The sequence below is a fragment of the Tiliqua scincoides genome, chromosome 3 (genome assembly GCF_035046505.1).
Source record: "Tiliqua scincoides isolate rTilSci1 chromosome 3, rTilSci1.hap2, whole genome shotgun sequence".
Lineage (NCBI taxonomy): Eukaryota > Metazoa > Chordata > Lepidosauria > Squamata > Scincidae > Tiliqua > Tiliqua scincoides.
The window spans coordinates 77,415,730-77,667,102 of record NC_089823.1 but is presented as its reverse complement, the minus strand read 5'-3'; the positions used below and the strand labels follow the sequence as shown (position 1 = coordinate 77,667,102).

At 41.4% G+C, this 251,373-nt stretch overlaps 2 protein-coding genes and 1 long non-coding RNA gene across 5 annotated transcripts; 1 reads left to right on the top strand and 2 right to left on the bottom strand.

Moving 5' to 3' along the window:
• Nucleotides 1-11,834: 11,834 nt before the first annotated feature.
• Nucleotides 11,835-202,142, bottom strand: SH3KBP1 (SH3 domain containing kinase binding protein 1). Of its 2 annotated transcripts, XM_066619204.1 has the most exons (19): nucleotides 201,608-202,142; nucleotides 182,889-183,046; nucleotides 139,635-139,758; nucleotides 110,521-110,627; nucleotides 102,569-102,695; nucleotides 98,398-98,472; nucleotides 89,001-89,197; nucleotides 62,449-62,524; nucleotides 56,797-56,891; nucleotides 44,298-44,399; nucleotides 40,710-40,761; nucleotides 38,927-39,007; nucleotides 37,787-37,949; nucleotides 35,389-35,474; nucleotides 25,162-25,271; nucleotides 20,670-20,795; nucleotides 17,688-17,959; nucleotides 17,075-17,138; nucleotides 11,835-12,456 (listed from the first exon to the last, which is right to left on the bottom strand). In XM_066619204.1, exons 1-19 carry the CDS (start codon nucleotides 201,609-201,611, stop codon nucleotides 12,415-12,417), a joined length of 2,061 nt encoding a protein of 686 aa, XP_066475301.1. In that variant the 5' UTR covers nucleotides 201,612-202,142; the 3' UTR covers nucleotides 11,835-12,414. The 2 variants fall into 2 exon arrangements, with proteins under 2 accessions (XP_066475301.1, XP_066475300.1); XM_066619203.1 differs by lacking the exon at nucleotides 98,398-98,472 and having other exon boundaries at nucleotides 201,608-202,141.
• LOC136643839 (uncharacterized) lies at nucleotides 35,685-57,491 on the top strand. The gene is made up of 3 exons (XR_010794060.1): nucleotides 35,685-35,767; nucleotides 40,516-40,596; nucleotides 56,359-57,491. It is a non-coding gene; the product is annotated as an uncharacterized lncRNA (long non-coding RNA).
• Nucleotides 202,143-209,804: 7,662 nt separating the features above from the next.
• Nucleotides 209,805-245,804, bottom strand: BCLAF3 (BCLAF1 and THRAP3 family member 3). 2 transcript variants are annotated; one of them, XM_066622416.1, is made up of 13 exons: nucleotides 245,622-245,804; nucleotides 237,208-237,274; nucleotides 233,019-233,597; nucleotides 232,016-232,681; nucleotides 231,061-231,239; nucleotides 229,505-229,613; nucleotides 227,181-227,244; nucleotides 226,367-226,485; nucleotides 219,366-219,480; nucleotides 216,904-216,999; nucleotides 214,710-214,859; nucleotides 213,378-213,426; nucleotides 209,805-211,373 (listed from the first exon to the last, which is right to left on the bottom strand). In XM_066622416.1, the coding sequence occupies exons 2-12, from the start codon at nucleotides 237,246-237,248 to the stop codon at nucleotides 213,418-213,420; spliced, it is 2,127 nt and encodes a 708-aa protein (XP_066478513.1). In that variant the 5' UTR covers nucleotides 237,249-237,274; nucleotides 245,622-245,804; the 3' UTR covers nucleotides 209,805-211,373; nucleotides 213,378-213,417. The 2 variants fall into 2 exon arrangements, with proteins under 2 accessions (XP_066478513.1, XP_066478514.1); XM_066622417.1 differs by lacking the exon at nucleotides 245,622-245,804 and adding an exon at nucleotides 242,143-242,214.
• Between the last annotated feature and the right edge of the window lie 5,569 nt (nucleotides 245,805-251,373).

Below are 251,373 nucleotides of genomic sequence, written 5' to 3'. Positions count from 1 at the left end.
CCTTAATGAAGTGATGAGCATTTTAAAAATCTGAGTGTTCAGCTGCTTTTATCACTGGTGTTCTACTATTTTTGTGGTTTGTTGTTTTACTGATTGTTGATGTTCGTTGTTTTGTAAGTTGCTTTAAATATGGTTAATAGAAAAGCAAAAGTATACCACAAACAAATATCAGCATTTTAACAAATTACTTTTAGTACCAATAGACTTTTAATTTGTTTTGATTTAAATTCATGGACTTGATTATTTTGAAATCAGTGGCAAAACCATTATGTGTGACATTACAAAATTCTATTTATATATGATACCCTGCATATATTTCATTTTCCTTTGTTTCTGTTTAGCATTCTTTATGAATGCTACCACCAGAATATAACACTACCACATTGCACAGTTGCAATCTTATTATGCAGATAAGAGTTTTCCAACATACATGTTGTTTTTTCATGTTCAGCATCCCTATAGATCATTTCCTGTCCAAAAGGGAAAGTTTTGAGGTTTATATCTTAGGAAGCAGAACTTAAAACAGCCCGCTTGAAAACATTCATGTTGGCAAAAGATCAGGACTTCTCAGCCCATGGGATTCAAGTGTGTGTCATTGTCTTCAAGTTGGATTGGCACGATCAAAGAATTGCCTCTGGTTATTTTCCTGTTGTCTTTAGAACAGCTATTTGCTCTGCTTTCCTTGACAAGGCTGAATCTTTCTTCCTCTCTTGATGCAAGATTAAGCAACACATGAGGATCAGTCCTCAGTACTGGTCCTGATTGTGGGGGAATCCCCACGTGCCCTCTGGCTGCTTATAGCAGTGTTGGGAATACACAGCAGTGCAATAACACTGCACCTGTACCAACAGGTGGCAGTAAGGCTAGGTAGATAGTGGTAGGAAGCTTACCCAGAGTGTAATTCTTAAGCCTTCCTTCCTCCTTTCACTCCCTTCCTCCTGAAAAGACATGTAGCCAGACAAGACAGCCATCCTCTAACAAATGCATGTATTTCCCTTAAATAAAGTTATCTTTGACTTTTGAATGCAAGCCTCATGCAAAGCTTCCTATTTGGACTTTCTGAAGTAATGTGCCTTTTAGTGTTTTATCTTTGCCAACAAGCAGGAGTGTATCCATGTTTGCTCCATGGCAAAGACCAGGGATGGGAAAATCCAGTGGAGCTTGACTTGGGTCAAGAGTCAAGAAAACGAGTCATAATAGGGACACTTTCTGAGTTGCTGAGTCACCCCTTTGTGACTCAATAGAACTTGAGTCACCCCATCCCCTTTAAAAAGCCCACTGTGGAAAAAAACGGGACTTCTGCCAAGGGGTGTGTGTCGTGTCAGAATTCTTTTTGAACACTCCCCTGCTGTTCCCACCCATCTGTAAACAGGGTGGGGGGGGGGTGAGACGAACTGTGAGAAAGCGGGGACAGAAGTGGCAAGTGGGAGGACTGTCACGTGCAGCAGCTGCAAGGCTTACCAGGACGACCCAATCCTTGGTAGCTCTACTCAGAAATAGTCCCACCACAGCCAGTCATTCAGTATGACTGACCTACTTGGGAGGTTCCCCCTCCCAAGTAACAATGGAGCCCATAGAAGCCATGAGGTTGGAAAGCATGATTGGTATGAACCACCACCCCCCTGTTTCCCCACCTCCATTTTCCCCCTCCAGCCTATGCTAAAGTAAGAACCCCCTTGGGCTCCTCATCCTGCATACAATGATCATGGCTTTCTTCCTTCCTTTCATGGGCAAAACAGCTTTCTCCTGCCTCCCACTTCCTGCTTGGATGCATTAACCTTCTTTGACTTGTGGCTGGAACCTCCCTTCTGCTAACCCGGTTGGAATGATGGCCCCATGAGATCTTTCACGCCACAAAAAAAGTAAGAAAGCACACCCAGACATAGGCAGATTTGAGTCAGCATGTGTGGGGATAAGTGCCGAGTCAGGGGGTCCTGAGTGTTTATCAGAGTCATCCATGTGCACAAGTCAACAAGTCACCAAAAAATGTGCATTTTTGCCATTTGATTTTGAGTTACTGACTCTAGTTCCCATCCCTGGCAAAGACAGGTAGTAGAAATTTTGAGAGAATGTTGTGTTATATCTGCCACTGACTCCCAGTCCTAGCTACTAAGACTCAAATCACTCTGTTACTAAGACAAGCAACAGCCGTAAAATTACCCGCATTTTACTAGAAGCACCTTAGCATGTCTAAGAGCCCAATCCTATCCAACTTTCCAGTGCTAATGCAGCTGTGCCAATGGGGTGTGTACTGCATCCTGCAGTGGAGGGGGGCAGACACAGAGGCCTCCTCAAGGTAAGGGAACATTTACTTCATTATCTCGGGGCTGCATTTCAGCTGCATTGGCACTGGAAAGTTGGATAGGTTTGGGCCCAGAGTCCCAGAAAAAACATTGGCACTGAAATCCTGTGCAGTTTCCTCAGAAGTAAAACTCAGAAGTGTTCGGTAGGGTGTAATCCTAGGAAAGTGTGCACAGGATGGCAATCTAAGATTGGGAAATGTTAATTAGAATTAATGCTAATTCTTCAGACAACAAGGGAATTATGCGAACTCAATTTATTAACTACTCAGTGAGGATTTTACAACCTAATCCTAATTTTCCAGTGCTAATGGAGCCATGCCAACTATATCCTACGGTGCGGGGGATACAGTCACAGAGGTCTCCTCAAAGTAAGGGAACATTTGTGGCTACATTGTGGCTTTTTCAGTGCTGGAAAGTTGGTTTGAATTGGGCTGTCAGTTTAATTTGTTAGTCTGGCATTCTGTTTATAGATCTGTTTGTAACGCAATATTTTACTTGAAGTATGCGGCAGAAATCTTTGTCTTAAATTTCAGTATCCGTTCAACTCCTTAGCTAATGTTTAGAGAGGAAAAGAAAATGCAAAATATTGTTAACTGATATCTGCCTTCTAGATTGAAATATAAAAATGAAAGTTGTTGGCCAGATTTTGGACATAATTTTATGTATCCATTACAGATTCTAGTTTAAATTTCACACAAATATTTTATGAGGTGTTTTGCCAGAGTCCGGGTCCAAGTTTCACTTCAAGCAGCCATTTTCAACCACTGTGCCGTGGCACACTGGTGTGCCGTGAATGGTCCCCAGGTGCGCCACGGGAATTTGGGAGAGGGCCATTTATCAATAGGACCATTGAGGGATGTGAGCCCCTATTGACAGCACAGTGTGCCTTGTCAATTGTCAAAAAGCTGATGGTGTGCCTTGACCATTTTAGTGCCTTGCCAGTGTGCTGCGAGATGAAAAAGGTTGAAAATCACTGACTCAGAGAATTATGCCCACTTTAAGCTAATTAGCTTCCCTTCTTTCCCCAACAAGGACCCCAGTTCTGCACTGCTGAACCCCACCACCAGAGTAGCTCGTCTGTTCAACTGCAGAGGCCCTCCTTCCTCCTCTCTCCTGCCAGCAGCTTTTCCAGCAGCATCTTGGTCCTCAGCAGGTCTTGGGCATGGCAGCCATACACCAATCTCCAGTGTCTCCAGCAGTTTCTGTTCCAGCAGTCTCCAAAGTCCATTTACCCATCTGTCCTCTAGTCCTGCAGTTTTCAAACTCTCAGGGAGTTTGAAGACTGCAGTAAGTCCTTGCAGGGGAGGGGAGGGAGGCAGCGGGGATGGGGGGAAGGCAGTGACATGATGCCCAGGATTGCGTCACTAAGGGAGACTGAAGGGACTGGGATGCATTCACCAGTCCCTGCATCAGCCTTCCTGGGGTGCAAGGAGCCCTGCGCGAGTGTTTGCAGGGAGCCCTAGCCTTCCAAAAGTGAAAGTGGAGCGATTGTGCTCCACCTCTGCAAAACTGGAAGTGGAGCGCAATTGCTCCACTTTCACTTTTGGAAGGCTGGGGTGCCCTGCAGACACTCATGCTTGGATCCCTGCATCCCAGGAAGGCTGCTGCAGGAACTGGTGAGTGCATCTCAGTCCCTGCAGCCCCCAAGGACCACTGCCTTTCCCCTGCCCCCACACCTTAAGGAGGCAGAGGCCAGGGCTGTCAGGCTGGGGCATGGTGACACCCCAGTTTGAATAGTGAGTTAGTCCATCGGTCGGTCGGTCGGTCGGTCAGTCAGTTTTAGTGAGTTTAGTGAGTTAGTCCATTGGTCAGTCAGCAAGTCCAGTAGACCATAAGCTAGTCCATAAGTTCCTCAGTCTATTAATCCATCAGTTTAAGCTTTCTTGCTTGTTTCTCCAAGCTTTCCTCCTCCTACTCCCCACACCCTTTTTCCTTTCTGCAGGTGCTGCTTTTAACCCAAAGGCCTTTCTGCCTCTGAGTGGCTGCAGCTGTGCAGCACACTCACTGCAATCTAAGACCCTGGTGTTAACCCCATGCTTGCCTTGCCTGCCAGAGCAAGGGGACACTGTTGGCACCTCAACAGTGGGGATCTCTTTGAGGGATTTTGCACATTTCCATTATAAGAGGTCAGCAAATTTGTAATGCAAAATCTGCTGTGAAGATTGAAATTTCAGAATACCATTTCATGTCAGAATTCTCCATTTATTTTCTCAATTAGAAGTTTGAACACCAGCTTTACTCCAGACACACTTTTTAGAAGAATGTGTAGAAACCACATGCATTGCTAATTATTTCACTTTTTGAGAGAATGACTCTCTTCAAAAAACAATACTTCAGGTAACCTCAGTGAATGAGTGCATTGTTGTGGGCACACAAAAATCATCTTAAGTTGTAGATTTTTTTTTTTTTCAAATCATCTACAGTCAGTTCAAGTTATCTGCTAGGGTTAGGTTCTTGGAAAACCTAGTGGATAGCAAATTTGCAGATAAGGAAACATTGATTCTGTGGGATCAGTTGGATACCGTAGTGGGTGAAGGGGTACCATTAGAAGAATCCAGCACAGACCCTCAGGACATCAGCAGTGTGCAGCTGCAGAGTGCAGCAGGAAGTGCCAAAATATCTCTTAATGCTGCAGAACCTTCAGAATGGCACCACCAGCCAATGTAACAGGGTCAATGCTAGTTATGGACACCACTCTGAAGATCTCTGCAGCCTCTGGAAGGTCTCTGCATAGTGGATAACAAGAACAGAGGTGTGGATAATGAGGGAAGGTAAGCGAATTTGCATATAAAGAAAACTGACTGTTTTCTCTTTTTAATATAAGCACACTTGCATTTATAAAGAAAGAACCCTATCACTAAAACAGATCTTTGCCTGCCTGAGCAGAACTGTGGGGTTCTGTTGTGCAAGTGCTGGCACAGAAACAGAGTATATTTTCTTGAAATCTTACACAATTAACTTCCTTTAAAACAATTTAGTGTAGAAACAAACAGCATTGCAACACAGAAGTTAGCAACTTCAGCTGTGAGGGGTCAGGCCCGGTCTGGTGGGAACTTAAAATCTTTATACATATTGCTTTTGCTGTAATATTTTTTATGATTGTTATTTTGTGTTTTTTGGCTGCTTCTTTGTTTGTTGTTGTATATATAAATATATATTTATGATTTTCATTTTGTTGTTAACTGCCCTAGGCCCTTTTGTAAAAGAAGGAAGAGTATAAATAATTTAAATAAATATAGATTTGACTGAGGGTGCAAACCTAACCCCTTACGTCAGTGCTTTCCAGCACTGACATAAGGGCAATGCAGCTCTGAAGTAAGAGAACAAACATTCCTTTTGAGGAGGCCTCCGTGAGTGACACCCAACTGCAGGATGCAGCACATGTCCCATTGGCACTGCTATGCCAGTGCTGGAAAGCACTGACATAAGGGGTTAGGATTGCACCCTGAGTCAGAAGTGACTAGGAATGAGGTTCCACAGCACTTTGATAGGCAAGGGCGGGGGGGGGGGGTTGAGGGGAGAATGGAGTCTGCACAAGGTTGGGAGGAGGAATGCATAGAAGGTTGGGGGCAGCCAGGACATTGGGGGGGGGGAGGCAGGTTGTTCCATCTAGGATGGCCTGAATTTTTTTCTCTCGATGAGGGAGGGGAGAAGGAGTCCAGTGAAGGGGGGGAGGGTTTCTGCAATAGGAAAACACCTGGATAGCCCATAGAGTGGGCTAAGAAGGCAGACAAAGCAGGGGGAGAAGAAGGGATAGGAGGAGGAAGGAAGGAAGCCCCACTGACTGCAATGGGACTTCTGAGTAGAGCTGCAAAGGATTGGGTTGTAAGTCTCCTGACTGCTGCAGGCGACCCTTCCTTCTGCCTGCTGCTTCTTTCCACTCATGCTGCCCAACTCCTCCCGCCATGCCAAGCTTGGATACCTCCCTGTTGGTCCATCCATGGGGTGTTGCTTGGTGATCCTTCTGAGGGTTGAATCAGGAGTCAAGATGTGGATGTGGGGGGTCATCTCTGGGGTGCGTAAGGAACGGATTGCTTTCTGCGGTGCTGTGCTCACTCAAATAACAGCAGAGATTTTGTTTAGTTACTATTACATCAATGAAATGAAAAGGGTGGTTGAAGGACCTCACTATGTCACTGACAGCAGATGGGATAGGAGCATCAGGGCAGAGTTAAATGAGAACTCTGACACTCATGCAGCAGCACCTCTAAATGCTGCTACCCTGCTGACTGGGTAAGAGGCACTTTTATTAAGTGGGTGCTCTTCTTTTATTTAGTGGAGGGGGGTAACTGGCCCTCCTCACCCCAGCAGTGTCTTTTCTAGTGGCTGTCTGCTGGTGTTCTTTGGTATTGTTTTAGATTGTGAGCCCTTTTGGGACAGGGAGCCATTATTGTTTGATTTTCTCTGTAAACTGCTTTATGAGCTTTTCGCTGAAAAGCAGTATATAAATACTGTTAATAATAATAATAATAAGTCTTCTGTGGAGTCATGCCTGACTTACAGCTTGACTCACTTTTTGGACTTGGACTAGAGATTCTAAAAACGCTTCTGGACGAGTTGCAATGGCCACTTGTTATGACTTGTTGTATAAGGTCAAGGGGGGAAACTTGGTATTCAGCTGGCAACTCAGGGCTGTGGTTCCAACACATCCTGCCATTTCCCCAGTTCTTCTCCCCCATTGTTCAACATTGCGTGTTAGTTTTGCATTGTTTTGTTAATTTTTTTTAATGTTTTAATTTCTAATGTGAAAATTAACGTTTTAATGTTTTGGTTTAATTATTTTTGGTACTTATTTTTGTAATATATTGTTCATTTATTATTAAGCTTTATAAGCTACCTTGGACATTTGACTTAGCATGGGAAAGGTGGGATATAGTTACCTGCTAACTGGGTAAGAGGCACTTTTCTTTATTTAGCAGGGGGAGAGTAACGGATCTTTCTCATTCCAGAAGTGTCCTTTCTAATGGCTGTTTGCTGGTGTTCTTTTGCATCTTTTTAGATTGTGAGCCCTTCTGGGACAGACAGCCATTAATTATTTGATTTTCTTTGTAAACCGCTTGGTGAACTTTTTGTTGAAAAGCAGTATATAAATACTGTTGATGATAATAATACATTCTTCAAATAAACTACCTTGACTGCTTTCCCTTACAGCCTCATGTGCCAGGAGAGTGCTGGTGGCCAAGGGCAGATGTTGCACATGCAACATCTCTAATTGAAATTGAACTCTGGAGAGCACTCCCTTTGGCTGTAGTTGAGGGCTACCTGGAGTATTGCGTCCAGTTGTGGTCACCACATCTCAAAAAGGATATAGTGGAGATGGAAAAGGTGAAAAAGAGAGCAACAAAATTGATTACTGAGCTGGGGCACCTTCCCTATGAGGAAAGGCTACAGTGTTTGGGCCTCTTCAATCTAGAAAAGAGGTGCCTGAGGGGGGACATGATTGAGACATACAAAATCATGCAGGAGATGGACAGAGTGGATAAAGAGATGCTCTTTTCCCTCTCGCATAACACTAGAACCAGGGGACATCCACGAAAGCTGAGTGTTGGGAGAGTTAGGACTGACAGAAGAAATATTTCTTTACCCAGCATGTAATTAGTTAGTGGAACTCTTTGCCACAAGAAGTAGTTATGGCATCTTGCCTGGATGCCTTAAAGAGGGAATTGGACAAATTTCTAAAGGAGAAGTTCATTACGGGTTACAAGTCATAGTAGGTATGTGCAAGCTCTTGGTTTTAGAGGCAAGCCACCTCTGATTGCCAGATGTAGGGGAGGACACCAGGATGCAGGTTGTGCCTGTTGTCCTGTGTGCTCCCTGGGGCATTTGGTGGGCCACTGTGAGATATAGGAAGCTGGACTAGATGGGCCTTTGGCCTGATCCAGCAGGGCTCTTCTTATGTTCTTAAGGATCCCTATTTCTGAAAGGGTCTGCCCCTGTAGCTCGGGTGAAGGAGAAACAACTGAGCATGTTGTTTTGTTGTTCATTTTACCTGGGGATATGTGCAAAGATTATTACCCCTCTGATTAGGAAATTTTCAGGTCTGCCTGATGCAGAGATTGCCAAGAAGCTCCTCATGGAATCTATTTCATGGTTAAAACCTGGAGTGCAAGTTTCTTGGCAGCCGCCTGTGTAACTTGCAAGGGAATTATTAGCAACAAGGGAAAATTCTAATGTCTGCTTATTCTTTGTCTTCCTGTTGATGTAAGGAATGTGTATTTTAATTTGCTGGAATTTTAGTTCCTTTTAATCCACATTTTTGACCTGTAGTAACATAAGCAATAGTGCTTTTGTATGGCTGAGTTTTGTCTATACTGGTCTTCAACTGTATCAATAAATTATAATTGAACTCAGAGGTGGTCTAAAGGATAGCTACATATAAATCTACATAAATATGGAATATAAATATACTGAAATAAAGATAGTGTTGCAATACTTGATGCAGTTGTCTTGAGACTGATAATAAATATAGAATGATGCTTGTAGATCAAAGATTGAAAAGCCATGTGGTGGTGTGGTTAAAGTGGGCAAGACCTGGATTCAAGGCCTTACTCAACCATGAAGCGCACTGGGTAAACATGTAAACTTGAAATCACAGTAACTCTCACTCGCCCTAATCTACCTCATGGGATTGTTAGGATGGTATATACATACAAAAAATTAATGATACAGATCTGTTTTCAGCACATGGTATAACCATGCAATGCAAATATAATATATGGGTTATAAACAAAATAAAAAACCTTCAGCTAATCACGATGACCACAGTTGTATATTTTATGGCACACTTTCCATATGACGTGCAAGAAACAAAAGATGCTCAATATGCATCTCAATTAAATTGTCAGTTTATCTGTGCTTTAGGCAATTTTATAGACCTCACATGGAAAACAGTTGAATCACTTTCATTCCAAGAAGAATTCTTCACCATCTCTTTCTGTTTTGCTTTGACCACAAAAACCAAGTACTTCCAACATAACCACATTATAACTGCAAGTGTAAATGCATCGTTGGTAATCTTTTGTCATGTGTGAAAACGTAATTTCTTTATAAATGCTGTCTGTGATTTGTAAATGCAATGCAGAATGAATTAGTCTTTCCAAGAACAATGAAGCTTTGAACAAAATATTTCCACAAAATCTCATTTAATCTTATTTTACAAACCACAATACTTTTGACTCCTCAATACAGTTTTATAAAATGACAATTTACCATCATAACAGGAGGATGGGAATTAGAGGCCCTGATTTCAGGTAAATCAACAATGAACTCAGGTTTTATTTTTTCTTCTTCAAAATATTGTTTTAGAACTATGTTTTACATTTCAAGGCTCTTTCTACGGGTCCACACTGTTAACAATTCAGTTTTTCAAGTGAGCGAAATCAGGAATCTACTATGCTGTCCTGTGGATTCCAAGTTTCATATATTAAAGTACTAGCTCTCCACCTGTTGACTTAATTTTGAAGTTATTCGCTATAAGTGTTTATTGCTAGAAAACTATAAGAGAACTAGAAAAGTCCAGTAGGAAATACTGGTTCAGAGCCATCCATTCATAGATTCAGGCTCTCAATTAACATGGCCACATCTCACATTATATTGGTGATCTCTGTGTACAGGTACCATGGCAGGTACTGTGTTTCTTTCCATGTCGGCACCATTGGCTCCCAGTGAGGAATGATTCTGGCATGGAAAGGAACCACATAACTGACCTGACGGAAAGTTTCTGTCTGTAAACATTAAGAGATCAGGGTCAGATACAACCAGATGGAAGCAGTTCCAATGTTGCAATGCTAATATACAAACCAGCTTGTTGAGAGTGGCTTGGATACCCTCACGGTGGCTTTGCATACTCATTTGCCACATGGATGCCTGCAGTTTGGGACGCATGAGAATTTCCAGCGTACGTGCAAAAGGATGTTAAAGCATCTCTTACCAGTAACACATTCAATATAGCTTGCCACTGAAGGGCAGTCATGGCCACATACCAAAACCCACAGAGATTGGGCATCCTAAGTGCACATCTGAAGTTTACATTCGTCTTTTACCCCTTCAGGCAGCCTCTTCACTTTCACTGTTGTTGCTATGCCAGATTGTTAACACTTCAGTTATATTGCACTGGTGTAATTGTTGTGGTACATTACTGTAAGTACTTGTCTTAATACCGGGCATTATTATTATTATTTGCAAAATGACAAAGAATAATACTAACCTGTTCTTCTCACATGAACATTGTGAAGATCAAAAATTCAGTGTCATTAAGTACCTTTCATGCTTAAAAGATACTTATCAAGATGGATTTGGTTATTTTTATACAAAGATCTTCATGCTCTTATAAAATCTTAGTGGAATCACAGTGAAAAATGTTTAATTAATGCTTGTGTGTAACTGTTAACAAATGGGAAATACAAATTATTAACCTAAGGATTCTGATGTAATCATGAAATATCAGATACTCGATGTTCTGTTTTTTGTGCAGATATTTACAGATTTCATCCTTATAGACACTACCATCACACTGCAAGTCTGGCAGCTTACTGGAAGTAGAATTAAGTGTCAAAGAAATAACGTTGGATTCTGACATTTGTGGGGAAATGCTCACTGCTCACACCTGATACAATAAATAGATCTACTGTGTGATTTTTAATGTAAACAAGACAGTAGAGCAGTGCAAAAAACACCATTGTACTGTTAACACCCCACGGAAGAAAGTGGATGTTTCAGCAGCACACGTGTTCTAGGAGGCTGAATGAACACCATTACGCAAATACAAAAATCAGCTAGAGTTTGTTATGAGCTATTTCAGATTGCAATGCACACACACATTCTCTCTCTCTCCCCCCAGACACACAAAGACCCCCCTCACACACACTTTGTTACCTTAAAAACTGAAATCCTCACTACCTATAAACAGAAAAAGTAAACACTGTTTTTTCCTGCAATTCTAAGGAAAGAAAGCCCACTTGCTAGGATACCATTCTATCAAAATGTTTCAATTCTCCAATATTAGCAAGCTCACAGTGGAGTGTGACAAAGGACATTAAAAATACCCAGTTAATATTGCACAATGTTCTCTGTGCATGAAATAATACAACTCTCTCTTGTTGTTTTATATTTTATTCATTTTGCTCTTAATTACGCATATTCTGTTCACCCAAGATGTGCAAAATTGGAAATGGAAGCAGATGTTTAAATGTTCAAATGAAATGAAGCAGAGGTGAATTCAACTGAACAAACAAAAAGCTACAGCTGTTGAAATAGAGCTGCTTCAACTTTTGTGGTCGTTATTACCACCATAGCAAAAACAGGAAAGAAACAAAAGAGAGTGTCTTTTGAGCAAGCAGCAAATGTACTGAAAGAGTGACCTCTAGTGGACTGACAGGCCTCGGTGTGGTAGCTACATTACTAAGACCTGGCTTACAACCAGCTCCAATCCATGTTTGGGAAAAGAAGGCACAAATCATTGTAAAGACCAGATTTCTCTTAATTTTTTTTCTTTTTGTACACAAATGTACACAAATGTAAGATTTCTTGTACACAAATGTAAGATTCATCTTGTAGATAATTTTTGGACGTAAGATTGCATATGTAATAGTATTTAAAATAACACAAATTAAGTTGCTTTATGTGAAGCACAAAGAGAGAGAGAGAGAGGCAAACAAACAATTCCTCACCCAACATTCATTTCTGGCTATATGCAGTACAAATATTTTAAGAACCTGTGACAAAAGACAATTTAAAAATTTAAAATAATAAAACCTGTAAACTGATAAACCTGAAGTACACTTTACTTATGGAAAATATCATTAAAATAGTACCACTATGAACTAAACTGCCTGAGTTTTCAATTTGTTTGTGAACTTGAAGTAGAGAAGATTTTAGCACAGTTAGAACAATTTCAGTCACAACAAGTGCCATGCTTGGGCAACTGCATCACATGAAAATTTTCCCTCCTCACTGGAATTCGTGTTGTGCTATTAAAACTCTTGTGCTAGTTGTTCAAACATCAGGATGTAGAGGCAGGTCCTTACTCATTTGGCACAAAGTTATTTTGTCTGGGGTATACGTTTTGAGTCTCTGTCACAATGAATAATACAACATTCCATATCTCAAGTATTCACTTTGATTGAAGAGCTTTCTTTATATCATTAACCTCCATCTAGAAAAGGAAAAAAAATCCAGATTAATTATTTTCCTGTGGTTGGCTACTTTAAGCAAACAGTAAGAACACCAAACATCTAATACATGTTTAACACTAGGTTAGCAGCACGTTACATCTCCAATTTAATGTTAGGAATGATTGAAGGCAGGACTGAAAGTAAAACAGCAAGTACCGTATGACCACTATGTGACTTTGGTTATCCATGCCTTGGTTGTTGCTTGTTTGAATTACACCAATACATTTTATATGGGGCTACCCTTGAAGATGTTTTTGAAGCAGTATACTACGAGTATGAACATATCTCACTTCTGTTGTTCTGGCTGCACAAGATTCTGCATGTGATTTAAGATGCTGGTTATGACCATTAAAGCACTAAACTGATTTGGAACAAGGTACTTGATGGACTGCCTCTGTCCACACATGTCTGTCCATGCTCTGAGATATTTGGGGGAGGGGGCTTTTGCACAATCCACCACTGCTTATGGTACGAATCATGGAAACACTAGACTAGAGTACCTTCTTGGTGGTGGCCCCTCCCTATGGAACTCCTGCCAGTGGAATGTTTGTTTGGCCCCTTCCGTTTCAGTATTTCACAGAAAACTGAAGACACACCTTTTCCAGTCGGCCTCCAATATTTGACTGTTTCTCAGTTACTGGTGTTATGTGCTTACTGTTGTTTTGGGCTGATTATTATTGTTGTATGATTATATTGTACTTTATTAATATTGTAAACCACCTTGCATTATTAAAAGAGGTAAAGTAAAATCTTTATAAAACAAATAAATGCACAATAACTAGTTATACCGGAGCCCCATTTATAGCATAGCTCTGCTTACTACAGTTCAGAAACAAATCATTCCACTTGGAAGATGGCATACTCCCTTTGAGAAACACACACACACACACACACACACACACACACACACACACTCACTCACGAGCAGTTTAACTTAGGCCACTGGTCAAATGGCTGCACTAGCTCCCCATTTTTTTCTGGGTCCGATTCAAGGTGCTGGTCTTGACCTACAAAGTCCTATATGGTTTGGGGCCAGGGTATCTGAGATACTGCCAACTTCTGTACAATCATGCTTGTCCGCTCTGGTCATCGGAGAAGGCCCTTCTACAGGTGCTGTCATTTATGGAGGTGGAAGGGATGGCAGCAAGGAATAGTGGCATCACTAGGATTCGTGTCACCCGGTGTGGGAGGCCTGCGCGTCGCCCCATGCAGTGGGCGTGGTGATGTACCATCGCCCTGCCCCCACTGGTTTTTTGGTTGTATCTTTTGTTAGAACACAGACATTTCAATGTGGTTTGTTTCACTGCATTCTGCATGAAATTACGCATTGATTGATATATAACATGATGGTATTATTCCTCCAGACTCTGATTTTAGTGATTTTGAAAACTTGTAGAGTCTCACAGACACAAACACCCCTGTGTCAACTTACTAATACCTTATTACAGCAGTTCTCAAACTTTTAGCACTGGGACCCACTTTTTAGAATGACAATCTGTCCAGGACCCATTGGAAGTGATGTCATGACCAGAGGTGACATCATCAAGCAAATTAAAATAAATAATTATAATTAAATTAAAAGAAATAATTAAATAAGGGGGAGTCAGTTTTGTTCCACCAAGTGAATCTACACTGAAGTAAGTCCTATTGTGGTCAATGGGGCTTACTCTCAGGAAAGTGTGGGTAGAATTTCAGCCTGTGAGCTCAAGCCTATGCATGTCTACTCTGAAGTAAGTCCCACAGTGGTCAATGGGGCTTACTCTGTAGTCTGCCTGCAATAACACCCCTCCCCAAAGCATCAGTGAGATTTCCAGCCCTCCCCAGTGCCCAGTTGAAACTTCTTCTATTTCAGGAATATCAAGATAAAGACCCACCTGACTTCTGTGCAAAAGTGCACAGTGCAAAATAAGTGCAAAATAGAAAACTTTCCCCTTACCAGTTCAAGCCTCTTTTTTTGTCCTTTTTTAGTGAGGAACATGGGAGGTTAGAGGCTGCCTTCTGGAGCAGCTCCATCGGATCGGCACCATTCTGGTGTCCTCACATTCCCCATTGCCTGGCCTGACCACCTGCCAAAGCAGTCTGCCTACTCACAAGTAAACATGACCATGAGGCTGCTTCGCTTTCCATAGGGCTCAACAGACTGCAGCTGAGAGGGAGGGAGGGACCTCATCCCTTTTGTGTTTTTGGAGACTGCATTCATTGGATCAGGACCATTCTGGTGTCATTGGATTCCTCGCAGCCTGCCCTTTCTGATGGACTATGGCAAGTACGCCTACTCGCGAGTAAACATGCGATATGGCTCACTTTCACTTTCCATAGGGATCCATGCATTTTTTCTTTCCGGTTGTTTGGTCATAACTTTTGAAGGAAAGGAACTGTTTCAATTCTGTTTTTTGCATTGCATTTTGCTGGACATTCCGCATCCAATGGTGTATGGCATGACCGGCTAGCTCCTAATGCTGCAATTTCAGCGCATCCTTCCCCCAGGGCGCGTCATCCCCCCAGGGTGCGTCACCCCCCCGGCACGTCACCTGATGTGGCCCACACCCCCCGCACTGCCCTAGTGACGCCAGTGGCAAGGAATAATGCCTTCTCAACAGTGGCACCAATTTCATGGAACTCCTTCTCTCTTAGTTTTTGGATTGGTCCCTTTAGAGAACTTCCGGCAGGGCCTAAAGACATGGTTATTTAGATAAGAACATAAGAACAGCCCCACTGGATCAGGCCACAGGCCCATCTAGTCCAGCTTCCTGTATCTCACAGCGGCCCACCAAATGCCCTAGATCAGATTTCTAGGTCTTTTAATATTGGATATTGTGGTTCTTTTAATTGGTCTGACCCCTTTTTTGATTGCTGTTAGTTTGATGAGTTTTACCTTTTTAATGTGATATTTTAATGCTCCCTTGTTTTAAGTAGACATTTAATGTTTATGGTTTTTATGGAAACTTTATATTGTAAGCTACTTTGAATGCCCTTGGGGGAGATAAAGCAGGATAGAAATTTAGTAAGTAAGTAAGTAAGTGCCCAATCCGGTGGTCGGCGGCACGGCTCTGTGCCGCTGACCATAGCTGCAAACGTGCCATAAGGCATGTTCACGGGGCTCACCGCTGGGCTCCCGCTGGTGCTAGCCCAACGCCGGCTGGTGCTGGGTTAGTGCGGGGTGGTCACCCAGCTTCCACGGCTTGGCGGTCTTCCAGAACCGTTTATTTTTTCTGCAGATTTTGGGATTGTGAAGAGCTCCAGAAGGATCTCTCCAAATTGGGAGAATGGGCAGCAAAATAGCAGATGCATTTCAATGTAAGTAAGTGTAAAGTAATGCACATTTGGGCCAAAAAAAACCCAAAACTTTTTAAATAGGCTAATGGGCTGCCTGCCACTGATCAGGAGAAAGATCTTGGGGTGCTGGTGTACAGCTCAATGAGAGTGTTGACCCAATATGTGGCAGCAGTGAAGAGGGCCAACTCTATGCTCAGGATCATCAAAAAAGGGATTGAGAGTAAAATGGCCAATATTATAATGCCATTGTACAAATTGATGGTAAGACCACATCTGGAGTATTGTGTACAGTTCTGGTCACCACATCTCAAAAAGGATATAGTGGAACTGGAAAAGAGCGTGGCCAAAATGATTACTGGGCTGAAGCATCTCCCTTATGAGGATAGGCTATGAGCATAATGAGCGTTTGGGGCTCTTCAGTCTAGAGAAAAGGTGCTGAGGGGGGCATGATTGAGATGCACAAGACTATGCATGGGATGGATGTTCTTTTTCCTCTCACACAACACCAGAAACAGGCGACATCCACTAAAATTGAATGTTGCGAGAGTTAAAACAGACAAAATAAAATATTTCTTTACCCAGCATGTAATTAATTTATGGAACTCCTTGCCAGAGGATGTGGTGATGGTGTCTGGCCTAGATGTCTTTAAAGATGGATGAAAAGTCCATCACAGGTTACAGGCTGTGACAGGTACGTGCAACCTCCTGATTTCAGAAGTAGGCTACCTCAGAATTCCAGATGCAAGGGAGAGGCACCAGGATACAGGTCTCTTGTTGTCTTGTGTGCTCCCTGAGGCATCTGGTGGCCCACTGTGAGATACAGGAAGTTGGACTAGATGGGCCTTTGGCCTGATTCAGCAGGGCTCTTCGTGTTCTTAGGCCTCTTTGGTTTCTTTTCCTAATAAATGTCTCATGTATTCAGGTACATGTTTAGAGAGCTGCATATAGCTCCTTGATTTCAAGTTCAACCAAGGAAGTCAGCAGGACGCATACACACCTAGGAAAGCTAAGACTCAGTGACTGCAACTTTTGCTGCACAGCAAAAATATGTTTCTAAAACTTAAGCTTTGTAGAAGTGTGACCATTGGTTGTATCATTAAATCACACATTCTCAGGAGCTTCAATTTCATCTTCCTATATATCAATGGGAGTCTTGCCATTGATTACAACAGAGCCAGAGATTTGCTCCATATTATATTTCCCATTGTTGAAAGAAAGCTATATATTTGCCTTACAAAATTTTTAAGACAGTGTGTTTTTTTTAAAGTTTAACCATTTGTTTCTCTCTGTAAAGTCCTCTCAAGCCATATATAATTAAGGTACCTGTAATCGTAGCCGGATCTTCTTTTCTTCATCTAATTCAGACAGCAATTGTTTAATCTCTTTCCTAGATAAAACATAGAAGTGATTGTATTTTCATATTGCATGTATTTTTAGATATTATTATAACCCTTTTTCCTACAAATGTTCTATGAACTAGACCCTACAATGGTTAAGACACAAATGTTGCTCTAGTAACATGGCATTTAGACATTTCTTTGAAGTGGTCCAATCCAAGACCAGGAGTTGCAGATGGAATAAGAAATAGGGATATCTTACTCCATATCTTACTCCACTTGCAACCTCTGGACCTGGATTGGAGGCTTGCATGCTTTCTTCTCTCTTTTCCTTCTTCTTGCCAGTTGGGCATTGTCCTTGGTGGTTCTGTGAAACTGTAGGACAAAGATAGTGTTTGGAGCCACTCCACCTCTTTTACCCTTCAAGGGAGTGAGGCAGAATGAAGTGAGGAAGAGCCCAGCACCCCATGTGAGGGCGAGATACTCTGCTCCTGCTCCAGTGCAAGTTGGTGTCATCCCTGTGTGGGCTAAATGATTAATATACATGGGAAGAAGTAGTACATGGTACCACAGCAATTCTTAAAAGGACTGATTCTTACTTTTGCTGGTCTTTCATGGTTTCAATAATAGTTCGTAGCTCCTTAACTTGTGTTCTCAGCTCTTCCAAAGATGCTTCACCTTGGCTGGAGTGATCGGTCTTTGGCTTTCCTTCAGTACTGAACAAAGATGGGGAATTTGACCTATGGCCTGTTGTTCCTACTGAAACTGAATGAAGTGCAGGTGTAGATGAGGATGATAATGAAGATGGAATATTGCTTCCACTTGTCAAACTTCCTGGCTTGGCAGGCAATGAAGCTTTGTTATCAGATACCTATTAAAAAGACAACACACACAAGTATTAGGATACCAACAATATGTTTTCTAGCTATGTGTTTCTTGACCCAGTAGCCATGCCAAAGGCACATTGGACAGATGCTTCATATAGTTGGTCATGGAATAAACAGCACAGTTTCACGCTGCTACTTAGATATGCCTTTCCAAAATGATTTTATCATCAAACTGACATTAGCCTGCCATGGGTCATCCTTCACCCATGGAAGCACTGCTGGCCAGCTTTCGCTCTGAATTGCTTTTACTGACCAGAAAGAATGTCACCAAAGACTGGGTCACTATGAAAAAAGTCAACAGAAATTATATTAAAGATAACAGGACAGAAAAGAAAAATATTCTTTTTTGTAATATGAAAGAAATCAAAGTGATAGCATTTGGCTGAATATTTTTTTAAATGTCAAATGTATCTAATTAACTTTGCTCTGAACATGGCCACCTAAAAGCATCATTATAAGTTTGTGCTACAGACAAAAGAATTTAGATTATGGAAGGAAGTGACATTTTCCCAGAAAAAAACAACAACTGCAATAAACAGTTGCCAAAATGTTTCTAACGTATTTTATAATGCACTACTGTAGATACTTGAATATAGGTTGATCACATAGATAAGTCAAGGACAGATTTTGAGCCAACAATCATGGAATTTTCTATGACCCTCAGATAAGTCAGGGACGGAAGTTTAAATTTAAGGGGGTATCTGACTATAGTTTTGTCTGATTTTACCTGAGGCCAGATCCTGAAAAATAACCTACCAGTAATTGTTACCCAAGAACTATACAGTCTCTATTAAAAATATAGGAAAAGATCCTCAGATACATTTTTATTCATTAACTTTTTAAATTCTGGTCTTCACAATCTTTTTGTAAATACTATCAGAGTAAGTGCACCATAAACAATATACCAGTAGAATCATTAATCAAATCCCTCTTTAAGGTGCCTGGGGTGTTAAGCCAGAGGTTCTACATATAACATTTAATACATAATGGGGAGTGTACTATTCAATTCACAGTGGAGAGACAAGCAACAAGGAATGAGTGTAAGCAAGTGCAGCCATACAGAGTTGCAACCCGATTTACTCAGAAGTAAGCACATTGCTTTTCATGCTTAAAGAATGATGCACTGAATTGGAGCCTTGGACTTTGTTTCAAACGGAAATGAGGATTACATCCTGGTGTTCTAAAAATCAGACCTCTGCCAAACATTTGCAAAATGGAACAAGGGTGCAGAAGGGTTGGGTGTGATCCTGCCAAAGAGAACAAGGCTTGCTTGATTTAAATGGAGTGCTGAGCCCTGGCTTATGTTTTTCTTAAGAGGACTGCAAAGGTTAACTTTGGCTGCAGCTTGCCTGGAACCTGGTTGCCTTGGAGACTAAGGGTCCAATCCTATCCAACTTTCCAGCATTGATGCAGCTGTGCCACTGGAGCATGTACTGCATCCTGCAGTGGGGGGGGGGGCACTCACAGAGGCCTGCTCAAGGTAAGGGAATGTTTGTTCCCTTACCTCAGGGCTGCATTGCAGCTGCATCTGCACTGGAAATTTGGATAGGATTGGGCCCTAATTGCCCTGTCATTATCTCTTCATTGTCCTCTTGCTCTCCTCTGGGCTTTTCCTGGCAGCTGTGATGTGCCTGAACAGCCCTGATCCTTTAGTGACCTCGCATATAGATGAAGAGATGATTGACGCTCAATTTATTGGCAGAAATTTCTCACTTTATAGGTGAGCATCTACGGTATGTGAAAAAAATCTGAAATAAAGAAATCTGTACAAGTTGGTAGATCTCTTCTAAATGTCTTGGAAGAAACTGAGATTGTCTGCAATATGAGATTGTACTCTGCATAGGAGAAACATCCCAGATAGACACAGAAAATGGAAAATCCAGACAAATTCCTACTTAACCATAACATTGGCTGGTTTTCCCAACTGATTTCTTAGCAACAGTTTAGACCTAGTGAGTCATATGGCAATCCTCAAGATCATATACCATGGACAGAACATTATGTGACTCCCAGCAGATGTCATTTTGATTTTTTTCCTTTCATTCTTTTTTTGGGTGTTTGTGTGTGGGGGAGGGAGGGATCAGTTGAATGTGTGGCCGAGATTGGAGGCTGAAATACTACAGGAATCAGATTTTGTGTTTACTGCCTAATGCATATTTTGCAGTAGTACGTAGTAGTAACAACAACAACAACTAGGTATTTATATACCGCCTTTCTGGTCATCGGATTACTCCTCTGACTTTATTCAAGGCGGTTTACATAGGCAGGCGTTTCTAAATCCCTCAAGGGGATTTCTACAATTATAGAGGTTCTTTCTTTCAAGAACCAACAACATTTCAGAATGGATCTTTCTGGTTTGGTCTCACTTCTGGCCTCCAGTTCTCCCATGCAGGCTGACAAGCAGCTCCATCTCTCACATGGAGGGCAGCCAAGACGCTTCTTGCTCACACCAAGAGCAGGTGGAATCACTCAGCTAAGCTTGTCAGCTGCTTCAAGGTCTTGCCATTCTCAGCCGTCCAGGGAGCTGCCGGTGTCCTCAAACTGGCAACCTTCTGATGTTATCTTCGGGCAAATGGAGACTCTACCCTCTAGACCAGACCTCCTGCCCATACTTATGGTTTTACTATACTGGGGACCATCCCCACTTTTGTTAAAAAATATCTCAAATAACTTACTGGTGATATTTTAACTTACTAGTGATATTGTAACAGTCTTTGCTTTCTTCAATGGTTCAGCTACTTTGTGTGGAATAGAAACATGCTCTTCCTTCTCATCTTCAGGACTTGGTGAATCAAAAATGTCAGGACTTGATAGTGAAGACTGTGGGGACACAAGAATATGTTCTTTCTATGAATACTTTAAAAAAGCTTATTTAAATTCATCAAAAAAAAAATCATTATATCTAATCCAAGACAAAAAAAATGCATGCCGTAACCAGCTATGGACCAAATTCAAACATTTGAACTACCCAAATTCTACAAAATGTTTCAGGATGGAGTAGGGTATTTTTGGTAACATAATGAATTGCCCTGCAAAGTTAGTCGTTTGATCAGGCCACAAACTAGTAAGAGAAACTCATACAATCAGCTCTTTCCATTTGGTTGCCTCTCTCTCTCTCTCTCTCACACACACACACACACACACACACACACAGAGCACATAGAACCATATCATGGGGTAGCAGCTCCTAAAATGCTGCAGATGCATTCAAAGAGACTTAAACTGTAGTGATTATCCCAAGATGTAATGTTTAAGAAGCTGAATCAATAAACTTGCATTGGAGAAACATAGAGTGAAATAAAAATCACGTTCTAAAAAATAAACTACAATGACCAATCAGATTTTTCTGGGAAGCCCAGAAGCAGGACTGGCATTCAAAAGCATATTACCTCCTAATCTGAAGGTAGCACATAGAATTGTCACCCCTCTCGTTGGCGGTGTGTGCAGAAAGGTACAAAGAGGCAACTCAATGAATAGTATGAAGAAATGGGATAAAGCAAAGTGCCTTCCATATTTTGTTTAAAAGAATTGAATGCTGTATAGTCCTGCCCACCACTGTGCAAGTTACACATGCTTTGGCAGTGCTTCAGGTGGAAGATTAAATTAAACCATTCTTAGTGCAATGCTTGAGGGCCCAATCCTATCCAGTTTTACAGTGCCGGTGCAGCCATGCCAATGGGGTGTGCACTGCATCCTGTAGTGGGAGAGGCAGTCACAGTGGCCTCTTCAAAGTATGGGAACATTAGTTGCCTTATCTTGAGGCTGCATTGCGGCTTCACAATTTCGGAGCTGGAAAATTAACATAAGAATATTGGCTAGGATTGAGCCCTAGGACACGTACTAGCAATCAACTTTAGGCTTTCAGCAGAGTATCAATGCTACATGTGGATGCCCATATATATTGGATTAAAGGCTAGTTGTGTTATCAAGCAAGTCTACCAGCCATGTATGCAGAACCATATAATTGTGAATATTCCAAATTAAGTGTGTGGCTTAGGCCTGCTTTTGAGCAGACAGTGCAACTGCTCCACTTCCAAAAGAGCCAATTTTGTGAGCAGTTTCAAGGAACAAATGCTTCACACTGAAGAGTAGGTTGTGGTGTATATTTGTGACCATCTTATCTGCTGAAAGCTGAAGTTGCCCCCCCCCCATAGGCTCTCCTACATTTAAGTGTAGTGCCCCAAATGCATTTCCTAAATACTGACAAAAGTGGGGGGGAGGCCCTCTCAGGTGATCTTTGGCATTACACTGATTTTGAGAGTATGGATTTGCTCTTAGAGATTCATTTTAAGAGACAACCATCAGTTTAGACCTTGAAAGTGCTATTCCAGAAAGACATTCATATCAATCTGAACTTAAGTATGGATCATTAAACCAAGATATTTTATGGATGTGGTAATAATGACCATCTTTCAAGAAGGCAATTATCAGTAGTTCAACCTTCCTTGTCTCATACATAAAGTAAGCTTTGACATGGTTGCTACATCTCATATCCTATAAAACCATTCAGATGCAGGTGGAATTTTCCCCTTTTAATAAGAGAGACCATGTCTTGCTTCTTCTTGCTTCTGACTTGCTGCTAAAATTCAATCAGCTAAGCTTTGATACTTTTTTCAAATACCTCTCTGGGTTTGATGAACCTAAAGAACTGGGAGTGGAAGGAAAACAGTGGCTAATCCTGTCCTTTAAATTCCTGCGTGACAGCACATGCAGCCTCTGCATCACAGAGCAATATAATCATAGTTCTCACACTTCTGCATGTTTAAGATGCTGAATTAAATAGAAGAGCAACTTCAGATTTTAGTTCCACTTCATTATGTAATGCTCTGCTGCAAGGTGTAAAACATTCTTAAAATTATTAACTGTTTATGTATTATTCTAGATCCTAGTTTTCTTTGTTCAAACAAAAAGCAAAAATCTGCAGCAATTTCCACAGAAATATGGAAACACAGTGTTTCCCAAACTGTGGGTCAAGAACCATCAGTGGGTCATGAGTAGATTTTCATTGGGTCACAAAACATTTTTGAAACATTTTTGAAACATTTTAAAAACCACTTTGCAAGCACGCTTGCCTGGTTTGCAGAAGAAAACTTTTAGCTAGAATGATATGAGGTAATCTTCACACCCCCAAATTATTTATTTATTTATTGGATTTGTATTCCGCCTTTCTTCCCGAAGGGAACCCAAGGCGACTAACAATCAAGTTAAAAAATACAGATAAACATTAAGAATACACAAATTTAAATGATGTTCTGATGTTTTTTTGGTTTAGATCATGTGAACCCAGTCTTTTGTCCAGCCTGGAAGTCCCTAACTGCACATCTTGTTCTCCAGTTCAGCCTTCTGGATACCCTGGAATGTCTGCAAAGGTTTAGGAGTCCTTGAACTCTATTTCTAGGGAAGGTCTAGCACAGTGGAGTCCAAACCCCTGGGGAGGGTTTTATCTAGCCCTTGAGGTTCCCTAACCTCTCAGAGCTAAAAATAACTAAAAAGATGCACTTGAGGGTATATTCCTCATTCAGACACTAGAGGTGCTGAATGCAACTCAATGTAATGGGAAGATATTATTCCAGTGGCTCTCAAACTGGGGCATCACGATGCCCCAGTCAGAGAGCCCTGGTTTTTGCCCCCTTAGGGGGCGGGAGGGGGGACGCAGTGACATGATCGCCAGGATTGCATTGCTTTGCAGGGGTGCAGAGGCTTGCTGAGACTTACCCACAGCCTGCAGAAGCCTCCCAGGAGTGCAGGGAGCCCTGTGCCAGCCTCCGCAGGACTCCCCAACATGCAGAGACAGGCAAAATAACGATCATGACCCATTTCTGGTTTGCAACTGTGAAAGTGGAGGTGAGTTGCGATCATTATTTTGCCTGTCTGAATGTTGGGGAGCCCTGTGGGGGCTGATATGGGGCTCCCCTCACCCCGGGAGGCTGCTGCAGGCTGTGGTAAGTCTTAGCAAACCCCTGCACCCCTCCAAAGTGACGCAATCCTGGTGATTGCATAGCTGCCTTCCCCTCCCCCACAAGGACTTACAGCAGGGTTTGAACTCCCTGAGAGTTTGAGAACCGCTGCATTATTTCATTACATTGCATTACATTCAGTACTTCTAGTGGCTGAATGGGATATATAACGATGCTGGGAGACCTGGAATATAAATATAATGTTAGTTAAAATGGAACAGAGACAAAAGTTTGAGATTAGCATCAAAGGTTGCTTGATGCTTTTTCAACATTCCTCCCTTTTCCTGTGCAAATCAATTTTGCCCTCTGCTCCCCTCCTCCTTCCATCCCCACTCACTTACTGTATTCAATCAAACTCTCAGCACATCCATCCTCCATGTATTTATTACTTATTTATTTTCCAGCCCTCAACACCATGTCAGATACTTGTGCAGACCTTGTGCTGAAAAGTTTAGACACCCCTGGTCCCGAAAATGTCTACACACACATTCCATATGTAATTTCTCTAGCAATCTCAGGAGTACAGGACCCCTCTTATTATTAATTAATAATTTAGATCTCTTTTTTTGCCTAGTGGGTTACGATCAATTGTTGTTTTAAAAAGTCAGTCCTGGTACTAAAAAGTTGGGGAAGCACTGTCTTAACAGATTGCTTTTCAGTGAACTAATTAAGGAAAAACAGAGCTCTTTGAGCTTATAGGAAACTTCTGTGCATTTACTGAAACCAGATCATGACCAATGCATTATTTGCATTACTGGATGAAGAAGGAATGTGGATATAAAGCAGGGGGTCCAAACTTTTTGGCAGGAGGACCACATCATCTCTCTGACACTGTGTTGGGGGCTGGGAAAAATTGAATAAATTTTTGAATTTTATTTTGAAATAAATTGAATAAATTTACATAAATGAATATATTAGAGATGGCACTTAGATGAATGAATGAAGGTTTCATGATAGCAAGGTTGGCCTTTCCTTTGCTGCCGCTGTTGCTTCACAAACGTGAAACAGTAAGCAGCAGAGGGAGCCCGTGGCCTGCAACTTGCATGAGAGCTTGAATACTTGGCCCTCGTGCTGAGAGCAGTAGCATCGGACCAGAGTGGGCTTTAGCAAGTCTTTGGTAGGCCAGAGGCTCATTGGAGACTGGGGCTCCCTGAGGGCCCCAAATGGCCCCTGGGCTGGGGTTTGGGCACCCCTGATATAAAGTATAAAAGATCTTCAAATGTACTTACAGATGTGAATGACTGTGATGGAGGTCTCCTACCGGTAGCTTTTGGTCTGGTAGTTGTTGGGTGGCTGAGCTTCTCAGCAACTGGTACTACAGAGTCAAACCCTTCCAGATCTTAAAAACATGAGGAAAAAAACCCAGATACAGTAAGAACTCTGAAGAGGGGAACAAATGATACTTGTCCAAGGTTATCCGCTGAGCTTCATGGCTGAGTGGGAATTTGAACCTGGTTCTCCCTGGTCCTACTCCAATTCTGTAATCATGATGACACTTGCTTTTTAGAATAGATGAAACTTCTACACTGTACTGATTTCTAGCTAGTTAAAAAGTAACTGAAACACTCAAGCACAGATAGTTTCACATTGAACAGCATAAATTACTGTTTTTACTAACAGTAAATAAATTACCAATTTAAGTGCACTGTCACAAACAATAATAAGAAAAGGTATTGAATTTATATACTTGCATGTGAAACCAAATGTAGAACTTGCACTGAAGACAACACACATTTTATTTTCAAATTGATACCTTTTGTTCTGTATTTTGTATTAAAAACATCCGGAAGTAACACATTAAAATCTAAAAGTGTTTACAGCATCACTTCTGAAAATGCACTACAGTTTTAGTGCGTTTGATACACTTAATACAGTGTAGTATTGTTAATTTCATTTCTTCACTGCTCAAGCAGATGATCCCTTTGACTCCTAACAGGGTTGCATCTAATTCCTCTTCTAATCGGGTCCTGTAGTATAGCCTGCCACAGTGAAAAGTTACACATTCTGTCACTCAATCTTTGGCAGCATATGAAGTTGCACATTGATCCCTGCAGAGGTCAGATGCAATAATTTACAGAGGAAAGCCTTCTATTGTGCACCTGCTGCTCAGTTGCTGAATGTAAATCCATTATCTGAAGCTGATCATCAATTTAATTAGATTGTTCTTCATTTCCACCAGAACACTTAACATCCAGTCAAACTATCTGCCAGCTGAGCAGAACAGGTTATGATATATCGAAATGGCTTCTCTAAGGTCACAGAGTTAATATAGCTTGATCTGACCCCTGGTTTCTCACTTCCTCAAGAGCAAGACTCATTTTCCATGGGAGTGACTCTTCTTCCAGAACAAGCAACTCTGGATGCCAATCATATTTTACAGAAAGAGCAAAGATTAGTTCATACTGGTTTAGAAAAGGATGTTTATCCCTCTACCAAGAAACCAAGACTATACACCAAGGCAGCTTCAGTGAAAAGACATTTCAATTTCCAAGACTTCCTGCTAGCAAATGGAAAACAGCCCACGATAAGACGGTTATGAACCACTAGGCATATTTGTGTACAGGTTGAGCAACCCTTATCTGAAGTGCTTGGAACCAGAAACATTTTGGATATCAGATTTTTTTGAATTTCCAAATACAGTACTTGCATATACATAATGAGAGATTTTTGGGATGGGGCTGAAGTTTAAACACAAAATTCATGTATGTTTCATATACTCCTTATACACCTAGCCTGAAGTTAATTTTATACAATATTTTAAATAGTTTTGTGCATGAAACAAGGTTTGTGCATGGAACACAGTTTGTGATTTTATTTCATTAAGGCAAAAGAAGTAAAAAAAATGTCATGTTGGCGCTCAAAAAAGTTCTGTATTTTGGAATACTCCATTTTTTGGAATTCTGGATAAGGGATCCCCAACCTGTACTAGTATAACTTTATTCACGCCTATGAGTAAATACTGCACATACTTCCCCCCTGGAAGCAAACAAGTTACACAGATCGAAAGACAACTAAGCACATAAAAGTCACACTTAGGAAAGGGTTACAGACTCAGCTCTGTCAGGAAATACTGAGAGCATCACAAGGCTAAACTGTACATTTGTACTCGCTCAAGAAGTTCTACAACCTCTCTCAGAGTTATTACCTGTTCTTTTTCGCCCAGTTGATCTTTAAACAACAAGCACATTCATGCAAAACCAAGTTTGATAATAAGAGGCTTCAATGGCTATCGTAAGATGGTGACACATTATGCACTTATACTTTTTACTACATAATTAGCCAGACCTGCACTGAAACAATGCTCAATTGGTGGAAGTGGCCATAAGATGGGGAAGAGGAAAGAGCAAACTAGGGTGGTGAGTTCTAAATGGGGATGGGGTTTGAAATCTGAACATGCCTGTTTGAAAAGTCTTTGCCCATTTCATGTTAAGCCCAGACCCGTTCTTGGATCCAGTTTTCTGACCTTACCACTGCCCACAGCTTCTGTGCTAGTTCTCTTTCAATTTCAAAACCAAACCAAATCAAACTCCTTAACTCTGTGAAGTGGGAGGGTTTCCTAGACATGGGAGAGGCCTTGTGAGTTTAAACCTTAGCTGCAAGTGATGCTCCTTCAGGAAAATCATTTCTTCAAGGGGATCACAGGGTTTGTGATTTTCTCAGTTCAGGAGGTCAAAGAAACTACAAATTCCACGAGCCTTGATAGGAATGATGTTCCTGAACATGGTCAGTTGATTCACTTCTACCCAAAGGTAGCATCTGCAAACTGGCTCTTGCATCTAGTGAGGCCTGCTTGCCCCTTTCCCTTACAAAATTACAAAGGTAATGGGGGGGATCGACACATTTCATCATTTCATTTCATCTTGTTTGGGGGTTTTTCTTTTTTTGCTTTCCTGATTTATTCTTGAAAACTCCCTTGAAAGTTTTTTTAGTATTCAGCAGGAACACTTGAAGAAAAATAAGGGGAGCTGTCTAGATGCAATAATGATGGTTTACACATCATTAAACAAGATTATATGCCTTTGGAACCAGTGGCGTACGTGAGAGGGGACAAGGGGGACAATACAAGGGGTGCCAGGCTTGGGGGGTGATGCTGCACTGCCATCCACTCCCCCTGTGCTGTCCTTCCCCACAGCACACAGTCAGCAACCAATAGTATCGTTGCACCAAGCTAATGCCCACCCCTTGACAGCTTCCCCACAGAGGTATTCAGAAGGCCAAGGAAGCCATGCACAGCCTACCCAGTCCTCAGAAGGCCTTCTAAGGCCTTCTGGAGGGTGAAAATTGTCACTTCGGGTTTTCGGCCCAAAACGCAGATACCCTGGCTCTCAGAAGGCGTTCTGGGGGCCGAAAATAGTCACTTCCAGTTTTTGGCTGGAGGCCTTAGAAGGTCTTCAGAATGCCAGGGTGGAGAAAGTGACAGTCATGTGGGGGCAGCATCCCTGGAGGTGTGCTCCCAGGTGGCAAAGTGGCGAGAAATGCCATTGTTTAGAACCCTTTGAGCGACCCATCTACTGGTCATCTGTATACGACTTGCTCAGGAGAAACCTGTAGGAAGGAGCAAGGAAAATATCTGAGAGGCAAGTATGGCAGTTTTGTTTTGCCACTATGGATACCATTACAGCTATGGTTGCAGAAAGCTCTGGAACTTATGCCTAGAACTACCGTCCAGAATGAGCCTGTCCAAAACCAACTCCTTCTGTGAAATCTTTAGATTGATCTCTTAATCCTTGTCTCCTGGTGACAACTAGCCTTAAGAATGTTTAACTGCATTCCAAACATCCATTCCTAATTACCCTTTACTTCTCATCCATTCAATTCCCTACATGGTTGTCCTTTGCGCCTGTCTACATTTAGACTGTAAGCTCCTAGAGAAACTTTTTCTCCCCTCTCTGTTACTCTCTTTGGAGATGGGTTATAAATCATTGGCAGAATACATGTTTTTGAATGCAGAAGGTTCCAGGTTCAATCCCTGACAACTCTTAGCAGGGCTAAGAAACAGTGTACTTCTAGTCAGGATAGGTATTACTGACGTAAATGAACTGACTCAGTTTAAGGCAAGTTCACTCAGTAAAATATATACTGATGGTATTGTCAAACCAACAGTGTTGTGAAACTGGGATCTGATGTTGTCAATACGCATGGCACTACAGCAGTGGTTCCCAAACTTTTTGACAGAGGCTCTCCTGATCTACTGGGCCACTGGCCACATCTCCCTGTTAGGGCTACAATCCTATACATTTTATAGGGCAGTGAGTTTTTCACAAGGATGCTGCCGCTCCCCTGGCCGGTTTCTATGGCTTCCCAGAAAGCCACAGCTCACATTTTGGGAACTGCTGAACTAGAGAAAGACCCTGAGGCAGTTGCCTGTAATGGGCAACAAATTTTAATGGCCCAAGAAACAGCTCAAATGATAGCCTCCATCAGAGCCCTTGAATACAATGACCCAAGGAAGCTAAGCCAAAGTGATTCCAATCCTCCTGTCTCTCTGAGGCAGTGAGAAAGACAAAGGGGTAGGTAAGCCTGGCAGATTCTGCAAGAGACAAAGAAAAGAGTAGCATTTGATTTGGCAGAGACTGGAATGGAATCTAAGCAGAAGAGCTGACATCAGCATAGCTGATGCTGTTTGTAGGAGTAAGCTACCTACTCCACCCAATTTTCAAGTCTGGAAACTTGCAAATAAAGTACATTTCAGAAAGACTCCACAAACCTCCAGCAATTTCTGCTCCAAATGAAGCCCAAACCCAGGTTGTGCCACAGTTCTTGGAATTTCTCACCGCTTGAAGATGTGGAGCATAAGCACTTACTTGACAATAGTAAAAAACGGTCTTGTCACCCCACCCTCCAACAGTTCCCTTCTGTAGGAGCTTCAGTCTCTCACAATTGCCATTCAGTCACAAGAACAATAACAACTTCTTAAAATATTAAGCTTAAACATAAGAACACACACATAATCAGGCTTCCCGCCTTAAGAAAAGCACCTTGTAATTCACTAATGAAGAAGAAAACCAACTCAATCAAAATTAAGACTTTGTTTATGGACACTTTCAACTAAAACTAAGAGAAATGTCATTATTGTAAGTACAAACAGCTTCAACAACAAAGGAGGGATTCCCAGATAATCCCAAGAATGGAAATGAACGTGCTTGCTCTGTGACAAGCTTACATGATACACCTAGAAAATGGTATAAGTGCATGCTTAGGACCTTTTCTTGGGTTCTGAAGAAAAAGAACCAGGGATGGGTAAATCCAGCATGGCTTGACTAAACTTGAGTCATGAGTCTCCACCCCGTTACTCAACTCAAAAACAAGTCATAATGGGGGCACTTTCCAAATTGCTGAGTCACCTTTTCACGACTCAGAAAGACCTGGTCTTTTTAATACACATGTCAGGCGTGGGGGAAAAACAAGGCTGCTGCCAGGGTATGTATGTGTGTGAGTTCTCTTTAATCACTTCCCTGCTATCTCTGCCCATCTGTAAACAAGGTGGGAGGGAGTGGGACTGCGTGAGAGCAGCAACAGAAGCAGCAAGAGGGAGGAGGGTCATGCGCAGCAGCTGAGGCTTACCAGGATGATCCAATCCTTTGCAGCTGTACTCGGAAGTACATTTCACTGCAGCCATTCATTCAATGGAACTTCCTCCCTTCCCCCTAAGTAACAACGGAGCTCACAGGAGCCACGTTATTGAAAAGCGTGATTCCTGTGAACCTCCCTGCCCCGTTTCTCTACCTCCTTTTTTCCTGGGCTTCTCCTCCTGCCCTACCTCATCCAAAGAAACAAACCAGATCACTCATCCTTCATCCAACGATCATCAGTTCCTTCCTATCAGAGGTGGCAAGAGAGCCTGCTCCCACATCCCTTACTCCTGTTTGGACGCGAAAGCAAAACACTAACACTTCCCTGCCTCCTGGCTGGAACTTCCCTCCTGCTCGCCTGGTCTGAATGATGGCCCCAAGAGATTTTTCACACTGTGAAAACAGTAAGAAAGCACACTCAGACACAGGTAGACTCGAGTCTGCCTGCATGGGGACAAGTGCCAAGTCAAGGGGCTTTGACTTGAGTGTTTTGCAGAGTCTTCCACACACACGACTCCAGTGTAAATGAGTCAGCAAAAAATGCTGATTTTCACAACATGGACTTGAGTTACCTGACTCAAGTTCCCATCCCTGAAAAGAACCAATGATAAAATTTATACTTCAAGGCCTTAAGGCTGATTTGCCCATTTCAGTAAACAGAAAGTCTTTCAAGAAACGTTTGAGGACTAGTGACCCCTTAAGTAATACATTCTAATACAGTTTTCACAACCGTTTACACTGAAATAAAAAATCAAAAGGGGTCATTAAAATTGACCTCTGCATCTCTTCAGTCTCTTATTTTGGGCATGGCTTGTGACACTGCAATCAACCAACATGCCTAAATACACATTAAACAAGTGGCAAGACATAAGAAAGTATTTGCTAAATTTAATCACTACAAAAATATACATGATTTCCTGTAGATTAGGAAGTACATTGAATAAATGACCATTAAAATTGGCTTAACCTACACATTTTTCAAAATAAAACTGTAATTACAGTAACGGTTTATATCACTCCTAGGATGGCCTGAAAATTGAGCTACTTTTAAATAATATCTTTACAATAGCACTAATCCAGTGGTCCAATAAGAGGATGGGAATTCTGGTATTGCGTGGCTTCCTTGTTTTTTTCCTTTTAACTCCAAAAACACAGTCTCTGCATGTGCATGAAACATTCTCAGAAAATCAGAGGCCCCTGCAAAGGCAGTGCATTATGTCCATTGTATGTTATTCATAATAATCAAAGTTAGCATTTGTATAGTTCTTTTTGAGTGTGCAAAGCACATGTGTATTACCATCCTTACAACATTTCTGTAGGAAATATTATTATTCCTATATGGTAACTGAGACTGAGCAGAAACGGCTTGCATAAGGCCACCTAGCAGAGTTAATGGCAGAGGTGAGATTTGAACCTGGAAGTTTCTGACATTCACAGACCAGTCTCAGCCGCTATCAGCCATTTTCAAGCTTTTTCATCTCATGGTGACAAGGTGCTACAGTTGTCAAGGCACACCATCAGTTTTTTGACAATTAACAAGGCACACCACACTGTGTCCCTACTAATAAATGACCCTTTCCAAAACTCCTGCAGTACAACCTAGTTGAAAACTGTTGCGCTACACTGTACCAGCTCACTAAGAAGTGTGCATCTAGTTTATTTTAACAATGGGTATATTAACAATTCTTTTGATTTAATTTATGATGTTGCAAAAATGTGTGTTTTAAAACTTTGTGGGCAACACATTTCATAATAATGAACTACGCTGTATGCATAATGAATAAGCATAAGGCAGTGTAATCTTTTTTAGAGGTATTTCATTTACAATTATGGACCACTTCTCAGTCTATGCAACAACCATATCGCTAACTGTAAACCAAACAAGATGTCCAGAGAATGATACAACACATGCAATTCATTCTCAGGTAAAATATGGGAGGAAAGACAGAAGGTGGAAAACAGCCTTACCATCATCAAGTGAAGAAGAGTTACCCATGGTAAAGGGATGTGAATAGGGAAAGCTTGAAGAAATGTGAGTGGAAAGGAAAAGAAAGGCATCACTAGAAATGTAGAAAAAGAAAAAAAAGTGTGAGGAGGAAAGGGAATAGATTTCTAAAGAAACTTAACAACAACAACAATAATAACAACAACAACGTTTTTTAAAAAGCATCAGGGGGTGAGTCACAGGTACATTTATGGAAAAAATACAGTGTGTGCCAATCTTCACATTAAATACACAGACACAGACACACACGGACACAATCATATATATCCACCATTAACTAATTAAGTAATCCTACCCTAATAGATATAAATACCCTTAGTTTTCATGCCAAAAGAATTACATCAAGCATATATATCCTCCTGGGAGCCATACACAAGTGCTGACCGTAACTTTGCAGTCATCACAGAGTACCAAGACAGAGACAGAAACATCACTCATGATAAACCCACATGAGACCATTATGGCTCATATATTACCATTTGACAAGGTGTGAAGCACAACTCATCCCTGTCCATGCTGACTGCAAACTTGAGGCCAGCATAGTACAAGTCAATAACATTCTCCTTCCCCTTCCCAAGAGACACTATCACAACATATGACTTTTTTTTCTTTTACAAAACAAACTTGCCAACTGACAATATTTCTGAACTGCGCTGTGCTGAAATCAACTTTGAAAGACTGAGTTAATGTCCATATTCTCACTGTTGAGGTCACCACCATATAAAATGCCAAGACAGTTTTGAGCACATTTCTCACCTCACATGCATTTCACTTTAATTGCACTTGCTCGCTTTCTGCCCTCAATCCATTTGTGCATAAAAACCTAAGTACTTCTTCTGTCATCCACCATTTTCAAATTAGTAAAACCAAGATATAATTTAACCAATTCATATTTGTTTCCTCCCTCCCCAAATAATTTACAAACCCTTTAAACGTCCCTAAATCATCATTTCAACCATGATGAGCAAACAGCAAAGTACTTTAATTTTTCAGTATTTAATTCTTTCTTACGTAGGAATATTGGTTTCATTAAGGAATTAAATACACTACATTTTCATTTATTTTGCAAAATGACTATCAAAGGTCTTATGAAAATACAAAGACTTGATAGACAAGCCACACTCTATGATGAATGGATTTTATTATCCCAAACAGGGAGTCCTGATTTGCCATTGCAAATGAACAGGCTGCCATCATCATTTATGCTGACAAAAGTTGTAAATGTTATACTTTGAGTCAATTCGTTCCCTCCAGCAGAACAAAAATATTTGAGACTAACCATAATGTTGCATGTTGGTGTTTTATGTACTTTTCAGGTTTTTCCCCCCCTGTAGTTTGCTCTTGGCACACCAAAAGAATTGGAAATTCTGTTCCAATTTTCTAGTTCAGCCATTATTGTTATTATAGTTACTAGAGACTGAACATCAGCCTTTTCTGCATTCCTAATAACTCAGAACTACCTGTCATGTGAGAATTCTAAGAAGCTGATTTTTAAAGTTGTAAGATATGAAGATTTAAAGTTATAATTAAAAAACTAATCCTAAAAATACCAAAAGGTTTTCAAAAGCAGAACACACATGGCATCCTAGTGGCACCCATCACTACTGAATGGAATAAATAAGATCATTTCTAAAGTGCATAAAATTGTTAAATGTTAAAAAATGAAGAATAGAAAAAGAATAAGGCTGCAATCCTACACACACTTTCCTGGGAATAAGCCTCACTGAATATAATTATTTTTGAATATACCTGTACATGCATAGGAATGCGGCATAAATGTGCTCATTTAAAACTTCATACAACTTATTGTAATTTACTTATCCCTACAGCTATCTTGTTCTGCTACAATTCTTTGGCTAAAAAAGCTGTTTAGAAACTGAGTGATATTACTTTATATTACTGATCCCACCCAGCAGAAAAAAACACAGATAAGAAACAAACAAAAATATAGGATTTTAACATACTGACAACCTTGAATTCTCAACAAGTTTACTTGGAAATAAATCCTAATGAGTTCAATGGGACTTAATTTCCTACTAACTATGCTTAGAATTGCTACCTAATGAGTAAAACTTTGGTTTTAATATTAGCAGTTACAAATCAATGCAAAACTGCCAAGTCTGGAGAAAAGGAAGATTAATTTCTGCAGCATAACGTCCTATCAATATGTGCTCTATGAAGCAGCCCCAACATAAAAATAACAGTGCATGCTACCAATGAAATGCAGTAATGCTTACAATTTAGGATACAAAGACTCTGCCTCTTACAAAAACATGTCTGCTGCCGCACAGTTGTCACTGAACTGAGTGACTGAAGCAGATGACTTTGAAATATTTTCATCAGCAGATGACACTATCCTTGGGTTTGTTTACAGATATGTGACCATAGTCAGAACACCTCACTTTCCAATGGTCAGGAGTCCACTACTCCAACCAACTCAGAACACCTCTCTCATGGACTGCAAACTTGTGGAGGGGGCGATATCAGCATTTATATTTAGTCAAGGTGGGTCTCAAAGCATTTCAGGAAGCCTGATACATTTCTTAGTGACCTCAGAAACCTGCAACTCATTTATATATACAAAAACCATTACAATTTTAGGTAACACTTTTAAAAAAAATATAGCATTTAAAAATCTAAATCAAAACAATTTGCAAATAGATGAAACACTTTCAAACAACTAAAATACTTTGGAGCCAGTTCTGACTTTATAGGAACATTAAAAAATCAATATCCAATAGATCTCTTAATTAAAATGTTACGTTGCATGATTATATTAATGCTGCAAAAGTGAATGAGCATGAAGCAGCTTGCTATCTTAATGCCTTTCTAAACCAGATGACTTTATTAATTCAGGGATAAAAAGCATTTCAACTTACCAATGTCATTGCTTCTTTCGGTGGAGTCCTTTTCTAAGGTGCTGGACAGTGTACAGCCCACTAAGTCTACTTTTGGAATATCACTCCTGCAGGCAAAAGTGAGACATTTAGTGACTTGCCTCTTACAGAAACATTTTTAGTTTCCAGTTAACAAACAGGGGGTAAAAGAAGCATTCCTCTTGCACAGCACCTGGGTCACAACAAGCTGCCAGAGACAGCCATCTCTTGCAAACCGACATGCTGCCTGGATTAACCTTATCTTGTTTCTCTTTAACACCTGTCAAAAGTGCCTATTTTAGATCTGCAAGTGTCCTAAACAATTTATCCAATGTTAACAGCATCTCGAGATGAAGAAAATAAAGGACATCCTTTTTGATCAGTAAGTTTAAAATAATAATTTGCTCTCAGAAATCATGATTACACGAAAGGTAGAAATGTGCAGACCCATTAACTGATAAATGGATAAAGTATCAAGCTGTGATCACTGAGTTAATTGCTCCCTAGTTCTGCTGCTGACTGCAGTTTCTCCAATGTGAGCAGTTCTGTCACTGCAGCTTTTGTTGCTTAATGACTTTCTATGGATAATTTCAGAGGGAGGTCTTTTGCTTCTGAATGGTGGCATTATGGATGAGCACTGAAATGGGATATGTAAAGAGAACAACTTTGTAGTCTATTGTATAGGTTAACTTCTCCGTCAAGGGAACAAGCATTCAGGAAAAAAAAAAATTAGCCTGCAATATTTGCTGTGTACAGTATTTATTTGGATATGCAATTTCTCTCCATTTCAAAGGGCAACGGGGGGGGGGGGGAGGTGTGATTGGGCTCAAAACCAGAATGGGGGCAAACTTCTAAAGCACCCTTCCTGTGGTTTCTTCCTGTTTTGCGGCCCCTGCCTTATATTTATGCCTTTAAAAAATCCTTGCCTGCCTCTCTTGCTCTATCTCTACAATGACCTTCTAAAGGGGATACAGTAAAAGGAGTTTCCCTCTCTCATCATTGAATATCTGGAGGTTGGCCGTAGCTCTGATTTGGAAGCTTGAACTCATGACTGATGTTTACTGGCTGAACTGAATTTCTCTCAACATTGAGAGTTATATGGGATGAACATTTCTCCAGAAACCAATCCTCCCATCATAATTAATTTAGTTGCATTTATTTAGCTCAGTCCTGACAAGCAGCAATTCTTCCTTGCAGGCCTGATAGTTGGGAGTGGCTAGTCAACTAGACTACAGGAACTACAATCATTAAGTGTAGCTGGCTTTGCCCCTTTTACACACACCCCAAATTGCCACAATGATCCCATTTCTGCCACCTGAAAACAGGGCAGTGATATGAAAGGCATTTTGTCTCAGCTTTAAAATCCCTTCCCTGCTCAACCCGTAAGTTTCACTGGTCCACACTCTTTGGCATTTTAGAGTCCAGTGATGACAGACTCTCTCTTGCTGCTTCTAAATCTGGGAAGACTCATTGCTTCTATGCAGTAAAAATGTCCCATACATATTGAAAGCCAATAGAAGCCTCCCTCCCCATAAACAGCAGGCAGAGGGTGTGCAATTGGTCTACAAACTGTGGTGGGAACTAATTATTGAAGTCTCCCTACTTTAGCCATCTTGGTAACAGGTATATCTTTGGCATCAGCAGATATTCTTCTCTGTATAATTGCTAAACAAGGTGCCCTTTGCAGCACCTTGTGAAAATTTCTGAGAGATCAGTGGAGGGGACAGGTGGACAACTTTTGGTAAAAAGAAGCCCCCATTTTGGTTCAGCACCAAAACAGAATTTTTCTACAATTTTTCCATAATCAGATTGAATTACTACAAAATCTAATCTGCAACCTTTTTGATGATGAAAGCCCACCATCATTAAATCCCTTAGACAAATTGACCAAATTGCTTCATTATGTCACAGGTAGAAAAGTATAATGGTTCTACTACCTAACTGGAAGCCAAATCTTTCATTTTTTCCCCCAAAACAGTCATATCAATCACAATATTTTGTTTGAGACGGGGAATTTTATTCTCCCACATTGCTCTACAGATTCTTCAGATTTTTTGTTTGTAATTCCACATACAATAATACTTCAAAAGTGACTTAAGCACATATAACTCTGAACAGAGGATTGCGGTGTAAAGGTTTAAATATTTTTTATCACCCACAGATTTCTTGTTAGAGAGTCAGGCCCAAATCCTAACCAACTTTCCAGCACTGACATAGCTTTGCCAATGGGGCAAGTGCTGTATCCTGCAGCTGGATGGAAGGCATGTAGGCCTCCTCAAGGTAAATAAGTGTTTGTTCCCTTACCTCAGAGCCACATTGCCCTTATCTCAGTGCTGAAAAATTGGTTAGGATTGCACCCTCAGTCACTCATCAGTTCAATTAGCAGTGGAAGAAGTAATACCTTGTATGGGTCATAGGCACAACTGGTCTTTCTGGTCTTCTTGGAGGCAATGTACCAGGTCTGCTCATAGAGTTTGTTTTTGGTGGTCGAGGTTTCTTCGGTGGTATAGCAGGAACAGAAGGCTTCTGTAAATCTAACAGCTTTTGCTCTCTCTCTGGTCTTTCTTTAAATCAATTTTCGCCCCCAAAAGAATAAAGACATTTTTAAGGAGAACTCTCTGACATACAGAAGCTGCAAACAACAGCAAAACCCAACTGAAGAAAAATACTGCATTTTCCACTTCTCTTTATTGTGGTAGTAATATATATTATATTTTATTTGCTGTAATAATATTATCAATATTATTTCTAACTTTTTAAATAAATACAAATAAAATTACTTGGTTCCTCAAAAGAATTAAAAGTCGCATATAATATGCCTTTAGAGTAGACCACAGTTCCATATTCTCTTTTCTTTATAGAGCTAAGGTAGAAAACCTGCATATTTAAAATTAATGATTCCAGAGGTGACTCTTGGAAGTCAATAATATTGCTGGGGAAGTAATGATCCACTGAAATTTACAAATGGGTCTAAACATTAATGCAAACCTAATATTTGAAATTACAAATATACATATAGGGGCAAAAATACTTTGCATTAACCTAATGTGCTATAGCAGCCTTGCAAATAATCAGGGTCAGTTCTACTTTCTCTGAGCCCCAAAAGAAAGGGGGAGCATCTGACATATAGCCTTCAGAACAGGATTCCATTCAGGACCAAGTATGTGTCTTATACTTCCCAAAACACAAGAGATGAGAAACAGTCCCAACCACTGCATCCAGAATGGAGTTCAAACAGAATTCTGTAAAGGAAACTATCTGTCCATCTGTTTTGCTATACCAGCTATAGCAGTACTATATTAACATTACAAATGGTCGATGCTGTTTACCGAAAATCAAAATGAACTTTTCTTATACCTGTTCTAGTACCCACAGCAGTGTCTCTATGAATTATTCTTTCTATCCCATTTCGCTCAACCTAATATCAACAGCAAAAGGTATGGATAGATCGGATGACCATGAACTTGGTTTGATTTCTCCTCTAACAAAGTTACAAAATATAGACTCAAACACACTTTTCCATCAGAAGTGTACTTCCTACCTTTGTCTTCTGTTCGATGAGGAAGACATTCTGGTCTTTCCGGAGGTACTTTTTTGATTTCATGCTTTCTATCTGTGGTAGCTGCCAAAAAAGACATCAATTCATTTTTTGGGGGGAGGAGGGGAATCAGAGTACAGAATACTTGAAAATATCAAATTTGATTTTGGGAATCAATAATGCAACAACCCTAAGGAATTGTATTATAAGTATCTGTCTACATTGTAGAATGGCTTCCACGTATGAACACACTTTGTTTTAGCTAGGACTAGTTCAACAGAAGTAGCATTTCACAAATGAGATTACCCAAATTGGATATACAGGTGGGACCTCGGTATCCACTGATTTGACTCACTATTGATACTGGGGTCTACCTTTAAATGCCTTGTAACAAGGGAAAAAAGCACCAAAATCCAATTTCCTACCTTCACAATGTTAAATGATTGTAATTTATTTTATTATAATTTATTTCATTAGATTCCATTATTCACCCCATCTGGTAACTGAATGTGGTATAGCACCTATACCAGTGCATTCTGGGATGACAATGGAGAAGCAAGAAACTGGAAGTGGTTTTTAAATTTCCTCTGATTTGGCATCCACTAATTTTTTTTATTCACTGGGGGTTCCAGAACGGAACCCCAGTGGATAATGAAGCATAAGCTTAGGTAAGCTAGTACCTACTTTGGTACAATGTGCACCAAATCACACCAATGTACAAAAGGATTACATATTTTAATATGTAAGGATAATATATTTTAATCCTTCAGGTACACCAGACTATTGTGTTTGCTATTTAACATGCCAACTGAGATTGACCCTTGTTGGTAAGTTTTCATCTGCCCATCTGTTATTTAGTTAACAAAATTATGGCCAATCACCTGCATGGTATACTCCAGCATTACAATGTAACTAGAGAGGATGCATCTCAGACATTACTGGCTTTAATTTCAGTCATGAGGATAACAATTGGCAACTCTGTTCTTTAACAACCACTTTATGGCAAGGGCACATTACTGATACCAGATAACTTGGAGAGCTATCTGATAAACAATCTTTCAGTCATAAAATTAAAGTTCTTCTATGTCAGTGATTCCCAAAGTGTGGGTAGGGACCCACTGGTGGGTTGCAACCTGATTTTTGGTGGGTCCCCAAAGGGTGATGGAAAGATCAAATAACTAATTGCCTCAAGTCCTGAGGCTGTTCAAAAATCAGATATTGTAGCTGCTAATTACCCTGCAAAGAGCTCAGCTCTTGCAGTTTGCAAGCATGTGTAAATATAGAGAGATAAATGTTTGAGGGTCTTTTTCTGGTTATTATAATAAAGTATTATTTCTTTCTAGATCACATATTTTTAACAGTCTGGTAAACCTAGGTGGGTCTTGACAGATGGTCATTTTAAAAAGTTGGTCCCAGTGCTAAAAAGTTTGGGAACCACTGTTCTATGTTTAAAAAAAAAAAAAAGTAGGCGCATACTAATAGTGTTTTAAAATGTATTGTAGTAAACAGGTATATATGTCTTCCATAAAGAACAATCCTTCCTGCCTAGCTCAGCAAAAATGTAACACATAGTTTTTCACCGAACTCAACAGGTTCTTGGTTAGCACTGTCAAAATCATTTTCATTGACATCAGCAACCCTGGAGCTTCTAGAACAGTTATTACAACTAGAAGGTATGTGCATGAGAGACATAGTGACTGAGAGCTTCCATTACAAGGAAGAAAAGTGGTTTTACTGTCTATATGGTGTATTTCCTGATGCTTATTACATGACAGCAGTGCTTTACCTGATCCTTGCTTGATAGCAGGAGCTGATGGCGGTGGTGGTTTCTTAGGTCTCTAAAGTAAAAGGAAGTGCACACAAGATTAACAACAAGAATTTGGGCTGAACATAAGATGCACTTTATTCTTATACGTCAAAGAGTAAAATAACTTCAGTTTGTAAGGTCTTTTACCAATTTGGCAAATAAATTAAATGTAAGAAAATGTAAACAAAAAACCAACTCTTTTCAATTTTATAATGGACATAAGGAAGGAAATATACCATGTGTGTGTTAGAGGAAGCCTAATGAATACCCAAAGCTATTATCATAACAAGTAGGCATTACACAAGCTGAAAGAAATTTTATACAATCAGCTAAAAAATACCTGTATATTATTATTATTATTATTATTATTATTATTATTATTATTATTATTATTATTATTATTATTATTATTATTATAAATTAGTAAATGCAGATCACAGGAAATACACCCCAGAGGTCATGTTTTTTCTCATTTGCTGTGATATGGTTGTTATCTCATTTGTCGGGGACACTGTAAAGCACAGTTATTAAAGGTATCGAATCCTGATGGAATGAAACTAATTATGCACATCAACAACCTATTAGGTGTTATTTTTTTCTCTCTCAAATCCACCCACCTTCAATCCAAAAAGGTCTGAAGTACAGAGGATGTAAAACAAACATGATTACCAAATCCCTTTGAGATTCAATTCTGTTCCTGCTTATTATATTTGAGAGCCTTGAGATCACAGAGAAAAACAGGTACATATCACTGACAGGTAACTGGTACTATAAACGGTTTTCAGTACGACTAGAACAGCAGTTCCCAAAGTCCTTCTCATGAGGAGGGAACCACTTAAATCTTTGTAGAGGAAGGGGGATGGCAGCAACACCATCCCCTGGATCGTGCTGCAGCTGGGACTGATCAGGGATTTTTTAAACTTACCTTCTGCAGTGCTGGCCTCTGGAAGGTGCAGGGAGGGCTCCGCAGGGCTCCTCAAGCCTCGGTAAGTGTAAAAAAAAAGCAATCAGACACCACTTCCAGTTTTCAACTGGAAAACCAGAAGTGGTTTCTAATCACATATTTTACACTTACAGAGGCTTGGGGAGCCCTGTAGAGGGCTCAGTGTGACTCCTGGAGACAATCGCTGTGGAAGGGAAAGTAAAAAAAACCCTGATCAGCCCAGTAGCAGCATGATCCTGGGGATCATATTGCTGCCATCCCCCGCTCCTGCTCCTTAAGGGACCAGAGCAGTGCTTCCCTGGCTGGTGAGTCACAGCCCACCAGCTGGGAACCACTGGACTAGAATATCTGAAACAGCAACCACGTTCAAGCAAATGCCACTCTCTAACATATAAAAAAGGTTTAAGAAAAGAGTTAGGTCATTTCAAATTCGCTCATTCACTAAACATGCAAATGGCAAGTTAAAACGCTTGTCTGTACAGTTTATATGACTGGTACTTGACCCACAGCCCAATCCTATCCACACTTTCTTGGGAGTAAGCCCCACTGACTCTACTGGGACTTACTTCTGAGTAGACATGCATAGGATTGGGTTCCCAATTCTACAATCTTGCATTTTATGCTTGCTTTCACATTGGACTCCATGATTCCACATTTTTCCTTGATCTTTTTAGCTCCAGTCTTCTCTGCAAGCAGGGGACAATATGTATGTTGAGGACAGTATGGCATGAGCAACAATTACCTTGTTTCATATGTTTTCATATGCTTTCAACTGGGTCGAGAGAATGGCATACATTAGTAGTGGTAGACTGGGCACAATTGTATCCAACTTTCCAGCCTACAGGGCACGCACTGCTTCTTGCAATAGAGGGATGGTCACATAGGCTCCTCAAGGTAAGGGAATGTTTGTTCCCTTTCCTTGGGGCTGCACTGGTGCTGGAAAGTTGGATAGGATTGGGTCCAGTACATAGTGGGAAAAAGGGTGGAGAGAAAAAAGAAGACAGGACCAAGAGGTACTGAGGCCAATGTGTGTTTTATTACAAAATGACACACAAACTGCTTTAAAAAATGATCTTGTAGGTCTTAAGAAAGCTCTACTAGTCCCAAAGTTCCAGCTCCTTGATATAAATTGTCAGGGCAGAACTGTCAGGGAAGGGAAAAATATTGTCAAAAAAGGTAAACATATTAAGATAAATATAACAGTTTTGTTTAGGGTGCCATGTCTACTCCATTATGAGTACCCAATCGTTTTGTAGTGATGTATGTGTAAACAAATTCTTTTTTTTTTTTCCTAACTATACAAACATTTATTTGGTTGTTTTTTGTACATTTGTAGGAAACTTTTTTAAAACTCAGCTTGTCTCTCTCTTACACACACAGATTTTTTTTACAGATACATACTTAATATATCCATCCTACAATAACTTATTTGTCAGAGTCATTTGCTGTTTGACATTTTTATTCATTATATATCATTTTTCACTTTAAGCATGGCCTTTTTTGGAGTTGACACATTTATCTTTTGTTTTAAATCATATCATACCAATTACAAAAAAGATCTAAGTAAAATGTATCCATTCACAGCCCAATCCTAAAGGTGGAGCAACAGCCACATACAGCAGCGCCAAAGTGGCTACTACTGCATCCTGTGGCACCATGGCAGTTGCTGGAGGTTTCCTCTGGAGAAGGGGACTTTTGTCCCTCTGGGGAAAGCCCCATGGCAGGGGCTTTCCCCAAGCCCTCAAGTCTTTACCAGCTATTTTGCCAGAGACTCTGTGTTGGACTGGAAGGCTGGATATGGAGTTCAGGATCCAGTGGAACTAAGTGTTTTATTCTCGGTTCTTAGCAGTCCCAGCATTAATGACCCAGCCACTTCACACACCACAGCAGTATGTGTAATATTTTTGAGCACAATTCAATAAAGCAATTTAAAAATAAAATGATCAACTCTAAAGCTAATAGAGCCTGGGCTTTCGTAAGAATCCTGTGGAAGCCTGATGACCTCTGTTAGCTGATACCAAGCTTTAGAAGAGCCACGCACATATGGAATCATTTGTAATAATTTTCCATGGGCTTTAAAGGTTCAGCATTCGGACATTTTATCCTAAATAACAAGTTCCACAAGAAAGGCAGAGAGGTTTCTAAAAACTCAAATATTAGACTTTGGGCGCAATCCAAACCTGCGCTGGAGCAGGCAAGCCAGGAGGCTTGCACTGCATCCAACGCAGGTTCGTTGGGTGCACCGGCTCTGCCAGAGGCAAGGGGAAGATCTTCCTCTTACCCCTGGGTAAGGGCTGCGTGCCCCTATGGGTCTCCTTGGACCTGCGCCACCTCTGGAGTTGGCGCAAGTTCGAGGAGAGCAGAGCGGTTAGAAGTCGCTCTGTTCATCCTGGGGATGGGGGTTGGAATCCGGCATAACTGCCGGGTCCCAGCCCCGCCCCTGGCTCCCTGCATGCCTCCGCGTGTTGGTGCATCTAAATGCGCCACTGCGGCTCCCACCCACAGAGGCACAAACGTGCTTTATGGTACGTTTGCGACCCTCCTATACTGTCCCAAGGGACTTGGGCCGGCATTAGGCGCCTTTAGGATTGCACCCTTTATAATGTAAGGGAAAGTGCTCCTACCTCTTTTTCAAAGTCAGGAAGTAGCAGCTTAACAAAGTTATCTGGAAACACTCCTCTTCTGCCATTGAGCTCTCCTTCCCACCAGCCAGCATCAATGCAATCCTATGGAATATTAAGAAAATGAAAATAAATGTGCATATGTTAAAATACATGTCTTTTGGATATGGCAGGATTTATAGTCCCTATAAGCAGAGATAGTGTAGAGGAAACTTAATTATACAGAAAGCAAGCTTCATCATGGGATCAGATTCCTCAGGTTCATTTCTCAATGATCATTGGTGAACTGCCTTCCAGTTTCTCTGAGGGTTAATTCAGATGAACATATGTGATGGTGATTAATGTGATGAAGTACACATGGAGTGATAAGTGTGTGATGTAGTGTCTAGTGGTTTACATTATTAAAAATGGTTATATATCATATTTCAACAAAAAGGCTCATTAAATGGTTTACGCAGCTAAATATATGTAAAGATGGTTCCTTCTCCTAGAGGACTCACAATTCAGAAAAAGACACAGGATGGAAATAGCTTCTGGACAAGATGCTGTACTGAACAGTTGCTCTGTTCCACTAGACATGAGAATGCCACCACTTAAAAGATGCCTCTTAGCCCAGTTAGCTAAATACTTTAACAAGTCAAAAATAAGTTGGGAGTTCCCTGTTCAACATGTTTTGGGATACAAGATATAGAATAGGTAGCAAATCATGACTTTGCCACATACCTGTTACCTGTTAAGAGTAATATATACCTGTTAAATGATCAGTACACACGCCATCCGCATTTCTCCCCAAAACACCCAATAGCAGTGGTTCCCAAGCTGTGAGCTGTGGCTCGCCAGGGAAACTAGCCAGGGGAGCCATGGAATTATTGTGAAAAACTCACCACCCTATACAATGTATAGGATTGTAACCCTAATGGAGAGCCGCAGTCAATGGCCCAATAAGTCAATGGAGCAGCCTGTCTAAAACGTTTGAGAACCAGTGCCCATTAGGGTTTGAGGATTCCTAATAAATCTCTTAGGATTCATTCACAATCCTTCAAAATTGTAGATCACAATGACTGCTCAAATGGATTACCTATGCTGGAAACTAACAGCCCAATCCTAAACTGCCCAGTGTTCAGGGCTGCTGCAGCATCAAAAAGTCTGCCGTGGTATCCAGAAAACCCCAGGTAGCCACTTTCGTCCCCTTCCTCTGCGTAAGGGAAGTAGCCCCACAATGGGGCTACTCAATTCTGCAACAGATCTTGAGCTGCTGCAAAATTGAAGAGTTCTTTGTAGGACCACGTTGCCCAGTATGGGGCTCAGCATCTGGTGGAGCAGAGTTCCCCCAGTCCTGCCCTGCTCCCTCTCCTACCACGCTTCCTCCCTGCCCTCTTCCCACCTCCCCCCGCCCCAGAATGCCTCCCTCACCTCTCTGCCACCCAGCGGTCTGGGCGACCACCGGGCAGCAGAACATGGGCCCAGCACTGGAACTGGCCCAGTGCAGTTGGGCCTGCAGTAAGGGCTAGTGAATGTGCCTTACAGCACATTTGCAACAGTGCTTGCCAGCAGTAAGCCGGCTCAGGATCACGTCCTAAATGAGGAATGCGTCTCTATTGGTTCTGCTGAACTTTTCACCAGCCATGGAATCCTTCTGGATTACTCTGTAGGGATGTGAGCCTGGAAGCACAGTACTGTGTTGGCTCAAATCCTTCCTAGATGATAGATTCCAGAAAGTGGTGCTGGAGTGGTCTTGCTTAGCATCTTGATCTGCTTTCTATTTAATATTGACAAAATCATTGTCAGGGGTCTTCCAAGGGTTTGGTTGTCATCAGTATGAAGATGACAGGCAGCCCTGTTTCTCCCAGGCATTACAAATGAGGGAGATGGAGGAGATCCTGAATGATTGCCTGGGATCAGGAATGGGTTGAATATGGTATACAAACAAAAAGTTAAACTCAGACAAAGACAGGAGTACTTCTGGTCCTGTGACCTGCTGATTTGATAGCAGAATGTCAACGTTTTGTGAAGGGGATTGTATTCCCCTTGAAGAACCAGGTACACAGTTTGCAATCACTCCTGGATCCAGCCTTATTCCTGCATGTCCTAGCTGTGGCCAGAAGTGCTTCTGTCCAGTTTCAGCAGGTGTGCCAACTTCACCTATCAGACACGTCAACAGGCACCCACAAATAGATCATATCAAAATTTGATTCCTGTAACATGTCCTACATGAGGCTGCCCTTCAAAATCACTCAGAAATTTCAGGTCATATAAAATGCTGAAATAAGAGCACTAACCTGGGAGAAGTCCTGAGGTTACATCACACCACTGTTGTAGCAGCTGTATTGGCTGCCAATACCTTCTGGGTGCAAATTCAAAGTGCTGTTTATAAGTTTATGGTTTATGAGTAGAGTGCCTAAAAGACTACTTCTAACTGCATTCCTCTGGTGAAGGCCTCTTGCATGTTGTTATTTACTGAGATGAAGGATGTGAATGGAAAAATAATGAATTTCCTTGGCTGTCAAAGAATGTGCAGCTTAATTGTATTATGAAGACCACTCATTCAGAATGCAGGGAAATATAAACACAGCCACTGTTATCTTTATACAGATATGCAAAGGTAATGGAGAAAAAGAGAGTGAGTAAAGTGTAACATCTGTTTGCACAGAACCACCTTGGCCTGCAGCGGAACGACACTTCCTGATGTCTCATCACTGCTATGACTATTTATAAAAATCCAGCCATCTGTCTAGCACCATACAAAGAAAAAGAAAAAAATCTCCCTGCCCCAATGTGATTATTATGATCTGCACAGCAAAGGGAATAAGCTGGTCAAATACAAACAATTTTCAGCAGACATATTGTGAAGTTCTCCCAGTCTGAGTTCAGGAATTTTGAAAAAAAGGCCCACCCATGGGGTGCCAAAGCTTGTTTCTGCCCTGTTCCCACTAATCCTTTTCATAAGCCCTTCAGCTCCCACAAATATACCTTTTACTCATACTTCTGACAGTGGGAGCAGCACCAGTGAGGTGAGAGATTTCTGTTATTCTTTTCTGTCCCTGGTTGTCACAATGTGCCACGTGGCACAAGTATAGCATGATTGCAAGGAGGCTTGTTCCTTCTTCTCTTCCCTCTGTAACATAGACCTGATTTTCTGGATCCTCAGAGAGAAGGAAGGAGAAAAAGCCTCCTTGTCCCCATGCTTTAGTCCTGGTGCACTGTGCACCTGGGCAACTGAGGATGGGGCAAAAGAAGGAAGGAACCCTCCTTGCTCCTCTTACATCTGCAGGAAGAATGAGTGCAGGGAGACACTAGCAAGGTGAGAAAGGGAACGCCTGCCTATTCCTAATTTCAGTTTATGTTGCAAGTTTTGTTTTCTTTCATTTTAGTAACACAAGTCATTGCATATGATAGAATTCATTGAGTTTAGTACTTGCCCCATACCAAATATACATCCCATGTGGATTGGGTATTCCACTATTGCCATCAGCTGAAAGACCTGTGAAAAGGAAAAAAATGCAGTCGTGGTGCAACTTTGCAGAATGTAGACCTTTTCTGTTGTGTACAATGGTTTTTGACTGTGAGATGCTAGAGAATTGGCTGCAGAAACTAGCATGCAGAACTGATGGCAAATGTGGAATACATGTAACTGATTTATACCCAGATCATTGACCCATCAGATCCAGTCCTGTCTACTTCCACTGGAAACAACTTTCCAAGGATTCAGGCAGAGGTCTTTCCTAGGCCTGCTATCTGAGATCTTAGCATCTGAAATCCTTGAATCTGGAATATTTTGTATCCCAAAGCATGAGCTCTACAACTGAGCTATTGCCTCTCCATAAATTTAGAACACCTTCAGGCTTTAATATTAGAACAAAAATACAAATGGCCCTCAATTTGCAAGAATCTTTACTTGCCTGAAAGGGGGAGCGGGGAAACTACCACCCTCTTGGCAAACTCTGCAGTATAAAATTACTTCCCTGTGTAATTACTATTAGCTGCTAATTTAGATTTCAACTACTCTTCAGGGTTTATTAAGGATTTCCAAATGACAGCATGACCTGCAGAGACCTAGTGGGTGGAACATTATTATATTAGAAGCCAAGTGGTGTAAGCATATTATGTTTTCAAGTAACATAGCTACACAGTGAGCTTGCATTTCCTGGGTATTTCTATGTTTAAGGTGCCCTTTAGACTTTTGGGAAGTTGTGTAGGAAATGCTTATTCATGAGCAAATCCAATCCATGGGAACATCTAAGTGATCTGACCTCATGAACAAGCCAGCTACATTACCATGGAATCAACATCCCATCATCCCCACCCATGTGGATGGATCATGAAGCACTAACTGGCAGAGGAGGAGGAAGGAAAAAAAAGTTAGCAGGTGAAGAGCCATCATCACCACTTTTTATCTGCTGCATCTTAAAAAAAGAAAGAAAAGAAAGCTAAGACTGTACCCCTTCTCTCTCACAGTGGCCATGAGATACCAACTTCCATGAAAAGGAGAAAGAAGAAGAGCGGGGTTATGTTTTTTGTCACTATGTTGTGCATTTTAATTGATGAGAACTGCCTTGGGGTGGGGGAGATTCCTTGGAGGATGAAAGGCAGGATAAAAATTTTTTCCCTAAACAATAAGTAAGGGTAAGAATTCCCAGCCATGCAATATCCAGTCACACATGCGACTCGCCATATAGTTGAAAGAATGTTCTTCTTAACCACAGATGTCTGTTAAACAACAAACTAAAGATGTTTGCCTCTGCAAAAGGTTCTGCTGGCACATAGAGTGAACAGATTGCCATCACTCTTTTGCAAATTTGGCAAATATTAGAAGCTTAAAATTAAATAAACTGTCATTCATTTAAGATATCCAGATAGCCTGTAAATGAAAGTACCACAGTATGTAACATAATACCAGTAAGTTTATCATGCTAATAAGACACAGTGAAAAGAACAAAGAGATACAAAACACATGTATGTGCATACACAAAACTCTGACCTTTGGAGGGGGGGGGCAGAGAAAATAATTCTCAATGCACAGAAAACAACCAGAACTTTAATCCAGCACTTGGCAATTAATTTAAAAATGTAGTGAAATGTCTAGGAAAAATTACATTGTCAGAAAGAGCTATAAATCCATTTCACTTTTGTGATACAAATTACATTGACATCTTAACTTTGGGATGCTGTAGGTTGTGCTCTGTATTTTTTGTAACCAAAGCTGTTGCTTAATGTCATAAATATTGCTTTAATCTTTCATTCTATTCCATGGCGGATAGTTGTTTCACTGCAAATCTCTATGATACATCTCAACCTTTACTGGACTTCTTGTAATGATATCAGTCCTTACTGAGGTGTTCCTGTACAATACATTGAAGTATCTTTTGTTCGGTTTTATCCTAAACTCTCATGCAGAAGTGCTCCATGGCTACAAGTTCCTTCCATTCTGGGAAGCAGGCTTACACTCATTAAAGAGGTTAGAGGGGATGAATTTAAAGTCACAATGTATGCTAGAGATAACTAAGGGCCATACAGCATGTTAGGCTAAATGCATTATTTTTTGTTGCATAATCTTATTATTAGAAGAGAAGTTTACATCAACATGTGCAAAAGAAGATTTACATATTTCAAAGACTGAAAATATTATTAAATATAATTATAAAGATATAATTAAAGATATTTACATCTTTCTTAAGCTGCTGTATCAAAGCCATATCTGCACACATTTTCCCAAAACGTATTAAGTTCTTTGAAATGTATGTTTGAATTACTGTCGCTCTAAAGTGTTTTTTTAATGTTGTTTTTTCCATGACTGCAACATTCCAGATGCTTATCAGCCAGTCCTTAATCCACATAACCAAAGTTCTTTAGACACATGCACCAAACATTTTCTAGTTGTAGCTAACAAATTCTGAATCATCCTTTGGTCTTTAATGGAAATCAGAATCTGGATACAACCTAATTTCTGTATGTCAGGTGCACCAAGGAGTCTAAACACGACATCCAGAGAATAACCTGCATTACTTCTGCCACGTACAGGTGTATATTCCCTTAACTCCACATTGTTTCCAGCAGAAACCTGAACCAGTACTCATATGTCTTTTTTTTTTAAATTCCTTATAGAACTGAGATAACATTCTAAGATTGCTTTGCAAAAATACTTCCTATGGTTATACAAACAGAAAATAAAAGGATTGCACCTAATTCCTCCCATTTAATATACTGTATTTAATACAGTATATTACTGTATTAATTTAATACAGTAATTAAATTACTCCCATTTAATATACTCCTCTCATTTAATATTTTAATAAATTACTCCTCCCATTTAATATACTGTATCCAAATGCTATGATTTTAATATTTGAAATGTTTTAGGAGCATCAAACATAAGTCCCACTGGAATCTTCTTAGCCATCCCACAGGATAACTGGGCTTGTGATAATTGAACTGTGAAAGAACAACTGGCAGCATGACTCTCAGTTGCAATAGGAACTGAAAGACATTGCTGGCCAGCTTATCACTTTCCTTTGTTTTCTTTCCTTCCTCATGCCTGCTGGAACCTGTGAAAGAAATGAGACAAGGTGTGCATATCGCAGATAAAAGTGACGCTTGGTAGCCAGGCGTGAGAGCAGATCACTGATAGTTTAAGAAAGTTAGGGCACAATCCTAACCAGGTCTACTCAGAAGTAAGTCTATTTTGTTCAGTGGGGCTTACTCTCAGGAAAATGTGGTTAGGATTGCTGCCTTAGTGCTAGGATGAGGTGACTGAGGGTGGCAGCACTGGAGGGTGATTGCTGGTCGAGGGAGGACCAGGAGATGTAGGTGGTGCGGTCATAATAGTTAAGTCAGACTAGCCATTGCCCATTTTAAGATGTCAGTGATTAGGTACTACTCAGGTTGTTACAGTAACTGTGTCACAAAGTAGGGAAAAAAATACAGGGAATACTGCTGAGCAGAAGCAATGCTGCTGAACAGACAGCCCAGAAGATATTTGGGCTCTCCTACATTGAAAAATATGATCAACATTTGTATATATTCTCTTCTGTCATGCACAGCTAATGATTTCCTAGACCAGAACAAAGTGCTTATTTTTGGTTACCACCTGCTTAATGATGTCACATCTAGTCCTCAACAGGCACCATAGAGGTTAACTTCATCCAGCTGAATGAAACAAGTTTCACATGCCTGTTTTGAAATAACTCATTTTTCAGACCAGACAAAATTTGACACACGATCTCTCCTGTGACTGCACCACAATTATTGTAAAGTGTGCCTAATTTTAAAAAGGCTTAATGAATAATTAAGAAGCTTGTGGAAATGGTATTTTAATGAACAGAAACTGCACGCAAAAAATCAACCCCCCAGTTGCTATATTTTTCCTCCAAAGCAGATATAGTCTGTACCTCTATTCAAGGTGCAGATTATCATTTATAAAGTTTTAAATTGCCTGGGCCTTGCATCTCTCCATATAAGCCTACTCGTGCCTTATTATTTGCTACTTGAAATGGTCAGGGGGGGAAATGGATAGTCAGGGTACAGGTTAGGTCCTTTCCAGCTGTGCTTCAAATACTGAGGAAATAGCTGTAACCAAAAAACCTACTAATTCTCAGCATCTTCTACAAGTCCTGTTAGATGTTGGAGCATTTTGTAGGTTTTCAGCCTGGATTACATTGATTTTTTTATGCTGGAATTTCAGTATTATGTTTAACTGTATTTTGCAATGTTAGCTCTAGAGCTCTAGTCTGTTCCTATTTGTAAGCTCTTTATAGAGTTCTGGGGTAAATTAAAAAGACATTCAATTTAACAAAAAAAATCAGAATTGTTTTGCAAATAATAAACAAATAAAAGTATTTTAAAGTATGCATCATTAAAGTGATAAGTGCTAGAGCTCGGGTGCCTTTACTGAATGTTGGTTCCATTTAGGGTGCACTAAAATGAAAGGATATTGGATGAAATGTAATTGCTCCAATAATTCAAATCGTTTGCTAAGGTATGCCCCTTTGGCTCTGTCATTGCCTTTTAAAGGCCTGATAAAAGCTGTGGCCCACTGACAGAATATAGAAATGATTCCACAGTACTCACACAACAGCTATAATAGATTGTATAAGTAGGTGTCTGGGAGATATATTAGGTCAATAAGACAACCGACTACAATCAAATTTTGCTATATAATGTAAGTTTTAAATAACTCCCAATATATTCTAGCACACTGTAAACGTTAAAGTATTTTTAAACACTAACAGCACATTTGCGTTCTGAGGGGAAGTGGTGGATCTGGGAGTATGCAATAAAATGTTACAAAATAATTATTTGTTAGTCTTTCGTGAATGAACTATAATTAATCTAATTAGACAGAAAATGTTTTATGAGAAACAACACTTTACATCTAAAGTTAAATACAGGCCCCAATAATTGGTGTAAGAATTCTTGGAGGCGGATGTGAAATAGGAATTGTACTGCATTACAGAATACTGAACACTTCTTTCTAGTAAGCGGACCTTTTCACATGGTTCACACATGCAGGAAAACACTAGTAGATGCAGAATGACTTACAATGCTATTCTATTCTCATTTACTCCCACTTACTCGGTTCAGTGGAGCTTACTCCCAGGTAAATGTGCATAGAATTGAAGCTTTCTTCATGAAACTAGGGTTACTAAACAATAAATTATTGACATTAATTGCCCGTTCTAACAGAAACAGGCAAATGGGTAAGTGCTTAGGAGGATAGGTGAGTGTGAGAGAAAGATATATCCAACATACTCTTGATTTAGGGAAAAATACTTTAATGGATTACAGGAAATAAATGTCTCAAATTTATTTATAATCCCATCTCATTTTATCTGTTTCTTTAATCTAGACATTCCATCTGTCAAAGAACTGTTCATCACTCATCTCCCTTATAAACTATAATTTAATTGTTTAAATAAAATGACACATGCCAAAACTTAAAAAAAAAATAATTAGCTGATAACTTCTAGAACAGTGGTTCACAAACTTTTTAGCACTGGGACTCACTTTTTAGTGACCCACTGTCAGGATCCACTAGAAATGATATCAATAAACTGGAAGTGATGTCATGGCTGGTAGTCACATCATCAAGCAGGAAAATTTTTAACAACCCTATACCAAATAAAATCAATTAAGTAAATTTAAAAGTTTACAATAGGTATTCGTTAAAAAAATTATTTGAAATAGAGAACTCTGCTAACCCTCCCAAGTTGCTGCTGATTGGTTTAAAAATTTTTTCCCAAACATTCCAAAGGCTGAAACCCTATCCACACTTACAAGGAAATAAGCCCCATAGACTATCATCGTGAAAATGTATCATTGACCCAACGTGCAGTGGCGATGAAGAAGGTGAATTCTGTTTTGGATCATTAGAAAAGGTATTGAGAAAAAAACGGCTAATATTATAATGTAATTGCATAAATCAATGGTAAGGCCACACCTGTATTTGCATATTGTGTCCAGTTCTGGTCTCCACATCTCAAAAAGGATATAGTGGAAATGGAAAAGGTGCAAAAGAGAGCTACCAAAATGATTACTGGGCTGGGGCACCTCCCTTATAAGGACAGGCTACAGAGTTTGAGGCTGTTCAGGTCTAGAAAAAAGGGACCTGGGGGAACATGATTGAGACATACAGAATTATGCAGGGAATGAATAGATTGGATAGAGAGATGCTCTTTTCCTTCTCACACAATACCAGAACAAGGGGGCATCAGCTAAAATTGAGTGTTGTGAGAGTTAGGGCAGAGAAAAGAAAACATTTCTTAACTCAGTGTAGTTAGTCTGTGGAACTCCTTGCCACAGGATGTGGTGATGGCATCTGGCCTAGATGCCTTCAAAAAGGAACTGGACAAATTGTTACGTGAAAACCCCCTTTTGCCTTTTAGTTGTGATTTTCTCTCTATATCTGGTTATGTTACTATGGATTAAAACAGGGGTGCTCATAGGTGGATCGCGATCTACCGGTAGATCGCGAGGCAAAATGAGTAGATCGTGGAGCCCTGTCTCTCCAAACTGTTAATATGTCAGTTTCATCTAGTGACTAGACGAAACTGACATTTAGCTGACACTAAACTGACACTGAAACTGACACTTTAGCTGCTCTTCAGGCATGCAGCAACAAAACTGACGAAACTGACTAGACTCCATACATTAAAGGGGGTGTCTGTCAGACGCTTCCTTCCCCCCTGGTAGATCTCCGGGCCTTGCTGGGTTTCAAAGTAGATCTCAAGCCAAAAAAGTGTGAGCACCCCTGGACTAAAATATCATGCGGGCTAAACTGTTCTCCCAGCACACAGGCCACATTTGCAGAACTCTGGTCAAGCCACAAGCTCATGGTTACACAACCACCACCCCCATAGTCACACATTATGGGAGGAAGTCTGGTGTCTTAAATCACTGTTTAAGTGTCTCCTACATTACTGTATTCATTGTATTGTTTTAAGTTCCCCCATCTAGGAACCCAGCCATAGACCCCATTGAATTTTGCTGATAACTGACATTCTGATCCTCTTTCAATGTTTTACATGCTCCAAGCACCCTGCTGTGTGGTAGTAATCAAGCTACCATCCAGCTCAGCACTGTCTCCCAACCCCTTTTAAGTGAGGGCTTCCTCTCACATGCTCTCTCTCTCTCCAAGGACCAACACATCTGTTTTGGGTCAGAGAGTCCTCTCCACAGGACTCTCCCCCCCAACTGCTCTACAGGACAGGTAACTATCTTGCGCCTGGAACGTATTCCCTTCTTTCCCCCTTTTTCTCCCCTTCTTTCCCCATCTTTAGTTAGCAGCTGTGGTTGGCAGAGCAGGGACCCCTAAAATCCTTCCCTACAACCCCCCTTCCATTTCTGATTTCCTCGGATGCACCAGATACTCTTCACACGCAACCACCATGAAAGCTAGGTACATTGGATGCAAGTATTAGGACCAAGAAACATACACTTATCATTTCTCCATCTGCATTATGTTTACCTTCGTGCTTTTGTAATAAAACTATAATCTTTTATTAAAAGTTATCTTTCTCTCAGTCTCCTCTTTAAGCAAAAGGGAAGTTCTCTGCATTACGCCATCTTGTTATCCAGCCTACGATCCTAATGTTCCAATAAGGGCAGTGTAATAATTCCCCTAAACAAAACAGCCCTTTTGGTAACAAAATTTCTGGAGGAAATGTCCATCATGGGTTACAAACCATGATGTGTAATGTGCAACCTCTTGATTTTAGAAGTGGGCTATCTCAGAATGCCAGATGCAAGGGAAGGCACCAGGATGCAGGTCTCTTGCTGTCTTGTGTGCTCTCTGAAGTGTTTGGTGGGCACAGGAAGCTGTGGAAGGCACAGGTGAGACACAGGAAGCTGAACTAGATAGGCCTAAGGCCTGATCCAGTGGGGCTCTTCTTATGTTCTTGTGAAAATTGTATATGTAATAGCCTGTAAGTACAGATCTGTAACATTTCTCAAATGTAGTCACATACCGCTGTTCCATCAGGTCTAATATATTAAAAATGAAATACACATTGAAATGAATGGGGACCCACCTGAAACTGGTTTGCAGCCCACCTAGTGGGTCCTAACCCAAAGTTTGAGAAATACTGATCTAGAACTTTAGTTTATTAACTAAACTATTTAGTTTATTAACTATTATTTAGTTTAGTTAATTAAGGGCCCAATCCTATCCAATTTTCCAGTGCCGGTGCATCTGTGCCAATGGGGCGTGCACTGCATCCTGTGGTGGAGGGGCACTCACAGAGGCCTCCTTAAGGTATGGGGACATTTGTTCCCTTACCTTGTGGCTGCATTGCGGTTGCACTGGTGCTGGAAAATTGGATAGGATTGGGACCTCAATCTTTAAACTTTACTTATCTATAAGGATTAGTGTGGCATTTCTTAGCTATTTTAAATACTCAAGCATTTGAGCCGGATAGTTCAATATTTAAAAAAAATCAGAGGCAACACCTAGAAGCTTAGTTCCAAGCTAGTCCTTGAAACCATATTGAGGTGATATGTGAGCAGTTGTGGAAACAAAGCATGGATGTAAGAAGCAAGAAAGTAATCTGACCCCTATGCTTCCCGCTTCCAGATATCACCACTATGGATGGAATCAAAGCCACAAAGAATGGAGAATCACACCAAGATGAACCAGCTGGACCTATGTTCTTGCTGCAATGATGTTACTCTGCATTTTGTGATACCTAGATTTTCTGATATAGTGTTGATTCACAACATACCTTGCAAGCTTGCATCACAAGCCTAAGAGCCACTTCTCAGTCTGAGAAACCTATTTCCTTAGAAATATAAATGCAGTTTAACTAAAAAAGGAACTGTGAAGGATCCAACTTTTATGATAAAAACAGAGCTGCAGTTTTTGCAAGAAGACTGAAAAACAGCCACCTTAAACTATAGATCACAATCATACACAAACAATTCTGTGGATTAGTTTGAGTATTAGCAAGCATCAACTCCTGTTTTCATATGAAAATGGATGACTGTTTTATAAATAGAAAATCATTAGAATTACCTTATTTATAAGAGTGACAATATCACCTTCTTTGATTGTCAGTTCATCTTCATTTTGTGCTTCATATGGAAAGATAACTTTGCAATATTCTTTTACTGAAAGGAAAAACACTGTATTTCAATACATTGTGTTACCAAAACAATGGTATTTCCAAAGGGTTTTCAAGGCAGAAGCTGCTTGAAGTATTAAAAGATTTCACCACAACATTAGAAAGTCATTAAAAAGATATTCTAAGCCAGCAACGTGCTATGTACTTGGAAACACTGGCTTGTATCCTACATGGACGGCCCAAACCTATGCCAGTCTCTGCCAGAAGGATGAGCACATGCACTATCGCAAATCTGACAATGGTAAGGCATGCTGTGCCAGCACTGAAGTCCATCTCACTGGTGGAAAGGCTTGCGCCAGCCTCCCATTCCCAGTTGGAGCAGGAAGGCACTGCACAGGACGGTGGGAGGCAGGTGGAACAGAGCGAAGATGGGGTGGGATTATGTTATGATATACGTGTGAGTTGAACCATTTTTTTCCTTTTTTGTTGTTAAACAGTATGCATGTGCATGGAATGCTGCCAAACTTCTGTGAGGTTGGGGGATTTTAGATCCCTGTCACAGTTTGTATCCTGGTCAGACACCACCCTACATGCTATTTACATTTTTTAAGGTGGTAAGGGAAATTCTCATAGAAGTGCTATGTAATGCCCACAGCTTATACTTACTTATATATATATATATATAGTCATCCTACTTTCTCTTTTCCTGCAGCAACATTATTAAAATGGAAGAATGCCTACAATTCTGAGAACAGAAACACATAGTTCAAGCATGTTGATTTCTTTTCTAGATGTTACCTTAACTCTTGACAAGTACTAAAAGTCAGTGACTGCCAGGAATAAGCACATGCATCCAGTCAAGCATTCCTAACAGATCAGTTCATATGATACAAGTATATAAGCATACGGTGACCAGCATTTTAAACTCAATACATAACAGCAGCAGCAAGAAGGACCTGCACACATTAATTATGTATTGCAAGCTGAGTGTTATGTATACAGAGCAGGATACAGAAAAACAAAGAAGGAACTATAGGTGTCATCTCTCACTTTCTAAAATATGCCGAACTGGAGCACAATGAACTAGATGTCATTTCTTATTTTTATATATAAGTTTTCCTTTTTAAAAGCAGCATGCTTACCAAGCAAAATTTATGTAGTGTCAATATTTCTCTATCTGCATGTGAGATACAGATCTGCTTAAAAACCAATAGCTAAATAAAATGCAATATTACTTGTCTTTACTTGTATTCCAACCAAGTTGCTACTTTTTTAAATGAAAAATGAAACTCTGAAACAATTTTCCTACACTTTTGATACATCACACTTTCTTCTCTCACAAACCCTCTTTGCTTAGCCTGCTACATAATAAGAATCCTTCTCAGCTACAGTAATTTGGAGGGTGTAACCCTAGAAGGCACTTGGGCTGATGTAAGTCCTTTGCACTGGTTGGGAAGTGTCACAAAAATGCCATAAAGCACTTTTGCACCACTCTTCTGGGAGACAGGCCAGTGCGTGCATGCGCTCTGACCTCCCTGCGCTGCTGCAGGCCCCGGAGATGAGGTGAGTTGCGTCGGCCAAGCTCGACTGACACAGGGGTCAGGGGGTGTGTGTGGGAAGGGCAGGGAGGAGGCAGGAGAGAGGCGTTTTGGGGCAGGGGAAGGAGGGGCAGTCCCGGGGCAGGTGCATGGGGAATGGGAGGCGGGGCCAGGATCCTGACCCTATTCCTGGGCAACCCAGGGCTGCTCATCAGGTGGGGGGGAGGTTGCCCATGCCTCAGAACACCTCCTGGACGCAACCAGAAGGCATTTCCAGTAGCTTCTGGGAATCCTTGAGGTCTTCCAGATGTGGGCTCAGCACCTGGGTTGACTCAAATCCACAGCTGCCAAACCCGTGAATAAGGAAGGCCAACTGTACACAATGAAGAGATTGAACAAACTGCAAGGAAAGCAATATTTGCCATTACTATGCTTTATAATTTTGAGGCACCTTTACAGATACCTCCATCTCTGGTCCTTTAGATTAGAATACATACATTGTTTTCTATTCTAAAACAAATAACATAATGAGGGAAAGTATTTAAAAGCACTTTACATTATGTAAAGTATCCCTTTTAGAATTTTCTCAAGCAATTTTTTTGCTTTTATTTAGCAAATAAATTCTTACTTTTATTTAGCAATTTTTTTTTTTTGCTTTTTTTACTTGTATTTAGCAAGTTCAATACAGCAGAATCAGTAGGCATGCTTTTGAATTTGGTTCCCTCCAAGTTTCTCTACCAATATAAGTTTCAATTTCCCTTCTAGTCATAGAGTGGCATAACATTTGCTATCTGCTATTGTTGCAGAGTGCATTTCAAAAATCAAGAAAAAACAAAAAATAAAACACCCTAAACATACTGCAGTGGTGATACAAGGATTTTGTCTAATTTACAAAAAGCCTCTTGATCATCCTTGTAATCTGTAAACCTGTGTACAAGAAGTCCTTTTTTATGCCATTACAGAAAGTTTGTTAGTTAAAAACATTACTGTATGATGTTCACACACACCCTTTTGAACAACAAAAAAATGTCCTTGTACCTTGGCTGGCTGGAGAAGAAAAACAAATTAGGTCCTGGCTAAAATTGGTCTCCTGTGAAACTGACAGTGTCAGGTGAAAAATCTTACTACTTTGACTGCTGTCAGTTTTTAAAAATAATTTAGTGGGTTCGGAGCTGACCAGTGGATCACAAGCCGACATTTGGTGGTTCATGAAACTGACAGGGCAGATTAGGCTATGTTCATGAAGGGTTAGAATACTGATACTTGAGGTGGGATATAAGCACCATTATAGACACACCCCTTGGCTTTTATAAATCAGCCAGCAATCTCTAGGGTCTCTAAAAAGTTTGAGAACCACTGATTACAATCTGCACCAGGGATGTGGGGTGCAGAAGCGGCAGGTGAAGCAGAACTTCCCCACTGTAGTCCACGGAAAAGCAACACAGCTGCTCCGCCTGCTTACACCTTTGGAGGCTCTCCTTGCACTTGCTTTCTGTGTCCAGTATTCTTCTCTGCTTTTCTTCAACAGAAGAACAGAACAAGAGAAATCCATCCAATTCTAGCTGTAAGTATGATGCATTTGCGTAGGCATCCACATAACACTCTTCCTGCTTGCTAGATCCTCAAGGGAATATACAATTAGTTTGCACAGATTGCTTAATTGGAGAAATTACTCAGGAAGTTGTGCTAACTAGAAATTCCCATATGTATTGTTGGCATGTTCAAATAGAGCATCAGTGAACGCAAGCAGCAGGTGTTCCTGCTAGGATGGAGATCCACCAAGTCACATCAGATCTGCAGAGAAAGGCATTCCACTGCTCATGTGATGCCTTCAGAATCTGCCTTTAGTCTTTAACTAAATATGCAAACTGTTTCGTTTCTCACATCGCTCACATCTTACCTTAGCCCCTATCAGCAAATTATTTGTGGATCTCTCTTAGGGACAGTCATACAGTACATTATGTGTGACGGTATACCTTCTAAGCAGTCTTAAGCCAAGAGCCTCTATATTTTAAATATTGTACAACATCAATGTGTTGTTTCTCTTCATGTCTCTGACCTTTCTGCTCACTCTATATTCCCTTCTACTTGGGTCTAAACTCCTCTCATAATGAAGTCTTGAAGTATAAACTTCCTGGAAATGGAAATCAAGTCCAGCTGATGACTAGTGTACTTTACCATTTACCCAGGCACTCCCCAAGAAGGACATGAGACAGAGGCTTGGGATGATTGTAGTTAATTGAATTAATAAAAGTAACCTGTAGGAGGGAAAAATTGAGCTAGTAAAATCCCCAAATTGTGCTGGCCCCTAAGAGCTTGGGGGAAAACGGCACTAGCCATTACCTCCCCCGAAACCCTAAGGACGTGACATCCTGACTCCAGGCGTCACCCCGTCAGAGACAGGGTTAGCCTATCCCAGCCAACCCCCTGGGGTCAAGGCAGCTGGCCAGCACTGACCCGCACAGGCTAAGCCATGAGCTGGCCCTTGCTTAACCAGCCAGGGAGCTTGTCAGCCAGCCTCACCAACCTGGACAAGTGTTGTCAGAGCGGTCCTGGCTCACCCCCTGACCTTGCTTACCTCGGCATGCACGCCACCCCCATTCCTGGCTACCCAGCCAGCACACCACCTGCCCCACCAAGAGAAACCTTTAAATAACTACTTCTATAATAACACGCCCAAATGCCTGTACCAGCCAAAAATTCCTACCTGGCCCCCACATGGAGTGAACAGCTACTCTCAGATTGGATAAAGGGCGGGCGGGTGCGGCTTGCTGAAAAGGCATGGACTGAGGCTGGGGAGACCTTTCTGGCCCCAGCAACAGCCATGCCACGCCCCAACTGATTCAGCAGCCAATCAGTTGCCTCAATTTTCCCGCCTCCGCCCCAAGCCCATTGGAGGAGGCTGGGCAAACGGCACAGGGTCGTTAAGTGCCCCAGTGCAATTCTTTAGTAAACTTCTCCTTATATTGCCTTTGTAGTTCCTTCTTGCTTCAGCGGATGTTTCTTGGTTGGAATCACCTTAGCCATTTTGCTATTCCTTTCTTCACTGCAAAGCCAATTGCTCTTTTGTCTGTTATATCTTCTGTTCTGCTACAGTTTATGTATCTTCTAGGTCAGTGTACAAGCTCTACCTCCCCTTGGTCATGAGTGTTTGAATGGTCCTACTCTCTTTCTTCTTCTATGCTTTGGAATTAGTTTGTTCAGAGGTTTTAGCTTTCTTCTCTCCCTCTCTCCAGTTAAATGCCTTGGAGTGCCATTTCACTGAAAGAGGAAATGTAAGAGAGAGATAGACGTATAGCAAGTCACTGAAGAAACCTTCTGTTCCCTGTGTGCTCACTTTCAATCTATCATCTTATTCATGGTTCCTATCACAAAAGAAGATGGACAAACTGAATGGCACCTCAAGAGGAGGAGGGGAGGATTTCAGGCTTTCCCAGGAAGAATATAATACATTTTTAAAAAGCATAATTGAGGGGAAATGGCTATTAAAAACATGCTTGTCAAGCTAAGATTAAAACATGAGAATTTGAACTTAATTTGGTATTTAAATATAAACAGTTTTCCACCAAGCGAACAGAGGTAAGCAAATATATTTAATTACAGGTTTCAACCACTTTAAGCTCAATTATTCAGAGTGCAGGAACTGCCCTGCTACTGTTTTTATTTCCTCTGGGAGACTACCATCTGACAGCATGTTTTTCTGTAAACACAAAAAGCAAGGGTATTTTTTTCCCCTCCCAAACACATCTGAAAGATGTAATTACTTTTAGCAAAGAAAAAAAAAAACACCCAACACATCTGATTTCTATAAGAGCTGAAAATTCAATTTTAATGCAATATTTGGTGACATAAAGCGGGGACGCAAGGAAAATGCTTCAAGTTTTAAAATCCAGGAAACAGTACATCTTCTCTCTTGACAGTTTTAGCATAAAGCCTCATGGTATATTTTCTTTGTTACTTAAAATTAGAAAGTGCTTAGAAAGGAAAGTGCCCCAAATTTCCCAAGATGCTTAAATGCCCCAAGCACAAATATATATAGAGAGAGATTATATTAGTAAGACGTACTCTTTGTTCTGCTGTCCAGTTCTATTTTTGATGGCTCCTGGATTGTTGTAGCTGTAGGTATTCTTTTTCCAACAGTCTGTAAACACAGAAATGATTCTTCTTTAATTTATTTTATCCCTCCAGTGTCTTAATATAAGTAATGTACCAAATACCACCATCTGTGTATTTGCTCCTCTAGGAGCATAGTAAAGCAAAACACATTTTAAACTGGTAAGTATTGAAGTGATTCATTCAGTCTGTTCCCAAAACAATCTCTTTAAGAAGTTTAACTGGTTAGTTAATTGCCACCTTGTGACCTTCTAATTAGATATTTTCTAGCAAAGGAAGTTCTCCTCTCTGTGCTGTCATATGAAATGTCAATGGTCTGTTGACAGTTGCATATTCATAAGAAGAGCCCTGCTGGATCAGGCCATAGGCCCATCTAGTTCAGCTTCCTGTATCTCACAGTGGCCCACCAAATGCCCCAGGGAGCACACAAGACAACAAGAAACCTGCATCCTGGTGTCCTCCCTTGCATCTGGCATATTCCAGGATAACCACCTCTTTTGCTTCATCATACCAATAATTGTACAAGCATAGGTACAAATAAAGCTTTAGCATTACCCTGTCGTAACTAACTGCATAAACATTTGCAATTATTCCTTAACATTTAACTTCAGTTTATCTCACAGTTTTTGCCATATTGTGGATCTATAGTTGAGAAACAAAATTGATTAATTGGTATATGGAAACCAGTATCATCGACAACATTTGGGCAGATGCAATGAATACTGAGGGAAGACAAGAGAGTTTTCTGGTTGCAGTTACCAGTAGTGAGTGCATATTTACCATTTGAATTACATAATTTTTGAGGAATGAGAATTTACTTTTGTGTCTACTGCTATTTTTACATCTACAGCTAAGAACCGCTGAGTAGGAAGTTAAGGTCTTGTGCACCTTGCTTTCTTAAACACCACACAACATATTTATTTTGCTTGGAAAAATATCGGCAAAATAGAAATATGGCCTTTGCTATATAAATTCAAAGAACAGAGTGATTCAAGTGACGAAACATAAATGAGAAGTTTAGAGAACTTCCTTTGTTTTGACAATTTTAATTGCAGCAAATTTGATTACACCCTAAAAAAATTATAAGAAAATAAACAAACAACACCAGATCTAGTTTGGAGAAAAGCAGGATGATTTCCAAATTCATTAACAAAGAGAGCATGCATACAAGACCTCAAATGCTATTAAGAGGGTCAACCCAAAATTAAAAATTAACCCCAAATTAAGAGGAAATCAACCCAAAATTGATGAGATGTGGGACAAATCTGCTTCATGAAATAATTTAATTAATTAGTTAAATGGTTACATATAAGAACACATGATAGTAATGGAACAAATTTTCTTCTGGGAGGCTGTATGGAAATGAACTGGTTGATTTATGTTTGAGATGACCAAGAAGTGATTCAGTCAATACATTTCCATTTACATAGACATCCACTGCCAGCAAGGTCACCAGAATTTTTTTAAAAGGATATTTTGTGTTTGAAAAATTGTTTCTTATTCCACATTAAGGACCAATTCTAATTTTTGCCCTCCCACATATTCAACCATGCCAAAACAACAAACTATGCCTGGTTCTGAGAAGAGCCAGGGAGGTGAAGTGGTTTGGAAGGTGGGCTTAGACCTGGAAGATCCAGGTTCAAAATCTTCTGGGCTGTGAAGCTTCCTAGGTGACCTTGGGCCAGTCACTTTCTCTCAACCTGTTCAAGCTTCAAGTTTATTAGGTTGATCAGCACATAAGCCATACACCTAATTATCTAAAATCTTAAAACCAGAGTTTAAAACCACATAGAAACAGAATTTGGCTATATCCACAACACACTCTTTCCAAAGACTACTTAACAGTAATTTCAATCTTAAAGAGTCTGAAAAATTTATGTATCCATTTCTTTAAGAATCAATCTCTCCCTGCTGTATATTTTGGGCATCGGAAAAAGATATGCACCGGGGTGTCTAATTCAGTTAAGGGACAATCTCAATAATGCTGCTCAGGAGGGATCCTTTGAAAACGACCCTTCATTTGTACAGTTGGTAAAGCATTACATCGTGCAATCATATAAGCACGCCTCAACTTGGGAACCATCAGTACATAAAAATAAATGGGTAAAGAAAAATTTAGTGGGAAATTTAATTCTGAAATAAGAAGGGGATCATTTACGCTGAGCCTTCCTCAGATGGCAGTCCCAATCTTGAATTCACAGCTTTTCAACAAGCAGCGAACGGCTTCATCCACTGAATTTTTCTAGTGACTGTAGGCCCAGCTCACATATTTTCATATTAATGTTGTTATTCCATTTTATCCAGCAGCATTCTTGTGCTGCTAGTTTTGTGAAAATAGGAAGATTTTCAGCAATTGTAAGTCTGTATTTAAATCTGATAATAGCTTTCCAAATCAAGGTTGAAATCTTTGGAAGTCTCAATTCCAACCGTATAACTTCAGAGGGTATACATGGGGGTAGGGCTAAAAACTTCCAAAAGAAGACTTGCTGGAGTCGCTCAAGCTGTTCTATTGGTCCCAAAAACCAGATCGGTGAGCCATATAACATACGTGGCAATACCATTGCTTTATATGCCTTTAGGAGTGCTGGCACGTACTGTCCTCCCTTGATGAAAATTTTTTTTTTCAATGCTAGTAGTGTCAATTCAATTTTCCCCTAAAGATACTGTCTCAGGGCCCAATCCTATGGTCTGCACCGCGCCTCCGCAACACGGACCACAGTCACAAATGTGCTGTAAGGCACGTTTGCGGGACTTACCGCCGGGCTCCCGCCGGAGATGGCTCAGCTCCGGCCGGCACTGAGCCACCGCTCAGCGGGTGCCTGCGTTCCGCAGCTGGGGGGTGCCTGCCACTGCCAGGCTGTGGAACAGCAAATGGGGTGGGGACGGGGGCATTCTGGGGAGGGGGGAGGCCAGCGTGACACAGGGAGGGGGCAGGGAGGCTGGCGTGAAGCAGGGAGGGGGCGTGCCAGAGGCGTGCCTGGGGGCGGGTGGGAGGAGGACCCGCGGAGCTCTGCTACGCAGGATCCTCTGCGCTCATGGAGGCTGCGTGCCTTACACGAGTGCCTTTACTTTAGCGGCGCCCAAAGGGCGCTGCTAAAGAGAGTAGTCCCATTGCGGGGCTGTCTCCCTTACCCGTGGGAAGGGGACGAACGTCCCCTACTCCCGAGGTGCCTCCCGCGGTAGCGTGGGAGGCGCTGGATGTGGCGGCAGCCCTCGTGGTGCCACTGAGCAGGGGCACCCCAGGCAGCTCAGGATTGGGCTGCCCCTTAGGATTGGGCTGTCAACCTGTTCTGAGGACAAAAAGAGGGTAGCTCAGGACAAAAGGAGGGCAGCATCTGTGTATAACACCCTGAGCTCTTTGGAGGAAGGGCAGTATAAAAATGTGAAAAATAAATAAAAAATTTCCCTGTACACCTCCAAAAGTTTCCACTCTGTAATGAGTCTCTTCAGACCTATGGCATTTCTGTAGTTAATCAAAAACGAGGAGAAGAAAGGGACCGGAAGCCTGGTAAATAAGGAGACAGGATTTGGTGTGCACCATTGCCACCAGATCCACCCCTCTTGCACCTTCCTGCCCCAGTTCCCCCCTCCTGCCCCCTGCTACTGCCTTATCTGCTAAAGTAGACATGGTGGCAACCAGCAATGGCCATGGACTGCTGCCCCTCTTACAGCAGTGCTTACAAAATGGCTGCTGATGGAGTGTTCCATGCGCTATTGGTAGTGACTTTGTGACAGTGGAAGTGTGTTCCACTATTGCAACGTGCTATGAGTAAAAGACTCATAGAAAACAATGGGTTGAATCAAGATATGTCTTCCGTTTGTGGAAGAAGCCGTGTGTGCCCAGGTGGGTGGGGCATTTTCACCAATTTCCAGTTCCCTCTGCAGTTCCCTGAATATCTGTTCCTGAGGTTCTCTAACTCTCAGAAATAGATTTTCAGGCAGTGAAGGAGGTTTCCGAAGAAAGGGGGGATGGGCCAAAATCACTTGTACACATGGAACTTCTACAAATGGAAACAACAATTAGGATACAGGCCAATGTCCTTTTTTCATTTCCATCAAATTTTACACATTTAGTGCTGTATGTTTTTAAAAATTCATAAAATATAGAACATATACTACTTTTGTTTTGAACCCACTGCATTGCCCTCTGGTGTAATACAGGGGGCGCAGGAATGCTATGTTTCTTTTTAAAGTTCTTGCCACCCTCTGAAACATTTCAAATTAAAATGCACCAAGAATCTCTCTCTGCAGAAAGATTACATTCAAACCTGGCGGTTATCTTTTAGTTGAAGATTTTATCTATCAAAATTCACAAAATCATATACTATAGATAGATAAAATCTTCAACTAAAAAACAATTGGCAGGTTTGAATGTCTAAGGGCGCAATCCTAACCCTTTATGTCGGTGCCTTCCAGCACTGACATAAGGGCAATGCAGCTCCGAGGTAAGGGAACAAACTTTCCCTTACTTTGAGGGCTCCGTGAGTGACACCCAACTGCAGGATGCAGCACACGTCCCATTGGCACCGCTATGCCAGTGCTGGAAAGCACTGACATAAGGGGTTAGGATTGCACCCTAAGTAAATCAATTAAAAGTGAAGCTATTCTATTTACAAAATTCAAGTATATAATTAATTAAACCAAGAGAAGCATATACTAATTTTAGAAATATACTGAGAATGTTAACCTAACATTATAAAGGCTTGAAGTCAAGGAAGAACACAAAGAGAAGCAAGGTATACTATAATATGATTTGAACAAGAGTAGTAGAAGCAAGTAGAAGATACAAGTTACTTTATATTCCATTAGATCACAATATAGTTTCTCAATTTTTTCTAGACTTCTGAAAATCTAGAAAAAACTGAAAAGTAGAATGTGCTACCATAATCTAGGGCTGCCAACTTTGCACCTGCACATTTTAAAAACATTTGAATGCAGAGGTTTAAGTTAGGAAAAACTAAAAATGATACCTCAGTTTTTATACTCTTCTTTGCACATGCCAATTATGTGGAAAGCGCAGGAAGCATAACTGTACTGCACTTCCTGTTTATGTGATTCTTTGTCTCGTCTAAATTAAGCCTGCACATATCCTCCCACCTCTAATGGAAAGAGATGAAAGTTCTATTTCAGATACAATGAAAAGTGAGGAAGTATGAAGCATGTGGTGTCAGCAGTTTCAGTTCCCCAGTTTTATCATACCTGAAACCACTCTATTTGTTCTGAATACCCAACAACTCAGCCAACTGGTTCTGAAGAATTTAGCAGCTATGTGTGGCAGGACCACATGATCCACCTACTCTGCCCAACACTAGAGTCTGTCTTGCCTCTGGGACCAGCAGACTACACACATGTAAAAGACTTACTTTGACAGGGTCTATATATGATAAACTGAATCAAGCTCCACTCAGATTACATGATCCACATACCACTTAAAAATCAACTGTGTTATTTAGGCCGATGCATTTTAGGTTTTTAGTACAGGCCCAGATTGACCATCTGCAGATTTGGGGCCTGCGGTTTTATCTAACTGCGGTTTCTGAACTTGCGGGTTCAGCTAGACAGATCCTCTGAATGCAATAGGAACTGTGCTCCAGTCATGTCTGCAGGGCATTCTGATGGCTGGGAAAGCCTCTGAAAGTCCAAAAACAGCAACTTGCGGTCAAAAACCAGAAGTTGTGATTTTTGGCCTTCTGGAGGGCTTACAAGGCCTTCTGAGCACAGCTCTGGTTGAGTTTGGAAGATTACAGGGTGCTTGATCCGTGGATTTCATTGTCCCATTATCATTATTGTATTTCAGGAATTGGGCTGTCTCATTTATGTTACAGTACATACTTATTGTATATTGTATTGGCAACCTTCAGTCTTGAAAGACTATGGTATCGCGCTCTGAAAGGTGGTTCTGGCACAGCGTCTAGTGTGGCTGAAAAGGCCAATCCGGGAGTGACAATCCCTTCCACACTGGGAGCAAGTGCAGTCTGTCCCTGGTCTGTCTCCCTGGCTATGGGCCTTCCTTCTTTGCCTCTTAGCCTCAGACTGTTGGCAAAGTGTCTCTTCAAACTGGGAAAGGCCATGCTGCACAGCCTGCCTCCAAGCGGGCCGCTCAGAGGCCAGGGTTTCCCACTTGTTGAGGTCCATCCCTAAGGCCTTCAGATCCCTCTTACAGATGTCCTTGTATCGCAGCTGTGGTCTACCTGTAGGGCGCTTTCCTTGCACAAGTTCTCCATAGAGGAGATCCTTTGGGATCCGCCCATCATCCATTCTCACAACATGACCGAGCCAACGCAGGCGTCTCTGTTTCAGCAGTGAATACATGCTAGGGATTCCAGCACGTTCCAGGACTGTGTTGTTTGGAACTTTGTCCTGCCAGGTGATGCCGAGGATGCGTCGGAGGCAGCGCATGTGGAAAGCGCTCAGTTTCCTCTCCTGTTGTGAGCGAAGAGTCCATGACTCGCTGCAGTACAGAAGTGTACTCAGGACGCAAGCTCTGTAGACCTGAATCTTGGTATATTCCGTCAGCTTCTTGTTGGACCAGAATACTTATGCTAGGTTTAATAACATAAATGAAGAGAGTATTTTATTTATTTTCATATTTTTAAACGGTAGCAAGGGGATAGCCCAGTGGCTGTTTGCTGGTTCTCTTTTTCAGACTGTGAGTCTTCCAAGAAGAGGAACCATCCTTCCATTCATTTTGTATATCAAGCACGTTGTGAACGTCTGACAAAAAGTGGAATATCAATATTTTTAATTGACAGCTTAATGTAATCTCTTGTGTATGCGAGTTCAATATAGATTTTGAACACTGCTGTAAATTTACAACTGCCACTCAAACACTCAGTACTTTCAAACATTCAGCCATTCTTCACATGAGTGAAGAAATAAAAAGAGTATGTCAGAAGACTTTATAAAAATCAAGCAATACCTGAAACATAAGAAATCTCAAGTGCTGTAGGTAACCCCAAACACAAACATACACATGAAAACAAGTCTGGATTTATTGAGTGGTTCTGTATTCTTTAGGTCAGTGGTTCTCAAACTTTTTAGAGGCCCTACAAGCTGTTACCTGATTTATAAATGCCAAGGAGTATGTGGCTATAATGGTTTTTGGGCAGCAGTGTTCCCTGCCAAGTAGCAGCTTGTTAGACCCTTGATGCACATAGCCTAATCTGCCCTGTCAGTTTTGTGAACCACCCAAAATTGGTTCACAACACACTGGTGGGTTCCAGACCCACAGTTTGACAACTGTTGTTTAGATGCTTAGTTCCGATATCACCCTCTCCATCCATCCATTAAAAAATAAGTACAGTCACCCCTGGTCATGAGGGTTACATTTCAGAATCAGTGTGTAAAGTTACAATCACATAAATTCAAAATTATCTTGAAAACCCCCTATGTTGGAAAAATAGGTACTCTCTCTTGAAAAAGTACAAGATGTAAAAGGAAACTAAGAGGGCCTGAAGGAACAGCAGCTTCATTCTCCGATCTCAGGCACATTGTAAGCAGAATAGCAGGCAGAACAGTATGCACTTTTTAAACTGATGTTTTAAATGTTTGTTTAAAGTCTCTGATGTTTTGCTTTGCCAAGCATGTGTAGTTGAATTTGCACAAGTCAACTGTGCCTAAGACAAGGGGCAACACACTGTACCGTTTATCAGTAGAAAAATTTGATAGGCAGTTCAGGATAGTATTTAGTACTTCAAAATACTGGAAGAGAACTCATATTTTAAACAGCGACATTCTTTCCTCTGCTTCCAACAGTTTTTTTTCCCCCTCTTAGGTACTTTTACTGTTGGAGATATTTGAGTATAGACTTTCAAATTACAGGTTACAAAATATAATACCAAGTACAGTACTAATTTAAGTGCAAGAGAAGTCAGTAAAACTATGCAGCATGGTAACTAAAATAAAAGAAATGACAGGTGCCTCTTTCATAAAGACTTATATCCAGATGTAGCAATAACTGTTTACCCAATTAACTTCAGAAAGGAGTAGTAAGAAAAGGTTAGTATAGCTTCACAGGTATGCATGCGCTTGTATCATATTTATTGTGCGCTGCAACAAAATTGATTAAAATTTTTATTTTAAAATGCATAAGGTTTAGTATGCCATTAATGTGGTATATTTGCTTTGTATTTCAAATCTTTCCTTCTCTTCTGCATGCACCTTACAGATGGCTTGGTACACTGAGAGTTCAATTCTGTGCATGTCAAGTCAGAATGAAGACTCATTAAATCAATGGGGCTTACTCCCAGCTAAGTGTGGATACGATTGCAGTCTTATTATATCTTTATTTAGTATTATGATGTCATAGTAGGAATCCACTACAATGATCAAAGAGTATACCCATCATTAGCTCCTAGAACTTGGCCTGACACTTCCCAACTATAAACAGTGGGCCACTGTTTGTGGGGATCAGCTCTATCAACCTTCCTTATGAGGAAAGGCTACGGCAGGGGTGCTCAATAGGTGGATCGCGATCTACCAGTAGATCGCGAGGCAAAATGAGTAGATCGCAGAGTGCCGACCCCCCCCTTCAGGTGCCTCTGGGAGGAAACGCCGGGAGTAAGGCCCATTGTACTCAATGGGGCTTACTCCCAGGTAAGTGTGGCTAGGATTGCAGCCTCACAGCCTAATCCTAGGCATGTCTACTCAGGAGTAAGTCCTGTTATACTCAGTGGGGCTCAAGGTACACCAACATACATTGTACACATAAATGTTATATGTTATGATGGCGCGAACATTGTAAAAAAAACTCTGGTAGATCTCCGGGCCTTGCTGAGTTTCAAAGTAGCTCTCGAGCCAAAAAAGTGTGAGCACCCCTGGGCTACGGCGTTTGGGCCTCTTCAGCCTAGAAAAGAGACGCCTGAGGGGGGACATGATTGAGACATACAAAATTATGCAGGGGATGGACAGAGTGGATAGGGAGATGCTCTTTACACTCTCACATAATACCAGAACCAGGGGACATCCACTAAAATTGAGTGTTGGGCGGGTTAGGACAGACAAAAGAAAATATTTCTTTACTCAGCGTGTGGTCGGTCTGTGGAACTCCTTGCCACAGGATGTGGTGCTGGCGTCTAGCCTAGACGCCTTTAAAAGGGGATTGGACAAGTTTCTGGAGGAAAAATCCATTATGGGGTACAAGCCATGATGTGTATGCGCAACCTCCTGATTTTAGAAATGGGTTATGTCAGAATGCCAGATGCAGGGGAGGGCACCAGGATGAGGTCTCTTGTTATCTGGTGTGCTCCCTGGGGCATTTGGTGGGCCGCTGTGAGATACAGGAAGCTGGACTAGATGGGCCTATGGCCTGATCCAGTGGGGCTGTTCTTATGTTCTTATGAAAGGGCCAGGGTGTATCTGCAGAGGCCCTAAAGGAGAGGTTAGTCTGAAATCAGGCCTTGTGCTTCATAAGGATACAGACCTAGTTATCCCAAATTTCAAGAGATTTTGGGCAAGAGGTAGAAATACAAACTATTTGAGACAGTGTAGCTACAGAGCTGGGGGTAAATACTGCAGATGCTGCAATGCACTGTATAAGCAGCCTATTCTACTTGTCATTGGAGCAATTCTGGACAGCAAAGGCAATGTGCAGGTGCTCCTGTGTACTTCTGTTAACTGGAGCCTGGAATGGGTCCAACAGTGAGTGGGAGGGGCTTCTTACATAGTGCACTGCTGCAGTACTTACTGTGCCTCCCCCTGTAGCTACACCACTGACTATGTCCGTCCAAAAATTTCTAATTTACTTTATTTACCAGAGCATGTTCCAGCATGTTACCACCAAGACTGCCATAAATTCATAGTTGCAGGGTTTATGCAGATACCAAGGGAATGGCATGTCACTCATGGAGCCGGAGCACTTGATGAGAGAGCTGCTGTTTTTGGTATGGGGTAACATGTAAGTGGTTGTGGTCTGTCTAACAAAGAATTCAATTCACGCCATTCTTTCTTCCCAACAAGGGGAACAGATGAGTTTGGGAAGGTAAGGATTAGAAGAGTTGAATCAAAGACATGGACAATTATCCATGTCTATCCACAGGGGCATCTTCACAGGATGGGTTACTGACTCATCTCCACTGGTCTTGTTGGTTCTGCGAGCCATGTCCTTTTAATAAAGTTGTGGCCTGTTTATTTCCAGTGTTTTGTGGCTGGTTTACTTCTTGCCAACACAAAATCTAGTTAGTCTCTACAATGTGCCAGTCATGAGTGCATTATTGTTTTCAGACTTGCGTGACCTACATTAAATGAAGTAATAGTCACTGGAGAGAGCCATCAGGCCTGCGGAGATTATCTGAAATTGCTGTTTATGTTGATTTCTTCCCTGTAGCCAGCTAGTCATGTGCATTTACCACAACATGCAGGATATGTCATCATGTGCATGGCAGGAATTGCACAGGACTGGCTTGGCAACTGGGATTGAGTTGACATGCACAGCTTGAGGCCACCACAAGTAATCCAGCCCTCAGACTATAACTTCATTTAGTGGAAGTTAAATGCAAATAAGATACTGTCAAAACACAGAGAATCAAACATGAGCATGAACATCAAGTGTTGAAAAAGCATTTCTGACTCTTGAAGTAAAAAAAAAATAGCTCTTTTTCTAGCATAACATGACTTCTTGGAACAAACTTTTGACAGATGGCCCCAAACATGTCCAAATTGCAAGCCAGCCTATACTGAGAATTCATCAAATCACCATTTCCAGTTGTCAATGCTGGTTGTCAAGGTGAAGAGGTGCTGAATTCTTTCCAAAGCAGAAGATGTAAGCAACTATCTGGTTTGAAAAAATAGTGGAAGTCTATTCTCAGGTATTCACACAGTTCTAATGAATGCAAAGTACATGTGATTATGGTGCTTCAGTTCTCATTGGTATGTACAGTTGATGGACCACAATGCAGCCAGCATGAGCAACCAAATCTACACCACTGACTTCAGCTTTAAGCATGAAACAAGTCAGTATTTCCCATGGTCACAGTTTTATGTACTGGAGCACCAAACTGGGCACAAATAAGACATGACGTGTAGCGTTACCATAGGATTGATTCACAAATGCCAATTTTCACATGGGTTTTTGCGCATTTGGTCTGGGCCTTCATGTTGTGAAAGTTACTTGCAAGATTACACGTCATACACTTCAGTGATAGGGCAAACTCAGAGAGAGAGGGAGAGGGAGAGAGAGAGAGAGAGAAAGTTGTAGAAAATATTTGATGCTTTGAAAAATTCTGATGTGAGTTAAATTGATACCCTTTTTCTAGTTTATTCATATTGCTAATGCTGAAAAGATGTAATGGAAGTAATAATGCTTTGTTTATTCACAGGTCCTGCTCCATTCATTCCATCCTGATCTACACATGCAGAAGAACACAGTGGTAATGAAGTGGAATACTGACATAGTAAATACTAAATACTGAATACTGACATAGTAAAATGAAATGCATCAGTTCAGTCTGGAGGTGGTGAACACAGTTTTTGAAAGCTACTCAGTATAAAAGCAAGACAAACAAAACAGCCTACTTCTCCTATCAAACAGGAAGCTAGCATGTCAGAGGAGAAAAATTATGCACAAGCGCTTTGCCTGTTGTGCAGGTTTTCTGCATGCAGTGAGGGTTTTTTTAACACAAGGACCGTATACCATGTGGGGAGGGGGTAAGAGAAAGACAGAAGTAATAAACCACAGGCAAGCTGAAGTGATAGCCTATTCTATTCCGATACCACATTTGGCAATATCTCTAAGCATTTCAGACATTAGGAATTATTAAAATAACACCAACTGGCCTGGTGCAGGGGGGACCCTAAAGAAGGTTCAAGGTCAACAGAAACAAATGCTTTTTGGAAAGAGAGTTCATTTACATTTACACTCAGATTTTAACTAGAAGGTACAACACTAACTACAGAGCGGAAAAGAAGAATGGAAAGGGGAGCCTCCAGGCTTATAAAGTAGCTACCTGTAAGATAAGTGATTGATGACTCACAGAAGTAAGCCAGTACAATCTAAACCTTATCCTTTATGAATTACACAGGGGAGTTGTAGGCCAGAACTCTGCCCTGCTCCACACTGTATGCATGAATGGTAGATGCGACTTTGATCATAACACTCTTGTTCTGCTTCTGTCTGTACAGCTATAAAAAAAAAGTTAGGCAACTGTCAGAGACCGCTGTGTGATGTGTTATTTGCAAAATACAGTAAGTTAAAAAAAATATTGCTGGTATAGTATGATGCAGTTGCTAGCACACTAACATTTCAACAAAAGTTGCCATCCTTCTTAAAACAACATCACAGGTATCTGTGCCTTACATTGCAGAAAGAGTAAAATTCAACATAAAGAACCTTTGATTAATTTTCAATATCATTTGTAACTGTCTTTTTAGTGTTTGCTTCCTTATCTTTCAGCAGTGGGGAATGTAATGCATCAGACTCCTTGATTTCTTTTTCTAAATTTTATATTCTTGTTCATCAGTGATCTTCACATGATTTGTTCTGTTTGTTTTGGTTGCATCTGCTTAGCCTAAAAGAAATTTTATATAAATTGAATTTTTATATAAACTCAATAAAACTGAGTTTTTATTCTAAAAAATAAATTTAGTCTAAAACTAAATTTTTTTTTATATAAACTCAATAAAACTGAATTGAAGAATATTAAATGTCTTAACATATACAATAACCAAGGGATTAACAACCTACACATGTCAAGATTCTTATCTGCATCATTTTGGAAGGCGACAGACCTACTTTTCCCAGTACTAGAGAATTAATTGGGTGATTTTTACCTGTGTGAAATATCTACTACTTTTGTGTTGGGGAGACCTGGAGAACATGGGAAGCCCTCTGGTACATATGGCACAAGGTACGGGAGAGGGGAGAAGGCTGCAATGGGAAGGAGGAATTGGCTAAAAACATTCCCTTCTTGTGTGAATGACAGGACCCAAGTCTCTAAATTGCACAGTTAAGTAAGTATAGTTGTAATTCTATGATTGCAACATTTGATTGTGAAACATTTTGTCAAGGACACCTCAGACATAGTGCTGTTGAATGCAGTTCAACTGTGAGATTTTAAGCAATGCACTTCCAATGGAATAACTGCATGTTTAGATGCAAAACCCACATAGATTTCCTTAGCTGTGAGAAATCCATGAGTACAGGGGTGCCCCAGTATCGGTGGAGGTTCCGTTTCGGAACCCCCCTTGGTTAAGTGAAACTGGAGATGCCCCTCCACCCACCAGAGGTGAGGGGAGGCCAGGGGAAGCCCCTGAGCGTCCTGTCATTCGCACAAGGAAGGGATGGTTTTTGCCAATTCCTCCTTCCCATTCCAGTTTCCCCCCCAATACTGTGTGCCACACGTACCAGAAGGCTTCACCTGTTTTCCAGGTCTCTCCAATCCAAAAGTTTGCACATAGGCACACACACAAAAAATACTCTTCTGGAGGGCTTCCCTTGCAAGGCATTGAAAATGTCATTTTCCCCACCTCTCTGTTGCAAAATTGCTCCATTTTCAGGGCTGCATTACAGGACAGTCTTCTGTGCTCCTGAAAGTCACTTCCAGATCACACAACTGCCTCCCTTGACCCTGGCTCACTCCAAAATGGATTGTACAATGCATTCTGGGAGAGCCAGGGCCAAAGGAAGGGTTGCACAACCTGGAAATGGCTTCTGAGAGCACAGAAGACTGCCCCACAGCCCTGAAAACGGAGTGATTTTGTAGTGTAAAGTTGGGGAAACTGTGGGGAAACTAATTTTCTGACTTATTTTGACAATTTTAAGCATTTTTAAAAGAGAATCCTGGTATCTACAGTATCCCAGTTCTTCTGGCTGACACAGGAAGACTGAAGTATTTCATTCATCACTAGTGATGTCTAATTGGAATCTGACACACCCACACAACCACATTTCGCACACCTGCTGGCACGACAACTTCCTTCTCCTATCAACAGCACATTGTTAGCTGTTAGCTGTTAGCACATTATTTTGGAAAATGGTAAAACAAGTGCCTTCTTAAGGAAAAAACTTCTGAATATCTTGCAAGACTGTATGTATTGGCAACCTTCAGTCTCGAAAGACTATGGTATCGCGCTCTGAAAAGTGGTTCTGGCACAGCGTCTAGTGTGGCTGAAAAGGCCAATCCAGGAGTGACAATCCCTTCCACACCGGGAGCAAGTGCAGTCTGTCCCTGGTCTGTCTCCCTGGCTATGGGCCTTCCTTCTTTGCCTCTTTGCCTCAGACTGCTGGCAAAGTGTCTCTTCAAACTGGGAAAGGCCATGCTGCACAGCCTGCCTCCAAGCGGACCGCTCAGAGGCCAGGGTTTCCCACCTGTTGAGGTCCACTCCTAAGGCCTTCAGATCCCTCTTGCAGATGTCCTTGTATCGCAGCTGTGGTCTACCTGTAGGGCGCTTTCCTTGCACGAGTTCACCATAGAGGAGATCCTTTGGGATCCGGCCATCATCCATTCTCACAACATGACCGAGCCAACGCAGGCGTCTCTGTTTCAGCAGTGCATACATGCAAGACTACATATAACAATTTGAACTAAATGCTAAATGTGAAATCAATTACATAGCTATCTATGGAGTACCAGTAAAGTAATCATCTAACTCTCTTGTTATGTGTGCTGTACTTCTCTATACATACTGGAGAGGACACTGTTCCAGAGCCACCATTCAGAGCGCGATACCATAGTCTTCCGAGACTAAAGGATGCCAACATGTACTTCTCTATATTCTCAAGCATGGCCAATCTCTTTCTCTTTCCCATATCATTTGGCTGGACAAATAACTTCTTGACTGCTCGACCTCTTGCATTCCTGAGTGTCTATAAATGCATTTCTATAGCCTCTGTTCTTAAATGTTACTGTAACTGATATTATAACCAGGATGTCAACAGGGAACCAGATATTGCATGTAGCATGACTCAAATATCTCAGATCTAATAAAAAGAAAAAAAGGCATGTGGAGTTTACAAAACAACAACACAGAAGCGTTTCATTTGGTTTTGCCCACAGTTCTGCATTTGTTGAGGGAATGGCAATCTAGAGTAGGTCATTTATCTATTCTTTGATCAGGAAAGATCAACCATGTTTTGTCTGGGTTGAAAGAACTACCGTATTTTTCGCTCCATAAGACGCACTTTTTCCGCCCCAAAAAGTGGGGGGAAAAGTGTGTGCGTCTTATGGAGCGAATATTTAAAAAAAAAAAATCCGCCCTGGCCCCGCCCCCTGCCCGCTCGCTCTGCTCTGCTTCCCCGGGCAGTCAGAGGCTGAGCTGGCTGGGGGGCTCCTGCCTTCCCTCAGTGCCGGCGCGGACTGTGGCAGCGCTGGAGGGTGCCCAAGCCCACGTGTCTACTCAGAAGTAAGTCTCAGAATCAGTGGGGCTCACTCCCAGGAAAGCGTGGGTGGGGTGGCAGTCTCGCTGCCCAATCCTGTGCATGCCTACTCTGAAGTAAGTCCCATTAGAGTCAGGGGGGCTTATTCCCAGGAAAGCCTCACTCTCTCCCCCCCCAAGCCTGGAGCATCACAGCCTCTCTTTCCCCTCCCCCCAAAGCCTGGAGCATCACAGCCTCTCTTTCCCCCCACCCCAAGCCTGGAACATCACATCCTCTCTCCCCCCAAGCCTGGAGCATCACAGCTTCTCTCTTCTGCTTGCCAAACCTGGAGCATCACAGCCTCTCTCTCCCCCCCCAAAGCCTGGAGCATCACAGCTTCTCTCTCTCCCCCCCCAAGCCTGGAGCATCACAGCTTCTCTCTTCCCCCCCCAAGCCTGGAGCATCACAGCCTCTCTCCCCCCCCAAGCCTGGAGCATCACAGCTTCTCTCTTCCCCCCCCAAGCCTGGAGCATCACAGCTTCTCTCTTCCCCCCCAAGCCTGGAGCATCACAGACTCTTGCTCCCCCCCAAGCCTGGAGCATCACAGCTTCTCTCTTCCCCCCCCAAGCCTGGAGCATCACAGCCTCTCTTTCCCCCCACCCCAAGCCTGGAGCATCACAACTTCTCTGCAACACAAACACTTTCCCCCCTCTCTCACACACACAGGCTGCCCCCTTCTCTTACACACACAGATGCTCTGCCCCCCCACACACAATCACACAGCAGGGGAGGGGCGCTTTCACTCACCTCATCCAGCATCTGAGTGTAAGCCCCCCACCCCCATCACAAAGAAAAAACTGTCTCCTTGGTCAGAATGCCAGTGTTTGCTTATTGCACAAGCCCCAGGTATCACCATAAATCCAGAGGTTTGTTGTGTCTTGATAATTCAAGTTGTGGTTGGACTTTCCACTTGTTCATTTGTATTGGAATCATGGAAGAACTGTCGAGGAGGTAGATGTGGTGTCAGCAGTGGCCCCTTTAAGGGTAAGGCCTGGGCATCCAGCAGAGTGTGCTGCACAGCTGCAGCCACTGGAAGGCAATAGGGCCCTCAGGGATATAAGGAGTACCTGAGGCAAAAAGGGTTTGTGGGTTTTGAAGGAGTGCAGGTTGGAGGTAGGAGAGGAGACTGACTGGGTTTATTGAATTTGGAATCTGACTGTGGATTGTGACTGGACTTGGATACCCTGATGGATTTGACTGACCCTGGACTGTAATTTGGCTTATTGGTTCTGGACTCTGATTTGGCAACTCTGATTGATGGGACTGATTTACTTGGCATCTGTGGACTGGAACTGGACTCACTTTTGCTTGCTGCACTGGTGAGTTGCACAAGGGGGACTGATCAGCCTTAAGCGGGCACAAGGCCCAGTGGATTGGGATTTGGCAGAACATCATTGTAGCAGAAAGATAATGTGATCCCCTATTTGTGTGCACCTGCTTTTGTGAGCTTCATAAATTCTGACTCTAGCGATGATGAGTTCTTGGGGTTTCCAGAAAACTAGAGTACTCAAACCTTTAAGTCTCTCCATTTGTTAATGACAGTGATAATGGTTCTTAATGCCACTGTTGACTGCTGTTCACTTTACATGGTTCAAATGTTATTCTGTTATAGTTTATTAAATATTTTATTAAATATTTTATTACAGTGTTTAGTTCAGAATATTTTTTTCCTGTTTTCCTCCTCTAAAAACTAGGTGCGTCTTATGGTCAGGTGTGTCTTATGGAGCGAAAAATACGGTAAGTCTTGTGGAAGCTTAAAGATTAACTAATTTATTTCAGTACAAGCTTTCATGGACTACAGCCCATCAGATGCACAATATTTGGACTGAATTTTGGTTCTCAATCAGTCCCACCAAATCTAGGCAATAATTCAGGGATGCCACTGTCTCAACATAATTTGAAGAAAAGGACAGAAAATGAAGATTAGCAGCACAGTGAGCATATACAACCCCAAATTCCATAACAATCTCCAGCAGCAACTTCATGTAAACAAAAAGCAAAGAGGACAACATAGTACCCTGTGTAAGCCCTCCACAGGGTAGCTAATGAGTCAAAAGTTCATGATGAAGAATCTTTGGCTTGAAATTGGAACATGTAGGAAGAATTCGAGGGCATAATTTCCAGAGCATTCCATTGGAAAATCGTGATGACTGGCAGGAGTAAGCCACTATTGCTGCCTCTGGTACAATATTTTGAAAGGAAAAAAAGGAGAAAGAAAGGTTAGCCACTGCTACCACCAATCAGTGAGAAGCGTCTTCCAAAGCTTGTGCAGAATCTCTCAGGGTCCCCTGAAAACTGCTGAGATGGCTCCCACTGTCAGTGGGATGGGAAAAAATAATTTCTGATTAGTCTTAAGTCCTATGGTCTAGAACTCGAGTCTATCAGCACCACCTTCTGAACTCTACCAGAGGTAGGAACCTTGGATGACTCAGTAACCAGGTTATAAACACTTTAAATAAAAATTAGAAAACAGATAAATAGCATGACCACCAAGCTGCACTCCCATTTCCAACTCTGAGAGGTACTCCAAAAATATGCCATCGAGTCAATGGCATTTATGAAAAGATGTCAAGGAGGTTCAGGAGCAACAACAAGTACACCTCCTGCAATCATATATAATTTGTTCATGACTGGTAAAGATAATCTACCAGCATGGACAAGACAACTTATGTTCCAAAGTCATGTTTGAAACCAGACAGAAATAGGTGAAGGGCTGGACCACCCATGAAGTGAGGTGGAACAATGGCTTTTAGTGGTGGATGAGCACAAGCAGTACCAATAAGACACTTCCACAACCACCTCACCTTGCTCCCATTTGTTCCCACGTATCTCCTTCATCTTTGCTTTGTCAGTCCATTTTGAAACAGAGCAGCAGAAGGGGAATAGGACAAGAAAGCTGGGCAAAGCACCGTTCCACTTTCCAAAAGGAAAGGTGAAGATGACAGTACTTGAACTCTCAATATAGACAATGATTCACTGAGGCTTGTACCTTAACTGTGAAATGCAGAAGGACTATACCACCAAGCATAAAACGGAGATAAATTCCAGCAAAATATCAAAACAATACATCTAGAATTCAATCAATTATTGTTACAGACAGATTAAGAAGTTTCTAATTCAACAACAGCTATAATCAAGGTCAGCACATCCATGTAGACAACTGACAGCCCAATCCTATCCACACTTTCCTGGGAGTAAGCACCATTGACTCTAATGGGACTTACTTCTGAGTAGACATGCATAGGATTGGGCTCTGAAGCAGTTGCCTCAGGCAGCAGATAAGCAGATGGAGATGGGGACTGCCTACCAGTGAGTCTCTACTTCTCCTCCTCTTCCTTCCTGTATTGGAAAAGGAAGAGGGAAACAGAAAGGAGAGGAAGAGACAGAGAGGAAGAGGAGGCTATGTGGAGAATGCTGAGTTAGAATATTAGAGAGTGTGAGGAACAGAGGCTGGTATATCATCAGGGGAAGTGGGGCAGCATTTGACATGCTGCCTCAGATGTCAGGAGATCTTGAGCCAGCCCTGTCTATTACATATATTCAGCATATTACCAATACATTTATCTATTGCAGGTTAGCATTCTGTGGCAATCCTCAGACCAGTAACAATATTTTCAAAATATTTAATGCACTAACAGAAATTCTAAGCCTATTTACTTCAAAGTAAATGATATAAAAATTAAGGCACATTCATTCCATTTTACAGAGTTTAGAATGTGGCTGCAAGTCTAACCAGTCCTGCTGAAGTCAGCAGCACACACATTTGTCTTCAGTACTGCTTTAAAGAGTACAAGTTTTCATTCAAACATATACACAGTCTCTTTTTGGTTACTACTTCAACTATTCCCCCTTCTCAAATTTCTGTTTTCTCCCGCCCCCAGGGGTGGGATGGGTTTTTTTGTTCTCACCAGTATAGTTTCCTCTTCTCATCACTCCCTGCCCTTAAGGTTTTTTGTTCTTTTTTATAAATCAACATCTGCATAAAATTGTAACATTGATGAGCAGTGAAAAAGGAAACAGACAACCCACACATTTTTCCAGACCCATCCAAGTGTCAATTTCTTCCATGGGTTAAGAAAATGAACAGAAACTGACAGGAATGTGTAAGCTGTTCTGAAATGTGGAATACAAACTGCAGATGTCTAAGATGGTGTGATCTTAATATTTCTCTGCAGCATGCCCCGTCTATGGGGAGAGTGACAAGGGAACAGTTGATCTTGTGTACAAGGACTGGGAACTTTGCTGAGCAGACAAACTGATGCAATTAGCTCAAACACCATAACTGCAGCAAGAAGAAGCCTGTACAAATGGCTACATGTTACTAACTTGAGCAGGTCCAGTCAAAGGTTTCCCTGGAAGTTGTCAGTACTATCTCATCCTTTGAACTGTGATAAGAACGAAGTACGAAGGTGTTTCTGAACACAATCCTGCAGGAATGTTTACGTAGGTCTATGCTATCTGATACACGCTTACCTAGAAGTAAGCCCCACTGTACTCAGTGAGATTTACTTCTGAGTAGACATGCATAGGATTGTGCTGTTAGTGCTTTTGCCATCTCCCTTTCATTTCAGATGTGATTCTGTTGCATATTTCTTCATTTCAATTCAGCTTGTAAAGGAAAGGGTTCCAGGGTGAATTGTACCATTACCTTGATTATCAAATGTTTAGTTTTAACAAATTAATACTGACTGCATATTAAATTTCTTTTCATGCAGTTAAAAAAAATGTTCACAATAACTCCAGGCATTCAACATGTCGCAAAATTATTGCGACTGCTCTTTCTTCTATCTGCTTCTTGCTCTCTTTTGTTCCCTTCCAAACAGGAAAAGGAATGACACATGGCACACTTTAAGTTGAAAAGTCTACTCAGGGAGCTATGTAGCTTCATTCTGTGTTTCACACAAAAGTCACAGACATCTAATTAATTTCTTACAGACACATGTATGCGTGTGCACGTGCGCACACACACACAGATATTCATAGGTACAAAAACAGATTCAGGAATTGGCAAATACAAAATTTATCTCATTTCATTGTGCTGTACAATTGCACAAACTTGTATAACTGTCTAGCAATCTTCTTATAGAAGAGAACAAGAGCTTCAGTATAACTAAGCTATTTTGAAATTAGTCGTCCTCTCCTTTCATTTAAAAAATCAGGGAAACACATGAAACAAGAGGGTGTTCTTGCTAAATAGATGGCATAAGATTACCATCAGCTTGTTTTTTTTTAAAAAACCGTACTCAAGCAAGGGTATCACAAAAGTCTGTGTACATTTACTGATCCAAGGGGAGAAAAGAGGCAGCTAAAGTGCTCCAGGACAAGTCCCGCCTTTTCAAAAAATCTCTTATTTTAATATGTTACATTACTTTACAAACACAGCTGGAGCTGCTTTCTGCTTTAAGACTTCAGTGAAAAGTCTCTCACTTTTAACACATCATTTTTATGCTATGATACAATCAGCCAAAGGCTCTTGTTGCCAAACATCTGTGTTCTACGTTACACAAGTTACAACACAGTTGCAGATATAAGCAAAAAATAAAGTGTTTTTTAAAGAGAGACGTACCTCTTCTCCCATTGTGAAGTAACGCTGTCTTTCTAGACACTACACTGAGTTTTCAAGAGCAGTACTGGGAGTCCTCCCACTTCCTTGTAAGTGCTGAGCTCACTAAGTCTGGGAGACCAAACCTAAAACTGAGTCACACTTAAGGCCAATGTGAGCTATGAGGAAACAAAGCTTGCATTTGTTTATTTCACAGGAAACCTGGAACTTCTCACAGTTTGGGAAAGAGAGAAAACCACTACCCTGATGTAGGCCAGAGGAAAAACACACAGGACTTCTTCTGACTTACCACATGAAGAGAGGTAGAAAAGACAACATGAATACAGGAGGGCACAGTCTTTCTGTATCACCCAGAGAGAAAATCATTTTAAAATAAAATTATTCAAAATAAATCCAGAGCATAACTTCTTGCTTAAATTTAAAGAGGAAAAAAAAGCAATCTGTTTCTTCCTTAAGATGTCCCTCTCCCTTTGTACTGTGGAAAATGTTTACTTCAATGCAGGGTGACTCAGAAGAACCAGGCATGTGGTTTATAAGTAATTAAGTGCCCAATCCTATCCAGTTTTCCAGTGCCGGTGCAGCTGTGCCAACGGGGCATGCACTGCATCTTGTGGTGGAGCAGCAGTCACAGAGGCCCCCTTAAAGTATGGGAACATTTGTTCCCTTACCTTGGGGCTGCATTACGGCTGCACTAGTGCTGGAAAATTGGATAGGATTGGCCCCTCAGTTGGTTAATATTGCATGCCAAAGAATAAATGTAGATTCTGTATAGCTCCTGAGTAGGTGCTTATAAATAAGTATAGATGTGCATATAATACATTGAAATAAAATTTGTGAAGAACATCCTGATTAAAAATAAGAGGAATGTTAAAAAGGAAGGCAGTAACAATTTAATCAGTGCTAGCTAGGGTCAGTGTCAGGGACTGGCATCTTTGGGCAGCTACCAAGGACCCAGGACCCTCAGAAGGATCCATTGCTGATCCCTATGATCACCTCTGTGCCAACTGATCTTTGGGTGGTAGTAGTGGAGTGAATGGAGGCTCGCATAGGTAAGAGGGAGGGCAGAATCCCTAGTGTGGTCTGAAACTGACTCTGGTGCTACCAATCATATTTATGTTGAAGAAAAAAAGGGATACCAGAACGTTTAATAAACAGAAATAATGACAACTCTGGAGTGATTTGTCACACACACATGCTGGGTACCTCTCCAGCATAAAATGTTCAGCTCAAAACCATGCAGTTGAACAGGTTCAAGATTTGACGCACACTGGGCAAGCTACCACCCACACTGAGTCATCAAACCTAGTTTCCTGAAGTTAAGTTTCAATTCAAGTCACAGTTGGAATGCACTGTTTGGAAACACTGAACTACAATTCTTCAGTTTTCCAACAGCTTAACCTTGAAAACAACTTCACAGCACAATTTAAATATTAAGAATTCAAACACAGTCCACTTGGTAGAGAGCCAGCCTTGGAGTTGGCATGCCTCAGTTTTGTTCTATCCAGAAATCAATTTTATCCAAAGCACATAAGCAACCAAATGCATCTTCCCATTTGTACACTTGGTTAACTAGGCGGGGTGATGTGATGGCAAATAAGATAAAGTTACATAATGCTTACATCAAATTGTTGAGTTTTTAGCATTTCCTGTGATTTGCTTTTATTTCAAATCCACCTTTTTAATCTATTCAGAATTGGCACTTTGGGGATGGAACACTTGGTTTATTTGAGTACCTACATACTTATACTAAAAAAGAAAAAGCCAAGTTCAGTTTCCTTACTTGACAATGTATGAACAAAAAGTAGAACTCCCCACACACAGGGACTGCAGTACTGGACACTATATCCTAATTTGAACATATATCCAGTGGCTTAGGTAATACTAAAAACCTGGACTGGCTCATCCATGATGCCAGCTGACCAGCCAGCAAACCTGCCCCTCCCTTCCTTGGCTTACCCTCATGCAGCAACTTCATCCTGCATTCCAATTGTCTTCTTCTTGCTTGCAGAAAGTGAGCAAGCAAGAGGAGGACTGGGGTAGCAGAGGGTCACCTTTACTGCCAGCAACACAGCAGCAAGCAACTGCAATGGCAAAGCTGGAGAAAGATGCAGCAGGGGGCTGTTCTGATGGCTTCCTTCCCAGGAATGCCATCAAAACAAGATTGTGTTACCCTCTTCTTGCCCCCACCCCCCCACAACATGCTCTTCCCAATCTCTTCTGAAGAAGCATCCAGTTGGATGAGGAGGCGGACGAAGGCATACACAAAAATGAAAAGGGGGGATAAGAAAATTTGGGCATCGCTTTGGAAACTAGTGTGGGTCAGGTCTGTAAATGTACCTTACACATCCAATAAATCTACCATATCACAGCACAATTGTACTGCTATTTTTCATAGGAGTATTGCTTGTTCAAACTGATAGACAGCCCTTAACTAATTGGCTGTTATAGAGACAATTGCAAAGGGAGGAGGAGGAACAGTACTGGTTCTCTTTTAGATAAATAATAGAGACAAGTATTGTATAGAACCTGCCCATTATGAGTTGAGCTGATAACTGAGCAGAAGCAGCTACAGGTCCAACCTTGTTATACACAGATTTTTTTTATATACAGATTTGACTCAACACAAATGGCCACTGCAAATGAAAAAGAATGTGCTGATCCCTGGAGAAGGGAAAAAATCCATCCTTTAAAATCACAGTTTAAAAAACTGCTTTTTACTGTTGTTGAGAGATAATCATGAAAGTGATTACAGGTATAACTTAATTATCCATGGGGGGGGGAGGAATCCACAGATTTTCCTAGCTCAGTAGGATGAGAAGTACCCTTTAAATCAAAGGAAAACAGTTATTTATCAATAGCCTGGTTAATGTGAGAGAGGGCAGCTCACGATCCATCAATCATTCTCTCTCCAGGCTTCACTCCTCCCTTCCCCCTGAGCACTTAAAAGAAGGCTAAATGGCAGTGATTATCACCTTCTCCATTCTTTCCCCCTCACTGCAGCTCCTGGTGAAGGAAGGAATTGCTGCCTCCTAGTGAAGCCTAAGTGCCCGGAGAGAGACTGATTGCCTGGTGTTCATTTCAAAAGGTCAGCAAGGCTGTTTTTAAATCGCCTCGCAAAGGGACTTTGCTTTTTAAATTGATTTGCTTTTGTGCGGTTTTTTGCCAACCACATGAGTTCTGGGAACTGAACCCTCACGAATAATGAGACTCAACCTGTACAGTGTTCTCTTGCAAGAAATCAACCTCTTCTCCCAATTTCATAGTCTAAAAGAATTTCACAAAATGCAGTGGTTTAGAAAGATTGGTTTTGCCCAAAATGGTATAATTATTTCTTAGAAAAAGAAATTCTTGGAAGAGTTGTTTGTTTTCCAAAACTCACCATCATCTGAGAAACCATACCAGATTTATTTGTCTGGTTAGACTGTTATGCACAGAAAACAGACCTCCTATTGAGAGTCTGTGCAGTTTTCTAGTCAGAAGGAAGCATAAATCTTCAATTTAAGCTTTTACGCATCATCTTTCCTCTAATTTTTTCTGTACCAAAGACACGTACCTAATTTCAATGGTAATGCTAAATAAATTACATAAATTTTAGTATCTAGTGGGCCTTAAGTGCCTGTTTCAGGGGTAATGTGAACAAAATAATAAATGTGTTAATGAAACAGCAGCAAACATTGGAAAATAATTTGAAAAGCTAACATTGGTTCAGGTGTCATGCAGAGCCATGGTTTATTTTATGTGATTATAATTTATTTGCTCAAATCCATGTTCAGCTAACTTGTTTTCATGTGTATGAAATTCTATTCTTCTATATTCTCTCTATATTATTTTCAACAGTAGACCTAGCACAACCACAATATATGGTACAGCATTAGAAAAGAATGAGAATGTGGACATGACCTATCAATAAGAAATTGACCCCAAATCAATTTCCACTTGCCACTTTTGAGGCTAAGCTGGTTCAATTTTGGAAGCATGTGAATGAATCGACAAAAAGCCAGAGTTTGTACCAAAGAACGCTGCCTCAGACAGAACAGGAGCCTTGACCAAATCCTGAAAGTTTATGAGCACTGCACACCAAAGTCTTGCCTCAGCCCAATGAATTTGTGAGCCCAGCAGATTACACAGTATTCTTGGTCAGATATAACCAGGCAGGTTGCTACCATAGTTAATTCAATCAAGACCCTGGAAGCCTTTGGAAACTTGTTTCCAATGCCTTCCCCAAACAATTTCTTCCTAGACATTTCTACTGAATATGCCGGGATGGCCAACCTTTCAACTTTAGGGCTCTGACCTTTAACAATTGTGTAGAAGAGGGAATTTCATCAGGTGCAACTGTTTTATTGTAAGCCACCTTGTGTTCCCTTGAGCATGGTAGAAAGGTGGGGTAGAATTCTTTCAATAAGTAAATAAATAAACAAATAAAGTTGAATGGTTTATATAATAGTTGAAAGGATGCTAATGAGACCACTTTGAATGCCTTACCCTATGCCTTTATTATTTTGTTTTAACAAGTAACACAAGATTCAAGACTACTCTGGAGCTGGGGTGGCCATGCCTGGTTACCTCATGATGTAACCCAAAAACTTCCCCTTTGCCTTTCTGCTTTTACTTGCTCTGGCCCACCATAATTTGCCTCCTCATGCCTCAGTGCCCTATAAATACCCTTGACTTCCCCAGCCAAAGTGTTTCTGTCTCTTCTGAATTCCTCACAATTTGCCACCGACATTGTGCCTTCAATTATAAATCCCTCTGTACTGCTGAGATCACAAAAGGCTCTTTGAAGCTAAAAAAAGCAGTAGTCTATAAGAACACAAGAACCCTGCTGGATCAGGCCAAGGGCCCATCCTGTCCAGCTTTCTTACAGTGGCCCACCAGATGTCTCAGCACTCAAGACAACAAGATACCTGTATTCTGTTGCCACTCCTTTGCATTTGGCATTCAGAGACAGGCTACTCCAAAAACCCAGAGACTACATATGGTCATAATGGCAATGGCAAAACCCTTTGCCTTTTAACAGGTGAAATCACCAAAACTGCTCAGAGCCACAGAGTGATCTATGTTCTCACTCCAGAATGTTGCTATGTCTCCATTTTCCCATGTATCCACTTGGAGTGGTCTGGGTGCCTCTCGTCAGCTTTTGGTTGAGACTCCCCAGGAATTCAGTTTGGTGCCTGGAGTTTGTAAGTCTCCACTTGGAAGCCTTCTCCTAGAAGTCTACTCAGCACACTATGTTAGGCAAATGTTGGCCTCTGGCCCCCATTTTCCCTAATAGTTTTGAGATGTTATAAAACCTGCTTGAAGACAGGTTTTGCTTATTATGATTATGTACCAAAAAAATACTGGCATAATCTTTAGGCAGATGCTGAAGGACAGTTGTTCTCAACTACTAGTTATTGAACCCTAAGGGATAAGGTAAGCATGCAGGAATGAATCACTGGTGTGAAGTACCCATCTTCTAAGTATTTAGGATGATCCATTACATTAGTTTATCAGAGGGTCATTGTCTTGACAGTAGTACAGCAGGACAAAACCTGCTGGAGAAGAAACTAGGCTCCAAACACATATGAGGAATTAAGTTACAAACTGTACCTTTTCAACTGGTAGAAAGTCATTATCTACTTCTATTGACCTTGGACGTAGCTTTATAGGCTTGTCCTTGAAAATGTCGCCAAAGCCAATTCCCTTGATCTTTTTGGGTTGAATTGTTGTTGCTCCATTGGCTCCTTCAGATTTTGTACTGCTTGAATCACCACCATCACTTTCAGAACCTGTAGCGTCTCTTAAACCTGCCAGAGGGAAGGGAGAAAAAAAATACCTCTGACTTGGTATTTGATAATAATTTTAAAACAAAAAAGGTAAGCAAGTCACATTACCACCTCAATGCACCAAATTAATATAACTTATCTTCCTATATGATAATTGGAAAAATCACATTGTTGGTGCAAAGTTGAAAGCAAAAAAAAAATCTGCACCAGTGTGTTAGGGTTTTAGAAGAGATATGGAGCAGGCAGGTATGCCCCATCTAAAAAAAATATTGAGTCTATTATACTTGTAGGCCAAACTGGAGATTCTACAAGTTTCCTGATCTTGAGTCCATCTAAAATTAAATTAAAATCTGTGATGTTTGCTTTCATGCCAGCTAAAAGATGATCTAACTTTAGTGACATCCATGCACATTCATTGCCACAGGATCAATGCAAGTATGTATTCTTTCGATGAAATTCTGTTCTGTATACATTACCTTTTACAATTATGGCAGTATTGATCTGTATTTGTTTTAAAAGTTGTTAGTTTTGCATAATTTTGTTATTTTATTTAAAAGTGTTACATCTGTAGCAAGCTAAAATAAACTATAAAAACAGCATCAGCATTAATAGCAGAAAAAGCCACAAACCATTGCATATAATAAGCCTACTAGAAGTCTGGAAGGGTAGCTTTCACTGAGTGCCCAAAGAATAGAAGGCTGGGCTCAAGCTAATATGTTTGAAGAGGTTCAAAGGCTAGAGTGCTGCAACAAAGAAGACCCTGTTCTTGAAGGCCCATGTTCTTAACATCCATAGCAGGAACACACTGAGCAAAGCTGCAACTGGTAATCTCAGTTCATATGGAAGTAGGTGGAACTATTATGGCTGAAAATCTATTAGTAGAGGGAGATTTTCATACAAAGGTTCATCAAGAATACTTTGCCTCATACCACTATATACAAAGCAAAATATAACAGCACTTCCAGAAGAACTCCTCAAGGCCCAAGAAAATGCTTCTTTTCTTGGGGAAAAATGGGGGGGGGGGGAACCAGACCAGAAAATTAAATATGTTGCATCAACTACTACTAAAAAGATACTTCCAGTTAATCCATTTTCACTGGGCCTTATATCTGTATGACTCATATCAAGCCAGTTACGCAATCAACACTATCTAAGGGAGAAATAAAAAGCTAAATACTAGTTAATCAAATATGCAGGCAAATAAGCTGTGCAACATTATCTCTGCCAATGCATTTAATTACATTCCTCTCAAGCTGAGGCAATCTTGTTACATCCACACCCCTGTGTAGGAATAAAATAAATCAAAACAGACAAGCTGTTTGGCATTACCAGCCTCTGTGAAAAAGGCTATTGCATTTACATTAACTTAGAGGGTAAACTGGTTTTGCTCCAAACTACTGAACAGCTTCACAGGGAATGTGCACCTTATTGCAATTGTTGCATACCTAAATAGAAGGATTGAATAGGAAGCATTCAATCCTTCCATTTTCCTCCAAAACATATATAGAAACACAATGAGCAATTAATGGGTTGGTGGTTATGAAAAATACAGATGGCCCTCATTATCCACAGAGGTTCAGTTCCTGGAACCCCTGCGGATAAGGAAAACTGTGGGTATTCGAAACCTGTGGTTTTTTGTCTCCCCCTCTCCAAACCCGACTGAAGCTGAGCTCTACTAATGCCTGGAGGCTCTTCTGAAGCCCACAGAAGCCTCTCACATCTGCTCGCAGCCCTCTGCAGCCTGCAGTCGTTTAAAGGTGACTTCCAGTTTTCACAGAAAACTGGAAATCATGTTTAAACGATTCTAGGCTTCATTCTGAAGCCCGCAGAGGCTATGGGCAGGCAGATACATGCAGCCTTGGTGAGCCTCACAAGGGCCTCCTGAGGTGAGTGGAGCACAGTTCCCCTTGCCTCCAGAGGCTCCGGGTCTGCCCACACCGTGGGTTTGGGGACTCCTGGATGAAGAAATTTGCGGGTACCAAACCCGCGGATAACACAGGCTGCCTGTGCTGTGAATTAAAATGCAGGTAGTATGAAAGCTAACAGGGGTGCCCAAACCCCGGCCTGGGGGCCATTTGTGGCCCTTGGGGATTCCCAATCTGGCCCGCGGGAACTCCCAGTTTCCCTCTGGCCCTCCGGAGAACCTCTGGCCCTCCGGAGACTTGCTGGAATCCATGCTGGTTCAACCGTGCTGGTAACCGTTCTTAGCATGAGGGTAACCTCTTGCGTGAGCTGTGGGAGGAGGGCTTAATCCACTGCTTGCTGTTTCACATCTGTGATACAGCAGCAGCAGTGAAGGAAAGGCTGGCTTTGCTTTATGCAAGGCCTTTTATAGGCCTTAAGCTACTGCAAGACCATCATTCATTCATATAAGTTCCATCTCTAATATATTCATTTATGCAAATCTATTCAAATTTTAAATGTAAATTAATTCTTCCCCTCCCCCGGCCCTCGATACAGTGTCAGAGAGATGATATGGCCCTCCTGTCAAAAAGTTTGGACACCCCTGATCTAATGCATCTATGTTGGGTGTCAAGCCCCGCACTCTAGCACATAATTTTGAACCACAACAAACTTTAATTGGAACTGGCTTTTAGTTTTATCAGTTTATGGAAAATCTTATAAATTACAAGGTATAATAAGCAATCCATGCATGTGCATTCCAAAAGTACTCACTTATGCAAGAAAAAGCACAAAGAGATATAGTAAAATTTTGCAACAAAAGTTGCAAAAATTTGCAACATGTTTGGGACTGAAGGGATACAGGATATTGTGATTTTCCAGGTGTTAGAACGGTATACCTAACTTCACGGAGTTCATACCTAACTACACCCCCCCCCCCCCCACAAAAAGCTCACCATAAGAACACCCAACAAAGTTACTTGTCCCCTTGATAACACCACTAGGAGAAGCACGCAGGCATCCTGAACTCTTGTGATCATTCAGAGAGGTGTGTTGGTGTTCTGAACTCTTGCAGCCATTTGAAATTGCTGCTGGTTAATAGAATAGTGAAATGTAATGTGCCTGTTAGACAATTTCTGGTTAATATTGCATTCTGGATATCACCTATTCATTCATTCATTCATCTCCCTGATAGGCATTCACTTTCACAAAACTTGAGCCTCTTAACTAGATCATAGCCAACTTCTTTCACATTTAACCATTACTTTCGCAACATACCTCAAACATAATTTTTTTAAAATTTATCTTCTTGCTTAATTCCCTACTGAGTTTATCTGAGGCAAACATCTCAAATAATATGAAATTATTGTGATTTTGCAATTTGTGCACTAGGAGGAGACAGACACTTTAAAATTCAGGCATTGACAATAACTTCCTCCAGACTTATGCTGGCAACAGCAACCATTCTGGAACAGAAAGAGATTCAAAGACAGGATAACGATGGGATGTATTAACATAAATTTACCACAGTGTATATTTTTCATTCCACTCCATTGAAAAACATAAGAAAATAATGGCTAGTTAACCTAAATGATAAAAAGGAACCAAATACAGAATATTTTCAGGCTTTGAAAATAAATTATTTTATTTGATAATAAAATAATTATTATTTGCTGGAGCTTGCGAAGATGCTGGAGCTTATGGAGATGGCAAAGTTGACATATTTAATTAGAGAAAAGAAAACAGATTCATTCCTAACTGAGTGGAAGCCATTTGTGATTTTCCTGCACAGCTTAGATTATAATGAATTATATACCTGTGAGTTTGGAGACTGAATAGAAGAAATAGATATAAGAGAGATCTAATATTAAGTTTAATCTTTATTGTATCATATATTATAAAGATATTATTATGTATGTTTGTAAGTCTGTAATAAAGATAAGTGGACGTCTTAAAATTTTGTGTTGTCCTCAGTTCAACATGGTAATTAAAATAATAAATAAGTTAGGGAAAAAAGTTGTTCACACAGTAAAATAAAATAAAAAAAAGAAAATAAATTATTCTATAATTTACTTTTCTTTTAGGCCTCCACAGATAAATCTGCAAAATACTGGGGAAGAAATACACCAGGACTGACTGAAAAGAGTACCAAGAGACCTTACTTGCTTGCTTCCTCTGAAAGCAAGTGAAAAGATCAAACGCCTCCACAGTAACACCACTGGGCAGCCCAATCCTGAGCTGCCAGGGGCATCCAGGTTCGGCGGAACTACCGCAGGAGGCGCCTTGGGAGAAGGGGACGTAAGTAAGGTAAGCAGCCCCGCAATGGGAAAAGGCGCTCGTGTAGGGCACGGAGCCGTGCCGCCGAGCACAGGATTGGACTCTAAGCTGCTTACTGAATTTTGCAGAGATAAAAAAAACATTTCTAACACAAGCAAAAACTCATTCATATATTAGCTTTCTCATGGTCAGGTCACAGTATCCTTGCAAAAGGATCCAGATAATTCACACTAATTAACAAAGCCATGCATTACGGAAAAACACAAATAACTTAAAGTTAGCATTAAAAAAAATCCACTCCTAACTAGGGATTTGCATTTAGCTTTTGTTAAAGTAATAACTACAGTGAAATTAGTCAAACAAAAAAAGAAAGCAAATGAAATTTCATTTTAATATGAAATGTCTCAGCTGCCTTCAACAAAGTTGAGATACAAACAGATGTAGCAACGTAAGCCAGAGGAGGGAAGAGAGCAAGAATCATGCTTGGCAGTGTTTCTGGCCAACTGGCATTGCTAACACAATTCAAAAGAGAAACCCTGCCATAGAGTGTTGCTTGATGATGCCATGATAATCAGAGGCATTGGGGGAATTGGTTAAAACGATTACTGTTGCTTTGAGCACCTTGTTGTTTTAATATTTTACCATGGAAATACAGAGGAAGGAGAAGGAAATACAGGTTAGGGAGCAGAATATGCATTTTAATTATACCTGCTTAGGCTCAATTACAGCAGGGCATGGGGATGGGCAGCCCAATCCTGAGCTGCTCGGAGCTCCCGGACCCAGTGGCTACAAGGAGGGCTGCTGCCGGATCCTGTGCCTCCCGCGCTATCACGGGAGGCTCCTCGGGAGAAGGGGATGTTCGTCCCCTTCCCCCAAGTAACGTAAGCAGCCCCGCAATGGGGCTACTCACTTTAGCGGCGACCAAAAGGTTGGCACTAAAGTAAAGGCGCTCGTGTAGGGTGAGCAGCCCTGTCCGAGCACCCTGGATCCTGTGGAGCTCGGCTCCACGGATCCACCTCTCCCCCTCCCCCGACATGCCTCCCGGACGCCCCTGGCCATGCCTCCCGCTGGCCTCCTCCCTCCCCAGAACACCTGCCCCATGCCCCCGGCCACGCCCCCACCTCTCGTTCTGTAGCCTGGCAGTCCAGGGGACTGCCAAACTGCAGAATCCGGGCTCCCGCCATGCGCCAGCCCAGCTCTGGCCGGTACTGGGCTAGCTCCGGCGGCAAGCCCTGCAAATGTGCCTTACAGCACATTTGCAACTGAGGTCCGCGGTGCGGACCTCAGGATCGGGCTCTAAGTCTTCATGACAAAAGTTGATTTTGAGGAAGAATTTGAAGTAGGAGAGGTAGCAACACATAGTATATTGTTGAAATCAGTTCCAGGTGTGAAACGGAAACGGACACGGAAACGGTTCCAGGAAACGGACACAGGGCAGGAATGCTGAAGGAGCAGGAGATCTTTGGATGACTGAAGGGGGAACATTTAAGAAGTGGAGGTCACAGGTAGGAATGTGAAAGGATATGAGAGACAAGTATGGGGTGGGAGGACAGGACTATGGAGGCCTCTGAAGGCAACGATGATTATTTTGTGCTGGATCTGGGAACAGACAGGAAGCCAGTGTTGGAATACAGTAATAGAGAAGGATTTTGACAGCAGCATCCTGGACAGAGGTGACAGGCTGAAATAACTGCTGCTAATTCTGTGTTTGGAGCACCAATAGGATTTTTCCTTCAATTATTTGCTTCCCAAATCTTATACCCATTCCAAACGTACTCATCTTTTATATTTTGTTTCTGCATTTCATTCCTTATTCTTCAATTCTGCTTGGGTGGTTTCTGCTCTGATTTTCAGTTTAATCTCCTTCCTGTCTCAATCTGTTTATATGCATGCCTGTTTTTCCCTTTTCTTCCTCATTCTTTCCCCTTCCTCCATCAACTTTCCAGATGATGTCTCTGAAAGCTAATCTTCCACTGTTGGGGTTTCCTACCTTGCAACTTGGGATGAATGCCATACTTTTAAATCCAGAATGACCACAGTTGCTATGGTCCACATATACCCGATCTGCCCCATATATTTATAAAATTAGTCAGTGAACATTTTTTTTAAATTTGGCACTACCCATTTCAACAGTAGTAAAGCAAAAACATTTAATTTGATTTAATTAGAAGTGTTAATTGCCATGCTGTATATGTATTTTTTAAAAGCTGTATATGTTTTGTAAGATACAAAAACCCATTAATTAGTGCATCTACTGCACAACGTAAAAGAATATTCAAAGTTTAAAGTCTTCTAATATTATTCATCCATGTCTTTCTGGGATATATATGAGACCTTAATTCTTTATACTTTGGCAACTAATCAGGCAATATGATTACGCAACTAATCGAGGCAAGAGACATTTCACGTGCCACGAGGCAACATGCATTAATCAGTGCAACATGAATGTCAGGGACCTTTAGCATGACTGCTAAGGTACCAAATACGGATGCAAGCAGCTTTCCCCAATCTTAAAGTGGAGTAAAGGAGTATTGTATTTATACAATTTCACATTCTATTTCCATCTGCTGCCCTTTTTATTTGTACTTATAGGTGTGTATCACTTACTTGATAAGAAATGCAATATAACACTGAAAAAAATCTTAGCCATACAAGGTTTTCCATTATAATGAACCTAACAAACAACCCCCAGTTTGAGGACTAGTTTTGTGTTTCCTTCTTCTTTTGCCAGCTGCATATTAATATTCCTAGTGGCATATGTCTGCATGCTAATGTTTAATCAGTACAGCTGTCCTTTACCGATGTGTTCATCACTGTTTCATCAAGTTTACTTTATATTATTGGAGTAGAGGGGGGAAGATTGTTCACAATGCACATTTTGGGTGAATTATAGTTAAGTGTAAAAGGCAGGAGAACATTAATATTTTCTTTGATTATGCTTTGTATACTTAAATACTTTCAGCAGCTACTAAAAATTATGTAATACACATAATTAACATTAGAATTGCCCATAGATTCCTATGGAATCAGGTTTAAACCTACCTGAGCAAAATCTAGAAATGTCTCTTGAGACTGGACAACCCTTGGTTGACATGACTATACTGTAGACTGGATCAGCCCATAGAAAACCCTAGTGTTCCTGGGAGTTCTAAATGCTTGGACAAATCCCCAAAGTAGCAAGAAGCAAATTTTGTGTGTTTTCTCCAAGGTCATTTCTCTTAACAAGTCATAATCAGATGTAACCCAGGATTAGGATTTGTCATAAACCAGTCTGCATTTTATAGGATTAGAGTGCATCTTTAAAATCCAAATGTAAAAAGTTAAGTATTATGAAACAGCAATAGCTGAGGTTGAAAGAGAGAGATTTGTCTGAAACAGGGAGAACACATAGAAACAATCTGAAAGATAGATCCAGAGACAGACTTGAAAACAGTTCATAAAGTAGTTGAGATGATGGCAATTTTTCAAAAAGAGGCAGTATCTACACAGTTGGGGAAAAGATGTAGGGGATGTGGGAAAATGGGGATATTACAGAGTTTTGTAAATGGGACATAGACAGGAATTTGAAAAAGCAGTGTATTTCATGCATGCCACTTCTAGCACATGAAGTGGCATTCAGATCTACCTGATGCTGGAACTACACATTTTGTGGAGATCCATCAAGGAACCCAGGTCTCTAAATAGCGGTGATGTAGTGGTAGAACAGAATGATTCTGAAGTAGAGCAGCAGCAGGTAAAAGAAAGGGGATATCTTGATTTTTTCATTTATTTTTTCCCCATAACTCCCTGTCACTTTTCCTTGCAGTGTGGCAAATGTGCAAATCCCAGCAGGATGAGAGGAAAATTGGATAGCAAAGGGAGGGTAAAGGATTCTGAACTCTTTGTTCTTTGCTTCAGAAAGCTGCTTGGTTTAACTCAGGTTCCCAAAATTAGCATCAGTAGTTGCAAGTTGATAAGTGGCTTAAAATAAAAGTTGAACTTAAGCTTAACCAATAAACTCTACTCCTTTTTTTCTTTTTCTTTTTTTTAATAACACAGGACTACAAAATTGAGAGTCAGAAAAGTTTTTCCCAAACTTTATGGTGGTTTGATATGAATTTGGGGTGCCGATTCCAAAAATGGCATCCGTTTTGCCCTATCACGTCTAGTTTTGGAGATATAATATAGCCTCTTTAGTGAATGGTTCAAGCAGCTTCCTCATGAGGAAGCCTACACCATGGCTTCCTCATGAGGAAGCTGCTTGAACCATTCACTAAAGAGGCTATATTATATCTCCAAAACTAGACGTTATAGGGCAAAACGGATGCCATTTTTGGAAACAGCACCCCAAATATATCTAAGAATTGGTGTAACGTTTAAGGAAGCAAAATGTGTGTTGGCCTGTGAAATGAATAGGTGGGGTGCACATAATCATCACATGAGCCAAACAGCTATGTCTGATATGGAACAAAAAGATTTGACCGATATTTGTGCTTTCCTTTGGTGGTGGCTCAAGAATAGTTTGCCTCTTTCATATAACACCTCTCATCAATCTTTATGATAATATAAAGCTGTGTTACACTACACCAAACCATTGGTGCATCTAGCCTAGTACTATCCAGTTCAATCAGCACCAGCTTTTTGATTTGAGGCAGAGTTCATTCCCAGCCATGCAAGGTCCTTTTACTTGGAGAAATGACATTCCACTTGAAAAGCATGTTCTGCATCACTAAGCAATAGCCCCTCCCAACATATATGCTTATACTAGCATGCTCAAGACCTAAACTAAAATTATACATCCAGTAAAATTCCACAACTTTCTGTCTCCTCAACATTGTACAGACCCTGTATACACACATACATGCTGAAAGGCAAGTGCATACATTCTCAACACGCATGTGCAGTGGAACTGGCAGCAAACTGTACCAACTTCAGCTGACAAACACTCACAGAAGAAGAGTAGCCAATAGTGCAACAATTGGGCATTATTGAGCAGCAGATAAAATCACACACAAGGAGCAAGCTTAGCTCAGCATTCCCTCTGTTTCTTTTAATTAACTCACTGTTATAGCGTCTGTAGCTGTCAATCTTTGTTGGTACCACTTTATAGAGCACTGTCCCTTGAAAGGCAGACTTCCCTGACAGCAGAATGAAAGAAAAGGAAAGCAGAACAAAAGAAGGAGGGTAGGAGAAATTGAATAGCAGCAAAAGAAATGAGAGGAATAATTTTTAATCTTTGTTTTGCACTGAAAAATTCCATTAGCAAAAATGACAAGACTTTTGAGAGAAGAGGGTTGTTGACGGTTTCATTGTATGCATTGCAAAGACAGAGAGCTCACAGTTTTGCAAAGGATTAGGTCACAACATGAATTGTACAATGTATCATTTCCTGTAATTTCTACTGGTCAGTCAAGGGCACGAAATTTGTTTTTGAAAGGAAAAAACATTGTGATGAGGAAAAGTGTCTTTTTTGTTTTGTGGGGAAAAAAATGAGAAATGCAAATTTGGGTGTACAAATTTCTTTCCTTTTTCAAAGTTCCAGTACGTAATGATAAACTTTTAATGGAAAAGAAAGAAAGCAGATCCAGATGTTAGACATAAGAACATAAGAAAAGCCCCGCTGGATCAGGCCATAAGCTAGCTAGTCCAGCTTCCTGTATCTCACAGTGGCCCACCAGATACCTCAGGGAGCACACAAGACAACAAGAGACCTGCATTCTGGTGCGCTCCCTTGTATCTGGTATCCAGAGTATTCTGGTATTCCCTTGCATTCTAGCCTGTCACTGGGCCCAAAATACATCAAAAATTACTGGTGAGGCTGGAGTTAGATATCATGATACACACGTGGTCGATGCTGAGAAAGACCTCCCTTCCTCTCCAGGCACATCTACTGCAACTTACCTGTGTCTTGATGTCATGCATCTCTGCATTGCCTTCTAGTAAAATAACACAGAATGGATGGCAGGGAAAAGCATTGTCATGATGCCCGGACTTGGGTAAGTTATATTTATTGTTATGGTGGGGTGGGGAAAAGCAATATGCATGGCTCCTGACTGGGCTATAGTGCAAGTACAATATTCAGTTCTCACCAGAGTTAATCCTTCTGAAAACTCCAGAGTGGTAAACCAAAGCAATACCATAAAGGACCAGATTTATGTTTATCTTGCAACAATAACACAAAGACAATTATAAATCACTGTGCAATTATTGCATAACTCATGAAGTCACATTTATAATACCACCTAGGAATAAACACAAATTGAATCTCGCACTGAAAGAAAGAGGCCAGAACATTTCATTCTGAACAAAACTGAAAAATTAACATTTAACCAAGATCAGGTTGAAAGTCAGGTTGAAACTCCGTGCAGCGTGCCATTCAACAGTATAAACCAATGGTTCCCAAACTGTGGGTCAAGACCCACTGGTGGGTCGCAACCTGATTTTTGGTGGGTCTTGTAGCACACAGTAGAGCCTCCAATAAAAACAGTGTGATGGAAAGATCAGGTAACTAATTGCCTCAAGCCCTAAGGCTATTCAAAAATCAGTTAGCTGCTAATCGCCTGCAAAGAACTCAGCTCTTGCAGTTTGCAAGCATGTGTACACACAGAGACATAAATGTTTGCACTTTTTCCCCCTGGTCCTTATTACTTGTAAATAAATAAATAAGAATATTATTTCTTTCTAGATTTTTTTTTTTTAACAATCTTGTAAACCTAGGTAGATCCGGATAAGAGTGTTGTTTTAAAAAGTGGGTCCCAATGCTAAAAAGTTTGGGAACCACTGGTATAAACCATAGTAACGCAAGAGCTTAAGTCAGTGATTTTCAACCTTTTTTTATCTCAAGGCACACTAACAAGGCACTAAAATTGACAAGGCACACTGCACTGATAGCAGGGGTTCACATCCTCCAGTGCCCCTACTAACAAAAGATCCTCCTCAAAACTCCCGCAGCACACCTGCAGACCATCCACGGCACACCAGTGTGCTGCACAGCACAGTGGTTGAAAATGGCTGACTTAAGTCTAAATGCTTAAGTTTGTCGAACAAATTCAGCTGCAACAGAAAATATCCAAAATTGTAATTTTAACTGCATTAAACCATAGCATATACAGATTTATTCAATCTGTTAATTTAAAAAACTACAGTATTTGATATGGGCAGTATTCACAAAAGTTTCTAATCACTGCTGGCATTGACAGTAACACTGAGCCAACAGATAAGGAAAGGGGACCAGTAATAATAGTAACAGGCTCAAAGGTCCCTTTGCTCTTTTTTTCCAAGAGACTGATAGATGTGAAAGGAGTCTGCAGAACTTCCTGAGGAAGAGAAGTACTATTGTTGTCCCAGACAATTAAAGCCATAAGGCATGTTAAAATAAATCCATTCATTGTATAGTAAAGGCATTTTGGCAATTAAGGAGTCTTTGAGACAGGATTCTTTACCATACGAATGAGAAAAGTAATGTGGGGAAAAACAGTTCAATTTTTGATCTATGAACCTGTAAACATGGGAGAAATTTTAACACATCAATGAGTAGAGCTGGTGCAGATATAACACTCTCCAAAACATCAGCGACAGCGAGATGCAGCTCACAGGATCAAGTGCTCTCTGTTCCACACTTTAAAACTCAATTTCCTGAATCAGAGTTTAAGGAAGCACAGTGGGCAGATGTAAAGCCAAACCATGGGAGTAGAGATTGGAAGGGTGGACTCAGAGAGCATGTCATCTTGTTCATAATTACCACCCCATAATAGCCACTTCAGGACTTCTACCAGCCAGTCAGCTTTTCTGCTTAACTTACGAGGGTCGCCCAGAAAGTAATACACCACATTTTTTTTTCTCAGCCTACAGTAATGGTACGAATGCGGAACTTTAGATATACATTATTTGAATTTTCAGGAGTGCGCACACAAATTTTTGGTTTCTTCAGACAGATAGCGTAGCTGCAGCAGTGTTTCAAAATGGTGTCTGTAAGTGATGTATGTTACAAGCAGCGTGTCGTCATTGAATTTCTCACTGCAGAGAAAGAAACTGTTGGGAACATTCACAAACATTTGTGTACAGTTTATGGAGAATCTGCAGTCGACAGAAGTACGGTTAGTCACTGGGCACAGAGGGTGAGGCCATTAGTAGGCGGTTCGGCAGAGCTCCAAGATTTGCAGCGTTCGGGGCGGCCATCCACGGCTGTCACACCTGACAAGACGCAGCTTGCTGATGTGCTCATTCGCGAGGACCGACGCATAACGACTAGGCAGTTGGTGCTGAAGCTGTCAATCAGCAAAGGAAGTGTGGATGCAATCATCCGTGCTCCTGATTACTCAAAAGTGTGTGCACAATGGGTTCCCCTCTGTCTTACGGTGGACCACAAATCTCTCAGAAAAAACATTTCTTCTGAGTTGCTGAAACGTTTTGAAGATGAGGGGGAAGCGTTCTTGTCCAGGATTGTGACAGGTGATGAAACCTGGGTTCACCATTTTGAGCCCGAAACAAAACAACAGTCGATGGAATGGCGTCATCCTCAATCTCCAAAGAAGAAAAAATTCAAAGCAACTGCTTCCGCCGGTAAGGTCATGATCACTGTGTTTTGGGACTGTGAGGGCGTCATACTCATTGATGTGATGCCAAGAGGCAGCACCATTAATTCTGAAGCTTATATGAAGACATTAACCAAACTCAAGATGCGCTTCCAGCGACTTCGGCGCCATAACAACCCAGGTGAATGTTTGATTCAACATGATAACGCTCGGCCTTACACAAGTTTGAGGACTTCGGAACACATCACTAAACAGGGTTGGATTGTGTTACCCCATCCACCCTACAGCCCTGACCTAGCTCCCTCAGACTTCCACTTGTTTGGGCCATTAAAGGATGCCATTCGCGGAAGACATTTTGAGGATGATGAAGAGGTGATTCGCACAGTGCAGAAATGGCTTCATGACCAGAACAAGGAGTGGTACCGACAGGGCATACATGCCCTTGTGTCTCGCTGGAGGAAGGCCATAGAACTGGACAGAGATTACGTGGAAAAATAGGGAGTGTAGAAGAAACATCATTCTTTCTTGTGTGTAAGTTTCATTGTGTTCAATAAATAATTGTTGAAGAAAAAAAATGTGATGCATTACTTTCTGGGCGACCCTCGTATGATGCAGCAGATATTAAAAAAATATGTCTCAATGTCAATATAAAAGGACTCCAGCCAAAGTTCAGATCAAAGTAAGGTCACTGAATACTAACTTGGTTTTATTAATTGCTCCTCTAGGACAGTTCCAGCATCATTTGAATCAGAGAGCTCCGTTATGAAGTTAGAAGGAAACATGCCTGTCTTTCCATTGAGAACTCCTTCCCACCAGCCCTCTTCCACCTGTGACAAGACAGAAAGTAAACACACAGGTTGGCAATGATATGATAGTAATATTCAGGTTCAAACCTACATGTGAAAACAATTTGGAATAATTTTTATCTCCCTTACATATACTAATAAAATAATAATAATAATAATAATAATAACATGATAAGAAGACCTCTCACTGATATTTTGACCTCTTTGGATATTTAATGATAGACAAATCCTTCAGGACTTCCAGAAAGGTTTGAGAAAGGATGGCACTGTTTTGGGATCTGCTTCTATCCTTTTTAGGAGATTAACCAAAACTTTGTTGTCTAGCAGCATCAATATAAGGATGGACATTAATTGTTTTTAGCAGGGTTGTGGTACCATTTTTATTGTTATTCTAATGTTTCAGTGATTTGCGTTTGTGATTTGACTATCTTCATTTTCCTGATTATTGATTTCAGTAGGTTTATTTGTTGCTGAACATTTTTATTAGAAGTACACATCAAATATTTTGTATATTGACTGCCACTGCTATTACTCCTCCGTCGTGATGATGGAAGTGAAGAGGAGGAACTACTTCCATGAGGGTGAGCCAGGTGGTGACTCATCCTTGGGAACTAAAAGTTTCTTGTTAAAGAAGGCACCTAGGGTACATTGCCTTGCCAGCTGTTTCTGCTCCCAAAGCAGGTGACTGCCCCCACGCTAGACTGAACACAATGCTCTCATTGGTAAACACTAGCCAGAATATGTAGCTTTTGTCGGCTGACAGTGCACATAGTTGTACTTTCCCACCCTGAACTTTTGAATGGTTTGATTTATTTTAACTTTTTTTTATAAAACTGTAAATATTACATCTAGGGCAAAGAGTGCTATAATGAAACATTGTTATAAGAAGCAGAGTTTTTTGAGTTATTACTGTATTTTGTAAAAAATGTTAAAAGAATTGAGAGGTAGTGGTGCTCAATGGATAGAGCACTGCTCCTCAACGTGGGAGATAAAGGTGTTCAGTTCTTCTGTCACAGGTTTGGGGCAAGCCACATACTCTGAGCTTCAGTTCTCAGAGTATAATATTTCATATAATATTTAAAATAACAAGAGTGACCTACCTCACAAAGTGACTGCAAGAGCAATGCAGTTGTACAGCACTTGGTAAATTATAAGTGCTATACACAGAAATTAATTCTATAGCAGTGACGTCGCTAGGGTGGTGCAGGCTGTACCAGGTGTCACATACGGGGGGGGGGGTGACACCACTACTGGCCAAAATTTTTAAAATCTTGGTATTTTTGAATATCATCAAGTTATAATCATTCTATGTGTAATTTCATGCAGAATGTAATGAAACAAACCATGTTGAAATACCTCTATTCCAGTGGTTCTCACACATTTAGCACCAGGGCCCACTTTTTAGAATGAGAATCTCTTGGGACCCACTGGAAATGATGTCATGACCAGGAGGGACATCATCAAGCAGGAAATGTTTTAACAATCCTAGGCTGCAATCCTGCCCACACTTACCCAGGAGTAAGTCCCATTGACTATCATTGTTAAAAACATATACACAGTAGCCTGTTAAAAGTACAGGTCTGTAACATTTCCCCAAATACAGTCACATACCATGGTAGCATCAAGTATAATATATTAAAAATAAAATATTGAAATGAATGGGGACCCACCTGAAATTGGCTCGCGACCCACCTAGTGGGTCCCGACCTACAGTTTCAGAAACACTGCTCTATTCTATCAAAAGTTATAGCAAAAAAAAAAACAAACGAGCTGGGGCAGGGCAATGGTGCATCACCACGCCCACTGCCTGGGAGATTGCCCCGCCCACTGCATGGGAGGAGGTGCATCATGGGGGTGATGTGCTGGCCTCCCACACCAGCTGACACAAACCCTAGTGATGCCACTGTTCTATAGGAACTAGCATCACAAAAGGCTGTTAAAAGTTTTATGTTGCAATTATAAAATTGCCGCTTGGCAAGAGCCAGGGTGGTGTAATGGTTTGGAAGTGGACTTAGACCTGGAAGATATAGGTTCAAATCCCTTCTCAGCCATAATGCTTCCTGGGTGACCTTGGGCCAGTCATTTTCTCTCAGCCTCACCTACCTTATAGGGTTGTTGTGAGGACAAAAGGACGGGAGCAGCTGTGTGCACTGCCTTGAGTTCTTTGGAGGAAAGGCAGTATATAAATAAATTCCACTTCCAACTGAACTGCATTTCACGTTAAAAGACCATTGATATTTCATTTACACTTTTGAACAGAATGTCTGAATTCTACTATATGATAAAGTCTGGTTATGTACAGAACAGAATACACTAAAAGTACCAACAAGACACAGAAATTATTTCCATAGGAAGCATTGAATGAATTACTTTTGAGTGTTAACAGTTGTAGAAAATAAATGCCTCTTATAAAATTATTACATTCCTCCTATGCAAATCTATTCCATATGGAATAGCAGGATCCTGCTAGGAAATGAAATCCCCTAAATACCAAATGCCCTTGGGTTGTAATGTGACAGCAAAAAATGATTCATCCTCTTTAACAGCTAAGGATATCGTTGACATTTTAATAGTTTCCATCCATCAGACCTTGCCCATCCATAGAAAAGTGACAGAAGAGGACAGTTTCCGTATGTGAAAGCTCAGTCTCTAACAAGGGTCCAATCCCCTTCTTTTCAGAAAAAAAAAAAAGGAAAAAAAGGAAAAAAAGGAAAAATTATGAAACCCAACTGTGGTCTTTCTTGAGCACAGCATTATTTAGTTTTTATACAGCAAATTTATCATGTTATTTTGCCCTAGTTTGAGAAAGTACAAGTTTTTATCAAACTGAATTAAAAATCAGTTGCACTCCCTTTGCCTCCAGAGGGTCTTCTGAGTCCTGCAGAGGCCACACATATCCGCCCATAGCCTCTGTCAGGCTCAGAATGACAGAAAAATAGTGAAAAACGTTACTCCCAGTTTCTCTGTGAAAAACCAGAAGTTACGTTTTTAATGCCTTATAAGGCATAGGGAGGCCCAGAGAAGCCCTCAAGAGGCAACTCCTGTATCTGCAAATTTACGTATCTGCAGGGAACCCTCCGCAGACACAGGGGCTTACCTGTATACTTTTTAGAGCAATTATTCCAAGGAAAGAAGAAATACCAGAAAATAAATTTATGGATTAAAAAAAAAATCATTTGTCTCCCTTACAAACAGTAACAAAAATATTGGTATCATTCTATTACCTGCATTAGCATGCTTCAGATGCTATAAATATTAAAAAGTAGCATTGAGTTTGTAATAGAGGGGTTTCAATCTGCATTTTCCCATTTCATTATTCATGTTGAATATCATCAATGTAGGCAGCATATAAACGCAATTATTTATAAACTAGAAAGCTTGGTGTGTGTGTGTGTGTAAACAGAAGTGTCAAAGTAGTGAAAGTTTTGCTTAAAAAATTTGTTTTACAGGCAGAACAGTAATTTGTCTAAAGAACACATGTTAATCCATTGACAATGTAGTGCTCTACCTTGCTCATCAGCCATAAAACTCTGACACCTCTGATATCTCCACTTCATTTGCTCCCAAGTCACCATGTTGTAATACTCCTTGTAAAGCACAGCACAAACATATTCCTTCCTCTATGCCTCCTCTGTGAAAACTATGCTACACATTCTGGTAATGGTGACTTCTGTAACCTTCTACTCTGATTTTTCACTGTCCCACCTCATCCCTCTTATCTCTCTAACTAGAACTCTCCTGACAGAATCATTCATGTCTTTCAGTTGTTGCCAGGTTACCCTTTCTTTTTTGTATGTTTCATGTGTGGCACTTTTGTTGGGTGCCTACCAGGAAAGCACAACCCAGGTTAGTATTGTGATCTTTAATTGAACTGACAGCAAGAAGCCTCATTAGAACATGAGCCTTGCTGGATCAGGCCAAGGTACTATCTAGCCCAGCTTCCTATATCATACAGTGGCCCACCAAATGCCTCTGGGAGTACACAAGAAAACAAGATTCCTGGAACCTATTGCTACTTCCTGTCATATGACATTCAGAGATAGGCTACCTCTGCGTTTTAGAGGTAATCTACAGTACTTCAGGTTTCACAGGCCTCAAGAAAGGTCATGCCTTGGTTTGTCAGAGCAATCGCCTGTCAGAGATTGTCACAGCAATCACCTGGACAGCTTGGGAGAACAATTTCCTTTCTTGCACTTTCTTAGAAAATTCCATGAATAGCTGCACCTTGCTTGTACTAGTAAACTCTTCATACTTACCTCCAGAATCCTCCATAACCATAATGCCCTGCCATCTCTCCACCCTCACTTTCCAAAACATTGCTACTTATAAGTGCTTCTCCAGCTCCACTATCCTCAGTCTTTTGAAGGTCTCTTACTCCTTATTTAAGCCTCCTTCCTTTCTTCCATGAGACCTTTTGAACCTGGAATTCCCTCTTAGAATACCTAACATGGTGCCAACTTTTTCTCTTCCTTCAAAATTCTCCTCAAAAATCACCTCTAGTTTAATCTCAGTCCTCATCTACTACTAAAATTAAACCTAAAGGATCAAAATACATAATACAAAGAATGCATAATATGACCCTAGGGCAGCAGTTCCAAAACTCACAGGGAGGGTTTGGGCCACTGTAAGTCCTTATGGGGGAGGAGTTGTTTTAGACTTACTAGGGGTTGCTATGGCTCTCAGGAGGGTTCGGAGAGCCTGCAGTCCCCTCTACAGGCATCTCCATGCCTCCAAACCGCTCTCCCAACTCACTTCCTGTATTGTGATGAAAACCAGATCGGGAGCACAGTTTAGAGGCATGGAGAGGCCTGCAGAGGGGGCCATGGACTCCCCAGACTTCCAGAGAGCCACTGCTGCCCCCCCTGTAAATCTAACAAAACCCTTTTATCTCTGGCGGCAGTGTGATTCTAGCCATCATGTCACTACTGTCACCCCTCCCCTTAAGGGGGCAGCAACAGAGCTTCCCTGTCTGGGGCATTGCGAAGCCCCAGTTTGAGAACCTCTGCCCTAGGTGTTTTATTTTCATAGATAGAGTGCATGGGGAAGACACACGCACATACGCGCACAATGAGCCAGAACATGGCAGAGGGATGGGGACTCCTTTGCCTTCACTGCAGTTCCAACTGTGTCCTTACCCTGCAATACTGTTAACAGCGGGGGGGGATGGGACTTCAACTGACTTTCAATTGAGAATTTTTCTTCAAAATAACACATGGAGGTCCTGGGGGATCAGCAGCATGGTAAGGGAAAGTACTAAATCCTCTGCTATGGTTTTGGTTCACTTCATTATTTCCCCCCCCCCCACTATCTGAAAAAAAACTCACAAAAAAAGCTCACACCAAAAACCCCAAAGTCACTTCTTGCATTCTTTATAATGATAGTTTGGTCCCAGCTGGGTTTATAACTGAAGTGAAAGCATACTCTTCCTCATGATAATAATAAATTTCATACTCTTCAAAGCAGGGACCTGATTTCTTGTTTATTCCTGTATTTGCAGCACAATCTTATACATTCTTTGTTTTCTCAGCAGTAAATTCCACTGTAGGTAAGAAAATTCTCAGGTAGAAGAATTGCAGCCTAACTACCATACATACAGATATCAGTGAGTTTAGGTAGGACAGGTGCATGCATGCGTAAACTATTCTATGGTGCAGCAGCTTTAATTACAAGAGCAGAGATGATAATGCATTGCAAACCACACACAAAGCTGTCTGTGAGATTTAGAAGTCCCAAACTAGGCCAATCTTGTGCCATATGGTTTGAAATGGTGCAATACATTTAAGCCAATAAAAGCTTACAAATGGAAATCCATTATTCATGAAAGCAGTCTATCTCCAGATACATGTACACAGTAAAATTCTGCACTAGCAGTTTTAGGATTACTGCACATGGATGGAGTATTGTTCTGCATCCAAGCTATGGAAACAATGCTATCCTACCAATGAACAAAAGAAAAGGCAAGAGTTCCTCCAGCAAGCAGATTTCTTAGTTTAATTTCTACCCTACTTATTTTATTATGTATGCTATTTTTGGTTTAGCTAGAGAATTTTAAACAGTGTGCTGCGTTCTGACCACCACCAACACACTCTTTCCCTGTCTGATTAGACTTAGGCATTGCTGCTGCAGGCACTTTAGACATTTCCCCCATTATATTCTCTCTATCCATTGGACGACAAAGAATGTCCTCATCTCATTATACCCCACAGGCAATCAGAGTTGTTTTCACCTCTGTTTGTTTTAAAAACTAAATTGCACAGGTCCATTATGTTACCCCATTTAATGCACCTGCACATATTTAGGCACTGTTTCTGCTGGGGATGGAAACTAAGCCATTGATTTCAAGAAAAAGATGGAATCTGAGGGAGCAACAAAAGGATGTTCTAGCAGGGAATAAAGAACACTGACAAAGGAGCACTGGCATAACTAGGGGGTTTAAGTGAAGCAAATGCCCCAAGGCACCACACCTGCTGGGACAGCAGCACTACCCACACTCACCCGCAGCGCCTTCCTCATCTCTGGCCTCCCCATCCAGAAGCCTTCTGAGAGTCTTTAAACATAACTTCTGGGATGTTTAAAACCACTTTCTTTGTTTACAACCTGGACCAAGCCTGAAATGGGAAAACAATTTGCCTATTCCCTCAGCTGCTGCATGTCCCTTATACTGTGCTTTTAGTTCTTACAGATAATATGTATGTACTGCATTTAAGGGAGTTTCGCATATACACAATTTTGGCTTTATGTGCCAACTTCAGAACCCTCGTGTTAAGATTCAGGCCAGCTGTACAGTATACAAGCTGTGATTTGTTTTCAAAATGAAACTAAAGGTTTCACTCTCCTCTAGCATGTACGAAAGAGAAGAAAAAGTGAACGTGAGCATAGCAGTGGTTCCTTTAGACCAGTGGTTCCCAAACTGCCAGTGTCGCAAACTGCCACAGTGTCCCAGGGAACTTCAGCGAACTCACAGGTATGCCGCGGGATGTCCCAGAGGCCTCTTCTTCCTGGCTGTCCGAGGTGCCACTATCTTGGCCAGGCTTAGGTTGTACAGTATCTCAGGTGATTCTCACAAGATCTCAGGGGAGTGCCAGCAGCTATCTCATCCTCCTGAGGCGCCATTGCAACGGGGCACCATGAAAAGGTACATTGGGAACCACTACTTTAGACTCATACAGAATGTATCTGAACTAGGAAAGAACATGACTATAGCACACCAAATTTCAGCTCAGTTTTGTAGAAGTACCTAGGTACTAGAAGTACTCTTACTTCTTGTACCTAGAAGGACCTACGTCTGCCAGGCATTCTATACTTTGATAATACCTTCTGGAAAGACAAAAAATTAGAGTTGTTGTTTGAGGTCTAACCCAGATCTATGCAACAATGTCTAAACTCTTCCAAATTACCCTCATAAGACATTACACACTGCTGTACTAAAGGCATGATTCAGTCCACTACAAGTACAAAACCTGCATACAAAGGCTTTTCCAACAGAGCTCAAAAGCACTCCATTCCTCCCCTCATACTGCATACATGTGCACAAGTACAAAAGTAATGTCAGGGGCCAATATGGTGAAGGAAAGGTACAGACACGTCTCCCTTATCTCCAAACAGCCTTGCCTCTTCAGCTGGTTCATGCTTTGAAGAATACTGTATGAAGGCAGTAGATGGGCTGTGAGATGGGCTGTGTGCTAGTCTCGATTCGCTCAGTAATGTCTGCAAAGATGTTCCTTAGAGGCAAAGGAGGGTGGGGGAGAAAGCTCTATTGAGCCATGATGGGATCCTCCATGTGCATGTAATGAACAACACTCTAGAAGCATCATTGTAAGTTCTACAAATCATGAGCAATACTTACTTCTCCCACCACCTCAATGATATCTCCAACTTTTAACTCTAGTTCATCTTCATTCTGAGGCATATAACTGAAAGCCACCTGACATCTTCTCCGCCTATTTCGCTCCCCTAGATTAAAAACACAAAATACAAATTTTAATTATTATTATAATAAATGATAACAGCGCTTAAGTATTTATTGCACAAACCTCCACAACAAAGACATAAGTTACATCAGAATGGTCCAACTTTGGGAAGCGAGGGGGGGCGGCTGCAAGACCCTTAAATGAACCCAGCTGAGCCAGCCCAGAAGTAACTGGCAATAACCGCCAATTACTTCTGTGTTCTGAGCTTGCTGAAGTCATCTGGCAGGCTCAGAATATGAGGATCGGAGGGGGGTATGGCAAGGTTTTTCTATGTCCTCCCATAACATTCTGGTTTCTCCTGAAGAGAAGCTGAAACGGTACAGCACGGAGACCAAAAAGTTTCTGAAGCAGGAGCTTCTGGAATGAGAGGAGGCTGTGGATGGGCTTTCAGAGGCCACCAAAAGATGGCCTTGCAGACCACATGTAGCCTGCAGGCAGCCTGTTGGACCACCATGAGTTATCCTTCTGATCACATCCTTGCAAAGATTACTGGAAATGCTGCAGCAGCACCACATCAATAATAGATTTTGAGTGCCTGCAGTGGCAAATGAAAGCAAAAATGAAGGGCCTCTGAGAGGAATTTTATCAGGGGGTACAGAGATTCTTTTGGGCCCCTTCCCAAAGAGGGAGGGGTGAAACAGAGTAGGGGGTGGCAATGGAAGCAAAACAGACAGGGGGAAGTCTCTCCAAAATGTTTCAAATATAGAAAATCATTTCAGGAGATTACCATCATTGTATGGACACTAGAATGGAAAGTGTCCTGTGTTCATCAAAACTGACTTCTGCAGTAGCTACAGTCCTGCAGCTGTGTTGCTTAGCTCCTATACACTCCTTCATGGTTAGCAAACCCACAAACCAAAGAGCTACTGTAGCAGGTCAGTTTCCTCCCAGATGTGACACAATTAAGGAATGTATGCAATTCTGTGCCTGGTGTGTATGGCTTGAGGCAGTAGCGTCACCATGTGCCCATGGTATTGCCTCCAGCATCCCGTGTAGGCAGTGAGATTGGAGAATGTAAGATCCCAGGAAATTTCTGGGCCCTGTCCTTAGGCTCCTAGGCCCCCTTCCTGACTCTGGGCCAGGGTACAAATTACCCCCTTTACCCCCCTCTCCTAGACCCTGAAAAAATGTCTGGGAAAGTAAATATTTAAAAACATTTATACCATGCCCAAAGACTTAGGTTATTTTCTTTTATCATTATTAGCAACCGAAGAAGAGTTATTTCCCTTTCACACTTTTCACTGCATGAGACATAGGATGCATTTCCACATAATCAATAAATGTGCAATTTAAAAGTTTAGAAAACACCATGTCATGTATCTCACTTACTATAAAGGTCTTCCAAATTATATGGATAAGGAAAAGGGACAACCACTCTGAGGGAAAGTGCTGGCATTTATGTCATGTCTAATATTGTCTAACATGTCTAGAATTAACTCAAGGTTTTTTTTAAGCTCCTTTTTACTGAAGGCATAATTTTCAAGAAAAAAATGATGAGTTTAACATATTTATAGCAAGATTCATTTTAGCAAAATTCTGAATACACAGTAAGATAACATTGATACAGTAAATTGCTACTTAGACTAGGGGGTCCTTCACCAATTACGTTCAAATTACCAATCAGAGTAAGAGAAAGGAACACCAAACAAATTTGTTGACTAAAAATAAATTTTGGCTTGGATTCAAGGAACCATGAATGAGAAAATATTAATGCCTTTTCATGAACTTCTGCACAAATTATTTGGAAGATTTCTTGGAGCAAAAAACCACAGTGCACTAGGGGTTGCATTTCAATGCAAGGAACACACTGGATAAGGAAGAAGAAAGCTACAACATATGAACTCTTTATAGTGTACAGAGCTTGCGTCCTGAGTACACTTCTGTACTGCAGCGAGTCATGGACTCTTCGCTCACAACAGGAGAGGAAACTGAACCCTTTCCACATGCGCTGCCTCCGACGCATTCTCGGCATCACCTGGCAGGACAAAGTTCCAACCAACACAGTCCTGGAACGAGCTGGAATCCTTAGCATGTATGCACTGCTGAAACAGAGACGCCTGCGTTGGCTCGGTCATGTTGTGAGAATGGATGATGGCCGGATCCCAAAGGATCTCCTCTATGGAGAACTCGTGCAAGGAAAGCGCCCTACAGGTAGACCACAGCTGCGATACAAGGACATCTGCAAGAGGGATCTGAAGGCCTTAGGAGTGGACCCCAACAGGTGGGAAACCCTGGCCTCTGAGCGGCCCGCTTGGAGGCAGGCTGTGCAGCATGGCCTTTCCCAGTTTGAAGAGACACTTGGCCAACAGTCTGAGGCAAAGAAGGAAGGCCCATAGCCAGGGAGACAGACCAGGGACAGACTGCACATGCTCCCAGTGTGGAAGGGATTGTCACTCCCGAATCGGCCTTTTCAGCCAGACTAGACACTGTTCCGGAACCACCATTCAGAGCGCGATACCATAGTCTTTCGAGACTGAAGGTTGCCAACTATGAAGAGAACACGTGCAAAGATTTTTTTAAGAACAGCTTATTTGGATTTTGGGTTACTTTTCCTCAAGTAATTGAGTTTTACTGTGTCAGATATAGCCCTTCTGCAAGCAAAGCAGGTTTCCATAAGTCCCATAAGTTTTAGAATATAAATGGTTTAAATATGCTATAAAGAGAGATATACTTTTCCTTCTGCGTAATACATGGAATAAAAGTGTAGTTTATGCATTAAAAGTTTCTACTATTAGTGATGGCACAGTGATGCTGGAGACCCTGAGACAAAGCTCTACACTTCCCCAAGTTTCTTAGCAGCCGGCATTGATTACTTCCTTTCCCCATCAGCTAAACAGGGGGGAAGTATGTGGTGTCTGACCAGTACTTGGGGGTGAATACCCTCAACCAAAGTTGTACCTCCAACACTGCCACCATCTGATACATATGGCAACACAACAATACTGCAACTACATAAACACTTTGACTGGGCCAGTGTTGTCATCCCTCTCCTTCAGCACACCAAGTACCCCCAGGAAAGGCTGCCACTCCCTGTGTATGGCCAGGTGCCAGAGTCACCTAGACAGAGTCACCTAGACAATGTGAGTAGCACATTGTCACCAAATCAGTTACTAACTACACAGCAAGCACTGCAGCCAGTATATGGGTCCAGGCAGGTCCCGTGACTGCTTAGGCTTTCCTAAGGCATGCTTCCTGGTTGCTGGGGCAACAAGAACACCAGGATGGCAGGTACTGGGCTGGATGGGTGCAGGGCTGCACATTCCCATAAGGCAGACCCCAGTATAAAAGGTTCGGTCAGTGTCAATGAGTAGGCACTAGCAGCAGGATGAACTGTCTCTATAGCCAGCCTAAGGAGGTTGTCCTGAGGAGACAAGAAGGTGCTATAAACACCACCACCCCTCCAAGGCTAACTGAGACGACAGTGCAAGGTGGCTCTTCAGGCCACAGGATCCTTCCCAAGTCGATGGAGAGGATAAGGTCCAGCATAGTGGTACTGTGACTATGACAAAAAGAGAAGCTCCCACAACCTGACCTGACACTTAAGCCCCACATCTCAAGCCCAGAACAAACCAAAAGATACCCATAAAATATGGAATGCTTGACCCTGATTTTCCTCCAAACAAGCTGCTACTATTATTAGCAGCAACTATGTGTATATCTGGTAACTGTTATTTAGCTTGCCTTGAAAACAAATGCAAGCAAGACTAGACTGGATGCAAAGTTGCTGAATTTCATTATCCTAAGTGCATCTGTTCCTCTGCAAAGCGTAGTAATTTATAAAGCTGCACTAACTAGCAATCACTCTATTCATGTACTCACTATATCAGCTCCAGCAGCTTTACAAAATAAGTTGTGTTCTGAGTGCTGCATTCATTCTTTCAGAAAATAGTTCTAATAAGAATTATTGCTAGCCTTATATCATACAGAATAAATTCTATTTGTTTACTTACAGGGATTTGTCATGCTATTCAAGAAATTTAAGGGTAAAGCTATATGTACAGCCTATTTATCCACGGATTTTTTATCTGCAGATTTGTCTTAATGCAAATGGGGTGGGGTAACCAAAAGCCACACACACTTTTGCCTCCTTTGCCCTGCACTGGCAGCTCCATTTCCAGGCAGCCCAAAACCCTGCAAAAATGCTCTGCCTCACTCAGGCAGGGAAATAGCCCTAGAGCCCTGGAAGAGGTTCCCCTTGCAAAGGAACAGTAACACTCCTGGAGCCCCTGAGCCAGCAAAGAGGCTGAAGAGGGGAAGGGGGTGCAGAAAACCTCTGTAGCCAGAACACATGCAGCAAGGTAGCGCACGCGCGCACGCTCGCTCGCTCACTCACTCACTCACTCACTCACTCACTCACTCACTCACACACAAACACACACACACACACACAGGGGCAGGTGTGGTAGCAACAGAGGGGATTGCTTTAAAAAACCCGTGGAGTGTTTGCCAAATCCTCCCCCCTTGAGATGGTACGGGCAATCACTGACACAAGCAAGCCTTCCCACCAAGCAAAGCATGAGATATAGCCTACAATCCTCTCCACACTTTCCTGGGAGTAAGCCCCATTGACTACAATGGGGCTTACTTCTGAGTAGAAACACATAGTGCTGGACTCTTAAAAGATCAGCATCCCATGTGAAGGAAGCCAGGTAGCTGGCAATGGGGAACGCTGAGTACAGAGGGGAGGGAATTGATAACAGCTGCCTTAGTTTCCTTCTATCTGGAAGTGTCAGGCTGCAGTGTATTTGCGTAACTCTATGGAATTTAGCACAACGCGTTTTTGTTAATTGCGCTGAGTCACTGAACGGAACTAACGCAGATAAATAGGCTCCACCTGTACATAAAATTGTACTTCCACTTTTTTTTTAAAGTCAGCCTTAGAAGTTCCAAACTGAACTACAATTGCAGTGCAAGAGGAGCAGAGAGCAAGTCCACACAGAGGAACTGGTCAAGGAAATCAAAGGACACAATTGTCCTGGACTCAAAGCAACGATTGCCCTCCATGACCAGTTTGTAGTTCTTTCTTTCTCAGCTCCTTTGCCTTGCTCTGGCAAATTTCCCAAATCCCTGTGGTAACTCATGCCCTTTATTTTATTAAAGAGGCAGCACAAGTGGTCCAGGCTTCTATAACTTTTAGCATGAGCCATCTGGACCATGTACTCATGTTAAACATTAATAAAGGCTCTCAACTCCTCCTCATTCCATGAAGGGCTCCTCAGATGGTAAAGAAGCACTCCGCTGCAGAGTGCCTTGAGTAACTTCAGCCATGGGAATATCGTTTCCCTCCATCTTAAGCCAAACCAAAACGTGGTTATCTGATCCAAATTTTTAACTAGGCATTTGGGCCTTTGTCTTCTCGGCACAAGTGAGGGGAAGACAACTTTTAAAGCCAGTGAAGAAAAATAGCTGTGATGAAGAAGGGCTCTCCAAGATGGCAGCTTAGGATGTCACCTCACCTACCAAATGAAAAGGTACCAAGATCCACATGGGTTTTGCAACCATATGCTTGAGAACCCACGTGGAAGGCTATAAACTCACAAATTAAGAGGGGAATGACTGCAAAAGCGGTAGTGGGATATTCTGTGCCATGACACCCACAGGATGCACTTTGATTCAATTTTGAGAACCTTTATTGGCATTGAAACAGGATGCACTTATTCCATGGAAAACACCCATTGCTACACAGGTTTCTTGACATTTGGTCTGGGACTTAGTCCTCCTAATTTTTAAAGAGTTCTCATTTTAAAAATATTTCCATTTTTCATAAATCATAAATATTTCCATGGAAATTTATGGAAATATTTCCAATTATGGAATATTCCATTCCACAAATATTTCCAAATATTTCCAATGGAAATATTTCCATTTCCATTCCAGTGATTACTCCTCTCCCTCATTTTTTCTGTTATTGCAGTAAACTATTTTTAATTGCTATCGCTGCCCTGTTCAAAAGTTCCTCATCAGTTAGAAACTTTAAGTCATACATATGTGCAGTGTTTTTTTTTTTTTAAAAAAAGGTACAGGAACTCACAACTTGTTAATCTTTTATTTATTTATTTATTTTAAACCATTTTTTATTGGAGAAATAAAATATTTTTTATGTGCTTCCCCCTAAAGATGAACTTACTTCTGAGTAGACATGCATAGGATTGGGCTGTCAATCTCCACATCCCCCTCCCCCTAGCTACTTTTTCTACACATGGGGAAAAATACTGTACAGGTGCACTTGTAGCATGTAGTATGTAGTGAGGCACTACTTCGAGGAGAGGAAGCAGTGAATGGATTCCAAAAAATGGCTTACATGAGTTCCATGTAGTAAAATTACTCTAAGCAACTGTGGGAGTAAGAACAAAAAAGGAATTCTTACACGAGAGGGGTCCTTAGGTGCACACAGAAACAGCTACATTTGCAAACAAGCGATTAAATATGGTTTAATTCAGGTATCAGAATACTCTGTGTCTTTGGGAAGGCGCTTGGCATGCAATTGTATGTTCTCTGCTGCCCTGAGCAGCTGCTGTGCATTGCTGGAGAGGAGCTGCAAACACTGGCTGGCGGAGGGCATGCTTGTGGGGGAAGGATCTCTGGCAAGGCTGGACAGCACGTTGTACACACGTAGAATCCCTTTGCACCTGCCCTTAGCTTGTGAAAACAGGTGCAGATATATATCTCTGCCAGGATTAAGAGCCCAATCCTAGGTATGACTACTCTGAAGTAAGTCTCATTCTAGTCAATGGAGCTTACTCCCAGGAAAGTGCCTAGGATTGCAGCCTAAGAGCCCAATCCTATGCATGTCTACTCAGAAGTCCACTTTAGTGAATGGGGCTTACTGTGGATAGGATGGCAGCCTCAGGGCCCAATCCTGTGCTTGTCTACTCAGAAGACAGTCCCATTAGAGTCAATGGAGCTTCCTCCCAGGAAAGTGTGGAGAGGACTGCAGCCTCAGAGCCCTTCCTGTGCTTGTCTCCTCAGAAGTCAGTCCCAGTAGAGGCAATGGGGCTTCCTCCCAGGAAAGTGTGGAGAGGACTGCAGCCTCAGAGTTCCACCTCTGCCTGTCTCCTCAGAAGTCAGTCCCATTAGAGTCAACAGGGCTCACTGCGCCCTCGCACTTGTCATCCAGAGTTGCCTGGTGCAGGAGGAAGCCTGCCTGGGAAAGGATGGGGTGGGGGTTGTGCAGGGCTGGGCAGGGGAGGCTGGGGGGACCCTCATTCAGTGGCTGTGCTTTCAAGGGGAGGGAGGGAGGCAGGCGCTGGGCTGGGAGGCAGAACTGAGCACGGTGGCTGCTTGTTGTGGGGGAAGCCCATCAAAAAGGTGCATAAAAAAGGTGGCAGAACGCTGTTTCAGTACGTTCCATTAGAAAAAAAAGCCCTGCATATGTGTGCTTCAATTGCCATCTAATGCAAGACATTCCCAAAGGAATTCTTGGAATAAAGCTAAGAACAGTTACCCATGCAGAAGCACATGTCAGCTCAGCTTGAAAGTTTATACAACTAGTCACCATGAAGACAAAACTCAGCAGAAAGAGTCCTCAATTGCACTGCCCGTGTTACACATTTATTATTACTTCTTTCCGACAGCTGAGCAATTGCTATAATCCAACAGTAACTCTGTGGGACAAAAGGGGCATTTTATATACGTTATTAAGTGGTTAACTGAACCCTTTACTAAGCTAGCAAGACACAAGCCATGAAAAGAGTCACACAAAAAGTGACAATTCAGACAAGTAAGTCACTGGTCATAACAACAACAACAACAACAGGTATTTATATACCGCCTTTCTTGGTCTTTATTCAAGACTTTATTCAAGGCGGTTTACATAAGCAGGCTTTTATTTAAATCCCTTATTAAATAGGGATTTTTACCATTTGAAAGAAGGTTCTTTCTTTCAAGAACCACTACATTCAAGGTGTTTCATTCCGATTTGGCTTCGCATTCTGGCCTCCATCCTCCCACGCTCAGAGCAGATGGAATAGCTCGGCTTCAGCTTGTCAGCTGCTTCAAGGTCGCACGGTGCCAGTGGCCTCGAACTGGCGACCTTGTGGATGTTATCTTCAGGCAGATGGAGGCTCTACCCTCTAGACCAGACCTCCTGCCTAGTCATACTGCTGCTGCCCAATTAACAATAATAAACACGAGCCATAACTTGTCAATATTACACAGTTCTATAATAAGTATTTGAGGGTAATACAAACTATTGCCTATTCCAGTGGTTTTCAAACTCTCAGGGTGAGTTTGAACCACAGTAAGTTCTTGCGGGGGGGAGCCAGCAATGCAATCCCTAGGATCACATCGCTCAGGGGGCTGCAGGAACTGGGATGCACTCAACAGTCCCTGCAGCAGCCTTCCTGGGGTGCGGGGAGCCCTGTGCAAGGGCCTACAGGGCTCCCCAGGTTTGAAAAGTGAAAGCGCAGCAATCGCGCTCCACTTCCGCAAAAACTTTGGGAGGAATGCAATATAGGAGAAGATTCAGTGCATGTTCTGCCTTCCCATCCAAGCCCTATGTGCAACTTCTGAAGGTAAACATCAGACTTGGCTGTGGAATATATTTGCCAGAGCTGAGAAGGAATTTACCAGGTCTTCAGATGGCATCATAAGGCGGGCAACTGTACACTGAAATGGGACCCATCACTGCCAGGTAAGTGGAGGAAGGCTTCACTCAATCTCACCTGGGGTAAAGTCATCAGAGGTTTTTGTATACCACTAATCCACTGGGGACTGGCAACCAGCTGCATCCTTAAATTTGTGGCTATGGACAGTCCAACTCCCATTTTTTGCAACTTTAAGTCTTAATAGCCTTAATCACAAACATTTTTGTCTGCTTTTATGACAAAATTAGAGAAGCTATAAACAGAATGTCCAATTTTCAACCTAGCTTGATGCGTCACCAGTTTGCTCTTCCCTTAATGTCTGCTACAGACACAAAGGTATTATTGTGGATTGATTCCTATGCATTTTCCTGTTGACTCAAATCATAGAGGAAATCTAAAATCTAAAACCTTTAAATTAAACTGCATCAAAATATTATGTTTAAGATTCTATAGGTATATACTCCAGCCAACAATTGTTATTTTTCTCATAGTTTTTCCAGTATTCTGAAAATAGCTAAGCTATATCAATATGTGTTTTAAAATATGTAATCTAATTACATTATTTCTATACTATGCCTGTAGATCTCCTTGGAAACTAAACCTTGTCTCTAAAAGCTATATTGTAAAATATTTTTGAAGAGTTGGTTTTGCTTTCAACAGAGAATATGCAAAGCTACCAAAATGAGTCAACACAGCTCACCCATAAAAGTCACAGAAATCTAGCAGCCCTGGAATGGGATGACAAATCAATTTCTTGAGTATTTTAAATGTGTTTTCTTCCTAAGTATTTTTTCCTTTCAACATGTAATTTTCACACAGTAATTTAAGTGGGCAGATAAGGCTTAATTGACAGAACAATAAGCTAAAGCTTCAACCACCTCATCAATGTGGACCAGTTTTAAGCAGCAGGGATGTTTTAAGCAGCAGGGATCTCCAGAAGGATCTCTCCAGACTGGCAGAATGGGCAGCAAAATGGCAGATGCGCTTCAATGTCAGTAAGTGTAAAGTCATGCACATTGGGGCAAAAAAATCAAAACTTTAGATATAGGCTGATGGGTTCTGAGCTGTCTGTGACAGATCAGGAGAGAGATCTTGGGGTGGTGGTGGACAGGTCGATGAAAGTGTCGACCCAATGTGCGGCGGCAGTGAAGAAGGCCAATTCTATGCTTGGGATTATTAGGAAGGGTATTGAGAACAAAACGGCTAGTATTATAATGCCGTTGTACAAATCTATGGTAAGGCCACACCTGGAGTATTGTGTCCAGTTCTGGTCGCCGCATCTCAAAAAAGACATAGTGGAAATGGAAAAGGTGCAAAAGAGAGCGACTAAGTTGATTACGGGGCTGGGGCACCTTCCTTATGAGGAAAGGCTACGGCATTTGGGCCTCTTCAGCCTAGAAAAGAGACGCCTGAGGGGGGACATGATTGAGACATACAAAATTATGCAGCGGATGGACAGAGTGGATAGGGAGATGCTCTTTACACTCTCACATAATACCAGAACCAGGGGACATCCACTAAAATTGAGTGTTGGGCGGGTTAGGACAGACAAAAGAAAATATTTCTTTACTCAGCGTGTGGTCGGTCTGTGGAACTCCTTGCCACAGGATGTGGTGCTGGCGTCTAGCCTAGACGCCTTTAAAAGGGGATTGGACAAGTTTCTGGAGGAAAAATCCATTATGGGGTACAAGCCATGATGTGTATGCGCAACCTCCTGATTTTAGAAATAGGCTATGTCAGAATGCCAGATGCAAGGGAGGGCACCAGGATGAGGTCTCTTGTTATCTGGTGTGCTCCCTGGGGCATTTGGTGGGCCGCTGTGAGATACAGGAAGCTGGACTAGATGGGCCTATGGCCTGATCCAGTGGGGCTGTTCTTATGTTCTTATGTTATGATGTGAAGCTTTGCAACTATTGCGTGATCCCAGTAGTGCAGTGGTTCTCAAACTCTCTGGGAGAGTTTGAGAGCCACTAAGTTCTTGCGTGGGCGGGAGGGGAGAGGCAGCAGGGGCGGGGGAAGGGGGTACATGTACCCAAGCCCCTGCAGCCTCCCCGGGGTGCAGGGAGACCAGTGCGACCTGCAACAGGGCTTCCTGCAGCAGTGAAAGTAGATGTGGAGCGATCGTGCCCCACCTTCGCTAAAGTTCCCCGCCTCTCCCTGAGCAGCACAATCCTGGGGATCGCGCCGCTGCTTCCTCCCTGCCTCCAGACTGCCCTTGCCCCTTAAGGGGATAGGGTCCAGGGCCCGCAGGCTGGGGCATCGCGACACCCCAGTTTGAAAAGCCCTGCAGTAGTGAATGAAGAAGAAAATATGAAAGGTGGCCTTTCCTCCAGCATTGGGTGCTATAAGTTCGCACTTCTTTCAAGTATCTCAGAATAGTACATGTATTAGGATGCAGCAATATGTGAAATGTATTGAAATTCAATCTATTGTGGTGCTTTGGGAAAATCTCTGTGAAGGAATATGCACAAAAGTGATGTAAAAATTGATTGGTTACATAGTTTGAGACAATTTTGCTAGCTAGATTTTAACTTTGGGAAAATAAAACATAGCTCCACCTATGGTCAAACTCTGGCAGAAGTTTTCAGTCATGCACCTCCACAGAAATCATACCAAAAATGTAAGCATATTATGGGAATTGGTCCTTTTAAAAAATTAATTAAAGTTTATCATAATCTGTAGGGTAGCAAATTGCCCTAATTACTATTGCAGATCCCTGGGCAATCCTCTCCCCCCACTCCCCTGACACTGTACTTAGGACCAAGAGAAGTAGCAGTGGCATTGGCCACTGTAGTATCAAGGTGCACTGGTGACTATGTCTGTGTTTTGCTTTAAAGCAGGGGTGCCCAAACCCTGGCCCTGGGGCCACTTGCGGCCCTCGAGGCCTCTCAGTGCGGACCTCAGGGAGGCCACAGTCTCTAATGAGCCTCTGGCCCTCTGGAGGCCTGACACAACTGCTCTCAGCATGAGGGCAACTGTTTGACCTCTCACGTTAGCTGTGGGATGAGGGCTCCCTCCACTGCTTGTTATTTCATGGCTGTGGTGCAGTAGCAGCAGCAAAGGAAAGGCCAGTCTTGCTTTGTGCAAGGCCTTTTATAGGCCTTGAGCTATTGCAAGACCTTCATTCATTCATATAAGTTCATCTTTAATATAATCATTTGTGTAAACTTATGTAAATTTATTCAAATTTTAAATGTAAATTAATTCTTCCCCCCCCCCCAAGCCGGCGACACAGTGTCAGAGAGACACTGTGGTCCTCCTGCCAAAAATTTTGGACACCTCTGCTTTAAAGAGTCAGTAAGACAGCAGGGAGACAAAGATGCTTGTTGCATGGTGGGAATGTCTCACAGCTCTCTTTTTTGATGAACATAAGACTGACTCATCATGCTGCCTTCAGGCTTAGAGGGAGGGGGAATGGATGAGTTACTTGTCCTTTGGGATAATTCCAGCCATTAGATTCTAGGAATAAAACAGCCATCTCCTCCTTTTGATTTATAGTGCTACAAGCTCAATTTATTTTATGTCTGTCAAGCCTGTTTTTTTTTTCCTCTGTAATACACAATCACTTCAACTAAAGGTTTTCAGATTAGATACTCGTTATCCTTCAATTACACTGTCATGTATTTTTTCATGCCACATTGCAAGCAAAACTGGTGCACAGGTGTAACTGCAGTCTGGCCTGCAAATTTCTCAGGACTGGCAGACACGACAAACAGGCCAAGGAATAAAATGGTGACTAAACTGCTGGCTTCATTTACACCAGGAGTGGCCAGTCTTTCAACTTTAGGACTCTTGTACCTTTAACAATTGTGTAGAAGAAGGAATTCCAGCAGGTGTAGCTTGTTATCTCACAGATGACAAGCTGCACCTGCTGAAATTCCCTCCTCTACACAATGATTTCTACAACATGAATCTGTAACCACTAATTTTCTGGTCACCAGAAACGCAGCCTGCTGTATTTTGCTCTATGACCAGAGTTTCCAGTCTCATTTTGCTTCATATTCCAGCCTCCTCATTCTCATTCTTTATCCAATCTCTTGTTTGTGCCTTGACAGCGTCCACAAGACTTGGCAGAGATCAGCTCCAATTGAACAACATGAGACAATGTCCACGTCTTTTAATAAAGACAATCAAACACATACCTTATGTTAATTGATTCAGTGTCCCTGTGCTAATGCACAGTTTTGTTTTCGCAGTGTGGATTTACTGTAGATACTTAAGTATGTCAACCTCACAGATAAGTTGAGGGCGACTTTTGAGTCCAAAATCATGAAATTTTCTATAATCCTTGGCTAAGTCGGGGGGAGGGGAGGAGGGGGTTCTGACTATAATTTTGTCTGATTTTAGCTGAGGCCAGATCTTTAAAAATAACCTACCAGTAATTGTTACCCAAGAACTGTACAGTCTCTAATTTATTAAAAATATAGTAAAAGTTCATAAGATACATTTTTATTCATTAACTTTTTATATTCTAGTCTTCACAACCTTTTTGTAAACACTATCAGAGTAAGTGCACTGTAAACATACCAGCAGAGTCATTAATCATATCCTTCTTTAGGGTGCTGGTGTGTTAAGACAGAGGCTCTACATATAACATACAACTGGGAGTGTGCCATTCAATTCACAGAGGAGAGACAAGCAACAGGGAATGAGCATGAGCAAGCGCAGCTACACAGTTCTGCAACCCAATTTACTCAGAAGTAAACTCATTGCTTTCCATGGGTGTTATTCTTAAATAATGGTGCACTGAATTGTAGCCTGGGACTTTGTTTCAAATGGAAATAAGGATTACATCCTGGTGTTTTAAAAACCAGACCTCTGCAAAATGGGATGAAGGTGCAGAAGGGTTGAGTGTAATCCTATCAAAATGAAGGAAGCTTGCTTGATTTAAATGGAAGCCTTGAGCACTGGCTTACTTTTGTGTCAGGAGGCAGGAGTGAAAGGGTTAACTTTGGCTGCAGCTTTCAGAGACTAATGCTCTAGTTGCCCTGGAGACTAATAGCTCTTAAATTATCTCTGCATTGTCCTCTTGCTCTCTTCTGGATTTTCCCTGGCTGCTTGAATAGCCCTGAGTGACCCGCAGATAAGGTGAGGAGATGAGTTACACTTGATTTATTGGAATAAATTTCTTGCCTCATAGTCGAGTATCTACCATATATGAACTGTGAGCTTTTTAGTGCATAACATTAAAAGTATATGGTACATAACGTTAAAAGTCCACCTATCATCCAGAAACACACCATGTTCACTATTACTCCCTTTTGTAGAATTAGTTAACCAAGCCTATCATCTCTTGAGAAAGTCTTAGGGGATTCATCATACGTATGATTGATAATATTTATATACTGCTTTTCAATAAAAAGTAGTGGTTTCTGTCCCTAAATGTGACAGATAACAATGTGGTTTATGTCACTAAAAAATAGTTTTCTATTCCCACAGAGCTCATAATCTTAAAAAACACATCTGTGACAGCCCCTGTTACTTTGGGGTGAAGAGGAAAAATAGCTCTCCCTTTGCTAAATATAAGACATCACTTTAAAAGGTTTTTCTTTGCCCAGTTAGCAGGGGACTATAGTCTTTATACCAGTGTTACGTGAAAATCCCCTTTTCCCTTCCAAGTTGTGATTTTTATATCTGGTTATATTATTTTGGATCATACAGACCAAGCAAGCAGGCCACTCCTCCCCCAGCACATGTTTCTAAGGGCCATGGCCAAGCTACAAACACATGAATTACACAATCCCCACTCCCTTGCAGAACCTAATCACTGTGTCTCCTGATTATGCAAAACAAGCCTGCACCTCCAGAGGAAAAGGTCTATTGTTCTTTTGTTGTATTCTTAAGCACCTTATGCAGATTGTCTCCCTCCCCCAGAGTCAGGTTTTGCTGTTTTTTCACCTGGGTGTTACTGAGCATGTGCACAGCTCTGGGATACTTCCGGTCATTTCTAGATCAACTTCCAGGTCAGACAACCCTTATAAGAGAGAACTCAGAGCACATGTCTCTCTCTCTCTGATTGCCCTCCTGCGGGAGCGGTCCTACACGGGACTCTTCCTCCAACTGCCCCCCCCCCCTGACAGGTAAATATATCTTGCGTTTATACTCCCTACCTTCTTCCCTATCTATTCCTCCCTTCTTCCCCATCTTTAGTCAGCAACTGGGTTTAGTAGATTAAGGAACCCCTAAATACTTCCCTACACCCTATCCATTTCTGATTCCTTTTCGGATGCACCCAAATACATAGCACATGCATCCACCACTAGCTAGGTACACTATACACAAGTACTAGAAATATATACTTATCAATTCTCCAGGTGTATTATGTTTACCTTTGTGTGTTTTTGCAATAAAAATATAATCCTTTGATTGAAAGTTCCCTTTCTCCCAGTCTCCTCATTAAGCTAGACAAGGGATCTCTTTGCTTAACGCTGTCTTGGTATCCAGCCTATGGTCCCAAAAGTTTCCAAAAGGCTAATATACTAATTCCCCTAAACAAAGCAGCCTTTTTGGTAACACCAGAGGTGTACAAACTTTTTGGCAGGAGGGCCACATCATCTCTCTGACACTGTGCAGGGGCTGAGGAAAAAAAGAATGAATTTACATTTAAATTTGAATAAATTTACATAAGTTTACATAAATTAATATACTAGAGGTGGAAATTATAAAATGAATGATGGTCTTGCAATAGCTCAAGGCCTATAAAAGGCCTCACACAAGGCAAGGCCGGCCTTTTCTTTGCTGCTGCTACTGCATCACAGATGTGAATCAGCAAGCAGCAAGCCCTCATCCCACAGCTAACGTGAGAGGTCAAACAGTCGCCCTCATGCTGAGAGCAGTTGCATTGGGCCAGTGCAGGCTCCAGCAAGTTTCTGGAGGGCCAGAGGCTCATTGGAGACTGGGGTGTCCCTGAGGGCCGCATTGGGAGTCCTCGAGGGCCACAAGTGGCCCCAGGGCCGGGGTTTGGGCACCTCTGCTCTATACTGATGGAAAAGAAGCACATATTATTGACAGACAGCCCAATCCTGAACCCCAATCCTGGTGCAACCAAGAACAGCTGCTGCCAGATCCTGTACGCCCCGGGCTACCGCGGGAGGTGCCTTGGGAGAAGGGGAATTTCGTCCCCTTGTGGGTAAGGTAAACAGCTCCGCAATGGTAAAGGCACTTGTGTAGAGCCCTCCACGAACGCCTTGGATCCTGCGGAGCTCTGCAGACCCGCCTCCCTCCCTCTCTCTTGCATGCCTCCAGCCCACACCCCTCCCCACATCACACCTCCACGTCACACCTCCTCCCCACCCTCTCTCCGCCCACCGCTGGCCTCCTTCCTGCCCCGTCCCTGCCCCTGCTTATCATGGCTCAGCAGTCCATGAGACCGCTGAGCCATGGAGGCTGGGCAACTGCCCCGCGTTAGCCCAGCACCAGCCGGTGCTCGGCTAGCACAGATGGGAGCCTGGCGGAGAGGCTTGCAAACATGCTGTAGTGCTCTGTGGCACAAAGCCGTGCCGCCAAGCACAGGATTGGGCTCTAGGTTGAGAACTGAACTCGTCAGTCCACTAAGATACTTGAGGAGACTTTGTTCAAATTCCTTTCTATTTTTATAGAGCAGTGGTTCTCACACATGTAGCACCGGGACCCACTTTTTAGAATGAGAATCCTGACCAGAAGTAACATAATCAAACAGGAAAATTTGTAACAATCCTAGACTGCAATCCAGCCCACACTTACCCAGGACTAAGTCCCATTGACTATAATTGTTAAACGAATATACATAGTAGTTTGTTAAAAGTACAGTAATGTAACATTTTCCCAAATGCAGTCATATACCATGGTAGTATCAAGTCTAATATATTAAAAATAAAATATTGAAATGAATGGGGACCCACCTGAAATTGGCTTGTGACCCACCTAGTGGGTCCCAACCCACAGTTTGAGAAACACTGCTATAGAGTGCTCTTTGTTTTGAGATTCTGCTTTGAGGAACCAGTTGCCCAAGTTAACTGTCAAAGCTTATCAGCAGCATGGATCTTCAACAGTTGGTACAAGATACAGCAATACTTTGACTTTCATCACTTTGCTCTTTCAGCTGTTTTAAATTAAAACAACATTTCAAATTATGTCCATGTGCTTTCCTCTTTTCTCCAGTTTCATCTAACCTTCTACAATGTTTGTTGACATTCTTAGGTTTATTTTTCTTTTATTTCTGTTTATTTTGGTTTTGCACACATTTGCATATGTTATATATGCATTTTTCACCAGCCAAAATAAATTTGCAAGCTAAATAAGGCTACACTTTGATATTCATCTTTTTTTTACTTTGTCCATGCTCTGGTCCTTAATCAGACGGAAGTGCAGTTTTTCAGTACTCACTGGTTACTGTAACATGGAAGGAACAAAAACAAAAATATTAAAGATGGCCTTTCCTTCCAACACCGAGTAATAGATTTTGTTTATTACACTGCAAGTTATGTTGCACTTTCATCAGTAACTCCAAAAGTTATTTATAAGGTGAGTTTAGTAATATGCAAATATAATTCATATTCAGTATTTGCATAGTGTTTGAGCGTGCAAATTCTTGATGTAATTGTTACAACAAGGTGGTTTAAAGAAAAATGGTTTAGCATTTCAAAACACTTTAAAATTGTTTTAGAGTTTCCCATAAATCCTTCCCACCTTATAATTCTATAACTGGAAAGTGCCTTCAATATACAAAAACTGAAACATGGGGACTGAAACTTGCAGCTCTAATGACAGGATCTGATTTACTGGGAAATAAAACTCAGTGAAGATAGTATATTGGACTTGGTTCCAAGTAAACAGATTGACGATCAGGCTATAGATTTCCATAGCTTATGTTCCAGAACCATATATTTCAGAGTCAATATTAAAAATTAAAGGGCTTGTTTTAAATCACTGTATATTCATGAGTTACTAAGGCTGCACTCCTATGCACACTTCCTGGGAGTAAGCCCATTGATTAGTGGGCCTTACTTCTGAGTAGACATGATTAGGATCACCATGTAACACAGTAAGTTGTCCACGCACTGCTCACATTAACTGTGAGCTCACATGCACTGTCCATGCACTGCTTACATTAACTACCATTAAACCACATTAAAGTGGTTTAACCACTTAGTATGGGTTTAAAATCACACCCTATACAGTATTTTACTTTACCCAACACCTTGTAGATAAATTCTGCATTACTTCAAGTTTTTTGTCGCATTAACATGGAAGAATGTACAAACTAGGCACTTGTATGCCAAAGAAGGATTCTACAGCATGAGCTGACAACTGATTATTCTCTTGTGCAGTCTTGTGAGGCAGATTTTGGCATAGGTATAATGATGTAAATGCAAAGTGTGAAATGGGAAGACAAAAATGTGGTTGCAGGATCTTTTAGTAAATGATCGTTAATATAATAAGAGTATGTTTGCCATAATGAAAATGTATCAAACACACCTGAAATCACTTCCAGATGGTACATTTTATTATATTATGCAATTCAATCAAAAATTGATTTGTACTCATACAAGATTTTTGTTGTCATCATGTGCTACGTTTGTGCTACTTAAACAGTGGAATTGCTTTGACAGAAATTCAGAGTTGCATAAAAACAAATATCTCCCTCCACCTTTATGAAGTTTGCCCTTGATTTCAGTGTTTGGATTGAAAAGTGTATACCAGTAAAGATTTATAAAAATGCATGTAAATCTTTAAGGAATTCATTAGCCCCGACCTGAAAGGCAGCGGTAAATAAACAAAGGCAGCCAGACAATACAAATGAGCACCATACTGTCTCCAAAGGAGATAAATGAATTTCTTTGCAAAGAAATCTACATAAATAATCTATGAGCTGGTCATGATCCAGCTGCTATTCTCATTTTTATCTCTGCGGCAAAAAACAAAGCCATATGCTTAATATATTACACTGTAACAAAGATACCTATTACTGTGGGAGTGACTGACCCAGACAAATGCCTAGTGTAAGTGATTGAGAAACTATTAATAGTGGCAAATTGAACAACGATACAAAAACTACAGTTCTTTTCACTGTTCAGGATGAGGTAAGGGGGGAGGTAAGGGAGGGAAGACACATGTCCTATGAACCCTATTCTACTGGCCTTAGATGCTTTAAAAGGGGATTGGACAGATTTATAGAGGAAAAGTTCCATCACAGGTAACAAGCCATGACAACTATATGCAACCTCTGGGTTTTAGAGGTAGCCTATCCCTGAATGCCAGGTGCAAAGGAGTGGCAAGAGGATATGGGTATCTTGTCTTGAGTGCTTCCAAAGACATTAGCTGGGCCACAGTAAGATGCAAGGACCTGGATAAGATGGGCACTTGGCCGGATCTAGGAGGGCTCTTTTCATGTTCTTACCATGTATATTGACAGTCTTCTTCTTTAGTGTTTGTCCTGTGTGGTAGCAGGGTCCGCTATTTTGGACTGGAATTGTCATTTCTCTTGGTCGCAGGCTTGGTTTGGGTGTAGACGGGTGATTTTCATGTCACCATACAGCGTGTCAAGACAGCGCTGCTTCGATCAACCCGTCAGTTGTTTGCTGTTGACCTCCAATTGAAGGCACTTCTGCGCCAGTGTCACAGTTGGCACGCAAAACATGGCCATACCAATGAAGCCAGGCTTTTCTCAACTTGTCAGCGATTGGATATCAAAACAACAGATGAAATGTTGGCATCCTTCAGTCTCGGAAGACTATGGTGTCACGCTCTGAACAGTGGTTCTGGAACAGAGTGTCCTCTCCAGTGCGCGAAGCCTGGGTAAAGTAGGTATGGAGGATAGGCTGTTACCCATGCAGCAAATCCCCCCTCTCCACGTCGCTGAAATGGTCCAATGGAAAGGCAGAGGCCAATACGGTTGGTTCCAGCGGCGTCGCAGGAGTTGCCAGAACATGACTGTGTTCAGCCATGAACTGCCTCAGGGACTCCGGCTCCGGATTTTGCCTCGAGGTTGACTCCTGAAGCCTTTTCCATAACTGGATGTAGCCACAAGGCAGTGGAGGTTTGGGATCAGAGTTTTCCTTCTCTCAGATGAGCTGCCTTCCCAGGCTGACGAGTCCCATCTACCCGGTGGCTGTTTAGTCGCCTCTTACGACAAGTACAGCCAAACCGAGGGCCTATTCTTATCCCCAGCCCCCGGGGGCAAAAACAACAGATATCCACATGTATATTTTTGTTGCCTAAAGATGGGCAGTAGATTTGTGTAAAGGTACATCTACTAGTGCAACAGTGACCTTTGTACCCTGAGGTGGCAGCAGCTAAGAGCACTTCTGTAGCAGCTGTGACTCCAATATGTTGTGATACTGCCCTTGTGTTGTGTCAGCACCTAGAACAGATTCCTGTAATAAAAGTTCTCATACAGGTACGTTTGAAATGTGTTTCTGGACTAGATAGTTACAAACCTGACCTGAGTAGACATGTTCATTCTGTAATTTTAAAGCTGCTACTTTCGAATTTGACAAATATGAAAATGAGAAAACTAATTTTGGTAGCAAAATGCGTTTGTGTCAAGAAGGCCAAAAAAATGGTCAAAGTTGTGGCTATAATCATATTTCTGATGCTACATATGGAAGAAAAGAAAAACTGGAAATATCGAAAACATTTCCTAAAGAAGCTCTTTGGATTCTGGCTTTTTTTTCACCATTAGGCAAAGTACAGAAACATGCTAGAAGGAGTTAAAAAATAGCTGTTCCATCATACATATATGGAAGTCAATACATTGCACAGGACCTGCTGCATTCCAAAGTTAAACAACTCTGAAGCTGAAAAATTCTTCATTTGAAACTCCAAATTCATTTGAGAATTTGTTACTTTTACGCAGGGATCCAAAGCTCATCTATCATGCAGATAGCTAGAAAGAACCCCCCTTTTACATCTTGCCACAAATGTGAGCTCTTGCATGAGAAGAAGTCTTACTTTTCTGTGATAGTGTTCTGTGATAGGCTTTTCCTATATTATTCGTACTTTGTATAGAAGGGACAACTAACCACTACTGTATTCTCTTTGCACAATCTACCACAAGGGGGCAGCCATTGTAAAGGACATAGTATATCCCATAATTCGCATTTAGGATCAGCTTCCATGTGACATATTACAAAAAAGGGGAAAAGAAACATGAAAGGAATACTCTAAAAAGATCCCATGGAAAAAAATAGTTGTCCCATCATGATTTTTAAAGTTACTGCATTCAAAGTCACAAAACTGTGCATTCCATTCTCCCTGTGCCTTTTGTGTTTTCAAATAAGTCAAGCTGCCTCCTAAAATGTCAGGATCCAAACTTTTATATTCCAATTAAGTGTAAGCACAGACTTGAATCCCAGCACCTGCAATCAAAAATATTACATGGCAAAAAATGTGCAGGAAAAATCGCCCATCACTGCATTAATTAGAAAATACAGAATAAATTTTCTCTGGAATGAATGTGTGGCAGTCAGTTAAGACCCACTTATAACATTAGTTTTACAAAAACTGTGTCTTTTTAAGAAGTTAAAAGGCTTTGTTTTAATGCTTTCAAAGACATTTGAAAAAATATACAGAAGGATTGAGTGACACTCTCACGCGTCTTTTGAACTGTCCCTTCATAAATAATCTCCCATCATAGGTCCATAAATATGTTTTCCCCATATTCTTCTTCTATTATTCATCTTCTATTTCCCCCCATCCACTCCACACCAGAAAGAACCACCCTTCTGCCCCACATCTTGGAGCACAGCATATATCTTCAAAACTCTTCCATCCTCACCTATAAACCTGAATCACCTCTGCCTTTTTACTTATTCTTTTCACATTCCCCCAGCTTCTTTTCTCTTGTTTGCAAATCCTTTCAGGCTAGTTTTCTCTCCACTATGCGGCCATACGGCTACGGCCTAAAAAGACTGCTAGACTGGCCTTTCATCTGGTGGCTTCCTGACACAGATATTCCAAATGAAATCTCTCATCTCCCAAGCTGAATTTGCACTATTGTTGTTGGATTCATGATCCAAGTATGGCTAGAAAAGTTGATACTAACTTCTCCCTGGTGTAGCTTCCTGTTTGCAGCTCATTATAAGCATGAAACATACTTTGCTCTACAAAGGCAATTGATGAGCCACGTCTCAAGCTATTATTCTCTCTCTCTCTCTTATGCAATATTTCAAGTGTCTAGAAACTATGATAAAGGCCATTCTCTCAAAGAGCAGATACAAACATTATTCTAGTGGAGTCGTTCTCAAACTTTTAGCACTGGGACCCACTTTTTAGAATGTCAGTCTATCTGGGACCCACCGAAAGTGGTGTCATGACCAGAAGTGACATCATAAAGTAAATTAAAATAATTTATTTTAATTTAAAGTAAATTAAAATAAATTATAAATTAACGTAAAACAAATAAATGAGGAAGCTCGTCCTGTTCCACCAAGTGAATTTTCTCTGTAGCCTGCCTGCAATAATACCTCCCCACAAAAGAAATCAGTAAGATTTTCAGCCCTACCCTGTGCCCATTGCAATTTAAGTTCTTATATTTAAACCATATCACTATCAGGACCCACCTAGCTTTACACATCTAAAAAAGAAAAAAAATTGCATTACCAGCTCAAGCCTGTTTTATTTTTTTTATTGGGGGGGCTGCCTCTGGAGCACTTGTTGAGCTCCACTTTTTCCTCAAAATTGGCCTACTTTGTACAACTCTCAGCACAATGGCTTGGCCTAGTCAATTTCCCTTTTCATTTTATAGTTTCGTTCTGACATACAGTGACATTTAAAATCTTACATAAAAGTGGAATCACAGAAAGAATTAAAATGAAATGCTTGGTACAAGACTTGGCACCCTGAAATGCTATTAAAAACTACTAGGTTTTAAAAGTTGTTGCTGTTGTAACAGAGTGTGCTTCCTTTCCATTCCGGTGCCCCAGAATTCAAGGGGCCAGCTGCCACATACCATATGTTGTGTTCCGTTATTTCCACAAGCACCACACAAAAAGCAGAATAAAATGTTTTAATCCTTGGTTTCTGGAACCTTCCCTCCAGAGCTTCCTCTCCCAACAGCTATCTCAGATTGTTGTATGTACTGGTCTGGTTTCAACCATTCTTATCTTCTCCCCCTACCTCAGGGCTTCTCAAACTAGGGTGTCATGACACCCCAGCCTGAGGGCCCTGGCCTCTGCCCCCTGAAGGGGTGGGGGCAGGCAGCAACGCGATCCCCAGGATCGCATCGCTAAGGGGGCTGCAGGGACTGCCATTTACTTACCAGTCCCTGCAGCAGCCTCCTGGGGGTGCGGGGAACCCTGCGCAACCATCCACAGGAATCCCTGAAGCTTAAAAAGTGAAAGCAGAGCAATCGCGCTTCAATTCTGGTTTTGCCGAGGCGGAGCACGATCGCTCTGCTTTCACTTTTTAAGCTTCAGGGAGCCCTGTGGATGTTTGCGCAGGACTCCCGCACCCCCAGGAGATTTCTTCAGGGACTGGTAAGTAAATGCCAGTTCCTGCGCCCCCCTTAGCAACGCGATCCTGCCTTCCCCCGCCCCCACAACAACTTACTGTGGCACAAACACTCCCAGAGAGTTTGAGAACTGCTGCCCTACCTCAATCCCCCCCCCCCATCAACAAATAGCTTTCCTACCTGGAAACTTTCATAATCCCTTTATATTGCTCTGCATGGTACGGACATATTCATTCTAACCAGCCATCAGGGAGCACTGCTCTCTCTGTGATACCTTCATGAATTTTTTCATTTCTTTCACTAAACTCAACAATATTCTACAACATTTTTCAAGGCAACTATAGACAGAGACTGTCCCTAGATAGACCAAACCATCTTGGAATTATAAAAAGTTCTGCATTTTTAAAAAGACACTCATATCATTTGTCTCAGCTTGCATAGATGGCATATTGTCATAAATAATAGCCCCTTTAGCCTATATGCCATTCAAGTAAGGAGGAGTATTTTCACAACCATTTGTTTTAAATAATATGTTTCAAATTTCAATGGTGTCAATTTATCACAAAAGATTTAGTAGATACCGTCTAAAAAAAATGGGCAGGCTTTCATGATTTGTGGTAAATATGTCCAAAACTGTTCCTTGACCACACACGTGGAACCATAATTTCCCCCTTCATAGGGTTACACATGTATAACTGCAGCTTGTTCAATTCAACTTTTGTGTAAAGCTGTTCTAGAAGTACAGGTGCTCCACCCATATCTGTGAATCCAGCATCAATGGATCTGGTTCTCCATGCCCCCCTGCCCATCACCTTTGTTCATTTTCTCTACAGTTGCACAAGGGAAGAGTGTCTCTTCCTTTTACCAATGCTTTATGCTCTAAGCATGCAAGCTTATACGGCAACAAGCAGGCAGGCAGGCAGCCTGAATGCTAGAGACAACTACACCAAAAGAGGAAGAGCTTCCTATCAACGTTTGTTTAGTCTTCTATAGCATTCAGGCTACCTGCCTGCTTGTCCTCCTAAAAACTTCCATGTTCAGAAAATTTGGTAAAAGAGACTTTATTATTAGTGCAACTGTAAAGAAGATAAAGGTGATGGGCACAGGGGGAGAGGATATAGTGCAGAGAAAGAGTTACCCTTTAACAGCTGTTTCTGATATCTGCGGGGGGGGGGAATGTACCCCACACAGATAATGGAGATGCCTGTATTAAAAAAGTAGCCTTAGAGAGCAAGAGTGGGCAAGCTGTGGAAAGTGATCCATATAGAAATTGCAGGAATTTTTGCAAAGTATACTGGATGAGGTAACATGTTGTCTGATCCAGCAAGACACTTCTTACACTCTTAGGGCCCAATCCTATCCAGTTTTCCAGTGATGATGCAGCTGCACTGCTGTCCTGAGGTTTGGGAACAAACATTCCCTTAGCAAGAGGAGGCCTCCATGACTGCCCCCCTTCAGCAGGATGCAGTGCATGCCCTGTTGGCACAGCCGTATCAGCGCTGGAGAGTTGAATAAGATTGGGCCCTTAAGTACACCTTCAGGGTGCACTAACACAAATGGGTAATACTAAGAGATCCCAAGTATGCACTGTTGCTTGATAAACTTCATATATTATCACACAACAGGGATTCTAGTGTTTTTAAAAAGGGACACAATGCAAGTCTGAAGTCTTCCCACATCTGTTATATAGGATTTTATGAGACTCAAAAGCAGTTGTTTATATCATGCCAGTGTTCTCAAATATTTATGCCAATCTGCATCTTCAAAGCTCTGGATCATTAAACACAAATTTAAGACACTCCCTCCATCGCTTCTCTATTGGAGAAACTGCATTAGTGCAAATATATACTAGATTACAGAAAAAATAGTACAGGACAGAAACACAAGCAACTCTAATACCTAAAGTGCTCCACTGTATATGTCATTGCAGATTTACCTAACGAAGGTTGATGCAATTCAGCACAGGGCACAAATGCTTTTAAAACTAGTACCTGAGAAAAAGACCTACATGTGAAATTGATACATATGTTCTCCATGCAGCAGTCAGTTTAATTGGAAGTTTGTGTGTTTAATTTTATAGATTTGTAACCCACTGTAGCTTTTACAGCAATTCTTCTGTAATTAATGTCTGCATAATATGAAGGCACAATGATAGATTTCAGTCCATAAGAAGTGTTGGTGTCTGAAACTTGTAGTTTCACTACATTTGGATACAAAATATGATGTGCAAATTCACCCTATAGGACAGTTGTTTTAACAGTCTGTTCCTGGGATAGTATCTGAAAGCAGGTGTACTGTACTGTTTTACAGTTACAACTCTAAGCAATAAACTGCGGTCAGCTCTCTGCTTGATCCATCCACCCAATTGTGACCTGGCAAGTTAGGTAGTTTGCTTCAAATTAAGCAGAGGCTTCAATTGTTCAGAAAAAGCCAAAGTGATTTCCTGTATAGGCAAACTGTTCTTTCTTGGTTAAATGGGGAAACGGGAACTACTGCTTACCCAACTTGTAACTATAAAAATGAAGCTATGCCTAAAGTTTAGTTGCTGATTTTATTTCTGTATTATAACAGAATTCGCTATTGAGGTGGACACACCCAAACAGTGGAAAAGCGGAGCAAACCACTGCAAGATCCTTTATTTACAAGTGCAATAATGCCATTTTCTGCAGCTGGCACCTTATCTACTTAATTCAAGAATGGAATGGCTGTCAAAGTAATTTTACGCTTCTGTAACTTTTTGATATCACTATCCTTCTATGATAAATGCTACATACATAACTGATGGAAAGTTCAGCATCTTTCACAGTGGGAGATATGAAAATACCAGCTTTAATACATACGTATGGTAAAGCTTGGAAATGTTAGTCATATTTTCTCAATCTATGCTCACAGAAATAAATGTGTTTCTTTAAATGTAATTATTGTTAAAATGACTTTGAAGAAAGTAAAATAAGGAAATACATGAGTGCCATTCAAGAGCAATCTAAGGGGAGATTGTTTACCTCTTTACTTTGTTCTGCAGGCATGTGGCCAAAGACTCAATGAGGAAGACAAGTCAGTTCTCAAATAATCATCAGGGAATTAGAGATCTGATACTTCTCTGTAGGGAATTTCCCCAGAGCGATTTGGCGTCCACAGTGGAATAAGGCTTACTGTTAATGCAATTCTCACATTTTCTAACGTTCAGTTTCTCAGAAACTGAACTGTTCCAGCAATTACAGCAGAAAAAAAATCTTTCCCCTCCCAATTTTCAATCCAGTCCCATATCTTACAAGTCTATTTGTCCTCCTTCTTCCTTCCGTTATCGTTTCAAGTCAAGAACATCCTGAGTTCTCATTCAACATGCTTCCCTCCACTGTCTCCAGAATTCCTTTCATATCTATCTTCTATCTTCCTCCCTCCCTCAAACAGAAACAGATTAAAATAACATTGCAGAGACAGAAGTGGGGGGTGGGGGGGATGGACAAAACAAAATCACAGTAACTAAGGATGAGCAAAACTTAAGTTTTGAGCTATTTGTTAAGTAGACAGAGGGTGATCTAGAGTAGCAGTAAAAGGATCCATCTGTTTGCTAAACTATGGTACTAAGAATGGAATGATACATTCAAAACCACCAGTATAGCAAAACCATATACTGAGTGCCAGGGTAAAGTGGAATTACAATTCAGATCAGGGATGTCAAACTTGTTTCATACAGAAGTTAGTATACAGGTCTAGCCTATTTATACACGGATTTTTTATACAAGGATTTGACTCAACATGAATGGCCACTGCAAATGAGAAGGAATGTGCTGATCCCTGGAGAAGGGGAAAAATACATCCCTTTAAAATCAGTTTAAAAAAATGAACAGTCCTTTAACAATAGCCTCGTTAATGAGAGAGAGAGAGAGAGGGGGCAGCTGGCTGACAATCCATCAATCCTTTTCTCTCCAGCAGACCCCTCTCTTCCCCCTGAGCACATTTGCATTGGGGAAGGGAGGGACTGGGTGAAGCACTTGGAGGAGGACTAATGGATTGTCTTCTTAATGACTCTTATCTTACATCACAAAGGTCAGCAAGGCTGTTTTTAAATCACCAGAGCAAAGAAACTTTGTTTTTTAAATTAATTTGCTATAGTTCGTTCTTTGCCATCCACATGAGTGCTTGGAATGGAACCCACGTGAATAATGAGGCTCAACCTGTACATGGTTCCTGCTGAGGGTCGGAAGTGATGTTATTATGCAGAAAATGACATCATTAAGCAGATAATGGCCAAAATGAACACATTGTTCTCAGACAGAAACTCGTTAGCTGCAAATGACAGAAAACAAAATGTGCAAATCTTGTTCATATTTTCAAGTTATGAGAGAGTCCAATTATCAAGCTGAAAGAACCCAATTATAACAGGGGCCAGATAAGTTCCTTCCAGGGGCCATATTCAGCCTGCATTCAGCCTTCAGGGCTTATGTTTGACACCCGTGAGTTAGATGGTCAGAAAACTGTTCCTAGTGGGTTTAGGATACTGTCAGCAACGATCACAAAAAACAACAGAGGCAATATTACTGCCATCAGAAATGGTCTAGGTTCAGCCCTTTTGATGAAATCAGACTCGTGTTTTACTGCTTGGTGGAACAATAGGCTAAAACTTGTTTCTAATAAATTGTTCAAAAGACTTCCAAGTTGCAACACAAAAGAAGCAGTTTCTAACTACGTTAAACAGCACACTTTAAAGTTTTGTAGTTACAAAACACTTAGTTCTGAGATAACAGAAATCTCCAAGGTACAGATGACAGCATTTATTCCTGAAATATAAATTCTCTGTTGAAGGTTTTCAATCTCTCTGGAGAGTGTAAACCAGTGAGGCAAAACAGCTATGTCAAAATCACATGTGTATGCTTTCTTTCAAGCAAAATATATTCTATTTAGTAGGTTCAAGGTTTCTAACCTTTGTATGTTAAGTAAAGAACTATATTAGCCACATTCCAGTTTATTTAATTGTACTATGATAGAAGAAAATAAGAAAAAACCTATATTAGACATTACTAGTCAACGTGAGACCTGTTGCCAGGAAGTAATGAGGTAAGAAACTCCATATATATTCAAAACAGGTATAAGTGGATAACATACATATCCACTATAACAAAACTATTTATGAAACAACACTACTGAATGACAAGCAACCGTACAATTGATTACTAACGTTTATCCAGCTTCAGCTGGTAAATGGCTACAGCTGGCCATTTACCAACTGTAAGAGTACCATGGCATGCATGTTGCCTGTGTTGAAAGCTGGTCATCAATGGCATTCAGTTACATGATGGAATAACTTTTACCTCTCACTCACAGCCATCAAAACTCTTGGGAGACAATGGCAGAGCAAATTCTTCTAACTGTTGGCCAGATAATCCTAAAATATCCTTTGTACTTTTTTAAAAAATTACATTCAATATTGTATTTTATGTAATTTCATAGATTGCATTATGTTAATTTCTATGCTGTTGAGCGCTTCAAGCACTTTAGATGTAAGGGGAAAGTTGGGATACAAATATTTTAAAATAAAATGTTACATATAGATCCTACCACATGACAGTAAAAGTCACTGTGCAATAGAGAACAAGGGACTTTTAAGAAATGCATTTACTTGGATGACTGCGCTGAAGTATCTAATAGTCTTCCAAGTTCCCAGATCTTCATGAGAAATCTCATAAAATCCTGTAAAGCAATTATTTATGAAAATAATTCCAATCAAGATTGAAGCACTAGGCTTTAAAAAAGGCAGTTTCTCATCTAACAACTGAGTTGATATGAGCAGATAGTAAGATTGTACAACCTCAATATTTGAAATATTTGAATCGGGTATTTAGCAGCCTGAGGATTTACTTCCACCTCGAATGTAAAAAGATTTTGCCTAGTATATAACTGTATGGCAAATATATGCAAATATTAACTTTCATTTAAAGTGCTTGACTGGAGCCTGTATTTAAATATACATTACCTTTTTTGGAGGTTCTAATAATTGTCTCAGACAAAAGTAAAGGGCTTCCATTGGAAACTTCATGTATAGACTTCTCTGGTGCTTTGTTTGTGAGAGTGTCTTTCTTTGCATCTTTCTTTATTTCCTGCATGACACCCAGAAATGGAGAGAAAGAACAAAATAAATAGACAATCTTATTATCAGTTTTTAAATTTATGGCAGTTAAGGAAAAACTTAAAAGAAAAAAGAATTTTTTTGAAACCAATAGCAAGTTATAAATTATACCACTATCAAAACGTTCAATTATAATTTCAAGAGCATTTTTCAAATGAAAATTCTTTCCAGTACTTACTGCACAAATCACATTGTTCTCCGTTTCACAATGATCCTGTTTCAAATGAACAGGATCCATGAAGTACGCTGGGATCCCAGCTAGCTCCACGCTTCCTGTGCATTTGAAACAGGACACACAAGGAGGCTGCACCGAGAGTAGCTGACATTAAGGGAAAAGAAAAATTGAAGTGTGAGGGACATGGAGGAGCTCCACCTCTCCACCTCCTTCCCTAAGGAGTTGGGTGGCTAAAGGCAGAAGTGGATGCAGCAAGATTCCCCCCTTGCTCCTCCAGCAGTGTTGGAGAAAGAAGGGGGCTGCCACCGCTCCGATTCTCTTCTTACTCATTTTCAGCAAGTGCGACAACTGGAGTGCGTCTGTTTATGAAGGGCAGACATGGGGTCCAGGGCACTCCTTGCCAGTTCACTGTACCTTTCAACTTGATGCAAGATTTTCAGTCCACGTCATCAGTGGAACAGCCTTGCTTTCCCTGCTCTCAAAAGTAATTGTGCTTATTTTGTTTACTCTTCCAGGTCACACACATAGGTTCCTTTCCTAATAAGTGATCAAGAGTCCCTAAACAGATTTGGAAAACACATAGAAGCTGGAAGTTATAACACACATGTAGATTTAATGTATTTGTAATGCAGAGTATGCAATCCCATGCACTTCAATGGAACTTGATATCAATAATCTAATTATGACCAAGCAGTCTATGCTTGGTTCTCAAATGTTTTAGCATTGGACCCAACTAAAAAAAACAGTTTCATTTTACCAGTCACTCAAGCCTCTGTGGCTATAATGGTGATTGGGCAGCACTGCTCACTTAGCACTGCTAAGTAGCAGGTTGTTTAATCCTTGATACTCTAATACAATCTACCCTGTCACTTTCATGAAGCATCAAAAATTGGGTCACAGTGGGTCATGGATCCACAGTTTGAGAATCACTGTTCTAAAATATTCTTGAACAAAATGGCTATAGGTATGAAAAAATAACTGTACGTTATTCAAGACAATGCAGAACATTATCCTATGGGCCAACAGCAGATTGAAGTCCCCCATGACATTTACAACATTGCCCAGCAATTTAAAACTTTATGAACATCAGAAGTGGACAGGAACAGAAGAAACTGCCTTATACCAAGTAATAACATCTCAATATTGTTCACAATGCTAGAAGTGGCTCCCCAGATTTTCAGACTTTCCCAGCTCTGCCTGGAGATGCTACAGATTTAACCTGAATGCAAAGCAGATGCCCTGCCACTGAACTAATGACCCAATCCTAAGCTTTGCGCGCCAGCTCACTGCTGGCATGCACTGTTGCAAACATGCCATAAGGCACATTTACGGGCCCTAGCACTGATGCTCCACTGGTGCTAGCCCAACGCTGGCCAGCGCTGAGCTAGCACCGGGCGAGCGCCAGATCTGTGCTGCTTGGCGGTTGCACGGACTGCCAAGCAGTGGAGAGGTAGGCGGAGGCATTCCTGGGGGAGGGAGCGGGGAGGGAGGCTGGTCGCCCAACATGTTGCTGGTCGCTCTTGAGGTTGGTCGCTCCTGATTCTATGGCAACCTTTGGGTTACCGTAGAATCGAGCAGCCCCATTGTGGGCCTACTCACTTTACCCAGGGGAAGGGGATGAAAGTCCCCTTCTTCCGAGGAGCCACTGGCGGCTGCCTGGAGTGTACAGGATGCGGCGACAGCCATTTTTGGTGCCGCTGCAGCCCTGCATGCTGGGCAGCTCACGATTAGGCTGTAAGGCTCTATTCCCCAAATGGAAAATACTTTTGCTAAAATAACATGGGGGTTCAAAGTTGTCTGCCCAATTACTACCAACAATCCCATTTTTACTGCACAAGAAATAGTGATCCAAGAAGTTGTAATTATTCAACGTAGGGAGACACATGTAAATACACAATTCCTGAGTTCCTGTTAGATAACTGAATGTGTTATGGAATATAAAAAGATTTTCTGGACACAAGAAGAGGCTGCAGAAACCCAAATTAGAGATTTTTTTTAAAATATTTACAACCTGTTTTCAGGGAAATCTCCTCTTCTCTTAACCAACAATAGTCTCCAAATTCAGTATTGGAATTTGCCTTTGGAAACATCCTCCATAGACTCTTGCACCCCATCATTAAATTAAACTTTTCCAGCTATTCATATTTTCCAGATACATAATTTCCAGTTGGAAAAGCAACACAGGGTACTGTAAACGAAGGCCTGAAAACATGCTATGCCATGAAGAATCTGAAACTCTACCATTTGTGGGTTCTGAGCAGCTTATTGTCTGTGACTAATAAAAATCACATTTTTATGGTCTAATTACTGTATTACATGACCAGCCTCTAGTTCCTAAAGCCTTATTTGGCTAAGTGACAGAAAGTTAGAAAACTGTGACTGTCTTTTTTAAAAAGGCCTATTGCTGATCAGTGAGCTATGATATGGCACAAATTGCTCTGAAGACAGGCACTAACAAGGAGATATCCCTCAAGCAGCTGAAAAGTAAATTCTATCATTGTGGTTATCCCTAGAATGATCTCTTAGTCAATGGAAAATGGTATATCTATGAACACACAGTAATTCTGTGGAAAAGGCAATGACCTTTCTTCAAAAATATGGAATTTTCCCCTAGAGTGGTTTTTAAACAAGAAAAAAATCCAACAATATTCTCCATAATATTCAAGCTAGGAGACCTGGCTTTTAAACTGAATTGGTCTCTTTGAAAACTTCTAGAAAATTCAGGTGAAAACTCTAGTTCAGTAGGCTTCAAAACCATTACAATATGGGCTTAAAATTTCAGAAGTATAAATTTTGTTTTAGGTTATTGACAAATACATTCATATTATATATTTCATTACTTATTCTTAATTGACAATTTCTGGAAACTAATTGTTCACACACAGAAAAAAATGCTGCAGCAGCAACTTTTTACCTCATTGTCTCAAGCCAAGAAGGATTGTTTGCAGAATTCAAAACTGCATTAACTATTTTAGCTACTGTGTCTAAAAACAGAACTTCCCCTTTATCAAGACGCTTCCTCAGATTGAAAAACACTGCTCTAACTTGGACTGAATTATAATCTGCTGGAAGAGAAAAAGAACAATCCAAAGAAAAATTTAAAATGTGAAAATATTTTCAGTGTCACCTGAAATGAAGACCCCCAACTTCAGCAGCAGTGTAAATGCTTTTTTCTATTCTACACCTAAGTAATATAGTAGTCTTGTATAGATATATAGCCATTATGCTATATTATGCTATTATTCTTGGCGGCAGTTCAAAATTCACATTCAGATCTTGAGCACCAATACAAGTACAGTAGCTCACAAGAATGTTTTTAGTCTCAGAGGAGACTTGCAGTCTCATGCTTTTCACATAGTTGAAATACACAAAGCTTTGCAGATAGATTCTCAATGCTGTGACAGGGCCTGCACTATCAGTTGGAAACAAGGATACGCCGAGACTGAACCTGACTGTGGCTCCCATCTAGACAGACTATGGCTGTCATGCTTTGCCAACTGCCAATTGCACAATAGTAAATGAGTAGGTTCACAGAGACACTCTCTAGATGCTGCCTTCTTTGGCCGTTTAATCCGCATTTTATTCCACGTATTCCTGCAAGTTTTGAGATTTACTACTATCATATAATCTATTTCCTATCTTTCCATAAGCTGGAGATCTCACAGACACACCTGGAAGGTTAAGAAATAGATAGCTCAACAGTGATGTATCTACCGCATCCTGGATCTCTGACTACCTGAGTTGGTCCTGACTTGTGAGCTGCCCTGGGGCAAGCCGCCCTCTCTTCCTCCTCTTTAAAAAAAAAAAGGGAAAAAAAGGAAAAAAAAAAGCAGTGGAGAAAAGCTCTGGACTGCTGGGAGCATATGACAGACAGAGGGAGGGAGGTCCTGTGTTTAGTTCTTAATTTATAATCCTGCCCCTTGTTCAGCCCTTCTTCCCTGATGGAGAAGGTGGCAGCAGCAAAGGAAGCTGGGCTTCCAAGGCTGCTTGCCAAATACAGACCCGCCAAAGGAAGGAAAGGAAAAAGGCCTGGGACTTATCTCACGCTCCAGTAGGTTGTGTGTGGGAGGAGCTGCTCAATCAGGCCCAAGACTTCCAAGCTTGGGATGTGTGATTGAACACGCAGGGGAAGTGTGAGAAAGAATTTTCTATAAGTACAGGCTGTAGCAACGAACAGAAAGGATGGTGTGGGGCAAGGGAAAGAAAGATAGTCATTATGAATTTTATTATTAAATACTCTGTATCAAGGGTGCCCAAATCCCAGCCTGGGGTCAGTTTGCAACCCTTGGGGACCCCAAATCTGACCTGTGGGGGGTCCCCAATCTCTAACAAGCTTCTGGCCCACATGAGACTTGCTGGAGCCCACACTGGCGCAACTCAACTGCCCAACACAAACCGTGGGCCAAGTTTTCTCTCCACTGCTTGCTGCTTCACACCTGTGAAGCAGGAGCGGCAGTGAAAAAAGGCTGGCCTCACTTTGCACAAGACCTTGAGCTACTAAGAGACCTTCAGGTGTCTGCAGCTGCCACTTCAGGTTATCCAGGGTTGTCTGTGTGCGTACCACTCTTAACCCTACCTATGGAGAATAGAAGAACGGTGAGTCTCACTGGTCTCAAAGCATAACTGATTGGTGTTATTTTAACTACCCCCATGTCCCATGGGCATAATTGCCTCTGAACAATTTATGTCTCCAAGTGTTTTATTTCTGAGCAAGAGGTGTGTGGTCAAGAGATGTTAAACTGCCCTCCCTTTACAGGATTGGTCTGTATGTTTGGTAAAAGCACATCCGTGATTGTCCCATGCGCATCATTGCCCTCAGTAAAATTCATTCATTCAATCATATAAGTTATGTCTCATAACTTGTATTCAGTTATGTAAGTTTATTCAAATTTTAAATGTAAATTAATTTTTTCCCCAGCCCCCGACACCATGTCAGAGAGAGGATGTGGCTCCCCTGCCAAAATGTTTGGGCACCCCGGCTCTATATGAATGCACACTCAGTAACCTAACTACACCCATAATGAAGTGATCCAGAAATTTGGAGCATAGTATCAACAGGTGGATGAAACTCAGCTCTATTTTGTCTTTTCATCTAACTCAGATGCTGCTGTGCTGAATTGGTATCCAAGATCAATGACGAGATAGATGAGAGCCAATAAACAGATGATCAAACTGGATAAGAGCAAGATTTGTAGTGGGCGGATCATCTTGATTGGTAACAGTGGGAAGCCAATTTTGGATTGCAGTGCACTTACCCTGAAATAAGAAGTGCATATTCTGTAGAGCAGCCTTTCTCAAAGTGTGCTTCTAGGAACCGTGGGGCTCCCTGAGACATCTTCAGGGAGCACAATATAAGTAGTCACCATCTGTCCCAAAAGGACACTACCATCATGAATTCCGGTTAGGTGTAGCCCATAAATGGTATTGTTCATTTTCTAACAAGTCTAAGACAGGAAGCTGCCTTCTACCAAATCAGGCCACTGGTCTGTTTAGTTCCATACTGTCAACAATGACTGGCAGCAGCTATTCAAGGCAGTGGCATCGCTAGGGGGGTGGCACGCTAAAATCACGTTGGTTAGGGAAAACCCCTTCATGTTATATACCGTTGGATGTGGAATTTCTAGCAGAATGCAATGAAAAACACCTGAGTGAAATATCTCCTTTCTATCAAAAGTTATTGGCAAAAAAAACAAAACAAAAAAATGCACGGAGCCCTATGGAAAGCAAAACTGAGCCATGTCGTGCGCTTACTCATGAGTAGGCAAACTTGCCTTAGTCCCTCAGAAAGGGCAGGCTGAGAGGAATCCAGCAATACCAGAAGAGTTCAACGAATGCAGCCCCCCCAAACACCTGAGGTCCCTCCCTCCAAGCTGGCGAATGTATTGAGCTGTATGGAAAGTGAAACTAAGCCAAACTGTCATATTTACTCACAAGTAAGCAAACATGCCTTGGCTCATGGTTAGGACAGGCAAAGGAGAATGTGAGGCCACCAAAATGGTCCCAAACTGATGGGATTGGAGCTCAACAAATGCTCCAGAAGGCGGCAGCCGCCTCCTTAAAGAGAATAAGACAGAGGCTTCAGTTGGTAAGGTGAATGCTTTCTATTTTAGACTTGTAAAGCCAGGTGGGCCCTGATAGTGATATGCTTGAAATATAAACTTAAATTAAACTGGGTAGGGCTGAAAATCTTACTGAGTTTTTTTTGGGGAGGGGGGAATGATTGCAGGCAGACTACAAAGAAAATTCACTTAGTAGAACAGGGCTGGCTCCACCTTATTTAATTATTTGTTTTACTTTAATTTAATTATTTATAATTATTTATTTCAATTTGTTTTATGATGTCACTTCCAGCCATGACATCCCTTCTGGTGGGTCCTGGACAGACTGTCATTGTAAAAACGTGGGTCCCAATGCTAAAAGTTTGAGAACTGCTGCAATAAGGTGCTAGTAAGTTGACACCTGGGGCAGGGGTGACACCACTAGTGTGCAAAATCAGTTTGGGGGAATAATTCCATCATGTTATATATTAATGTGTAATTTCATGCAGAATGAAATGAAACAAACCACTTTGAAATATCTTTATTTTATCAAAAGGTATAGCCAAAAAACCAGTGGGGACAGGGCGATCATACATCACCATGCCCACCACCTGGGGTGTTGCCCCGCCCACTGCATGGGGTGACACGCTGGCCTCCCACACCAGGTGAAGTGAACCCTAGTGACGCCAGTGATTCAAGGCTTCCAATGGGAATCCTGTTCTGCCCAACTTGGAGACTGAGCCTGGGACCTTCTGCATGCCAAGTGGGTGCTCTACCACTGAGCTATAGACCTCCTCCATGAGACCTATAGCAATCTAGTACACAGCTGACTTCTCTCACTCATACATCCAGGAAAAAAGTTTGAAACGTTAGCATATCACAGGAACTGCATGGCATAAACAAGCTTGAGTAAAGGATAATATATTTAATGACATGCTACTTTCTTCTGTCAAAAGGAATAACATTTTTTGGATGATTTTATTATCTTTCTTACTTAATCAAGAGGTGGGAGCTATGAATGTTTGGGTAGCAGTAACTCAGATGGAAACATGCAATCCTCTGGAACAAATTCATAAGTGAAATTAATGTGAATAATTTATAGAATTACTGCAAGCTCTAAAAGACCTTAAGTTGCATTTTCCTCTTTGTCTCACTACACTGTAATCAAGTGGTAGTTCATGGAGGGGATGAGAAATGCATAAAATCATATACCCGGTGTTTTGATATGAATCCAGTAGCATCCAACATACTCTGGAATACACTCTACACCAGTAAAGACATGAATGAAGACTCACAGACAGTTTAATTTGAAGGAAAATGGTTGCAAAACACAAATTGTATGTCACAGTACAAACTTGGGTCAGCTCAGTTAAAAACTGGCTGTAAACTTTTCAAGGTATTTAACTCAAGGTATATATGGGGCAAGATATGTGAACGGATGGGCAGACAATGGGCAAGAGGTCATCTTCTTGGATCATGCTACCTGTTTGCACTGAATCCCCACTGTATAGCCCACTTCACGGAATTCACATATGATGAATTTTGTTCAAGGCATTACCCACCAAAAATAAAATTAGGATTACAATTAACCAATTAAACATATTGAGCAACAGATTACACCTTCAACAGATTACATGTTGGAATGGAGCAAACTGATCTGATTTTTTTTAGGATATATGTAATCTCATTAAAATCAGCTACTTTTTAAGATCTTCCTAACTTAACTTCTTCACTATACTTACACAAGCAGCTCTCTTCACATGGTCATCTCCCATTTCAATTGCTATACATTTCTTCAGTACACTCAAGACTTCTTTTCTTCCCTGTTCAAATCTCTTTTACTTATCTCCCTTTACTTCTTCTACCCTTAAAACATTGTGCTTTCAAGTGCATCAAGTCTTTCAAGCTCTCCTTAAAAGACCAACACAATCCTACTCTGGCTTACATTTCCATTTATTCTCTGTAACTCTATCTTCACCAGACAAATTTATTGCCATGTTGCAGAATTTGGCTTTTAAATGAAGGCATGTACCCAAAGTCTGCTCCAAAATCCAGGCATTAATTAGGAATTTTCGATTTAGAAGTTACTTTGTGAGTCATCTCATCATGTGCCTCTTTCGAAAAGTGTGTATTTTTTGCAGCCACAGCCCTTAACTTTCCAAATCAGATAATGACAAGAGTTGTGCCTGGGCAAAAACAGAACTGAAACTAATGAACCAAAGCAAATGTGTGAATTGTGAGAAGAGTTTGCTTGTAGGTGGGCATTCTGTGGCAACCTACAGGTTCAATGTGGTTGAGCTATGCTCCTTAAAATTAGTCTTACACTTTTAAAACAAAAAATTAATCTTGCTGCAATCTCAAGAGTACTCTTCACTGAACAACAGATTAAGAATCAAGTCCTCTAAACACAATCCAACCTAGTATTCCAGGGACATCACAACTTGGAGTAATGATCTGCTATACTGCTAGTATTGTCAATAAGCATCTCTCGACGCCATCAATGGTATTAGGAGAAGAGATGTATTATAGCAGTTACCTTCAAACTATGAATTAAACTTGATCAGAATTTTTTGCTTTTTTCTAAAGCAGGGGTGCCCAAACCTCGGCCCGGGGGCCACTTGTGGCCCTTGGGGACTCCAATCTGGCATGCAGGGTGCCCTAGTCTCCAATAAGCCTCTGGCCCTTCAGAGACTTGCTGGAGCCTGCACTGTCCCAATGCAACTACTCTCAGCATGAGGGCGACTTTTCAGCCTCTTGTGTGAGCTGTGGGACAAGGGCTCCCTCCACTGCTTGCTGTTTTACATTTGTGTTTCAGCAGTGGCAGTGAAGGACAGTCTTTTATAGGCCTTGAGCTATTGCAAGACCTATAAGTTCCCTCTCTAATATATTCATTTATGTAAATTTATTCAAATTTGAAATGTAAAGTAATTCTTATTTTTCCCCCAGCTCCTGACACAGTGTCAGAGAGATGATGTGGCCCTCCTGCCAAAAAGTTTGGACACCCCTGTTCTAAGGCATAAGTAAAAGTCTTTTTAAAAATAACTCTTAAGCTAAATCATCATTTCATTTGGTATCTTCAAAAAAATCTTCACCAAAGTACTTCAACACAATATGAATTTGATTATTAAAAGTGATTAATTATTATAAAGTGCTGGCAGGACTGTCACCTTATATTTAGAAAAGCACCACAAACATAGTGTTTCCTAAACAATCTAAATTATCTCTAATCAGAAATCTATGGACCAAGACTTGCAGGTCCATAACTATAAAGTACTATATAAAGGGGGAAAAGAATGGCAGGTACCTCTGCTTCACCCAATGCCCAGTCCAGCTCACATGCAATTTTCTCCAAAGACAAATGAAAGCATTATGTTACTGTCTTCCACACTGCAAAACCCTCACTTCTCTCTCACGAACATACAGACAACTTCTGTAAATATTTTAGGTTGCAAACCTATACACCAGGGTGGGCAAAGTTTCAACTTTAGGGATCCTGGACCTTTAACAATTGTATAAAAGAGGGAATTTCAGCAGGAAATTCTATACAGTTATCTGAGAAAGAGTCCCACTGAACACAGTGGGATTTGCTTCTCAGGATTCAGGAGCATCCCAGCCACGAGGTGACCATGTGTCAGAAGAAAGATGGTGAGGGGAATGAGGGAGCAGTGAATTTGGGGTACCCTTCACCCTGAGTTTGCTGCTTCCTACGTCTGACAGGAGCTGCACTTATCTGCCTCCTGCATGCTCAAGCAGGAAGCAGATCATCCACCTCCTTACTGCGCTCCTCACATGGTTTCAGCAAACTCAGAAATGCAAGACTTCTGATTCTATTTACAGTGACCAAGTGAATGAAGAAGCTCCTTTGTTTGCATGTTCCCTTTATATAAAACTGGAACTCCTGCAGTTCTGGGTTTACTGAAACTGTGAAAGGAGTACTGCAAGGGGCTTTTTCCCTCAGTACTCCATGGAAAATGTGGTAGCAGCATTGAGCGACACCTGAGGTTGCCACCCCAAAATAGGACTTCAGTGTTAGAGAATCTTACATGAAACAAAACAGAAAGCATGGTAATGATTGGCTTAGGTGGGACATGTCATCAAAGCAATATTTTTAAAATCTAAAAATAGGCTGTGTGTCTATACCAATTGGGGAAATTAAGGGCAGCACAAAAAATTACCACAAAAAGCACAAGAAAAAAAGAAAAAAACTAGTTACAAACTAGTGCTTGAAGGAGAATTTATTGGTTCAAATACAGTATATTCTGTCCAATGAGTCTCTCATTTCAAAAGGTTCTTTCTCAGAGTTCTAGCTCACATAGGAGGAAGTACCTTTAGAAATGAAACAACCTATAATTGTCATTCCTACGGAAGAAAGTTTGTTATATTATGTTGGGCAATTTACATACTTACATCACCTGGGCCCACAGGTGAATGTGGTCCCTGGAAGCAACTTACCTGGCCCCCATTATAATTGACTTATTTCAGCTTGATAATTGGGCTCTCTTTTAACTTGAAAATATGAAGATTTGCACATTTTCTCTTCTGTGATTTGCAGCTAATGGGTTTCTATCTGAGAACAAAGTGCTTATTTCTAGCCGTCAATCTAGCCGTCAATCTACTTTGCAATCTAGAACTTTGAAGCAGCACCTAGAAAAACTTATAATTATCCCTTGAAGACAACATTTTGTTTGCATCCTGCAGGAATCTCTCTAAAATTTACCTACTTTTATGTTTTTCTCTGCATACATACAAATATCTGCTTATGCCTGGAAAGAAAAAAAGGCCTGTCTTATAACCATCTAACTTTTTCATCTCTTTAGCAGACCTGTTTAATTCCAAATTATTGAGAGACATTGGCAAAATATGGTAAAACACATCATTACAAGTTATTCAGCTGAGACACCTAGGAAAACCTCATCTCAGGATGTGCCCTGGTAGAATGCCAATACAAAGCACATACCAGCTGTGAACTACTCACACATGTATAAACAGCTGTATTTCATAACCCACTTTGAATTTTAAATGTAAAAATAAACACTTCGCAAGTAAGGCATTTTGTATTTTGGTACTTATATCACAAAACAAAACATCTAGTTGAAAGCCGACTAGAGTAGCTTTAAACAGTTTGAGTAAAGAGGAACTCACAAACATGAGTGATTCTAGCATTCACACAACCTATGCAGTTTCCATTCCAAGCAACAGAAACAGACACTCTTTCTTAAGTAGCTTTCTATTCTTTGCAATAACCTTAACTCAGGCAACACCAGTTGCAAAACAGGAAACTGTGGCTCACTGGGTTAAGCAACCTGCAGTCACTAAGTGGGCTACTAGAATTGTGGGTTCAAATAACAGTCTACAACAGGGGTGTCAAACGTAAGGCCCACAGGTGAATGTGGTCCCTGGAAGCAACTTACCTGGCCCCCATTATAATTGACTTATTTCAGCTTGATAATTGGGCTCTCTTTTAACTTGAAAATATGAAGATTTGCACATTTTCTCTTCTGTGATTTGCAGCTAATGGGTTTCTATCTGAGAACAAAGTGCTTATTTCTAGCCGTCATCTTCTAAATGATGTCATTTCCTGCATAAAGATGTCACTACCTGTCCTCAGCAGGCACCGTGAAAGCTAACTTCAGCCCTCTGTATGAAACGACTTTGACACCCCAGTCTACACCAATGGAGAAAGTATAACCCATCCAGCATCTCTGAACGTCCACTTGAGCAATCATTTCTCAGAGATTGATGAGGGCCCTCCCCTCCCCCCATTTTTTTGTATTTTTGAATGTTTTTAACACCCCTCCTGGAGCTCCTGTGCAAGGTCAGCAGTCTTATTTGCTAGAAAGTTCTCCTGCAACATTCTTGTTCTTTGTTTAGAAACTCCATTATTATCCAAACATGTGCTAGATTCAGGACCTGTCTGGGGCAGCTATTCTGCTTAGCAACAGAGCTACCTTGCTTATTGTGTAATAAAAACTTTCTGTCTTTGCCCAAGTGGTAGGATGGAGAAGCCAGGTGAGTTCCACCTCTCCAATGAAGTAAACTGATGACAACATCAAAGCAAAGTTTTATGTTTACTAGCTCAAAGGATGTATTTGTTCTGCAGTTGCCTGAGTGACCCATTTGTTGGGGGCTCAGAGACAAAGCACCTACTTGCTCACCCGTAAGTGCAAGGACTGGGTTTTCTTGAGCAATGCAAGTAACTTAAGCTAGGGACTGTCTAGCTAGATTCAATTGGGGATTTTGTTGTTTCTCTGCCTGCTCTTTTCCATCGAGCCTGTTTGTGACCTTCATCAGTTAGTGATGGATCCTTTTAATCCTACAGGTGCTAATGTGAGTTTAATTTTTAAAAAGAACCCCTGGGTTTCAGTGTTCTTCTAGGAGGGTCCCCCCCACAGACAACACTTTTGTGCCTGGTCTCTGTAGCCTGGGATGGTGGCAGCAGATACAAACTATCCATGTTTTCCCCTTTCAGCTGCTGGTCCAGTTCATGCAGCAAGGAGGTGTTAAATGTTTGCTAACCACTAGGTGCTACCCCGCTTGTCAGATGACCTTCTTCTGAGAGCTTCACCTTCATCCGACCGAAATAAAGGAATTTGCTGCCAGATTCAAACACTGGCTTCTTCAGTTACATGGATTTCAGGTATAAGGGCAGGGAAATGTTTCTGTCTGTAAGAATAGAGGAGAAAAACTACATAACTGATGTATGTAAATCATTTTGGGAGTCCTAGCTTCAAAAGTATAGCAATAAATCAAGTCTAACTTTTTTTTAAGTATACACTGCTAGGCTATATGATCTGACAATGGTTTAACATTGTATAATACAGCTTCATAATAGACCCAGTGTTTCTTAACCAGTGGTACACATACCACTGGTGGTACTTGAGTCTGAACGTTTGTGTGGGACCCTGAGACCCCTGCCACCTCGCAGCGAGACCAGCAACGCAGTGCAACAAGCAACAGTAGGAAGCTTGGTTCAGCTGGTAGAGCTCCAATATGCACTTTTTTGCATGCTCAAAAAAGCTCTCCCATCAGCCCCGAGCCTCTTACCAGTGTTTATTGCATTGCATGATGACCAGTTCCACTTCTGGTGGTATTTCCAATAGGTGGACAATGCAAGGTGGTACAGCAGGGGACAAATGTTGAGAAATGCTGTACTATACGGTCAATTTTTTTTTCTTGCTAGAATCCCTGTGGTTTACCAAAGTGTCTTAAATTCACAGAGCAGACACACATACACCTGGCAGTTAAGACATAATTTATCAATGTTAAGTGATCCTGAATACACACTCTTGCTTAAGAACTCAAGAAATGTCTGACTACGGACCACATGGTCTAGCATTCTCTGCAAGAATGAGAGCAAACAGATAGTGGGCTCTACCACAACTTGGTCAGTGGTCACCTGTGGATTCTGGTTTACATTCTTCCCAGCTCTAATAATACTACACCATACAAGCCAAGAGGGGGCTCCAAAGGCAGTAATATTCAAGAACGTTCTATTTACCATCCACAAGAAAACATTTTGCCATCTCAGCTAAAAAAAATTTTTTAAGAGAAATGTTTCCACTGGCTGCATTGCCCAACATACTGCAAGATTTTCTTTGCTCTTCAAAGAAAAGCCTCTTCTACTAGCTTTAAACCATTTGTAAAGGTCATTACTGGTTTAAATAATTGAACAATGTAACAGCAAATAATGAGAATTTGTTGGCCCTTCGGGGACAGGGACCATTTGATTTATTTCACTATATAAACTTCTTTGTGAACATTTTTTTAAAACCTGCATATAAACATACAGGTGTGTGCCACTTAACGACGGGGATATGATCTGTAATTCCCATTGTTATGCAGTTAGGTTGTTAAGAGAACATTCAGTCCAATCTAGTGCCTTTACTGTGTGAACAGACATTCCCTGCCAGAAACTAGCTGGCTGTATAGGTGTCTGGAGAGAGAGATCTCTTACGGAGAAGATATTTCCTTTTCTTTGCATTAAGGGACTCTTTGTTGTGGAAACAGACACTGCTGCAGGCTATGGGAGTCCTTACTGCCTCAATAAGAGCCTCTTTGTTGTGCTTTGACCACCATCATATATGTGGTCCATTGTTAAGTGAAAGGTTGTTAAGCTGCGGATGCCTGTACCTAATATTAAGCTCATCACACTGAAGACCCATCAAAGTCAGATCTTAAGCAACTTCCAGAAGAATCAACACACTATTTCCCCCTCAAGTGGGCTGGTATTGGAAGTTCAGAAAGTTCTCAGCTTTTTGGTATTTGGACTTTTTAGAAGTCCTTAGAAGTTTGGACTTTATAAAAGAAATCTTGCTGCCATCAAAATGCTCGTCATTAGTTATTTTTATATTTAAATCTTCTAAGTAGCAGCAAGATAAAATCCAAATCACTTAATAGTTCTGTTTCTTCTTTCCATCAATTGTTCTAATGGATTATTCCAGCTCTTACAGAAAAAAAAACTATTCATTTAACTAAAGTAAAAGATACAATAATACTACAACAAGGTCCCACAATCCAAAGAACTGCACAACATGATTGCTAGGGCTGCCAACTCAGACTGAAGTTATTCCTGGAAACTATTTCTCCCCCTCACCTCTGCTAGTGGCAGCACAGTCAGAAAGGCCCCCTCTGATGACCTGGGAGGACAGGTCGGATTATATGGAAGGAGGCAATCCTTCAAATACCCTGGACCCGAGCCGTAAAGGGCTTTATAAGTCAAAACTAGCACTTTGAATTCAGTCGGGGAAACGAACAGGCAGCCAGTGTAGCCGCCGAAGCAATGGCTGAGCAATTCGACTGAGTCGAACTGACAAGCCCCAGCAACCACAAGGGCCGCCACGTTCTGCATTATTTGCAGTTTCCGGACCATCTTCAGAGGCAGCCCCACACAGAGTGCTTTGCAGTAATCTAATCTGGATGTCACTAGGGCATGGGTCACCATGGCCAGGTCTGAGCGACCCAGGTATGGTCACAGCTGGCAAATCAGCCAAAGCTGAACAAAGGCTCCCCTGGCCACCGCCACTACCTGGGAATCCAGGAGCAGCAGCGGATCCAGGATCACCCCCAAGCTGCAGACCTGCTCCTTCAGAGGGAGTGCAAGCCCATTCAGAGCAGGATGATAGTCCAATACCCGAGTCTTGGACTTCTGGACCAGTCTTCTGGACTACTATGCAAGTAGACTGTAGCCAACATCCACAGACCTACTTTGAAATCTGTCCAAAGGGTTTGCACTCATCCCACAAGACACTGAGAGATCTTTTTTTCTCCAAGTAGCAGACCACAAACTATATTACCCATGGTTTTTGCAACATCCAATAGTTTCAAAAATTCTTTGTCACACAGTATGCAAGGTAATTAAAGAGGATGTGTCTAACCCATCCTTGCATAAGACCAAAGTTCTCTGAATCCTAGCCAATATTATTCAGCTTGCAATGGAACTAGGTTAAAACCAAGACAAAGTATCCACAGGAAAAGTATTCACAGAGTTCATTTATGAGCAATCCATAAAGCGTTAGATAATGTACCTACTATGAAACTGCATAAGAGAGTCATGGGTCTCTGACGCATTGCAATTTAATGTGACTCCTAACCGCAAAAATTTTATAATTTGAAATGCTGATATCCTAATATGCTCCGAGTTCCAATACAGACTCTGAGTGAAACAAAGTACACATTTTATATTTTATTTTGTATTTTTTAAACTATCAAACAAATATTCAATGATAGTTTATTTATGAGACAAACTAGCATTTGGGCTATCTAGAAAATAATCCTCAACAAGTGTCTAGATACAGTATACCTCTTTGCAGAGGCACAGCAAGGTCATTTGACACCCGGGGCCCATAAATTTTTGTCACCCCATATGACAATTGTTTAATTATGTAATTAATTAATTACTATTGATTATATAATTAATTGGTTGATTATTATTATTATTAATTATTTAAATTGGTTCACATTATTACACCACCCTTCCACTAAGCAGCACATGGTGGTGTACATGGTTCCTCCCCTTATTTTGTCCTCACAACAACCCTATGAGGCGAGACAGAGATAGTAATATTCATGACATGAAATGAATAATAATAATGGCCAGAAAATTAATGCAGTGAATATTTTCCCCACACACAATGGATGCAACTCTGCATCAGATGGTATATAACATGATGGTATTATTCCTAAAAGCCATGATTTCCAGAATTTTGGACACTAGGGCAGTGTTTCTCAAACGGTGGGTCGCAAGCCAATTTCAGGTGGGTCCCCATTCATTACAATATTTTATTTGTCTGCAATAACATCCCCCCCCCACAAATAATCAGTTTGATTTTCAGCCCTCCCCAGTGCCCACCTTACCAGCTGAAGCCTCTGTTTTATTCTTTTGGGGGGGGGGTGCTGCCTTCTGGAGCATTGCTGAGCTCCACTTTCATCAGATTGGGACCGTGCAGCTAGCCTTGCATTCCCCTTTGCCTGACTTGAACAGCAGCCAAGGCATGTTTGCTTACTCATGAGTAAACGCAACCATGTGGCTTACTTTCACTTTCCATAGGGCTCAATACATTCGTCTCCTTGGAAGGAGGGACCTCTTTCTTGGGTGTTTTTTGAGGGCTGCCTTCATTGGATAGGAAACATTCTGGTTTCGTTGGATTCCTCTCAGCCTGCCCTTTCCAACACACCAAGGCAAGTTCACCTACTCATGAGTAAACGCGCAATACAGCACCGTTTCACTTTCCATAGGGCTCCATGTATTTTTTGGTTTCTGGTTTTTTGGCCATAACTTTTGATGAAAAGGAGAAATTTTACCCGGGTTTTTTGCTTTACATTCTGCTGGAAATTCCGCATACAATGGTATATAGCATGATGGTGTTAACCATAACCCCTGCGACGTTGGCTCATTTGTGGTGTCACCCACCCAAGGCTGGTACCTTAGGCGGACCACCCCCGCCCCCTCGCCAGCCACACCACTACCTCTTTGAAAATATTCAGTCAGTTGGGGGCAGAGAGACTTGAAACATTATAGTGATTTTTAGCACAGTTTACAGCTTTAGCTCCTTCTATTGCTACATTTATCCAGCAGTAAAAGCATCTACAGATTGCAAGAAAGAAGCAAGTATATTTAAAAACACAAGGAAACAAAACTTCTGATCTTTCTGCATTTTGCATATAATAGGATTTCACAGAGTCAGCTACAGCTTTAAAGCTTCTTTTCAGATTTGTTTTTCAAAGGAAGTGGTCACAAAAATCTATTTTTAGACATTGAGAATGAGGATGTATATATTTACAAGGCCTTTTATTCAAAAGATACAACTAATTCAAGCAAAAGATCCTGAATTCATTCAGGTTTAATCAAGAATAGACACATTATTATTCAGATCATGACCTACATGAACCATATGTGCTGCTAGACTTGATAATTAGAGAATACAATTTAATACTCCTAGATGTACAGCTTGACAGTCTAATGCTGAAATGTTTGTGTCAAGGCTGCCTGTATGCACCTGACAGTTTCTCAAAGATGTTAGGAACCAATTTTCTCTACAGTTCAAGATCTATATCTCAAATTAGAACATTCTCCCTCATTTCTTCAGAGTTATTTACAAAAGTTAGAACTTTAACAAATACAGATTGGCTTCTTATCCATCTCCCAAATACTTAATTTATATCCCACTTTTCTTCTATGGAACGGTGGGTTGGATACCGAGTAGCACATGAAGAAGAAAGTGCAGAAATGCAGGAGGAGGGGGAAATTCCCTGAAATGGCAGAGGTGTCTTTTGAGACAAGAAGAGAAGGTACTTCTGACCAGTTACTGGGAGTTCCACCACACACACACCCATCGCCCTGGCAGTTTGTCAAGACCCATCTAATTCTGTTCCCAAAGGTCTCTCAAAAAAGAGAGCTTTCTTTAGGGCAGTGATTTTTAACCTTTTTCATCTCAGGGCACACTGACAAGTTGCTAAAATAACAGTTTATGTGATCCACTGGGCTTTGTTTTGCTTTTAAATGTTTTATTGTTATTTTAATGTTGTAAGCAATCTTGATTGCCCTCTCTGAAGAAAGGCAGGATATAAACTTTGAACGAACAAACAAAAAGCAGGTGACCTTAGGCCAGTCACTATCTCTCAGTTTCACCTACCTCACAGGTTTGTTGTGAGGACAAAAGGAGGGGAGGAACCACCCTGAGCTTGTTTGAGGAAGGATGATATAAAAATGTGAAAAAAATAAAATAAAAATAATCCACAAAAGGGCTGCCTTACTTTTAATATGAATCTTTCACCCTTTTGCAAGACTTGAGTACATAGATTCTCACTTGTAGCACCAAAGACCACTCAAGCACCACTGCATGGCTCTTCTCACCATTTACAGAGGGTTCTTCAGCACAAAGAGCAACACTCGATTGACTAATTGAAGCAATGTAAGGAAACAGTTTTTCCCCCCCAACTGTTCTTACAAGTATTTATACAAGTAGTTATTTAAAACATTTGTGTCCCACCTTTCCTATGCCAGAGCAAACGCTGAAGGTAGCTCAAGGTAGCTCACAATTCAAGACTAAAAATATACAATATATGAAACACTATTTTTAAAAAAACATAAGAGTGATAACAGATTGGGGAGGGCAACTATTTACAACCAAAGCATTAATATAGAGACACAGGGTACAGACAACACCATATCTCTCAAACGCAATACAGAACAAAAATATTTTGAGCCCTTGCCGAAACACTATGAGGGAGGGGGAAGTTATTAGTTCCCCCTGTAGGGAATTCCATAGTTGTAGCACCAATACAGAGAAGGCTCGCCCTTGTGCCATCATCCTTCTAACTTGGGATAAAGGAAGCACTTGAAGAAGAGTTCCATCAGATGACCTAAGAGCATGGGCCAGAAAGAATAGGAGAAGGCAGTCCCTCAGATAACCTGGACACGGGTTATGAAATGAAAAGTTTCATTTTTTATATTCTTCATGCCCTCCTTCCATTTTAGAAATCTCTTAACTGAACAGACAGTTCTCACCAAACTCACTGTAGTAACAAAAACATAGGCTTCTGACGTGCTATGCTATTCACGTGACCTGTCATTTGATAACCTGAATCTGTCACTAACATTGGTTTCTTTCCATGTAAAGCAAGTACTGTACTATCAAATGAGAGTCCTGCTGGTAATTTTTTAATGCTAATTGTTTGTAAACTCACCCCAAGGCAGACAATGCCATTATTTTGGAAAATCAAGTAAATGCATTCACCTTAAGTTCCCAAGAACAAATGGAAACCGAGAAAGAAACAGCAGCTATACCACCTCAATAATGCAACAAAGCATTTCTACCACTCCAGAAATGTTACTTTAATCTTTTTCAATCTATTTAGTTTTAGCTATAGATGACTACTCTGCCTTCAATTTTTCAATTGCTAATTATGCTGTTAAAAGATTTTATTTAAAAGTTCTACGAGACGTAATGCTATAAAAATACAGGGATAATTGCTTCATAAAGTGAAACTGTACAACTTATCAATTCTTATATCCAGGATAATATTTAACACAGTATTTTAAAGAAAAAAGAAAACTTTTGTCACACTAGATACTGTACAGGATGAGTCTCGTATTCCTGAGGGTTCTATTCTCATGTGAATGGCAAAAATCTCATTAAAGCAAAATCATTTAAAAAACAATGGCCCTTTGCTCAGCGATTTAAACCAATGCCCCTTTGCTTACCTTTGTGATGTGAAACAGAGGTCTTAGGCAGACAAGCCATCTATCAGTCTCTCTCCAGGCACTTAGAAAGGCTTTACTCCAAGCCAGCGACCCCTCCCTTCACCCAGAGTGCAGCACTGGGAAAGAATGCAAAGTGATTATCATTCTTTCACATGCTCAGGGGAAAGGGAGGGGTTGCTTGCCTTGGAGTGAAGCTGTTCTAAGTGCCTGCAGAGAGAATGACTGATGGATTGTCAGCCGGCTGCCCTCTCTCACATTAACGAGGCTATTATTAAATGACTTTATCCTTTAATTTAAAGGGTCTCTCATTGCGCTGAGATAAAACCGCAGGTGAAAAATCCATGGATAATTGGGTTATACCTGTACTACTGAAAAATGGCACTGAGGCCAATTGCAGAGGGAATTTTTTCCAACCCAATTCCCTTCCATAGAGCCTTGTCTCTGCCCTTAAGGTGTAGGGTGATGGGGAAGGCAGCGATGCAGCCATCAGGATTGTGCCACTGCCAGGAATGGAAGGCTTTTTGCAAGTTAGCATTAGCAGCCTCCCAGGGCATGTGGGGATCCTGCAGATAACTATCTAAAAATATATATTTTTAGAATATCTAAAAATAGTTATTGCGACCCACTCCCAGTTTGCAATCACAAAACCAGAAGTGTTGAAATAGCTATTTTTAGATACTCCAAGCCTTTGGGAGCTCTGCAGAAGCATCCACGGGCTCTGTGCACCCTTTGGGAGGCCAGCGGTGCAAATGGTAAGTTGAAAAAAGCCCCCCTTGTCCCTGGTAGCGGCGTGATCCTGGCCACTGCATTGCTGCCTTTCCCCCTCCCCGACAATGACTCACCCTGGTTCCCAAACTCCTGGAACCGCTGACATATTCTATTATGTATTGGGAATGAGACTGACACAGAACTATGAAGAAATAACTAATAAGGAAATAAAAGAACAAATTGAATCATCCAGCAAAGATTTCATTATTTTGTCCTTCACCAGTCATGTTATAAATATTTTCATGTCAGTAAATTTATTCCCTGTAGCATGAGTTGTCATAGGCAACAGTCAGTTAGACTCATGAAGATGATGGTAAACTCATAAAATAGGAACACTGGATTTAAAGCTGAATATGATTTCCTAGGATACTGTCAGCCTTGTCCCTTTCCAACTCAAGACAGTGCAACAAGGTTCTGTTTGTCCCTCCTAAATAAAGTATAATGAATCAAAAAATATCAATAGAACTCTGGAAATATTCTGATATCTTGCACATCAGACTCTGGTGCTCCAACTTGGAATATTGCAGTATGAAGCTGGGCCTAGTCAGCTTGCTTGGGATCAGGCATCAGAGTCTTTCAGGCCTAGAAAAGAACAAGGATGTGCTGAATCAGCCCCTGTGATTGGCAGACAGGATTATGTTGGTGGACTGGTCAGGCCTGGTACTAGATGCTGACCAATGCAGCAGTACCTTCTGCAGGCTGCATTTCAAATTCCATCTCCAGCCTCAAGGGTCAGTTTAGCTGAGCACAGTGATCCTGTACTATAGAATTCAACCTTCTGGTCTAAATTAAGGCAGGGCTCCCTGCTGTCCCAGCCCAGTTCTGACATATTGACTTCCTTGGAAGATGCACTGAAGTCTACAGGAACTCAAACTACAATATCAAATTAATAAAGCAAACATGGCGAATTGCAGTACAGAAAAAGCATAAACATATACACACATAAAAGCATAATACTAAGATCATGAGGTGACAATATTTTCAAAGACAAGATAATTTAGTTAACTAGTATCTAAGCATTAATTAAGGAAGAATAATGCACTTCCACACAGCTGCTCATCACCATTATCCTGTTATTACTTTGACAGTTCTGCTTCCTTCTTATCATTTACAGTCATACTACACATCCTCAAGCACACTTATTCAAATTTTAATTAATTTTCCAAGATACTGTTAAATACTGTTAATAATAAATAATAATAATACCAAAAACCACTGATGCATTTCTACATTCTCTCACAGACAGCTAAGCTGAGGTTCACTTCCTTCAGGAATTTGTCTGGCTTAGCACCCACCTTGAATCAGAGAAATATTATACAAAAAATAAAAACTCTTTTCGGAACACTCAAAAACTTTCCACTATCCTCATATTCTAAGATACCTTTAATATTCTGATACCTTATTACACCACCTCCCCAGTTTCTTCTCTATGAGATTTTCTAATACGTGTTAAACAATTTCTTATGGTAAACGTGTACATACACTCTGTGACCAGATCGGGTAACTACACACAGTATATTCCAGGAATATTTAGTACGAAAAGGAGGCATTCCTCCATGTCCAGTTGAATATACAACAGCTCTTGGTGAAGTACATCACTCTGAAAGCAATGTAGAAAACTAGATAGCTCTACACATCTGGTGGAGCTTCAGACTCTTTTGAAGGGCAGTATCCCTAGCACATGGCTAATGGTTTCTAAAATTCAGGGAAGTTTTTAAACACTTATGAAAGGGGTCTGATGTCTCTTGGTCCAGGAGAAGCTGCCAAGGATCCTAATGGCACACACAAACTCTTCAGAAATTATACAAGTTTGGAAAGCCACATTATTGAAGAGACTCCACCATAGCTTTCTGAATGACAGGAGAAAAAGGGTGTGAGAGATGGAACAAGCATTATGTTCCATAACAAGCATTATGTGGCAATTGCCAAAAGACTGAATAAGGAGTAATCTCTTATTACTCTGAGTCCAGTGAGAACTGCAAGGGGACATGAAACTTGAAGAAGAGTGATGTAGGAGGATGACACAGTTATAATAAAAGTTGCTGGGGAAGATGATTTACAAAACATAAAATATTCTAGACCAGTGGTTCCCAAACTGTGGGTCAGGACCCACTGGTGGGTCATGATCTGATTTTTGGTAGGTTGCCAAAGGGTGATGGAAAGATCAGATAATTAAATGCATCAAGTCTTGAGACTACTGAAAAATCAGACACTGTAGTTACTAATTACCCTGCAAAGAGCTGAGCTCCTGCAGTTTGCAAACATGTATAAATATAGGGAGAAAAACTTTGAGAGTCTTTTTCCCTGTTATTATTAATTATAAATATATAAATATTATCTCTTCCTATATCTTTTTTAAAAGTATGGTAAACCAGGTGGGTCCAGATAGAGTGTTGTTTTAAAAAGTGGGTCCTGGTGCTAAAATTTTTGGGAACCACTATTCTAGGCACTGTACACAGAGTATAGACAAAAGCACTGGATTGGCAGGGAAGGGTGGAAATAGTAAAAAAAAAAAGCCAATTCAGGGAGGCAAAATGGGAAATATATAGGATCATCAAAATAAATGCTTATTCTGATGCCAAAACATTTTAAAACATGCTTCATCATTTTCAGAGGATTTTCTTCCATAAACAATGTGATCCAACTAGAAAGAGAAAGCATCCTAAATGCCCTGATAATTCCTATTCATTTGTCATTTATAATACTTGCAGATAAATTAGTTAATATACAAATTGTTCAGAAAGTTTCATTTTTTCTGTTTACAGTCAAAAAATCTCCGTAAAGATTCGCCTTGTATGCTTGTTTCATAACTACCAACTTGAGCTCAATCCAAAGTCAGAAGCGGCCATTTCTTTGTTCTGATGTCCTTGACATTTCAGTTAACATGCTTCGTTCTTTATGCTTCCACAAAGCAATTTAACAAGAGACACAAGATACTTAGGAAAACTAGAAGATGCTATAATTTTCCGAGCTCATTTGGGCCTTATGGAATCCTGCCTGGTGAGAAGAGGAGAACAAACCAAAACTTGGAGCAGTTTGAAGCTTCACAAACGCAGATAGAAGAGCACAGAATCACTCAATTTAAAAAAGAAAAGCAGGATGCAAATTAAACAGCAACATTTTACCATTTTTTTTCCTGTGCAACAAATTAAATGTATATATGGCAAGATTGACTTGTTCCATTTGACTGGACGGTAAAATCTGATGGGAACATTGCACGTGCCATGGCACATGGGAAAAAGTTGAAAAGTTAGTTATGTTAACCAGATTAAGTTGATTGTTGTTCAAGATGGGAAGAAAGGAAGGAAAGATTTACTAACTAAATACTGTGTTGGTGTTTATCAGCTAGTCTAAACATGAATCAAACCACTACATAACAGATTGCATTTAAGTCCCTTTGGAAGTAAGGCATAAACATGCACAGCTGTGCACTAGATTACTACCTTTATTGTGAAAATCTACATTAAGAAGAGATTTACACTATTACAGTGTAGCAACTGTAAGGGCAATAGGCACTTACACAAAGCCACCTTTAAAATATTTTCACCCACAAAAGGAAGAGCCCCAGCAACATGTTATTATTGAAGATACATTAGTAACACTGATCTTGTCTGATCTTGGAAGCTAAGCAGGGTCAGGCCTGGTTAGTACTTGGATGGGAGACTGCTTGGGAATACCGGGTGCTGTAGGCTTATACCATAGTCTTTCGAGACTGAAGGTTGTCAACCAACCAAGCAACCGATTAGTAACACACTTTAAATGGCCCTCAGACTATTCAATTGAATTTTACAGTGTGGAGCAGAAGGATCTCTGCTCATTATATTAAGCCCCTCCTCATTCAGAAATTCCTTCCCACAAGTGTAGTTCAGTATTATACTGTCCTACATCATACAGAATTTCTAAATCCTACGGAAATACTAGTTAAATAAAAGCATTTGGGGTTATAAAATTAAGCCACAAACAAGGGTCAGAGTCAAAACTTTTATGACACTGTAAAAATATGTGGCTTTGCTTAAATGCCACAGGGATCTTTTGCATGTACAGCAGGGCTCTGAGCTCCCATCCCCAGGCTTATGGCAGTCTCCTACGCTAAATGTATTCAAAACTCAGAGAACTTTCAAGACCAGTATCTGATTCAAAGTGAAGCACTGGTTGACGCCCTAGTACCAGAATGAACAAAAAGTGCAAAGAATTTGCTTACTGGAAGTACAGTGGCATGGTGGGAAAATACCTGAATTGCTCAGATATTTTCCAGGTACAAAAAACAGTTTGTACTTGTTTTTTTTTTTCCTTCTGTTATCTGTAAAGACTTTATCTTCTGTTTTTTAAGTTCACTTCTGCTCCACTAAGAAGCAAGAAAAAGTTCAAGAATTTCTGTGACACTTGAAGTTTTTTTTAATGGCACAGATGAACATTTGTATGAGAGAAAATGCTTTATCACATGCCTAAACTAGGACTAACAAGGTGGCAGGTACACAGATACAAAGGGGTTGAAGTACACTAGATTAGACTATTTACTTCACTATTCACACACACACACACACACACACACACACACAGGGTCTCTCTCTGCGAGAGAGAGAAAAACTAAAAAATGTACACATGTTTTAATGAGCTCTAATTCATACATGTATCATTGTTGGAAAAGCTGCAACAGTCATACATCCAAGGGAAGCAACTGAAGAAATGTGTGGAACCATTCCAGCACACATGTTGGTGGGTGCCTGCAGTTCCCTTAGTCAATGATGTAACCAATGGGAAACATTTTGAGCACCTGGTCTAATTCATTAACTAACTGCCTCAAAGTTATTCTGGTTTGTACCTGGCTCTACAATTTCCTAATAACTACAGTTTAATCTTGTAAATAAAGTGTATAGACCTCAGGAATATAAAAGGGATATAAAAATTGGCTGTCTTGAGCACCACAAATATGGGGGGGAAATATAAATGTTTTAAATAAATAAAGTAAGCCTAATGTTTTGTTACTTTTTATTGATAAGTGCTACACATGTGGGGCCTTGCTATCAGCAAGAGAACAGTCCTTGGAACTTCACGTAGATACTGAAAACTGTGGATACAGATATGTGATTTCAGTGTCTTTAAACTTTCGAAGCAATTGGAGCACAACTCCTCTGGAGGCTTTCTGAAGCCAGTAGAAGCCGCGAGGAAACCTGAAATTGCGCTTTTTCAGTCATTCTGAAGCCTGCAGAGGCCATGGTGGATGCACATGGCCTCTGTTGGCTTCATAAAGCTCTTCAGAGGTGACCAGAGTACAACTCTGGTCACCATTGGTGGGTTCAGGTGAGGCTATGTCTGGCTCAATGTGGGTCTGGGAGATCCGCATTGAGCCAGATCTGCGGATATAAAATATGCAAATAAACAGGCTCCGCTTGTATAAATATTCTTAATAATAATTTAAAGCAGGGCAGATGTTGATATTTCCAAGAACTACAATGGGATTAATACCAAACTTTTAACTCTATTCAAAACAGAAAAACATGAAAATAGCAAAAGATCTTAATACAAGTATTAACCAATCTTGATAGTTCTAGCTCTCTCCACATTATCTGATGTTATAGATCTACTAGGGATATATATGATGAATGAAATTTATATGGGACTCTCAAATATAACAGTTCTAAACTGCTAAGAAATGCTCTAACTTCCTTAATGTGCATCTTGAATGCAATACACTTCAGTACACTTCTGAAGTGAAGCAGATTACGTTTAAGTATTGACTACAACTGTGTTTGAAGCTTTATCACAAACAGAGTCAGAAGTGAAATTATGGTGCCAAAACCCCAGCTTTTGCTTGAAATGCATCCATAAGTTTCAACACGGCCATTAGTGGGAGAACAACTGAGTGGAGACATGGTCTGAGAACCCACCTGGCTACTGGGTTCAGAAGGGATGAGCAGGAAAGACCATCATAATCTCCTACTAAAAAGTTTCTTCAGGTTTTCAGAAAAATTTTCAATCCCCACTAGAGGGAGAACCAAGGAACCAAGCTTCTTAAAGCATGTTTGTGCTTTGAGGAGTCAAGATGGCTACTGGTTTCAGTAGGGACAAGCAGATGTAGAGCTGAAACAGTAGCTATGTAAGAACCATTTCATGAAGAAATAAGTCCTCAGATTTAAAAAAGTTTCCCAAATAGCACTCATACTTAAAATAAATCCAACAGCTACCATGCTGCTGTTGTATCATACGTTATATCCTGTGTGGGTTGGGTGCCACTCTAACACAAGAGATTCTTCAGCATGTAGGGACTGAAGATTCTTCTCAGCTTCTGAAGAAAAGTTTTAACAGGGGACTGTGGTTATCTTTTCTACTCAGCCCTGCTTGAAGCCCGTAGCCACATTCGGTTCTCTGAGCTCCTCCAGGTTCTCCCACTAATCACTGTGCTGAAATTTATGAAAGCATTTCAAGCAAAAGCTGGGTTTTTAGCTCTATCATTTGTACTTCTGGCTCAATTTCAGACAAAAGTTTATATGCAATTGTAGTTCATACTTGACAGTGGTCTGCAGCTGCTGCTTTTGAAAAATTTTAGTGAAACAAATCTATTGCACTCAAGATGTACAGAAAAAGGATATGAAGAAGGTTTGAGTACTTCCTAGCAATTCAGAAAAGAACTGTGATGTGTTTTAGAATCCAAAATATCCTTTCCAGTATGGCCATTGATTGTTGGCATTCACATCATAGGCTGAGAAGCACATCCAGAGGTGGGAAAAAAGACCAAAATAAAACCACAACCTACTAAATTAGTTAATGCTGCAGCTTGTCTGAGGATACATACTTTATTCAAAAGACAACACTGCAAGCTGAGATAACACCCAATCAAAAATTACATATTATCCCTTGATAAAATATCATATACTCCAAGTGTTTGGTTACCTGGAACTAGACACTTGCATAACATTTCGCTGATACAGATATATTATACAGGTGGGACCTTGCTATCCTTGGGGGATCTGTTCCAGACCCCTTGAGGATACTGAAAACTGTAGATAATGAAAACTGCAGTTTTGGGGCCCACTGGAGCTCTGAACATGACTGGAGCAGTTCTGAACCTCAGAGAGGCAAAAACCAGAAGTCAGTGAAAAAAAACACTCTAGGCGGCATTCTGAGCTTCGGAGACGCCACATATCACCACGTGTGACCTCTCTGAGGCAGCAGAAAACCTTCCAGATGCAACCAGAAGGAGGTTCCAGTCACGTCTGGGAGGTCTTCAGTGGGGTAATTTGCAGGTTCGGAACCCAGAGATAGTCTAATCCACAGGTGCTGAACCGCTGATACACCTGTATACACATATGCAAACACGCATATAAAACACTGCATGAAGTTCTGCAGAAGTGTACACTTGAGACAGAAGGACAGAGAAAAGCATTAAAATGTTTCTCATGTTTCCAATTCGAAGGGCAAATTAAACTTAATGTGAGCAGTGATAGGCTTTAACTTTTAACTTACATTGGTTGACCAAGTCTCCATGGCCTGGGACTACAGCAGGTGGCTATGTGTGGTGTGTGTGTGTTTTAAAACACTGTCATCTACTGTGGTCACAATCTGGATCAGGATCCCCCACAGCTGCTATTTCATAAAGGAAAACGACCAATGGGATTATCTTTTCTTGTGAAATAGCAGTTGGGGGAGGAATCCAATCAAAATTATAGTGGGAATGGAGCTAAATCCTTTTGCTATGGTTCTGATTCATCAAGGGCAGGGAGAGAATCTGGCCATATTTGGAGCAAAACCGAAGTCCACCAGCACTAAGGATGGACTTAATGCAAAATTTAGTTTGACTCTCAAACAAATATTTACAACAGCCTCCCCTGGAAACCCTTATGGGCCAATACCAGCCCCACCTCCCTACATACTCCTGCAGCCATGATTGGGGCAGTGGCCGATAGTGTCACTGGACACTGCTCCATTCTTCAGTTGATCAACAGTGTTTCCTCTGCACTTCAGCTGGGTGCCATAATCACACCTTATGCCACCAAGACACATCTGCTTGCATACACGACTGGTAGCACATTTTAATATGAAATGCGCTTTGTCTCAACTATGTCATGTCACTGGACTCTGCCTGTCACCTCACGTACAGGAATACCCCTATTTTCATCTATGACATGTGGCAAGAAATGAGGCACCATACAACAAAGGTAAAAGTTGCTCTTCAATCTGGTGGGAGCGGGACCCTCAGTCTTAAGCCTATTCATTGTTTTAAGAAACTTGTCTACAACAGCCTGGTGTCCACCTGCAGTTGAAGGTATATAGGAATAGGATATTTCCAAACCATGCAAAACATTGCTCAGTGTGACTGTTTCATTAAACACATTGGGTAAACCTATTACTGCAGTGGCAGGACTTTCCACACCTGACCCACAGATGGTTTGTGCCAACCGTTTGCAAAGAGCAGAGAGAAACATTTCTTCAATTCCCAACTGCAAGGCTATGTGTTTCCTGATAACTTTCTATTTCAGGAGAAATTAGCACAAATATTTTAAGGGCAGCATTTCAGACTTTTCAACAGCACATCCGTTGTCCTTTAACTTCTTCAGTCATTTTCTCATTAGAACACTTAAAACAGAAAGGTTACTTCAACATCTGCTGCTATGTATTGGCAGAAACACATGCATTTCCTTCCACATTTTCTACAGACATGATGCGGAAGCCAAAAAGTAAAAACAGCATTGTCAATAGGAAAACACATGCTTTGAGCAATAAAGCTTTTTATTTCAAACTAAAGTTAATGCAACAAAACAAAAGAGGATTCCAGAATCCTATCCCTAACTCCCACAGTGGAACACTTTCTTGCTCTCCTTAGGCCTATGTTAGCAAAATGATTGATATAGGTCCAAGGAGACCCATACCAGTGGTGATCAGGCAGCCTACTGAGTGGGGTCAGTAAAAAGTATTTTTACTTAACTATTGCTGACTGTCTGCTCCCCCCACCACCTTAGCATGCAGCACGCGTCTTTTTGGCACATGTTGCATGCTATAACATGGCAGGGGATAGGATTGGGCTGTAAGCATGTAAAAATGACGTAACACCATGTTGCTACTGGTAGTGGTACGCAAGTAAACATGCAAACACCTCATACAAATTTACCACCCAGACTCTGAGATAATGAAGTTACCAAAAAAAAAAAAAAAAAGATATTGAGCTTGTTTGACTCTGCACTACTTGTACTGAAACAAATGTGTAGTAAAGTATTAGGGCTGTGTACGCCAACAAAAGGCTCCCATCAAGTATCAGCAACACATGATGGTAAAAAAGAATTTCCTGTGTATGGTGAAGCTTCCCAAATCTAAACTCAAGGTACATTTTACTGCAGCCTGCCTGCAAAGTTCCTAGATCAAGTGCGTACATGTTTGTTCAATGAATTACGTGGAGAAAGTGTTTCTGGCCTGGGAAGCATTTATTTCTGACATCACCATCATGGGGAATGATCTAGGATACCATTTGGAGCTTTAAATATTTAAATACAACCAAGATTAAGAGAGTGCTGCTGCCTGGATGACATAGAACAAATTAATTCTTTTAACAGAAATCCATTTCCCTTCCATAAAGTTTCAGGCCAATATGCATTACAGTACAGTACTAAGATTTGGGGCCCAAAATTGGTTCACTTCAATGGAACAATAAACCAGAAATGTGCACCACAATCTAGAAAAGGCTTCTTCACAAAAAGGTCCTCTTGACAGCTTTACATGTCACAAAAAGAAGCTTAAGTCTTTTGATCAATGCGGCAGCCAAATTATTCTACGTAATCACTCCACAGAGGCATTTAAGACTCTGCAACTATTATAATTTTTATGTCTATCATTCTAGATCGTTCAATCAAACATTTTTCGTTCAATTACTATGCCCCCGTTCCTATGGAAACAATTTTATGACAGGAAAAAAAAAGGATCATATAAAAATTAATCATCATTAGCATTAGAGGCTTGGTAGTGACTGGAAAATAAAGGATGTTTATGACTACAGTACTGAATGCAAAATCTTGCTTGACAGATTATATACATATTTGGGCCTTGTTTACTTGAAGATGTGCCTTTTTCTATAAAACATATAGGGCATACTAAACAGGACACAGCATCAGCAACACAAAACGGTTATTAGTCAAGCAATTACTATATTAAGAAGCTGATTTGTTTAGTTTTCCTTGCAAAACCATACCCTATAAGTACCTAGAATGAATAGAGTCTGACATATGCCACTTGGATAGCTGGATCACTAACCTGTTCCAGAAAGGATGTTCTTATAAAGAAATAAACAACAACAAATGCTATCAGATGCAATCAAAGGAGTTTTTCAGGAATTCATGGAATTATAACTTTGTTCTAGCAATGAAAGCACTGAAAGAACAGCAGAAGTCATGGCTGTCTCCATAAATGAGAAACAGAGTACCAGCTGGACTCTCAATATGTAAAAGTGATTTCTTAAGGCTCTTTATTCACTCATGAGCAATTAGTGCTGTGCCACAATGCAGCTGTTGATGTAAAGAGCAGAGCGCAATGACAAGATGGCTGCAAGCCCACAATCTCTCTGGATCATGAAAATCACTCAGCACTCCAAGTTGCAGGATTTTCTTCCATCTGTTTGTTTCTATGGTACAAAAAGACACCCTTATGAACACATCCAAGCCTCAGATAAAGGTTGGACAGCACTGTATTCAACAGTCACAGTGAAGAGTCTATTTTTTAATACCCTCTTCAGTTGAAAAGAAATGCAACAGTTAGAGACTGTTGCCATTAAAAGAAAATAAACATTCACCAACCACATGCTAGCATTTTAAAATTATTAACTTTGCCTTTAATTGTACGCATGTGAATAAGTCTGATATCTATTCATCAAATATCACCTGAATATTCTATAGCAGTGTTTCTCAAACTGTGGGTCGGGACCCACTTGGTGGGTCACAAGCCAATTTCAGCTGGGTCCCCATTCATTTCAATATGTTATTTTTAATATATTAGACTTGAAACTATCATGGTATGTGACTGCATTTGGGGAAATGTTACAGATCTGAACTTTGAACAGGCCATTATGTATATACTTTTAACAATGATAGTCGATGGGTCTTACTCCTCTGTAAGTGTGGGTAGGATTGCAGCCTAGGATTGTTAAAAATGTTCCTGCTTGATGATGTCACTTCCAGTCATGACATCACTTCTGGTGGGTCCTGACAGATTCTCATTCTAAAAAGTGGGTCCAGGTGCTAAAAGTGTGAGAACCACTGCTCTATAGACATTTTAATCTATTTACTGTGAGATTTTCATATTGCCTTCAGCAATGTTTCCAGGGCAGTTTACAATACAGAACATTATAATAATAAAAATAAAGTATCACAAACAAAGAATAAAACAACACAGCTCTAAGAGCATAGTCAGGTATCTGGGCTAACACAAAAGGGACATGGCTGCCAAGTGAACCTATCTGAGAAAAGAATGTCAGAACTGTGCTACAACCAAGAGCAAGCCACTATCCACCTCACCCTTTTATGGTAAGGAGACCTGGGAGGATGCCTCCAATGAGGACCTCAGTGCATGGACAGTTTGAGGCAAGAGAAGATGTTCATTTAGGAGTACTGATCTCAAGCCCAGAAGGTCTCTAACCATGCAGACCAAGGCTGCCATCCTATACAAACTTGAACGGGTGTTAAGTCTCATTGAACTGAACAGGGTCTACTTCTGAGTAGATATGCATATGCTGCACAATCCTATGCAAATACAAGCACTTAGAATGCTGCCCAGAAACAGACTGGTAGCCCGTGGAGTTTTTTAAGCGTCAGCTAGACGTGTTACCCAATCAGTAACATAGCTGCTCTGTTTTGACCTGTCATTTTCAGGTTGTATTCAAATGCAGCCCCACATACATGACAGTAGCGTAATATGAAGGTTATCAAAGCATGTTTAATTATGACCTCATTCTCAATCAATTCAGTGGATGCTTTGGAAACATGCAAGTATTCCAGAGGCCAGAAGCAAATAAGAAAACCTATGTCTGATAAGACAGCAGTGGCAAAAATGGTTAACAGAGCAGCCACAATGCTACCCAAAGTTCAACTACAGATATCAGAACTCAATACTTATACCTTGTACTTTCCAACTGTCCTTTAGAGGTGCTCAGAATAGTCAAAACTCAGTCCTATAACTACGCTTCCTGTATGACTGCATACTTGGCTCAACTTGATAGAATAATTTTTGGTAGAGATTTCTAAGACACATCACATGTGCAGATCTTCTATATAACCAATTCATAACATAAGAACATTCCTGCCCATGTTGGCAAATCTTGTCACATTTCAGAGCGTGTCCACAGAAAGCTCTTAAAAAGTCTCTTTTCACCACAAAGTAGCAGCCTAATGAATAAATGTGAAAAAACTCTAGGCTATGCACACATTTGTCCAAACTTCGTTTTGCCATGCTTTGTAGATTTTTTTTAAAGATACGTTGCAGATCTTGAACCAGTAGGACAGGGTTAAGATAGAGAAGCCCAAAATAAGAAAACACAATCTTCTTCAAAACACCCTAAAAATGACCTCAGCAGCATTCCAACCAAATTGAAGAAGCCCCAAGGGAACATCTTAAAAAAAAAACAGATTGGATCAAAATATAACTGTCTGTTGACTTGCTTTCCCATATCCTTATCTCCCATGAGAATTATATCAATTATTAACTTAAATCAGTCTTTAATATTTTGTGTTAAGTAGTCACTATGCTAAAAAATCAAAACGGGGGGAAAAAACCACGAGTATGAAAAGATTTTGACCCAATCGCAAGATTTCACAAAAATCTTAAACGCATTTCATATAAAACAGGGAAATAAGCATGTACCAATTGTCTACAAGTTATCATTAGTCCAAGATACGGTATTCTCAATAAGTAGTTTCAATGCCTTTCAGTCAGACTTTACAAGGTGTCTATATGTTAAAAGCGGCATTTGGTGAGAGCTTAAACTGAAATGCAGCAATATTTATCATTACATACAAAATGACACACTAGTGAAAGGGCTCTTTTGCTCACAGAAAGGAAGCATCTGACCTACCAAAAGCGGCCACATTTCTCCTGCATTGCTCCCAAATCCAAATGAGGTTCTTCTGATCTCACAAGGTCAGTCTTACAACCTCTGTATGAGCCACGAGAATTTATATTCTAGTCTATATTCTGCAACCTCCTTAGTCACCATGTTTTTCTTACTATAACACAACTAGTACACTGCAGTGTTACACTGTGAGGAGTCTCTTAGCTACACATGAGTTGAACAGAACAGTACTATTACATTTTCTCCCTCCACTCACGGCTCTTTAGATTCAAACAAACATCCACAAAACTTACAGCCAAAGTACTTGGCTTTGCACATGTCCTCTTTTTCACGTATACTGATTTCCCATCAAACACAAATAAAGGTGGTCAATATTATTCATACTACTATAAACTACCCTCATCTTCGTATTTCTATTTCCTCTAAAAAGCCATTACCAGAAGACGGAAATCCAACAACCACGGATAGCATCAAGATCAGGAAACCATGAAAGTCCCAATGTGCATAGGAAACACTTTGGTACATTCACAAGACTGTGCAAACGGCAGACACAATTTTGTTTCTGCATTCCTCTGACAAAAATATTGCATGGATGAAGCTGTGAAAAACCAAGGGCTTAAACATTCCTTCTGTCTATTCACAGAGCAATAAACAGTATGTCTGCCTCATTCAGAGCCCAGTTCACTAAGAGCCAAACTAGCTGCAACTTTCAACATATTGTTTTAGCTTGGGGGAGGTGGTAAATAGCAGTTGCAAGGCCTCCAATTCAGGCACAGACTGCTGCACGAACAAAGTGCTAGCCTCTCCCACCCGCTCTTAACAGGCAAGTGGCTGATACTAGTTTCCTTTCAATTTTTTGAAAAATACAAAGCAGCCTACTTACTACCTCTATATACTGCATTCCAATCAAGGTACTCAAGGTGAATAATATTTAGAATGAAGGGATATAATCCAATAGTCTTCACGGTCTCTGGAGACACCCAAGATCAAAGCACTGGCACCAGCTCAACCTGATTCTCACCAGACGCTCCAGCCTTCCCAGCATCAAGATCACGCGCAGCTATCAGGGTGCTGCTTGCGACACTGACCATTCCCTGCTGTGCAGCAGAGTGAAACTGCAAACAAAGCAACTGTACCACACGAAAAAGGAAGGAAGACCTCGCATTGATACCAGCAAGACCCGGGTTCAGAGAAAAGTGGAGGAATTTGCACGAGCGCTTGAGGAATCTCTTCCAGGCTCGGTCGATGCAAACGCATCCAACAGATGGGAACATTTCAAGAATGCCGTTTACAACAACGCCTTGTCCATATTTGGCAAGAAGACCAACAAGACGGCAGACTGGTTTGAAGCCCACTCTGAGGAGTTGACACCAGTCATTGAGGAAAAGAGGAGAGCTCAAGCAGCATACAAGGCCTGTCCCAGTGAGCGCAACCTGCAGGTCCTCCGTAGCAAAGTCCAGCAGACTGCCAGGAGATGTGCTAACGACTACTGGCTCCAGCCCTGTTCCGAGATACAGATAGCAGCTGACACGGGCAACATCAAGGGGATGTATGATGGTATCAAGCAGGCCCTAGGTCCAACACAGAAGAAAATTGCCCCTCTGAAGTCTGCCACAGGCGAGGTCATCCAGGATCGGACGCAGCAGATGGAACGCTGGGTGCAGCACTACTCTGAGCTATATTCCAGAGAAAGTGTAGTCACCGAAGAAGCGCTGAACAACATTGAGTGCCTGCCTGTGCTGGAGGAGCTTGACAGTGAACCAACCCTAGAAGAACTTCACGTGGCCCTGGACTCCCTTGCCTTTGGCAAGGCACCTGGAAAAGACAGCATCCCTGCTGAAGTCCTAAAGTGCTGCAAAGAGATCATCGTCACTGAGCTGCATGAAATCCTCTGTCTCTACTGGAGAGAAGGTGGAGTACCTCAAGACATGAGGGATGCAAACATCACGCTGTACAAGAACAAGGGCGACAGGGGTGACTGCAATAACTACCGTGGCATCTCTCTCCTTAGCGTTGTAGGAAAGTTGTTTGCCCGAGTTGCACTAAAGAGGCTCCAGGTACTTGCAGAGAGCGTTTATCCAGAATCACAGTGCGGATTCCGAGCCAACAGGTCCACCACTGATATGGTATTCTCCCTTAGACAACTGCAGGAGAAATGCAGGGAACAACGACAGCCACTCTTTATAGCCTTCATAGATCTCACAAAGGCCTTCGACCTGGTCAGCACGGATGGCCTCTTCAAGATTCTCCCCAAGATTGGATGTCCACCCAGGCTCCTCAGCATCATCCGATCCTTCCACAAGGACATGAAGGGCACTGTTGTCTTCGATGGCTCCACATCAGACCCCTTTGACATCCGAAAAGGCGTGAAGCAGGACTGTGTTCTTGCACCAACCTTGTTGGGGATTTTCTTCGCTGTCCTGCTGAAGCAGGCCTTTGGAACTGCAACAGAAGGCATCTATCTCCGGACCAGATCAGACAGAAAGCTCTTCAACCTCTCCAGACTGAGAGCAAAGTCCAAAGTCCAGCTGAAATGTCTGCGTGACTTCCTCTTTGCCGACAATGCAGCTGTCACTATCCACTCTGCCAAAGATCTCCAGCAGCTCATGGATCGTTTTAGCAAGGCCTGCCAAGATTTTGGACTGACGATCAGCCTGAAGAAAACACAGGTCATGGTTCAGGATGTGGACTCACCTCCCTGCATTACAATCTCTGTGCATGAACTGGAGGTTGTCCATGACTTTGTGTACCTTGGCTCAACGATCTCTGACACTCTTTCTCTCGATACCGAACTAAACAAACGCATCGGTAAAGCAGCTACCACGTTTTCCAGACTCACAAAGAGAGTCTGGTCCAACAAGAAGCTGACGGAACATACCAAGATCCAGGTCTACAGAGCTTGCGTCCTGAGTACACTTCTGTACTGCAGCGAGTCATGGACTCTTCGCTCACAACAGGAGAGGAAACTGAACGCTTTCCACATGCGCTGCCTCCGACACATTCTCGGCTTCACCTGGCAGGACAAAGTTCCAAACAACACAGTCCTGGAACGTGCTGGAATCCCTAGCATGTATGCACTGCTGAAACAGAGACGCCTGTGTTGGCTCGGTCATGTCGTGAGAATGGATGATGGGCGGATCCCAAAGGATCTCCTCTATGGAGAACTCGTGCAAGGAAAGCACCCTACAGGTAGACCACAGCTGCGATTCAAGGACATCTGCAAGAGGGATCTGAAGGCCTTAGGAGTGGACCTCGACAAGTGGGAAACCCTGGCCTCTAAGCGGCCCGCTTGGAGGCAGGCTGTGCAGCATGGCCTTTCCCAGTTTGAAGAGACACTTGGCCACAGTCTGAGGCTAAGAGGCAAAGAAGGAAGGCCCACAGCCAGGGAGACAGACCAGGGACAGACTGCACTTGCTCCCAGTGTGGAAGGGATTGTCACTCCCGAATCGGCCTTTTCAGCCACACTAGACGCTGTTCCAGAACCACCATTCAGAGCACGATACCATAGTCTTTCGAGACTGAAGGTTGCCAACAGTAGGATGCTGACAAATGTGTATTTGATCAGGCAAGTAATTATGCAATCTGAAAGGACCACCTATATCTAAAAATCTTCAGTTCCATGTGCACTTCAAAATATCCCTGCAGTAATTTTGGAAATCCTCTGCACAAACAAAACTGTATAAGAAATGAACACTGTCTTACATTTGTAGCTCTAGTTAACAAAAATATCCATCCAGTATTAAGCAAACATGAGACACAGCTGCTCAACTACAATCATCTGGTCTGTTGGCAAGAAACAAAACAAAATTCCTCTAGGTTTCCTCATACACCTGTTCTCTTATCTCTCTTCATCTTATAAGCTAAGTTGAATGGCTGATTTACATTATAAACTTTCATTCTGTTTTTATATTTTAAAAGCCACTAGAGCCAAGAAGCTGTCCTGACTTTGGGTACTAACACAATGATTCACAACACTGTAAGTCACACCTGCACTCAGTTTGCCAGTGTCTACACCAACCACAGGATGCAGCTGTGATCCTGCTAACTCTCTCATTCATTTGCTCAGAAGATGCACCTGGTGAGGCTGTGCAAGTCATTTGGAAGAGAGATGACTGACATTCAAAGACCACTGGTGCAGGTTCTTTCAAGTAGCACAGACTTACCAGTAATCTATGATCATATCAGAGGTACTGTTGTTTTGGCAAAATAAAGCACACACAGTTATGCTGCCACAGTTTCCTGCTTTATGTTGGTCCTCAAATGCTATCTGTTTGAACAGTACTGTTGCACCAGCTGCACATTCAAAAACAGTAGCTAGAGTAGGATCAAGCATGGATAAGAAAAGCAACTTGTTTAAAATAAGTTATTTTATTTCCTTGAGATAAACAAAATACAATCATCATCGTACACTGTACACCGTTAGTACATCTTGAAAGACTAATATCCAAACACCCATTTTGTTTCCTCAGCGAGAGTCTCTAAAGCAGTGATTTTCAACCTTTTTTGTCTCATGGCACACTGAAAAGGTACTAAAATTGTCAAGGCACACCATCGGTTTTTTTACAATTTACAAGGCACACTGTGCTATTGGTAGGGAGCTCACATTCCCATTGGCTCAACTAACAAATGACCCTCCCCCAAACTCTCATGGCACACCTGCAGACCATTCACAGCACACACAGTAGTTGAAAATGGCTGCTCTAAAGCAATTATCTGATCAAGTTAATTTCCTCCACATGCAAATCATAAAAAACCTTCCCCCCCTTTTCTTTTGTCTACCTCAGGGGTAGGCAACCTTAAACACTCAAAGATCCATTTGGACCCGTTTTCCAGAGAAAAGAAAAGCTTGGGAGCCACAAAACCCTTTTGACGTCTAAAATGAAGGTAACACTGCATATATAGTTTTTTTTACCTTTATGCTATGTATAAAAAAACTATAGTGTGTTGCATTTTTGAAGTCAGTCCCAGTGGGGCTTCCTCCCAGGAAAGTGTGGAGAGGACTGCAGCCTCAGAGCCCCTCCTCTGCCTGTCTCCTCAGAAGTCAGTCCAATTAGTGTCAATGGGGCTCACTGCACCCTCGCACTTGTCAGCCAGAGTTGCCTGGTGCAGGAGGACGCCTGCCTGGGAAAGGATGGGGTGGGGGGAGAAGAGGAGCCCTATGGGGGGTTGTGCTGGGTTAGGCGGGGGAAGCTGGGGGGACCCTCGTTCAGTGGCTGCGCTTTTGAGGGAGGGAGGGAGGAAAGGAGGGAGGCGCCGGGCTGGGAGGCAGAACTGAGCGCAACGACTGCTTGTTGCAGGGGAAGCCCATCAAAAAGGTGCATAAAAAAGGTGGCAGAACGCCGTTCCGGTGCGTTCCATTAGAAAAAAAGCCCTGTTTTTACATAGTAATTAGTTTAGCAAAGGGGGTGACAGAGAGGTGCTCTGTCACCCCCTTTGCCACTTTCACCCGGACTCCGGAGCCGCAGCAGACGGCTGAAAGAGCCACATGCAGCTCCAGAGCCGCAGGTTGCCGAACCCTGGTCTACCTGATTATTCTTTTCCAATATGTTACAAACAGACCTGGCAAGACTTTCTTTATCACACCTTGATCTTTCAACTTGTTAGCACTCAAAACAAAGTACACAAGAATAAAATGCAGAAACTGTAGAGTTACAGTACTTTACAACAGTTATCTGTAGAGACAAAACATTCAAGACAGACCACTTCATTAGCACAATTCAGTAACTGATCTTATGACCTCTGCAACTCAGCTAAATTGTCTAATGTCTAAAACTCTTAACGTGGAGTTTTTCTTTATTTTTGCCATCATCTTGACAACAAGCAAGGAAGGAAATCTCAGCAGAAAAAGTCTGAAAACAGATGTAAGCTATTGCTCTGTTGTCTCTCAGTTCTTAGTTTAGTCAAAACAAAACTTGCTAATATATGCATTGGTGTTGCTCCCATTTCTTTTGAATATGTTTAAATTATGTTCATTATTACAGTATATTAAAAACATCCATGAGTGCAGCTGCATGGTTCCCCATCTCATATTAGGAAAGGCTGTTAAGGCAATAAAAAGTGATCATAAGATTGCCCATCTTCATAAGTTTTCCTTAAAAAAAACCGCCTGCTTAAACACTGCTGTTTTCCACTTTATTATCTGTTTATTAAAACATTTAATGCACTTTGTTTTCCTTTCAGGGAAGCATTAAAGCAGCTAAATACAATAAAATCAAAACAATTAAAAATAATCAATACAAATCACATGAATAGCCATTGAATCTAAATGTAAACAGGAGAGCAAACAGAAAGCCAAAACCCAACAAGAGCGGTAAATTAACAGGAAAAGGCCAACTGAAACAGCAAAAAACACGTTATCAGTCAGTACTTGAACAAAAGCTATGTTGGTCCTTTCAAAAGGACCAACCAGTCCAAGTTCTCTGCCAAAAGCATTTCTCTGGATAGTAAAACATGTTAAACATCCCTCCTCAGGGATCTCAAAGGATGGGAAACTGCATTTTTGCAGGAGAAGGTCTTTCTGATACTCAGGTCCCAGGTTGTTTAAAAGTTATAAGCAGCACCTTGCTTTGCACCTGAAAACATACCAATGACCAGTGCAGATGAAACAGCATAGATGTTACATTCACCGCGCTTTGTGCCAGTAAACAGATGAGCACCAGCATTTTGTATGAGCTGAAGCAAAGTGCAGTCCCACTTAGAGCACATTACAATAGTCGAAAGATGATGTTCCCTATGCATGGACAGCCAAGGTCAAGTCTGATTAGCCCAGAAAGGACACAGCTGGCACACCAGTCAAAGCTGAAAAAGTGCAAGCTGGGCCATAGCCTAGATGTCAGTCTATAGCAATGGTTCCTAAATTGTGAGCCATGGCTCCTAGGCCATGGAAACCAGCCAGGGAGCCACCCAGAACTCTCACGAAAAACCCACCACACTATACTATTATAGGGTTGGTAGCCCTAATGGGGAGCCACAGTCAATGGCCCAGCAGGTCAAGGGAGCTGCCAGTCAAAACCGTTTGATAACCACTGGCCTAAGGTTATCCGCATAACAGAGGCATCCTGGTATAAAGTTGAGTCCCTTCTAAGCTATGAATCTACTCTAAGTAAGTGCTTCCAGAACAGGCTGACAATCCATAATTTTAATTCCAGATTTCCTCACCAATCGCAACAGTCTTATCCATATTCAATTACACCTTGCTTGCCCTCATCCAGCCCGTTACCAACTACAGACAACAATTCAGAATACCCACTTGGTATTGCCTTGGCCTTGTAGCTAAATGGGAAGCGCACATTATGTCCAATTCTTGAAAATATGTCTCTTTTACAGTAAAACAAATTTCACCTCCAATTTTTAGGCAAATTATCACAAAACGTATTCCAAGTATTGTCAAAGATTTAGCCATGCAACACATGCATGAATCCTGGAATCCATGATTAAACTACCTGCCTATCTACCTAATTCACACATCAACCTGGGTTCACAAGTAGGTCAACAGGTAATGAATTCAGTGAATAATGTTTTAATAATACGCAGGAGATTCTGACATTTTTAATGCCTTATAAGGCATTGGGAGGCCTAGGGAAGCCCTCCCAGTGCCTTATAAGACATTAAAAATGTCACTTCTGGTTTCTCTATGGAAACCGGAAGTCACGTGTTTTGAGCTCCACAGCTCAGTCTGAGCCAGGCAGGGGTCAGACATCCTCGGCCTCTACTTGGCACAGAAGCCCCTCCGGAGGCGAGGGGAGCAGGGGGGATAACTGAATCCGTGGATATGGGATCCACAGATATGGGGACCCCCTATATTTAAATGCACTTTCAATCTTCCATGTAAAAGCAACATGGGCGTAATCATCCAAAACAGGCCTCCCATTCTTAACCAGCCCACTAGACACCTCACTATCATTTTGTCTGGACTACACCAAACTTTTCCAAGTGATGAAGACCAGAAGTGATTGTGCGGAGCTCCAGAAGGATTTCTCCAAACTGGCAGAATGGGCAGCAAAATGGCAGATGCGCTTCAATGTCAGTAAGTGTAAAGTCATGCACATTGGGGCAAAAAAATCAAAACTTCACATATAGGCTAATGGGTTCTGAGCTGTCTGTGACAGATCAGGAGAGAGATCTTGGGGTGGTGGTGGACAGGTCGATGAAAGTGTCCACCCAATGTGCGGCGGCAGTGAAGAAGGTCATTTCTATGCTTAGGATCATTAGAAAAGGTATTGAGAACAAAACAGCTAATATTATAATGCCATTGTACAAATCTATGGTAAGGCCACACCTGGAGTATTGCATCCAGTTCTGGTCACCACATCTCAAAAAGGACATAGTGGAAATGGAAAAGGTGCAAAAGAGAGCGACTAAGATGATTACTGGGCTGGGGCACCTTCCTTATGAGGAAAGGCTACGGCGTTTGGGCTTCTTCAGCCTAGAAAAGAGGCGCCTGAGGAGGGACATGATTGATTCATACAAAATTATGCATGGGAAGGATAAAGTGGATAGAGAGATACTCTTTACACTCTCACATAACACCAGAACCAGGGGACATCCACTAAAACCGAGTGTTGGGAGAGTTAGAACAAACAAAAGAAAACATTTCTTTACTCAGTGTGTGGTTGGCCCGTGGAACCCCTTGCCACAGGATGTGGTGATGGCATCCAGCCTAGATGCCTTTAAAAGGGGATTGGACAAATTTCTGGAGGAAAAATCCATTATGGGTTACAAGCCATAATAGGTATGTGCAACCTCCTGATTTTAGAAATGGGCTATGTCAGAATGCCAGACGCAAGGGAAGGCACCAGGATGCAGGTCTCTTATTATCTGGTCTGCTCCCTGGGGCATTTGGTGGGCCGCTGTGAGATACAGGAAGCTGGACTAGATGGGCCTATGGCCTGATCCAGTGGGGCTGTTCTTATGTTCTTAAGCATATGTAACCAGGTATAAAACTAAACATATACACAAGGACTGTATTATATATCCCAACATTTTTAAATGAGACACAGCCTTGTGAGGCTGCAATTAGTATGGAAAGAATGGGAAGTAGATGTCCAATCCTTTTTTCACAGACATATCTGTACAATAATCTCCTTGCTTCCAGCAGCTTTTGCTTTCTCCCTATGGGAGAAAGCAAAAGACCTGGAGAGTTGCAATATTTATGAGTCAGCTAGAAAGGGGTTAAGCATTCTGTTGTATAAAACATTATACAAATTTGCACGCAGCACGTATTTTGATGCTTTTTGTTGGTTTTTATGACAACTGATCTTACTATAAGTTCAAAAACTGGATACACACAATTAAGATGGCAAATTTACCTCTACAGTTAGGTAATACAAGTCAGTTACACACAAGACAGTAACAGTTTTCACTTTGTACTCACTCTTACAAAGTTGTCAGGGAACAAACCTCTTCTGCCTTTGAGCTGTCCTTCCCACCAGCCTCCATCTTCTTTCCTGATATGGGTGATTATGTCACCTACAGCAATTGTCAGCTCATCATCATGTTGAGCTTTGTAGTCAAACTCCACTATCGCCTCCACTGAAATGGGAAAACATAACACAATTAGAACAGAAGAAATTAAGTTTTGAAAAGTTCAAACAGAGACCTTCCATAGTTTTAGAGATTTAAGATAAAGAACATTAAGGGCCCAATTCTATCCAACCTTCCAGAGCTGATGCACCTACAATGCAACCCTGAGGAAAGAAAACATTCCCTTACTTTGAGGAGCACTCTGTGACTGTCCCCACCACATCAGGATGCAGCACATGCCCTGTTGGCAAGGCTGCATCAGTGTTAGAAAGTCAGATAGGATTGGGCCCTTTATAGCCATGTATGCAAAGTGTACTTTGTACCAGTGTTTTTCAACCAGTGATACAGGTCCCACCAGTGGGTACTTGAGGTGGTGTTTGGTGGTACTAAAGGAAAACATCTGGACACCTGCTGCCTGGCAGTGAGACCAGAAAAACAACGCAACGAACAGTGGTAGGAGGCTCCAAAGAATGTTTTTCCATACTTGAAAAAGCCCTCCCATCCACTCTGAGCCTCTTACTGGTATTTGCCACATCACAGCTGGCCTCCCAACACAGAAGTAACTAGCAATGATGTCACTGCCAGTTAAGACATCATGTGGTACCTGTGGTGGTACTTCAAATAAGTGGACCATGTGAAGAGGTACAGCAGAGGACAAATGTTGAGAAGCACTAGTGTATACATCTGAATTTGACCCAAGTTTTCAAATCCAGTAGCTATTCATAGAATCTTAGAATCAGTTTAGATTTCCTTCTTCATCAATGGCTGTTACAGGAGCATTCATAATAAATGAATAACACTTCCAAAGCACTTTCAAGTGTTTGAAGTGCTTCACATATTATCTTCTTGTAATCTTTCCAACAACCTTGTAAAGCAACGATTATTCCCACATTGCAGTTAGGGGGATTAACTCTCAGAAGGACTGGCTTGCCTGAGACCACCTAGGGACAGAGGCGAGATCTCAACTGAGGAATTTCCTTATTGATAACACAGTTTCTTAACTGCCACATAAAAGCAGCTCACATAATTCATCATCTCCAATACATATTTATGAAAAGTCATCCAAATCTTCAGTTCATCTTGATGGAAGAAAGGTGGGATATAAATGTAATAAAATCAAACAATTTTTCACCCTCAGGAAACACAGTTCCTCAAATGAGCCTTTAAAATACTAGGATATTCAGGGTAGGGCAGTACTTCTCAACAAGTGGCATTCATACTACCGGTGGTACTCGAGGTGATATCTGGCGATACACATGGTACTCCCACTCCCGGGCAGCAAGACCAGCAACATATCAAGCAGCAATAGCTTAGCTTGGTGGGCAGAGATCCAGTGTGCGCTTTTCTTGCTCTTGAAAAAGCCCTCCCTTCCACCCCGAGTCTCTTACCAGTTTTTGTTGCATTGCGTCTGGCCTCCCAGTCTGGAAGTGGCTGGTGATGACATAATCACCAGTTACATCTGGTGGTACTTCCAATAGGTGGACCATGCAATGCTGGGCTAGAACATTAGGATCTTCTGAATATACTGGTATCTACTATTAGCAGAAAATCTCAGCAGATTTCACATCTCCTCCTTCCCTTCATATACTTAGTTTAGAAGGCAACCTGCTACAGATGTCTTCAACACATCCATTTAGTACTGCATATATAGACAGCAGGGTATCTGCATGGCACAATCACTTGCAAACATGCGCTTGTAACATTTATACTGTACTTCATATTTTTAAGTTCACATATAGAACAGGATCCCTTTGTGAACAGAACTGTATTAACAAAACCCCTCTGAAAACAAGTCTAAAAGCAAGAATTGTAGAGCATTATGCATCCTAATACAGATTCACAAACACCATCATAAAGTAAAGTAGTCTTTCAACTGTACCAAATGAGTTTCATTTGATAAAGAAAAATCTCTACAAAATGAATCATCCTACTGTCTCCCACCTTTTCTCAAATCCTCTCTAACACCCAAATCTTCAAAACAGAAGTGACTTGAGAAAAGCATATTCATAGGAATCGAGCCTGAAGAGTAATTGCCTGTTTAGAAATTTAAGAAAAAATCCACTCAACTCCTTTCTTCTTAGCCCTTATTTGTCTTCTGTTGACTTCCTAGTCCTTTGTCTAGTCTTCCCAAACAATTAAATAGTAGTATGCATTTCACCAATCCAGTTAAGATTTTCCCTCCCCCACTTCCTCATCTTTATGTACACTAAACTGTCACCATACTTTTCCTTATACGGACTTTTTTTCTGTTAATATCTTCATTCCATTTTCCCTGCAGTCATACTATACCTCAACCAGTAGTGCAATTTGAAAATCGAATGTAAGAATAAAACACTATTCTCAAGTAGTAGGGTAGTATCTGAAGTACTGCTAGTATGCTGTTCAATGGCATTTCCCTCACAGTGCATTTGTCTCCACAGATATAAACATCTTGGTAAAGAATATGCCAGTAGTACTGCACTATTCTACTGGATTCTGGCAACCAGACTACTTCAGAACAGTTGCATTTAGATATCCCTGACTTTTTCCAGAGGAGAATTCTCCCCAGGACACATTTCTCTTCAGCGTATTCAGAACTGAAGAGGTTGAATGGGCGAGAATAAAAATGCCAAAATGCATCAGCTTTCAATGCAGATATCAATCTGTGCCACAGTACTCCAGCACTAGAGTTGTCAGGGAAACCATGCTGCCAGGACAATCAGGGAAATGTTGACCCAATGTGGTTTATTAAGATAAAATATCATTTTGGGAGCTACTACATTCATAGAACTATGTCATCTATTCTGTAGCAGCTGATGTTCCTCCTAAAAAAGGGGGGGAGGTGAAAATCAGATCAAGCTATATCTCACTTGCTCACATAGGCCCTCCCACCTTGGAAACATTATGCCCACTTTCTTTTCCCCACACAATATTATATAGTAGTACTGTACTTGGTATTTATATACCCCTTTTCAACAAAATGATTCAGACTAATTTACATAAAAAATGAAAAGCTGGTTTCCTATACCAAGATGCTCACAACCTAAAAGATTCAAAAGAGACACTCGCAAACAGTCACTAGAAAATACACTATGCTTGGATGAATAAGGACAGTTGTTCACCTTCTGCTAAATACTGTACAGAAGAACCACCACCACTATACAAGAAAACTACCGCTGGTCTGCCCAGTTAGCAGGGTCCCAATCCTATCCAACTTTCCAGCACTGATGCAGCTGCCAGGCAGCCCCAAGATAAGGAAACAAATGTTCCCTCGCCTTAAAGAGGCCTCCATGATTGTCCCATCACTTCAGGATGCAACACTTACCACACTGGCACAGCTGCATCAGCACTGGATAGTAGTTTGGGCCACCATTCTCTTCACAACTGAGCTTTTCTGAGTAACTTGTTAAAATCAGTGCTAAAAAAAAAATCGGTACTAAAAGTCAGCAGCAATACCTGCTTCTGTTCTATACAATATAAATCAATGTGATTATGATTTTGTAATCATAATGATGATTATGGTGAGAATAAATTTTATGCAAACAAGTAACCACAGGACAGAACTTTCCTAGAAATCGGACTACAATTAGGGAGGGGGAGCATTCATGTATGGAATTGGTTCAGAAATTCATTTAGCTTCTAAAGAATTTCTCTATCAATGAACGCTTATCAAGTTATGATGAAATATACAAGCCAACAAGTTAGGGATCTTAATATCAAAACGGAACTACCCTGTTTCCCTGAAAATAAGACACTGTCTTAGCAGGTATTGCTGCTGATTTTTTTTGGCTCAAAAAAAAAAACACACTGGATCTTATTTTCAGGGTAGGTTTTATTTTCAGGGAAACACGGTAAGTATGAAGCAATGTCATGATTGCTTCAGCTGGAAATGCTAACTATTACAGTCTTTAACCATATCAGAGGGAAAAAAAGTGTCACAAACCAACAAGCAGACTGCCACATTCTCAACAGCTGCTGGTTTTCAGCATTCTTCAAGGTAGGTTCAAAAATACAATTATTATTTACAATATTTATATACTGCTTTTCAACAACAACAAAAATTCTCTGTTTACATAGCAAGAGGAATGAGAAGGTGGTTCTCTGTTTCAAAGAGACTCAAAATTTAATTGAGTCATTAAGGATTGGTCTTGACTTTATAGAGGCTAGTATGATGGTATCATTTACCACCACCTAAAGCAGCTTGAACTAAGCAGGGCAGTGAATACACATTATACACAGCAGAACCGTGTTGTGAATATTGGGAGGGGGGGCATGCCAAGCAGAAGAAAACAGTGGTAAAGGGTCAATTTCAAGTAGAGAAGCAGCGAGCAGGAAGACGTAATGAACACTTTGCCCACCTGCTATTTTCCACCCACAAATTTTCCCCTCAGCAAGACTTATTTCAAGTCTTGAAGCTTGGCCAAAAGAAAATAGGTGAGGGGGAGGAGCAGGAGGAAAGGGAAGAACTCAGCACAGTCCTGCTACTTTTTTTTTGCATAAAATGACCCACTAAGCAGATCTTTTACAGCCACTTGACATAACCCATCAACAGTCCACTGCTGTAACATGTAGATGATCTCAAAGAGTTACTTCCTCAAATTATACATAAATCCGAGTTGCAACAGAGTCCAATGCTCAAGTGAGAATATTTCACAGTATCTTATGCTAAAAATGTGCTAATAACTGGACTTCTTTCTACCTATAGGTACAGGGGTTTTTTTTTGGAGGGTGGGGGAGCTCAATACTGGAGTGTTTGAGTGACAGGCAGAAGCTCACTCCAAGTTATACAAACTGATCTTATAACCATGGGGAACAAGTCCACAATTTAACATGAAGTTAACTTAATCTGCATGCAATTACAGGGTACCTGGTTTTACAGTATATGGGACAGGAAAGGAAACAAATGTCTCAGTGTAGCAGTGTGAGTGGGCTCTTCTAACCACCGTTATCATTGCACCAGAAATGGTATGTACTCACAAAAGTGGCTGGCTTGCTTCACAGCTGGGGCTTTACTCTACACCCTTCCTTTTCCCAAATCATGTCTTTGAAGGGCCAGGCAACTGCACTGCAACATGGGTGCTGTAGGCTTATACCATAGTCTTTTGAGACTGAAGGTTGCCAACCAACCATTATGCCCACTGGTGCATTACCAACCAAGCCATCGTCACTTCCAGCAGTATCAGGTCAGGCAAATCAGTGCCATGTGGGCACCATGACAGCGGGACCAAGTACCACCTACCGTACTATGAAGTACGGTACCACTAGTTAGTTGAAAGGCACCTTCCTAGTATCAGACAGCAATGCTCTATTAAAAAATAAGACTACTGAAAGGAAACCAGCATATCCAGAGCACCAGAAAGGAGCAGTCCAACATTCAGAAGTAAAAACTTATCTAAGCTTCTGTAGCAGAGTAAATAAGCTACACATGGCATTTTCTGCATACCCTATAACTTAAGAGGTGTTTAAAAACGGTTTTTTTTTAATTCACAAGTAAGCCCACTATGTTCAGTAGGACTTGGGCCATAAGCCTATCTTACTCTCAGGAAATAAACACCTCTACCTACATTTATGAGGACTGTCAATTGCATGAAGATTGAATTAAATGATTGATTCATTGATTAATCAGTTAAAAGACAATCAATTTAAATATACATACAAGTATTACCAAAATCTTTAAGGATAATGAAATTCTTTAACAAATAGAAGGTTTGTTCTAATGAAACCACAGAATGAAATGCCATCTTTAATATTCTTGAAAAAGTTAGAGAATATTGATCATGAAATTCAGATCATATTCTGCAAAAAGGTGTATTTCTGGCAGCTATTGAACATCTCAGCCTCAGAACAGCATCCAACATTTAGCATCCATTCTAGCATCCATTCTAGTTTTAGGTTTATGTTCCTAAATGCTTCTCCAACTACAATCTAAGGACGAGAAAAATGTATGAAAGGGGAAGCGCCCTATCCCTATCAAAAGGGTGGCTTTAGTACTGGGTGCCAGTACTGATTAAGGGTGCCTTTCTGATTAAATATGAGCTGTTAAGAGATAGACTTCACACTGCAAGTTTCATGCAAGAGGCTTAATCATGTTCCATTTTTAGACTTTTCTAGAAATCAGAGTGCCTTTGGCTATGTGTGTACCATATTTCAGCTGCCCTTTTTAAAAACTTCCATTAACAATTTTGACAACAGTGAACATGTGAGGCCTAAGCAATTTCTATAGAATAGATTCCCTATGAAGTAACTTTTTTTTTAATGGACCAGTTCAAACCCATCCCACTGGTACTGTGGAAGATCCAAAGTTAAAGACATATATGTACATTATTTTTAGCCAAGCACAAGCGATTTAGGATGCCTGTGGATTTTATTGTAAGGAAGAATTTCATATTGGTTTCACCAGAAATGCACCTGCTAGCTTTAGATGCTATACTGTACTCTCTTTAATTTCTTTCCATCCAGTTCAGCAAAAGGGATAGGCCCCTAGGGAGCCTGCACTTCTGTGTACCCTTCAATCTGATGGCATGTAAACTAGACATGTACAACAGTGATTGTAGTTATGTGTTCATCTCCACCAGCAGGGAGATGTTACCTGTTCAGCTTTTTGTTTAGAGATTTAGGGATTGCTCTCTCCAGCTTTGACTAGACTTCTCATGGAAGACCATGTCCCCTAGTAACTATTTTGGCCTCCTCAGGATAATGCATCAAACATATTTATCAGGGCACAAGAACTTCACTTTAAATCACATATGCAAGAGGAAAGCCAATTCTTCAGAACACAACATTGCATAATACTGTTAGTTAGTTGGCAACATTCAGTCTCGAAAGACTACGGTATCGCGCTCTGAAAGGTGGTTCTGGAACAGTGTCTAGTGTGGCTGAAAAGGCTGATTCAGGAGTGACAATCCCTTCCACACTGGGAGCAAGTGCAGTCTGTCCCTGGCCTGTCTCCCTGGCTATGGGCCTTCCTTCTTTGCCTCTTAGCCTCAGACTGTTGGCCAAGTGTCTCTTCAAACTGGGAAAGGCCATGTTGCACAGCCTGCCTCCAAGCGGGCCGCTCAGAGGCCAGGGTTTCCCACTTGTTGAGGTCCACTCCTAAGGCCTTCAGATCCCTCTTGCAGATGTCCTTGTATCGCAGCTGTGGTCTACCTGTAGGGCGCTTTCCTTGCACGAGTTCTCCATAATACATATGGAGAATACATAATACATAATACATAATACATACATACGAGTTCTGCATAATACAGATTTACCAAAACCCTTATTTTAGAAAACCACAAAGAATTCCTTAGAACTAAGGAAGGAAGAGACAAAGAGAAAAAAGATAAATATGTAGAGTATTATTTTGCAAGAATTCATACATATTTGACATCAGTTTATACAAGCTATCTAAGCCATCACTTTCAGTGGCAGTGCTTGACTTTATCCATGATGATTAAAAAAAGAGGAAATAAACATGAAACATTTTGAATGATAAATGGTTTAGTATCATATACAAAAATAGAGAATAAGATCTTTCAGAATATTTCTTTAAAAACAACAAAGCAAACTACAGGATGTCTTAAGAAAATATACACTCACTTTATAATGAGTGTACATTTATTATGAGTGAGTGCCAAATTCATTATGCTGTATTCACCAATATACTGTATATGCATGGTGCATACAGAAGTGGTTGCCTGAGCTAGTTAATTAGACCATGTACTTGAAATGTCTCCCATTGGCACTGACATGGTTGAATAAGGAATCTGCAGAAAACACATGCGCTGAGATGGTTCTACACAACTATTCAGTCACTTCGTTTAGATGTTCAAGTGTTGCAGATTTTGACAACAAAGTATGCATGTATTAGAGTCCAATAAAGTGTACATTTTTTCAGGACACCCTGTATTTTATACACTTTGCCTTCCTTAGTACAATCATTCTAAGCCGTGCTTCTTTCATTCTGTTAATGTCCATAGACTTGAGCACAGTAACCCTTGTAGATCTCACATAAGTCTGGAAAACATAATTGTGTGTTCAAAGAACAGACGTTTCATTAGACATGGAATCTTTCTAATATTTAAAAGCCCAGCTTCATTTCTTCAGTCCCAAAACAATTTCTCTTTACCTATAACAACAGCCTAACCTCTTGCCTTTACATACTCATGCAGCACATATTAGCTGACAATCTCTTTGGATTCTTAGTGAATCTAAACCAGACCCAACACTGCTGCTACACAGATGTAGCGAGTGGGGGGCATTACGGGGTGAGGGAGCGCAGAAAAGCAAGTGAAGCTGCTGTAGGTTGCAAGCAGCTCCTGGCTACTTCATGAATATCACTGATCTACAGAAGATCTACCAAAATATAACATTGTGCCAGGTTTGAATGAAGCATAAATTTATTTCCTTCCTTTCCCATCGATATATACTATATTAACACACACACACCCAGAGAGAGAGAGAGAGAGAGAGAGAGAGAGAGAGTTAAAACATGTAATGTATGAAATACAGTTTTCCACCCTCTAAATCAGCTATTTTCAACCTTTTTCATCTCACAGCACAAGGTGTTAAAATTGTCAGGGCACAACATCAGTTTTTTTTTGTTTTGTTTTTTCGCTATTGAAAGGCACACCACACTGCTGGCAGGGGGCTCACATCCCCAATGGCCCTACTAATAAATTACCTACCATCACACTCCCATGAACATCTGCAGACCATTCATGGCACACCAGTGTGTCCTGGCACACTGAAAAATCACTGCTCTAAATCTTTGCTGTATTTTGTGTATCCAGAATTCTCCCTATTATGCTTGTAGAAAATCAGTATTGGCATTTTATTAAGAATAAATATATAATGTAGGTTGCCAAAAACAGAGCACTGTTCAACTTACTGATCACCTTATGAAACAGACATTCAGTTTTCTTTACTGCTTCACTTTAAACTGATGTGAAATAGATGGAGAAACAAGGTCATATCCCTAAATAAGCATAGCCTGATTAATTATGAGAGAAATAGTATACAGAGATGAAAGATTTTTCAAATTGTCACGTCCAGGAGCAAGAGAAACTATTTGAATCAGTAAAAATGAGAAGGGAGGGCAGAACACATCTACTGCAACCTTAATTCTGCTGTCATTGTTGCTTTTTAATTTCCTTGTAGTATACACCTTCCTCATTACATTTCGGAAAAAAGAATTGGTAACCAAAAAGGAAATACTATTTTCACTGTGGTAACTAGAGTTATTGACTGCATACACACTGTGCCAAACTAGATACGACTTTAATGGCCCTGGTGTGCTTCCCCATCCCCCGTCCTCTTCTAAATCGCTTACACCGGGGGGGGAGGGGGACGACACACACACACACACACACACAACGACGACACAAAAGTGTTCACAGGGTGGGTAGGCTGGAGAAGGAAGCTTAACCATACCCATGCTGTAATTCCAATACAGAATACCCCATCATCCCACACTCTATTTATGGTGGGAAACCCCCTGGAGCCAATGTCTCATATTATGCAATAAAACCCATCAGTAACACCATATAACAACAATTATTTACTCGGATATATGGAATATGGATATAAGCATATGGAAAAAGGAACGTTTCAAAAGTCAATAGTGTCATATCACTCATTGTCAAGTAAACAATGCAGATGCCCACTCTGAAATTTTTCAGCTCTTGCATGCACAATTTTGCATGTCTTTTAATGTATTCAATTTATTTATATGCCTTAAAAAAATGGGGGTCCTCAGAGTGGTTGCAAAAGAAAGAAATGAGACCGTTCCCTTTCCCAAAGGGCTTCCAATTGAAAAAGAGAAATGTGGATACATAGAAAGGTAGAAAAAATGGAAGCAAGAATAAATGAGGAATATGCAAATCACACAGGAGTATGGATAATGGGGGAAATGGGAGTGGCTGTTGTGCCAGTCCCAAAACAGTGATGAACACCTGTCAGTATACCTGTAAGTAAGTGTATGTCGCTGAGGCAGGTCATGGCTGAACACAGTCAAGTTCTGGCAACTCCTGTGACGCTGCTGGAACCAACCTTATTGGCTTCTGCCTTTCAATTGGACCATTTCAGCGATGTGGAGAGGGGGGATTTGCTGCATGGGTAACAGCCTATCCTCCATACCTTCTTTACCCAGGCTTCATGCACTGGAGAGGACACTCTGTTCCAGAACCACCATTCAGGGCACGATACCATAGTCTTCCGAGACTGAAGGATGCCAACATGGAAGTGTATGTTGAAAAAAGTATACCAAGACATTCAGATATATCAACTAAGCTGGGTTGATGCATCTTATTTCACAGAATTGTAGACCTGGAGGGGGCCTCCAGGATCATCTAGTTCAACTCCCTGCTTGAAACAGGAAAAATCCTCCATAGAGCATCTCCCAAAATATATTTGCTAAGCCTCTGCTTGAAGACTTTTATTCATAATACTAAATTTTAGGTTGCTTCATAGCATCTTAGTGCCCTTACGAATTACATAAGACTCAATTAGTAAAAAACTGGGTTAGAAAAAGTAAACCAAAGTTTGATGGGTTTGCCACACAGCCAGCCTGCCATTCAAAGCAAGATAAATATTTTGACTCCATCTACAGGTCAGCATGCAAATTAGTTTGCCTGAATTGATCTACTAGTGGAAAACAGGTAGGTGTTCAAATAAGTCTTGCAGACAATCAAGTGTTACAGACCATGATGAAATTGATAAATGAGATTCTGTGGCCCAAGTTAGGAAGAAAAACAATGCCTACTGGCTTTATATTTTAGGAGTCTTTAGTTTCAAAACTACCATGATGAGGCAACCCAGAACTACCAAGTAGTGGCCTCAAACCACTTTCTCGTAATTCCCAACTTTCCATGTCTTTTAACAAGAGATTCATTTTATGGAAACATAATTTTGCTTACAGAGCCAGTTTTTTACCCCCAAACTAGCTTACCAAGTATCAGAAGAACCACAGATAATACTGGTATTAAAATTGACCAATTGCTCTGGAAAGTCATACAAGCCTTTAATTTTAAGCAAATTGAATAGTTAGTTTAGTGCACTTACCACAAATGCAAATGAGAATTACTATTGGTATTTTATGGCACTCCTTTGACAAGATACTCTTGGTATTCTTTTCCCAGTTATAGTTTTCATTCATGGAATACTCAAATAAATTCAGTAAGTAAAATGCCAACATGACCATACACAAAAGTCATACATAAATGAATCAACAAACGCTGCAAGTTTATGCACACTTTTCTGAGAGTACTTTCCATTCACAGGACCGTTGAGCAAATATGCATAGGATTACACCATTAACACATTTTCATACTTCCATGACTGGCTCAACTCTTATGAGTGTAAAATCATAACATGAGAGGAATCTTGAAATCAAAACCATTTCGGTGCTCAAAAATAATTAGCGCAGAAACTTGGAACCTGCTACAATTAGGAGGCAGAATTTAGAGCAGTGGGAATTTGCAGCACGCTTCCATTTTCCCTGGTTGGATTTCATAAATGGTTTTGTTCATGCTCAAAGTCTAAGTTCCTTACTTGGGGTCATGTAATACTTCATCTAATGTCATGCTTTTTTAGGAAGTCTGAACTGTTTTGTTTACACCATCCCTGTATTATATGGCATGATCGATCTGGATATATTTGTCCTGCAGTGGTTGTTTGTACATTATACCTACTTTTCTACTGGGTACACCACGTTCTGGATTCTGTGGGCTGCTCCTGCTTTGCAGTAGCTGTTTCAAATTGGATTACCACTTAGACATCCCTACTCTACAATTTTAAGAAAATTGCAGGTATGAAAGCAAACGTATACAGAAATTTGTGCTTTCCCAAAAAACTTTATAAGGTTTTTAAACCGCAAGATTCATTCCAGAATCTTGAGAATAAATTTTCTCCACTGAGTGAATCTCTAATGGACAAAAATCAGTACTGTTGAGTTTATCCGAGTGTTAAATGCTCTATCCAATAGCAAAAGGAATAGCAGCACACCAACTGCACACTAGACACAAACCAGAGATGAGAGTTTATGCAATCGCACGAAATTGTTTCTGCAACGTAAATTTCATTTTAGAGGAGAAAAGTTATATAATATACACGCAGACATCATGAAAAATTTATCAGAATGTTGCAGGTTTCTCAGTATAGAAACACAGAACTACAGTGTCCAATATTCAACACACCTCGATGCCAACAATAAATAAAACATCTGAATACATTTTATACCTTTTGACTGTCTGCCACAGCCTTGCATTTTCTGTTATTTGTTTAAGTTTGCCTATTTGCGTCAAACTGTATAGGTTCTCATGTTTTGCATTTTTGTTCTTATTAAATCTCCTCCTACTGTGTCACATTTCTTTGCTGGTCTTACTGCCAGACAGTGGGGGTCCCACGTAAACCACTGGATACCACCTCAAGTACCACTGGTTGAGAAACACTGCTGTAGAACTATTTGACGCATAACACAGTACAACAAAATAATATAAATTGAATACTGTGGTATACATAGAATATTGTACGTAGGGGCAGTCTTACATGCTTACAGTATGCGGCTCATCCATGTTAATGACAATGGAGAAGAACCTACATTGAATAATGTTCAGATGCAGGACCCTAATATGGTTACCCTTCAAAAACAAAAGGGTTGATATTGCAATTCGTTAAACAAGTCATTTTGCACTTTAAAAATATGAAAGGAGTAGTAACTGAAACAGGACACAAGAGGGTGAATCACAATTAGTACTTCCACAAATGGAAGAAGCTCTATTTGCATTAGAGGTGTGCGAGTGTGATTTTTGCCAATCTCTTGTCACCCCTGAAAATATATTCCTAAAAGTTGGGAGATTATCTTGGACAGATACTGGAGGGCACAGGGAAATGCAGAGGAAAGCAGCGATTGGCAAAAAAAAAAGCTCCTTCCCACATGTGTGAACAAAACTTCTTCCATTCATATAAATACCAGTCAGGATCCAACCCACAAGGTCAGAAATTCAGAACATAATTCGAATAACTTCCAAATCAATTTGCACAATAATACCATGGCTGGTCTGTGCACAACACAACCAATGTAGCTTGCACCAAATAGCCGGTTATAAGATACACCAGGATGTCTTACATGCCATGTCTGCTGCAGCCTCCTTCCAACCTGCTGGGGACAGAGCTGTCCCAATCTTCTTTTTACTCACTAAAAGTGAATGGAAAGCAGATTGGAAGGCAGTGATCCAGCATTCCCAAGTTTGTTCCCTGCTTCCTGATTTGTTTGAAGAGACCATGTGAGAAAGAAGTACCATGAAGAGTGAATGGGGGTAGATAACCATTTCCTGCATGTTTTTTTTTTGGAGAGGCTGCTTTTGATCACCTTGGACCATCCCTGAGACATACCCTTAGGCATTATGAATTTTCCTTGTAAGAGAGTCAAGATGAAGCATATAGTTTGACCACAAAATGCAAGTTTTCTTGGTACAGAAATGGAACTTTTCAAGTACAGAACTTACACATTCCTTTAACGTTTCTGGTGGCAGGGTCCATGCATACAGCTCCCCCTTCACTGCAAAAAGATACCATCATTGAAGGTCCCCAGGGATCGCCTATGGGATAAGCTTGCTGAGACTAACATTGATAGGAGGTTGCTGTTCCTTATGCAGGAATTATATACCAATACCACCTTGAGGGTAAGGATTAGTGCTGATGGAAGATTGACGGAGGAAATTCGTTCTACCAAAGGTGTTAGACAAGGGTCTTTGTTGGCCCCACTTCTTTTTAACCTTTACATTAATAACATAGTAAATGTTCTAACACATGCAGATCACTTCCCTCCCTCAATTGGAAACTATAAGATTGCAACCCTTATTTATGCAGATGAAATTGTTTTATTATCCTTGAATAGGAAAGGGCTTAAGAGAATTTTAAATAAGCTGCAAGACTTTAGTTATTCGGAGCAACTGAAGGTGAATTATGCCAAATCTAAAATAGTGGTTTTTGGCAAGCGTTCACCTAAATTTAGTTGGACTTTGGGTGATCGCAAGATTGAACAAGTCCCTGCCTTTAAATATTTGGGTGTATTTTTCGATGAAAGAAATAGCTGGAAATCCCAACTTCAAAATGTTAAAACATTAGCACAAAAATCAAGCTATGCTTTATTAAAATTCTTCCATTCTAGAGGAGGAAACTTGGTAATTCCAGCTCTAAAGGTTTTTTCGAGGACAGTAATTACCCAAATGTTATATGGTATAGAGATCTGGGATATAAAGCAGAACAACGTACATATTCCCGAAGTTGCTCAGAATAAACTTTTGAGGCACATCTTGGCTGTTCCCCCAGGCACTCTGGCAGCATTTCTCAGAACAGAGACAGGCATGGTATCTATAAAGGCTAGGGCAGCCTTAGCCATAATTTCATATTCTAAGAGAGTGTTGGATATGCCGGAAAAGTTACCCTGCACATGCCTGATCTTGTCTGATCTTGGAAGCTAAGCAGGGTCAGGCCTGGTTAGTACATGGATGGGAGACCACCTGGGAATATCAGGTGCTGTAGGCTTATACCATAGTCTTTCGAGACTGAAGGTTGCCAACCAGCGTCTTTCTAAACTCTGTTTGGCAGAGCAGTGGAAAAGAGGAGGCTGGGCTTCTTTAGTGCAAATGCTCCTAAAATCTAAAGCTCTTTCTACTGATATATTTGTCTTTTTTGAAATTAAACCAATGCTGAGGGAATGGATTTTTAAACTGGATAATGATCAGGATTTAGATTCAGTAAGATCTTTAAATTTTTCTCAGTTGTATCGTTTCCTGAAATTGTCACTCAAGAGCAAAATATTCATATTCACTTACCTTTGCCTCTTTGAGAAAGGCGTTCACCGAACTGCATTTTCAAACCATGCCAACGGCAGTTCTAGATGGCAGATATTTGTCCATTCCCAGGCATTTGAGATTTCGTATTTGTGGAGCAGGACAGATTGAGGATATTGCACATTACCTGCTTTTCTGCCAGCTCTATCAAAATCCTAGGGAAAGGTTTCTGGAGCCTATTTTGGCTACCTTACAAGGGGAGAATCTACAAATGAAACTGTGCTGGTTACTTTCTGACTGTGACCCATCGGTCACTTATAGTGTAGCGTTGTTTGCTAAAGCTGCTAGAACTATTCGTGCCAACTACCTGGGGGAAATAGCGGTAGACTGTAAAGGAGATTCCTTAATATGATGGGTGTAGGTGCCTCGTGTCTGATTTTGATTTTATTTCATCATTGTCTGTATTTTGATGTACACCTGGACTTATATATATTTTATTTCATTGTGATGGCTATTAGCTAATACAATAAATGATTTTGACTTTGACTACTATCATTGAAGTTTAGTCCAAGTCTCAGTTGCTCCTGAGGTGGTGCCACGAGGCCACCTCATGACCTTGACCACTAACGTTATTTTCTTCTCCCCATCTGTACTCCCAGTGGTTTCTCCCCTTCCTTTTCTTTTTTGACCCTTTTCAGCACTGCCACCAATTCTTCTGCTCTTCTTCCATTTTGCCTTTTGAAAAAGGAAGAGATTAGTAGTAGGAGCAGTGGGGTTGGTGACTACTGTTACCAAGTAAGCAAAGGAGCAGCAGCACAGTAAGACAGCCAGTTGCACATCTGCCAGCTGAAACAGCTGTGTCACTTTACCTCACAAACAATATTCCCTCTTAAGGAGTTAATGCCACTGTGCCTGGCAGCATTTCCGGACACAGGGCAGTGATGTCATACATAATTACCAACCTCCACAGAGTTGGCTTCCCAGGGCTTCAAGCTGTGTGGCCACACAGCCTAAAGGGAATAGTGCTCATAAGTCATACTATTGCTGCCCAGTTGTACTATTACTGACCCACAGTAGCAGTTGTGGCTTTTGTAATACAGCAGGAGAGCTCAAACGAACCTGGGACTAACATTTCAAGTTCTATTATATAATGCTGCCAATGACAACTGCATTCATAGGACATCAAATTTATGGACAATTAAGGTGAAATTATCTGAAACAAATAAAGTTAAAATTATCAGCCAACTATCTATCTCAAAATAAACATTCTGAAATAACTGTACCAAAATGAATCTAACATTTCCTAAAACATCAGTGTATTTAAACATAGCATGCATCATTTTGCTCAAGTTAAACTTAGTGGGTAACTCTATTGCATCAGGGTGCAATTGAAGCACAAGAGTATGCACATATGCTTTTTTAAAAAAAGATTAAAACCATTCTGCACAACCTTTTATCCTTGAAAACTGGACAAAAGCAACACTGAATGATTATCCCACCTAATCTTCTAAAATGTACTCCATTTTTCAAAGTAATGCACATTAGTTCATCTGAATACAATGCAAACACACTGAATGAGCTTCATTGAGATTACAAGAATAACTGTGGCTCAGCAATGAAAAACTGGTGCTGCTAAGTCATGTGATGCATGCAGGAACTACAATTGCAAATCCAAATCCCCACCTAAATAGTTAGCCAGCTCAAACTGTTTTCAGCTATCAACAAACGGCCGATTCCCTCCCCCATGTCAGTTTATACCTACTGAAGGGGGGGTTATTCCAAAAACAACCAATAATTTCTATTCATTCCAGCTTTCTAAACCATTTACTATCTAAATAATAGTTTACTGTAAGCAATAAATGTGCTTCAATAAAAATTTGTAAATTCTTTGGCCTGCACTGTAGAGTGGCTATGGCAAAAGGGCAAAACACCCCATTTTCCAAAAGCATGACTATCTGCATCACAGAAGGAGCATTGTGCTTATGACAAACACATGGTGAAAGAGTGAATGTGGTCCCTTTTTCAGGCAGGAACAGGCTGCTTGCCCATGTGCCTGGTACTGCTGACTCTTCTGCCTCTCCATAGCCCAGATTGTGATATAATGGATAGTTCATTTCGTAATCCTTATGGAACATGTGAACCAAACTTCCTAGGCAGGATCCAAATACCTGAAGACTTTCATACATAATTAACTCCCCACCATGATGCAGATTTTTTCCTTTTGGTTGGTCTTTTCTGAAAGCCACCTCCTATCAGACATGTCTACTGGTTTGTCAACTTGAAATGGGGGGGCGGGGGGGGCTTGGGGGAGAGTGACATTCCAGAACACTGTGCAGTCAAGGGATGCGCAAGAAACATCTCGGCTCAGAGATGTGCAAGAAACATCTGGTCACCTCAGACCGCCCTTCCTTGATGGACGGCTGCCAGGATGGATGAGGTGAGGCTTGCCAGCCAGCCAGCCGCCGCCCCCTTGCAAAAGCCAGCCACTGCCACACCTCCAAACAGAGCTGCCCCTAGAGCTGCCCAGGTAAGCCAGCACCAGGCTACATCCCAAGCCTGGCTGGCTCATGGACTACTAGGAGGAGGCGTCTCCAAGGAATTGCCACGGAAGGGGAAAGAATGCTGCGCAGGGCTGCTGCCAACAAGGCATTTCGTTCAAGGAAGAGGAAGCCCACCTCCCCTCCCCGCTGAAAGGAAAATGTCAAGCGCACAGCACGCACGCCCCTCCGATTTCCTGCCATGCAAAGGCAAAGGCGGATCTCTGCATCAGCCTTTCTCCCTACAGATGCGTCGGTGGGAAGAATGCAGCCTCCGCCGAGTGCAGAGACGGGGGCTGGCTGGCTGGCTGGCAGGCGCTGCCTTCCCACCCCTCTTTAATCTCCTCGGACCCCATCCGCCCTCTAGGCTCACATTACAGTAGCAACGACGACACCAGAGGAGGGGGGGGGTGACCTGCGTGTTATTTTTGGCCTCCCTCCCTCCTCCATTCAAACCTTTCCAGTATTCAGCCTGCCACCTCCACCTGCGTGACGGTGAATACAAGTCAAAAGGGGGGGGGGAGAGTTAAAGCTCTGGAAAGACTAGAGGCTTTGAAGGGGCTCCCCCAGACCCCCAAAGATAGGAAGGAAAATGGGGAGAAAACGACACACCCTCCCGCTGCTTCACCAGCCTAGCCCAAGCATCCTATTGCGGCCCATGAGACTGAACACAGACACAGAGAGGTGCCCCACACTTGGGAAGGAGGGCCCAATTCTATGCATGCCTACTCAGAAGCAAACCCCACCACAGTCAGTGGGGCTTACTCCCAAGAAAGTGTGGACAGAATGGCAGCCTCAGAACCCACTCCTATGCATGTCTACTCAGAAGCAAGCCCCGTCCTAGCAATGGGGCTTACTCCCAGGAAAGTGTGGACAGGATGGCAGCCTCAGAACCCACTCCTATGCATGTCTACTCAGAAGCAAGCCCCGTCCTAGCAATGGGGCTTACTCCCAGGAAAGTGTGGACAGGATGGCAGCCTCAGAACCCACTCCTATGCATGTCTACTCAGAAGTAAGTCCCGTCATAGTCAATGGGGCTTACTCCCAGGGACGTGCGGATAGGATGGCAGCCAGAGGCAACAGCTCGGCCTGCGCTGAAAGTCTTCCCAGGGCCACCCAACAGGGCTCTTGCTCGCTGGATCTCCACAATCAGCCACGCAGCAAGTCTCCTTGTGCCAAAGAGGCGCGGGGGGAGGAGAGGAGAGGGAGGGAAAGGGCCAGGCAGCAGCACCGCGCCAGCTCCAAGCCCCGCTAGCCAGCCAGCGTCCACGCACACTCACCCATTTATGTAGAGTTCGGGCTCCGCCAGACAGACAGGCTGAAAGTTTGAGGCGGCTGCAGCAGGTCTGGGTGCCGACTGCGGGCTGCCTGCCACAACCACGTCTTCTGCTTCCTTCCCAGCGAGTCAGTCAGTGCCCACCGCAACAGTAGCAAGGCTGCATTTTATTTCCTGCTCTGAAACAAACCCTCCCTTGCAAGCAGGCGGAAAAAAATCAGAGAAGAAGGGGGGGGGGTGTTGCTTCTTGACATCAAGAGAAGTGGGGCGGGGAAATAAAGACACCAGACACACCGCCAGCACAACACAACACAGTAGCAAATGCAGGGAGTGGGAGGGAGAGGAGCAGAAAATGCTGTGGTTCCACCTGGAGCTCTGCGAGAGGGAGGCAGTCAGTGTGTGTCTGTGTGCATGAGGGCGGGAACGCCAGCAAGGGGGCGGGCGGGCGGCGCCCCTTCTCCGGGACCCTTCGCGCACCAAGGTGGCAGCGGCAGCCACTGCTGCAAGGCGAGCTCGAACCGCCGCTCCAGGGGGCTGGCGCTGCTTCTCCTCCTCCGCCACTGCCCGCTGGAGAAGCAAGCGAGCTGTCGCGAGAATGCGCCATGGTGGCGGCTTCGCTGCGCCGCCTCCGGACGCCTGGGAAACAGGCGAGCGCCCCGGGTGAGCCAGGGGTGTTGGGGGCGCAGCGCGCGCCAGCAGCTCCTCGGTTCCCGGGCAGCGGGACACGGGCGCACGCGCGTGGGGCTGACTCTCTGTGGGGCGGCGCGGGGCGCCGAGGAGGGGGAGGCGCTGCCTGCAGGCGGCCGGCAAAGCTGCGCTGCTCCCAAGGTTTTCATGCACCGTCTCTCCGAGGAACAGCACGCCCAGCGTTGCATATACGCACCAGGGACCAAATGTGTACACTGTGGGCTGGGCACTGATGGGTTAACACGTCATGCAGCTGCAGAGCCCACGCAGAAAGAAAATGGGGCTCTTCCCACGCTGCAACCCTTTGACACCCCCGCAGGTGATGCTCGGCACCCAGTCCCTGCACCACATGCCTCGCCAGCCACGCCCACAGCCTCTTTGGCAGGCACCGCCCTTTAGGGCAAGCTGCAGGGCACCTCTTCAACCACGACATGATGGCTCTGCTCGTGACGAAATCCAGTGTTAGAACCCATTTCTGTCCAGCGCACAGGTGTGTACACATTTGATCCCTGTTGCGTATGTGCAACATTGGGCAGAAACAGGGTGACCAGATGTCATACCCGCAAACAGTAAAGGCACCCCAAAGTGTAGGACATCCAAGAAAAATGTAGGAAATAAGACCATAAACACTCATCTTGATATATGTGGCCAATTTCAACACTATATTAAAGTTTTAAATTTAAAAATATTACATATAATTTGTTACATATAACTTATTAATTGCAAGAAAAAAAGAGGACCTCTGGGCAGAAATGGTTAATAGCGGACATGACTTAAACTGCCCAGAAGTACTGTGCTTTTCCAGTATCTTTGTACATCTGCACAGCCCTCATACACTGCAGCTGAATGCATGTTTATTCAGAAGCCCCATTGAATTTAATAGTATTTGCTCCTAAGTAGGTACAGAATAAAGGTTTTAGCCCATCTATAGTAGAAACTGGTTTTTAACATACTTTTCTGAGGGGCACTACTGGAAGAGGAGCAGAGCCAGCCCATCCATGAGGCTGATTGAAGCAGTAGGGAGGCAGCAGGGGAAAGTTGCCCTCCCCAAAATCCAGTCCAGGAGGGAAGGAAATGGAAGAGCGAGTATACAAGAGGGTGGTGACCAGGAAACATCATGTGCAAAAGGAGACTTTGTCTCTACCACACCAGCAGGTAAGGGGCAGCAGCCTGGGTCATCCTTTTGCAGGTGTGAAGCAGGGAAGAGGGATACACAACAGCTTCGCTAAACTTAAAAAACTTGCTAGTAAGCGATACTATATTTGACATAGGCTAGAGAAAAAGCACACACATGGCAGTGTAGTTTAAGAGCATTCGTGGCTATTTAATACCCCATAATAAGATATAGATGCTCCAGCAGAATCATTATTATGTTGAATGCTGCTCGTCGTACACACAAGGTGTGTGTGATTGATTCGGTTTGCCTGCTCCATCATGTTAGCTAACGCTTTGATCCAAACAGAGCACCCAACTCTTCTGTTTACAGAATTGCTTTTGAAAGGAGGGACAAGCTGCAGGGACCACTTCTCCTATCATAGTTGCTGCTTTGATGAAGTTCTAGAGTTGAAGAGGGTTCCACAGCCATTTCTTAAGCCAGACATATTCCCACAACTCCTGAAGTGGTAGGTAGGGTGAAAAGTAATAGTACAAGGATCCAGCTACTATAATGAGCCTGAAAAGAAAAGGAGGGGTTTATGCATTTGGTATCCCTAGCTTTTTTTGGCTGGGGTTGCCCTCTAGAGAACAGAAACACACACTACACCCAAAACCACGCATTAATACAAAAGCAGAATACCTGTTAAGTAGTTCCAGCCATATTGTTTTTACCTTCTGCCAGACGGCCTAGGAGAGGGGGGTAAAGGGGATTTGTACCCAGGCCTAGGGTCAGGAAGGGGGCCCAGGAGCCAAAGGAGGGGGCCCAGAAATTTCCTGGGATCTTACATTCTCCAATCTCACTACCCATGCAGGATGCTGGGCGCAAAACTGTGGGTACATGGCCATGACTACTGCCATACACACCAGGCCCAGGATTGCATTCATTCCTTAACAGTGTCACATCTGGGAGGAAACTGACCTGTTACAGTAGCACTTTGGTTTGTGGACCTGGACTACAAAGACTATTCCAGCTGGTGCCACTTTCTCCCTGCTTGTTTTGCCCCCATTGCCATCCCCCCATTGTGTTTCACTCCTCCCTCTTTGGGGAGGGGCCCAAAAGAAACTCTGTACCCCCTGATAAAATTCCTCTCCAATGCCCTACTGCCAGATATCAAAGGAGAACTTGACATCAGAAAAATGGTAGGGGGTGTTTGAGGGAACTCTTGAGATGGTGTCACAACCTAAGTTAGGGCCAACTTCTGGGGCAGGAAACATTTTTTCCCCTCACACATCAACAGCCCCCCCCCACCAAGTGTAGTACTTCACTTTCTTCCATAAAAAGAATGACTGTCTCTTTAGGGGACAGTAAAGCAGGCTTTGCATGCGCACTTTAAGCTAGAAAAAAGTAGACAGAACACCTGAACTGCAGCATAGGACACTGGCTTTGCCAATGTTGCTTATTGTGACAAATCAGAGGGAAATGTCACTGTGGAATTCATGCTTACAAAGTTAGTGCCTCCATCATTTTTGGAATTTTCTCTCCCCTCTCCATTTCAGCAAGTCCAAGCCAGAAATGGAGAACACACTTTTGTACACATTCTCCTATCAGGGACGTAGACTGTTACAGTATCATCAAGAGCAGTGCTTCTCAGTTTGTCCTCCGCCATACCACTTCACATGGTCCACCTATTCAAAGAAACTCTGGAAGTAACTGGCGATGACATCATGGTGGTTGGTAGGGCTTTTTAGAGCATGGAAAAGCATGCTTTGGAGCTCTTCCCAACAAGCTGAGCCTTCTACTGCTGTTTGTTGTTCCTTGTCTTGCTGCCAGGCAGCAGGTGTCCAGGGGTCCCATGAGTACCACCAGACATCACCTCAAGTACCAGTGGTGGTACCCGTACCGCTGGTTGAGAAACACGGGTCAAGAGCCTTACTGGATCATGCCTAAAAGATAAATTTATTGTACATTAACTATTCTGTATCTAAGACAAAGGTTTTTGAGGATCCAGTTTCAACAGCAGTTTCTATTTGGTTATAACTGTCATAGCTGCTGCTAGAAACTCTTTCATATAACCATATTTTCAGTTTTGGGTATTTCTTGCAAGATCCATAAGAAATAAAATAGTTTGAAAGTCCTCAAAAACAAACATCACAAAGTTAAGCTATATTTTGGGGTTCTAATAGCAAAAGGTATGTGGAAGCGAAAAATATTGGCAATTCAACAGAAATGTTCATGATCTTAAGATCTAATCTTAAGATTATCTTTTCCATCTAGCTTCATTCAGAAGATCAGTTCTGCATAAAAGAACATCTGTGGATATCTTCTTATCTCAGTGGTCATTTCCAGAACTAGGGGAACACACACCGGGTCTGACCACCTCCCCCTTCCACAGCAGAAGATAGCCCATGGTAGCTGTTAGAGATAATTAACCATCTCACCCCTAGTTCTTCATTGCTGCCATGGCTAGATAAGGAAACCAATCAAGTGTCAAGATGACAGTGGAACATCCTGCTGTTTTATTGTTGATTTTTTTTATTCTACTTTTATTCTTGCTTTAAGCCACCATGTGCTCTCAGTTATAAGGTAGGCTAACATGTTCCTTAATTTAAAAAAATTGTATTTTAATACTGCTTTCTTTACAGCTGTCTATAGCTTTTTTTTGAAGTGCTGTAAAATTTAAAAGTTTGCTTTTTAGGAAAACCAACAAAAACAGGTCAAGGGTTTCACAACAGAACTGCTTCCATTATATTTTGATGAATAGATCCGCATAATCTTAAGACGTTTTGATTTCACTATTTCTCTATCACCTATAACAAATTAGATGTATTAGCAGCTCAAAGGCCTCCTAAACAATTAACAAGAAACAGATAAATTCAAAGTATCAAATTGTGAAAGCTGAAAGTATGACCTGCAGCAGAATACTGAGATATCTATGATTTAATTGCCTTTGAAAAGGTGTAAGGATCATAACTTATTATGAAATTAAAGTTTTAATGCAGCAATGCTGACTTCTATTGTCTAAAACACTTGTATTGGCAACCTTCAGTCTCGAAAGACTATGGTATCGCGCTCTGAAAGGTGGTTCTGGCACAGCGTCTAGTGTGGCTGAAAAGGCCAATCCGGGAGTGACAATCCCTTCCACACCGGGAGCAAGTGCAGTCTGTCCCTGGTCTGTCTCCCTGGCTATGGGCCTTCCTTCTTTGCCTCTTAGCCTCAGACTGTTGGCAAAGTGTCTCTTCAAACTGGGAAAGGCCATGCTGCACAGCCTGCCTCCAAGCGGGCCGCTCAGAGGCCAGGGTTTCCCACTTGTTGAGGTCCATCCCTAAGGCCTTCAGATCCCTCTTGCAGATGTCCTTGTATTGCAGCTGTGGTCTACCTGTAGGGCGCTTTCCTTTTCTAAAACACTAATCTTCCTTTTATTTTGCTTTCTTCTCTTTTCATTCATTTCAAATTGCTATTGTAAGATTGACTCGTGAGGAACTAAATTCTGATAAAAACAAACCTATGTGTTAATTATATTACATGCTTGCTGGAAGGCACCAGGATGCAGGTCTCTTGTTGTCCTGTGTGCTCCCTGGGGCATTTGGTGGGCCACTGTGAGATACAGGAAACTGAACTAGCTGGGCCTATGGTCTGATCCAGTGGGGCTGTTCTTATGTTCTTATGGAAAGAGTATTATTATGTGAAAAATATCTAGTTCCTCAACAACCACTGATCAAAGCAATGCAATGAGTGCCACTTCTGAATTTAGCTCCTCCTGTTCTCTTAACAAGATCACATTCAGGCTCAAAGAAGGTTCCTCAGTACCATGTAAACTGAGAGGTGATCTTAGAATTTTTCTTGGTTCTAGAAAAGTATTAAAATATTTGCACAAAATAGTTGGCATCCTTCAGTCTCGGAAGACTATGGATCGTGCTCTGAATTCCAGAACAGTGTCCTCTCCAGTGCACGAAGCCTGGGTAAGCTAGATATGTAGGATAGACTGTTACCCATGCAGCAAATCCCCCCTCTCCATGTCACTGAAATGGTCCAACGGAAAGGCAGAAGCCAATACGGTTGGTTCCAGTGGCATCGCAAGAGTTGCCAGAATGTGACTGTGTTCAGCCATGAACTGCCTCAGGGACTCCGGCTCCGGATTTTGCCTCGAGGTTGACTCCTGAAGCCTTTTCCATAACTGGATGTAGCCACAAGGCATTGGAGGTTTGGGATCGGAGTTTTCCTTCTCTCAGATGAGCTGCTTTCCCAGGCTAATGAGTCCCATCTACCCGGTGGCTGTTTAGTCGCCTCTTACGACAAGTACAGCCAAACTGCACAAAATACGATTGGCAAAATGGCATATTACCCAATTTTCCCATGCCATCTATAAAAGGCATTGCATTATTTGTTTTCAGCACAAGAATAAGGATGTGTCAAATTTTCAGCTTCTAGTCAAACAAGGTATTAAGATGAAATAATAATTCTGGTTTTATAAAAATCTCTGTAAACTGAAAGGCAGGTAAAAATTCAAAATATGCTTACACCCATCCCAGCTGATTGTAAGATAGTCATGGGGGAAGCCTTGTCTGCATTACATGCAGTCTGCTGGGGATTGAAAGCAACATGCTTACCAACCTTCTCATGTCTCACATTCAAAATAGTTGTCGGATTGATGCTGAAGTTGTGTGTTTTTCCAGCTACTGTCTAGTAAGGTTAGTAAAGCAAGACTATGACACACTAAACTGTAAACTATAGATCCTCCTCATTACTGAATGTTGCAGGGCCCAAAACCTTCCCAAAATTGGAGATCCAAAAATTGCCCACTTGTCAGCCATGTAACAAAAAATACAAGTCATTAGGTGGCCTTGTACTAGTCCTTATGTTAGTCCAACTTACCTGGCAAGATTGTAGCAAGGTTAAGTGATCTCTAAACAATCCTTGAGGAAGCGTGAAATAGAAATATAAACAGCCTGTATACATTACTCCATGATCTCATTCTTATTCCTTACATATCACAAAGACTTCTGACTGGTCTTTTTCATCTTTGGGCCTCTGTTGGAATAGGCCTATTTCTTAATAAACCTCTCTAGAGAACCAGTGTGGTATGGTGATTAATTGGGACCAGGGAAACCCAGGATCAAATCCTCTTCTCAACCACAGTGCTTACTGGATGATCTTGCACCAGTCACACATTTTCAGCCCAAACTAATGGTTGTTGCAAGGATAGCATTAGAGGAAAATATGTCATTGTACATAAAGGCTTCTTTCCTCCAGAATATGCTGCTTCAGTCAGAAGGAGGAAACTTTTGGATACATACAACCCAATGTGCACTGTCCTTGGAGAAGGGACAAGATAAAACACAACAATGAGAGGAGGTGGCCTGCTGCTGATATTTTTACAAAAAGTAAACATCTCCAAAAGTAGTCAGTTGCAAACAGCTAAGAAAAATCTTACTAATGATTATCCAGTTGCTAGGATTTTTAAACAATGTACTTTTATGGATGCTATAGAGCAGGGGTGCTCAATAGGTGGATCGCGATCTACCGGTAGATCGCGAGGCAAAATGAGTAGATCACGGAGTGCCGACCCCCCCCCTTCAGGTGCCTCTGGGAGGAAACACCGGGAGTTAGGCCCATTGTACTAAATGGGGCTTACTCCCAGGTAAGTGTGGCTAGGATTGCAGCCTCACAGCCTAATCCTAGGCATGTCTACTCAGGAGTAAGTCCTGTTATACTCAGTGGGGCTCAAGGTACACCAACATACATTGTACACATAAATGTTATATGTTATGATGGCATGAACATTGTAAAAAAAACTCTGGTAGATCTCCAGGCCTTGCTGGTTTTCAAAGTAGCTCTCAAGCCAAAAAAGTGTGAGCACCCCTGCTATAGAGCATATATTTCCATATAAACACTGCAACGTTCAAGAGGAACACAGTTACGCTTTAGGAAACCCCCTTTTTCCTAAACTTATGTTTTACAAAATGTTTAAAAATAGTTGCTCAACAAAACAGGAAATAAAAGAATTTATGCAAGTTTTCTGAAGACTTGGCCTCACTCGAGGTATTGCTTTAATTTAGAAGTGGGTATCCTTCAGGCACACCCAGCTCTATTCTTGCTGTTTGATATTAAATTTCTCTGTAGTCATGAGGACTAGACTCCTTAACCTATTACAGGCTTTTATATGCATGGTCTGCTTCAAAGGCTGATGGGGGAAGTCTTAGTTCTAGATACGTGAGAAAAGAATGGAAGTCACCACCCAAACTTATTTAAATATTGGAAAGATTCAATGTATTTCTATGCTGAATTATTTCTAAGGTGTGCCTACCAATTTACTAAGGAAAAAACTAGACATACTCATTTTTAGGTGAAAGATAGCTACTCAGATTTTTCAGTAACTTATTCTAAGCATATCATGTACCACAATAAGAACGGAAATAAGTTCAATAGCATATGCTGATGTGTTGCAAGGCAATTTTGTAGCAAATATGGCTCACTGAAAATGCTCAACATCTTTCAAAGACCACAGTTTGTACTCTGTTTAATTTCCCTGCCTTCTGGACAGATACATTCTTTACTTATAGGTAGATTTACAGAGCAGCCACAACAAGCAACCGCTTTTTAAAAAAAACTAAATACAAAATATAGTCTGCCAAAAATACAAACATGAGAACTCCTCCATATTTATCAACAGTCCCTAATTATCTACCTAAATTGCTTCTTATGCTTAGAAGGCTACAGGAGATCATTTTGGATTCCAGGGCACTGGTGTAATGCACTGACTGTCAGAGCCACACCTTTCAGAAGGCAAACAGCTATGATCTTCACAACACACAGCCTGAATTTTCCAAACAAGCCCAAGCATGCATTACTGCAGTGCACAATCTAAACTGCATAATTTTTTCTTTAAAAACCCAGCCTCATACTAAAATGCCTCAATGTAGTACAGATGCATTATGACATAAATTGCGTGATAAACAGTAGCTTATGTGATGTCAATACACATAATAGGTTTGGCAAAGTATCTGACATTTTACAAAAAGAAGCTTTCTTTAGGTAACAAATGAAGTCAGTTAGGTATTCTGACCTAAACATTTACTTGGCTGATTGTTGACCCCCATAATGAGAAATTTCCCTGGAGAGGGAAACTTTATATAAAGCCACATTCCAAATAAAATGTGAACAGGGATTTTTAAGTTTTTATATATACACAGGTAAATAAAATCAATAAATCACCTAACTAGCTGCCCTCTGGAACTGGGTAGTGTAATTTTTTTAAAGTCTTTGGTTGTCATATTTGGAAAAGTACAAAGAGGCAAGGCATTTCTGAATACAGATGAGCCTCTGACAGTCTAAGTGCCATTATAAACCTATTTCTATGTAATAACAGTGTCTACATTCTTTTAACACCATTAAAAAAACTTATTTGAAATGGTTGTACACTTTCTAGCAAATCATTTACAAATTCAGTGTTTGCATACCAACATGTAAGCAACAATCTTAAACATAAGAAAACTTCCTAGTGAACAGAATTGCAGAGCCTCAGTAGTAACTGCTTAAGAAAAATCACAAAACAATCCTGCCATCACAGAACATAGGCACTTTTTTGTTTTTTTATTATATAAGCAATAAACTTTAAACATATAAACTTCTGTGTATAACAACTCAAGTTCTATTAATAAAACCATGCTTAGGGGGAAAAAAGGTATTCAATAAATAAGGATTCCCTTCAGTTTTTGTATTTTAGACTTGCCTGCAAGAGGAACTAAAAGGAATCATCCTACAATGTTCAGTTGAATACTGTATTTGAAAAGCCATTATTAAAACAGTAAAAAAGTTCTGCAGCATTCCACTACTGAAAAATAAAATCATCTTTATCAAGAAAAGTTAAAGTATTAATTCTGCTCTTTTTCCATTCTTGACAGAGCTGTCAAATGCAAACAGATGCTCCCCTTGCAGTGATCACCAATCAGAGGTATTTACTTCATACTGCAACTCAAATTTCCATGCCCTATTAAGAGGAGAAAATAAAAAAGTTATCTTCCCATAACAATAACTTGGTAACAAGCGTTAACCAATCCACCTAATTCAGCAGTTCACAAAAAATGCAAACACTGAAGCTCCTGCAAGTTTCATAGCGGATTTGCCATGTGGGTGCTTCTAGACAAAAGCCTACCTCTGGCCCTCTAGTCAGCTCATCTAAATATTTCGCAGAGAGCAGCACTATTAATTTGTAACAGTAACAGCTGTTACTACAACAGTAGTAAGAGCCAGCCAAAAGTAGAACTCTCAAGAGACTAGTACAGCACCCTCTGCTCTAAAGCAGTAGTGCTCAAAGTGGTGGTCCATCAACTGCTGCCAGTCCACAAGCCATCAGCTGCCAGTTCACAGCAAATTTCTAGGCAAAAATAGTAATAACATGGCAAAGATATGGTACTGGTCTCTAGCACACTGAAAAAAAATTGTTGGGCCCTGGCACATTAGATATTTTGAGAAGCACTGCTCTAGAGCATGCACGTCAGATTGTAGCCCTGTGCAGCTGTTACCATTCCCACATTAGCTAAATGTCAGAGGAAGAGAGAAATGGGAGCATGCAAAGTTATCCACACCCCTGCTGGCACATCCTCTAGAAACATACATGCTTAGCACTGATCTGCAAAAGGCAACACTGAATGTGTGAATGGTTCCGTCCATATGAGTTGGCTTTCCAAACTCCAAATCACATGGAGGAATTCTACACATGGTCAGGCCTGTCCTCTATAAACAAAGCACTGACACACAAATGCCGGGAAGCATGTCCAGTGAGCATGTTGATAGTGTGAGCATGGCTAACCAGCACACTTGCATTTCCGCATTATGTGTTTGCTGAACACAAGGGACATAATTTCTGCGCACAGCTGCCTGTCTTCTTGTTCTTGGAAGGGAGAGAAACATGATCTTGCAGAATCTCCAGAATAGAATTCTGTCTTAAGCTTGTCTCCATTAGAAAGGATGAACCCTAGTTAGGAGAACTCCTTCTCAATCATCCTCTTTCTCTGGGAGTTACTGACATAGAACAAAACCCCTCCTTGTCCAGCTACAACAAGATAGCTATTTTTCTTTTTATTTCCTCTTGTTTAACATGTTACGCTATAATTTGGCCCTTTTTACATAGTGGGAGAGAGGCAGAAAGAACTGACATCTACCCATTTCAGAGCTGGTGCAGTAAGAGGCTGAACAGTGAATCAGAACTTCCCTGATTTGAATCTCATCTCCGAGATGAACTCACTAGGTGGTTTTAAGCAAGCCACTTCATCTCAGCCTCAGCTCTCCAGCTATAATATGGGAACAAGAAAACTTATCCACCGTAAAGGGCTGTCATAATGACATCTAGGTAGTATACTCAGAAAGCGCTATTCAAATGTTAAGCATCACCTTCCCCACCAGGTTCTGATCAGATAGGCAGAGGAACTGAACTTCCTTTTTTCTGTCTCTCAGCATCTGCTAAAGAAAGAGGGGGATATAGAAACAAAATGTGTGTCCCTCCAGTCTCACTAGCTGAATAAGGCCAGGTGCCAGTGTTTAAGTGGAAATTTTTTCACAGAAATCTTTCCATTTCTAAAAATGCTAATTTTATGGAACAGTGCAACATAACGAGTGGATAGCAATACAATATCAGGCAGGCTGAGCAGACTCAAAGTAATTAACTTTGTCAGGCCATTATCCATAAGAAGTCTAGAGCCAAAACTAGGCTACGGTGCCCTGGTGCAAAGATCTGTACTATATCCCTCCATTACACTACGTACCCAACCTTCAATGGAGCACTGGGCACTACCATTAAACTGAGGTTTCAGAGGTCAGACTAGCCAGTGGATTCCTTGATGGACATGGAGCCTCAGCCAGAGTCTGACTTACTCAACTCCTCTGCCTGTGTTGGTTGTAAACGGGGGGGGGGGGGGGGGGAGGGGTGAGACAGACAGTGGGGAGGATAAAATACATGTAATAATCGAAGCTGAAAATAAAGTTATGAATTTACCAGATTGATTTCGATATTTGCACTGTCCAAGTTAAAATTGTTATTCCATCTGCAAATGCAAGTAAAAACAAAACAAGATGTAATTAGTTTTTGTTTCATTTTCGTCAAACACACAGAATAATGTCTCATTTCTTTCACTGAGCTGGGGAGATTGGAAGTGTTTGCATAAAACCCTATTGTGTTTAAACATTGTAGCCATTCTAAAAGCCAAGTTTATATGATGCTTCACATTTGGATATAACACTTGAAACATGAAATAGCTTTACTGAATTTCTTTCCTAATCAAATGTTTCAATTCAAATACTTGTAGATTTACAAAAACTTCTGAAATATTTACACAGTCATGCCTCATATCCATGGAGGTTCAGTTCCTGGAACCTTGTGGATGCCAAAAACCTACTGGTTAGGCACCCTGTAATCCTCTGAACGTGACAGGAGATCTGCTCTGGTCGTGTCTGGGAAGACTTCTGATCGCCAGAGAAGCCCCCCCACCCCGACTCTCAGAATGCCTTCTAAGACCTCTGGAAGGCCGAAAATTGTAACTTCCTGTTTTGGGCCAAAAACTGAAAGTTGCGCTTTTTGGCCTTCTAGAGACCTAACAAAACTTTCCGAGGGCTTAGGAGGCTTCCCCATCCTTCAGCGGCTGTGTCCAGCTGAACCTGTGGGTTTGGAAGCTGTAGTTAGATAAACCTGCAGGTCCCAAATCCATGGATAATCAGTCTGGACCTGTACAGCACAAGTTAACATGGAGTACCTTTTACTTTTGCTTACTAAATATACAAGGCAAACAAACAAGCCAGATCAGCTCAATATAGTACACTGGGAAATTTCCCAATTCATAATTTCTTGGAAGACCCATATGACTACCGGTGGTCTCTTTCAGTGAGTGAACTCTCTCTCTCTCAGTCTCTTTCACCTAGTTTCTCTTCTTTAAGAAGAAGTGTGCTACAGGTTGAGTAACCCTTATCCAGACTGCTTGGGCATGAAGGTGTTTGCATTTTGGATTTGTTTGGATTTGGCATGAAGGTTTGGAATAATGACATGGATTTGGAATAATGAGAAATGCTTCCTCTTGCTCTTTTCAATGTTACCCATACAGATGTCTTCTGGCCTTTAACGTTTTTAAACAATCTCTGTACAGATATACACCACAGAGCAGAGCAAATAATTTACAGCCTGCACCTGTGCTATATGTGGAAACGAGCACAAGACCTTCTAGTGTTCACACTATAGAAAAATTGGACAAAAATGTCCAGATTTCAGAATAGCCTGGATTTTGGATGTCCAGGTAAGGGATAATCTACCTGTACTAACAAGCAAAAATTCACTCACCTTTCCTGTCCTCAAAAATCCTCCTCTAAATTTATTAGTGGTGAATCCCCTTGCTCCCGCATATCGCAACCGATGATATTTAGCCTGTATATACAAACCCTTCTGTACTAAGTTAGATTTGAAGTGGGGTCGACCATCAGTAAAGTTGGGCTGTTGAGGAGAAAACAAGGAGTCATGCAAACAATTTTCAGAACCATCACCCAGTGCTCCCAAACTTTTTCAAACTGTGGCTCCCTTGACCTACTAGCCATTGGTTACAGCTCCCCATTACATTATTTTTTGGGGTGGGATAAGCCCAGCATCAGTAATACTTCTGTTTTTCTCTCTGAAAATAATTGGGATGAAGGGAGCTATGCTAGAATGTGACCCAAGGCAGCAAGAGTCAGGTTCCAAACACTACATAGGTCACAAAATTTCCATCCTGGAGGTGTCTGGCTGAAAACGTCATCAAACTGTTACTGCTAGAGAGAGAGAAACATATGCTGGGGTTTCTCTGCAAAGGGATGGGGGAGGTATTTGTGCAAAAAGCACACATAAGCACTAACCTGTTCTGTGTCTCTACTGACTGGAGCCTTCCTTCTCCCGCCAGTCAGTTGCACTCATAGTACAGGGCAGGCTGAAAAAGCAGCTCCAGTGCATGGTATGCCTAACTGAACACCCAGATCTCCCAACACTCATAGCCTCAACTTGGCAACACCATGAGGCAGACAAATACATGCAAGCAGTGCCCTGCTTGGCTGTTTTATCCTCTGTACCTCCCCTTACTTTTTTCTCTTAGTGTTTTTTTTTTCCCAAAAAGGGAAGTATTTGCATCTTTCTTCCAATGGCAACAGACTTTCAGCAGCTACAGACAGTAGCGACGCAGAAGCAAAGTTTTTCTGGAATGCACCTGCCTGTGCAAACCAGAAAAGCCTGATGCCCACAAACAGAAGAAGCACCTTGACTCCTGGAAAAGGGGTCAGGGAAAGCTATTCAGAGTGTCAGTCTCTTATCTTTTTTAATAAGCTTACAGCGCAATCCTATCTTGCGCTGGAACAGGCAGGCCAGGACGCCTGCGCTGTATCCAGCACAAGATAGGAGACCAAAGTGGCTCACCTAGAGGTTAGGGGAAACTCTTCCCCTTGCCCCCCGGGTAAGCCACTGCAGCCCCAATGGATCTCCTCGGACTTGTGCCACCTCAGGAGGTGGCATAAATCTAAGAAAAGTGGAGCGAAATGCTCCAAAATGGGGTCTAGGATCCAGTGTATCTCCTGGGTCCCAGCTCTGCCACCTGCTCCCTGCCCCGGAACGCCTCCCTCCCGCCTCCACTCTGCCCTCAGCAGACCCTTGCATCAGCTGAGAGTTGGCGCACAGGCTGGATTCAGCCTCTGCGGACCGGCGCACATCCTTGTGCTGGCCCAGACAACCCTCAAGGAGGTGCAACCTTCCTGGGCTAGCACGTTTGCAACCTTCCTGGGCTGGCGCAAGGGACTTGTACCAGTCAAAGGTGCAGTTTGGATTACGCCCTTAGGGCACAATCCTAACCCGGTCTACTCAGAAGTAAGTCCTATTGTGTTCAATGAGACTTACTCCCAGGAAAGTGAGGTTAGGACTGCAGCCTTAGTCTTACAAAAGATAGTGTATCTTCATATATATCCTTTTAAAAAGTAATGTAGATCATCTCCATGAGATGATGGCAGTACAACAGTTAATTTGAATTACATTTGTACTAACAGCTGATAAATCAGAACTAATGGATGATTGCATGCATCTCATTATACAAAAGGAGTCATAAAATAGTGTAAAAGTGATACTCAAATGAATCAATGATTCTGTTTTAAATTGGGAAAGCCCATCTTTCAAACAAACAGGAAGAAGCTGTCCCAGATTCAAACAACATTTTCCTGTTGTGAGGGCAACCTAATTGGGTCCATATGTACCCTGTAACTCAACAGGTAGGAAGAGATATAGGTCAACTTTATTTCTAATTTAATTGCTTGCACAAAGTGACATTATATTAACTTAAAGCTATTGCTCTCTAGCTACTACAACACAATTATTTCAAACATTGTTAGTTCAGTCAGCCATTCTACTAGACATTCTTCCTTGCTATTCACCTAAACTTTAGTACTGATGTACTACAAATCTGGAAAGGGGAGAGAAACAAAAGAATGAATTCTGCTATTCTATTAAAATTCACCAGTACAGGTCCCACCTTAAAGGCTCTTCTAGATGCTTCAGGATTTTCAGTATCCCTGTCATATTGCTCATGTGCAATGTCATCTCGCGACTGTGCAGAATAATAATGATTCTAAATTTAAAAAAAGAATTGGATTTACTAAAACATCTACATATTTGAAGGTTACCAATCTGAATAACTTAATAGACTAAGGCCGCAATCCTAACCAACTTTCCAGCACTGACATTAGGGCAATGCAACTCCAAGGTAAGGGAACAAACACTGCCTTACCTTGAGGAGGCCTCCATGACTGCCCCCCAACTGCAGGATGCGGCACATGCCCCATTGGCCAGTGCCAGTGCTGGAAAGTTGGTTAGGATTGCGCCCTCATAGAAATAACTACATTTTTGCTTAGAAGGCTAAAAAATGATTAAATTGGTTTAATTAAAAATAATTTTAAGTTCAGTTCCTACAGCAACCAGAATGACGTACAGCGTCTCTCTAAATATGCCTTTTTTGGATTAGTAGTTTATCAGCAGAGGGGCACTTTTTTCCATGAAAGTCTGACACACTTATTGCAGCAGTTGTAAAGAAGAGGATGTGACTTGTGTTTCTTGAGGGCCACTATAAATGTATAAACTGTGCAAGATATATTAAACACAAAGTCCCCAGGGTGGAGTCAGCATCAAGAACTTTGTTTGCCCAGGTAACCTCTGTGAGATCTCTCAGAAGAAACATTTGGTCTCAAAACAGACAACACTCATGATATCCTTAAAACCAAATTTATAGCTGTTTATATAATCTTTCTCTTTTAAGCCCCACACTACACAGTTACAGTAAGGTTGCCATGATTCAGCCAAAACCTGAAACTACTGTGAGGAATTTTTGACAACTGAATAAAAACTAATTTAAATAACTTGAGAGACCATGGGGTTTCATCAAGTTTATTTGTATAAACTATTTTAATAAAAACTGTGCACATACTTTCAGTGAAAATAGTATGTTCTTTTTTTTTAATTTGTTACAGATTACTAACACACAAATTAGGTTCCAGTATTAGTTGCCTCTAATATTCCACCAAAAGAGGCATTATTAAATGCCTATTAGAGTAGCTACATTTTTTACGAATAGTTACTGTATGGTTAAAAGGCACTACATTATAGGAGGAAGATGAGCTGCTCAAGCTGCCTTTCAAATTCCTTCCTCTTGATCATCCTCTTGATCTGGATAATCCACTGTGAATAGCTGTAATATTAGGTCAAAACATGATCATTAATGGCTCTTTTCTGTTCCTTGTTAATTCCAATATGGATGGAGGATTCTTTCCACCATGCCATCCTGCCTGTCCTGAGATAACACAGAAGAACCTCTTACATGTTCCATCCCAATGGTTGGTGGGAAACCAATGGAGGGCTTTCACACTCCTTGTTCCAGATGGTGCACTTGGCCCTTGTGATGTTTTTTCCCCTGACTATTTAAGAAATTATTTTTTCATTTTTATGTTATCCTGTTAGCAGCACCTAAAGCAGCTATTAAAGAGCCAGAAATAAAATTCTTTTATTTAAAAAAAAAACAACACAAAAACATTATGGGGTGTTGGATACCAATGCAACAGCAGAAGTTTAGGGATGGTGTATTATTTATTTATTTTGTTAGTGCTTTGTGTGTGCTGCTGAAATAGTGATTTAACTTTTCAGTGTGTAGAATTATCCTTCATAATGCTGTAACACACAACTCTATGTACATGTATGTGCAAATGCAGTGGGACATACATGACCTCTTCCTTTTTCATTGCATGTCTTTCTGTCTACCAGTGTGAATTTCTTCTCTAATTTCTTCCTGTCAGGTTCTGGCATATCTATCTTTTACTTCCATATTAATTGGAAACTGAGAGTAAGTAGACTTGTAGCTAAGGGACCCTTGGCAGTTTGATATGATTTTGCTTAAGTGTCCATTGTAGGCGAGTTAGAAATATTTTGTTCAAACATTTATACACTTACACACTCACACACACACACACACACGCACGCACCCAACAAACAACATTTAAGTGTTTTTAGTGTCTGGAAAAGCTGATTGAAAGACAAAAGCCCAGGTGTGATAGTTCTAATTAGCCATTAGAACTAGAAGAGAACTAGAATTAGCCATTCATAAGAGTAGCAGCAGTGATGGTGTGAGGGCAGACAAGATTTACAGCTTTAAAAAGAAATGCACTTAAATATTGGAAAGGGGGTCATGTACACCTCAACAGTGATTAAGCAATTGTGAAAGTCTCCAAGATACAGGCCTGAAAACTAACTGTAAGAAGATTCTTTTGTTATGTTTCTCATAGAACATATGAGGAAAAAACTTCTCAAGAAAGGCCATCTGGTGTTTGAAACCTATTTTAAGAACCTCATATGCTCCCATGATCAAGTGGTAAAGCAGAGCCAACTTCAACATGAAATAACATGAAAACTATATAAATAAAGAGAAGGAAAATTTTCATTTCAACTTACCATGTAAGGTTTTCTAATAAACTTCCTGAATGGTGGTTTTAGAAATCTTGCAGGTTTTTGGAATCCATACATTTGAGAGTTTCGTGGTTTTGGAAAGCTAGAACTCTGTTCATCCCTGAGTAGACACAATATTAAAAGTTGTAAGACCTAAAACTATGTTATTTTAAACTGCATAGGTTTAGAAAATTATGGCATAGCCAATATATTTAAAAGTAACCTGCTTAGTCAGTCTACTTTGAGTGTTGAAGCCATGCTCTATGACATGTCACAGTGGTTCTCAAATTGTGGTTCTGGGACCCACCAGTGGGTTGTGACCCATTTTGGGAGTTCATGAAACTGACAGGGCAAATTAGGGTATGTGCAACAAGGGTTAAACAAGTTTGCTACCGGGGGGGGGGGAGCACTGCTGCCCAATCATCATTACAGCCACAACTCTTGCCATTTATAAATCATCCAGCAACATCTAGGACCTCTAAAAATTTTGAGAACCATTGCTTTATGGTTCTCATATTACTGAATATAGGAGTCACTACAATGAGCTTAAGGTATATCGCAATATGTTTCCACGAAGTCTTCATAATTCATCTGGAAAGAAAACTTAAAATAACTCAGTAAGATATGTTATTGGAAGGGGCTTCCTGCCTGTTGGAAGAATTGATAAGCCCCAATATCTATGTTTAAAAATGAAAGTTCCTATTCCTATAACTACTTTTTTTCCTTTTTAGAGCTCAGAAGACACTCCTCATAAAATTTACAGTCATAGTAAGCAGGCAGACACAAACAGTATAGAAACCAAACTCTCATGGAAACTGTTTTCACACAAATATATACGCACAGCAAATCTTTTCATATGTCAAATTCTTAAAGAACTGTTAAAGAACTGCAGGATAATTGCAAAATGTGGATTATTAAATTACAAAGGTACTTAAGCAAAGCTCTAGGAAGAAACTTTTGCACGCCTCATGTACTGCTTCTAGTAAGGTTTAGATCAGGGTTGTCAAACTCGTTTCATACGGAGGACTACATAGCATTCATGATGCCTGCTGAGGGCCAGAAGTGATGTCATTAAATAGGTCATAACCAAAAATAAACACTTTTTTCACTTAAGAACTCATTAGCTGTAAATAACAAAAGAGAAAATATATGAATCTTGATCATATTTCAAGATATGGGAGAGCCCAATTTTTATGTGGGCTGCCCTTTCAGCAGTAACTCCTTAGCACTACACAGCAGCTGAAAGCCTGAGGGCCGTATAAAAAGCTTCCGCGGGTCGCATCTGGCCCCCAGGCCTTATGTTTGACACTCCTGGTTTAGATGATTCCATTTTACAGAGTTCAGTATGAGCCATTTGAGAAAACAGTGAGTCATGTTCTGTCTCCAATGTACACAACTAGGGAACTTATACACCTACCGACATGCTTCTAAGATAACACACCAACAGTATAATTCTTACATCATCTATAAGGACAATTTAGAATCAAGAGATTCAAAAAGGCACCAAGTACACAGAAGAAATATTCCACTAATCAAAATATATTGCTAACATAAGTGCAAACTATAACAGCTGTCCTAATAATGCTAGTCAGTGAAAGCCAGTTTGAACAGAGATTTTAGAATGCTTAATGAAGTTTGTCCAGCAGGGACAGTGACAAGGTTGTGAAGACGGGAACTCTAAATTTAAATTTAAAGAGACCATCAAAAATGCTCTGCTCTGTGGTCTCACTGCACAGACCTGCCCCATGGACAGCATTTTCAATAGGGTATTTTAACCTGATCTTAGACATCTCAATGTAACACCAGCAGAAACAGTGGTACTCTTGGCAATTCATCTTATCAGAAATTGGGCCACTACATTTTGCACCTGCATAAGCATTCAAGTTGTCTGAGCACTCCCTTCTACATTACAGTTATAAAGCACTTAAAAATAAAACAGAATCAACAGGCTATAGTTATCCTAATTCTGCTAGTAGTGACTGGTTGGACAGCCAAGTCTGATGTCAAGATTCAGCTTTGTTTTCCTTTTGTTCTTACAAAGAAAGCATTGCACTCTCCTCATCAAGCGCAGTTGGTAAAAATGATTGCTAAAGCCAAAAGGCAGAGGCTCCAAAGGAAACATCTCAGAGCTCTGTATGTGATAGAAAATACATCATCTATACATTAATAAATACAATACAAACATTCATAGTTCCAGAAAAACTCAAACATTCCCAGCACTGATGCAAGTCCTTAACACAATCATTTAACAAGCACCAAGTAACAGCAATGGGTGTCAGTGTGATAAGTTTCATGTGCTCTTGCCTAGGAGCCTCATATACACAGAATGCACAGGAAAGAACAGGGATAAATCCCTGCAGAACGTTCACAAAAAACTTCCTGTTAGAAATGACAATAACCTTTCTGAAGTCGTCCTATAAAGCTGAACTCACAATAAGGATGATTAAATGATGCAACAATGTTAAGAGTACAGATTCTAATTTTTCTTAGTAGAGACTGTAAAATAAGCCAACTATTAGATTCTTTGTGCTATATGCAACTTGAAAGTCAAAACTAACAATGGTCCAGAAAGTACAGTATCCTGGTGAAACTGAATTTTTAGAGAGTTCAGATAGCCCTCAACAGTCGTGTAGAAAACATGGCGACAGACTGGAGTGCAAGTGTCAACGGTCAGTGCTTTGAGCAGCAGCAAAATTAGGCAACATCTAGCACCCGAACACACTACATTTGCAAAGTAGGTGCTGCCAACTCCAGCAAGTAAAAAATTCACCTTTTTCCAAATGACTTTTACCAAGCAGAATAGGACTGGTTGGATAATGAATATCTGAACAATATTTCTCATACTGATTCCAACAAATAAAACTAGGCTAAGACCCTGATACTATGAACTCAGAATCTTTATTCAATTAGTAGATCAAATAAAGTTAGAATATGAGTGATTTAGCCTGTAAAGTAGGTGACAAAAATCATTACAGAGAGCTGAGGATGACTCACCCTCAAGTGGAGACAGCCAGAGTTCACCAGGCCATTCATCACCCAGAACTGTTCCGCTAGACAGCACTTTGCAAACATTATGACTGAAGACAAGATATATTGCTTTGCTCCTGCCACAGCATGGGCAAGGCTACATAGACCAAATATTATATTTTATGTTAATCTGCTTAACAGGATTTTAATAACTGAAATTTTATAAATATCAGCAAAATGGGAAGATAGTCAGATGGGTTGGAAAGGCTGGGGCCAGGAGCGGTAGACAAACCAAAACAGACAGGACACATCCACTAGGACCACTTGAATGGCTGCTCAGTCTACTTCTCTTGGAATAATAAGATATGGACCACACATTCTTAGATTCCAAACTCGTTATAAAATTAGAACTTCCTAGAATACTCAATCTTTCATCAAATAATATCCAGTTCCATATTTACAAGGTAACTCACAGGAATGCAAACTATGCTCATACCAAGTTATATTCAGCCAGTCAGTTTCAAACCATGCTCTAATCACCTAACTTTTCTTTCCTTCATCTGGCTTGAATTCTGTATACAGGTTCAATTTTGTTATACATGGATTTTTTATACATGGATTTGACTCAGCACAAACGGCCACTGCAAATGAGAAGGAATATGCTGATCCCTGGAGAAGGGGAAAATGCATCTCTAAAATCACAGTTTAAAAAAAAAAACTGCTTTTCTTACTGTTGTAGAGAGACAGTCACGCAAGTGATCATTCCATTCTTTAGCTGAGCCAGGCAAAGGCAAGGGCTCCTTTGCATTTCTAATTGCTGACTGTCTCTCTACAACAGTAAGAAAAGTTGTTTTTAAACCACAATTGTAAAGGGACACAGTTTTTAATTTTTTAAAAAATTGCTGTTATTTAACACATTTTATGGTATCAGCAGGGAGTTCCAGAATCAAACCCGTGAATGTCATGATCTTATTAGGAGAAACAGAGGGGCAAGAAACCTGGAAGTGGGTCTGTAAATCTATTTTTCCACTGTTTTTTATTCACTAATTTTTTTAATCCAATAGAGCAGGGGTGTCAAACATAAAGCCTGGGAGCAGGATGCAGCCTGCATCTTTTTATCCGGCCCTCAGGCTCTCCGCTGCTGAGGTATTACTGCTATAAGGGCAGCCAACATGAAAATTGGACTCTCCCATATCTTGAAATATGATCAAGATTTGTGTATTTTCTCTTCTGTCATTTGCAGCTAATGAGTTCCTAAGTGAGAAAAAGTGCTTATTTTTTTGTTATGACCTGTTTGATGACATCATTTCCTGCCTAATGACATCACTTCCGGCCCTCAGCAGGCACCATGAATGCTGTTTCGGCCCTTGGTATGAAATGAGTTTGACACCCCTGCACTAGAGGTTCTGGAACGGAACCCCAGCGACAAGAAGACACCACTTGTAGTGCACAGAAATTTGAACTAATACAGGAGAAGGAAAATAAATCCTGACAGCAACAGACAAGATCAGACTGGTATACCACAGTTATATCAGACCAGCAACACAGCAAAGTGGATACAAATCCAAAGAATTCTTGTATCTGGGTAGCTCTATGAATGATAGATCAATGATCTAACCCAACGATGCTCAACTAGTGAACGCTGTGCACCCATAATGCGGTCCCCGCCCAGCCTGCATCTGAGCGTTCTGCCCGGCACTGCATGAATTCCCCCTTCTTCGGAGTTCAGGGACCCTCTGGGCAGTTGAGTTGTCTGCCCAGCCCCCCAGAAGGACATGCGACAGGACATTCAGACAGATGCAACTGCCCAAAGCATATCCTGTTCCCCAACTGAGGGGGACATTTTGCGGCATAAACTGGAAGGTTTGCTAACCAGGCGGACAGATTCGCCCTGGATCCAGCCCTGAGCCACAGTTTGAAAGGCTCAGGGCTGACTCTAACTCAAGAACTCTAACTCAAGAACAAGGGTTTCCAAACCCCAGCCTGGGGGCCAGATACAGCCCTCTGAGAAGCCTTAGAAAATTTTCTGAGGGTCAGAGAGCCATCCCCAGACCTCAGAACACGCTCTGTTTCCTGTGCTACGCTGGTTCTGAGTTATTTATTCCTGTATATTTAAGTGAGCTGCTTGGGAGGTGGTGAAATGGGGGTCCATTTGAGCGTGTGCTTTATTTTGTGATGTGTGTTGGTGCTTGGAGAAATCCTGGAAAGAAACTTTCCTGTGATATGCTGGTTCTGAGATATTTACTCCTGTAGTTTTAAGTAAGCTGCTTGAGGGGTGGGGGAATCGGAGTCCATTTAAGTATGTGCTTTATTTCTGTGGTGTGTGTTGGTGCTTGAGAAATCCTGGAAAGAAACTTTCCTGTGATATGCTGGTTCTGAGATATTTACTCCTGTAGTTTTAAGTAAGCTGCTTGAGGGGTGGGGGAATCGGAGTCCATTTAAGTATGTGGTTTATTTCTGTGGTGTGTGTTGGTGCTTGAGAAATCCTGGAAATTTGAGCCCGTTCATTCATTTAAGTTTCATCCCTAATATATTTATTTAAATTTTATATTAAATTTTTTTTCATGGCCCTCAACACCAATTTTGGTAAAATGATGGTGTTAAAGACAGTGAGAGTCAGTGTTCTCTTCCTGCTGCTATGGCATCATGCACAGTTTTCTTCTTGAAACTCCCACATGATAGAGATGACCAAAGAAGAATACTGATCTCCAGAAAAAGTGAAGTGGACAATGCTCATGGAGAACAACTGTGACTACAGGTCCAACCTTGTTATACACTGATTTTTTATACATAGATTTGACTCAACATGAATGGCCACTGCAAATGAAAAGAAATGTGCTGATCTCTGGAGAAGGGTAAAAATGCACCCCTTTAAAATCAGTTTTAAAAAACCGATTTTCTTACTGTAGTAGAAGGACAGTGATACAAGCGATTACAGGTAAAACCTAATTATCCATGGATTTTTCACTGGTGGAAAAATCCACAGATTTTTCTATCTCACCACAATGAGAAGTGTCCTTTACATTAAAGGAAAACAGTCGTTTAACAATAGCCTTGTTCATGAGAGAGAGTGCAGCCGGCTGACAATTTATCAACCCTTCTCTCTCCAAACACCTAACTCCACTCCAAGGCAAGTGACCCCTCCCTCCCCCCAGCACATGAAAAAGATTATCATTTTGCTCTGGGTGAAGGGTGGGATCACTGGCTTGGAGTGAAGCCTTTCTAAGCACCTGGAGAGAGACTGATTGATGGAGTGTCTGCTTAATGACTCTGTCTTACATTACAAAGGTCAGCAAGGCTGTTTTTAAATCATCTAGCAAAGGAACATTGTTTTTTAAATGGATTTGCTTTATGCAATTTTTGCCACACACGTGTTCTGGGTATGGAACCCTCGCAAATAATGAGACTCAACCTGTAGTTCCAAAGAACTGGGATCCAGAAGAAGATGCTTGGGTAAGTGTGGGATTAAAACTGGAGTGGACATATTGTGGCTTTGACAGACAGCTAAATCTGGACATAAAAGATTCTGGACAGAAAGAGAGAGAGAGAGAGAGAAGATAGGAAGGATTCCTTTGGGAACTTTGCTTTTGGGTATATCATTTGTCACATGCCCCAATAGAGCACTAGTGGACTGCTTAATATCCATACTAACTTAATTTAGCATGCCTTACATTTATATTTCAGAATGGTGGAGAAACTAGGGAATGCAGCATATCAGGGCAGACAAAAGAGGTGAAGTGTGTTGCTAAAACTCCAACAAACATCCAACTTTACAATATATCAGACACATGTTAGGAAACAGAGACACTGGGATTTTTGAAGTGTTTCAGGCACATAACTGAACATTGCCTAAAGAGAAAGAAAAAAAACTTTGATAAAATAAAACTTGTTTTTAAAAAGGTATAAATGTAAAATAAAGATATTGTCTATTAGAATTATTATTTTATTAATTAATTATAATTAGAATAATTATAATTCTGTATAAAATATTAAACAGCACAGCCGTCATATGCTTAACTACTACTTCTCTTAATATCTACCTTTGTGATACACCATCAACATAAAATGTGTTCTCATCTTCATTCTGCATTCTCTCTTTTCTCCTCCTCTCTATGTCATGTCTCAGGTCATTTGGATCTTCAAGAATTCTCACAACACTCTAAAGAAATAATAAATAGAATATGAAACAGTGCTCCTCACTTCACTTTTTATTATTAATTAAATTTATAACTCCATCTTAGGCTCAAAGCAACTCACAACATTTTTTAAATAGAAGTTAATATTCTGTTTCCAAGAGGTTCAGGGTTTATTTCAATGGCAAGGCCAGCAATTGACATATTCAGCCAGTAACACAAAGCAAAATGCTTTGTTTACAGATGTCAGGTATGTAATGGGTTGTCAGTCTTTTAGTACAAATACTGTTGTTTGAGAACTGATGTAGCACAGTGGCTGGAAGACTGTGCTACAAATCAGGACTTAACCCGTTCAAATCTCATTTTATCCATAATTCACTAAGTGACCTTAAGGCTGAAATCCTATAAACACTTTCCTAGGAGTAAGATCCACTGAACACAAGAATTACTTCTAAGTAGACCTGCTTAGGACTGCACTGTGAGCAAGCTATGCCCTCTCTGCTTCAGCTCCCCAGCTGCAATATGAGAATACTTATTTACAACTTAGAGGGTTGTTATAAGGATGACATCAAAACAATCCATTGAAAGTGCTTTACAATTCTACGTATTATTTCAATAAACCAAGGTTTGAACAAATTAAAAACATAACCAATTACAAGAAATTTAATTTATTATGAATTCACCCAAAACACACATTCTTCCATTTACAAAACATACACACCTGTCCAGATTCACACAGAGTAGTTCGTTTATTCTGAAGTTCCGCCAATGACATATCAATTCTCCTGATATAATAAGCACATGAAATTTAGCATGAATACAAAGATCAAATGAAAATGAAAGACATTTAACTTCAATAGATACCAAGATACATGAAAAATCAAACACTTGCAAAATGCAGCTTTACAAAACTGGATGTTTCTTGGCATTTTCTACTGTTTTAATTTTATGTCTTTTTGCTTGTGAACACATTCAAGAGACAAAGTATTTTGAATTTTAATAGAAAGATGCAGGACGAATATACACTGTGGCAGGATGGGAGGGGGTACAATGAACAGGAGCACAATAAGTAGTTATGAAATAATAGATCTTCTTAGTAACACAGTCATGTTACCCAGATAATGCAATTACTGGACTTGCTTATTTACCTTCCTTTTCCTTCAAGTTATTTATTTTGTCAAATACATGTAGCCCAAACTATGCCACCATTGATAATAATAAAAAAATCAGGAACTGATATACAGTTCATGTCTATGCATGTTGGACTCTACATGTTAATTTTACATCCAGTATGTGGACAACAGGAAACAAGACCAGCATATCAGGTGGGTTGGGGAAATCCCATTCCTTCACCATGCACTGGTTGTCCCTAGTCTGAATTGTCCATGTTCATTTTTCTCTAATAAATATTCCTATGAATATATCCAGATTTGATGTTTTACTATATACTGGAAAGTACTCACAATCTAGCCATGAGTTTTGTTTTTTTTTTTGGGGGGGGGGGGGGAAGGACAGCAAGTCATTCACAATGGGAAAGAGACAGAGGCTAGTGAGTATCTCGTGGTGGCTTCTCTATTAACAGAGGTGGGAGAAAACAGTTTTATTTTTTCTCAGATTTCAGTGTTTTCCAAAGTTGGAAGTACAGAATGTAGTGTTATGTGTTTCTATTCAAAATTTACATTATACTCGAATTATAAATTATAATCACATGAAAGTGTACTAGGTAGCTGACACTGGTGGAATAGTTGCATCCACAGTCATTACCCATGCACCCACCCATTAAAAAAATAAAAACCAAATAAAATGATTTTATTTTTCATAGATTTCAGAGTTCTGTTTTTTTAACAAAAATTATAAGTGCAAAAAGCAGTCCTGCGTTTTATTTCTTTATCAATGTTTTCTCTTACCTGTCTCTATTAAGCAAGATTATGAAAATTCATTCTTAGGCTTCAGTTCTATGGAAGTATTTGAGATTAAGCCACACTGAATAGGCTGGACTTTGCAAGTTTACTTAAATGTATCAAGAATGATTTAAATGATTCAGAGATTTGGGGCCCAATTCAGACCAGCTCACAGCTGGTGCATACTGTTGCAGATGTGCGGTAAAGCATGTTTACGAACCCTTACTGTGGCCCCCGCGCTGGAGCTAGTCCAGCATGAGCCCACGCTGTGCCAGCTCCAGCGCTGGGCCCATATTCCCCACCCAGCAGTAGTCCAGACTGCCTGGCAGCAGACAGGTAGTGAGTGTGTGGGGGGAGGCGTGAAGGAAGTGTTGCAAGGCAGGGGAAGGTGGGGAGAGGGTAGGGAGGGGCTGTGGAGAGCAGGGAGAGGGCAGGAGCACTGGAGGTCTGTTCCACTGGATCCTGAGCCCCATGTGGGACCGTGTGGTCAGACACAGGACTCTCCCATTCTGCAGAAGCTCCAGAATGAATCAAGTAGCCCTAGTGTGGGGCTGTTTCCCTTAGCTGGGGGGTGTGTGTGTGTGGAAAGGGATGATAGTCCCCTTTCCCCAGTTGCGCATTAGATGCCGTGGCAGCCATTTGGGTGCTGCAGCAGCCCCATGCATTGGGCAGCTCAGGATTGGGCTGTTGGTAAACCTAGTAAACACACCATCTGCCATTAAAATATGGTATGCATTAAACCAAATAAACAATTCTTTAAAAAATTTATTAAGATGGTTTTTTCACTTGGACCCTGTTCAGACATTTACCTGCATGTGAATCAAACTAGACAGGGAGAGGGGAAGGGAAAACACACTGGTAAGCTGTACCCCTACATGAGCACATTACTTATCTGAAGCTACAAATGGTATACCCAGGGACAGTTTTACAAGTCTCCCCAAAACAGCACCGGTTGCTTCAAACAAATGCTGAATATGGGGAGGTGGAGCTTTGGGATCCTGTCACCTAACCAGCACGCTTACACTTCTCGGCCAAGACGCAATCTAATCCATATGAAGCTGTCTGAACAGGATTTGCTATTTACTCAAGTGATATCTTTAGCAGAAGGAGAGATTTTTCATGAAGCCAACGTAAGTTATTTTACCTGTGAATTTCTGGATCTGAATGTCTTTTAACATCGTTTGCAACTGGTTTATCTTCTATTTTTGAGAAGCGTTCATGTAAAGTCAGGTCAGAAGATTTAAAGTAATTTGCTGTGAAGAGGATAAATAAAAACTAACTAATCCTTACTTCTGCAATTTCACATTTAAAAGGTGCTACTGAAAAATCACACACTGAAGAACAATTTTGAAGTTATTTCCAGAACCATAAATAAAATTTAAAATTGAATTAGAAGCAAAAAGTATTGTACTCTTAAGGTTATGTATACATGTATCAACAATTGTTTGATAATTTCCCCATAGCCATGATAGGTTCCTGTGAAGAAACTATTTTACGCATCAAATTGCAAGAGATAAAGTCAGTGTTTATGGCTTAAGAGTATTTATGTTCATATTGAGAAATCAGGTAGAAGTTACAAAACTGATATACAGTGGGCCATCAATATCCATGGGGGATTTGTTCTGCGAACAACCCCCCCCCCCCCCACCACCACTGCAGATACCAAATTCTGCTGATAATTAAAGCTGTGGAGAGGCCTGGTCAGAAAAACCAGAACTGCCTTTTTGAAGGCTCCAGCAGGCTTTCTGTGGCGTGCCTCCCCACACCTCTGAAGACCTCCTAGATATGACTGGAAGACACTTCTGGTCAAATCTAGAGGTCCTCTAAGGCCCTCCAGCTGTGGTGAGGGCACCCACAGTTAGTCAAGTCCACATATGCAGAACCTGTGAATAAGGAAGACCCATTGTACAGGTTGCATTCACTTTATCACTCAAACAGTATGAATGGAAGGCATCTTCTCCACTTCAGTCACCTGAGCCATTGAAAAATCCATTCCTGTGGCCAGGGGACCCACTGCAAAAATGAAAGATATGTCAGGGCCCCACTGCAGAATGGGGAAATTACTACAATCAGGCAAAGATACCTTCCATATAGAGGCTTCACTGGAGAGGAAGGGGTGGGAAAAATGCCTTCCATTTGCACTGTTGTACCAGCAGTACTATGGATGCTACACATCAACTTTGGTTTTCCTGGGAAAATGCCTTGAAAACAAGGGCTCTTTGTTATGTGAAAAGTCCTCCATGGGTTATCCATATGAGTCCAGAAACCATTAATGCATAACAACTTTCCATTCAAGATTAATTTTCAACTGTCTTTAATTATGGGATGACAGATTGCCTGTATTATTGGTCAACATTTTCTATTTCACTCTTCAAAATCACTCATACATTTTCCCCTTCTTTCTTAATCAGATTGCTAAAGCTCAAAGTTCTAATCCTAGAGCTAACCATACATAATCCAAAAAGCAGGGAGAAAAAATTCATGGATTCCTGACTGCAAAGCCTTAGATTTTCTTCTTTCAAGTTTGCAAAACACAAACAAAATTAAGCATCAATTCTTTCTTTAAATTATTCACACTACTCTGCACAGTCCACATGATGCTTCACGTCTTAGGTTATTTGAATTCATAAAATTTAGAGTAGTTTGATTACACAAAAACAGATTACATCAAACATAATCTGAATGCTCAAACATAACCACCTTTTACTTGATGGATAATTGTGATTATTTCCTGAGTAAATTCTTTCGATGGGTTATGTTCCACCTTCTGTGTCACAGATTTTATATGTTCAAAAACTGGATGAAATTTTTCAGTTTTTCTGCCCACAGCTACCAGGTCACACGATGTCTGTCTCTCCATGCTATTGCTTGAAGAACCCCTGGAACAAATTGGCACATGTTTAGAGAAATACGCTGCTCATAGAAATTCAAAGTATTAAGCAAGACAATGGTAACAAGTTCAATAAAGAAAATTTCAAAAGAATACATGCTGAAGAAAGTTTATTTTTAACAATTTATATGCACTTTGATGTGCAAACCACTTCAAAATATTTTACTCATTCATACTCTGTTATAATTCAATCAATCAATTTGTCAATTCTACCTAAACGAATGGGCTCAAAACACCACAAAGATTAGGGCTGAGCTCTGAGAGAGCACTTTTTACAAAAACTTCATTTTCTCACATGCTGTTCCCACAACTTTTCAAGGGTACAATAGTGAGTGAGTGTGTGCTGGGTACTAATTTTCATTCCAAATAGGTCTTATTCTGCTTAGGAATAGACATCTTCAGATCTGAACAACTGTGTGACATCACAGTTCCTACAAAAAGCAAGATCGATTTGAAAAGCCAAACAATTGACTGTAGGTCTTCTGATTGCTCCTTTTATATGTGGAAAGTATTCACACAGACACCAGATATTTGGCTGAGTTCTATAAAAATGCGAAGGGCTGCTTCTTTACATACAGACATATGCTTGCCTTGCTTAACGATGATTGCTCATTCATTGCTGTAACTTCAGAGAATTTGGGTGGTCCTCAAAATCAACTAATAAGTTCAATTTCTGTATTCTTATGATCAAAGTGACTGTGAGCCCTTTAATAAATTCATAATCCTCCCAACAGAAAACTTTAATAAAACTGAAAAAGACAATACCTGTACTTGTTAATTGTTTTCTTCATATCCACTTTGACTGTGAGTCTTTCCTTTCTAGTGTGGACATCCGAAACTTTTGCATCTGAAATTTTATGATGGGTGTCATACTGGTGACTACTGGAAAAATCTATTCTTCCCCTAAAATCCCCTTCTTTCTTTATTCTTTCCTTCTCTTTTTGATCAAAAGTTAATAGACCAGCATCACTTTTATAAGATTTAGCACATGAATTGCAACCCTTTCCTGAAGTATATTTAATGGGTACTTCAGTATGAGGGTCCTCCATATGTTTCACTTTTTTACTGCTATAGTAATCTGAATATTTGCTATTCCAATCTCCTTTAGGATAATATTTCTTGTCTTCCAACTTCACATATTTCTCGCTTCTGTCATCAGAAATGTATTTTCCTCTGTCTGCATGTCTATGATGTTTATGAGCATAGTCATGGGTTATCTTTGTTTGGCAACTCTCATCATGCTCCTTTTCAACTGGTCGATGGGTCTGAAGACCGTGATTTCTTTGTTCTCCCTTTTCTTGACTGGACATAGAAGAATGATCGTGCTTCCATTTGGAATTGCTTGCTATTTCTCTATCATCATACCTCTCCATTTCTTTAAACCTTTTAGATGTGTGCCCGTAATCTCTGTAATCACGATCTTCAGGATACCTGTGTTGACATAAAGTGGTTTATACTTGCAGTAAGGAAGAAAATGAGAACTTACGTATGCAGAATGCTGGTAAACACAGGTTTTTATGTAGAATGTGTCACCCCATGATCCCTCAAGCCAACAAAGTGGGGGAAATTATTTTATATGCTAGCCATCAACAGGATTAATTTAAAAGATAAAATACTCCTCTACCACCAGCAGCCCACAATTAAACTAAGTTTAATTCTGTTAGAAAAACGCCTTTCAGGGTAGAAATCTTCAACTATAAGGGCAACTGACTTTCACTTGAGGCTTTAAACCACAAAAAAAATCATTAAAACTGGGCAATTTCTCTACCTCTTCTGTAAAGAGCTCCTTGGCATAAATTCATCAGAAAATCTTCTAGACAACTGCATGTGCTTGTCTTCTTGTAACTGCTGATGCCTCAAGCCATTTTCGTTCCACTTCCTTTCAAACTTACACAAATTCTCTAATGGCCTATGAAAAGTATTCATCCCTTTTGTGTTTCCAGAAGTTCTGATGTCTTCATGACACTCTCTCTCACGTATTTTGGTAGGATAAAAAGAATGATTCTGTTCTTTGTGAGACATTTCTGAGTACTTGGAAGGAAACTGGCATCTTCTGATATTTTCAGTCCTTTCTGGTGAATGTGTTCTACAAGGTTTATGGCTGTGCACATCCTCTGAAGGGATTCTTTTCAGTGTTGGTGAATATGACCTATGTTCATAAAGTCGGTGGTGATTAATTTCATGAGGTACATATCTAGAACTGACTTGTCCATGTTTTCCATCTTCCATTCTCCAAGGTATGGGCTTCTTTGGGTCTTTGCGGAAACCCTTGTAATCACAGTCATAATTAATATGGTTATGCCTTTGTCTGTTATGTTCTGGACTCCTGAATGCAGGTGATATAGACCTACAATAAGCACATACAGATACATTCCAGGTTAACTAATACACATTCTGTCAGCAAGTCCAAGGCTACAAGATCAACTATGTCGAAACAACAACAAAAATCTTGCTGAAGTGACCCGCAGTGAATTTACTATTTTTGACAGATGAGTAGGTAAGAATTTTTTTTTTAAACAGGCTGTAGGGGCCCACAGGCGTACAGGCTTGTTCCACCCCCAGGGAGGCCTCAGATTGGCTGGAGGGGGAAGGGGTTCCAGCACCCTTGTCCTCCTCCTTAGCAGAGCTGCCACACCTGGCTTGGGAGCAGGAGCTGTTCACCTCACAGCTCCCTGCTTCACACCGCCTCCTCTCATCCCTGGCTTCCCTGTTTTATGGAGCAAGCCTGCCCCCTTTTGGCCCCTTCCCTTCCTCCAGGTGGGGCAGAAAAGGTCTTTCCTGTTCCTGGCTTGTTTCCTTCAGTGTTCCTTGTTTGCCCTGCCAGCCCCCTCTGTCTGGTTGGGGTGAGCCAACCTTTTTTGCCCCCTTCAAGGACAGGGAAGCCTCCCCACCCTGGGCATGGGGTGCCTGCTCCAGGGTAAGTCGGGGGTCAGGGCACCTGGGAGGGGCCCCGACACAGGCCTTGAAAATGCAATGTGGCTGCCCTGCATACTTTTTTAAAAAGTTACTTAAAATCCATGTTCTGAAACAGCATGAAATTGTCTACATCCAGAAATGGGTTTTTGCAGGTACATTTACCCCAATAGATAGGAACCTTCTGGAAGTTGTGGTTATGAAGCATGCTGTCATTTAGTGAACCACAAATGCAGCATAAAGCTGCATTTAGTGCTGGAGTTATGGAGCCCCTCTTTATGTACAGACATTCCTTTCCCCTTCCCCATATGTCAAGGGTTCCCAAACAATGTCACACCATCCTGGGGCGCCATGAGGTACTCCGCGGAGCACTGCAAGCTGCCCGCAACAAGGCAGCATGAGATGCTACAAATGGAGGTAAGAAGCTCAGTCTAGCAGGCTGAGCTCCCACGCATGGTTTTTGCACACTGGAAAGGGCCCACCTGCCCAGAATCTCTTATTTACAGCATCTGTAAATAAGAGATTTATCTCTGTAAACAAAGAGATAACCTTTGTTTACAGCATCTCACGTGGTCTCCAAACCAAGAAGCAACTGGCAATGAAATTATCAGCAGTCACTTCTGGGAAGAGACCATAGCATTTGCAGTGTGCAGAGACACTGCAAGATACTGAAGATCTGGAAGCACTGCCATAAGTAATTAGCACCATCAAAGCTCAATGGGGAAAAGAAAATACGCATTTGCCTCACCACAGATGCAAAACCCCTGGATAGCCCCACAGCAGACCTTCCAGACATGACCAGAACCTCAATCTGGTTATGTACAGAGCTGTTCTGACTCTCAGAGAGGCCATGCACAGCTCTGAAGCTCAGAATGCTGCCTGGAGACTTTTAAAAACAACTTTACTCTAAAAGAGCTCCGGGCAGCTTTCTGAGCCTCAGAAAAGCCATGCAGGGCCTCTCTGAGGCTCAGAACAGCTCCAGTTGCATTCAGAGCCCCAGTGGGCCAGAAAACCATGGATTTCATTATCTGCAGTTTTCTGTATCCATAGGAGGTCCAGGAACAGATCCCGCACAGATACCAAGGCACTATCTGTAATGTAGTTTCACTTGTGCTTCTGAAAATCAGGGAAAGCATCTTTCACACTGGAGATCCACACATTCTTACTTGTGAGTGTAGTTAGGACTGTATTCTTACTGATACATTGAAAAACCCACTTCTCAAAGCATCATGCAAAGCTTTGTTCCAGTACTCCCCTATTCTTATTGGGACTGGACACATAACTTTTTGCCTCAAGTTAAACCCAAGCATGGTTACAGAACCATTTCACCATTTTCTCTACTTTCCCACTCCTTCCTATGAAAACCCACATGGAAGACAGAATTTTCCAAAGGTAAATGCACCATATATGGATGCCCTGCTGTACCAAAAGGATCTGCATTAACACTGGAACATTCTGCTACACATTTAAATGCTACTGCAAGGACAACAGATAGAGGGATGACTGTCAATCAGAGACTATCAAACCAATGTGAGAGTGGGTTTTATGAACCATGTGTGATAGCCATTGTGCCTTCAGAGTATGAAAACCGGTTAGTCTCTTATTTCCTATTATGATTATTCTGGAATTTATGGATTGATCCATTCTACTCCCATAGTTGGGCTGTGAACTGAAACATTCACAAGAAGCCTTGTATGTTTTTCCTCAAGAAATCCACTTGGCTTCTGGTTAAATAATATCATTTCCACACACACCAACATTGTTTACCCTTTTAGGAACTCCCTGCACCTCTTTTATGTCACTAAAAGGACGCATACTCTGTCCCTTGCTGTCCCCACCTGTCCCTGTGCAAGATCCCTCAAGGAAATAGGGTGTGGTGTCAACAGTGGCCCCTTGCTGTGGCAGACCTGGGAGCATGGGGTTAACACCAGGAACTCAGAATGCAGTGAGTATGCTACAAAGCTGCAGTCACATGAAGGCAACAGGGCCCTCAGGGATAAAAGTAGAACCTGGAGGAAGGAGAGTTTGTGGGTGTAGAAGAAAAGAGATTGGAGGGACTGAGAGAACAGAAGGAAGAAGCTTGGAAGAAAGAGAACAGACAGACAAGCTGACTGACTAATGGACTGGCTAGTTGACTGATGAACCAAAACTACTAGAACAGAGACTTCTGGAGACTGGTGTGTGACTGACACGCCCAAGAACTACTGAAAACCAAAGTATTGCTACAGAGAAGTTGCTTGTGGGAGAGGGGAAGAAGGAGGACCTCTGCAGGTTGAACAGGCGAGCTACCCTGGTGGTGAGGTCCAGCAGTGTTGCAGTGCAGAACTAGTGCCACTGTTAGGGAAAAAAGAGGAATGAATTAGCTTAAAGTGGGCTTAAGGTCTATAGGCAAAGCTTGGAATGGGAATTTAGAAAAACACCTGCACTCTGCCTTTCCCCCCTCTAGTGATTTCACAGCACTGTTCAACTACAGAGCACAGGAAATTGTATAATTTCTGCTCAGTCAATTACAAAACACAGTGATTTCTATTGCTTGTCTTAACTCAATTTTGCCCAGCCTACACGTGTATACATTTGGTCCCTGTTGCGTATATGCAACGCTGGGTACAAAAAGCTTAATCTATTGGTTTTGTCTCTCTCCCCGATATCTTAAACAATCTTTTAGGAAAGCGGCACTGGTACACTTCAGTTACTCCTATCTTTCCTGTTAATCTTTTAAACTCAAGTCAATGGTCAAGGATCCCTTTCATAGCAACGAGAGTCACTTATGTATACTCTGTGCATGCAACTCTAAAGATGACTCTTAGTTACAACACTTAGGGCAATCCTGATCCACTTTCCAGCACAGACATAAGAGCAGTGCAGCTCCTAGGTAAGGAAACAAACATTCCCTTACTTTGAGGAGGCCTCCGTGAGTACTCCCCAACTGCAGGACACAGCACACGTCCCACTGGTACAGCTATGCCAGTGCTGGAAAGTGGGTTAGGATTTGGGCCTAACTGAAAGATAAGTGGAGCTTACATCAGAAAAACTTGAACATTTACCTTAGTTTCCATCTTGGTGACCTTGAGCGTGATCTAACCATCTTTTCATATGCTTAATTTCTTTGAACTAAAAGAAAAAAAAGTCATTGAATAAGTGTGATATATTAAAATTCAATTAATTTCAGTTTTAAGTACCACTAGCTTACACAATTTCAATATATCTTTGGGTTTTGTTTTGTATTTAAATGATTAAGGGAGCAGTCCTAACCCTTTATGTCGGTGCTTTCCAGCACCGACATAAGGGCATTGCAGCTCTGAGGTAAGGAAACAAGCATTCCCTTACTTTGAGGAGGCCTCCGTGAGTGACATCCGACTGCAGGATGCAGCACATGACCCATTGGCACGGCTATGCCAGTGCTGGAAAGCACGTAGGGTTAGGATTGCGCCCTAAGATGACTGTGGGACTTAAAAACCAAAATAGAGAGTATCTACATCTTATTACCTATTCCTCTGTCTGAAACTGAGGAACTGATTATTTGCTTCCTTCTCTACAGCTCAGTGCTGATATTTTTTCCTAAAATTTTAGGCAATAAATTATTTCCTGAATAGTAACACACACACACACACACACACACACACACACACACACACACACAAAAAGATAGGGATGTATGAACTTGGTGTATACCACCATTTGAACATTTGAATTAGACTTGGCTGATGTAGGCCAGCAGTAGACAATATATACAGTATTGCAATCCACTGGTCAGTTTCTGATGACTTGCCTAGCACCTACTGGTTATTGATATTCTTGTTACAAAGGCTGAACTACGTGAAAGTTTACTTGACCCAAGAAAGAATACCTTATGTTCTTAAGGTGGCAATTCCGACTAAGCCTACACAAGCTTGTGCTGCAAGAATGCATATTCCAGATCAGGGGTGCCCAAACCCTGGCCCAGGGGCCATTTGTGGCCCTCAGGGATTCCAAATATGACTCACAGGGAGCTTCCAGTCTCCAATGAGCCTCCGGCCCGCTGAAAACTTGCTGGAGCCCGTGCTGGCCTGACGCAACTACTCTCAGCATGAGGGTCGACTGTTCGACCGCTTGAGCAAGCTGCGGGATGAGGGTTCCCTCCACTGCTTGCTGTTTCAAGTCTGTGATACAGCAGCGGCAGTGACAGAAATGCCGGCCTTGCTTTGTGCAAGGCTTTTTATAGACCCTGAGTTATTGCAAGACCTTCATTCATTCAAATAAACTCCATCTCTAATATATTCATTTATGTAAATTTATTCAAATTTTAAATGTAAAGTAATTCTTTTTTTCTTGGCCCCCTATACACTGTCAGAGAGATCATGTGGCCTGCCTGCTGAAAAGTTTGGACACCCCTATTCCAGATCATCAAAGTTTAACTATGAAGAGATCCTTAAAATGATCTCTCGTTTTCTGAATTCAATACTTACAAGTGAACTAACTATAGGGATTCTAGTAAAAAAATATATGGAACAAGACTAGTTACCAACTCCCTGCTAGCTATTTTTCATTCAACAAAAAATAAAAGGCCTCAGTATTCAATAGGACCTGGGGAATTATTGCCTAAGCAAAATATGAAGAAAGGCTCAGAGTTCTGCCTTCCTGGATATTCAGCCTCATGATATCCTGAATCATTCTGTTGCTCCAGAACATTTTATTGTAGAAATGACAGAACACATTGCACCAACTACATTCCGCAAGAAAGTCACAACTTTTTCACTACAGACTTCGTAAATATTTTTTTTTTTTTACACTGAAACTAGACTACTGGCATGTGTTTTGTATGGGGCTGCCTTTGAAAGCTCTTCAGAAGCTTCAGAGTGTAGGATAGGTTACTAGAAACATATTAAACCACTAGTCTAAGCTTGCATTATTCTTCATAAAAGGTCTTAACACAGAAAATCCTATGGCACTTAGGCCAAATTGCACACAGACTTTTTCTTCTGATGTACTTCAGTAGCATAGCCCCTCCTTGCAGGGAGTTCTGGTCAAGGGGCTGCATTAATAACACCTTCTCTGTACACCAATTGTAACATAATCCACTTGTTTTCCAAGAATTAGATATTTCTAGTACTATCCACCTAATGAACTATGAGTTCTTCTGTTTTCATCAAAATGACTTACCATCGGAGAACTGTCTCTAAATAGTGCTCACTTATAAGTAAAACAAATTCCTATCCTTGTCCCAAATGACTACAGAAAGCCAAGAAAATCATCGTAAAAATCACAGTTCTACCAAACTAATAGTTGGATATGTGCTGTTGAAGTCACAGCCAAGAAAAAAAGTTATGTCATCCAAATCGGACATGCAATCACATTGGTAGCGTGGGAAAGACTGACATCACAGGATCTTGCTTAAATAGAACTAGCATAATTTCCAGTGCAGGCACTCCTTTTGCCTTGTGGAAAGAAACTGTTCATACAATTTAAGCCAGGGTCTTTAAAATTTACCACAAAGTCAAACCATTTAACATCTTGACAAAGACATTTATTCAGTTTGAAGGAAGAAAAACAAAAAACAAAAGTTTGCCACGAAAATGTTGTTACTCTTAGAACAATTTTCAAACACTGTCTTAAAAGGATGCAATGATTTTGGACAACTTCTATCTTCACTTCCTTGCTTCTGTTGGTTAACAAAATTAAAAGTACAGGACACAAACCTGTGTTTCAGGGCATTGCTCCGGCCAAGAAGTATATAGGACAGCTGATGTTAATTTTGATGAAAAGAGATAATTAAAAGTTATTCCATAGGCTTACTCTCATTCACTGTGACTTCAACCTTTGTGGGTGGATGTTAGCTGCCAAGTCTAGGATGTGACTGCTTGAGGCAAGTGGGTGGATTTTATGACATGCCTTCACATTTCTGAAGATACTTCATAAATACATGTATGTGAAAGAAAGCAAACAAACCATTGTTGGCAACTTAGGTTGAATATGAATCCACAACATTTGCATCAAAAGTAAAAAGTAGTTCCATTTTCAACTGAGATTGGGAGGGATCACACTAACTTTTTGGACTTCCTTTGTAGAGACAGGTACAAAATATGTCAAGGTCATAACTTCATGCCTGATTGCTCAGAAGTACATCTCATTGAAAAAGCAAACATTCACAGACTAAAGACCCAATCCCAACCAACTTTCCAGCACCACTACAGCCATAATGAAGCCCAAGGTAAGGGAACACATGTTCCCATACCTTGAGGAGGCCTCAGTGACTGTAGAATGCAATTCTCCACTGCAGAATGCAGCACATGTCCCATTGGCACAGCTGCATGAGCACTGGAAAATTGCATAGCATTGGACCCTAAGACTGCAAGACTTACAGAACCACCTGAGCAGTGAAAAATAAACGGAACAGAAATGCATATCTGGTTGATAATAATTAAACATCATTCAAACTTGCCACAAGAACACACATCTCCATTAGTGCAGTTCTACCCAAAACTGGAAACTTGTTACTATACAAACAGTGCAGTCAAACATGTTCTGCTTGTACTTTTTGCAATATTAATACATGGCAATTAGAGTTGCCAACAATACTTTAGAAGACTCAGTCACCATAGCAATAGCACTTCTTTTGAAGAATGTCCTAACAAAGAGTTATACAAGAATATCACCTTTTCTATTTTGTGGTCATGGTCATTGGCTTCTGTTCTAGTCTTCAACAGAGAGTACACTGAGACTGACAATTGCTTTCTTGTACTGTAGCCTTTCTGAAACAGTCTATGTAACCAAAAGCCTGCATGCCAACAGACTGTACCCAATAAAAGGCATGTTATTTACAAACACTTATAAAGAAAGGACAGATCTCTAATGCTAGGATAGCTAAAAGATTCATTACACAGGAAAGAAGGTTGGTGTTAACACATGGTTTCATGAGTTACTACTTATTGCAAATATAAGTAAGTTCCACTGAATCTAGTAAGACTGAGTCCCAAGTGCATGTGCATGAGATTGCAGCCTTAGTCTCTATAACCACTGGTTCCCAACCTGTGGTCCAGAAGACCCTGAGAAGTGGTCTGTGAGGTCTTAGAGGGGAAAAAGACCACCTTCTATCATTTCCAGCATTTCACCAAGCAAGTGTCCACACGGACCACCACAAAGGGCGGAGAATGGACTATTCGCAGCTGGCATCAAAAGCAGCAACCCACAAATCTTCTCTATAAATAATAAATCTCTAATAAATCTTATATAATTATTACAAGTTTAATTGTTTTTTTAATGTGCAAGAGATGAGGGGTTGCATGAGGTCCATGACAATTCCAATTTTTGTCACAGTGATCTATGGGCACCTAAAGAACCACTAGAGCACATGTATGCTCCTAGCATGTTGCTTCTATTGCTTCATTCAGGACACAAAACCATCCACTTATCCAACATTTCCATCTTCACCCAGCTAGCCACTAGAGAAAATGTTAGAGTTCAATTCCACATTATTCCTGTTAATCTGCTGAGATTAGAAACACATGCCAAAAACTAACATAGGACCTGGTCTATGTTTAAAACTTTCATGCTGTTGCAGGCCCAAGTTTTAACCCCTGATACTGCAAGATTCAACAGCTAGGACCATCTTCTCTGAATAGGTCCATGTTTGTGCATACATGCAGATTGTCAGGTTTAGTCAGATGAGATCAAAAACAAAGCTCCTACATTCAAGTTTATACAGTACATCTTATAGCAGTTGCACTTTTTCCCCTTTGTAGTGCAATTCTTGAGAAGGGTCAGAGGATTCGTGTTATGTTGGCATATTCTGCAAGAATTCCACAAATTTACAGGGAAAATCAAAGCTCACTTCAAAGAAAAGTCTCTCATTTTGGCAGCAGGGCTATGGTTGCCAGTTTGACAATGACATGCTCTCATGACTCTATGAATATTACAAATTCCCAACTTTAATTGGAATCTATAAGTTTATGATACAGAGGACATATTGCATAACCCAAGATACACCAGTGTTCCATACAAACCTGGAAAGACCGGCATTTCCCAAAAAGTACCAACTTACTCCAGAGCAGCTGGTATCAGATAGAGTAAATGCATTGCCACTTGGCCAGACACCCTGTGTCAGAAGTAGAAATGCTAGCTTGCAGACATCCAGGGGCTTTGACTTGTTGAGTCTCTCCTCACCACGAAAGATTTGTATGAGCAAATGAATAGGGTGCAGGATGAATACCTAGTCTCTGGCCATAGAGAGGGTAAGAAGAAAAAGAAATCAGCAATAGTCTGAATAGGCTAAAGCACTTCAAGCCTCAAAGTAACAGCTCCAACAGAATTTCTTTTTTAGCATGGTCTAATTACTTGAGTCTATATAAGAAATACTGACAACCTTTAAGGGTTTTCTTTTTCCGGGGGGGTGGGGGTGGGTGGGGAGGAATGCTAAAACAACCACAACACTAAGCCCCAGCAAATGCAAAACTGCATGTGAGTGGAACAGCCAGTTCTAAGGGATTACTGAGTAAGGATGGAAGCTAGTGCTTTAGTGCAATTTAGGAAGCTGAGTTAGGATGGAAGGATCTGCTGTTAAGGCACCTTTAAAACATCCAAAATATGCTCCTTTTTTGCCTTTGAAACTCTACTACTTACAAATTTTCACTAGACAGCCTGCCAACACCTATGTTGATTTTCAAAAGAAAAGGAGGATCAACTCTCTTCCTGTTTCGAAAAGCCACTCCACCTAATTACCTTTGGATTATTCTTACCACAGAAAGTCAGCCAACTGATTTTTACACACACACACACACAACTTTGCCTGCATACCTAGATAGGTGTCTAGTTAATGATTAGTTTAGTTCCTCTTCTATCCTTTTTATAGAAACAGAGCCTCAAACGAGATGTTTACCCAAGACCTTATTTGGTAGGTTTAAACTCTTCCTTGTAAAACAACAAGCATAACATAATGCTGTCACAAAATTAATAAGATTTGTGCTGGATGATTTTGAACTATTTTTCCACAGCCCTGCCCTAAGGCAGTGGAAACAGGGATGTCAGTCGAAACAGAATACTACATCTGGGGAATATATTAAACTTTGGAAAATAATCTGTTAGAAACTGAGATTTGTCAGGCAACTACATATTTCTAAGCTGTGTACATGCGTTGAGAAGATAACAATGGAAACACTTTGTGAAACCCTCCATACAGAGATAGTTGGTATTTTCAGATGCATGAAATTCATTTAACAAATGAGTAAGGGTTAGTATTTATTCTGTTTAAAAGTATATGCTTTCAGTTAAAATACAGAAACAGGTAGGGAAAAACTGTTCAGCAATATGGACTTCAGGATACAACTGCATTTCTACTTGTGCCAAAAAAAATCATTGACAATTTTTGAGAGATGACAATGACAGCCACTCAAACAGTTGAACTACCATTTTTCCCACTGCTGGATGTTCTCTGGCTGTCACCTCATAGTGCAGGTCTACATGCAAAATCATCTTGAGAAATAGGATTTTAATTCCAACAGATGAACATGACTATTTATGACACTGTAATTCTGTTGGACCGCTGCTTTGGCATCTGGTTGTCCATTCGTTTCAGGCCCCAATTCAAGATGGTGGTATTGACCTTTAATGGCTGGGAACACCCTTCTCCCATACATTCCAGCTCACCCTCTAAGGTCATCTGAGGATGCTCTCCTACAAGTGCCGTTTTTATCCCAAGTTAGAGGGATGGAAGCATGAGAATGAGCTTTCTCTGTAGCACCATCACAATTATGGAATTCCCTACTAGGGGAATTTAGAACTACTCCCTCTCTAATGGTTTTCAGTGATGGCTCAAAATGTTCCTGTTTCATCTGGCATTTGGATGATGGGTTGAAGTTTCCCCACCGCGCCTCTGTAAATAGTGTTTTGGTTCCACAGCCTCTTTCTGGTCCAAACAGAACGTCTTTCTGCCATCCCCAAAGGTTTTAGTGTTTTTATTAATGATTTTATTTATTGTTTTAAATATTGTATATTTTATTTGTGGAACTTTGTAAGCCACCTTGGGCATTTGCTTTGGGATGGGAAAAGCAGGATACATATAATTTTTTTTAACACAATAAATAATGTGTTTCAGAGACAACCAATACAGTTTCACAGAGTTACATACCAATTATTCTGGATTAATCTGTAATTACTCTCAACATTCATTACACCTTGCCAAGTCACTGCATTGTAATTGCCTGCAACTAGATGAAACCATAGTTTTGTTTTTTCCCCATTCTGGGCTGATGAAGTCTTTTAACACTTTGGGTAGAGCCTCAGTTAGCAGATAACATCTGAAGGTTGCCAGTTGGAGGCCACCAGCAGCTCTGTGAATGGTGAGACCTTGAAGCAGCTGACAAGCTGAGCTGAGTTATTCCACCTGCTCTTTGGTGTGAGTGAAGAGTCTTGGCTGCTCTTCAAGTGAGAGATGAAGGAGCTGCTGGTCAGCCAGCATGGGAGGCAACTGGAGGCCAGAAGTGAGATCAGACCATGAAAGATCCATCTGAAATGTTGTGCGCTTCTTGAAAGACAGAACCTTTCTGTAATTGTAAAAATCCCCTCAGGGGTTTAGAGATAGCCTGCCTATGTGAACTGCCTTGAGTAAAGTCAGAGGAGTAATCCGATGACCAGAAAGGTGGTATATAAATACCAGTGGTATTATTATTATTAGAGCAGCACCAGAGAATCCCATTTTTATACATTAAAATGAATATAGTAATCTTGAATAACCCAAGGGTCTGTACTTTTAAGCCATTCATGTAGATCAGTGATTCCCAATGTGGGGCACGTGTACCCCCAAGGCACTTGAGGGGGACATGATTGAGACATACAAAATTATGTATGGAAAGGATAAAGTGGATAGAGAGATGCTCTTTTCTGTCTCACACAATACCAGAACCAGGGGACAGCCACTAAAATTGAGTGTTGGATGAGTCAGGACAGACAGAAGACAGTACTTCTTTATCCAGTGTGTGGTTAGTCTGTGGAACCACTTGCCACTGGATGTGGTGATGGCATCTGACCTAGATAGCGGGATGCTCTTTTCCTTCTCACGAAACACCAGAACCAAGGGTTACCTGCTAAAGCTGAGTGTTGGCGGAGTCAGGACAGGCAAAAGGAAATATTTATCTACTGGGTGTGAGTCTGTGGAACTCCTTGACACGGGATGCGGCGATGGCACGTGGCCTGGATACCTTTAAGAGGGGATCTCTGCAGAGAAAGTCCGTCTAGGGTTACAAGCCGTGACGTGCGTGTGCAGCCTCCTGGTGCTGGAAGTGTGGCAGCCCAGCTGTGGCACAGCTACGGGGGTCTGGCCCGCGGGCTTCGACTCCTGGCAGAGGGGGCCTGAGGAGCCCATGGCGGCACCCCCAGCACCCACAGAGGGGCTCCCCAGGGACCCCCACCCGACCTCCAAAGGCTCCCCCACCGGGCAGCCACACTGAGCGCTGCAGGCCCGGGGGGGGCGGGTCCGCAGCGCGCTTACCTCGCCTCGCCTCAGCCTCCTCCGCCGCCAGTGGCTGCAGCTTCCAGCAGAGCGTCCTTCCAGCGACCGCCGCCTCGTCCCCCTGCGGCCTGCCGGGCGCCCCCTTCGCGTCTCCCTTGCCTGCCTGGAGCGCGGTTCGGTTCAGCCCAGGCCCGGTGGGGAGGAAGAGCCTCGCCTGCCCCACCGCCCGCCCGCCTACCTCGCCGCCCCGCCCAACGAGAAGGCCGGGCGCAGTGCCCCGGAAGTGAACGGGGAGGGCGCTGGCGGCTGCGGCCCCCCGATAGCGCGCGAGGGGCGAGCCGAGGCCGCGGGGTGTCTCGCTACTGCGCGCCCGCCGGCCCCAGCCCTCAGAAGCAGCACCGCGGCTCAGCCCTGCCTGGAAGGCGCCGCCTCGGCTGCCGAGGCGCCTTCCCAGGGAGGGAACTCTTCACATGCTCAGGAGAACTCTCCTCGCTTGGAGTCCGCGCTGGGGGATTTCATCCCAGAAAATTACTCAGCTCACTTCCCCCCCCCCAGGCTAAGTGAGCGTGTGGAACTGCTTGCCACAGGATGTGTTGATGGCATCTGGCGTCTTGAAAAGGGGGTTGGAGAGATGTATGGAGGCAAAGACCATCACAGATTTCTTTCTTTACCCAGCGTGTGTTTAGTCTGTGGAACTCCTTGCCACAGGATGTGGCGATGGCATCTGGCCTAGGTGTCTTGAAAAGGGGGTTGGAGAGACGTATGGAGGAAAAGGCCATCACAGGTTACAAGCTGAGGTGGGCATGTGCAACCTCCGGATTTTAGAAGTAGGCTTGCCAGGTGCAAGGGAGCACACCAGGATGCAGGTCTCAGAGGATGTTGTCCTCTGTGCCCCCTGGGGCATCTGGTGGGCCACTGTGAGACACAGGAAGCTGGACTAGGTGGGCCTTGGCCTGATCCAGTGGGGCTCTTGTCTCCCATCCTGATCTATCTTTTGTTTTGGAGTGGAAACTGCTACCCTTACTTCACCTTACCACTTAGCTATCCTTACCTCACTCAGGGCCCAATCCTATATAGTTTTCCATTGCTAGTGCAACCATGCCAATGAGGCATGTACTGCATCCTGTGGTGGGGAGGCAGTCATAGAAGGCTCCTCAAAGTCTTCCCTTACCTCGGGGCTGCAATGTGGCTGCACCAGTGCTGGAAAGTTGGATAGGCTTTTGCCCTCAGTCTTATATCAAATCAGCTTCCCCTTACTGAAAAAGGGTTGCAATCCTGTTCACACTTATCTGGGAGAGTGAGAGCCCAATCCTATACTTGTCTACTCAAAAGTAAGTTCCATTATACTCAATGGAGCTTACTTCCAGGTAAGTGTGGACATGTCTTCTGAGTAGACATGCATAGGCTTGCACTGGAAACCGGTCTGTAAACTCGAATGTGCACTGCTAAGCTGCTATAGTTGCCGTTTCTTTGTTTGTCTAAACTGCATTCCAATCCTACTGTTTAAATGGGAATTTTATTGAGTGCTGTGGGGGGCTACTTCCAAGTAAACAAGCACAGACCCTTGCCACCCCTCTTTTGCTCACACAGACAATTCCTGGTATTTATAATGCTACCTTTCCATCATTTGTTTCCTGTGGCAGCTTACTGAAAAACCCAGAAAATAGATCAATTATGATACAATCAGATGAATCACTAAAACACAGTAAAAACAACTTAAAAGAAAAACACAGGAGTGACATACCACTTTGTATTAACTGAATTATTGATTCATCAATAGCAATAAGTCTCATCCTCTTCCTTCCCTGTGGAAATACTTCCCCTGTCCCAGCACACAAGCTGCTGAGGTAAAACTTGTGGAGTCCATCCCACACATAGTCTGTTACTGCCTACAATTCATCCTTCCTGTATTTCTGTGCCTGCCATTCTGCCATACAAAGACCTCAGCCAGCTATAACTCTGCTACACTGGGGATAGTTTCTTCTGCCTTTGATAATTTCTCTGTTCCCAGAACAGGTGTACTGCTGTTCAACCAATCTGAGCAGTACAGGTTACACAAATTCAAATATAGCAGAAGATAGTTACCCTGTCCTTTTTTCCTTCCTTCCCTGCAATACAGCATCCATTAATCATCTCTCTTTTCTTCTTGCTCTTTCCCAATCATCACTCATCTTTTCACACATCCTCCATCTCTTGCAGGGATAGAATAACTTTCTCTTGTTCAAGATACAAAACAATAACCTACCTTTTCTTTGTTCCTGGCAATTGATTCTCAAGAACATCCTCATTCTTCAGCACAGTCCTTTCACTAAATTAAATGCCTCAACTTAGAAGTATTCTGTGTTTTCACAGTCTGGCTGCAGTCACCTGTCCTGCTGTGAAAATAGCACTTAATTCACACCCTGCCAAACAGCTGGGTAAACAATTTTTAACACATTTGCATCTTCCTCTCTGCTGTTTAAAACATTAACATGCCCATTTCCAGTTCATAGTCTAGGAAAAATACATGAAAAAGCAAAAATGTCTACAGGCATTTAATGTACTGCTGCTCAGCCAGACTGACACACTGCATCCCTTCATGCTGCATGTCTCAGACTTGAACAGCCTTCATCAGAACACTATACACTGTTGCAGCAAGCTATATATTGATAAACACCCTGATTTGGCAGCCCCATGTGGGCTATGAAAACAAGGATTTATCAAACACCCAGCAGGCGACAACATGCTACAATAACTAACAAACTGCACTTGGACAGAGAAACATAAATGGACAGACCTGCTTAAGAGAATGAAGACCGACTGTCTAGGAACTGCAGCTTGTCATAAGAAAAAGGAAAACATATACAGAGGTAGTAGAAGTAAATTAGAAAACTTGAAGATTGACCTCTTAGGCTGCAAACTTATACTGTATTCACTTACCAAGGAGTAAGTCTTATTTAACTCAATGGTACTTACTTTTGAGTAGACATGCTAAGATTGCAACTTTTCAATACAGAAGGTTACACAACAATCGCTGTGGTAGTATACCTTGTTTCACTTCTCTATTCTCTTTAGATTGTGCCTCATTGTATTAACCTTCCCAGTATTCATGCCTCATGATTTTCTTATTCACTTTCTTGGGTTCAGAATTTTTAAGTAACTGTACATAAACGTGCCTAGACACATTTGATGTGGCATCCATAATTAGGGACATAAGAAAGTGAGGCCTTTACAAAATGAGGCCAAAACGCCAAGCCAAAAAAAATTCAAAGATAGCATAGGTCTATTAAGAGTACTATGCACAGCATCAGTGAAAACAGAATCCAATACAATGAATGCAGGCTCCAGTCAGTGTGCTTGACCAACTAGCTACTGCTGGTGATGAGCAGATGTTCAGTGCTGCTATCTTAAATGCGCTTACTAAGGGCCAAGTCCAATTTGAACATTACTAACTTGTCAGGGGAACTATTTCATGATGAGGTTATCCTATATTTAGAAAAGAGAAAGCAATCATCCCCTGTTCATCCCAAGAAAGTGTCCTCTCCAGGGGCTGGCCACTGGCATCTCCCTTGTGCCTTTTTTAAAGACTGTGAGCCTTTTGGTGACAGAAGCTTATTTCTTTTGTTTTGTAAACGGTTTTGAAAACTTTGTTGAAATGCAGCATAGAAATAGTCTTAATTTTTCTTTAAGATGTACTGTGTTGAAGGTGTCTTCTTTTGATGGTATGTATAGTCTGGAGTTTTATTAGTAGTCACCAGCAGGGGGCTGTGCATTAGAGAAATTGCATCTGCTGCAGCAGCAAGACTAAAAATGGATGCTTCCATACCTCTATAATACAAAGCTGGGCTGGAGATGGCAAGAGTTTACATTGAGAAAACTATAGGAAAGGATCATTATTGGAAAGTTGGTAAAAATGTTTAGTTATTGTGTGGTAAGAGATGAATTAACAATGGAGTGCTTTCCTCAAGGCAATCATATCAGCCTTAAAATATTTTGTGACCATGTACTCACCTGAGTCACAATCCACTGCAGAAACCACAAGAATTATCCAATGCTTTTGGCTATAGTAGAATTAAGAAAAAACCAGCTAAAACAAAAACCATTTTGCTGACTAAACTCGAATATAAATGTTCTAGAAACAGTTTTGTTTCATTGTCCTTTACCAGCCTAAGCATCAAAGCAGAATTGTGCTGCATTTGAACATTAAGAATAGAATATAAACTTTGTAAATGAGTTTTTACCAAAACATTACAGAAAACTTACACCTGACAATTTATGTTCGGTTGAGAAAAAGGTATCCAACCTTATTCCCTCTCTTTTTTCTTTCTGCTAATGCTCACATTTTCAAACCAGGCACACTTCTTGTTTGTTGCCACCAATTGTGGCATGACCTTGTGCCTGATATAGGGGGATCAGAAATGGCTTATGCTTAACATGAAACCACAATATTTTTAGCTAAACCGTGGTTTTGCGCTATTTCTGAATCTGAACCTGCCTATAAATTTGTTTGTTCAGGGCCAACAAACCAGCATCATAAGAACAGCCCCACTGGATCAGGCCATAGGCCCATCTAGTCCAGCTTCCTGTATCTCACAGCGGCCCACCAAATGCCCCAGGGAGCACACCAGATAACAAGAGACCTCATCCTGGTTCCCTCCCTTGCATCTGGCATTCTGACATAGCCCATTTCTAAAATCAGGAGGTTGCACATACACATCATGGCTTGTAACCTGTAATGGATTTTTCCCCCAGAAACTTGTCCAATCCCCTTTTAAAGGCGTCCAGGCCAGCCGCCATCACCACATCCTGTGGCAAGGAGTTCTCATCTGATCTCATTGTTTGAAGTTGGTTAGCAAACCACAGTTAACTTTGGTTTCACAATTTATTCAAATTCACAAGCTACTGTATATGGCAACAAGAGTGAACTTATGACAATATTATGTTCATATGAATCACAAACCATGATTTGTCTACCACGCATTTGGAAGCTCAAATCATTATTTGGATTCTTAACTATAGTTAGACAAACCATGGCTTTGCATAATTGTCTGAACCTTTCAATAGATTGTTTCTTTAGGAACACAATTTCAAGCTGTTTCCCTCCTCTTTCTCCTTAGGGCACCCCTCAAAAAAATGTTCTTGAGGATCAAGGGTCTCTGGAATGATGTAATGCAATGGCCAAGTCTGACTTTGGAGTATCCAATATGTTGGATTCAATGGTTGGATAAGTGTGGGTGCAAGGGCCAAAATCTCAGCCTAATGCAAAGATGTAGGGCTGAGAAAGTAACCAGAAAAGTCAAGGTAGTCATTTGTTTTATATTTAGCTTGCATTTTAACCTCCTTACTAATCTTTGCCCAGTCCATCTAACTAAGGACACAATCCTAACCTGCACTGAACAGGCAGGCTGACTGGCCTGTGCTGTATTCAGCGTGGGTTTGGTGCAGGCTGGGGCACAACTCAGAGCATGGGGATTTTCTTCCCATTACCCCAAGAAATGCCCCAGGCAGCCCTATGGGGCTACTTGGATCTGCACCCATAATTTCACAGGTGCAATTCTGAGTAAAGCTGGGTAAAGGGACAGGGGTTGGGATGGCTTGTGCCATCGCAGCCTGTCCCACCCCCCTCCAAGGCTTGATCTACCTCCCCGGGGCACCCTCCTCCCACCCAGAAATGCCCCCTCCCTGCCTTCATTTCTCCCTCCTGCCGCGCTCTCCCACCCCCTTTCTGGTCTGCACAGTCTGGCACAAATCTACCTCCCCTGGGCATGAGGCTGGCTCTGTGAGGCCAGCGCACATCTGTGCACTGGTCTAT

Excerpts from the sequence above, each read along its gene's own strand:
- SH3KBP1 (XM_066619204.1), bottom strand. Across the intron at positions 110,628-139,634 it reads TATTAGAACCTCCAAAAAAG|GGGAGCGAAATAGGCGGAGA; the intron begins GTAATGTATATT and ends TTTTTAATCTAG. Across the intron at positions 35,475-37,786 it reads GTGCCTATGACCCATACAAG|GAGTGATATTCCAAAAGTAG; the intron begins GTATTACTTCTT and ends TTTTGCCTGCAG.
- BCLAF3 (XM_066622416.1), bottom strand. The coding sequence starts at position 237,248 with ATGGTTAGATCACGCTCAAGGTCACCAAGATGGAAACTAAG. Across the intron at positions 227,245-229,504 it reads TCAGATCCAGAAATTCACAG|GAGAATTGATATGTCATTGG; the intron begins GTAAAATAACTT and ends TTATTATATCAG. Across the intron at positions 214,860-216,903 it reads CATCTAGAAGAGCCTTTAAG|CCCAACTTTACTGATGGTCG; the intron begins GTGGGACCTGTA and ends TCTCCTCAACAG.